General features: G+C 34.1%; 38 protein-coding genes and 1 long non-coding RNA gene across 82 annotated transcripts; 16 read left to right on the top strand and 23 right to left on the bottom strand.

Moving 5' to 3' along the window:
- Nucleotides 1–3,207: 3,207 nt before the first annotated feature.
- On the bottom strand, nucleotides 3,208–4,170 carry Rpl28 (ribosomal protein L28). Its single transcript, XM_072022687.1, has 4 exons — nucleotides 4,038–4,170; nucleotides 3,757–3,853; nucleotides 3,412–3,654; nucleotides 3,208–3,330 (listed from the first exon to the last, which is right to left on the bottom strand). The coding sequence occupies exons 2-4, from the start codon at nucleotides 3,841–3,843 to the stop codon at nucleotides 3,244–3,246; spliced, it is 417 nt and encodes a 138-aa protein (XP_071878788.1). The 5' UTR covers nucleotides 3,844–3,853; nucleotides 4,038–4,170; the 3' UTR covers nucleotides 3,208–3,243.
- A 139-nt stretch (nucleotides 4,171–4,309) lies between these two features.
- Nucleotides 4,310–5,659, bottom strand: Samtor (S-adenosylmethionine sensor upstream of TORC1). Its single transcript, XM_072022676.1, has 2 exons — nucleotides 5,428–5,659; nucleotides 4,310–5,334 (listed from the first exon to the last, which is right to left on the bottom strand). The coding sequence occupies exons 1-2, from the start codon at nucleotides 5,557–5,559 to the stop codon at nucleotides 4,414–4,416; spliced, it is 1,053 nt and encodes a 350-aa protein (XP_071878777.1). The 5' UTR covers nucleotides 5,560–5,659; the 3' UTR covers nucleotides 4,310–4,413.
- Nucleotides 4,338–6,748, top strand: Ubc7 (ubiquitin conjugating enzyme 7). 3 transcript variants are annotated; one of them, XM_072022685.1, is made up of 4 exons: nucleotides 4,338–4,430; nucleotides 5,943–6,024; nucleotides 6,193–6,311; nucleotides 6,399–6,748. In XM_072022685.1, exons 3-4 carry the CDS (start codon nucleotides 6,278–6,280, stop codon nucleotides 6,656–6,658), a joined length of 294 nt encoding a protein of 97 aa, XP_071878786.1. In that variant the 5' UTR covers nucleotides 4,338–4,430; nucleotides 5,943–6,024; nucleotides 6,193–6,277; the 3' UTR covers nucleotides 6,659–6,748. The 3 variants fall into 3 exon arrangements, with proteins under 3 accessions (XP_071878786.1, XP_071878785.1, XP_071878787.1); XM_072022684.1 differs by lacking the exon at nucleotides 4,338–4,430 and adding an exon at nucleotides 5,666–5,820; XM_072022686.1 differs by lacking the exon at nucleotides 4,338–4,430 and adding an exon at nucleotides 5,851–5,869.
- Nucleotides 6,749–7,754: 1,006 nt separating this feature from the next.
- Nucleotides 7,755–15,090, bottom strand: LOC139998243 (uncharacterized). 4 transcript variants are annotated; one of them, XM_072022653.1, is made up of 6 exons: nucleotides 14,588–15,090; nucleotides 14,052–14,148; nucleotides 13,725–13,915; nucleotides 11,813–13,618; nucleotides 11,550–11,718; nucleotides 7,755–11,461 (listed from the first exon to the last, which is right to left on the bottom strand). In XM_072022653.1, the coding sequence occupies exons 3-6, from the start codon at nucleotides 13,839–13,841 to the stop codon at nucleotides 11,067–11,069; spliced, it is 2,487 nt and encodes an 828-aa protein (XP_071878754.1). In that variant the 5' UTR covers nucleotides 13,842–13,915; nucleotides 14,052–14,148; nucleotides 14,588–15,090; the 3' UTR covers nucleotides 7,755–11,066. The 4 variants fall into 4 exon arrangements, with proteins under 4 accessions (XP_071878754.1, XP_071878753.1, XP_071878756.1 ...); XM_072022652.1 differs by having other exon boundaries at nucleotides 14,793–15,090; XM_072022655.1 differs by having other exon boundaries at nucleotides 14,935–15,089.
- Nucleotides 15,091–15,458: 368 nt separating this feature from the next.
- Nucleotides 15,459–18,020, top strand: LOC139998258 (solute carrier family 66 member 3). Its single transcript, XM_072022683.1, has 5 exons — nucleotides 15,459–15,787; nucleotides 16,142–16,312; nucleotides 16,438–16,660; nucleotides 16,744–16,864; nucleotides 16,967–18,020. Exons 2-5 carry the CDS (start codon nucleotides 16,167–16,169, stop codon nucleotides 17,098–17,100), a joined length of 624 nt encoding a protein of 207 aa, XP_071878784.1. The 5' UTR covers nucleotides 15,459–15,787; nucleotides 16,142–16,166; the 3' UTR covers nucleotides 17,101–18,020.
- Nucleotides 18,021–18,499: 479 nt separating this feature from the next.
- On the top strand, nucleotides 18,500–35,409 carry Lana (laminin subunit alpha). The gene is made up of 20 exons (XM_072022647.1): nucleotides 18,500–18,918; nucleotides 21,088–21,234; nucleotides 22,198–22,605; nucleotides 22,684–22,897; nucleotides 23,005–23,214; nucleotides 23,302–23,574; nucleotides 23,658–23,795; nucleotides 23,904–24,176; nucleotides 24,536–24,835; nucleotides 24,925–25,083; nucleotides 25,167–28,249; nucleotides 28,362–32,039; nucleotides 32,211–32,748; nucleotides 32,838–32,933; nucleotides 33,022–33,222; nucleotides 33,297–33,463; nucleotides 33,684–33,926; nucleotides 33,996–34,155; nucleotides 34,240–34,467; nucleotides 34,542–35,409. The coding sequence occupies exons 1-20, from the start codon at nucleotides 18,703–18,705 to the stop codon at nucleotides 34,808–34,810; spliced, it is 11,001 nt and encodes a 3,666-aa protein (XP_071878748.1). The 5' UTR covers nucleotides 18,500–18,702; the 3' UTR covers nucleotides 34,811–35,409.
- A 977-nt stretch (nucleotides 35,410–36,386) lies between these two features.
- Elgi (E3 ubiquitin-protein ligase NRDP1 elgi) lies at nucleotides 36,387–39,070 on the bottom strand. 3 transcript variants are annotated; one of them, XM_072022678.1, is made up of 4 exons: nucleotides 38,703–39,070; nucleotides 37,644–38,249; nucleotides 37,290–37,573; nucleotides 36,387–37,214 (listed from the first exon to the last, which is right to left on the bottom strand). In XM_072022678.1, the coding sequence occupies exons 1-3, from the start codon at nucleotides 38,790–38,792 to the stop codon at nucleotides 37,304–37,306; spliced, it is 966 nt and encodes a 321-aa protein (XP_071878779.1). In that variant the 5' UTR covers nucleotides 38,793–39,070; the 3' UTR covers nucleotides 36,387–37,214; nucleotides 37,290–37,303. The 3 variants fall into 3 exon arrangements, with proteins under 3 accessions (XP_071878779.1, XP_071878778.1, XP_071878780.1); XM_072022677.1 differs by having other exon boundaries at nucleotides 36,387–37,573; nucleotides 38,703–39,067; XM_072022679.1 differs by having other exon boundaries at nucleotides 36,387–37,573; nucleotides 37,644–38,231; nucleotides 38,703–39,066.
- An 845-nt stretch (nucleotides 39,071–39,915) lies between these two features.
- On the top strand, nucleotides 39,916–47,482 carry LOC139998247 (peptide transporter family 1). 2 transcript variants are annotated; one of them, XM_072022662.1, is made up of 9 exons: nucleotides 39,916–40,066; nucleotides 41,187–41,227; nucleotides 44,344–44,422; nucleotides 44,548–44,776; nucleotides 45,024–45,298; nucleotides 45,387–45,469; nucleotides 45,574–45,987; nucleotides 46,145–46,376; nucleotides 46,449–47,482. In XM_072022662.1, the coding sequence occupies exons 1-9, from the start codon at nucleotides 40,030–40,032 to the stop codon at nucleotides 47,048–47,050; spliced, it is 1,992 nt and encodes a 663-aa protein (XP_071878763.1). In that variant the 5' UTR covers nucleotides 39,916–40,029; the 3' UTR covers nucleotides 47,051–47,482. The 2 variants fall into 2 exon arrangements, with proteins under 2 accessions (XP_071878763.1, XP_071878764.1); XM_072022663.1 differs by lacking the exons at nucleotides 39,916–40,066; nucleotides 41,187–41,227 and adding an exon at nucleotides 42,815–43,146.
- An 868-nt stretch (nucleotides 47,483–48,350) lies between these two features.
- LOC139998251 (uncharacterized) lies at nucleotides 48,351–53,566 on the bottom strand. Of its 2 annotated transcripts, none has more exons than XM_072022674.1 (7): nucleotides 52,818–53,566; nucleotides 51,277–51,912; nucleotides 50,929–51,162; nucleotides 50,793–50,859; nucleotides 50,538–50,699; nucleotides 50,230–50,317; nucleotides 48,351–50,154 (listed from the first exon to the last, which is right to left on the bottom strand). In XM_072022674.1, exons 1-7 carry the CDS (start codon nucleotides 52,909–52,911, stop codon nucleotides 50,062–50,064), a joined length of 1,374 nt encoding a protein of 457 aa, XP_071878775.1. In that variant the 5' UTR covers nucleotides 52,912–53,566; the 3' UTR covers nucleotides 48,351–50,061. The 2 variants fall into 2 exon arrangements, with proteins under 2 accessions (XP_071878775.1, XP_071878774.1); XM_072022673.1 differs by having other exon boundaries at nucleotides 50,230–50,335; nucleotides 52,818–53,565.
- A 541-nt stretch (nucleotides 53,567–54,107) lies between these two features.
- On the bottom strand, nucleotides 54,108–58,253 carry LOC139998246 (solute carrier family 53 member 1). Its single transcript, XM_072022661.1, has 11 exons — nucleotides 58,115–58,253; nucleotides 57,850–58,003; nucleotides 57,488–57,747; nucleotides 57,157–57,418; nucleotides 56,921–57,096; nucleotides 56,760–56,861; nucleotides 56,467–56,704; nucleotides 56,188–56,382; nucleotides 55,947–56,116; nucleotides 55,740–55,873; nucleotides 54,108–54,771 (listed from the first exon to the last, which is right to left on the bottom strand). The coding sequence occupies exons 1-11, from the start codon at nucleotides 58,181–58,183 to the stop codon at nucleotides 54,531–54,533; spliced, it is 2,001 nt and encodes a 666-aa protein (XP_071878762.1). The 5' UTR covers nucleotides 58,184–58,253; the 3' UTR covers nucleotides 54,108–54,530.
- A 181-nt stretch (nucleotides 58,254–58,434) lies between these two features.
- On the top strand, nucleotides 58,435–60,716 carry LOC139998250 (ribosome assembly protein METTL17, mitochondrial). Its single transcript, XM_072022672.1, has 9 exons — nucleotides 58,435–58,591; nucleotides 58,772–58,925; nucleotides 59,022–59,406; nucleotides 59,497–59,656; nucleotides 59,725–59,868; nucleotides 59,945–60,013; nucleotides 60,080–60,218; nucleotides 60,328–60,466; nucleotides 60,544–60,716. Exons 1-9 carry the CDS (start codon nucleotides 58,481–58,483, stop codon nucleotides 60,668–60,670), a joined length of 1,428 nt encoding a protein of 475 aa, XP_071878773.1. The 5' UTR covers nucleotides 58,435–58,480; the 3' UTR covers nucleotides 60,671–60,716.
- A 1,630-nt stretch (nucleotides 60,717–62,346) lies between these two features.
- Cyp303a1 (Probable cytochrome P450 303a1) lies at nucleotides 62,347–66,396 on the top strand. Its single transcript, XM_072022664.1, has 10 exons — nucleotides 62,347–62,473; nucleotides 63,664–63,749; nucleotides 63,922–64,173; nucleotides 64,264–64,705; nucleotides 64,831–65,011; nucleotides 65,077–65,185; nucleotides 65,264–65,444; nucleotides 65,557–65,674; nucleotides 65,757–65,895; nucleotides 65,990–66,396. The coding sequence occupies exons 2-10, from the start codon at nucleotides 63,665–63,667 to the stop codon at nucleotides 66,169–66,171; spliced, it is 1,689 nt and encodes a 562-aa protein (XP_071878765.1). The 5' UTR covers nucleotides 62,347–62,473; nucleotide 63,664; the 3' UTR covers nucleotides 66,172–66,396.
- Nucleotides 66,397–66,529: 133 nt separating this feature from the next.
- Mgat4a (alpha-1,3-mannosyl-glycoprotein 4-beta-N-acetylglucosaminyltransferase a) lies at nucleotides 66,530–70,692 on the bottom strand. Of its 6 annotated transcripts, XM_072022666.1 has the most exons (11): nucleotides 70,305–70,691; nucleotides 70,016–70,192; nucleotides 69,029–69,660; nucleotides 68,895–68,941; nucleotides 68,506–68,816; nucleotides 68,299–68,429; nucleotides 68,088–68,195; nucleotides 67,806–67,999; nucleotides 67,605–67,741; nucleotides 67,413–67,537; nucleotides 66,530–67,321 (listed from the first exon to the last, which is right to left on the bottom strand). In XM_072022666.1, exons 3-11 carry the CDS (start codon nucleotides 69,560–69,562, stop codon nucleotides 67,292–67,294), a joined length of 1,617 nt encoding a protein of 538 aa, XP_071878767.1. In that variant the 5' UTR covers nucleotides 69,563–69,660; nucleotides 70,016–70,192; nucleotides 70,305–70,691; the 3' UTR covers nucleotides 66,530–67,291. The 6 variants fall into 6 exon arrangements, with proteins under 6 accessions (XP_071878767.1, XP_071878768.1, XP_071878769.1 ...); XM_072022667.1 differs by having other exon boundaries at nucleotides 70,079–70,692; XM_072022668.1 differs by lacking the exon at nucleotides 70,016–70,192 and having other exon boundaries at nucleotides 70,305–70,692.
- Nucleotides 70,693–70,861: 169 nt separating this feature from the next.
- On the top strand, nucleotides 70,862–81,810 carry Eps-15 (Epidermal growth factor receptor pathway substrate 15). Of its 3 annotated transcripts, none has more exons than XM_072022651.1 (14): nucleotides 70,862–71,162; nucleotides 71,629–71,673; nucleotides 71,782–72,015; nucleotides 72,082–72,354; nucleotides 72,448–72,660; nucleotides 72,729–72,886; nucleotides 72,984–73,143; nucleotides 76,072–76,317; nucleotides 76,922–76,984; nucleotides 77,881–78,224; nucleotides 78,302–78,473; nucleotides 78,549–78,704; nucleotides 78,784–79,089; nucleotides 80,038–80,175. In XM_072022651.1, exons 1-14 carry the CDS (start codon nucleotides 71,136–71,138, stop codon nucleotides 80,038–80,040), a joined length of 2,400 nt encoding a protein of 799 aa, XP_071878752.1. In that variant the 5' UTR covers nucleotides 70,862–71,135; the 3' UTR covers nucleotides 80,041–80,175. The 3 variants fall into 3 exon arrangements, with proteins under 3 accessions (XP_071878752.1, XP_071878750.1, XP_071878751.1); XM_072022649.1 differs by having other exon boundaries at nucleotides 70,863–71,162; nucleotides 80,075–81,810; XM_072022650.1 differs by lacking the exon at nucleotides 76,922–76,984 and having other exon boundaries at nucleotides 70,863–71,162; nucleotides 80,075–81,810.
- On the bottom strand, nucleotides 73,217–75,069 carry LOC139998253 (uncharacterized). Its single transcript, XM_072022675.1, has 7 exons — nucleotides 74,834–75,069; nucleotides 74,604–74,766; nucleotides 74,228–74,549; nucleotides 73,960–74,165; nucleotides 73,712–73,893; nucleotides 73,501–73,656; nucleotides 73,217–73,424 (listed from the first exon to the last, which is right to left on the bottom strand). The coding sequence occupies exons 1-7, from the start codon at nucleotides 74,878–74,880 to the stop codon at nucleotides 73,253–73,255; spliced, it is 1,248 nt and encodes a 415-aa protein (XP_071878776.1). The 5' UTR covers nucleotides 74,881–75,069; the 3' UTR covers nucleotides 73,217–73,252.
- Nucleotides 81,811–87,100: 5,290 nt separating the features above from the next.
- LOC139998257 (uncharacterized) lies at nucleotides 87,101–91,210 on the top strand. Of its 2 annotated transcripts, none has more exons than XM_072022681.1 (3): nucleotides 87,101–88,216; nucleotides 88,671–89,129; nucleotides 89,205–91,210. In XM_072022681.1, the coding sequence occupies exons 2-3, from the start codon at nucleotides 88,727–88,729 to the stop codon at nucleotides 89,669–89,671; spliced, it is 870 nt and encodes a 289-aa protein (XP_071878782.1). In that variant the 5' UTR covers nucleotides 87,101–88,216; nucleotides 88,671–88,726; the 3' UTR covers nucleotides 89,672–91,210. The 2 variants fall into 2 exon arrangements, with proteins under 2 accessions (XP_071878782.1, XP_071878781.1); XM_072022680.1 differs by having other exon boundaries at nucleotides 87,102–88,216; nucleotides 88,688–89,129.
- Nucleotides 91,211–98,676: 7,466 nt separating this feature from the next.
- On the bottom strand, nucleotides 98,677–102,266 carry LOC139998238 (uncharacterized). Of its 4 annotated transcripts, none has more exons than XM_072022642.1 (4): nucleotides 102,012–102,266; nucleotides 100,539–100,886; nucleotides 99,606–100,455; nucleotides 98,677–99,517 (listed from the first exon to the last, which is right to left on the bottom strand). In XM_072022642.1, exons 2-4 carry the CDS (start codon nucleotides 100,863–100,865, stop codon nucleotides 99,411–99,413), a joined length of 1,284 nt encoding a protein of 427 aa, XP_071878743.1. In that variant the 5' UTR covers nucleotides 100,866–100,886; nucleotides 102,012–102,266; the 3' UTR covers nucleotides 98,677–99,410. The 4 variants fall into 4 exon arrangements, with proteins under 4 accessions (XP_071878743.1, XP_071878745.1, XP_071878742.1 ...); XM_072022644.1 differs by lacking the exon at nucleotides 102,012–102,266 and adding an exon at nucleotides 101,293–101,946 and having other exon boundaries at nucleotides 99,606–100,407; XM_072022641.1 differs by lacking the exon at nucleotides 102,012–102,266 and adding an exon at nucleotides 101,293–101,944.
- Nucleotides 102,267–104,084: 1,818 nt separating this feature from the next.
- LOC139998237 (uncharacterized) lies at nucleotides 104,085–110,843 on the bottom strand. The gene is made up of 3 exons (XM_072022640.1): nucleotides 109,693–110,843; nucleotides 105,979–106,466; nucleotides 104,085–105,827 (listed from the first exon to the last, which is right to left on the bottom strand). The coding sequence occupies exons 2-3, from the start codon at nucleotides 106,446–106,448 to the stop codon at nucleotides 104,501–104,503; spliced, it is 1,797 nt and encodes a 598-aa protein (XP_071878741.1). The 5' UTR covers nucleotides 106,449–106,466; nucleotides 109,693–110,843; the 3' UTR covers nucleotides 104,085–104,500.
- A 248-nt stretch (nucleotides 110,844–111,091) lies between these two features.
- LOC139998239 (uncharacterized) lies at nucleotides 111,092–112,128 on the bottom strand. Its single transcript, XM_072022645.1, has 2 exons — nucleotides 111,909–112,128; nucleotides 111,092–111,807 (listed from the first exon to the last, which is right to left on the bottom strand). Exons 1-2 carry the CDS (start codon nucleotides 111,923–111,925, stop codon nucleotides 111,468–111,470), a joined length of 357 nt encoding a protein of 118 aa, XP_071878746.1. The 5' UTR covers nucleotides 111,926–112,128; the 3' UTR covers nucleotides 111,092–111,467.
- Nucleotides 112,129–134,234: 22,106 nt separating this feature from the next.
- Nucleotides 134,235–136,780, bottom strand: LOC139997990 (uncharacterized). Its single transcript, XR_011803159.1, has 2 exons — nucleotides 135,092–136,780; nucleotides 134,235–134,445 (listed from the first exon to the last, which is right to left on the bottom strand). It is a non-coding gene; the product is annotated as an uncharacterized lncRNA (long non-coding RNA).
- Nucleotides 136,781–136,801: 21 nt separating this feature from the next.
- On the top strand, nucleotides 136,802–141,646 carry LOC139997988 (actin-5C). Of its 3 annotated transcripts, none has more exons than XM_072022164.1 (2): nucleotides 136,802–136,961; nucleotides 139,497–141,646. In XM_072022164.1, exon 2 carries the CDS (start codon nucleotides 139,516–139,518, stop codon nucleotides 140,644–140,646), a length of 1,131 nt encoding a protein of 376 aa, XP_071878265.1. In that variant the 5' UTR covers nucleotides 136,802–136,961; nucleotides 139,497–139,515; the 3' UTR covers nucleotides 140,647–141,646. The 3 variants fall into 3 exon arrangements, with proteins under 3 accessions (XP_071878265.1, XP_071878266.1, XP_071878267.1); XM_072022165.1 differs by lacking the exon at nucleotides 136,802–136,961 and adding an exon at nucleotides 138,091–138,249; XM_072022166.1 differs by lacking the exon at nucleotides 136,802–136,961 and adding an exon at nucleotides 138,290–138,407.
- Nucleotides 141,647–142,078: 432 nt separating this feature from the next.
- On the top strand, nucleotides 142,079–156,855 carry LOC139997987 (hydroxyacylglutathione hydrolase, mitochondrial). 9 transcript variants are annotated; one of them, XM_072022155.1, is made up of 10 exons: nucleotides 142,079–142,502; nucleotides 142,655–142,809; nucleotides 142,978–143,099; nucleotides 143,181–143,310; nucleotides 143,470–143,844; nucleotides 143,923–144,100; nucleotides 155,499–155,614; nucleotides 155,767–156,109; nucleotides 156,178–156,281; nucleotides 156,365–156,855. In XM_072022155.1, exons 2-10 carry the CDS (start codon nucleotides 142,771–142,773, stop codon nucleotides 156,635–156,637), a joined length of 1,680 nt encoding a protein of 559 aa, XP_071878256.1. In that variant the 5' UTR covers nucleotides 142,079–142,502; nucleotides 142,655–142,770; the 3' UTR covers nucleotides 156,638–156,855. The 9 variants fall into 9 exon arrangements, with proteins under 9 accessions (XP_071878256.1, XP_071878257.1, XP_071878255.1 ...); XM_072022156.1 differs by having other exon boundaries at nucleotides 142,650–142,809; nucleotides 143,181–143,265; XM_072022154.1 differs by having other exon boundaries at nucleotides 142,650–142,809.
- On the bottom strand, nucleotides 146,254–152,066 carry Tbc1d16 (TBC1 domain family member 16). Its single transcript, XM_072022152.1, has 6 exons — nucleotides 151,427–152,066; nucleotides 150,011–151,244; nucleotides 149,593–149,932; nucleotides 149,102–149,527; nucleotides 148,684–148,977; nucleotides 146,254–148,608 (listed from the first exon to the last, which is right to left on the bottom strand). The coding sequence occupies exons 2-6, from the start codon at nucleotides 150,876–150,878 to the stop codon at nucleotides 148,224–148,226; spliced, it is 2,313 nt and encodes a 770-aa protein (XP_071878253.1). The 5' UTR covers nucleotides 150,879–151,244; nucleotides 151,427–152,066; the 3' UTR covers nucleotides 146,254–148,223.
- LOC139997986 (ATP-dependent DNA helicase Q1) lies at nucleotides 152,160–154,521 on the bottom strand. The gene is made up of 2 exons (XM_072022153.1): nucleotides 154,405–154,521; nucleotides 152,160–154,227 (listed from the first exon to the last, which is right to left on the bottom strand). Exons 1-2 carry the CDS (start codon nucleotides 154,490–154,492, stop codon nucleotides 152,486–152,488), a joined length of 1,830 nt encoding a protein of 609 aa, XP_071878254.1. The 5' UTR covers nucleotides 154,493–154,521; the 3' UTR covers nucleotides 152,160–152,485.
- On the bottom strand, nucleotides 156,711–157,858 carry LOC139997989 (uncharacterized). Of its 2 annotated transcripts, XM_072022167.1 has the most exons (4): nucleotides 157,669–157,858; nucleotides 157,513–157,583; nucleotides 157,022–157,367; nucleotides 156,711–156,946 (listed from the first exon to the last, which is right to left on the bottom strand). In XM_072022167.1, exons 1-4 carry the CDS (start codon nucleotides 157,765–157,767, stop codon nucleotides 156,836–156,838), a joined length of 627 nt encoding a protein of 208 aa, XP_071878268.1. In that variant the 5' UTR covers nucleotides 157,768–157,858; the 3' UTR covers nucleotides 156,711–156,835. The 2 variants fall into 2 exon arrangements, with proteins under 2 accessions (XP_071878268.1, XP_071878269.1); XM_072022168.1 differs by lacking the exon at nucleotides 157,513–157,583 and having other exon boundaries at nucleotides 157,688–157,858.
- Nucleotides 157,859–158,637: 779 nt separating this feature from the next.
- Nucleotides 158,638–189,919, top strand: LOC139998219 (monocarboxylate transporter 9). Of its 3 annotated transcripts, none has more exons than XM_072022607.1 (4): nucleotides 158,638–159,193; nucleotides 180,149–183,074; nucleotides 185,297–185,582; nucleotides 186,234–189,919. In XM_072022607.1, exons 2-4 carry the CDS (start codon nucleotides 180,747–180,749, stop codon nucleotides 186,410–186,412), a joined length of 2,793 nt encoding a protein of 930 aa, XP_071878708.1. In that variant the 5' UTR covers nucleotides 158,638–159,193; nucleotides 180,149–180,746; the 3' UTR covers nucleotides 186,413–189,919. The 3 variants fall into 3 exon arrangements, with proteins under 3 accessions (XP_071878708.1, XP_071878707.1, XP_071878706.1); XM_072022606.1 differs by lacking the exon at nucleotides 158,638–159,193 and adding an exon at nucleotides 167,603–168,057; XM_072022605.1 differs by lacking the exon at nucleotides 158,638–159,193 and adding an exon at nucleotides 167,603–169,184.
- A 589-nt stretch (nucleotides 189,920–190,508) lies between these two features.
- On the top strand, nucleotides 190,509–204,703 carry LOC139998235 (uncharacterized). Of its 2 annotated transcripts, XM_072022633.1 has the most exons (8): nucleotides 190,509–190,817; nucleotides 192,267–192,309; nucleotides 198,229–200,107; nucleotides 200,427–200,590; nucleotides 200,749–200,914; nucleotides 201,009–201,272; nucleotides 201,375–201,596; nucleotides 201,693–204,703. In XM_072022633.1, exons 3-8 carry the CDS (start codon nucleotides 198,416–198,418, stop codon nucleotides 202,143–202,145), a joined length of 2,961 nt encoding a protein of 986 aa, XP_071878734.1. In that variant the 5' UTR covers nucleotides 190,509–190,817; nucleotides 192,267–192,309; nucleotides 198,229–198,415; the 3' UTR covers nucleotides 202,146–204,703. The 2 variants fall into 2 exon arrangements, with proteins under 2 accessions (XP_071878734.1, XP_071878733.1); XM_072022632.1 differs by lacking the exon at nucleotides 192,267–192,309.
- LOC139998236 (uncharacterized) lies at nucleotides 191,684–214,633 on the bottom strand. Of its 5 annotated transcripts, none has more exons than XM_072022638.1 (8): nucleotides 214,184–214,613; nucleotides 212,538–212,650; nucleotides 212,239–212,457; nucleotides 210,816–211,234; nucleotides 209,531–210,236; nucleotides 208,333–208,567; nucleotides 207,635–207,844; nucleotides 191,684–193,522 (listed from the first exon to the last, which is right to left on the bottom strand). In XM_072022638.1, the coding sequence occupies exons 1-7, from the start codon at nucleotides 214,293–214,295 to the stop codon at nucleotides 207,639–207,641; spliced, it is 2,010 nt and encodes a 669-aa protein (XP_071878739.1). In that variant the 5' UTR covers nucleotides 214,296–214,613; the 3' UTR covers nucleotides 191,684–193,522; nucleotides 207,635–207,638. The 5 variants fall into 5 exon arrangements, with proteins under 5 accessions (XP_071878739.1, XP_071878736.1, XP_071878737.1 ...); XM_072022635.1 differs by having other exon boundaries at nucleotides 207,613–207,844; nucleotides 214,184–214,598; XM_072022636.1 differs by lacking the exon at nucleotides 191,684–193,522 and adding an exon at nucleotides 206,338–206,632 and having other exon boundaries at nucleotides 214,184–214,603.
- A 778-nt stretch (nucleotides 214,634–215,411) lies between these two features.
- Nucleotides 215,412–218,550, bottom strand: LOC139998231 (uncharacterized). 3 transcript variants are annotated; one of them, XM_072022625.1, is made up of 6 exons: nucleotides 218,461–218,550; nucleotides 217,566–217,796; nucleotides 217,317–217,493; nucleotides 216,803–217,247; nucleotides 216,346–216,405; nucleotides 215,412–216,171 (listed from the first exon to the last, which is right to left on the bottom strand). In XM_072022625.1, exons 2-6 carry the CDS (start codon nucleotides 217,746–217,748, stop codon nucleotides 215,783–215,785), a joined length of 1,254 nt encoding a protein of 417 aa, XP_071878726.1. In that variant the 5' UTR covers nucleotides 217,749–217,796; nucleotides 218,461–218,550; the 3' UTR covers nucleotides 215,412–215,782. The 3 variants fall into 3 exon arrangements, with proteins under 3 accessions (XP_071878726.1, XP_071878725.1, XP_071878724.1); XM_072022624.1 differs by having other exon boundaries at nucleotides 217,566–217,768; nucleotides 218,056–218,510; XM_072022623.1 differs by having other exon boundaries at nucleotides 218,056–218,471.
- LOC139998230 (uncharacterized) lies at nucleotides 218,056–220,301 on the bottom strand. Its single transcript, XM_072022622.1, has one exon. The coding sequence runs from the start codon at nucleotides 220,290–220,292 to the stop codon at nucleotides 218,781–218,783; it is 1,512 nt and encodes a 503-aa protein (XP_071878723.1). The 5' UTR covers nucleotides 220,293–220,301; the 3' UTR covers nucleotides 218,056–218,780.
- Nucleotides 220,302–220,375: 74 nt separating this feature from the next.
- Taf1 (TATA-box binding protein associated factor 1) lies at nucleotides 220,376–228,326 on the bottom strand. 2 transcript variants are annotated; one of them, XM_072022621.1, is made up of 18 exons: nucleotides 227,524–228,326; nucleotides 227,015–227,427; nucleotides 226,697–226,942; nucleotides 226,433–226,579; nucleotides 226,171–226,343; nucleotides 225,679–226,077; nucleotides 225,368–225,608; nucleotides 224,941–225,299; nucleotides 224,596–224,858; nucleotides 224,144–224,505; nucleotides 222,844–224,064; nucleotides 222,521–222,763; nucleotides 221,993–222,431; nucleotides 221,771–221,913; nucleotides 221,544–221,681; nucleotides 221,329–221,464; nucleotides 221,033–221,254; nucleotides 220,376–220,954 (listed from the first exon to the last, which is right to left on the bottom strand). In XM_072022621.1, exons 1-18 carry the CDS (start codon nucleotides 227,870–227,872, stop codon nucleotides 220,740–220,742), a joined length of 5,709 nt encoding a protein of 1,902 aa, XP_071878722.1. In that variant the 5' UTR covers nucleotides 227,873–228,326; the 3' UTR covers nucleotides 220,376–220,739. The 2 variants fall into 2 exon arrangements, with proteins under 2 accessions (XP_071878722.1, XP_071878721.1); XM_072022620.1 differs by having other exon boundaries at nucleotides 226,171–226,352; nucleotides 227,524–228,325.
- Nucleotides 228,327–229,637: 1,311 nt separating this feature from the next.
- On the bottom strand, nucleotides 229,638–231,336 carry Sumo (Small ubiquitin like modifier). Its single transcript, XM_072015504.1, has 3 exons — nucleotides 231,093–231,336; nucleotides 230,900–231,025; nucleotides 229,638–230,704 (listed from the first exon to the last, which is right to left on the bottom strand). The coding sequence occupies exons 1-3, from the start codon at nucleotides 231,108–231,110 to the stop codon at nucleotides 230,570–230,572; spliced, it is 279 nt and encodes a 92-aa protein (XP_071871605.1). The 5' UTR covers nucleotides 231,111–231,336; the 3' UTR covers nucleotides 229,638–230,569.
- A 706-nt stretch (nucleotides 231,337–232,042) lies between these two features.
- On the bottom strand, nucleotides 232,043–232,570 carry LOC139998273 (histone H2B). Its single transcript, XM_072022704.1, has one exon. It carries the CDS (start codon nucleotides 232,517–232,519, stop codon nucleotides 232,148–232,150), a length of 372 nt encoding a protein of 123 aa, XP_071878805.1. The 5' UTR covers nucleotides 232,520–232,570; the 3' UTR covers nucleotides 232,043–232,147.
- A 2,616-nt stretch (nucleotides 232,571–235,186) lies between these two features.
- LOC139998052 (histone H2A-like) lies at nucleotides 235,187–235,731 on the top strand. Its single transcript, XM_072022272.1, has one exon. The coding sequence runs from the start codon at nucleotides 235,315–235,317 to the stop codon at nucleotides 235,729–235,731; it is 417 nt and encodes a 138-aa protein (XP_071878373.1). The 5' UTR covers nucleotides 235,187–235,314.
- Nucleotides 235,732–238,654: 2,923 nt separating this feature from the next.
- On the top strand, nucleotides 238,655–239,201 carry LOC139994533 (histone H4). The gene has a single exon (XM_072017304.1). It carries the CDS (start codon nucleotides 238,830–238,832, stop codon nucleotides 239,139–239,141), a length of 312 nt encoding a protein of 103 aa, XP_071873405.1. The 5' UTR covers nucleotides 238,655–238,829; the 3' UTR covers nucleotides 239,142–239,201.
- A 472-nt stretch (nucleotides 239,202–239,673) lies between these two features.
- Nucleotides 239,674–242,161, top strand: LOC139994527 (glycerate kinase). Its single transcript, XM_072017293.1, has 2 exons — nucleotides 239,674–239,801; nucleotides 239,890–242,161. The coding sequence occupies exons 1-2, from the start codon at nucleotides 239,761–239,763 to the stop codon at nucleotides 242,027–242,029; spliced, it is 2,181 nt and encodes a 726-aa protein (XP_071873394.1). The 5' UTR covers nucleotides 239,674–239,760; the 3' UTR covers nucleotides 242,030–242,161.
- Nucleotides 242,162–242,547: 386 nt separating this feature from the next.
- Nucleotides 242,548–246,546, bottom strand: LOC139994439 (small G protein signaling modulator 3 homolog). 2 transcript variants are annotated; one of them, XM_072017084.1, is made up of 14 exons: nucleotides 246,289–246,546; nucleotides 245,903–246,084; nucleotides 245,702–245,800; nucleotides 245,460–245,623; nucleotides 245,055–245,265; nucleotides 244,847–244,977; nucleotides 244,542–244,775; nucleotides 244,389–244,483; nucleotides 244,155–244,300; nucleotides 243,927–244,024; nucleotides 243,673–243,852; nucleotides 243,144–243,430; nucleotides 242,910–243,070; nucleotides 242,548–242,817 (listed from the first exon to the last, which is right to left on the bottom strand). In XM_072017084.1, exons 1-14 carry the CDS (start codon nucleotides 246,355–246,357, stop codon nucleotides 242,625–242,627), a joined length of 2,250 nt encoding a protein of 749 aa, XP_071873185.1. In that variant the 5' UTR covers nucleotides 246,358–246,546; the 3' UTR covers nucleotides 242,548–242,624. The 2 variants fall into 2 exon arrangements, with proteins under 2 accessions (XP_071873185.1, XP_071873174.1); XM_072017073.1 differs by having other exon boundaries at nucleotides 243,144–243,565; nucleotides 246,289–246,544.
- Nucleotides 246,547–247,311: 765 nt separating this feature from the next.
- Nsl1 (non-specific lethal 1) lies at nucleotides 247,312–254,873 on the top strand. Of its 2 annotated transcripts, XM_072017050.1 has the most exons (12): nucleotides 247,313–247,723; nucleotides 248,880–249,100; nucleotides 249,662–251,329; nucleotides 251,866–252,368; nucleotides 252,495–252,689; nucleotides 252,779–253,004; nucleotides 253,087–253,194; nucleotides 253,279–253,354; nucleotides 253,439–253,598; nucleotides 253,712–253,932; nucleotides 254,016–254,150; nucleotides 254,565–254,873. In XM_072017050.1, exons 3-12 carry the CDS (start codon nucleotides 249,879–249,881, stop codon nucleotides 254,709–254,711), a joined length of 3,222 nt encoding a protein of 1,073 aa, XP_071873151.1. In that variant the 5' UTR covers nucleotides 247,313–247,723; nucleotides 248,880–249,100; nucleotides 249,662–249,878; the 3' UTR covers nucleotides 254,712–254,873. The 2 variants fall into 2 exon arrangements, with proteins under 2 accessions (XP_071873159.1, XP_071873151.1); XM_072017058.1 differs by having other exon boundaries at nucleotides 247,312–249,100; nucleotides 254,544–254,617.
- Nucleotides 254,874–256,080: 1,207 nt separating this feature from the next.
- LOC139994464 (DNA polymerase delta subunit 2) lies at nucleotides 256,081–258,137 on the bottom strand. The gene is made up of 6 exons (XM_072017130.1): nucleotides 257,743–258,137; nucleotides 257,331–257,632; nucleotides 257,043–257,253; nucleotides 256,766–256,970; nucleotides 256,390–256,682; nucleotides 256,081–256,303 (listed from the first exon to the last, which is right to left on the bottom strand). Exons 1-6 carry the CDS (start codon nucleotides 257,957–257,959, stop codon nucleotides 256,185–256,187), a joined length of 1,347 nt encoding a protein of 448 aa, XP_071873231.1. The 5' UTR covers nucleotides 257,960–258,137; the 3' UTR covers nucleotides 256,081–256,184.
- Nucleotides 258,138–261,701: the final 3,564 nt, after the last annotated feature.

Genomic DNA, 261,701 nt, shown 5'->3' with positions numbered 1-261,701 from the left:
ACGACGAGAACGTAGCAGAGATTCTTTTTAATAAAACAAGAACGCTAGTACGTAAGTACAAACTCGGGAAACTATTTTCTTTGCGAAAGGTTTCGAACAAAGAGCCACCGTTTCGCTCGTGACCAACATTAATAAAATGCTAATACCACGATGTGATATTAAGCCGATATCGAATAAGTATTAAACATGCAGCGACCGCCGGTTCACGAAATTGAAATTCTTCGCGCAAATATTCCAGCCTTTTGTGAAAATTATACGACTGTTGGCAAAGAAGGCCATCGCATCGAAACTTGCCGATTCTTTTATTTTCGATCCAACGGTAACGAAACGCTTTATATTTTGCCAATATGAGAAAAAAGAATCGATAAGTAATCTAAAACTTCTACTTATTATTTAAGCTGAATTGCTTCCGAATTAGTTACCTAAATTAGTTATCGCTGTCTATACTTGTAAGAAATATGATTGCCGACGAGTACTAGCTTCCATTAATTTTTCTTAATCGAAATCAGACAGATCTTTTGCGTAGTCGGTATCGGTATCATTTTCCAAAAACTACCTATTCCTCGGAAAACCATACTAAAATAACGACTACCGTTACGTTTCGGTCGTTCGCTGATTAAATCAGCATTTAATCCGTTTAAATTAAACGTAGTAACTTACCTCGAATCTTCCATAAATCTGCTCGCGACAGTTCAAGACAAATCGAAATTTAATATTCCCGAGTTCCATATCATACGTTATATTTAGCATATCGGGTAAAATTTAAATACACTTTTTATGTAATTTATCTACTTTGATTCTTTATGGAATTTCAAATGTGTCGAGTAATAAAAGACGCAAAAGTTTTATAATAAAAATAAGAGACAAAAATGAACTATCAAATACCTCGAGCATTATAATCTTGTTAACCTCGTCGGAAATCGAGGGTCGATTGCCGCCGAATATATCTTCCTCAATATATGCTCACGGTCGAGCGTCGACTAAAATTCGCAATCGTAAAAACCATACATACATACATACATACTGTCGTCTTTAATCGACTGTTTACGTCCTCCTGTTTCGCCTTTCTGCATACTTCGTTATAACTGTCTTTCGACTAATGTGCAATTTCCCAATTTAAATAGTTAGTGGATTTCGCTTAATTTGGTTAAATGTCACGATTGGCGTCAAACGACACTGCGCGACAGACGACCGTCCTACCGAAGAAGTTGATGGCCGTCGTATCGTATCGCGATCTCTCTAAATGTATAATTCCGAAGAAGAAACCGTCTCACTTTCAAAAAATTGTTTCGACAAAGCTGCTACCACTACGTGTTACGATTCTAAAAGAGGAAAAAGTAAAAAGAAAACTGCATTTATCGTTTATGTTTTTATTAGCATATGTAAAAAAGTAAACATACATCGAATTGCTATATCGTACTATTATATTATTTTGCTATTCTTTTTCGTATTCTCGGTTCGGTCCTAAAGTATCCGTCGTCCTCCTACGATCATTAACCTGCACAAAATATAAAAAATACATATATTTCTACTGTTCCTTTTATATAAGTAGAATAATTAAGTCAAATACGCTATGTTCAGAAGTAGCAAATTCAAAATCATGGCTCTCATAGATCTTGGTGATCGAATCATCACGACGGCATAGACATGTAAGGCGAAAATCATTTAATTTTGAATATCGATAAATAAATTCCTTACCTCTCTAAGGGCCAAGCGTTAACTTTTAAGCATCATCCTTGGATCCCAATCGTCTATACAGAAAAACAGACAAAACACGAACTATATTAACCGTACTTCTCGTTTTCTATCAATTATTTTTTCAGTACGAATTAATCAGTTAGCAAATACTGTGACTAATCATGGCATTCATAGATCTTGGTGGTTCAGCATCTCATTTATAGTTTAATAATAGAAAATCTAATTAATAAAACATTATACTTACATTTTACTATAATTGTCTTCCGCAAACGTTGTTACTGTGTGAACCTGAAATGATTTATATTTAATAATAACAATATTCTTATCTTTGTAAAGTAACATTGTCATTTATACGTTTCAGTTAGCAAATACTGTGACTAATCATGGCATTCATAGATCTTGGTGGTTCTGCATCTCATCATTTATAGTTTAATAATAGATAGTCCAATTGATAAAACATTATACTTACATTTTACTATATTTGTCTTCCGCAAACGTTGTTACTGTGTGAACCTGAAATGATTTATATTTAATAATAACAATATTCTTATCTTTGTAAAGTAACATTGTCATTTATACGTTTCAGTTAGCAAATACTGTGACTAATCATGGCATTCATAGATCTTGGTGGTTCTGCATCTCATCATTTATAGTTTAATAATAGATAGTCCAATTGATAAAACATTATACTTACATTTTACTACATTTGTCTTCCGCAAACGTTGTTACTGTGTGAACCTGAAATGATTTATATTTAATAATAACAATATTCTTATCTTTGTAAAGTAACATTGTCATTTATACGTTTCAGTTAGCAAATACTATAACTAATCACGGCACTCATAGATCTTGGTGGTTAAAAAGTTTCATCATAACGTTACCTCGCAGAGAAATCTAATTAACATAATATTTAAAAATTGTACTCACTGGGTTTGGACGCTGGGTTTGGAACAACCAAGTACATTTGCACTTAAACCTAAAAATATTGTTAATATTAATGATATTGTTCGACTCAAGCTTACGCATAAATAATATCCACTACATACGTTTCAAATAACAAATGCAAAATTTAACCATGGCAATCGTCGATCTTGCTGGTTAAAAGAATCATCGTGTACGATATATACAAGTTGTCAAAGCCGAAAAAAACGATGCAACTCACCTAAGTAAAAATGGCTTCCTAATATCCTAGCAATATACTGATTCTGTAATTAAAATAAACAATATCAATTTAAACATATTTTCCAAACCGAATATCGGATTAGATAGCTCACCTTTCGCAATGTATGTACGATCTTTTACGCTTATCTATGTGCAATCTTTTTAATAGGAATTTTTAAATAAATATATTGGATATAACTATAAAGAAGAAATACTACAATTAAAATTAAAGTATCTATGTTTCTCCCGATAAAAGGCAATTATCGTAGGCAACTGAATTAGTTACGTCTTGATGAAATAATTAACGAGTTAATAAATCTTCTTCACAGTATATGCCATGTCTGTAAATTTACATTAAAATGTATATTTATTAATGTACACAAATTAATCGGCCTTTTTGGTTGTACGGGTCTTCTTAGCGGGTAAAGGCTTCTGAGAACGTAACACAGCACTAGCACGACGCAATGCAGCCTGAAAATATTACAACGTGTATTAAAACTTCTTTTAAACGGATTACAAATATAGCCTACTTCTTATTCCAAATTAACTAACCTTTGTAAGGTCTACGCGATACTTGTTAGTTGTAAGTAATCGCCTTAACTTGTATAGAGAACGACGAGCTCCGGCTTTCATTGTACATCTAACTGTAGCTTTTGCAGGCTTGTTCACAGATTTAGATTTTTTATACACTACGGTAAATCCTTTTTTATCAGCCGTGTCAACAACACCTATGGTTTTCCTATGAACCAAACCAGAATAACGGTAGCTACTCAAATTGTTCAAATTATTTGGTTCCTGAAAGTTTATATCACACGTCAAATTATAAATTCTCATGAAAGTCATTAGCTACTAAAAGAAAATTGTTCGATCATACAACAGTGTATATGTAATACAAACCGTAGAAAATGGTTTATTAATGTTACGTTTCTTCAAAAGAAATGCATTATTATTGCGAATAATCATCCAATTTAAATGGGACGACATTGTGAATAATCTGGAAGAATGATATATATTAAAATTTTGCATTAATCTTATCTAAGTACATGCATAAATATGAAAATTGGCATCTGTATGATAACCTATACAGTGATCAAAGAAAATAAAATATTTTCTATTCAATTTATTAAAAATTTGTTAAATTCTTTGGTTTCTTTTAACAAAATACTTGATCGATCTACCTTATTAGACGTTACAGTTAATAAAATATACAATAACCAGATATTACATACGGTAAAAGTAATCTCACCACGTGTGCAGCCAACGAACAGAAGTTAGAAAAGAACGTTCAAAATGGCGTGTAAAACGAATACGATGAATTCTAGGTAATTATATCAAAGTATGTCCCTATACATAACCAGATGTAACATAAAAAGAAAAGTTACCATAAAATATTTCCGTCACTAGAATTAACATGACACAATCTGAAAAAATAAAAATGAGATTCACCAAAACTAGTTAAAAATGTCAATATTTATTTTTTGCCGTAATTCTTTATCAGAATTTTATCTATATTTACAATTTTAAAAAATAAGAATTAATCGTTAATCTTTCTCGTTACATTTGCTCAAAAGGTAATTCATTGAACATAGTCATTACTTCATTCGTATCGTACTCTTGCTTATCTCGTTCTTTAATTTTGTTAGATACATCTCGGAAATCTTGTGGTATATAAATTGAAGTATCATCTAAAAATAAAGGATCATCCTGCGGCAATACTTGCAAATTCGCCCACCTTGATGCAACATGTTTAAACACACATTTTCTGAATATTATGCAATGTATATGTTGCAATTTCTCGTATTTTATTCTCATAAATCCTAATTTACTCAGGACGTATCTCCATGATTTTATGATCTTAGCATTTGCATTAACATGTTTTGAATCGGGGCTTATGATAAAAAGTATACCACCTGGTTGCAATAAATCATAGGCTTTTTTACAACATAAATATCTTTGTTTTGGGCAGGGTAAATATTCCAAAAATAAAGAAAATACAACTACCTGAAAATAGGTTTCAGGCAATTGCAAAATTTCTTCTTTATCGTTTGAATATAATGTTTCTTGTCCGATTTGAACATTTAAAAAGTCACAACAAAAAACTTTATCTGGTATACCATTTAGATCTATTGCAGTTACTTCAAATATATCTAGAGCTTCAAATGGATTATAACAACTGCCTACATCCAATAATAATATCTTTTGAACTGTTTTCTGAAGATTGTTATCGAAGTTTTCCAATATTTGATTTTCTTTACATTTAATATTTATAGCAACTTCAGTTTTCGCCAAATTTGTGTCTATTTTCAATTTAATATCTTCTTCCCTCAAATCATATTTCTGTCTTCCTTCGTTTAAAAAATATTCTTCACATTGATATTTGATCCATTCTATTCTCGAATACGTTGAACTCTTGGTGTTTAAGTTATTTTCCATCCAGTGGATAGTTGCCAATTTTTCCATACAAGAAGCATATTTCTAAAACACATACATAAGATTATCTTACAACATCTTACGCGTGAATACTACCATTATTTTATCTTAATATTTATAAAAAAAAGTTAATCAAACCTGCAAAATGTCTTTACGACGTATGTGTCGTTTCCATGCAATCTCAGGTCCGTAATCCTGAGCTTCTTGTCGCAACGTGGCATGTGTATTTTTTATAATATCTGCTAAATATTTATGTTCTTCTGTCGCCATTTAAAATCTTACATTGTCATTGTTTCAATTTAAGAACAATATAAAATATAAGATATAAAACGATTAGTTGTTTCTTTAATTCCGTATAAACGTGTTAATCACTCTCTCTCTCTCTCTCTCTCTCTCTCTCTTTTTCTGTTACTTTAATCAGCTTTAACCTAATATTCAATTTTTGACGTTTCATTAAATTGCCGTCATTAACCCCTATGACCAAAACAATGGCGGGTTCTGCACTGAGACGATTGATGGCAGAGTACAAACGTGAGAATCAAATTTAATTTCTTGCAGTTGACACTACACTAAAGAAATCGTATAAAACTTCTCCTTTTGCTATTTTTTCTATTTGATTTTAAACGATAATATAAGTACTGCATAACTTGCAGAGTTAACCTTAAATCCACCTGAAGGTATTATCGCTGGTCCAATAAACGAAGAAAATTTTTTCGAATGGGAAGCATTAATCACGTACGTGTTTAAGCGATAAAAATTTGTTTTTCTTATTTATAAAAATCTTTTCTTCACCCGCAAAAATTCGTTTTTATCCATAACGTTTTGTTCATAATAAAATGTCTGCCCCATATTTCCACCTTCTTTTGAATTTTACAAGTTGAATGTCAAAATGCATGTTTACAGTGGACCAGAAGGAACATGCTTTGAAGGCGGTGTTTTTTCAGCAAAACTTATATTTCCTCCAGATTACCCACTAAGTCCGCCAAAGATGCAATTCACTTGTGAAATGTTCCATCCAAATAGTAAGATTTTTTTTTAATGAAATATCAAATTACTATGTTGATTCATCATGAATCCCCAAAAATTAACAAGAATTTACCTTTCTTTAGTTTATCCAGATGGTAGAGTATGTATAAGTATATTACATGCACCCGGTGACGATCCTATGGGCTATGAAAGCAGTGCAGAAAGGTGGAGTCCGGTTCAAAGTGTAGAAAAGATATTGTTAAGTGTGGTAAGTATGTTAGCAGAGCCAAATGATGAAAGTGGAGCAAATGTTGATGCAGCTAAAATGTGGAGGGAAGACCGCGCAGAATTTGAAAAAATTGCCCAAAAGCTAGTTAGAAAAACACTTGGTATTCCACCATAAATTAAGATGTTCAATACTTTATTGGAAACAAAATTGTAATTAAAATATCATACGATTCAGTGTAAAATACATATTATGTTTGAATTAAAATTTTATTGGAATGTGATACGTACTTACAAACATGTTTTATGGTCATATGTAATAGTGGTAAAAGTACCGAATTAAAAATAAGTTAACAACTCAGAATATTAGTCTTAAAAAATGTATTTTATTTCCAACATTGCCGTACAAACATGGGTAATCAAATACATGCGCATTTGTTTACACTTAGAGTACCTTTGACTGAATTAGTTAATGAAATAATGAACAAAATTTTTTCTTGTGCTCATAGATATGGGAAATCTGAGTTGCGCAAATGAATTACAAATTACGTATAATTAAATTATGTAAATAATGAATGTATTACAATTACGAACATAGTACTAAATATTCACCAGTAAACAATTGTCTGTTAAATCATTTTATTGTGATATTGAAAAATATTTACAAAAAGAAGCTGAAATAACATTTTGGATGAGTACATTATAGATATTTGTGGTGTGTAACGAAATTTGTACATTTAAAACTTATAGTAAAATTAATGTTACCATTACAAATTATAGAAACTTAATTGTAGATGAAAAAGGCTTATAAAAGTAGGATATTTTTTTGAATTTGAACTTAAAGTTCTTTTATCATAAAAGTAAACGAGGATTGTCCCTTTTTTTTTCCTTTCTTTTTCTTCCCTCTTTTTTTTTCTTTTTTTTTTTTTTTTTTTTTTTGTAGCGTAATACATCTGTCTTAATGTTTCAATAAATCATGCACACTTTTGCTGTACATGTTGGAAAGCATACCTCATATTACTTTAAATATTTACAAAATTGAAAGATTTGTGATAGGTTTCTGATTATCATGCATCCTTCACTCTAATAGCCATCGAACTTGGTGATAAATTATATTAGACTAGAATAAATAAATTGAAGAATATAAAATCATAATTTAAGAGAGAATAATTATTGAAATAACAACAAAGAACTTACATAGTTTTAGCGCCCCCTTCTATTAAAAATATGTTTGGATTATATCTTTGAAAAAGATAAAAAAATAAATACAAATATTTGGAAGTAAATTGATATTTATTAGTAAACAATACTGAACTCCAACTTAAGACGCAATGTTTATGACTAGCACTTGTCAATTATTTATAATAAACAATAATAAAAAATTGCATATATCGGAACATTATAATCAAAGTACAACATCGCGTGTCTCAGAAATATAACTCGTACAAGTAACCTTTAACTTTTCTACTTTTGTTATGGTACCTTTTGTATACATTTACTTATTTTTATACAATTCTGCGAAACCGAATATACATATACAAATATATGTATATATAGTGGACTAAAATAGCGTTCTAGAACAATACATAAATAACGTATATTTTAACACAATATCTTAATTGATAAATTAATGTTATACTTTGAATACAATTATAAACTTTGGCATATAAGAAATAAATTATTGTTCTATGCCAAGTGCATTTCCCTTCTTTTTTTTTTTTATAAAAGATTTGTTATAATAATTTTCTAATTAAATATTAAATTGAACCATACATTTTCGTAATCAGATTTAAAGATCTTCTACTTAAAAGGATACTCCTTCAAGAATATTTTAATACCATGAAAGAACACTTTGTATTGAAAATGTACGGTCAATTGCAAACTTTAACATTAACGATAATATCACATTTTGGTATCAAAAATGTAGAATTAAATTTATTACTTTCTACGTATCCTCATTGGAGAGACATTATAAAAATACAAAGCTGTTATTCAATGCCACGCTTACTTATATATAATCACATAAAAGAAATATCTTTTGAACATATATTATATCATCCAATAGCACTTGGCATAGAATTTTCGTTTTTTTTTTTTTTTTTTTTTTTTTCTTTTAATGTTGATGTTAATAATAGTGAAACATAATCAAATAAAGTATTGATATTTTTCAATAATGCTAATTTCTTCACAAGAATACATATGTGCAACTTATATTAATGTAAAATACATTTGTTATAAAATGGTACTAATTCTGCTCTATATACCTGCCACTGTGGCTGAGGTATCATGGTGCCTTTAACCATTAATTATACGCACATGCTTCACATATGTTTAGATTTATCCTTAGACATAGTCTTGTCAGACAATCTGGTAATAGTAATTATATTGCAAAATCTACCACGTGAATATTGAGTATAAAATTTGTTTATTTAGTACTGCAAAGTTCACGAAAGTGCAACAAAAACTTCTGAGCAATATGTATGTATATGTGGCCCTTGCTATTCCATGATTCATGAAGCTGCACAGGAAAAGCAATTTAAAGATAAAATAAAACAAAGATTCGTTAATAAATTTTTCTAGTAACAGTCAGTACACATTTTGTATAAAAACTTTCTCCTTTCTTGAAAAATCTATCTTTATATCAATGCTTCATAGCGAGCTCTGTATAACATTACACAATACAAAATTTATCAAAGTAATGTCTCTGTTTCTGGAGATGAGTTTATACATCTCTTCAGAGGTAAGGGACAAAAATAAAAATATGTATCATTACAATTTACTAAATCTTATCTGAAGCTCCTTTCTACTTTTCGATTTGGTTAGTCGAAATTGTAAATTGAAAACCTTTCGCTTGACTTATATAAATTCTTAGTATTAAGCTATAATCTAAAATCCATGTAATAATTGCAAATCAAATATAATTCGAGAATGTATGTATCGGGAACTTTATCCGAATTAAAAAGAAATCATTTACATAGGTAAAACTACCACTTACGAAAAATTAAATATATAATATAACTAAATTCGAACAAGTGCATTGCACGATGTAATCTTGCTAAGTTTATCTGAGCACAAGAATAAACAGTGACTTCGATTATCTTGATTCAACTGTATAATTTAAGGAATCAGAATTCTATAATTTATAATTTTATATAGCACCAGTCGCTAATCAGTTTTAACAAAGAAGCTCTTACCCTTTCAAGGTAAATATCATTAAACCTTATTTTAAAATTGGCTATAAAGAATGCAAACAAGTGTAATACATTTAAAAGATTGCACATCATATATATTAATTATCCTTTATAGACTTAAAGAATCACAAAATATATATATATATATCTAATGTGCCAGATATTAATAAATTCCTGGCGATTTAATTATTCTATAAAATCAAGTAATGTACACAAAAATATTTACATTATAAAGCAATCTAAAATAACATGTTCCATCCAAAGATTATTCTTGGAAATGATTATGATAATAACTTGCGGAAAAATACGATTGATGCTTGAATGAAAATATTTATACTATATTATGATTCCATTAATTCGTTGAATATTTTGTCTAAGTTAATCAGTCTGTGGCAGCTACTTCTAAACTTAAAACACGATATAACAACATGTTGAACTGATTAATATTGAGATTTTCTACAGTTGACAGATATAACTGATTTTTATATATGCCAGATTATACCTTAATATAATGTGTTAGTCTACAGCATCTTTCCATAATTGCTTGCATGTGCATCATATTTAAAATTATTTATTGACTCTATATTGATCATTCAATAAAGTGGAACGTCAAATGTAGGATGTAGAGATTAACTATATTCATATTCTTTCTATTTATGTTAAAAAACATATTTTAAACTTTTACAGAAAATAGTGAAATGCATAACTGAATGATCTCTGGCAAAAAGCATAATTTATTAACTAAAAACCAATGAATAAAGAACATTATGATTATAACGTCTATATGAACAGAGTAGTATGAGATATATGGCACGCAAGAAGGAGTTATTCGATCACCGTTTTGCATCATTATACATATATGAATATTATACATTCATTGCATCGTATGAACTTGTAAAAGGTATTTTAAAATAAAAAACAGGAACTTATATTAAAACTGATAACATAAAATTTGTTGAGATTATTGTATAAGTGCTCTGGAAATCATTTTATGACAAAATGAGAAAATCATAAATTCAAGATCTGACATCAATCTACTTGTGCATTTTTAATCGTGTCAATATGAATTCTGATTGAAAATTATCTTCGAAGTAATTTTACCTTTTGTTTTCCAATTCGTTTAGTACTTTAATGCGATTAACTATATTTTTCTATATACGAACTGCGTGGAACGGATTACCCTTCTTTTCAAACAGATATAAAAATTGTATATTTCAAATTTAATTTAACGTATAATATATGCAAAAATAGGTTATTCCCATATTTAATCGTAATATTCTTTAACAAAATCATATGGAACGAAATTGTGTGAAATCTTAAATCTTAAACCATACATACTAAACATTTGGCAAGTATTTCACAAAAATGAAGGACAAAAGATTATATATTTGTACCTCACGATAGGCCTTGTGGCGTGAAACAAATCTTCTCTAATTCACCAGTTGAAGAACTAACAGGAGATTCAGCTCTATCGTCCTGTTCGGCTAACTGTTCACTGTAGTAATGAGGCGTGCTCAGGTAATCAATGAGCCGTCGAGGCAGAGGTAGAGTGGGGATAAGATCCCTGCGTACCATCTTCAAAATAACAAATCTGCATGTATGCTGTAAACTTTGAACCTGTTTAAATCTTGACACTGGGTGAAGAAGTTGCACACGCATTGGACCTAACACTGGCCGTCGATGAAGAAAAAACAAATATCGTCCACTACGTGAATGTTCTACCGCATTCTCGATAAAGTCGACAATTGTATGAGACTTGAATTTTGTGCAACTTCCAAAGCTGAAATTACCTACATATACAATGTACATGACATTAAAATTGTATTTAAAAAATGAGGGTGTATAGAAAAACTGTATCAATAAAAACATAAAACTTACCCTGATCGTGCTCTATTCTTACATGTCGCACACAGCTGTTAAGTTTAAATGATAAGGAAAAAATATAATGATCATCGCTACTGTCTCGTACAATGAATGAACCGTCTGGTTCATTCGACAGTATTTTCTCTGCAGCTTCACCAGATATTGGGCCCCAATACCATCCATACTATTATAAATAAAATTTAATAATTATAATATACCTTAATGTCCAACATAATATAATAACTTTAAAAAGGGAATAAAATGTGTAAATTACATACGTCCTTTACTTTCTCAATACTAGCAGCAAAATCCATACTGGTATCTTCTGCTGGTTCGTCCTCGACTTTTGGCGCAGGTAGAGGCATTTGTGGTGGTATAGAAGTTGGACTTTCACACTTAGATACCATCGTTGTAAGCGCATCTTCCGCTTGTTCGACACATCCTACATGCCCATTGCTTTTCGGCAATGGCGGTAATGCACGCTTAAAAAAAGGTAGCTTTTGTACAGAGGAATCTACCTCTGAGGTAGTATTATTATTATTAGCATGTTGGTCAGAATCAACACCCTCTTCTTCTTCTACAATTTCACCCTGTACAATGCTATTTCTTTTCTCTACGAAATGGTCCGGAGAACCCAAACGCCTGAATCTAAAGATATTGCAAAGTGTTTGTTTCAAATTTAATGAGAAGTTTCGCTGGCTCTTCTTAATCTTCTCTCTTTCAGAATCGACCTTCTCTTTATGTGGTTCATCTTTTACCTTTTTATGTTTAATACTAACAAACGAATTTTTTTTATGCTTCTTAACATTACCATTATGATTATTGTTATTATTATTATTATTATTATTATTGTTATTGTGAATCAGTCCATTGCTATTTTTGTTTGAAATCGGAGTATCCATCGCTGAATCTGTATGCGGGTTACTATATCTATTGTTATTATTTACACTAATACCTTTTGGCATTGCAAGGTGTACAGGTGTATGACTTATTGGAGCTTTATTATCGCGTTTAATTTTATTTTCACTAGAATCACTGGAGCTTGAGTATAGTGTTTGCAAATATTGACGCACTTCATGTAAAGTCATGTGAATTGGTTCACCAATATTATGCATGTGACCATTAGATGTTCGAGACGTATGTCGACCAGATGTGCCTGGAACGCTATGACGCTTTCCGTTCCCAGTTTCATTGCAGCATACATCGGATAATAGTCTCTGTGATTTTATGACGTGTGTAATAGCTCGAGGTTTTCCACAATAATGCCTTGCTTGCTGAATATGGGCTTCTAATTCACTCTGCGAGCTAGCAGATACATTTCTTCTTCTTTTACGATGATGTCTATGACGTTTGGGCCTTTGCGGCGTTCTAAGATCATGCAAAGGTCTAACTACATCTATTGGTACAGTATAAATGTCAGAATCAAAGGGCACATTGTACATATCACTAATCTCACTGGTCGTTAAAACATCATGTGACATAGCAGAGGTGATGAAACTGCTGTCATCCACTTTATGACTCAGTCCTGAGGTATTTATTGAATTATGAGAACTGGACAAACGAGAAGAAGCTAAAGAACATCGTGAATTTGGACGATTCAAAGTGCTATATGGAGTAATTAAAGTGGTAGCTCCCTGACACGATGAAGGTGTCAACAGATCTGTTGCCCAAAGACGTTTTGGATTATATACACTACGAGTTACCACTGGTACATGATTTGTTGCAGGTGCTATTCTTCCTTCTGGCCATGATATTCTACAAGATATTATTAGTGCTTCTTCAATCATTGACTGTACTAAATTTTCGGCATAATCGTCTATTAATTGTGGAACTTTTTGTCTCATTAATCGTGCATAGCTAAGGATCGGTGCAGATGAAGATTCAGAGTTAGGAGGAGAAGGGCTATCTTGAAATTCTGGTGGAGGTTTAATAGCTACGTCAACCACTTCGACTTCTAGTTTTCCATCAGCATCAGTCCATCCTGGTCCTTTTTTCAATGTATTAAAATTTTCACCACACATACCATCTGAATAATCAAAAGAATCTTGCGATAAAGATTTACTTTCTATATCGCTTTCTTGCATCTAAAACAAAAGTAAATTATTCACTCAACTTGAAAAGTATTACATACTTTTAATATGTACTTTATGTCTTGTACGAATATGAACATCATACTGCAATAAGCTATACCTCGATTGCAAGATGTGCTCGAACTGAATCGCTAGAAATGGACCCTCCAATTCCACTGCTACCAAGATCACTGAGAGGTCCAGTAGCGCTTAGTGAACATGACGGTGGAGAGTCCATCTCAATACTTTTAATTTATTTGTTTGTTAAAGGATTTATAGTAGCCAAAATTTTTGGAAGTTCCACATTGTCCCCTATAATATTATAGCAGAATTCAATATTGCTATTAATATTTAGCACTATTAATATTTTAAATATTGCTGGTTAATTGTATAAATCAGCCTAATTGATGAATTAAATTTGGTTCCTCAGTTAAATTAGAGTCCTTACCTGAAAATAGCAATTACAAGCAATACGCGAGTGTCTCGTGATCTTCATGTTTATATAAGTACTTGTACTTTTCATATGGTCCATTATGAATAAGAAACTGAAAGGATATTTAAAACAGATTTATGTTAGAGTAAAATTTAAATTTACACCTCCACACAACAGTTACAAAAATCTTTCTTCCGTGATTCAAACAAATTATTATATTTATTTAACATACTTTTTTTAATGTTATTACATTATTTAAAGAAAAAATCGAAAAATTTGACTTTTGAAAAAAATGTATTTTACACGCACACGCATGTAGCGCGCGCGCGCACTCATACCCACTCACGTTTCATAAATCTTTAATATTTAACCTTCGATTATGTAAATCATATAAATTTTTCTTGAGTAAATTGAATAGTACGAGTGTACATGAAACAGAGAGAATCCATGGAGAAAGATATTCTTACGAAAAGCATTAGTACTGTCAAAAGATATATGACATAAAAAAACAATATGTCTTGATATCACTTCATAAAGAAATTTAGACCCACGTTGGCGTAGTACAGACTGAAATTGGGATATCCTTTGGTATGATTCATCTTTTAGCTGTCTATTGTGCAAAATATTCGAAATATCTTGATCAAGGTACATGCCGTACAATGAGCACTTTAATATCCCGGCAAGGTTGATGTTTGCATCGTAGATAGTAGTGGACTACGTTTGACGTTTCGAAAGTTAGAAGTGGATTTTACGTACTTATGCTAGGTTACTTGCAACTCGTTCGCATTCACGTAATATTTGTCAACGAAGCAAAGTATCAGAAAAACGTTCATCGTTGTCACATAACGTTCGTTCGACAGACAAATCAATATTTAAAAGACAAACGCAAGTCCTTCACGTTACAGTTTACTCCATGTCAGTTCCGTTCCCACATTCCGTCTGTCATGCCGAGGAAGACTTCTATTCGAGTACTTTCCGGGATCGACGATGCATTTCACAAAAGGAGGAACTGCAGCCACCAATGTGGTTGCACAATTCGAAATGGTTTTATGTACGTAGTTAGTCATACATTTTCAAATGACCAACATTCACAAATAAAATATAATTTGTTTAATGCAAAACCATACTTATTTATACAATTTATAAGAATAAAAATATAAAAACCTATTACTTTCTTTTACAATTAATTTAAAGCAAATTTAAAACAAATTTAATATGAATATTCTCTCAAACTAATAATTTTGAATGGTTTTGGAGACATTCCAACGCATCGATAAAAATATGTAAAGCATTTAGCATATTCTATTGCTTAAATGTCACGTGTTGATTATTCATTTTATTATTAATTTTCAAGTTATTTTACGTCACTCCTATTTTTTTGTTGATCTTTTTAAAGTTGTTGTACATGAACCGTTTTAAAAAGTTCCTAGATGAAAATCTACTAAACGCAGACAGAGAGGAAATCTCTCTGATGCGGATAAACACGGTATCGATGGTGCTGTCGTGTCGAGTAAATGTATCTTCGATCGCTCAACCAGAGAAGAAATCTCTGTTTCGACTGATAATTATGAATTCTAATTTCTAATTTACGTGTGTGTATTTCTTGCAACTATGTATAATTGCGCAAGTGTAAATGGTATGCAAGCATGGCACAGGTGTGCATGAACAATTGCCAAAGTAATTATAAGATATGTATCTGTACAATCATACACTTGTGAGGCAAAGTGTAAATAGAGATTAAATATTAAAAAGTAAGTTAAAAAATTGGTATTAATTTATAATTTGTTAAATTTATATCAACATGTTCGTAACATGTTAAGTAAAAAGTATAAAGTAATGCAATTGTATAAAACAATTTGTAAAACTGCCAAAAATTGTATTATAAATGCTTTAAAATCATATGTTTAGTGCGAATAGTAGTTTAGCATTTAGTTTGAAATAGTATTATTATTGCGTATTTTATATCTCTTTTGTGAAATTTTGTTTTAATAGTTTTATCTGTTATTTATTATTTTATGTAAGTAACAAAATGTAAATTTCATGTAACAAACAAACAAATAAATTTGAAAGTACAACTGAAGTTCTTACATAATGTTCGATCGCAGGTACAGAAATTAAACAAATGAAAATATGTTACTCCAACTATTAGCAGATTTTTTGAGCCTTATAACAATAGGCATGTGTTTTGTATTAAAGATTCCTCAAATTTTGAATTTATTGACTGCTAAATCAGCAGATCAAATCTCAGTTGTAGGCCTTCTGCTAGAATTAACTAGGTAAGTTTATCTTATATATCAAGCATCGTACAATGTTTGTATTTTAACTTAGCAAAAAAATATATTTAAGAAAACTTTGAACGCTTCTTACAAGTAAGCTTAATTTGACATTGAATTTCTTACAGCTATACCGTGATGGCTAGTTATAATTTTACAAACGGTTACTCAATACTATCTTATTTGGAGTATCCTGTTATTCTATTGCAAGAATACATACTAATCTTCCTAGTGCTGAAGTACTTAAATAAAATAAATACGTTTTCAATTTTGGTCTCAGTACTCTATATTGCCATAAGTATCTCTTTCGCAATGCAACTTATCCCGAAAGTCGTTCTTACAATTTTAGCGGTTAGTTAACTAATTAACGATAAATTAAAAAAATTTAATCGATAACTCTCCGGTCATCTGTTAATTTGTTTCGTAATTGACAGCCACTGTGTACTCCAATTTCTGTCTCAAGTAAAGTCGTTCAATTAGTGGCCATTTTCCGAGCGAAAAATGCGGATACAGTGTCGCCGATAACCTGGTTTATTTCCGCATTTACTAATTTAAGTAAGTTATAGATAAAAAAAATGTTGATCTCTCTATAGAAGGTTTGCTCTATCTATTTCTCTACCGATGGTTCCCAATAAAAACATTGATTTCTGTTTACAGCAAGAGTATTTACCATATGGATGGATTCGGCGGACATTCTGTTACTAGGAAATTTTATTATCTCTGTGATTTTAAGTTCCAGTATTATGTTTTCCGCCATTTATTATAGACGGCATCGAGTAAAACAAAATTAAGAAGTTCGACGGTGGTGCGATATTATGAAAACTAATCTAGTCAAAAGTACGTGCCATCTTTCTTGCTCAATATTTATAAATGAAAGGCAATACAATCCTATAACACTATGTACAGGGCGTAAAAAAAATGTAAATGTGCAAGCCACCATAGTGGCATGATTCTACACTCGACGAAATTTTTGCCGTTAGAAACTACTACATAAATTACAACGCGGAGCACGCTTTTTTTAGAACGCGTGTTATTTACAGATGCAAATAGTTTTTGAAGTAGCAGCATCCTTAATCAACAGAATAACAGGAGGGCTGACAGAAATCTCCATGCAATGATGGAAAGATTTAATCGTTATCAACGTACGAGCAGGAATTATTGGGAACCACATTATTTGGCCTCATTTATTTCTTTACGCCGATAATAAATGCAATATATTTGCAATTATAAGATATTGTGAATAAAATCAGTTTAACCTCTATGAGTACTATGTAATCGCTGTTAGCCGTGAAGTAACTACGGACGAGCGCCGTATCGAGAAGGTTGAAAATTATCGAAACTTTGACAATTTTTGCCAAGAGAATTGCGGTTGGATTGCGGCCCATGTGGTCTATTTAAGATTTCTGATCCTCATGACGAGGATAATATGATGTAATAAAAGATCTTTGATCTTGAATTTCAAGGTTAAGATGAATTTTGTATAAACCTTTTTTTACGAATTTCCACCAATTCGAAGGTATAGAATCAACGCTATCTATGATGATTTTTACACTAATTTTCTTTTTTTTTTTTTTACATCCTGTACTTATACCGTTTAATTCTTTCGCCCGTTGAACGAACACTAATTCCGTAAAACCGTCATTTGTACGTAACGAAATATTGTATATAGAGGAATGCTAAAAGCGAATAAAAAATGTTATAAATAGATTAATCATAATCTAAGATTCTTACGATTTCCTTCTCAACCACGTACTGTTCTTCCGATTTAGACTTGTTTGAAAAATATTATGCAACTAATTCTTGAGAGAAGAATTTTTAATCGCCTAGACGTCTTTCTAAAACTGCAAGTTCAAGGATAAATACAAGCGTGAAATCAAGAGAACCATGCGTTTTCGACCGATGGATTTAATCGTTTTGAATAACTATGTACCGTGTATCTCGAAATCGGCATCTCGAAGAACGTTATTCCTCTTGTTTGTTCGCGAATAGACGTACAGTGGCGATCAAAGCGATTCGGCGATCGAGAGAAAGAGTAGACAATAGTTCGTACTGCTGGGCAGAAACAGCATGCACATGTGTAGGGGTACGGAATGGCATATGGTTTCGAAGTGTGTGGACCATCGTTCTAGAATCGCCACCCCCACTGCCCCTCTACCACGGATCGGCAGTCCTCGATGACCTCCGGCCTGTCAGTCTACACCGAGAAGCTGCCCGGGCTTCATCAAGTTCTTCGCGTCTCTCTCGTCGCATTCTGCCGAAGAAGGAACGAGAGTGAGAGGGGGGACAGAGAAAAAGAGAAAAGGGGCCGCGATAGTTTCAAGAAAACACGCCGCGTTAAAGGACGAAACACCAGAGGTGCCGACAGTGGCGGGCTCAATCGGTGCACCGTCAGGATGGCGAGGTGGTTGCTGGTCGCTTCGTTGGCCAGCTTGCTGGTCCACCAAACGAGAAACGAAATCCTGACGCCGCCGTATTTCAATCTAGCCGAGGGCAAGGAGATTATCGCGTCAGCCACGTGTGGCGTCGACACCCCCGGCCCGGAACTCTATTGCAAGCTCGTCGGCGCGAACGCTGATCAACACGAGGACATTAATCTGATACAGGGTCAGGTTGGTATACATCTGCGTTCTCTTTCTATATCTTTGACCTTTACTTAACAAACATATTTGTTCTCTTTTTCTTTTAGTTAGTAATATTAAATCGCGAATGAGAAGATACCTTAAGGTATCGCAAAATGTATAAAAAGACATACCGAATAAGGACTTGAATTTGAATCGCCAAGTTATTGCAAATATTTCGTAAATTTCGATGTACTTTGTTCGTTTCTTACCGAAACGAAAGATATTTGATATTTATCTAAGAACGCATGTCGTTTGCTTTGAATCGTTTAGTTGGAATAGGCTATGTCACCGTCTCCGACCAATTTTTATCTATATTTGGTCCTTCGAGTGCAAGAGTTTATCACTCTTTGGGCAACCATCCGCTTACTCAACTACTCTTTTCCATCTTTATGGAACGGAAATATCTATTATGTAGGCTTTTATAAATCGCGAGCAAAAAGGATTGTAATCCTAAAAAATATCGACCGTCGTAACTAAAGAGAATTCAAATCTTTGTAAATCGTCATTTTTGATGCTATAATATAATATATATTATATAGTATATATATATATATATATATATTTATCTATATTGCTTTATATTGTGTGTGTGTGTACGTATTTTTTTATACATATTTTTTTTTAACGCATGAAGATTTATCATCGTTATATGTAATTTAATATAGATGTTAGTCTTAGCATGCACGTATCAACTTATCGTTGTTGGAATTGCGATAAGGGAAGTTCATACAAATTATTTATACGAAGAAATGTGAGTGAAATTATACACAAGTTATGCATTTTATTCATCTATTTACTGATACCAAGAATAATTAATATTGTTATCATATGTATACATATGTACACGTTACATATGTATAATACAATGTAATTTTGTTTCCTTTAAGATCAAGATTCAAAATATTTAATACTACTAAAATTACATTAGCGAATCTAGTAGAATCTATTTCGTAATTTTTTACTTACGTTACCTTTTCAATGCGTGCTATATATATATATATATATATATATATATACTATAAATCGCTGTATATCATAAGAAATTTCAATACTATTGCTCGCAATTGTCCAATTATCAAATAAATCTTATTTTATCGGTATCCAAGTACCTTTGACCATACTCTGCTCTTTAGTAGGGTTTCTTGGAATCGGTGTAACGCATGCGAGGGGACAATCGTAATACGAATCTTAACGCGAGAGTACAGTTTCCTAGCAAATTGTAAATATTTTTAAAGATTCGTTAAAAAATGTATACAGGTCTGTAGCGAATGAAGAACTTGCCACGATTATTTTATCTTTATCGCTGTTAATGGCTTTGTATTTCTTGGTAGTAGTATATCGCAAAACCGAGTTCTCCTTATCAAGCAGGAAATAATAAATCAGATGACCGATTTCGTAGTCGCGCAATATTTAAAACGATCGATTGTCTTTACGTTAACCGGAAAAAGTTATTTTTCCTTTCTCTGCGTGTTCATTTTACGCTCGTTTCGTTCTAATAGCGGACTGCTTTTTACGCTGATCGTAGAACAATCGATATTATTAGACAATTCATAAATTCGGGATTTCCGAATGGGTCAGTGGCCACTGACTCGGTTCTATGGCATTACGTGTATGTATCTATTTATGCGGGCGAAAGAAAATGCCATGTAGACTAGAAGCGAGAGGGCCGATAAGGAGTTACCGATAAGAGTGACCTCTCGATAACACTTGACCATTTTGTCTTTTCAAATTCCGGACGGTCGAACTGACACGGATGTCCCACAAAGATTCTTAGAAAAAATCTAATCTGTTCGTAGAAGCCTCCGTAAAAATTATTCGATATTAGTCGCGTTTAAAAATCGAACACGTTACACGGAGAATTAAATCGGAGAATTTTTATTTAAATTTCAAGATCGCGCGATTTCTATGTATCGTTGAGATCTTGGAAATGTTTGGTCGTTGAACTTTATATTAATAGATATACATATATTCGACATACGCGCATACGAAAGCGTAGGCGTGAATAAAAAATGACTCTAAATGAACAGCAAGTATGTTTCTCGACTATCGAGATGTCATGGTTGAGCGAGGATTTTCCTTTCGTTTCGATGTATGTTCTACGTTTGAACGTAGTTTGAAAATTTGTGGAAGCACGATAATAGCGTTGTCGATATCTAGGTATGCGATTACTGCGATGCGGACAACCCCGAGAAAAAGCATCCACCGGAATACGCGGTCGATGGAATGGAAACCTGGTGGCAGTCACCACCGCTTTCCAGAGGAATGAAGTACAACGAAGTGAATCTGACGATCAATTTTGAGCAAGTAAGTGTAAACAAAATTGCAAATTTTAACACAATATTTTATGGATAAGTGTCCGAAGTAGCGAATCTGAGATCGACGAAATACAGCTAACAGATTCCAAAGGCGATACGTTTGATCAGTTATTTTTTTTTCCATTTTTATGGAATCGAGCGACCAGATATCGAGAAATAAAAATGTGTAAGCAGAAAGTAAGAGAATCGACGCCAACAGGAAATTATGAGTCTGAAATAATGGTGGAATAAGTATTTTATCTGTAACAAATTGCTTTATCACGCGGTAGGCGTTTTCCTGCGAAACGGAAAAGAATTATCTTCGCATCATTTCCTGAGGACAATAGAAAACACGGGTTTCAGGGAGCAGGGTAAATGGTACAGCGAATAGATGTTCTTTTCGTTCGTTCAATCTGTTCGATATCCGATTATTCAACTTCTAAATCTAAATAGAAAGAAAACCAGGAGAAATTAAATCCACGATATGCTAAAAAATTGATAGCTAATAAGAGAAATTAGAATTCGATAGGCTATGGATACGTGTTCTTGTCGTAGACACGGGGTTATTGCCTTTTCGTTAAACAACTTCTTAAGACTCATTTACGCTGCGTTAACGTGCTCTCTTTCTCTCTCTTTCTTTTTTTTTTTTTTTTCTCTCTTCTCGTATACTCTCGACCACGTGTCCGGAAACGGGGGGAGGCACGAATTTAACGTTCCAAAAACTGCGGAGTTCGACACACATGTTCCTCGTTTCTTGCTACAAAAGTCCTATGCTTTCGTATTGTTTCTAGGTAGCGAGAAAACGAGGCACGTATTATATCGATATTAAACGTCATCCTTTACAGAATAGCGAAAACTCTTAACTTACTTATGCCTTTCTTTCGTTACTTTTCTACAAAATAGAAATTCGTCCTATCAATTTCTAATTGATCTAGATTTGAATAAATAAAAATTGGTAAAATGTTTTTCATAGGAATTTCACGTGGCTTACGTGTACGTCAAAATGGCAAATTCGCCGAGACCCGGACTCTGGGTACTTGAAAAATCAACAGATTATGGAAAGACCTATACCCCTTGGCAATACTTTTCCGATACCGCTAACGATTGTCTAACTTACTTCGGCGTGGATAGTTATAAACCGATCACCAGGGACGATAGTGTCATCTGTACGACGGAATATTCTCAAATCGTGCCGCTGGAGGGTGGCGAGATACCGATTTCCATTCTGAATAATCGTCCATCCGCGAAACATTACTTCAATTCCACCTTGTTGCAAGAATGGACACGAGCGACGAATGTTCGTTTTCGTTTTTTAAGAACGAAAAATTTACTGGGGCATTTGATGTCTTTAGTGCGGGAGGATCCGACCGTGACCAGAAGAGTAAGTGTTCTCGAAATTTGATAAATTTTATCGTGAAAGTCGAAACGAACGATTACAGATAAATTTCTTGTATTTCAGTACTTTTATTCCATCAAAGATATCAGTATCGGAGGTCGGTGCATGTGCAATGGCCACGCGGATACTTGCGATATACTGGATCCAAAAATGCCGAAGAAACTCGTTTGCAGATGCCAACATAACACTTGTGGAGCGCAATGTGCGACTTGTTGCAAAGGATTTGAGCAGAAGAAGTGGCGGCAGTCTACGGCGTTTAAGAAATTCACTTGCGAACGTGAGAATAATTTTTTTGTTTCTTACGTACTACCTGTCCGTTGTCCGTTCGCTTTAAACCGAAAGTCACTTTGTTCGATGAAATAAAAAGATCGTTACTTCTTGTAGCTTGCAATTGTTTCGGCCATTCGGACGAGTGTGAATACGACACGGAAGTGGACGAGAAACACTTGTCGTTGGATATTCACGGTAACTACGAGGGTGGCGGTGTGTGTAAAAACTGTCGGGACAACACCGAAGGAATTAACTGCAATCGTTGCAAACCGATGTTCTACAGGCCGCGGAACAAACCTTTGAATGCAACCGATGTTTGTCAACGTGAGTCACAACCTCGTTCGGCCAATGATTTTCTTAAAACGTTATTAGAAAATATCATTTGCATCGTTGGTTTTCGTTTTTCAATAGCGTGTCAATGCGACGGATTTAATCTGACTGGAAATTGCGCTGATGCCACCGGCAAATGCGAATGTCGAAAAGAATACACTTCGCCTAACTGCGACAGTTGCAGCTATGGATATTATGGTTATCCAAATTGTGTTCCTTGCCAGTGTTATAGCAATGGGACACACGGAGATCATTGCAAGGCTATAGATGGATCTTGTCCGTGCAAGTCGAACTATGCCGGTCATTATTGCAACCTCTGCGCGCAGGGCTACTATAAATTCCCCGAATGTTTACGTGAGTAAACCGGAGCGTTTCTATCCGCAACGAATTTCATTATATAACGTAATTTGTGTTATAATCGATTACAAAATTTCTAGCCTGCGAATGCAATTCCTTGGGTTCTCTCAACGATAACTGTGACGTAATTTCTGGCAACTGTACCTGCAAGAATAATTATGGCGGAAGGACGTGCAACATTTGCGAAGATGGCTACTATAATTACCCTTCCTGTACATGTAAGCGTATCCCAAAAAAAAAAAAAAAAAAAAAGAAAATGAGTAAAATTATAAATTTATAAGATATAAGATATTTAAAATTATAAATATCTAACGTTGTTTGTCTAGTCTGTAATTGTGACGCACGTGGAACCGAACCTGGAGTTTGCGATAAAACGGATGGTTGGTGTCTGTGTAAGAAAGGATACGGCGGTCCCAGATGTGATCAGTGTATCAATGGGTATTACGGGTTTCCAAATTGCAGGCCTTGCAACTGTAGCTTAACAGGGTCGTCGTCTATTAGCTGCGACGCCGTAGGAAAATGTTCTTGTCTGGCTAATTTCGCTGGACGAACCTGCGATCAGTGCAGCCCTGGATATTACATGTATCCGGAATGTATAGGTACGTAAGATTTCTCTTTATAACTGCCGTGTTCACTTAAGCTCATGAGCTTGCAGTGTTTCCTCTACTCCGCTTCTGACGATGCGTAGTAAGGAAACGCTGCCTAGTTGCGTTTCTTTTTTTCTAACTTAAAGAAAAGTAAAAAGCTTTGGTCAAGTTCAAAATCCGCGAACATGATCGTAGCAAATACGCTGGCTTTACATCAGGATTGTTCAATGTCTCTTAATAACGACGAATACCAGGATAGTAATTCATAATTAAGCTTATTATCATCCAGCCAAAGCAATATTGGTAATACAAGTAAAAAACTGCTAGAAGAAGCTGATACCGAAACTGATAATCCTTTATCGCAATCGTAGCCTGCAACTGTGACAGCCACGGTTCGATTGGCGCGTCTTGCGACGCGGAGGGTAAATGTCAGTGCCGGGAGAATTTTGACGGCGGCAGGTGCAGTCAGTGTAAAGAAGGCTTTTATAACTTCCCCACTTGCGAGGGTTGCAACTGTGATCCAGCGGGCGTGGTAGAAACGTTCCAGGGATGCGGCTCCTTGCCCGCCGGTGAACTTTGCCAATGCAAGGATCGGGTCGAGGGTAGGATCTGTAACCAGTGTAAGCCGCTCTATTGGAATTTACAGGCTTACAATCCTCAGGGTTGCGAAGGTAAATGGAACGACGAAATTTTCAAGATACGATCGGCAAATATAAAGCGATGAAAGTAATTGCTTCGTGTCGTTTTATCTTGTTTTAAGAATGTCAGTGTAATATACCGGGTGTCATTGGAAATATCGGTGAGTGTGACACGAAGAATGGCCAGTGTATCTGTAAACCTGGAGTAACCGACAGGAGTTGTAATCAGTGCGTGGATGGTACGTACAATCTTCAAGAGAGCAATTTCTTCGGCTGTACAGGTATGTAATTAAATCGTATATTACGCGCCAGTAACCAGAATTATTTCAACGAATCGCGTAATTACGTAAATCTTTGGTTTTAGATTGTGCTTGCGACATTGGTGGTTCTGTAAATTCGGTATGCGATAAACTAACTGGCCAATGCCAGTGTCAGCCACGCGTCACTGGTCTTACTTGCAAGGAACCCTTAAAAGCCCACTATTTCCCGACTCTTCATCAATTTCAATACGAGGCAGAGGATGGAAGGACACCTAGCAACAGCCCTGTCCGTTACGGTTTCACCGAAGATCACTTCCCAGGATACAGTTGGAAGGGATACGCGGTGTTCTCTGCCCTTCAAGACGAGATCATTCTGCATGTCTTTATTCAAAAGTCGTCCCTCTATAGAATGGTTTTGAAGTACGTGAATCCGAACAACGAGCCGATCCTTGGAACAATCACCATCACCCCAGAAAATCCATTGGAGGTAGAGCAACAGTTTAAGGTCAATTTCAAGCCAACCGTAAAACCATCGTTCGTGACCGTCGCAGGACCACAAGGTAATCTTCCTTCGGCTATGGTTATGAATCCAGGCTACTGGTACGTTAGTATCGCCACCAAGAATAGCCTTTTCCTCGATTACTTCGTGCTGCTTCCATCCGAATATTACGAAGCAACTATCTTAACTCAAAACGTGAATATTCCTTGCGAGGTTGGTTACAAGGGACTCTGTAGACACTACGGTTACCCCGATCTGACGATATTCGACTCTGTTCACGGAGCTGGCGGTTTCTTGAACGAAAACGACGTCAGAATCCCCCTGACTGAATATTTTATGGACAGAGATATCCTGCGTGAAATCGACAAAGTGGAAGTTCCGTTGATCAACGAGAGACAAGAAGAGATACACTTTGACTTAAGGATATCGAAACCCGGTCTGCACGTCCTGTTGGTTACATACGTGTCACCGAAAGATGAGAACGCCACGTCGACTCTTTTGATAGAAGCAAATACAGTTGGAAAGGGAAAGGCTACTCTGTATCCATGCAAGTACACCAGTATTTGCAGACAGGTAGTGACCGACACTTACGGCAGAGTAGCTACGATGAATTTCCCTTCGAACTATATCAGCTTGATTTTAACCGGAGATCCTGCGTCGAACGTGGCCATTGACTCCGTCGTTGCTATTCCTTACAATCGGTGGTCCTTGGATTATGTCAAACCAAAATCTATATGCGTTAGAAAGAACGGAAAGTGCGTGAAAGGTCAGTTCCCCGGAGCAGCAGACGCGAAGAAAATCGAATTCGAAAGCAGCAGCACGATTGCCGAATCTGAGAATAGACCATTTGGAATTTACGATAATAATACTAAATTGATTTATCTGGATGATAAGAATACAATGGTGGATATTCACGCAAAAGTTTTACAGCCTGGAGATTATACTTTCGTCGTGCAATACTATCAACCAAACTATCCGGAATACGAGCTCGACGTGTTGGTGCAAAATGGAAAATTCTACGAGGCAAAGATGTCCGTTCCCCACTGTCCCAGCAACAGTGGATGTCGCAGCGTGGTGAAACAGGAAGACGGTAACATCAGATTCCAACTGATCGAAAACTTTATGATCACCTTCAAAGAGAGCGACAGCAAAGGTATCTGGCTGGATTATATCCTGGTTATTCCAACGGAACAGTACAACGAAAAGATCTTAAAGAAGATCCAGTTCGATCAGACGAAGGAGTTTATCAAGAAGTGCGGATACAACCACTTCCACATCAACATCACCGAGGAAGGTTTCTGTCGCGACTCGATCTTCTCCTTAACGGCCAATTACAACAATCGTGCTCTACCATGTAACTGTAACATCAATGGATCCATAAGCCTCGAGTGTGAAAAGTTCGGTGGACAATGTCCGTGTAAGGCAAACATTATTGGAAGACGATGCGAGATCTGCAAAACCGGATTCTATGGTTTCCCCAACTGCAAACCTTGCAGCTGTCCCAGCACGGCCCTCTGTGAGCCGGAAACAGGTGCTTGTAGTTGTCCACCAAGGGTTATCGGTGAACGTTGCGATGAATGCGAAGTGGGAACCTATGGATTCCATCCGATCGTCGGCTGCGAAGAATGCAACTGTTCTCCTCTCGGTGTAATCGACGGAGATTTGCAATGCGACTTCTTGAATGGCAACTGCAAATGTAAGGAGAACGTGGTAGGAAGACAATGCGACAAGTGTCGATCTGGATATTCCCAGTTCCCGCACTGTGAGAAATGCGACTGCGACGTCAGGGGAACCACTGCGAATATCTGCGATCAATACACGGCAGAATGCTTCTGTAAGGAGAATGTCCAAGGATTGGCGTGCGACGTGTGCAAGGAGGGTACCTTTAATATTCAGGAGAACAATCAGGAAGGTTGTACCAAGTGTTTCTGTTTTGGAAAAACTACCAGATGTGCGTCGGCGAACTTGTACAGGGTACAGGTGTCCGATATGACTAATTGGGAATTATCTCTGTCCAACGAGAAGAGTGGAAATATCACGTACCTGACAACAATACCGCAAGAGTTCAATTTGACGAGTATCGCTATCGGTCTCACCGCTAACGACACTTTCGGAAAAGTCGTTTATTTCTCGGCGCCAGAGACTTATCTGTGGAAAAAGTTGACTTCCTATGGAGGTTTCCTGAATTATACCGTGTACTATAGCACCGGGCCGTTTGGCGAGGCAATTAGCGCGGCTGACGTGATTCTTCAAGGTGCCGACACAACGTTGCTTCATTACGCCGAAGAGCAGCCACCGTCGTTCACGAATTTCGAAGCGTCCCTGGAATTGATCGAAACGAACTTTATAACCGAGAATCGTTTAAGCGCTACGAGGGAACAGCTGATGGTGGTACTGGAGGATCTTCGAGGAATATACATCCGAGCTACGTACTGGAACCCCAGTATTACAGCCTCTTTGTCGAACGTGATCATGGACGTAGCTACGGAGACCTATTCACCGCAGTATAACGTTCCAGCCAGTGGCGTCGAGCAGTGCCAGTGTCCGCCGAATTACGAAGGACTTTCGTGCGAAGAATGTGCCCCAGGATATTACAGAGTAGATTCTGGACCCCATGGTGGTTATTGCGTTAGTTGCGAGTGCAACGGGCACGCGGATACTTGCGACGTGGAAACTGGCATATGTCTGGTAAGTTAATTCGATAATCGAAAGATACATTGAGTTAGCTAAAAGGGTTTGGCTAAATTTCACGAAATTTTGCAAAAATCTAGATAATGGTTATTATCTCCGTTTACCGTAGGACTGTAAAGACGGCACGACGGGTGATCATTGCGAACTCTGCAAGCAAGGCTACTACGGCAACGCTACCGGAGGAACTCCAACCGATTGTCTGATTTGTGCCTGTCCTCTGCCCTTCCCATCCAACAATTTCGCCACCGGTTGCGAGGTGAACGAGGAAGGAAATAAAATAAGCTGCGACTGTCTTGCCGGTTATTATGGCGCCCGTTGCGAGTCCTGCGTTTCCGGTTTCTACGGAAACCCCGAAGTTTACGGCGACTATTGCAAGCCGTGCAAATGTTCCGGCAACATCGATACCAACCAAGTGGGTTCCTGCGATTCCAGGACCGGAGAGTGTTTACGTTGTTTGAACAACACTTACGGAGAAGCTTGTAATCTGTGCGCGCCAGGATTTTTCGGCGATGCCGTTGAAAGAAAAGATTGCCGCACCTGTTCGTGTAAAGAATGCGGAATGAAACACTGCGACAGTTACACCGGTCAATGCTACTGTCACGAGAACGTGGTCGGAGAGCAATGCGATCATTGCGCGGACGATCACTATGGCTACGACACGTGCGAAGGTTGCAAAGCGTGCGATTGTGGAATTGCCTCTGAAAGTAGTCAGTGCGACGACGAGACCGGCCAATGTCGATGCAAACCTGGCGTCACTGGACGCAGATGCGATCAATGTATTTCGGGTTACTGGAATTACGGACCGGACGGATGTACCTCTTGCGAATGTAACATCGGCTACTCTGTCGGGGTGTCTTGTAACGCCACTACCGGCCAGTGTAGTTGTCTACCGGGTGTCATCGGGGAGAAATGTGATCATTGCCCGTATAGGAACGTGTTGATTCCGGGGCAAGGTTGCTTCGCTTGCGACTCCTGTACCGGAAACTTGCTGGACGTCACGGACGAATTATCGGATTTGTTGAATCCTGTTTTCACAGAGTTCAGCACAGTGGCTGAGAGCTACTTCACCAATCAAAGACTAAAGTTCGTCAACGACACGGTAAACGACTTGTATCCTAAAGTGAAACTTCTGGACCCCAACAGAGTAAACTTCCTGCCGTTGCAGCAAGAAGTGAAGAGATTGGAGACGGAGGTTTCGAATCAGAAACGCGAGATCGATTATACCGCGGAGGACAGCGAGAAATGGAAGCTCGCGGCTGAGAATACCTTGGAAAACATGAATCTTCTGGAGGAAGATGTAATCAAGGAGATAGACCTAGTGAGATCGACCGTTTCCGAAGTAGAATCGTTGGCCTTGAACATTGAATTGGGCGCTGGAGCCAAAGTGGACAGTGCCTTAAAAGAGGCCACAGACATTCTGAAAAAGATCAAAGGGGTATCGTTCGTCGGTTTCCGGGACCGTGCAACGGATCAAGCGGACCAGGCCAACATTCTCGTGTCGGAAATGAACGAGTACAACGTACCAGTCAGCAATTTATCCTCCATCGCGGATAATCTGAGCAACAAGGTGAGGAACGTGTCGGACAAAATGGACGATCTTCTGGAAATCACGTGGAAGGCTCAAGAGCTGGCTAGCGTCGTGGATAGATTGAATCAGGAAAACAGAATCGCGGCTGAGACCGGCAACTTCGACACGGTGAAAAACTCTACCGCAGAGGCGAAGGAAGATTTAATGGCCGGAGAGGAATTGAACGGAAATGCCAGCGAATATCTCCGCGACGCGGATCGTAACACGAAACTATTGAGGGAAAACGTGATAGACGATTCTACGGATACGTTAAATAGAACGATCGAAGAAAACGACAAACTATTGGTAGTTCTAATTAATCCCGTGCAAAACGCGCACTACCATGCCGAACGTCTTTATAATCGTTCCTTGGATCTGGATAGTATTTTGACGGATACGAGGAACACCGATGCCGTGAAAGCTGTTTCCGCCTACAGAAATATAGGAACGGCGATCGAAGCTGCTCGCGAAGCTGCGGACGACGCGATTGTTGCGGCGAATAACGCGACTACCCTGTCGGACGGTATCGAGCAGAGGTTGCTGGATTCGCGAAACGTGGCTGTGAATTTGCTAGAATCGGCCCAGAATACACTGTCGAAGACAACGGGCAAACCCGAGGTGGATTTGAGCGATGCTCGAACGCATTCCACCATGATCTCCGAGCAGAATAAACGCAACAACGAGCTGTTGGATTACATCGACAAGATTCTTGGTAATATCGAAGCCCCTTCTTCGACGGTGGCCCAAGACGCTATGAATCAGGTGACAGAGGTGGAGAAAAATATCAAGCTTTCCGTCGATAACACGAATGCCGTTGATCAAATTCCCGAAGATTTGAAGAAAACGAAACAGCTATCGAAAAACATTTCGGAATCGACTCGCGACATATCCCAGGCGAAGAAGCAAGTGCTCGACATCGTCGATAAGTACCTGCCGAACATTGCCAAATTGTTAAGCGATTTGAACGCGAATCAAAAGTCGATAGATACCAATGGAAACGATTTGAAGGGTAAGATCGAGGCGTTAAAGAACAAAATTGCGAACGCCAGGGAACTTGCGGATCGTTACAAGGTCGGATTGACCTTCTACAGGAATACCACGCTAGAATTGAAGAATCCCGAAAACCTTCCTCTGCTTGCCACGTCTTCCAAGATATCTCTGTACTTCAGAACGAACACGACAAACGGCTTTCTACTATATCTAGGAAACGAGGAGAACGCCAAATTACCACGCTCGAAAACTCATGATTTCATGGCGTTGCTGATCGAAAGCGGTTATCCGGTACTGATCGTCGATTTCGGATCCGGTCCCGAGAAGATCATCAACAATAAATTCGTATCGGACAATAAGTGGCGTCAAATAATCGTCGAGAGAACCGGAAACAACGTAAAACTAATTGTGCGAGAAGATATCGGAGAAGGTAAAGATCGACTTTATGAGAAAGGATACGTGTTACCTGGCTCGCACACGATATTCGATTTGGACCAGGAACAATCGAAATTATTCGTAGGTGGTTATCCACCGTCCTTTAACATGCAGAACGCCGTCACTGCGTCCTCGTTCGAAGGCGAAATGGAAGAACTTGTAATAGGAGAAGACACGCCGGTCTCCTTCTGGAATTTCATCGACGGTGAAAATAACGACAAGATTGCCATGGAAAGGGACAAATTGATCAACTTCCAACCCAGTACCGGTTACAGATTCGATAAACACGGATACGCTATCTTAAGCAAGAGAGATTTCCAGATTTCACCGGACAGCAGGAAATTCAGCATTAAATTAAACTTGAAGACGTTCGCGGAAAATGGGCTGATTTACCTAATGGGTAAAGGTAAACAGTTCCTGGCTTTGGAAATGAGAGACGGCCACGTGATCTATCAGTACGATCTCGGGGAAGGTGGAATCAGCTTGAAATCCTGGAACAAGTACAACGATGGAAACTGGCACAACCTAGAAGCACTCAGGTTCGAGAAGACGGGCGTTCTAAAGATGGACGGCGTGGACGTGGTGAAAAGCAAAGCGGAAGGAAATACTAAGAACTTGGTGTCTTCGGATAACATTTATTTTGGAGGATATCCACCGAATGCTAAACATCCCTACGAGCCTGTCACTAACCAAGGTTTCGAAGGTTGCATCGACGATGTGGTTATTCTAGATACCATAGTCGATCTGACTCGCAACATTCAGGCATTTGGTGTGGTACCTGCCTGTCCAGTACGGGTAATGTAACATTTGTAAAACTATTCAAATTGATGATCTTTAACAAACAAAAAATTAATTTAACAAATTACAAAATTTTTGTTTCTCGTTGTTTCGTGCTGTGTGGCCGTGTTAATTAAAAATCTAACAGTCGTTTTGCTTCGATTACATATTTTTTACTTGTTTGTTTAGTTTGTAAGCTTGGTATCTTTCGAGGAGAACGTATCCGGCTATGTAAGATGGCACAACATCTCCGTGCCGAACAGTCTTCAAGTGAACCTAAAGTTCAAAACTTTGGCAAACGACGGCTTGATCTTCTACGTGACCGATCATGAGAAAGGCGTAGTTAGCTATTTGTCGCTGATCGACGGTGTTCTCGTTTTCAATAGTCAGGGCCAGGAACTGCGAACAACATCCACTGGCATCAAGTTCAACGACAACGAGTGGCACGTAGTCACGGCTACGCATTCAACCGATTCTCTCAAGCTCGACATCGATGATACCAAGAATTACAGTTCCGATCTGGATACACCCCTACTCAACATACCTTATGGCAGTTTGTATATCGGTGGTTTACCGACTGCCTTTGGTATACCTCCGACTGGCGCGATGACGCCGTTTATCGGTTGTATCGGAGATGCAACGTTGAACGGTGTCATCGTTAATTTCGCCAACACGACAGAAAGGCCTCACGCTCTCCTTGGAAAGTGCAAGCTGGGTGATCCATCGTGTAAGCGATTGACGTTTTTAAAATGATAATTAAGCTGAAACTTTCGAAGCGTTAAATTAATACACATAAATATATCTACATACGCACAGCTGTACCATCGAAACCTGAACCAGAACCGAACGTCCCGCCTCCTCTGTTGCCCACGGAAAGTCCAGATGACAACGTCGAAGTATCTACCCAGATTAGTGAGTACGATGTTACAAGTAATAATATGAATAATAAGTACGACGAGGAGTGTAATCTGATCTATAACGCGCTACTCGATATTGTTAGACATCATCGACGTTGATATCGATAAGGACACGGACGAGGAAGAACCTACGATAGAAGGACGCGGCCATCATCACGATGATTTCGTTACAACCACAGAGGCTACTACTTCCACTCAAAGAACCACACCGTTGCACATCGACGAATGTCGTTTACCATATTACCCGGCTACGGATCCTGACATGGAAAATGCCTGGCGTTTCGGTATGATATTTCCGCGCGATTTTGAAAAATACGCGAAACGAGGAATTTTGGTGAAAGAATGGCATCGTTTTCAGGTACTGCGAGAAACAGCAGATTAGAATACAGATCTCTAAACGGTAGATACAAGAACGACTACGATTTCCAAATCGCTATCAAAACGATGGCCGACGAGGGAATCATTTTCTATACGTCGGACCTTACCAATCAGAATTTGATCGCCGTGTATATCAACGAAGGAAAGGTAAAGTGTCGATGTTCGATACAAAATCTGGCATCGATTACAATGTCAGGTAATTGGTATTGATTCGGAAACATATACTCGAGATAAAGCCTCTTCATCTATTGTAACATCAATAACAATTTTTATCAGCTTCTTTTACGTGTAAACAAATTTAGAAAATTCGGATCGATCGCAATTTGAATTACATTATGTCTAATAATCGTCATATATTTTTTTCAAGATTTATTACAAATTTGATTGTGGAAGTGGACCAGCTATATTAGTCAGCAATAGAAAAATAAACGACGATGAATGGCATATCGTGATATTTAAAAGGCAAGGAAACCATGGACAACTAATCGTAGACGAAGATGATGCTGTTACCGGATCTTCTCAAGGAACAACGGAAACCATGAATGTTAGCCCGCCGTTCTACGTAGGAGGGGTGTCACAGGACATGTCCAACAAAGTTCTTAATACGATCGTAAGTGAATATTATCTACCTGATAGATGTTTCATTGCTTTTTAATGAGAATTTGTTTATTAATTTCAGAGTATGAATCACACCTTCAATGGATGTTTAGGAAACTTCATGGTGAATGGTCAACCGGTTGGTGAGCCTATAAATAAAGTGGGTGTAATCCCATGTTCAAAACGAATCGAATCAGGATTGTTCTTCTATCCGGGTAATGGTAGTAATCTGTTCAGAGCAGGTACATATAGTACAGTTTTAAATAATCGACTATATATCGATCAAGTTTTGTATAACGAATTCTAATTCTACAATACGATTCTAGTGGACAGGTTCACAGTTGGCAGAACAGTCGACATCCAAATGGACATTAAACCGCGTTCCACTTCTGGTCACCTGCTATCTGTCCATGGAAAACGGGATTACTTGGTCCTAGAAATGATTAACGGAACGGTGAAGTTCCTTGTTAAGACGGCAAAAGGCTCGATAGAAACTTCGTTTGAACCAACGAAGCCGAATTCCTTGTGCGATGGCAATTGGCACAATATTCGAGGTAATATTTCATTTTTATCACGATAAAAAAAGGACGAAGAAAGTGAATAACTTTTTGCCGTTTCTTTTGCACAGCTGTGAAACAGAAGAATGCCGTGCTCTTATCAGTTGACTATAAGGCAGCTGAGCCAGGAATCGGCGGGAAAAATGTGGCGGGAGTTCTGTCGAAGCATCCGATCTTTATCGGCGGTCATCCGATGCTTGGAAAAAGATTACGTGGAAGTAGCTCGCAAGCACAATACGTGGGGTGTATCAGAAACATTCAAATCAATATGAGAGCTATCCAAATGAGCCCCGAACGTGCTTACGGACAAGTCCTCGCAGGAGTATGCCCAACGATATAAGAATCTCCAAGAACGTCATTTAAAAGTGCACTTAAAATCAATCAACGTAACGTTGCGAATCTTTTTTTGCAACCATTTGCCAATCAATTTTCAAATGTTGTTTTTTAACCAAAAAAAAAAAAAAAAAAGAATGACTTATATATACGACGTTATATGATGCCAGTTCATTTTTTAAATAAGAAATGTTTATTCTAGCATTTTAAGTATTTAAGATAATTGTTCGAGAATAATAGGGAATAAATTAAAAATCATCGGACATAAACAGCCATATCTCAGGGCCTAGCTACCAATGTATTCAAATTTCGAGGGTACTATCGAACAATCGTAATATATGCCTTCTGATACAAATTCTCGAGAAATATCATGCAAAAGAATAAAATTTTCAATAAGCGTACAATCTCGTTCGAATACACATAAGACTGAACGTCGTTTTTACCACTTTTTACGGTGGAAAATAGAGCTACGTATTATTCCCTACTACGCATCCATCGACGTTTATTTAAACATCCAAGTAAGCTATTTTACCATAATTCATATTAGGCGAATTACAAGTTTCCTACGAAAAAAAAAAAAAAAAGAAAAGGAAGAAAACGAAGTGATAGCGATATATACTTATACGTATTAATACGTATTAATACATAGAACGTATTGTAATACACAACCAAAGAAAACTATTTTATACCATAATGAAAATTATAAAAAGTTCTGTGCTATTGATAAAGAAGCTTTGTGACTTTTTTGTAAACATAAAGACATTTAGAAAAATGAAGACGCTAAATAAAGAAAGTAACATGATTAAAAAATATATAAGCAAAATAATTTTGTACTCTTTTAAGTGACTCGAATATAACAGAGAATGCAATGTGCTCCTTTTAATTCGTCATTTAAACTTTATAGCATTCTCCTCGACGATAATACCGACAGTGGAGCCCGAAGATTCTATAGCATTGTAATACGCGCGAACATACTATCAAATAAACGATACTATATCAAATGACTTGAAATACGTAAAACGAAATCTATTATGACAACTATCAAACTGTATATAAAATTGCTCACAATCTCTGAGTACACACGTTGAAGAAGACTGAGAAAAGAATGATTTTCAACATTTAATCCATTGAGCGTTGACCGTGTAAAACGTTAATGTAATGTAAAGATAATTCAGCATATTATATTCTTATTTTATAATATATCTTTTTTTCAATGTTCGGATTTAATGATTAACTATATAAGAAGTAAAAAAGAAAGGTTCCGTGGAAATCAAAAGTTTTATTAGAAAATTATTAAAAGATATGCTAATCACTTATATTACTCAATGTATTAAAATCGCAAGTTCTTTCGGGCTATTGGAAAATGTGTTATGTAAATAGAGGTAAAAAGAATTTATATGTAAACATAACTCATGATTGACACGTTAAATGTCTAAAGTAAAATATGCAATATTTCCTGCTGTATCGAAGATAAATGCATCGAAATGAGAAGCTGAGTTATACAAAGGTCTTACGTTCGATGGTGGATCACGTAATTTAAGAAACTATCTTATTTTGTAAATATTTGTGCAAAAACAAGAAACTAAAATTTTATTATGTATTTATTTAAAAATAGCTAAGGGATCGAATGCACTTCATACACTGGTTATTACAAAATCAATTTCAAAAGAGAACAATACTGAGGAAATTCGAAACTGTTAAGTATCGTATACCGTTAGTTTAAACTATTATCTGTGAATTATTCTGTGAAAATAGCATTCTTATCTTGTAAGTTGTAAACGATATATGTATACGACCGTGTTCGCTCAGAGTATAATAATTTATTTAAGCGATCGTTGTATAGCATGTTTATTTCATCGTACGCACTTTTAGATGTTTTATTAAAATCATATAAATAATGTTGAGAGAAGAGAAGAAATTATTCTTCATTCTGACATTTGATATTAATCTTTTAGAACACATTTAAATCTTAATAGTAGCAATTACCGTATCGATAATTTCTATACTTTTTGTTTCTTACTTGTCTAAAGCATTATCATAAAACACTTAAAGACTTCTATATATGTAAAAAATTCCCTGAAATAGTTGACAAATAGTTGGTTTATCAGATGTTAAACAAAGAATCGATTTTATAGAAATGTACATGAGATTACTTAGAATAATTAAAAATGATTTACTATTTATCATGCAATTTCAGGAACATTCTCAATGAAATAGTATATCACAGTGTAATGATCCAGACATTCAATTAGATTTTTGTATGTGGCAATTGCGTCTGTACAATTGTTTATCACAAAAGGCATGTCGTTTGTTCTTTTCAGTACATTTTGAAAGATATCCTGCGGTAATTGCAAGATGAATTATGCAAATATCCCAATATTTGCACGTAAGTACGAAGATATTCCATGCACCTTGAAAGTTAGTCACGGTGAATATAACAAACAACAGAATAGATGAACATCAAATTATCTGGGCATGCACAGTACATTGGTATGAGATTTTATTCTATGCCATGTGCAAAAATCATCACTAGTCCAGGTTCGACCATCATGTCTTCCGGCATATGAGTATTATCACAATAAAGAACTAGCACTGCTTGTTTACCAGGGACTCTTTTACAAACATAATTGTCGTATTGCCTTCTGGAATTCTGTCTGGTTTCGAGGGAGTTTAAGCCCGGAGGCCATTTCCTTTCGTGACAATTTTCCATTAATTCGTCGATTACATGAGGCGGGCAATTATATTCCGATAAAGTTCTCTTTATCATCGTCTACAAAATTATGTTCATTGATTCATTCGCTAGAATTAACCAATTAATATTAATTTATGGATTACAGTACCTGCAACAGTTCATCCGGGGTGGAAATCATTCCTCCCCATCTTGTTACTCTTGCTCTAGGAAGGGTAGCAGACCATCTTACAACTTCGTCTCTTTCCATTTGATCGGCGATAGCGCGCATTGCTGGGTTTGAAACTCTCAATGCTCTCATAAAGTCTTTTAAAAGATGTATTTCCCTCTTGTGTTCGTTTATTTGAAGTTGTTGTTCACCTAATTCACGTTTCATATCAGCAAGCTTTTGTTGTTGCGAATGTATAATATTTCTGAGTTCCCTCACACAGTTATGATCTTTTAGCTCATTTTTAGGAATAATAAGACTACATCCTTGCTCACAAAGCATCGGTCTCTTGGGATTATATTCACATTGCTCCAAGTGTGACACTAAACTATCAAGCTTAACTATTACTTGACATCCGTACATAATGTTATCACAACTAATACAAAGGCGGGCCAACAGATTCCGAAGAATTCTTGGAACTGCTCTAAGCTGAGCAGATGTAATTGGTGTACGATCCAACGGACAGGTGGGCTGTCTATTTATCCATTCATTAATGCATGTACGACAAAAGGCATGTTCACATACAGGTGCCTGCAACATATTGCTCACCTACCAGTCTTTAAGCCAAACTACACACTTTATAAGACTTAGTACTATATGTAAAAGTACATAATGAATACTAAATAGTGTCCTAAATACTTACAAAAATTTACAAAACATGATTATATATGTTAATCTTATTCATTGAAAGAAAAACGGAAGCGACCCGAAACTGATAACAGTTATAAACACTTTGACAGAACGAAAATTACAAAAAATACAGATGACTGATATTATAAAATTAATATCAAACTTTAACGAATACTTTCCATTTACCCGATCGTTGTAAATAATACGGTGTGTGAAAACAATCATCAGATGGTCGTACTAAACAATGGAAAGGAGAATAATTAGGAAAAAGATAAAAGAAAGACGACAGAAATGTTAGGTTAGTTTTCCGTAAACGCAAAAGTTTGCTTATTGGAAGCATTCTATCGTGAACGAACGAAACAGAAATAATACCTGGACAGGATCCTCCAGAACACCAGAGCATATCGGACAAACAAGTTCCTCGTCAACTTCGCCCTGAAAGCGGTTCACATCGAACCCCATAATGTGAACTAAGTACAGTAACTCGTCTTCGTATGTAGCGACGAGCCTCTCCTGTAAAACTGTGGATCCAGAATCCAGAATCAGAAATTCGATGGCGTACGACGTGAAAGCTTCAGAAGTATACCGTTACTTTCCACAAGCATCACGCAACATGACAATAGTCACTTGCAATTAATGTAAATGTATCACAGTATCAATGCATATTATAGTTTTATTTGCCTGAAATTTGATGATTTCACGATATACGATTATTCATTATTATAAATCACCATAGAGCTGGATCGAACCTTTCGTTCGATCACAGAAGCAAACTCGCTTTTTCAATGCGGCAAGTTTCGAGGATCACGGTTTCAATGAAATGTGATTAAATTAATCGTAAGAAAAAACAAGTAATGCAAGATTATGGATTTATTAAATCTTATAAAATCGTATGTAACATTAATAAATTATAAATCGTTTATATATCGAACAAACATTAACTTATTTCGCACAACGAATTTTGTTATACAACGTGACATAACAAGATGTTATAATTGTAATTAAAATAAAAAATGAAAAATTTCAAATTATAATTGATTATGTTTTCGGATATTATTTAGGCACATTGCATCGCGCTTCATGAGTTGAACGCATCACCATTATTTTTTGAAAGATTTCTATCAGAAGGTAATTTACGCTTATCTGCAAATAAAATATTCCTGATAACGTACGATTAACGTACAAAATCCCCGCGGAGAAGAGAAAAGATCAACAAGCTTAGGTACATGTTAATACATAATGATACATAATGATAATATATATAGGTATAATATATTACAGCTTTGAAGCGGTCACTTCTCAGTTGCGCGCTTTAATACTACGATATTTCTTATTATCTACGGTGAGATTCTAAATTATCTCGATGAATCAGCAATCTACTTATACGTTATTAAATATTTTGATTAAATAGGAAACAAATCATGTATACGTCGTATCATGCTCATTACTATCCATACTTTATCGCGTCTTTTTTCTAGACTCGAAGAATTTAATTAGTGAAATTTATAAAGCACATTTGTATATCAAAAAATTTCGATTCTATCGAACAAGATAAATGCTTCCAGGATTAATCATTAGCGTGTATATTTTGATTGATAAGGCCAGATAGTCGCAAGGAGATAATAGAATTGGAAAAGCGGATCAGTACTGCAGTTAAGAGCGTAGGAACAGGTTCGCTTTAAGAAATCGCGAAGCAGACATGGGCGAGAGGAAACGCTCCATCAAGGAGATACAAGGTATTAGGTTCACATTCTAAAAATCTGTTTGTTTATCTTCGATAAATTACTAAGTACAGTTAGCTTGAAGCTTTTTTCCGAAACAAAAAAAAGAAAGAGATCGTTCTTAAGGGCGCAAATTACAAAAATATAAAATGTCCTAGATTTATTTTAATCTAATTTCATTTTTGTTTCACTTTAACGTCTAAATGTTTCTACACCCATCAAGCGAGTAGCAAAAAAATATATCGAACTTATACATATCGAAGCAATTTAAACTTCGATAACTCAAGTATGCCGTCTAATTAAAAACTGACTCGAGTGCTGTTTGATTATATTGTATGAATATGTAGAGAATATGATGATAAAATTCCATGGAATTAGGTCATGAATTAAATTTCTTCAATTAAATTGAATTAAACATGTTACATATGTTGTTATATTTTCCTCAAAATTATGAAACAATTGACAAGCCGTAATGCGATATTTGACAGGGCAACCAACCTAGGTCAAATCGTTTTACTTTCGATTTGGTTGAATGTTTGATTAAAGCGTGACCCAATTCGAGAACGATAAATTACTACAACAGCCCTTAAATATTAATAACTGGTATAATAGATTATATTTCATTGCCGTTGTTCGCGATATGCTAATAATAAGCAATATTTAAATCTCGTTAAATTGCCGTAACGCAAAATGTTAACAAGTGGATGATCGATTCTCTCTGAAGGCGATTCTTCGATCCTTTCTGCTTGTTTAATTAAATTCAATGTGCATCAAAGTGTGAACATTATTTACGTATAAATTTGTTGCATCATCGTATTAAAAAAATGCGATTTTCAAGAAGTGTCGTTCGCAGCGGTAGAAACTCCGCTTCTACGCACGAAGGACGACGTGTTATAAAACGAGTAACCGTAAATGGAATTACGCTATCAGATTATTGAAATTGAAAGAGAGTAGATGAAATGGAAAAAGAAATACCAGTGAAAGGATAATTAATAAAGGGAAAAATAAACGAATACAGCTAGAAAAACACGTGAATGGTAGTACGCTTCGAATCGGGATGGATAGTAGAAGAAACGTGTAATTGTGTCGTACGATTGTTATCAACTTTATTGTTTCCATCATTTATGGTTTCCAGATTATCCGGACAATGAGAGTAACACGGAGGAAAATCAAAAGGTAAATATCGAATATTGCTGCTTATCGACATCGAGAAACGATAAAAGTATCATCTTCCTATTTGATATAGTATAATAATTAATTGACGATATAATCGAATATCTTTACGAATCGCTGGTTTATACCCATAACAAATCGTCAGTATTTAGTAGACCATAACTATCTATAATTTAAAGTTAATACGTAATTACTTTTGTACAATTCGTTTATTATACAATAGAAAATAAAATCGGGTCGCGATAAATTAGACGTTTGATTGCTCAATGGTCCCATCGACAGATTATATAATTCGTCTTAATTAACCAGCAGGTTATATTCAAATTTCGCCGACGTAGTACATTGTGTCGATCGATTATTATTATTTCGCTTTCACTCGCGTTGAATACCAGTGATCACCCTTGCGTAACATTGAAAAACGGAAACGCAATTTTAGGTGGGAATTTCCTTAAGCGATAAACCCGTTCTTCGGAAACCGTGCTTCGTGTTTTGTTTCACCGGCAATGAGAAAAATCACTCGAGTAATAAAATCGGCAAGGACCAAGAGTAATCTGCGCGTAAATTATGTACACTTGCTCAACTGCGAATACTTTCACCGAGTTAATTGAACTTTATACATGTAGAGGGGGAAAGATATCACAGAGGATTAAAATTCCTTTGTGGCAAAACATTACGTTTAACTTACCGGTTACATACCAGTACTTTATTCGAAGAAAAGAACTTAGCATAATGTCGGTCAATGACGGGCATCGTGACTTTAAAGTAAACGCATGGCGAGATAAACTTGTCCAATATCGTAAGACAACGCCTCTGCAAAATGGATCAGTTTAGCGAAATAATGTCATGGTATCTTAAACAGAAATCGAGATCAGATTTCACTTTTCTTTTGTATTGAAACGTTTGCCTTCCGTCCGTCAAAATTCGTTAATTTAAGTATTTCTCTTACTTAAATTCCCAAGAAACTCGTTGTTATCGCTTAAAGTAGAAAAAGTGTATAATTATTTTTCGACCGAGACATCACTGATTAATAATCTTGACGATTAAATTTACGTTTAAACGGTTAGATCATTTTTTATTTACTGTTTATCTCGATGAATGAAAACCAGACGTTGGAAAAAATTGTCTTACGTTGTTTTTGCGCTAATATTGTTGTCGCGCGTTCCTTAGCTCGACGTACCACGCGAAAAGCTTCTTTTATTTTACGATACGATATAGAAGATAAAGTATTTAATCTACCCAATTAATGATATCTTACCGATGCGTAGTAATGGATAAATGTTTTAATAAATCAATGTTTTATATATAATGGGTTCACAACGTAGTCGTTTAATGCTCGATGATAATAAAAAATTGCGTACGTCGTGCTTGCTATTATTCCTCTTACGATGTTTCCTGTTACTTTTCTAACGAGTTTGCGAAAATAAATGTACTATTGCAATGTTTCGTTGTAAATGTTATTTGTACACGATACCGTTAAGGTGTAGCGTAAGATGTTAATCGAGCATCAAGAGGAGACTTTCACATTGTTCCGAGTATGCGAGTATACCACGAGTATGCCACTACCTAACAATGTTCGTCAATGCCACCGTCGGACTTAATCGTAGTGCCTACATATTGTAGATACGCGGCAAAATCAACAGTACAGCTTCAACTACCAACCGCGTCGTACGTTGATCGTGCTGAGGAATATCGATCTAGGTATCACGGTTCACTGGTGATCTACACACTGTGATTCGTGTTCCTTGCGAATGGAAAGGTGTTTTCAATCGATACTGCTTTCCAGAATTCTTTGGCTGTCATGTAACGTGTCTCAATATGTTATACTCGAGTGTCTCGTTCAAATTTTAGCAGAATTCACGTCGTTAACGTAGATCGTTAACTCGACCATCGCGATGACTACTGAAAAGGAGGAGAAAGCGAAGGTAGAGATTTTACGTGAATTTTGCTTATTTTATTTCGACAAGATTATCAAAATTTTTATATAGAAGATATAGCTTTTGTAACGAGTTGACTGGAATTGATAGAAATTTGACGACCACGAAGCAACATATCGACCGCTGAATAAATTGCAGTTTTACTTGGATCACTCTCGTGATATTTTTCGCGCTGGTATTAAACCGTATGTAACCTTTTGTAACCTTGTGAAAAAGAAACTTGCTCTTTTCATTAATAGAACATAGAAAATCGTTAATATAACGGAACAACGTTATAGTTCGTTATAACATTTTTATCAGCTACATGATTTCCGATTCATCGTATATTACGAATAATAAAGATAGTAACAGATGTTATCGGTTATTCAACAATCAGTACAAATAAGCGATATTACTACATGTATATGGAACACGTATTTTCGTAATTCAGAATTCACGGTCCTTCTATCAATGCTATCGTAACGACACAGATCTTCGAGAATTTCCTTTATCTTATGTAGCGCGTAAACTGACTCGATTAATGAAAATTAAATTGGCTAAGTCATTGTTATTAATGTAACATTTATTTTCATTATCGAATATACTGTTTTTTTTTTCGCCAATCCATCAAGTTGGTTTTTCTTTTTCTTTGTAAAAGGATAACGACAAATCTAATCTAAGCGCGAGTCGTTCATCGCGTCTAATTTGAAGTGGCAATTCGTTAAAAAAGTAGTTAACTTCTTATCACTTCCAATTGTCCTGCTAAAATTGAGTGAGATCCGGTTAAGGAAGCATGCTTTTCAATAAATAAAACAAGACGTTTTTTAGCATATTTTTAATTTAATATATTTTTTAATAAGAATTTACATTTTACATCGTTGATTATACGTTGGTACGGAACTCGTATGTAACAAAACAATGTATCTGTTAATGGTGAAACTGGTCATTGAATGGCAGCGTTTAAACCAAATAGCACCGATGGCGTAAATTGCTTTATATAATTCTGCGAATCGTGCGTGGCCTTCGCATTTTACGACACAATCTATTTTATTTACAACAAGGATAATTCCTTTTAATCGGCAGTAACGATAACGAAATTAATCGAGTCGCGCGAAACGTGCTACTAGCATTCGTTTCGCATCCGGTTCTTCCAACTCGATTCGCACAGATCAGATTTTATAATATAATTTTTTTGTAATTTTGCAGAAGCTGACGTATCCCAAGTCGATATTTTTTATCGTGTCCAATGAATTCTGCGAGAGATTCTCTTTCTATGGAATGCGTAGTATGTAGAAATGCAATAGCGATACAATTTTTGGTATTTTTTGCTGTTGGCGCTTAATTTGCGTATTTATACGATCTTCGTTAGTTCGTGAATATCGTGTAATATCAAACAATTCTTTTATCTAGCTGTATTGACCCTTTATCTAAGGAACCAATTAAGATACGACGATAACACATCCACCGTCATATATCATGTGTTCACGATGTTCGTATACTTTTTCCCTATATTCGGAGCGATGCTGGCGGATTCCTTAATGGGAAAATTTCACACCATCTTATACTTGAGTATCGTTTATGCTTTAGGCCAACTTCTGCTATCTTTAAGCGCTGCGCCTCCATTAGGTATACCTGCTAGGTAAGATTAATATTTTCTTTAATGTTTCGTCTTAATTTGTATCGTTAATTGCCCCAAACGGTTCATTCGGTTCGTTCGTCAAAGTTGTCCTCAACGATTAAATCGTTGTCTCTGTCTCGTAGATTATGATCCATGTTATCTTAATATTCAACGTTTACTCTGTTTCAAATAAGTAGCAAGTTGAATAAGTACTATATCAAACATCGATCGAGGTCTAATTACGTTTGTCAAACGTGTAACTTTGCAGAGAATTTTCATTGCTTGGCCTACTCCTTATAGCCCTTGGCACAGGCGGTATAAAACCTTGCGTGGCTGCATTCGGCGGCGATCAATTCATATTACCGCTACAGGAACGATACTTGTCCACATTCTTCTCCCTGTTTTACTTTTCTATCAACTCCGGATCTTTGATCTCGAGCTTCCTCACGCCCCTGCTTCGTAGCGATGTCACGTGTTTCGGCCAAAATACCTGTTATTCTCTGGCATTTTTTGTGCCAGCCGTTCTTATGACGTTATCCGTCGGTAAGTTCCGAGAACAGTCGTATTCGAAAATCTTAAAACGATCTTAAAACGACGAAACTGTTCAATCGTCCCGAATCTTCTTTTTCAGTGATATTCCTCCTTGGCAAACCTTTGTACAGAATAATCAAGCCGACGGGCAACGTCGTTTTGAATGTTTCCAAGTGCATTTCTGTAAGTTTAACCATGTTTCTATTTAAAACCGACTAATTCAGGCATAATTCTGATTTTCCTATATTGCGATAACGAATACGTGAGATAGGTGTTTGAAATTTCAGTACGCTATCTACAAAAAGTTTACGTCGAAGAATGAGAAAAGGGAGTATTGGCTCGAGTATGCGGATGACAAGTACGAGAAATCACTGATAAACGATGTTAAAGCAGCTCTGCAGGTGATGAAATTGTTTATTCCGATACCGATATTTTGGGCACTTTTCGATCAGCAAGGCTCTCGGTGGACGTTTCAAGCAACCCGAATGGACGGTGAAATCGGAAATTTCCTGCTTCAACCAGATCAGATGCAAGTGTTCAATCCTTTTTTGGTGCTCGCCTTTATACCTTTGTTCGAGACTTGTCTCTATCCTCTTATGAGGAAGATCGGCTTACGAACTCCGCTGAGAATCTTGTCTATCGGCGGTTTCTTAGCTTCTTTGTCGTTCGTAATAGCGGCCATGGTTGAATATCAACTCGAGGTACGTGGTTAAATTAAAAATAAGCAGCACGACGTACGATGCCCCATTACGGCACACAAAATACGATAGTATCTCTAGTTACGTTCAAATAATTTTACGAGAAATATCTTAATTCACTCTCTTGAACGCTCTCTTTTTACTTTATTTTTACTTGCAGAAAACGTATCCGGTTTTGCCTTCGGAAAATTTCGCACAATTGCGCCTTTTCAATACTCTGGATTGTCCGGTAACTATAACGAGGCATGATCCTGAATTATCTTTTGTCCTCGAAAGTATGGATATGTGGGAAGACAAGTATATCGAAGCGAAAGGCAAAACAAACTGGCGGTATAGCGCAGATTTTTCAAAATGCAACAGAGCCGATATCACGAAATTCAATGAAACAACTGGTATATCAAAGTTCTTTTGTTTATTATTTCGTGATTTATTTAACGATATTTAACGATCGTGTGTATTTTTAGAAACTATCGTTTTACCCGAAGGCTTGGCAACATCTTGCGTTGTAACGCAGGCAAGTAAACTTCATAAGTACACGGATTCGGTGGATAAAGCGGTCTCTGGCGAACCTTTGATACGTGCACTCGTCTACGTAGATTCATCGCGGCACCCTGTTCCTCTGAAATTTATGAAGGGCGATGCAACAGCCTTTGAATTCGAGATAAATGGTACATCGTTCGGGGAAACCCGTCTAGCTGAAGTCAAACCTGGCACATACGATATTCGTTTGAATGGTACATTGGTAAAAAAAGACGTACATCTCAGACTTGGTGGAGTTTATACGGTGGTCGGATCTGTTATTGGAGAAAAACCGATGGCTAACGTTGTAACTGTAACCGAACCAAATTCCATGCATATATTGTGGTTGATTCCTCAATATGTTGTTATCACGATGGGTGAAGTCATGTTCTCGGTGACCGGCTTAGAATTTGCATTCACGCAAGCCCCTGCCAGTATGAAGTCTCTTTTACAGGCCTCCTGGCTGTTGACAGTAGCTTTTGGTAATCTCATTGTAGTCATTGTGGCGGAAATCTCGATTTTCCATCGTCAGGCAAGTACGAGTTAACATAATTTTATCTTTAAACGAGCCTATGCACCGGTCCTTGGTGAAAACAAACATGTACGTGTACTCGATACTAGAGTTTTTTAAACGATTCAAGGCCAGATCGGCGACAGTCGTGATTACCCAATCGCTTTTGCGTTACGGTCGCTACGAATCATGCATTATTCAACGTCCACAACATAAAACTTCTCGAAAAGTTACATTACTTTAACCTCGATACCTACTAAAGTTATTTCCAATATCCAGCATAATATTTTCTTTCTTCTTGTTGTTTAGGTTTATGAATTTCTTTTGTTCGCCGGATTAATGTTCGTCGATATAATTATTTTCGCTGTAATGGCGAAATTTTATAAGTACGTAGACGAAGACGAAATTACCGAAGAAACCATTCATATGAGCCAAGATATTGGAACATTTAACGCATCTTATCATCAAGATGAGAAGTGATCTATCGTTGTGAAACTACGTGTATGGCGTACACTTTACGACTTCTGCGTCCCAAGCACTTTTAAGTAAGTACATATATGTATACACACATGTACATGAATAACTGCGGCGTTTTAGGACAATTACGTTGCGAGTTCAGACTTAACATCGTGAACGTGTTTTCTTAGTCTGTAAAATCTAAAATATGCATCGATCGCAAGATTTCTACATAAACACTGTGAACGGCGCGTATTTTTTATGTCGATTTCCATCTTACCTCGAAGGTAAGAGAATGTTTTTCCGAAAGATATAAAGAAAATTTCAGATCACGAGTTCGCAAATATGTTTTTCGTAAAATACGAAAAGTACAATGAATAATTCTTTTATATCGTTTTCGCATAAAATAAACTACCTACTCAACTAATTCCAATAATTTCATTACATAACTGATGGGAAATTATAATTTTTCTATTCGTAGAAACGAAATGGAGTTTTATATGACGTAAAAGATAACGATGTTTTATTAAAGATAGCTATTAATTAGCCGAACGTATTAGCCTGTGTCGCTTATAGTATTTATTATACCGCAAAGTTTCAATTCTCAAGTTTCAAGATAGCATAAAAATCTTCTACGTGCGAATATTCCTATCATATTTTCTGCGTGACTTATTTTCGCGACACTTGTATCGCGTGGAACTTGTACATAAACGTATGAATAAATGTACATATTTTTGTAAACATTCGATTATCATTTGTTAACGATGTAGATCCGCTACTTTATCCTATTCTCTGAAACAATTCTTTGCTCTTCGTAATTTGATATATCGGGTAAATCGTTATTTCTATTTGTTTTGCGCATCGAAGAAAGAATTGGCAATTCCTTATAAAATAAACAATTTATTTAGTAAAATAATAATACATCATTTGTTATTTGTATTTTACACCACCTTTTTAATTAATGGAAGGACAAAAATAATAATGATAACGATATAATATACGAAACATATCGCGAACATGAATCGCAATGTTTTCATTGCATTTCTATGCTACAGCTCACAATACGTACAATCACTCTACAAATCACTATATAATAGTCTATTTGTACACAGATTGTCCTTTCATAGTGTCCTTTCTATAAAATTTAACGAATTTATATAGTCGACGATGCAGTGCTGTAAAGGCATTGAAAGGCTAACAATAAATTCATGCTGTTGTGTTTTAATTCCCGATCTACGATCGAATGTTATTAAACGGACGAATCTGTAGGAGATGTTTCGTCTTTTGTTGTATTATATGATACATATACATGTAACGGGGATGTAAATAGTAACTCTGAGTAAAATTACATAGTCGGCGCTAATTACACGTAGTGCTTAAAATTTGCCAAAATAAATAGTCGTTTCTATATCTTGTGTCGGGTACGATAATAGGCTCTTTTATCTTAAAACTGTTTTAAGATTAACAGTATTATAGGTATCATAGAAAAATAAAATACGTATTATCACTGCTTCAAGCCAATAAATTATATATGTATATATATAGAGCATTGTATAATAGCCAATATTGAAGGAACAGCTTCTTCGTAACAAATATATAATATATGTACAGAATTTTCATTTAGGTGATATAAATCACAGAAGTAATGCCAAAAGCAACAGCACATGCAAAATTCAAGTTGTTCTATCATCTTCGTCGTTACTTCATACGCGCGCGTCCGAAATGTGCTAAACGTTGGTACAACTATGTTAACACAAAAAATGTTACATACTTTTATACGTCGAGTCATGAATTACACGTAAAATAAACCTTCTGTGTACTACGATACACGAAATTCTTTCGATTATCGTGACATTAAATATATTTTTTGCCTTGAGAAAATATCAAACTTAATGTAGTCACACATTATATATATATATATATGTATATATTTTTACGAACGTTGTAACAACTGAATCCCAAATGTACCATTAACAATCACGATAATTCCACAAGCCTAAACCGAAATTCTGATTTAGAACGTATATCTACTTTTAAGTTATTACTAGACACTTTCAAATCATAGAGGAATAATAAATTTCTTCGGTGGACGAACAATAGTTATCGATACGTAGAGAAAGGAAGAGTTGGTGAAAACATGCGATAAACGTTATTAGTATATTGAAAAATTATAATCAGGTATAAAGTGATATTAGATGTTATACGTAGTTATAATCTCCAATCCGTACTCTATGTTGCAAGTCTAACGGTGAGTAGAAAAATAATGTCAATCATATGGCTAACCGTACTTGCTATGAAAGTACAAACTATAGTACATCATGGAGTTAAAAAATATGTGTTTTCAAATAAACACGATAGTTTTTAACGACGTAGAATGTTCATCGTTTCACGTGGTAAACTCTTTCACAAAACGCAAAAATGGTCTCGTGTCGGATCTTTTGGTTAATCTTCTATCTCGACTTCCCGCGTCGTACAAATATTAAAGTTGCGTACATTCGATATATAGATAAATGTTTCCAATATGGTACGTTAACAGTGAGCTAAGCACCAGAAAAAATATTAAAATCAAATATATTTGGAATTTAGTCAAACTATATATGGTCCTCTTCTTTGTTAGTTTGTGCTGGTGTCGCCGGTGTTGGATCATCATGGAATAACGGATTCTTTACTTCCATTTCACCAGTCTTAACAAAAACACATTAGCGATGTAACATCGTTGTACGATTCTAGCGATCTAACTAAGTATAAATGTAACTTACAGAAGCCAGTCCTGGGCATTCGTAAACGGTGTAGTCTCCTTCCTCGTTTTCCTCCTCGCTCTCTGCTTCAGATACAGAGCCTGGGTCTCTGGTTGCAGAAACACGACTACACAAATCATTATCCAAACAATACTCTCTAATTAGAATAAAACTTTTAAAAACCGCTTTGACACTTGCAAAACTTGGATAAAAATTCTCACCGAGCATTTCCTATATACCCATTTTCTTTTAAAGATCGCGATAAATCGAAACACATGAAACAAGGATAGTTGTTCGTGTGCTTCAAATGCGTTATTCGAACGACTTACTTTTCCATGGCGATGATTTGTTGTTTCTGATGTTGGAAGTGATACATCTGAGCAGACTGCGCGAGTCTTTGGTCTCCAGATGGTGATATCTCTTTATTTGGGCCGGTTACACCGTAAGCTGGATATTCTATGTCAGCGGCCGCTTTAGCACCCCGTTTTAACCTGTTAAAAATCGAACGGTAACGTTAAGTAAACCTTTAGAAATCAGTTGTACGATCGTTTATTAACGTGAAATATTATTTATTATTATACTACCTGCACCATGTCAAAGCGATTAATACGAGAGCAAACATCGCCGCTGCGCTGCAGCCAGCAACGATAGCTAGAAGGAAACGGGGCAAATTCGACGTTTCACATAATTCCAAGCGATAAAGAGAATCCATTGACTTACCAATAAAATATATATCGTTATTCAAATCCTGGTTTACAGGTACGAACATCGGGTTGTACTCCATACGTCGTTCCAACTCCGGTATCACGATCACCGACGTATCCTTAAATTTGGACTCCATGTTTCTCGCCTTCTCCTGTTCCACCATGTGTCCTTTTCCAATCGCTGTATTCTCTCGGTCCCACTTCGTATTGTTTTTCATCGATTGCTCAAAATCCGAGTTATCTTCGTTATCTGTTAATCACAAGGGATATGGCGATAACAAAGAGAAATAAGAAAATTTGCAAAATATTATACGCGTATGAAAAGAAATTAGTAAAATATGTATATTTATCAAGTTTGACGTACCTAGGAAAAAAGGAGCATCCTGATAATATCTGGGATCATTGGGCTTCACAGCGAACGGTTGTCTATCGCGTAAATTCGAGTCGAAAGTAAAATCCGGAGTGGTCGCTTCCAGCTTTTGTATCTGTATATCATTTTTCCCGTACTCGTTAATCGATCCACTACTGTACCTCCCGTGAAATTCCAACGGTTCCTCCTTCATTCCCCTGTCCAAGTTGGTCTCGTCGAAAGACAAATGTTTCGATAATGGATTCCGATCGTATCCGTAGTCATCGTCTTGAAGATTCGTATCTTCGCCATTCATTTCACCGGGAAGATAAGGCAACTTAAAGTTTGGATACTCCAAAGAATTTTCGAGCGGGTTCAACTCGTATAACGAAAAATAATGCTCCCTTTCTTGCGGTAATTCGTTGACCGGCTCGTTGTATCGCGTTTGCCGATAGTTCCATCCTTTTGCTTTCTCCTTTCTTTGAATATCCGCCAAGCTGCCTTTGTTGATCAACGCTTCCAGAATATCCCTCTCCTTTTGGCGATCCAATCCCAGATGATGCTTCTTGTGAGCTTGATTCGCCAACAGTGAGAGAAAATGCGTTCTTTGCCCTTCGAGGTACTTCATCAATTGCCTAAAAGCGATATCATCTGGAAAAATGATCACGTTATTGTTTCCATCCAATCATGTAGAAATTCATTTTTCTACGTGCAACTTGTTGCGTCTTAGTTAGTAGGTCTCGGTGTTCGATTTCACAGCTATTTTTATTACTTATTAAATGTAATAAACTCGAGCGAAACGACGTTTCAACAAACTAGACGACACTCACAGTTATCGGTTTACTTCCTAATGATATCGTAGGAACTTGTACAGGAAGTTTCTGCGGTTAACAGCCACGTCGTTTAACGCACGACGCGACGCGTGCATTGCTGCAAACTTTGATAAACGTATTTCCATTCGAGTATAGTCGCGTAAAAAAGACAAATCCTCTTTGTCGTACATACGTACGTACGCCCAAGTACACGTATATCGTCTAACTAAATTTCTTGTTTCTAAATAAATCATATATTCGAAGACGAACGGGTAAATTATTCGATGGAACCGTGCTCCGAAAGAAAAATTAAATCCAAATTAAAGAGGGACGAGCAACAACTGTTTAACGTTGAGGTCGTCCACGCGAAAGCATATGCAAACTTTGAACGAACCGAAACATTCCTTGTAAAACTTGAAATTTAAAACTTTCGCTCGAACATGAAAAACAGATGAAAAATTGACAAGAAATGGGACTAGTGTGGCAGAAAATTGGAAGAAAAAGCAACGCGAAAACTATCGATTGCGTCATAACGATGACATTCGTGCTATCTTGCAAGGTATCGTCTCATCGGATCATGTTCGAACGTCGTTACGAATTCAACGAACTTATAGCAAGACAATAGCGAAAACGTAATAAAAAGAAGCAGAAGATCGTGAACCTTGAATCGAGAGCAATGCTACACCGTGGTGTCATTACCCTCGAAAAGAGCAGTGTTTTCGGGCGAACGAACGATATGCTCACCTCGATAAAAATTCAGTTCACCAGTAGAGAGGGTGACGAGAACGCAGCAGGGTAGCAGTAGCCATGTGCAGGTGCAGAGGGTCGATGTCATCATCACCGTTTCGACTGGCAGGTGTCAGCCAGGTGTGGTATCCACAGGTTTTTATCGTCGTCCCGTCCGTCGTGGTTCCATATGTAAGCACGTCGTTTCATTGAGGGCAGACAGAGAGTTTGCGCGGTCAAGTTCCGCTGCAATCAATACCGCTATTACCCTTTCCACCACGATATCGTCGTCGATGAAACCGACACTTGCCCTTCTGCACACTTGTTTCCGTGTTCGATGCCCCGCGTCTGTAGCTTTACCCTCGAGCTCGGTCCTATTGCAAATGCTACCTATATCTGGAAATAACATTTACCACGGTAGCCACCATAAACCTATGTATTGAACATGACGCGGTGCTCTTCAAATTTCCAACTAATCGAATATTTGAAGAGATTGTAAGTACGATGGCATTTTCGACTTGACAATGCATCGATATACGTGATAATTGAAAGTTTTATATCGTTTCTAACGGTCAACGGTTGTAATACTTATCTCCTTTTAAAGCTTTTAAAGTATTTCTACTGCTTTTTTAAACGATCTATATGTTATGATAACGATCATCTATATCTTCTATGACAAAAGTAGGATTACTTAATACCTTTATCCGCTTATGTCTCGATACATGCGAAAGGCATTCGAAAAAATCAATAATATCGACTCGTAAAATACTTAAAAATCTGCGGCGAGAAATAAACGACGCTTAAAGTATAAGAATATGTACTTACGAAAAGTTGTACTAGAAATAAAATGCAATCCCTGAAAAGTAAATCGTTGATCCTTTCGATATTTGATCCTTTTGCCTGTTGTTTGAACGATATTTTCTTTCGTAACACGATGCGATTAATAATAATTTCAGCACTATAAAAAAAGAAATTCCATCGCAATGCCTTGTGAGCGTTTTCATCGCTGTACCATCAATGTACTGCTAATCGCAACAACTGTTCAACGGGTATTAACATTATGTCTATATATATATCCGACTCAAATCACACACGATACCAATCGCCATTTAATGCTTCGTTTTATTCAGCTCAACTCTTCGAGCTCGATAGAAGTATTTTGAATTATGCTCGGGTTAACTCGAAGGAAAATAACATTATTATTTTCTATCAAAATAAACGAAAATTAACGTTGAAACGATAAACAAACGATAATTACGAAGAAGGAGATAGAAAGACTTATTTATTAAGAGAAAGAATTCCAATAACTTACTAAAAACATCAAAATGCTTTATTTTAATTACAATTTGTAATTGATATTTTGTATGATTAAGAAAAAATCGTGTTTATTCGTGGTGTATTTACCGCCACATTTTGAATTTAAGATTCTGACATATTCTAACGAACATCTCGAAACTCTCGAAAAATTGATTCTCGCGAACGAGACTGCGTGGAATATTCATAGACGAAATTGTGGCAAGAATACAAGCATAGCTAATGGATGTTGTATAACAACTTGATGATACACTCGCGAGATTTATACATTTACCACATGTAGTCTAACTCGTAGAATCATTCTGATACATACTTGTACTTTAACGATACGAATAAAACTATTATTTTCTTTACATTTACAGAGGGAAATCGATTAATATCCAACTTTTGTAAATCGCTTGTTGTACTCGAGTACGTTTATGTATCAAGATCACAAATTAGAGATTCGCCTCTAGAAAATGTGCGTGATGACTTTTTATCCCCTACGTTTTGCTTTCTCTTCCGGTTGATCACCCCATCCGCTGCATCCATCATCCTCAAGATTTGAGTTTGATCAGAGCAATCAACCGGTGCAACAGATATATCTCTGACAGCTCTGAACTTGCCGCAATTATTCAGGTGTTCGTTTTCCAAACGGAAAAAATTCCATACAAATCTCCTATTAGGAAGGAGCAGCAATTACTTTGAAATCAAAATTGTACGTGTAATCGATCTTTATGCGTGACAACTTCGAACGTGATAAAATGATGGATAAATACGAGCTTGAAAGCATAAATTAAACCATTAGTTGACTTAACATGCGAAACATGCAAGTTAGTATACAGTATACAAATAAGGAAAAAAGAATTCATTTCATTGATAAATGGAGGCTATACATTGTATATATATACATATATATATATATACACACACACATGAAAATGATTATGTTTACAAATTAAAGTATACAAGAATAAAAGATGCAATTACAAGATGACAATTTCAATGATCACGAAACGCCGTCCTTTCATCATCGTCGTTGTTCGTACGATCCATAAGATGTATAGCAGCCTTCGGTTCATCGTGCTCATTGCGTCTGTAAGGCCCTATGGAGATATCTCGGACAGCTCGAAATTTGCCTACATTGTATAGGTGTTCGTTTTCCAGACGAAAATAATTCCATATGTACCTTCTATCAACTGATTAGTAAGGCGAATTGATACATAATATTTCTTATGATAAATAAAAACGTTTACGTAATTACTGATGATAAATCGACAATAATAAAATATTACTTAAACATTTAACGAAGACCGAAAAAAAAAAAATTAATGCGATTAATGAAATACACGATGGAATAAATAAAACAGGGATAAAAATTAAAAACAAACAAAAATTTTATTTTGTTGTTTATTATGATTTATTAGTTGTTTCACTTAGTCAACATCGCTTTATAAATCTTGCGTGACTGAAATGTAAAATGATTTTAAATTTCATGCAAACGAAAAATGTCATCAAGCTTGTCTAAAAATGAGACTACATAACGATGTGCAGTATGAAATAGATCATACATGGATGTACAGCCAAAATCGCAATTTCTAAAAATATGTCTATGTTGCTAACGCTATCAACTTACTTTTAACTTACCTGAACACTTCCAATGGCGCAATTATAGACACCATTAAATCTGCATGTACGTATCCCATTTCGGTGAGAGATAACGAAAATGCCCAACCAAAACGGAGTATGAAATCTTCGATTATTGCAAAATAATAATAGTACTACAACATAATATAAATATTACTGCATAGATATAAAATTACTATCTTAATTTATATAAACGATCAAACTTACCGGAGAGGAATAAACAATTTCTTCCCTTAGAAATTTATTTTCTCCTGCATTATTGTCGAACAATCCCCAATCTAATTTTATATCCCATGTATACGTGAAACAAGAACTCATAATACTTACGATTATCCATAAATAAAAATAGGGATTTTCGGTAGACATCACGTAATACTCTGCAAGGTAGTAATTACTCTAGACGTATTATAATTTTTTCGTTATGTTAATTATTCTTAAAGATACTTACTAGCGTTAGTTAAATATAAATAAGAAAATACTACAACGAAGAAACTAGTAGCATATTTCGCAGCATTTACAAGGTGAGGAAAGGCTTCCTTTGTATCTCTATATCGCCGTAGACACTGTGCAAATCGAAACCATGCTGGCAAACAAGCTACAAATAATCTCATTGATAATTCGCGCATTATACAAGTTTCTGCATCTACCAAAAAATACATCGATTAGGTAATTACTAACTTCTGTTGAGCTTGAGTAAAATTATAATTTACAATATCTAATTACGAACCAGTGACGTCGGTCCACGAAGAATTTTGCACATAAAAGCAAACGAAATATTGAAAATCTAAGAAAACAGTATTTAGCGAATTAAGTTGATCAGCAAGCCAGAAGTCAGCAAATCCGACATAGAAAAATGGAGCGCAAAATATTCTACCCAAGACACGGAGTGCCCAAAATCTAGCTTCATAACGTAATGTTTTTGTTGGATTGAACAAAAACAAAACTAGTAATATATACAACAACATCTGAAACATAACTTACATATATCTTTTAATAATTTTATATGTTACAAAGACTTACAGGCTGAACAAATGGTGGTATTCCTAACGTTTCACTGTATAAAAATCCCAAAATTGATAGAGACCAAACCAATCCAAATACGCTAGCCATTTCAATAATGTGCTAAAAATATATTATATATGTCAGTAACTTACATACATAACATTTACAAAGTATACAACCTGTTCCGATAAGTGATTACGGGGATCCAGTTCAAATATTAAAACGTGATTTACACCGGAAGATCTCCATCCATATACATTAATTCCCATGAGAAAAAGGAATTGAATCATAAGAAGTGGTCCACGATATAATCTACACAAAACTCGCCAATTATTGTTGTCGCTATAACGTGCACCTATCAAATGATACAAATATTAAAAACTTCTTTATACGTGCGTTGCATGTGTCTGGCTACCTGAAAGTACCACTGCTATAAGAAGAACCACAAAAGCCCCTGAAAAAAGTCCCACTTTGAATGTAATCCATGGAGAAAGCTGTTCTCCGAGTGGAGGGACTCTTAAACGTTTCATAGCACGTTGTCTGTCACCATGTTCTAAATCTCTGGTAACCAATGCTTCTGTTTCTGCGATGAGTCTGTCTATGTCTTTGTGCGTGTGAAATAACGCTGTATCTACATGCTCTGCTCTCCATTTTGCTCCAAGATCTATATTTAAAAGCTAACGTAACAATTTTCTATTAAATATTGTAAATACATACTTTTATATACATTGGTTGTTTTTACTCACTTTATCGTGTTTTTTTAATATCTTTCTAAATCCAGTAAAATTAAGATTCTGGTAATTTTGAAGTAAAATGAGAAAAAGATAAAATTCAGAAAAAGCTAATTTCAGTTCTTGAAGTTTTCGTGCTGAAACTGGCTTTTTGTGCAGAATATTGTTACGGTAACGGATTTTACGACTTCCCTGTACCTGCTCAGAAACTGACAGAATTTCACTTAATTCATTGTTGAGGGTTGCAAATCTACGTGTTGCTTCTGCTAATTTTTCTAACGAAATAGACAAATAATTAATACATTTTTTAATTAATATTGTAAGTAAATTAAATAATTACTGCAAGAATGAAAAATGAAAATTAATGAAAAATTTACCTGAATAAAACGTATTTATCTTTGCCAATTCCTTATCACAATAGTGAAAAAATTGTTCGTCAAATTTGCTAAAATAACGTTCTAATATATGGGATTCCGTTATATCTGCAGCTGGTGCTTGTTCTACTGCAGCATAGAGCAATGCTTTCATTTCCTATAAAATAGTATTTTTATTTTAATATACATTTCTTAAAACGTTTGATTATCAACTACCAATTTATAAAGTTGACATTAGATCGAAAATAAATATTTCTAATTCTTTTACCTCGTAATTTATATATTGTTTTCTCCATTCTGGTGTAATATGAGCACTTAAGTGCTCTGTGAATTTCATTTTTTAATGAATCAATTAATTCGACAATTGTAGTGTTCAAATTTCACCGACTGTAGCAGTGCACATATATCACGATTAATTGTATACGAAGGAGGATAATAATCATAAATTATTTTAGAAAAAACATGTTAAGCATACGATAGATACCTTTACGTAGAATTTCTTTGAGGTTATAGAATATACATATACTACATTATATTATAATATTATCATATTTTGTACGCCTCATCGAATTTTGAACATTCATATTGTTGTTTTAATTAATGGCATTAAAGTTAGTACGTCCTTATATTATAAATGTTAATATTTTATATATATAGTTTTTTAATTGATAGAAAAGCAATATTCAGAAATAAGATTATCATGTCAACGAGATTAACTTTTTCGGGATATAAACAAATGCGATGGGTAATTAAGAACATTTATATTAATACATTGTTCTTATAGGAATAATCATAGCTTATTATTTTCCATTACTAAGTAATATAAGTTTATGTCTTATTTTTTTTATTTTATATCAATTAACATTTTATATTACTAAGTATATATATGGAAGCACAAATTTAGATATTGCTTTCGTTTTATTAGTTCTCAACAAAACAAAAAATGGAAGTTATAGATAATGTGAATGAATTACTTTTAAATCATAGACTTAAACATAAAGAACACCCAGGTATATTAAAACCTAGACAAGTAGAGCAACCAAGTTGGCTTGTAGACGCAGTTCAAAACATTCTACAAGGTAACAAGCTTAAAAAAATATGTTGTATATCACTAATATAAGATTTTATGATTGTTATATTTAAATATTTCAAATATTAACTTTATATTTTTACAGATAGAACCATTTCATTACAAGGCATATCTGCAAGCGGTCAAAAATTAGCAGCACATCTACATAATCGACAGATTCCACCAGAAAAGAAAGATATTCGTTTGAAAATGAAAGAAGTTCAGTCAAGACTTAACCAACATGAAATGCAAGATCCAAATGACGATGATAAATTTGAAAACTCAAAAGCTAAAAAGCTTCTTAAAACTATTCTTTATAATTGGACACCAATTAAATACGATCCTTACACAAGCTTAGCATATTTAGTTAATAGAAGTATGCCTGAATATTCTGTTTTGTATAAAATTTTCAACGAAATTGTTAATAATGACAAAAATTTCACGCCAAAGACATTATTTGATTTTGGTTCGGGTACTGGAACAGTTATGTGGTAAGACATAATATACATAAAAATTATTTTTCTTTCTTCTAAAGGTATCGAAGTAAAAATATTGAGGGAATATAAATCTAATTTCACTAGGGCAGCCTCAAAATTCTGGGTTAATTCTATTAAGGAGTATTATTGCATTGATATTTCTAAAGATATGCATGAATTGTCTGAATACCTCATAAAAAGAGCTATACCACAAGTTGAATCAAGATATATTTTCTATCGACAATTTTTTCCTGCATCTCCAATTGTAAGAATATAACTTATATCGTATTAAAATATCTAAAACAGAGTTTAGAGATGTTGTTTCTATTGTAGCCAACTTACGATATTGTAGTGAGTGCGTACTCTTTATTCGAATTACCACATCAAAAGTCTCGTCTTGAAATAATTTCAAAATTATGGCATAAGACAGAACGGTATTTGATTATTATAGAACGAGGAACGAAAGCTGGATTCAAAGTAAGCTATACACACTCTTAAAAATGTAATTGATTTTAAATAATGTATTTATAGCTAATCACTTTATTTTAAATAGCTAGTTAACGAAGCACGAGAATTTATACTGCATTCTAAAAAAGCCAATGATGTTCATGTATTTTCACCTGTAAGTATTAATATAACCATCATCTTATGGTAGACATTAATTTAACATATAATATTAACATTTTAGTGCCCTCACGATACAGAGTGTCCTAGATATACGACAGATAACACTCCTTGTAATTTTGAAATTACTTACCTAACATTACCTATTGGTGGAACCTCGATATATAAACGTGAACGTTACTCGTATGTGGTACTAAAAAAAGGTACTTTAGCACGATATTAGATAATAATGTCAGTTATATGTAATAATCTAGGAACAATAAATAAAATTTCCAGTATATATTTCTTTTTTAAAAATGTATAATTTTTTAGGTAACCGTCCCGAAAATGATTGTAAGTGGCCTCGAATTGTCAGACAAGTATTGAAACGTTCTAGACACGTTATATGCCGTATGTGTACATCTTCCGGAAAATTAGAAGAACAAATTTTTACCACGTGGAAAAGTGGAAAGTGTGTATTATCTAAGTTTTAAAAAATGTATTATAAAAGAATTTCAGTGACGTTAATATAATGTTTTACTTTTTTAGAAATACATATCGTTGTGCAAGGAGTAGCGAATGGGGTGATCGTCTACCTTTTGAAATCGTAAAAGTAGAGGGAGAGGAAAATGTAGAACAAGAAGAAGAAATAGAAAAAGAGAAAGAACATACATGAAATAATTTATGCGTAATTTAGTCACAATAAAAAATATTTGATTATATTTATGTTTGACTGTGTTCGCAGAGAGACGCGTCTGCGGTGTGACTCAGCAACGAGAATCATAAATTCTCGTCTCGATTAGTATCGTCACTACGAATAAACCGATTCCCTACTTCGATTACAATTATAGGAATATTTAGATGGAATCTGACACAGGATTGTAAAGTTTAAATAGCTGTATATTTGACAAAGAACACCTTCGGAGATTGAATGTGCGAATGAATGTTCAGTGTACACGGGACGGTACCGTTTTACTGCGTGTCTTGTGCGGAAAGCTGAGTGTAAGCGATATATGTGGAAAAGATGAAAATTTGAGATGGACGAGCCTAGAACATGGGACAAGCGGATTAGTCAATTGAAAATTTCGGTGAAGAAGTAAGGGTAACGGTCATCGTTGTTAATTGGTTGGAAGAACCGATAGGAAAAAATGAGAACTGACCGCCCCAAACCGAAGCCCCCAAACGTAGATACGGAGCGTACTCTCGAGTGACGAACTCGGAAATCGCGCGTGTCCCAACATTTAATCGTTAGTTACAGTTAACAAAACCGGGGAGCGCCTCGGTAATGCATCGTAAGAATAAGGGATTCGACGGCAAACATTAAACCTTATTTCAGACAGATTTTAGGCAGAACAGGCAGAATTAGTGGTAATAAAGATTAATTTTCGACACGGCAGTAACGACTTCTCGGGGATTATTGCTGGTCCGAGTGAATGTGTTAAGGGAAACATAGACGGAGAAATAAGACGGGAGAAGAAGATACATGGCATCTTTAGAAAATTAGAAACGGCTACTCTCGAACGGTTGTTGTGGCTGAAGAAATGACCGAGTGTTTATTGACTGGATCGCGGTACGGAACAATTTATTTGATCTTTTCAGTTTCATGCTTGATGCTCCTTTTATTTACTACGATAAAATTTACTCCTAAAAAGAGAATACTCCGATAAAATTAATTAATTTATTTATTTAGAAATCACGGGTACAAGCTCTATATTTGTACAATGAAGAGAAATACTCGTAATAAAGAATGACAGATATACGACAAAGAAAACAAAAAAAAAAAAAGAAATATAAATATATAAGAGAAAAGACGAACAAAGCAAGTTATGCTATAGTAACTCGTTAAGAGTCAAATAATAGCAACGCCGGTCGCCTGAACTTATAGTAAGATCTAGAGAAGATATCGACTCGTTCAAAAATACTACAATACTTGCATGGTTCAGGAACTCTGAGATCGTTGGAAAAAAGGAATAAACTCGAAAGACCACGGTATAAAGAACAAGCATTGGAATTACTAAGTCGAAGTAATTGAAGGACCTGTCAATGTAATTATTAATGATTTTAAATAAAAAGAAAACAGCAACTTCCGCTTTTTCCAGTGTGCTTCTAAAAATTAATCTTGTTATTTACAGCTAGATATCGTTAATATGTATAACTTTCACTAATATTAATAAATTATTCCACTCATGATGCGCGTATAATGGTTGAACCGTATTTAAATTGTATAAGATTGCTTTCAAATACTACTCTTCGTATCCAACGATCTTTCATTTTGCGGCCAGAAGATAACCGTATTAAGCTGTATCATAAAACTGTTATTCAACAAGTTTTAATCGAAGATACAACTTAAAGCTATTATCTTCTGTCCGCAAAATGAAAAATCGTTGGATACGAAGAGGGGTATTTAAAAGCCGTTTGCAGGCTGGACCACGGCCAGTTTTGCGTGCACAACAGTACAGCAAATTTCTCCAGATGTAAGGTAAGATCGATTTAAGGATACGAATAAATGTATCAGACAAATTGTCGCTTTAGTAATTTTTAATAATCTAAATTCAATGTAATTGAATGTGTTTCTATATCGATTTGCACTTTATCTAACTTTAAAACAAATTCTCTAAATTAATCATTGATAAATTATTGCGCTATAAATTATTTGAACGCTATAAATTTATTATTCATAGATTTTAATTGTATTTTTTTGATTCGTTCGAAAAATATTATTTATCAAGACGATACAAGACAAAAGAAAATACGTTGAAAAGGGAGACAGTTGCATAGGAAACTTTAGAAAGTAGTTTACAATAACGAAAATTTGATTTCGTCGTATGATTCACGAAATACTTAAATAGCGAAGATAAAGGGGCTGTTTTAATAAAAGAGGAAGAGGACAAAAAGTACAATTGGTCGCGATAATATCGTTGATACTATTGTGTATCGCAGACATGGAATCAGTGATCGAAGATGGAATTGGAATATATCGAAAGAGATGACACGTTTGGAAAAAGAATAAAAACGCCTAAGTGTATACACCGATTACGCAAAGAGTTATGAAACAACGAAAGTGAGAGCATGTTTCGGCCTTTCCGTGTAACTTTCTCTCACGAGTCTGTGTGCATGCCCACTTTCTTCCTCAAAAGCGCGGTGCAAACCCACGTTTCAAAATAGTCGGAAACGGCAATCGAGGTGAGAGTCTCGTTTAATCACTTTCCCTTACCGAAACTATTGCAAGCGTATTTTTAAAAGTTTTTTTATGAAAATGTATCGATATGAAACGTTATATTCCGCTAAAGATATTATATAATTGATATAGTATATGCAGTCTAGAATTTATTTATGCAACACTGGTCTTTCGGGTTGACTTTTTTTTTTTTTTTTTTTTCTCAAGTGATCTCAGATTTTCTATCCCCGTTACTAGAATAGGCAACTTACTACGCAAATAATATCTCCGAAGCAGCTGGTTTCATAAGTTAAGGCAATCAGCGTTGTTCATATAACGTAACTTCATTTTTTCATCTTTACTTCCTTTGTTGTACATTCGTTATTCATTATCGTTCCTCGTGCCGTAGGGTTTGCGGTCGTGATTTGCTAAATAAATAAACAAATACATTTGTGTTAAAATATCGAGTACCTTGTAAAGTAAACTTATAACGGTATTTATTTTGTTCGCAGTATGTTTTCCACGGTGGTGTTATGTATAATACTACTCTTACTGCTACTATATCTAGGATCGCGGAAACCGAAAGGATATCCTCCAGGTGTTTATATTCTCTAACTTATATTTCCCTTAATTTATACATTTTTAACTTCCTGCCCCAAGCCGATTATCAATTAGTAAAAAAAGAAATCGAATAAAAATATTATTTTCAACAATTCGATAAATATTAAGAAGAACGCGGTCGGTGTATGTCTAATTTTTAAGGATTTTAGGTCCAAAATGGTGGCCAATTTTGGGTTGCGCCATCGAACTGATTCGTCTTCGCAAGAAAACTGGTTACATGTTCAAGACCTGTTTCTCTTTATGTAAGAAATATGGACCAGTGGTCGGTCTGAAAATCGGCGTGAACCGTATCGTGATACTAAATGATTATGAGAGCATTCGAACAATGTTCGCTAACGAAGATTGCGATGGAAGACCGTTTGGTCTACTTTACGATGTGCGAACTTCCGGTTGTAGGAGAGGTAACTTCATCAGCATCAACATTTTCATTAGTTATCTAATTAAATCATAATTCATTTTTTATTTATGTATTTGGATCTTTTCGATTCAAGGATTAATTCTCGTGGATGGAAATTTGTGGATCGAACAAAGAAGATTCGTGTTGAAACATCTCCGTGACCTCGGCTTCGGTCGGCAAGACATGGCTGTGATAATACAAGAAGAGTGCCGATCGCTCGTTGAACACATCAAAAAGTTAATCAGCGACGAACGTAATAATCGAATTAACGAATCTAAAATGTATTGCAATAATAACGAGTATGACAATGGACAGATACATCGATTAATTGAAAAAGATAAGGCGAACGAGTCAGAAATAATGGAGAAGCGTACAACGAGTGAAAAGCAACTAAAAGCCTCGGATTTGTACGTAAATGCTTACGAATACGTGAAAATCAAGATGGCTCAATCCCATCGTGGAACGATAATTCCAATGAACGACGTGTTTGGAATTACAGTACTCAATACTTTGTGGAGAATGATAGCTGGTAAAAGGTTGTTCACTGTCTCTGTTACCTCCAAGTATTATCTTATTTGATAGTTGAAATATCGATCCGGTCTCATTGAAAGATCAAACAGTTTTTCAATAACAAAATTTATATTCGAGATATCTGATTCAGGTTTAATATCGGTGACGAGGAGCTAACTTATTTCCAACGAATTCTGACACAGGCTTTAACGGAAATCGATATGTTAGGAGCACCGTTTGGTCATTTTCCGCTATTGAGATTTATCGCGCCAGAAATGTCCGGTTACAAATCGTTCGTGGAGATTCATCAACAACTTTGGGAGTACTTCAAGGTAAACGAAATACCATTTCAATACCGAATGTCAATTATAGGAGAAGCTAAGTAATATGATTATAGGATGAACTGGATAATCATAAGAACGGCTTTGTACCAGACTCGCCGCGAGATTTAATGGACGTATATCTAACTGTTTTGAACTCTAAAAATTATAACAACACGTTTTCAGGTATTTGAACATTAGAGATACGTTTTAAGAGTAATATTTCATTTAAATCGATTGTAATTATATTGAATTATGTTTCAGAATCTCAATTGCTTGCCATTTGTATGGACTTATTTACAGCAGGCTCAGAAACTACGTCCAAAGGTCTTTGCTTTTGTTTCTTATATTTAGTGCTATTCCCAAAAGTACAGAAAAAGGCACACGAAGAAATAGATAGAGTGATCGGACGTAACAGACTTCCAACTCTAGAAGATCGAACGAGGTGATTCAGAAAGACAAAATTTGACAAAAATTCGATTCTAAGATTGCTATTAGAAAATGTAATATTTTTTATTGATCGTCTGTATAAAATGTAATTAATTATCTCACTTTAGAATGACGTATATGAACGCCATCGTCTTGGAATCATTGAGATTCTTCGCAGGACAAGCGTTAAATGTCCCACATAGAGCACAAAGAGATACCACGATATTGGGTCATACGATACCAAAAGTAAGTATCTGATGCGACGAAAGATATCGAGTACGAAACAATAAAAATCTTTAAGCAAGTAATATAGCTAACGCTATTTTAGAATACGATGCTTTTGGTAAATTTCAATAGAGTATTAATGGATGAATCATGGGGTGATCCCGAAAACTTCCGACCAGAAAGATTTATAGACAAAAGTGGTAATATTACTACGCCGCCCACGTACTTGCCATTTGGCTTCGGTACATATTTCAACATTATGAGACGTAATCGTTTTCTTTTTTTTAATAATCATATGTTTAACACTGTTGTCTTTTTTTTTTTTTTCTACAATAGGCAGACGTCGTTGTATGGGGGAAAATTTAGCTAGAAGCAATACATTTATTATAGCTACTACTCTGTTACAAGCATTCACATTTTCCACAGTACCTGGAGAAGAACCATCGACAGAAGATTTAGTCGATGGAGTCACCATTAGTCCTAAACCATTCAGGGTAATGGTTTCTTTAAGGACGTAATTAAGTACGAAAGCGTTTAAAATAATTTCACTCAAAAGTAATGGCAATTTTTAATCGACTCAATCCTTATACGGTTTAATTGATATCAATAAATTATTATGAAAATAATATCTTCGTTAATGTAAACTTATAATGCAGTATATGTAGCAAATAGCGTACAGTAATTACAATAGTCCTAAGTAAGCGTATATTTTAATGTTTAAAAAATAAAGTGTATCGAGTAAAGTATATTTTAATGTTCAAAAAAATATATTTTATTTTATATGAAAATACATGTGTGTGTATATATTTATGTATGTATATATATTTATAATAATATATATTTATATAAGAAGCTATACGAAATAAATAATACATATACGAGAACCATACAAACTTCAAATCACCGTTCACTTTTTAATATATAACAAGTATTCGAATCTCTTGACATTAATAATATTTCTTTAATAATATATTACAGAAAGTATATAAATTGCACATAATTACACATATTACAAATGTATATTTGTTTAACGATTTTTCCTTGTTTTACGAAAAGATAAATCACTTGTTTGTTCCACTGACCTTAACATTTCTTAAAATAGTCTGGCACTTATTTTTATCGCGATGTTAAGTATATGACATTCCTATTCGCATTAATAGTATTGTGCGAGAGATTCAAGTCACAGAAACTTCCTTGCTCACTTACTAGAAATACCTACATAAAATTATAAGTGGTGTTTCGATCTTTGATAAATGAAATAATATATTGACTACGCAGGTACTGTTTCGATTAGAGAATTGGTAAAATTGGTAAAAAATTTCGTAGGTTGCTCGAAAACGTATCTCAGAAAAAGAATTTTTGCTAATAAAGAACTTATATTTATATCGTCCCGTTATACGTAATGACGATTCATCTTTTAAAAACAAAATTTTGTTAAACTCACTTTCTAAATTAAAATCAGATCTACTAAAATATTATATAAGCTATCTCTCATGGTGGACGGTGAAAAATAATCTTTAATCTATAATCTATCAAGATACGATGACACGAAAATAAAATTAAAAATAATTTAATAATTAACTTATATTATCCCTGTAAATGATGCCGAAAAAATTTTCGAAATATTTTTTCCGAAGGTCAACTAGGATGATCTTCGACTATATGAATCTGTTAATATAAAAAATGAAAAATAAATGTGAAAATCTGTGTAAATTTTACTTACATAACATTTATAAATACAACGACATTCTTTACTGACAAATGTTACCTCAGATAAGATAGCCCAATTTTCACTTTCGCTGTGTACTGTCAAACGAAGTATCAATATTTTCCCTAATTTTGGATCTACTGTTCCTTGAGCAATCCCAAGTGCATCAAACTTTCCTAATTATAAACAGCGTTATATATATTATTAATTACATATGCCTATTCATATAATATTGTACAATACCTATAATAACATAACCATCCTCGGTAATGTCATTACTGTTTCTATTCATGGATGCAGATATCTTTGTAAAGACCTCTACTGTAGTGTTATAAAATTTATCGGATGGATGCTCAGGATTTCCACTTCTAAATAAGTACCTGCGTTACAAAAGTTAACGTCGTAATTACTCGTTGCATAAAATATGATACATGTTTAAAATACCTTTTTATAAAAATAGGATGGGAAAATTTGAATTTTAAATGGTCTCCAGGTTGCGGCAAAAGACCCCAAAAGAATGATTCACCTTTATAGGCCTTTTGTAATGTATATTGTTTGTAAGGTTTAATTTGCGTTTCTACTATCGCTTCTGGATTTTCGTGCGCATAATATAATGTTATTTTTCCAAATTGTTTATCCTAAACGTAACATTTATAATAGCTATAGAATATAGAAAGAAAACCAGAAATATCATACGTGTAATTGTTTTCCTCTTAATATATGTACCTTCAATTTCTGTACTTTTCCTTTCAGCGAGGAGTGTGTTCCTATATGTTGAAAAAGCGAAGGTTTGTAGTGAACCCATAATTCTGCTTTAGCCATTTTACAATGTTTCTAAAATATACAAAACATTGATTAACATAAATACATTACATACAAACATAAATGTCTTTAAAAGATATTTCTTCCTAATTCGCTATTAAGTGTATACACTTACACTATCTTTGTCAAGACTACAAACTTTAGTTGATACCAAATGATCTAATAACCAGTCAACTGGTTTATCGTTATGAAACATTAAAAAAAATTGTATCAACCATGGCAGTTCTGCACATTTAAATAACTTTCCTGATAAAAAAAATTATGAATATAAAACAAAGCAATTAATTTTAGCAATTAACGTATCAATATCGATATAACATACCAATAAATCCTAATTGACAAAAGTCCAAAACAAACCAATTCTCTTTAGTTGCTATCTTTTGTAGTGCAAAAGATTTCATTGTTGTTATAAAATTCTTTTTAGCTAAAATATCATCTTCTAGTTGTACGTAAAATGTTCCTTTTGTCTGAGCGTATGACATAAGAAATGCAAAATCTAAATTTTGCTTTGACCTCCAAACAACTCTTTGGTGGTCATCGCCTAAAGTGTCGCGCAATTTGGATAAATCTGGGTAATAAGATGCAGATGGAGATATTACATCAATTACACCAGCTTCAAATTCGGTTGGGAACCTAAGATATAAACAAATAAATTAGATATATTAATAAACGCATAGCATCAAACATTGCTATTTTTTACATATAACTTACTGAACTTCAATTTGTTTTGCAACATACGTTACATATTCCAAATCCGTCTGTAAAAATATATATGAATGATACATAGATAAAAATAGGTATAGTGCAATATTTCAAGGCAACTTTGTTATCTTACAAATACTTACTTCTGCAATTAACACGATAATTAAGGTATCTGCTGTCTCCACAGAATTCATGCGATCTAGTAAATTTTTAAGTGTTGCCATTAAATAACTTTGTACTTCTCTTTTAACTGTTGGTACACCAAGTACCATGCTAACTCCAGTGCGACCTTTACTCTGTACAAATGCTGGACGTAGACTATTAGGATCGTTCAAAAAATGAGGAAGAAAGTTATATATAGATGGCAATTTTATGTTGGTCACATTTGATGTAGCATTGTTAAGTAGAAATTGAAGATCTGGCAAAATGTGATTGTTCTCTATTAATTGCAATAACTGATGTGACAATAAATTTATTTCTTCTTGACTTGTAATATATTTAGCATGTAAATGTTCCAATTTAGCTTGTAATTCTGCGATACTATTTTGCAAGACTGTTTCTTCATGCAACTCTGATGGTGATAAAAGGTTTAGAATGGCGCATGGTATTAATACTATTGAAAGTATGATCAAACATCGTCTTCTTATGGGTGTCAGAGCTACAAAATGAGGCGTCATCTTCTTGATACTAAATTCTACATGGTTATAATCATAATCTTGTGGAATAAAAACAAATTCTCAATGATATCACATTATAAGTTCACACCATGGGGAACCTAAAATATATTGATATATGTAAATGCATCGTAATTAAACAACATAAAAGCTGAAAAAATAGAAAATCATGAAAATCTAAATGACATTAGAAATGAAAGATTAAAGTAACATCAAATTTCAGATAACACAAAAGAGCAGATAATAAATTAAAAATTATATATTTATCATTATCTATAAAAATTATGTATGAAATATGAAAAAGGTAAACAAATTGTTTACAGATATACGATCATTTCCAATATTGTACATTGAAAAGGAAAGCATCATCTGCACCAAAAACAAGAAAGAAAAGAACATGACAGGAATATATCTACTATGCCTTTAGTGTTTTGTTTACCGAAGATTAATATTTACCATGAAACATCATATAGTCTTCAATTCTTCGGATAATGACAAAGCAAAACTTATGAGACTTACTAGATTTAACGAATATCATTATCGATTATAAAGTGTTCATTTTAGACCGGTAGTTTTCTTCGATGAAAACCAGTATTATTTTCTTTTAATCGACAGTAGCATTTTGTTAATAACCTGTAAACTTGACTTTTTCTAAATATTATACTTTATTTGACCAGAGATTTGATTATATTGTGCTATTTTCAATTAATGTCCAATATAATCTCGGTAAAGACAATTTTCTTACTCGAAATTGTTCAAGGAAAAATATTTCGGTCGATCGTTTCAATTCGTTCTGATTCATTTTACCACTAACGCGTCATTCGATTTTTTCATTCTCTTTCTAATGTATATCACGTATTTTTATGTAAAAATCGTATAAATTATATATTATGGTAAATTACTAACATTGGTTCTACATACGTATTATAGCATAACCTATTTTACTACAACAATACAAATTGGAGAGTAGCAGCACCAATAGTAGTGATACTTGTCAATTTTTTAATAAAATGATAAAAAGACCAAAAATGTAAATTAAAATGTACTCTTTTTACAGCATACTTTTCAATTGATTGGAAAAATAAACTTGTTCATAATTTTAGAAAACAATAAATGAATAATTTTCAATACACTACAGAACAGTTAATCGAAAGTTGTATTCAAATTTGAAATAACTCATTTCGATACAAATTATCTATAAAATAATATAGATATATAGATATTCAAGTTACATAGATACTCAATTTGAATCGAAAGTTTACATCGTGCGCATGAAGTCTAGTTTGCATGATTATCGGTTGATGAAAAGAAGGTGGAATATGAGAATATAAGGCACGGGTGATATAAGACGGCAATCGAGCGCTACAAGCGGCAGAAGTGTTTCATATTGTTGATAAATTTCATTTACTTTCTTTCGTTCGTTCAAATAATTTGACAGGAAAAATATAATCGCTGTTCTACGTTTCGTTAATGTATCTGACAATAACAATTGTTCTGTAAAATGTTAAGTAAAATAGTTAATATGACATACTATCGATTCATAGTCTGATTGGTTAAGCCAGTGTTCAATGCAAGTATGGCCGCCCTGCCATCACCCACGCAGGTATATTATAATTTTTATAACTTTATCAGGCTATAATATTCAATATACTAGATCTATTATTAATTAGATTTTTTGAAAGATTCATCTTACTTCCGTGTAAAGCGATACCATCTTTTGCCATACACATTCTAAATACAACCATACTTGTGTCGTCAATCACTTAAACTTCGTTGACAGTACATACAAATAATCTTTCGATAAATCTACATTAAATACATTATCTCCTCTATGTACTTCTTGATAAACTTTTTAATAAAATAGTTAAAACTTACATATCATAAAATTTAATAATTTGAAGCTTTTATTCATATATTTGTTAATGTTAATATATTATACATTTGCGGCAATTTGTATGAGTTATTTATGCATAATACTATTAACAGTTTGTCATATGATACAATTTATGATATAATAGGAGTGAATATATACATAGATATATACATTTAATAAATTTGTTTTTATACAGGTGGCTGGAAGCCATACTGCTATATATGAAGCTTATTATAACCAGGTATAGTTTTATGTACTTTCATATAGTAATATCTTATATGTTTATATATTTAGATGGTTTGAAATTAAATAGTTGATTAATATGTTATATGACGCATGACATATGAAGGTGGATCCAAATGGATATGGACGAATTGGTGCGATGGAAGCTGCAAGATTTCTTAAGAAATCCCAGCTGAGTGATGTTGTACTAAGTAAGATATGGGATATGGCAGATCCACAATCACGCGGATCATTAGACAAATCTGGTCTTTTTGTTGCTCTAAAACTTTGTGCATTAGCCCAAGCAGGAAGAGACCTTAGTATGTCAAATTTAAATATAGAATTGCCACCTCCAAAAATGGTAAACTGTTACATTATTTAATACACGAAATAAATTATTTTACTTATCGCCATTATATATTTTTAGGGTGATATTCCTGTAATATCTCAAAAAAATATAGTAAATACTGTACCAGTAATAACATCTGTCAATAACGGAGATTGGTCTATTAAACCTTCAGAAAGAGCCAAATATGATCAACTTTTTGACAGTTTGCAACCTTCAAATGGATATATACCTGGGAATAAAGTAAAGGATGTTCTTATGGATAGTAAACTTCCTTTGGATACACTTGGAAAGATTTGGGATCTTGCAGATATGGATAAAGATGGTATGCTGGATAGACATGAATTTGTTGTTGTAAGTAACTTACTATATAATATACAAGACAGTTATAATAAATTAATTTTTTATTTCTATAATATAATTTGATGTATTATTTATTTGATACAGGCTGTGCATTTAGTGTATAAAGCTTTAGAGAAATATGCTATACCAAGTGTACTTCCACCGGAGTTAATGCCACCAGCAAAAAGGAAAGATTCTACAACATCAGTACCAAAATCTCCTGCACCAATTGCTGTAATTACAACAGTCCCACCATCTATTCCACCTCTACCTAATGTACCTCCAGTGAAGAGCATGGTTGGTTTGGATACAGTAAAGGTATTTCGATTGTTAAATAAAAATAAAAATTAAATATTCTAATCCTAACATAAAAATATATGATATAGACGAATGTACAGTGGGTAGTTTCATCTGAGGATCAAATAGCAGCAGACAAACTATTTTTGCAAGCTGATCTGGATATGGATGGGTATGTCTCAGGTATTGAAATCAAAGATGTCTTCCTTCAAAGTGGACTTCCACAGACTGTCTTAGCTCATATATGGTATATATATATATATATATTTTTTTTTTAATTATACTGTTTACTGGTTAGTAAAGAATAAGGAAAAAATGAAAGAAATTTCTTATTTATTTTTCAGGAGTCTTTGTGACACATGTCAAAGTGGAAAGTTAAATAAAGAACAATTTGCTCTAGCTATGTGGCTTATTAAACAAAAACTCAGGGGTGTTGAACCACCCACAGCTTTGAGCCCTGATATGATACCACCATCCATGCGAAAACCAACTGAATCTGTTGTGGTAAATATCTTATTGTATTAAAATAATTCTTTCCTTCTTTCTTAGTTATTCATACTTTTTTTGCAACATCATGTGTTGTTTTATTTTAAAGAAATAGTGCACGATACAGTCAATGTATTGTAAAACGTTTACGAGTTTGAAATGCCCTCCAAAACACAATCATGAATACAACAATTATTAACATTCCACCAATCATAATAACACTGTAATTTGTTTGTAGTTCCATTTCTCCAGTTACATTTAATTTTATTACACCAACGATTTCATTTCTTTGCCAGCAACTGTAAACAGAGTCATTATGAATTATATTTAAAGTATTATTATTTAATTCGATTTAATAACTAAATAACTATTTACCTATATATATTTGCATCTTGAAATTTTAATGATTTGAAAATTATATGCATTTGCGAATTAAAATAAATTCTTCCTTCAGACTGGTCTTTTACAATAGACGGATTTAAGATTTTGTCATCTACTTTCCAATTAATTGGTACATCTGTATTTAAATTTCTGGAAAAGCAAAAAAAGTTTGAATGTATTTCTTTAATTTTCAATGTTATTTTACCCTGGACACACAAGAACTGCTTTTTTATCGTATTTTTGATAAATTGTTGTGCGTATAACTGGCGGTGATGGAGCGGGCATTCCTTGAACCATAGAATATATACCAGCACTATTATTTGCACTTTCAAGTACATTTCCCTTCTTATCTCGTACTTCGAATATTATATTTTCTGGACACTTTATCTTAATTGTATATTAAATATTAAGCACTACACGAAATATTCTTATTTGCATAATATTTAATAATACCTTACAATAGCGCACCATAATTTCTGTTCTTCTCTCTTTAATATTCGAAATGTCCAAAGCTTTTGGCAAATATTTACTTTTACAAGGTATTTTGTTTCTAAATAAACGTAAAACCATTTTGATTTTATCATTCATACTTTTATCTACAATTTGATCCTGAATTGTGGTTGTAGTTTCTATTGTTCCATTTTGTTCATTCTCTGCAGCTAAATGTTACACATTTTGAAATTTTAAGATAGATAATGCATAGTAGAAAAAAAAAGTATACTTTGCCGTTTATAATCTGCAAGTTGTTTTTCTTCTATTATACTTTTCTTGTTGACATCTGCACGTGAAGAAACAGTACAATATCCATACCGAACTTTTTTACCAACTACATTACAGTTAGAACATAAGGACCATTTGGTCCATGTTGTATAGATGTTTAAATTATATTCTGATACAATATTTTGTGGCATTGCATGAGGCATATTGGGTGCTGTTGTAGGATATACAGTTTTTACTCCTTCAAGATCAGTGTCAATGGATATATAGTAATATATTGATAATGTATCCCCAAATTTACACCAATATTGACCAGCTTGTTCAGACTGTAAAGACTGTTGTATTATTATGGCAAAAAATATTTATTTACTAAATTGTACCTTAATGTTATGTATTATCAATGATCTGTCTTCTGGGGAAATGAACACATCATCTGATTCTGTAAGCCTACTTGTATCATTGCTAACAGTATTATTGAAATACCATTCTACATCATCACTAACGTAGATTTCTATTGGAGAGATACATATTTGACATTTTAATCTGAAATTGGTGTATTAGTAATGTTATTATTATAAAATAAGTAATAAGAGTATTCTTTTCATCATACGTGACAAGTGTTCCTTCTAGGGCTTCAAACGCTATTGGATACATCATCTTTTCTGGTCCAATATCGTTATATGTCTTTTTTAAACATTCATAATATTCCTGCCATAACTCTTTGTGTATCTTTCTAAGTGTTTCATTTGCTCTTGGATATTCATATTCATTAATATCAAGAAGAAGTTCACTCTCTTAATGGAAAATAAAAAGCTGTACTATATTTTTGCTGAAAAATGGCAAAAGTTATTACCTTTTTGTTTATTCAATTTTTTATTTATTTTTTTACGAAGTTCATTATATTTTTTCCATAAATTTATTCCTATTATAAAATTAGAAACTATATTTAATAAGAAATAAAGATATAACAACAATTTTAACCGCATCTTATAGTTTTATGAAACTTGACATACGTTTTTCAATTTTTTATTTATTAGAAATTTATTTCTTTACATTGAAATCAACAAACATGTCAAAACGTAGTAAATGTAATTTAAATGCATTGGAAATATGTTCATTATGTAAAAAGGAAAACAATTTGGATATGGCAAGTTGTATAACAATTGTGCCTGTCTTAATACATGATAAAACGCCAATAATTACCTTGAAAAGAGAAAAGGCGAGAAATGTTATGTTTGCAAAACAGTTACAAATAGAAGCAAGAAAAGCAAAATTAATATCTTTGTATGATACGAATGATCCGGAAAAAATCAAACCTAAAACTCGTCGTGAATACATAGAAGAATTCATAATTAACACAATAAATGACAGCACCTTTATTTCTATAAATTGATTTAATACGAGGTGTATAATTCATTGAAAAATTGCAATGCTTTCTCTAATGGATAGCAGTAGCAAGAAAGAATTAATTTTTTAGACCCTGTACCTACAAAAAATTGTGTTGAATTGAATTGTATAAAAATTATTTGGTAGTTTTTTTTGTAAATGATATAGAATTTTACTTATTATAAAGAATTATATCCCAATAAAAAATATTTTAGAACTGTTTAAAGTTATTTAAAATATTTAGATAGTTGAAATATAGAATGTATTAATTTTGTTGCATGGAATATGATTATTCAAATGTAAATATATTTTCAAATTACGTATGATATTTAAGTCCTAACATTTTTATATATTATTATACGCACACAAAAAATATTTGTACTGTCATTATATAATTAAATCATCATTTCATATAACTTATTTCTCTTTTTTATTTTCAATAAAATGTATTTTCATTTTTAGGAAAACAATAATGTCTCTGGTTATTCAAACCCAGAATTGGACATGATAAGTAAAGACATAGCAGAACTTGTAAAAGAGAGGCAAAGTATGGAACAAGATATAGCACAAAAGGAAGCTGATATTAAGATAAAGAACGGTGAAATTAAAAGTTTACAGAGCGAACTGGATACACTTGCTGCTACATTAAAACAATTAGAAAATCAGAAAGGTGAAGCACAAAAGCGATTGAATGATTTAAAAGCTCAGGTAAATAACATTTTAATTTGGTATATTTGGATGATTTGCTTGTTGAATGTACAGCTTTGCTTATATATGAAATTAGAAACATGGATTTGTGAATTGTATATAATGCTTTTGTTAAGATATGTAAATAATTAAGTGTACTACAATTTTTACAATTTAGAAATTATTATTTGATACAAATTAAGTTTTAATAATATGATTTAACACTGCATATTGTATTATTACACTATCATATGTTTTACAAATTATTTTTTTGCATACAAAATAGTTATCAATTAAGGAAAGAGGTATAAACTGTAAGAGTCTTTTCCTGTATTTAATATTATTTTTTTAACATTTTCGCATATTTCATAGTATAAGTTATACGATACTTAAAATCATTTTTATGCATATAGCATGTTTTACATTATATAATTATTTCTCCTCATACATATTGACTGATTTATTTATTTATGATCTTTCTCTGATTACTTTTTTTTCAATGAACATAATTTATATTTTATATAATAGAATATTTATCAATTCATTTTTATGTTTTATTTTACAATGTGTTTAGATCCTTCATTATGATTTAGTTTTATTATGTTTTATTATGTTTGGCTTATAGAAGACAGAAGTAGATAAAGATTTGAGTGAGGTCGAGCAGAAGATACGTGAAGAACAGAAAAAGGTACATCAAAAATTTCTACTTTTAATGAAGGGCAGGTACGGTTGTGAAATACAGATTCTATTTCTCACTACTATGAGATGACAGTGGCTACAATTCTTTAGTACTTATAGCTTCATCAAGTATAATACTATAAAATGAAAAAAATCGGGATAGCTTTTTAGAAGAATAATGATAAACCTACAAAAATTTAAAAATAAAAACATTTGTAATTTCATTTTGTGTATTAATTATATTCAGAAAATAATTATATGGGACTTTAGTTCTATCTATATAAGCATATGTATAAAATATAAATATATAAACTAATGATTTAATATATATACACCACACATTATTTTAGAAAAAGCTTTATTTGTTTCCGTTACATCTGCATAGTTAATGCTAGTGCTTTGCTGCATTGCATGATAAACTGGTTGTAGCATAGATCGCCATCAAAAGAATTATATTTACTTACAACTTTGTGTTTGAGACTCCAGTCTAGTAAAAATTATGAAATCATGTTTTAACTTTATAAAAGCATTTCATATAAATCTATGTGCTAAATTTAATTTTTTTCAAGACTGATAAAAATACAAGTATTTAATCTAGATTTGAGTCTTGAATTCTTATGATTGTATATAATATTTTTCTGTATTAAAAAATATATGTTTTAAATTTGCAAATAATTAAGTGTAGATATAACACCGTACGTTATTAACAATATGTAATTAATATATTATTAAGTGACTATAAACTTCATTAAATTATATACTTAGTCTTGTATATAGTCTATAAGTTACATATATATGTATATGTGTATCTACAAATATACTTAACATATTACAGAAATATACTTTTATACTTATGTCATAATAAATGAATTATCGTATATAATACTTTATTACCATTAATAATAGGTTGATAAATTGCGTCAACAAGCAGAAGAGCAAGAATCGGTATTGCGTGCTCAAGAAGAAGAACTGAATTTTAAACGACAAGAATTGGAAGGCTTGAGACAAGAAGAACAGCAGTTAGAACAGCAACAAAATAAAAGCAGGGACCAATTAAATGAACTCACTAAAAATTTGCAGGATACACAGTTGCAAATTTGTCAAGCAAAAGCAAAAATCACTCATTTACAAGAACAACAACGGCAAATGAGTGACGCAATTGCGCTTTATGACTCTGCACTTGCAGCTGGGGATGCCACACTTGTACCTGATACTAGTCTGCAATTTAATCCCGAAATTGAAAGCTTAGAGTAAGTATTTAATATGTACATTTCTTAATTGTCTTTATAACAATATTACTTTATTATTTTTGTGTAAAAATCTATAGATATGAGAAAACAAGCGAAGAAGATAAGATTCAAAATAAGAAAAACGTTCAATTTTCTAATACAAATGGAGCAACAATGGATGGGTTTGAACAAGATCCTTTCGCGGAACCATTTAATAATGCATCAACACCGGATCCATTTGGAAGTGCATTTTCATCTCCAAATACTACTGTAAGATCTTTCAATTGAAATAATTACTTATATTATTATATAATTCCTAACGTAGCAATATATTTACAATTACAGGGAGGAGGAGGAGGAGGAGGAGGAGGGGGAGGAGGGGGATTCACATCTGACCCATTTAGCGTATTTGATGATAGCAATGCTGTTGTGAAACAAGATCCGTTTGATCCATTCGGAGATGGAAAAAGAAACGATACTAAAGCTACTACTACAACATCAGTAAGTTATTATAGGAATAATAAATTCTTTCAAAAATACAACTATTATTTGGTTTATTTATCAGTTCTTTTTCTCCTAGGCGACAAAAGATCCATTTGGAGACGATCCATTCGCAAATCTTCATGCACCACCTCGACCAGAAAGTCCTAGTCCTGCTCTCCCTCCTAAAAAAGCAAAACAACCTCCACCACGACCAGCACCTCCTCGACCGTCTCAAGGACCTACCGGTCCTCTACGAGCAGCACCGGCACCGCCTACACCTTCTCCTACACCCGATCCCTTTGCAAATGCTTTCTCTGCTCAACAAGGCATAATAGATAACAACAACAGTAATAATTTTAATACGTCTACTGGATTTGCAGATTTTGCTAATTTTGATTCTAAGGTATGTACTTTCACGTTTACAAGTGTCATATAATATCGTTGAAAATTATGCTCCTATTTTATCAGTTGGTAGAATAATTATTTTCTTTGCACTCTGAATTGTATTGACCAATCCCCTTTCTTTCTGTTTAAGTGTTCCAATATATCTTCCTGGGCATATCCCTTCCTTCCTCAATTTTATCAATGTCCAGTACGTTGTATGCTGTTACTTTACGTTTTAAATACAGTTATTTTTAACGAAAGTGTAATATATTGACAATGACTTAAACATTACTTAAAGTAAAATGCTATTTTACATAAATAATGATAATATGATTCTTAACTCACATTTCTAAACTACGAGTTACTTAATATTACTATATAATATGTCATTTTAATATATTACAATATTATTTTGTAAAATATATTTATATTAAAAAAAAAGATTAATTATATTTTTTGTTTTATATTTAGGTAGAAGCTGCACAATTTTCAGTTTATTCATTGATCCGACTCCTGGAGCATGCTGTCTACAAATTAATTAATTTGTTCTCTTTGTTCCAGTATTCTGTTTTCTTTTTATAATATTGCATGGAAATTTTTACATTATTTAAATAAAACGTTCGAGTTAATTCGACCAATTTAGTGTCATAGAATCTTTAAACGCACGTTTATTTATTCGTGAATGGTTTAAAAAGCGTTCACTTATTATCTTTATCTACCATTTGTTGTTTTTTTTTATATTTCGCTCAAAGTTGATTATCAGTTGATTACTAATTGATTAATTTAGTAACATACTACAGATTATCGCGTGTTAGTGTTTTTTACTATAACAAAATCAAAACGAACGAACTCGAATGTTTTGACTCGCTTGCAATTGAGTATACTCTAGTATTCAACAACAGCCACGTATGGTCCGGCAGCCTGACGATAACCAGCGGTTCTTGCGCTATTCTTTCTACCTTTTCAGTAAACGAAAATTGACCACTGAAAAAAACCTGCTTCAGCCGGAACCAACACTGACTCGAACGGCACCACCCAGACCAACCAGCAGAACACACACAGTATCAACGGTAACTCCAAAGCTGCCGGATTTCACGGAAGATCCCTTCAGAGACTATCGATACGAAGATCCCTTTAACATACCGGATCCATTCGCCGATGATGCAGAAGATCATAACGCGAATAAGAGTGAAACAACGGCTGGCAACGTGGATCCATTTAGTTATGGAACAACCTCGGTACTCTCTCGTAAAAATTCGTTCACCAAAAGCTTTGATATTGATTTCTCAAATACTTTTCCTCTGACTAAAAGCAAGTTTGAGAAAGACAATGCTAAATTCGATACTGATTTCGTGAAAGCATTCTCCGACGACAACAGAAATATAAAGACCATCGATTCCGATGCGTTTTCAAACTTCAAGATAAAAACGGTTGACATAGATGAAGCATTCTCCACCAAGAATGAAAAATCTGCCAGAAGGCAAGGACAAGATTTAGCACACAATAGATCTAAAACTACTTTTAATGATAAAAAATCGAAAAATGACATGGGTAAAATTTGGAACGGTAACAGTGCACCACCTCTCTCGTTGAGCGAAGAAGAGCAATTTGTTTGGGCATCTCAACAAAGCTTAAAGACCGAGGAGGAAAGGCGTAAGCGTAAACAGCAAGAAGAGGCTGAATTAGCTTTAGCCCTTGAACTAAGTAAACAAGAAAAATCCGGGAAATTGTAAATTTTTCTGTTTGATTTATTTGATTGAATTGAAACATATACATATATATATATACATATATTTTCGGGCACAACGACTTTACGAATCTTCATAATGAAATCAGAACTGAAAGATACATGATATGTTAACTTATTATTAATAACTATGAGATCTGTGCTAATGAAAGGCTATGAAGGATAATCGCGTAATGCTTATTTTTAATACTACTTAGCATATCATAATCACGGTGGCACGAAAACAGAAATTGAATCAAGCATACATGCATCCAACAATTTATAGAAACATTAATTATGCAACATCAAGAAACATCTCACCGCGTATGAAGTCAGTTTTGGATGTGATCTTACTGGTTTTCATCCGATACAGGATACATTTAAGTATTCAACTATATAGTTACAAACAAATCTCTCGATGCATTGAATACTATTTGAAGATAAAAAAAATTATATCGAACCGCGCGCTCTTTTCGATACTCTGGTTTACCACAGAGGAATCGATCGATTTTGTAAAAAAGTAAAAGGAAAGATTAATCATTGCCTTGCAATATCGAATTCTAAGATAATGACACTTATATACTCGTAGTTGGTTGTACACTATCGCTAACGTTAAATTAGCATGTATAAAAGCAAAATATAATGGCAGATTATTGGATTGACAATAAAAAAAATGTTATGTACACGTATTCAGTGAGTTCAAAGTGAGCGGATTAGTAATATAAATGGTTATCCGCATTTGAGCAGATAAAAGATTCTCAACATCGTTATACGAAGTACACTTTAATATATATAATATACATCTGTACATTTGCGAATAACAGCGGAGTGTAACATTTCTGTTTGTTTGATCTGCACTATTAACGATGTCTTATGCATGATACTCTAACTCGGTACATGTCTTCGTCAATATTTACCGGAAGGCATTGAATAAGCGACATAAAAAAATCATTCTGGCTATATAAACGTTACTAGATAGAAATACACAAAACGTACGATATATAAAAAATACTATTACATATTAGTATCCTTTTCGACATGTTATTATTGTGTATAAGAAAGATCGGTTACCGATTAACATAAAAATGTTGTGTTTCACTCTAAATAGTACTGAAACTGCAATAAAATTCAAATGAAATGTTTAGTTTTTTTTTTTTTTTAAATAGATTCTGGACTTAATGAACAGATGACGAATAGAAGGTGCGAATAGCAAACAATTGTATTTGTTATGTTGTAGTAGTGTAAGCGAACCGTTCCAATAATGTTTGCGAGAATGCCGTCTGATTCAGCCTTCGGTCTTAGTACGTCCCAAAGAAATAAGGTGTTCAGATAAAGCGTAGCTCCGTGTTTGTCCCCGAATAATCTCGCCTAGCATGAAATTCGTTCGAATCAAACACAATGAGCCGCGTATATCTTTACTTTTACTATTATAATCATATAACTTTACAACGACAATGTATTACGCATGCTGTATATATTTCTATCTGTATTATTTCATGGTAATTATTATAATAATTATGTTATTGTTATATCGCTATTATGATTATTATTATGATTACTATTATTATTATTATTATCATTATCATCATCATCATCATCATCATCGTCATCGTCGTCGTCGTCGTCGTCGTCGTCGTCGTCGTCGTCGTCGTCGTCATCGTCATCATTGATAGTGTAATAACTATATCATAAAAATACCAAGCGTTGTCAATATATCATTTACTACCAGTGAACGAAAAAGAAAGAAAGAAGAAGAAGAAGAAGAAGAAAAAGTAAATGACTGTAAAATCGTACTATATTATGCGTTACTGATATAAATATGGTATTATTGTGTATCGATATCGTTGCTGTTTTGGATGCTTCGAGAGTATACGTACATACATCACACGGTGGCAAATAAACAGTAACTCGCGGGAATTGAAGACGCGTGTGCCAGAACGAATATTTATCGGAATAAACCAAATGACCTAATGCCACGCTTAATTCCAATAATTTAGAGGGCCTCGTCCAAAGAGTCGAATTAATCTTCGGTTGTACGAACTATATTTTACTAGTAATAACGAATGATACATCGTTTGACGAAATTTCATTATATCTATTTCCATCGTTTAATATTTATCAACGATATTTCTGTAATTATTTTACAAGATGATATTCTTTTCTTTCTGTTAATTGAACGATTAGATTTTCTATGTACCGATTTGTGATTTTTATTCAAAATATGAATATTATTCTAGAATGTTTTCGATTTATTATATCGTTTAAAAGTAATTCCTATTCCTTCCGTAAATCTCATGTGTAAATTGTGTAGCCTTTAGATTTCTACAAGATATTTATTTGATAATTCTAATGCAAGAAAGTTGGAACGATAGAGAAAATAAAATTCGATGAACTTTGTATTTTTTCCGCAGATCTGTTTAACTCATTCTGTTGCATATACCAGAAGATGAATGTACTGGAACAAAAGATAATACACTTTAATACATATGTATACATGAGATAAATCGAAGTATATACATATACGCAAGCACTACTGAATAGCGTATTTAAAATGCGTTTAGAAAACCTGACTGCGACATATTTAGACTATGTATTAAATAGAAAACGCTTTATTCCATTTTGTTTTTGTTAATACTTAAAGGACGATGAACATATACAAGTGCTACTAAGTTAGAACGAACGTTGTAACAATACATTCGATTTCAGCGATTCAATATCTATAGAAATTTGTATTTAAATGCGAAAAACGTCTCCAAGTTTCTTTTTATTGGCAAACTTAAAAAAAGGTATTTAAAAATTTATTCTATGCCTCGTTTTAATTAAATTATACTTTATAATGATACTTAAATTATGCAGAAAATTGTTAGTGAAATTGGAACGATGAACGTACTTGTCCATTAAGTTTTAACAATAAAGTTACGTTACAATAATACAAGTAAGATGAAATTATTAATATCGTTATTGATAAGAAAAAAACGTTGATATCGTTGTTACCAATGTGCAGGTGCGCTAAGTGAACAGGTGTGCAAAATTGTTAAAATCTCTTTCGTTCGTGCTACATTTCTTACGATAATTTATTCGATGCGACAGAACACCACCCATGCAAAGTTGCGAGATACGAACGTCGAATATGAGTTTGTTTATCGATATCATCGTACTCCTCCTACGTTGTTTCAATATTCTCGACGAAATCCTTTATCTCTAACATAGTCGAAACCATCGACATAACATAAATTATTATATTACGTACCATTAAAAGCGCTATTCTCTCATTTATTTCGTACATTTCATTATTTCGATATTTGAACATTATTTCAACGATGAATATGTTCTCTCTGAATATGTTTTCCTTTCTTTTATCATCTTCGTATCTTTTATAAAATGAAATTTAATCTTTTCTACACTTTCGTCCGTCAAAAAGTATATTTCTATAATATTATCGAAAGACATATTTTATAAAAATAACATGAAAAAAAATTTCAAAGAAATTTCAGTATCGTCGCGTCGAGAATGAGGATAACATCGTTCAGGAGGTCACACAGGCATACCTTGACTAAAGAACATTAATATATGTACAATCCATATGGAAATTGTTATAATTCACATGCAAATAACATGAGTTTTCGAATAGTATGTGAGAAAGATGTGTATGTAAATGTACTTGAACTATGTGTAATTAACTAATTCAAGTTATTAATCCCTCAACTGGTGCGCGGTAACGAAAGTCGACTATATACGGTGTACTGTGCACAAAGAATGCTGGTTTTTTTTATATATATATATATATATAAATATATACATACATTTAGCGATTCGAGAAACATAAAAGCGACGTAAAAGAAAAAAGAAGGGAGTTGTAGCGATGCTTTGTTAATTTTATGTCCGCGACTCCCTCGCGTAGTAATAAATAAGAGAAAGATGTCGCGTATATCACTTTTGTTCTCTGTGTGTAATCAGCAAAAAAATATTCACCATGTTACATTGATTATACAAATATACATAAATGTATGTATTTTGGGTAAAGAAATTTCTCCGAGAGACCGAACATCGTGGAAGATCGTCCTTCGAAAGACAGGAATTTCGATCAGAGGTTTCTTCACGCGCGACTTTTATATTTCCGAGAACAAGGTTCTCGTTTTAGGTGTTGCCTCTGTTAGGTATCTTACCACATGGCGATTAATCTTGTCGACATTATTTTCGAATCATAAGATAACAAAATGCGGCAAGATGCAAAAAGCTTGAAAAAATGTTGCTCTATCGATCGATCGGAAGAAGTAACAAAAAAAAAAGAAAAGAAAAAAGTAAGAATTACTTTCAAGGCAAATAAGTTTGAAAGCTCATCGGAGAAATCTTCACCGTCAAGGACGTGATTGAAAAGTATTCTAGAAATTAAAAACAAATATTCGTCAACTTCAAATTTCTCCGCGAAACCGAAAAACAATTAGTGGAACCTCGAAGGTGTCTATCGTGGACAAACGAGATCCAAATGTATGCGTAATTGCGTAAGAGTTATCGAAATTTGTTTGCTGTTTGTTTAACATCGAAAGAATGCTGTTGCACATGTGTACATGTAGGTGAAACGCACGCCGACAATTTTCTCGATTTTTCATGTATCGCGAAAGTAGAAGATGTTGAGACTGTATTACTAATATACTTTATTGCTACCCACGTGCATTCCAGTGTCTCTAAAATTTGAGCAAGAGCGAGATTCTGTTTTATGAAACAATACTCTTCGAAAGAAAAATGATAGAACAGTATTGTTTGATACAACCATCGTAACGAAATCACAAGCTCTTCTTGTTGAAATTATTCGTTGGCGAATTGCAACCTGTACGAGAGGTATTATGTTCCTTCTTCGTTGCTTATGTCCTACCTGATTTTATAATTAAATAATTTCACTAACATGTCCCATGCCGTATGAGATGATGTTAATAATATAAACATTGATCGAAAACATTTGTTTAATAGAAATATTCTTCTGTTTAATATTAAACTAAAATAAAAAAAAAAAACATTTTGTTATATATTCACAATATTTATATAATTAGATATTGTAATTTAATATGTTAATACGATTCGACGATATCATTCGAAATGTTACATTTCTTACGGTGTCGAACGTGTTAAGTATCTTTGCTCAACGTCTAAGTATCTCGTAAGATATCTATTTCTATTTCGTAAAATGTATCGAGAAAGATATGATTTATTGCTTTTTGCGCTACAAGTTGAAAAATCAATTAGAAGTCTGATCGTTCGAGACACGCTGTTGTACGCTCTAAATATTCCTGAATGCTCGCTATTTAGCTGGTAACAAAGATAATCTGTTGTTCGCCAAGCGTATGCCAAAAGTGCATGCGAGTAGTAATTTATTATTATCGCTCGTTGGAACTCGCGTTAAGTAGACATCGTACAACGCTCGTCGTGATTCTCAAGTGGACGTAATTGATGATCTTTCATCGAATCATTACAAACATGAATATTTCACGAGTATCGTAGAAACTATTTCCTCGCTCAAAAATCTTAAGACAATTATTATATTAGGTTAAAAATTCGATAAGACTATATATACAATAAAGATATCGAAAATTTTTAGTTATATGATAAAGAAAGTAAATGTTATTAAGACATGCATGCAATTTAAAATTTATAATTTACATCGGATATCAAGGTTTTATTAAAAACGATAAATGCCCTAAGATTTTTGAGTAGGAGTATACATATTTCGATAATTATATCAAAGAAGTTTCCTGAAACGCAAGGAAACGGCTATTCATCGTTGTACTTTCGAAACTTCTTTCGCATTATCGATTCTTATTAATTTATAACACATCGTTTCTATATTTTTGCAAATATCGGAAAACTTCAGTATGTATTTGCAACTGGACAAAAAAAATACTCAAGCCAATTAACTTTTACGAATTCGATATACACGCTTATATCCTTCGTCTCGTTTTTCTTGATAAAAAAATACCAAGTTTATAATCAAGTTTTGTTATGTGACCACTCCGTGGTCGTGCGATTAACAAATATATTGTACCGATGTTACGAGTTCTTATAGGCAAATACCTATATAGCAAATCGTTGTTTAATATAATATAACCCCTTGTACATAATAAGTTTAAATATACAAACATCTGGTTCACTATGTGTACATTAACCTACGTATACTTACTTCTCTCCATTTTTTATTTTCAATATTCTTCGAAGTGGAAACGAACTTTAAACTTATTTTTTTGTTAATTTTTACTACTTTCAACATTCTGTTTTTAACAACGTTCTGTACAATTATATCGATAGTAACATTGGAATTTATTTTAACTGTTATTTTTTACGATTTGTTAAAACTACACCCTCGTTAAGAAAAAATATTTAATCTTATTCTTAATTTCTTGAATTTACATTTCGTAAACTGTTTAGACCTTTCTATCGGTATAAAATCCAGTATAAAAACCCAAAATTTAATAAATCGGATTAATAGGTTTATTTAAATTTGATTAAATATCGAAGCTATTTTCACTAAGATAATAATAATATAAATATATTTAATTGACACACAAAGAAGAAGTTACGGTCCTGAAACGTGGATTTATTTACCGCAAGATGTCATCATTGCGAAAATGCATTCGTACCTAGTCATACCGGTTTTAAATTTAAATAAAAATAGCGTTATTATCGTTGATATGTATTAACCAGTACCCATTGAATATTACAAGCTTTTCTAGCAAATAAAAGAAAAAGTTAAAATAAAATTTTGTCATATATATGAAATATATATGACATGTCGATACATAAAATATTAATTAATAATACACACATATGAATACATAAAGATGAATGAATATTATATTCTTAGCATTATTAGAAAATGATTATAGAGCACAAGAGTACGATATATATTTTAAGATACAGAAACAATATTAACTAAATAAATGCAATATTTTTATTATAGGGATATATAATAAATTTGAAACCATCGAAAACCATTGATTAGAATCGTTAAAAATATTACTAAAATTATAACATGCTTGTCTAATATTTATTGATTTGATCGGGATGTATATTGATACAAATCGTGATTTTTTTTTCGACGAATGCCTTAAATAGCCGCCTCTTTTAAATGCGGTATACCTTTTCTATTGTGTGATCATCGCATCGTTACGTATTTCGAAACGAAACTGCACTATACAAAAGTGATCATGATTGAGAGAGATTAATCGAGTACTTAGTCTGTTTTATAATATCTTGTTAATAAATGAATCATTCATACGTAATCAAAGTGTATAGTTTTGTAAAATAAATAGCCTGTTAGAAGAAGGACTCGGAATTTCTACAGCAGCTGATGTGTAAAGATGGCCAAGCTCAATACAAACAAATAGTGATCAGTTATGTGCTGATTTCACAACTGACTGTGCACTAAGGGGTGAGTAAATTTGATTCACGTAAATAATGTAGATAAATGGTTTTATTTTGCAGTAACTGCAATATTTCCTAAGAGTATTTCGAATTTTCGAAAATATTGAATAGTAAATGACATCTTTCCTGACCTGCTCAATAAAACTTCTCATTTACGACGAATTTACGACAGCATTGTCTTCATATGTAAATTTTTGCTAACTAATCCTTGTATTCGAACTGATGTGTCGTTTAATCAAGTTTTGTTTTTTCTTTTCTTTTTTTCTCTTTTTTTTTTTGATAAAATGTGAAAAGTAAAGTATTTTTTAGTTCCGCCTTTTTTAAATAAAAATTGAAATTCAATCTCTTAAATTATTAATATAACTTTTCTAAAAATGATCTTCAGTTGTTAGTCTCGATTGATAATTTTTGTATTTGTAATTATGTGTAATTCTTTAAGTCTTGTTAAGTTTTTATTACAGTATTTTTATATTTATAGACAAACGATAAGGATATTTATTTTATCATACGTTAAAAGATGGCTTATGATCCACGTAATATAAAATATCCATCGGATATGCACAACCATCAACATAATCAGCCTAATATCACTGGATATACATACTCTGGACATCCAGTAACTCATGTTCAACAAACAGATGAAAATAGAAATGAGAATAATTGTGGAAATAAGGAAACGTGCCCTCAGATATCTCATCAGTCTTCGGGTACACAGACTATTCAAAAAGTAGACGCAGCAACTATGACCGATCCGTTACAAATAGACTTTAGACTTACTTCGGAGTACTTAGCACGATGTTCTAGTACATTAGGTTTACCATATGTAACTAAGTATGAAGAAAATAGCAATAATTCAACGCATAATTGCCAAGACATTCGGCCAAAAATTGAATTTGAAGTTGAGCCACAACATATCAATGGTAAATACATGGAAAAAGATATAACAGAGATTGAGAATGTTCTTTTTTTGTAAATGATAAATTTTATTGTTTCAGGTATGTTAATATATCATTGTCCAGAATGTGCATACAGATTTGAAGACAGAGAGGCATTGCACGAACATCTAGAAGATCACAGGCAACGACCTCACATTTGTGATATTTGTGGTGCAAGTTTAAAACGCAAGGAACATCTAGATCGTCACAAACAAGGACACAATAAAGATAGGCCATATCAATGTAATATGTGCTGCAAAGCATTTAAACGCAACGAACATCTTGCACGTCACATGATTATACACTCAGGTAGCAAAAATCAAGTTTGTACAGAATGTGGCAAAGCTTTTTATAGAAAGGATCACTTAAAAAAACATTTGCAAAGTCATAATAGTAGCAGAAGCAAAAATCTAAACAGTTCGCAGAATAATCAGAATAGCCATAATAATGGCGAAGAAGGATTAAGTAGTTTTGCAATGATGATGAGGCAGACTGGGCCACCTCCATTTTCTATTTTGAGAACTTAATACATTTTTATCTTAATCTTAAAACAAAGTTGTTTTATAATTTAGGCAATTTAAATTTGAGAGATTGATACAGCGAGCTTTATCAGAGACACTTTCATGATGTAACGGAATAATTGTTGATGGTTCTGAATTTTGTAGGTATATATATGTATGTATATATATATAAATATATATATATATGTATGTATGTATGTATTAGTCTGGAAATGCTACTTATAACGTAGCTGAAAAACAAACAGGCTCTAAATTAATTCTGCAAATTTTATATTTCTCTTTTTAATATGCCTCTAATATGCACAATATTCTTAAAGTAAGAACGTACCTGTTAAGGGCAGTTTTTTGAAATGTAATATATATATTTAGATACTTTAAACAATTTTATTTAAAAAAGATATTTATATAAATTATTCAAGCTTTTATATAAATTACAACTGGGTATAAGCCTAGTATTGTTGAAATTTTTTTCTTTAAATTTTACATTTGATATGATGTTCGAAATGTATGGAAAGAACAGGAATAAAACTAGCTTAGCAATAAAATTTTTAGTTTCAAATTTAATAAAAGAATGTTAGTATGTTAATTAGATGTATCTTACTGTGTATTCTAAATTAAAGCAGCCTTTGTAAGACCAGCTTTTAAATACTTTCATCTTGAAGCAAAAAGAGATGCAAATACTTAATAACGCCGTGCACAAACGATTCTTGTTATGCTCAAGATACTGAAAGAAGATGCGTATTTGTTATATATTATGTGTAAAAGTGGAACGAAAATACATGATTTTGTTTTCTGCTAAGATAACGGTATCAATCATCTTGGATCATGTGCCTAAAAGAAACAGCATAATAACACCTATCTTTGCACGTAATTATGAAAAAGGAATATAAAATCAACGTTAAGAATAGTTTGTAATCAATGGAATACATTTTGTAGCCCTAACTGGAAAGGAACATTGCACAAAGTATGGTCGTTTTAATATAAAAAACAGAGCGTTGCATAATTATTTTTTATCGATATTGATTTCTCCGTTACTTTTTATTTATATGCCTTTACCTTCTTTCATGTTGTACATTGTAAATAGGATTAAAGAATGTATGTAGGATTAAGGAAACTTTGATCCAAGTTAGAATAAGAGCAATGTTCCTTAATGTTTAAAGTTGAAACAGCGATGAATGTAAGGATATGTCATGTTAAATAATTTAATACTACAGTTTACATTGTGCGAGCGTGTCAGTATGTTTGTACGTGTGCTATATAGAAATATATAGATACGCGTATAATATGTAGTAATATGTATTGTATTATATTAATATGTTATATGTTATACGCGTATTTACACGTGAAATGTTACGTCAAATTACCCCTGTAAATTATGTATTTATATTTATTAAGAAGAACCGACCATATATCGGCTTTATTATATAACGCTTCCAAAGTGTACATAATCGGACATATTACGTGAAACATGGTTAAAAAAAGATCAACGTTTTGTTATCGGTTGTAGTAGTTACAATTAAACTAATAAATCATTATTACATAAAATTATAAGTCGTTTTAAATTAAATCATATTTTATAACCCATTTGTGTATGTGTGTGTTTGTTTGTTTGTTTTAGCACCAGGATATGGAGAATGAAGGAATTATGAATAATAAAAATTAGCATATTTTCTTAGATGACTTTTCATACAATTTTTATATATATATATATAGATATATATATTATATATATAGGGTATTACATAAAGCAGCACTGGGAAATGTCCGAAAAAACGTTCACAAACTTTAAACTTCTATCCTCGCAACCTAAATTCGTCTGTCCGTATTTTTTTTTTGTTTTTTTTTTTTGTTTGTTTTATACCTACATCTCCCTTTTATAGGTTTCGTCTTCTCATCTACTACGTAAGTCTTGCTTTTTTGTTTGTCTCAAACTGCGTACCTCTTTCCTCGTCCTTACATTCCTGAAGATTACATGTTTTTTATGCACTCTATACAAAAATAAAACGCTGAGATCATCAGAGGGTTCGCATAGTTATACACAATTTCTCTTATTAGTCCTTTCTTTCTTTTTTTGTTTCACCTTATCTTTCTTTCCCTTTCTTCTTCTCTCTTTTCCCGCTTTCTGCTCTCTCTCTCTCTCTCTTTCTCTCTTTTCTTCATCCCTTTTTACTTCTAGCCTGTTCTTTCCCTTTTTGATTTACGCACCATGACGAACGAACGGTATTATTTTACTTTTTCCTTTGTACCCTGGAAGACTGTGGTACAAATGTTTCGATGAGGAACAAACGGAAATGAAGAAAAAGAAAACACGGTGGATTCAAACGAAAGACTCGTATTTCCTATATTCCGAGCTTGAAAATTTCACTATTTCCCTTTCTTTCTCCTTTATTATCTATCGGATGTCCGGAAAATCCACAACCGGAAACGCAATCATAGATTCGAAAAATGAGTAACGAGTAAATTTCTTTTTCGAAGGAAGTACATCGTTTATCGATGTTACATTTTTTGTTAAATACTTCTTTTTCGTGTTTTTTTTTCTTTTTTTGTTCTTTAATTCGAAGCTAATAATAATCGCAATTATGGCAGTATCTATGCGCTCTTTAGGCATACTGTTTATCGTGATACACTAAACGGTGGTGAACAAATTGAAAAAGTTCAACAAATAGAGTTTTTCGAGACAAGACAAATACGATTCAACTCGAGATATAGCTACCGAAACTTTAGGTTCTCTAAACGATATATCCTATTGTGTGCATTCAGCGGTGCGTCAAAATTAATTCTCAGAGAGTTCTATACGGTTTATATAAAATATTCACCATTCACAATTTGGCTAGTCTATTACAAAAGTATATACCTTGCTAACATTTGATCGGTCGCAATGTAAGTACCTTGCGCTATTTCGAGTAATCTATAAAACGTCAGCCTTTGCAGTCTCGTAAAAAGTTTGTAAGAATATCTTTCTTACGGATCTTTAGTATTGCGTTTGTGTGTCCAATAAGAAGAGTTCCTTAAAAAATCTTTTACACATCTATTTCAGACAAACTGTATGTACGATTTGTTGGCACCCTCTGCACTTACGTTTTCCAGTAAAATGTTACCGTATTAAAAAGCAAAATAAACAACAAGAAAACGAGATAAATTACGAAACTATCAAGCTTTTCATATTTTTATGTTTTTAATACATATTCTTCGTAATTTCGAAAAATGTTTTCTAAAGTTATGAATTGAATTTCTTTCTTTGAATTTCTACGAATCGAGTTTCTTTTGTCGCGCGAAAGAAGCGATTCACGAGTGCAAAGGGTTAAAAAAAAAAAAAAAAAAAAAGAAATCATTGTGATAACTTTTCTACTACATTATCGAGACAAAACTAATGGAAGAGAGAAGAACAGAAAAAAGAAAATAAATTGCCTCGTTGCGTCGCGGACTCTCCGGCTACTCGGTAGATGTCTATTTTACGCGTAATGACTTATGTGCAATGCGTACTTATTATATTCCCTAGGCTATTGGAAAAAGAGGAGTTTAAATGCTTTGTACTATGTCGAGGAATTTGTATATCTTTCCATATTTCCCTTCCGTCGTTACTCGCCTGTTGTGCTGACGTCTCTGTTTGAAAAACCGGTAATCACATTTACGCACACGCGCACAGAGGACGCACGCAAAAAACGCAAGCACACATACCACGCCGACTGGACAAGCCGAGAAACTGAACCGCGGCAGCTGGATACTCCGATAAAATATACACGTAAGAACAGCGCCCGTTGGTTCATGCAAAACTTCTCCTCTTTCGTTCGAATCCTTTACGGTCTAGCTCCTCTACTAATTCAATTTTAATCTATAAATTTTCCCAAAGGACTTATTACGATAGAAGAATCGGTTAAACGACTTTTTTTAGTTTTTTAACTAATTCCTAAAATAGATAAAACAGAAATTAATTTTTCTTTGCTGTGCGAATATATCGATACGGATATATATAAATACGTAACTTAAAAATTTCTATTCTTCTTTCGTTCGTTTGTGTGTCGAGAAACGAAACAGTTAGACCGTAAAGGATCATGTAAGTACACACGTACTAACCGCGTCTTACGTCTAAGGTTACTTAAAAAAACCAACAGCTATCCGATGAACTTTATAAAAAATTATTCACCTCTCGATCGAGAAATCATTATCTGGTTCCATTCGAAAACGATGTATTTTTACTCGGTGTTCGTCTTAAGTCTATCCCTTCTTTCTTTCTTCTTCGGTTTCGTTCTATTTACAAGGAAAAAAGTGCGCGGGAGAACGCTTCGGTGCCTCTAAATATATTAGCGCGAATCTCGAGTTTCGTTATTGTACTTTCTCCCCTCCCTTTTGTGTTCTTCCTTTCTTTCGTTTTTGCATGAACCAACTAAAATCCGTAGCTCGCGCGCGAGGCCAATTATCACGCTTCGCGCGACGAAGCCATTTTTTTTAAATCGAATTCATTTTCGGCTCTATTCTGCATTAGTACGATTAAGAGTTTTTTTTTTTTTTTTTCGACACTGCGTAGAAAAATATGATTTTCATTGTCACCCTCATATCTCTCAGTGAATTGCGTTTGATTTACAACGAACTGTTACCTTTTAAACTTTTAGTTTTTTTTCTTCTTCCCTGTTCGATCGATTACCTTTACGTCTGATCGCTCGTCGAAAACAATCTGTTTTACAATAACTACATGGTAAATTAGCGAGAAATCAATGCTCGAAACTGTGTTTCTCATCGTCGTCGTTCTTTCTGGTCATTCAATTTTTCTCCTTACTCGTTTTTACGAGGTTAAGATCGATAGACTTATCATTATCGAACACGATGTCCCATTTCGAGCAATGATTATTTTCGAACTTACTACAGAAATAGCGTTCAAACGTCTAGTCGTATCGCTGTAAATGATAGTATACAAATAACGCAAAAAAGTAATAGCGATAACAATAACGGTATTTTGCGATATTAATCCTCTATAATCTAAACAAAGCATTCGATGCTTTAAAAAAAAAAAAGTTGCCATTTTCAAAAATTTTGGAGATCTTTTTATAAATTTGTTTCTTGTTCCAAGAGAAAATGTTTAATGCTTTAAGTTAAAAGCCGTTACATAGTCACGCGCATTAGTACGAACAGTCCATAGAGGATTAAGTAAACACCAGTACGAAACGCTTTTACCATACGAAAAAAGGAATTCTACAAGTTTCCGTGAATTTGTTTTCTCAAGGTTTAAGACTTTTCTTTCTTATGTCTTCTTCCTTACAGTTTCTAGTAAAACTGTAAAACGAGATGTACGCAAATTCAATCTGTTATTATCATTTTGTTATTTTTCCCATTCTCTCGCTCTCGGTTTCACTCGCAATCTCTCCCTTTCACTCTCTTAGCTCGTGCAACTTAGGCAATAAAGGCCTATACCTTATTACTACTTATGCTCTATAAAACGCGATACTTATGCTCGTTTAATCATTAGACACTACTATCGATTACAAGAACGGAAAACCTATGTATCTATAGGCAGAAGACAAACTAAATCGTTTCCAACCACTGAGTTGGCAAAACAGAGTGCCTCGGTATCTTCTGTAACGAAGCTGTAGTTTCGCTTCATTTGATTCATGACATAAAGTAAAATATCTATACATTCGATACACAGGAAGGAATAAGTACGAAACGTATACGTAGCTCTACCAGCGAAATTCTAATCTTGAAAAATGCAAATAAACATTTTCCATTCCGTCCGAGCAACAAATTTTCCACGTCCTTTTATTTATACTTGGCTTTTGCCATTTAGCGAAACACAAAAAAGATCGCTAAAAAAGAAAATCGAAGAAATCATAATTGAAAAGTACAGAAAAAACGTGTTTCTTCGTTCTGTTCACTCCCCTTTCGTCGACAACTCTCGTCCCTGGATCCTCTTTTTTTTTCTTTTTTTCTAAAAAACACACATCTTACTTTTTCTTCTCTTTCAATCATCATTTTCACATTATTAAAAAATATTTCATCTTCTTCCTCTCTCGATCGCCCGTTGAACCGCTTTTTGTTCGTCTCTTTTTTTTTTTTTTTTGTTAGCTCGCTCACGGCGCAAAAAGAGTGTCGGATGGCGACGAAAACGACAAAAAAAGTTGCGAACGGGGGACGAAAGAGGAAAGGAGCATACACAGGGTGTCCCGAAAAAGAGCTATGCACGAGGCCATATCCATGGACTTTTACTCATAAGGTGGAAAAAGTATGCAGGTGCGGTTAAAGTCCAGCGCTATGCAAAGGCACCGGAGAATTGTTATTTTTCTTTCTTCTCTTCCGTTTTTACAGACGCGTTAACTATTCTTATTCCTCCCTTTCCTTTCTCTCTTTCTCATCTTTTTTTCTCTAGGAACACCAACTATGCCTATTATACCTCGACGAAGTGGTCGGTTTTCTGAAATATCAAAGACAAACTGTCCGCCTCGTCGAGCGTGGAAATATCAGGTTCTTTCTCCATTTTTTTTTTTATTCATTTTTCTTTTTGGCTACCCTTGAAAATAGACCGCTTCTTGAGCCTCTCATTTGTTTAATCTCTCGAAAAAAAAAAAAGAAATCATACGTCGAACTTCTGAAAAATTTCTCTCTCTCTCTCTCTCTCTCTCTCTCTTTCTCTCGCTCGCTCTTTTTCGCGCGCGCTCGCTGTTGTTTTATTTCTTCTTTTTTATAAATCGTAAAGCTATTTGTCATTATTTTCATCTCACTTTTCCACTTCATGTAGTCCACCGATTTCCTGTTCCGGAAAAATTTGATATCTCTCTCTCTCTCTCTCTCTCTCTCACATTATATATATATTTTTATATTATATTATATACTTTTATATATATATAACTACCCACGTGTCAACGTTCTTTCTTTTTTTCCTCTCTTTCCTTTTGTTTAATTCTTTCACAGGCTCTTTCTCTCTTCCCCTTATACCTTTCGGATTATTATATGCACGCATAAAACGCACGCAAACAAGCACACACGTTCCGACATATTTTTCTCTCCGATTCGGCGCGCGCGTGCATGTACACGCATACAACACATGCAGACATACGCATCTTTTATACTTCTCTCCTCGTCTTTCACTTACATATCGTAGTAATCTTATTTTTTTTTTTTTCTTCTTCATCTTGTATACAAACTTACTCGCTAAAACATATAACCTAAAGTGTACTCTCTGTTCTCTTTCTTCTCTTCTCTTTTTTTCATGATTACAAGTACATGGCGGTGGAGTATTTTAATACAGCTCGTTCTTTTATACTTTTTTTAAATGTATATATATATATATAACTTTTAGTATATATATATACATATATATTTGTATATAATATTTTTAGTACATCCTTATATTTGAGGTCTGACGAATCCTGAATTTTTCATATTACCTGCTATAGAACGCATATACGACTTTTGCTAGAAATATGATGCAAAACAGTCGGTGATGATCAATTGGAAGAAGACCAAAAATTTATGATTACTGGAACAAAACTCAAGTGAACGTTAGAAAATAACTGTGTGTAGTATATTTACGGTCAAACGTAGGAGATAATTAAAAAATATATCAACGATGAATTTGTACGTCTATTCTATTTGCATATCCTAAGTTCTTTACAAAATACTTTATAGTTCATTCTCGTAAGCAATAATGGATCGCCGAAACGCGTCGTCCTCCCAACGAATACGATGCTTTCAATATTTTCCCTTTCCTTTCTCTCTTTTCTTTTTATAATAGCGCATCACATTCCTAACTACTTTTTTCATACGTTATATTCTTGCATTTTGTTTTCCTCATACGGTTTACATCAGAACGTAAACGTATTCAGCAGCTGTTGCGTGTAATGTTTAAGGATATAGGACGTCTACTTTTAAGAATTAAAAAAAAAAAAAAAAAGAAAAGAAGAAAACGGACGAAAGGATAGCGTCGACGATCTGGTAGACTGGAATTAATGCCTGTGGCAAGAAAGTATCGGCGTAGGGAGTTCGAAGAAAATGGCACACTGAATAATACTAAAACGAGGAAGAAATGGTTGAAAAAAAACACATCAGACAAAGTGAGACAATTGGAACAAATGTCAGTTTTGTCCGAAACGATCACAGTCCGCGAGGGTATTTCACTTCCACGATGCGGATAAATAAGACGTAAAAAAAGATTATAAAACTAACATTCTTTTTAACGACGATTACTTGAATATTTACTATAATATATACGTATAAAAATTATAATAATAATAAACAAAGAAAATCAAAAGTACATGAAGTCTAACGAAAAACGTTCACTAACACGATCAGTATTCAACGAAAGTTAAAGGGATTTAACGAAAAAAATATGTATAAAAAACAATGTAAAAAAACGATATAAAAAACGATGTAAACTCCTAAAGAACTTACGTATATAAAAAAAGTGAGATATAGTACGATTCTCGGCGAAAACGCAAAATATATACGTGTACATAAATACATACATATGTATATATACGCAATTATGTATAAATGTATACATAGAAGCAAAAATTTGGAACTATATATTGTAAAATATAAAATACTGTCAACTTTGTATATATACGAAATAAATTTCTAAAAACAAAAGCGAAATAATGTTTGTTCGTTCCTTTACTGACTAAAGTATTGCCACGTGTTCTTTTAGCTACTGCTTTGTAATGTTTCATTAAAACATTAAATAACTCGACTCTAAAAATAAAATATTTTCTAACTTCGTCGGAAAGATTGTAAACATATCTAATTCTTTAGATCAAGATACGATCAAAATATCAATGATTAAAAGAAATATACTTTTCGGCTTATTAAGAAATTGAAAGACGTTACATATTAATCGGTGGGATGACTCGTTTGCATCCTTATATACATGTCTTCGTTCACACAGATTCTAAACTTTTGTTTGTGTTCAACGATTTTAGGTTGACTAATTGAAAATAAATTTATGAACTAAATCGAATCATTCGGTTCAACTCATTTGGAAAAGATTTATAATATTTCTCTCTCTCTCTCTCTCTCTCTCTCTCTCTTGATAATAAGCTTAGCTTGATAATAAGTAGCTTCTTTGTGTTTTACATCAAGCCTTCATAAAAATATGTTTTGTTTCTCATACGTACAGTAGTATGGCAAGACTTTTATATCAGGCTCTAATCTAACGCTCCTAGAGAAAATTATGGTGTCTCTTTTCCGTGTGCATGGAAACACTCTCTATGTCTCTCTCTTCATTTTTTTTTTCTTTTTTTTTTTTTCCTTTCTTGATCATGTACATACACATATGGCACACTTTTTCAAGATAAGATCTATGCGTACATATCTCAAAAACAATACCTGACATACAGGTGATAAAAACTGTGCATACCGTTGAAAAATTTATGCAATTGTCACAGCTTTTGCATTATTGTACTAGGACATAGAGAGTCAGCAGAATCACGGATAATTGTTTGTTATCGTAGAAAACTTACTAAAGTCGAAACGAAGGAAAGCGGTCGAATTAACTCTCACTGGCTAAGAGTACTCGTGCAATTTGTCAGTTTTGTTACCTCTTAATCGAGGTCTTCCCCTGCTCTCAGAAATCTTTAACGTGTCCCAAAAAACTGAGGTCGTGCGTTTGATAGTGGCTGGATGTAGCAAGTGGCGTGACACTCGATTGGTGCGCCACGTTAACGGCCGTCAAATGATGATGATGCAACGAATGATGAGAAGTATGCGAGTGAAGAATATTATTAGGATGGGGAACTTGGAAGTTCCCTGGTGGCGGGGCTCAGGACAGGAGAGGTCCCGGATGTCCACCAGAAAGAACGGACGATGCTGTAACAGCTGTTGTCTGCATATTTGAAACATTATTTTGCTGTTGATTTTGCTGTGTACCTAGAGATAAAAGAATCTCGTTACAGTAACAAGAATGCTTTATTTATGTTTATTATTACACAGACCGAAAATATCTCTATCTCCTTACCAGCATTTTGACTGAGCTCAGCTTTTACCCTTCTTGCGATGTGGCTTCTGGTATGCTTTCTTAAATGATCTTTACGATAAAATCCTTTTCCACACTCTGTACATACATGTCGTTTCTCGCCAGAATGTATAACAAAGTGCAATGTCAATTGCTCTTTCCTTTTGAAAGCTTTTAAACAAACGGTACAAACGTATGGACGTTCGGGGTTGTGACTCTGTTTGTGACGTGTAAGATGATCCTTTCTTTTGAGGCCTGCCCCACAAATATCGCACACGAATCTTCGTTCTAATGTATGTCCCAGAAGATGTTGTTCCAATAATTCACGTTCTGGGTATGCCATATGACATTCTGGACAGCAATACAACGTAGAGCCATCTAGAGCCGTCGTTAAGCGAATTTCTCCAGGTTTTGGACGTGGCTTTTTCTCCTTGGGAGCCTTCTTCTTTTTCTTCTTTTTATTATTCGGGGACATCATTATGTTAGGCGTTGTTGTAGTTGCTACAGCTACAGAAGTGGTTTGTGCCATTTCTGATTCTTTCTTAATACTTTCTGCAGAATATTTTAAGAAATGATGTAAACTTAACGGTAAAGTACTAGCTGGTAAATGACTGAGGTAATCTGCCACGGTGGATCCAGGAGTAGCCAAAGACTGCCACGTAGCAGGCATAGTTGCAGGAGTTTGAGTATGAGCGTGCTGCTGATGATGTTGATGCATCGTATAATCTTGTTGGCTACCATTTGTTGTAGTTTCTCCATTGCGCTGTTGCTCGTCTCCCTTCTTTTCTTTATTTTTATCTTTATCCTGTAGGAGATTGCAAACATCTTGTTGATTTATAGTTTCGGTCGCTTGCTGAAAAGTTTCAAGTTCTCTATTAAGTACTTCTATATTATCCTATGCTTTAAATGTTAATATAAAAAGACAAAGTAGCTGACCTGATGATAAGAACGCTTTTCTGGCATTCCAGGCGAATTAGAGGGCCGCTGTTGAACTGGTTGAGCTTGGGAATATGGTACGTTTGGGTAATGATGAACATTGCTGTTAGGATAACTTGCTTTATTGTTCATCATCACTTGTGACTGAGCAGATTGCACGCCGTTGCTTTCAGGACGGTACTTTCCCATAACCGGCACTCCAATCGGAGGCTGGTTGGGAAAATGATTGGCGTAACGTCCGCCCGCACCGCCGGAGCCGTCGGTTGCGAACTGATGAATACTAGGAATAGTACCGGGAAAATGGCTTCCGAACGGCGGGAAATTCATTGCAAACCGTCAATCAAATACCTGAAAAATTGCAAACGAATTAGAACCGATATAAAATGACACTTATCGACACTTTACATACTACGAGTTACAGGATGGTTTCGCGGAAGAAGTTCGTCGGTCAACCAACATCTATCAACATTTTCCCAAAATTTACAATCACGACGCGTTATCGTTAACATACTAATAAACATTGAACAACTCGTCGACATTAGACGGTGATATGTGCCTATGAAATACATTGCAATCGCCTTAAACAAAAATTATGCCATCGTCCGTGGGAAAAGCTCGGGTAGAGACGCGGAAAATAATAAGTTGTCGGCGACATCGGCGATAACAACGGGAGAGGCGTTTCGCGGGTACATGACACACCGAGACGAAGATATCTGGTACGTCCAGCTTAAACGACGCCCGAGTATTTACTCACAGCAACGTCCCTCTCCCCATGTTTCTTCGCCGTGGAATCGAATCCTTTCCTCGGAGGGGGGTCTCCGAGAGGTGAGAGCGAGCGTAGGGGCAGATTTTTACAACACGAGAGACACAAGCATAAGAAGCAAGAGGACACAGCACGCCACCGCCACCGTCACCGCTGCTGCTGCGTCAGCCTTCTGTCACGAGGAAATACACACGAGGGGAAACAGTCGCGTTTCCCTTCTTAAACCGCACGATTGTTGTACGAAAAAAACACGTAAATCTTCACTGATGAATATACTAGGATATTGCACGCGTTCTTTTAATAAGGATTACGAAGGATATACACACTGATTATAGAAAAGGGTAGAAGACGGAAAAAGACGTTAAAAAACGAATATTGTAAGCGGCGAAGGATCGTCGCGATGCGGGGGAAGGGTGGCCGTAGAGGGACGGCGGCGCGGAGAACGGGAATCAGAGGACGGGAAGAATGAAGGAGAACGGGGGAGGACGCAGGGGGGATGATCTGGTGGCAGAGGGATGGGTACAGTATGCGTGCAGTGGGATGAAGTGTGAGGGGAGAGACCCCGAGACTTCCCCCTCTCGGCACCTAGTCGATACGCGGGGGCCGAATTCGCACGAAATTCAGCAGAAAATGGCCGTACCGAATACGGAACATCACGAACGTTAAGCTCTAACTTAATTCGAAAAAATTTAGTAGAAAATCCACCTTACCATTTAGTACTTAGCAGCTTGCGCTCGCCTGGTACAAAAATTTTCACGAAGCCGAGAATCTCCGAAAAAAGATCCCCCGCTCTATGTGTGTGCCGTTGACACCTGTCCCTCAAGTCGGTGCCCCCACCCCATCCGTCCGCCCTCTACTGTGCCAGCCTCTTAACTATTTTTTCTCTCTCCCGACCCTCCTCGCAACCGCGCCGGCGAAAATGCCCGAATCCATCGGGGTTTTAACTTCGAATTGCTCCCGGCGACCTGCCATTATTTTCTCTCTCTTTCTCTCCGTCTACAGGAGGAGTAGGAACAAGTTCGAGATATATACTCCACGGTCGTCGACGAATACCACCAATCAGAAAGAGAAAAGTACGGAGCGAAACTTGACGAGGAATATCTCCTGTTTTATAATGTTATATTTTTGTAATTAACAGTTAATTAATAATCTCTGTTATTACAGAATGTGAAATCGAATTTAATGATATAAGAATCTGTAGTCAATGTATATGAAAATTGTTGTAACGAATAATTTATTTGCAAATGAATATTTTATTAAAATTAATAAAAATTAAAATTATGTGCGTGTGCGTGTGTGCGCGCGCGCGCGCGTATGTGTGTGTGTATATATATATATATATGTAGCAACATAAAAAAATATATAATCCTTACATCCATTAATAGAATAATATCAATACAAATATACAAATGATTCCAAAGATTAATAAATTCTCCTGTATATAGATTATCGGTTAATAGTTTGTTTATTTAAAATGCATCGATATATTTTAGATATTAACAACTTATGCTCGGTAGTTTATAAATTAAAAGTACGCGAATCAATAATACAACAATTTTTATAATTGGTTAATCAATAGAAAATTGTTTATATTAAATGTTTTATTTTAGCTATTTTCTCCAATATTTATGTAAGTAACAATGAAAATGACTTATAGACTATCCATACTGATTATGATAATAGCTATAATAATATGATAATAAAATAATAATTATATTTCTTGTACAGTTATACCCATTGCCTTTGATAATGATACTTGCAATAAAAATTATTCTTTTTGTATACATACATCTTTTTCTCAAATGATCTAGAGAGTGTATCATGATTGGTTAATAGATTGGATGATGGTTCATTTCCAACAATTATTTGCTGTATCTCTGAAATGTGCATTTTATGATAATACAAAATTTTTTTTTTTCGAATATGTATATTCAACTGAAAGAAGAGAATTAAAAAGTCTTCTCATAAAAATTATTAGTTTAGTAAATAAAACGATTTAAATACTATACAAAATAAATTACACTAGCTTAGAATCTCTAGACGTATTAGTGGCTGTAAAACTGCTTTTTGCTGAATTTAAATACACGATTTTAATTAGCCACTCGTATTTTGTGATAATCTTAAATTAATCCAAAAATAACAGATGTACTTACATTTAATTATTTTGAAATTTTTGTAATAATAAATGTATTTTTCTTTATATTTATTTATATTGATAAAATAAAAAATGTATCTATTTTCGTAAAAGCAAACATTAGCTAATCAATGTGTAGATGCAGATACAAATATAAAACTTTACAATTTATATCGCAAAACGTAGTTTTCTTTTAAATATTAATCATCATTTGACGGTGTTTGACGATACACTCTTGTTCCGCGTCTTTATAATCACATAAAGAATAAGTGGAATAAATAAATGGATTCATTTTATATCTGCACGACAATTTCTTCCCTTTTTGTGAACGGTAAATTGATAAATTGGTATTTACAGCCCTGCCTTGTGTATTATTTTAGTTTAGTTACTTACGCATTACGTATTTTTCTCATCTTATATTTATTATGGGGGGAAAAAAAAAAAAAAAAGAAAATGAAATTAACTTTAGCCGAAAACTCGATTGCATTCTGTGTGACGAATCCAGTTCGCGCTTTCAAAAATATATTTTCATATTTATATATATATATAATATATGTATATATAAACTTCTTTATTTAATTCTAACTTGCGTCATGGAACTGGATCAGCGACAAAAACATTTTGAATTAAACGAGCAAATTAACTCGTCTTTTATCATTTTTTTTTTTTCTTTTTGTTTTTCTACACGTACGCTATAACGTGTACGCAAAAATTAAAAAATTATACGTATGAACTTCGTTTGTCAGTCAGCTCAGCAGCGTAATTATAATCATAGATTAATCTGGCCTATAACTTCCTTAGAAGCTGATGGTGTACAAACTTCGAAATGCGACGGCTCATCGGTAAAAGTATCTTTATTTAAAGATACAGCGAATGTCTCAATTTTGTAACACCACTACTAGGCAACGATAACCACCATCAACGAATTTTTTTCAACACAATACCAATTTGACTATGAGATTATAGAATTCAATCGGCAAGAACACCTTCCCTTGCACGACCTCTAGATTGTTGATGATTAAATCGGAAGAACCGCCCAGGCTGACTCGGGGCGGTATGCTGCTGCTAATGCTGCTGCTGCTGCTGTTGCTGCGGCTGCTGCTGCTGCTGTTGCTGCTGCTGCTGCTGCTGCTGTTGCTGCTGCTGCTGTTGTTGTTGTTGATGATGGAGCATAGCCATTGCACCAGTTTCCGCAGCAGTTGGAAGAACAACCGTAGACTGTTCACTAACAGCTATCTGATGAATCTGCGCCTGAGATCCTTGACCTACTTGTATTTGAATCTGCTGCAACTCAGATACCGAAGATTGTTGCTGTAATTGGTCTGCTTGCTGTTGCAATTGTTCCGCCTGTTGTTGTTGATCCGTTTGTTGTTGCGAATTTTGGGAAGTATCAGCAATATTCGAAGGGTCTTCTTTGATACGTTTTGCTAAATGGGATCTGGCATGTTTTCTCAAGTGATCTTTGCGATAGAATGCTTTACCGCATTCAGTACAAACCTCTGTTTTCTGTCCAGAATGTATAACAAAATGAAGATTCAAGTGCTCTTTTCGTTTAAAACCTTTCATACAAACTGAACAAATGAAAGGTCTGTCAGGGTTATGACCCAATTTGTGCCGTTCTAAATGTTCTTTACGTTTCAAACCTGCACCACAAATGTCACAAATAAACCTTCTTTCTATCTTATGCCCGATAAGATGTTGTTCCAAGAGTTCCTTTTCAGGATATGCCATGTTACATTGAGGACAACAGAATAGCGTTGTGCCATCAAGAGCAGTAACTATGCTCACTTGACCTGGTTTTGGCTTTTTTGGCTTTGGAGGCTTTTTCTTATACTTCTTTTTTCTCTTAGGTTTTGTACCAGATTCTTGTTCCTCAACGACATCGGGAATAATGGCGGTTTCACCGCTTGCCACGGTAATCTGTACTGCTTGTTCACCGGATGCGGTACTTCCAGATGCGTCTAACCCATCAGCTCCTAGAGGACTCGACTCGATAGTGGCTTCTCTCTTTATCGTTTCTGCCGAAAATTTCAAAAAGTGCTGCAAACTAAGAGGCAAGGTACTAGCAGGCAATCTAGAGAGATAATCAGCCACAGTTGACCCCGGGGTTGCCAGACTTTGCCAACTCGCAGGCATAGATGCAATATATTCCTCTGCACTTTGATTCCCTTGATTCTTAATGTTACCTCTCTTAATGAGAGCGACCGGTGTCGTACCTTCCTTCACATCTTCCTTCGACTCTTCCATACCTTCGCGTAAAATTAAATCTTGTGGGATCTGTGCGACGACGGTTAATCCTTCGGGTGCCCCTGGTAGCTGCACTGTCTGTTGAATGGTTTGTTGGGACGTAGTGGTGACCGCTGTAGATGTACTTTGGGTTGTTTGATCAGACCTAAAATAAGGACAATATGTTAGAATATAAGCAATTAACACGAATATAAACATAGAATTTAAACGAATACTTAAAAAATAGGATACATTTACTATAAACAATCCTATGTAAAATGTGCTAAAAGTAATTTAGGTGAAACGATGGTTCTTACGTTTGCGTCGTAGCCACGGTGTTTTGTGGTTGAACTTGAATTTGTACCCCATCTGCGCCTTGTTGACTATATGCAACGGTAAGAACTGTTGCGGCACCTTGGGGGAACTGTCCCAAAGATATTGGGGCCAAATGATACTTTGGCTGATCACCACTGTTTCCACTTTGCGAAACGCTGGGATTGACCACCTGGATTTGGACGGTTTGCTGCTGTTGCGTGCCATCTTTTCCAGGTACGGTAATTGGCAGCGTGATAATTTGCTGCTGCTGATTGTTACCCCCTTGAGCCACCGCGAACCCGTTCGGATCGACCGGCCTCAGATAATGGACTCCACCTTCGCCACCGGATAAAACGCCAACCACTTGACCACCAGTAGGTAGATTTTGCGCGAATTTAGCGGTTGCAAATTGATGAACTGTGCCCGTCGGTAGCGAGCCTGTTGTAAACCCGGGAAAGGGCGTGAAATTCATCTTTCACGATAATTAAATCTGAAAATCAAACAGAACGTAGTTAGCATTAGGATATAAATATAGACCATGAAATTGATCGGTTATTGAACGTCTGAAACGAAATACAATATTTTTTCAGCTATGCAAATGTTTACACTGAATGAAGCAGTCAAAATTTAAATAATAATTAAAAACTATGAAAATTGTCAAAACTGAAGATATCGTGTTATTTGTTTGGTAATTATCAAATTCTATAAACATATAAAAAATCATATTAAATCGCTATAACGTCTTATAAAGTTGAAAATATATGTGTTTTTTTAAATTATCGTTTCTTTGCTTAAATGAAACGTATTTGCGTGTTACGAAACAAACAGAGTATCAAACACTTGATAACAGATACGTATTTACATATCATATTACACAACTACACTCACTTTGACGCATGAGTATTGCTGTCGAAGTTCATCGACCTTCGATACTTGAAACTGTTTCAAAACATATTCCGTGTTTTCATAGAATTCACAGATATTCTCTAATCCTGTAACGTTCCTTCAGCAGACATATTCCGAAGTAAAGTAAATACATCATGTCTGTACATCGATCATGTTGCTAAATACGAAAAACAAATTGCAAGTCAATAAACATGCATAAAAACCAATTAATCTGAACATCATCTGTCATATATCGCAAACATCGAATCTAAAGATATTTTATTTCTCATTTAATTTTATCCATCGTTCGGTGTCAATACTAGGTAACGCTATTGTATTCCATTTTCTATGTTCGTATCCCGTACTCGATATTAGCTACAGGTGGTTGGAGAACTTGTACACGACCCGCTGTTAAAAAGTTCCGCGCTACATGTGTTCCTACAGTAGTACAACGATTACCGGGGAAAAAAAAAAAGAAAAAAAAAAAAGCCGCCTCCCCGCGCAATGTACGTGTACGTTTCCCTATTCGTTCGTAATGTTAGTATCGTAATAAATCAAGATCAAGGTTGAGTGGAATAGCATGCCTCGGACGAAAGTAAATAGCCAATCTATTTGCTCTAAAGGTACAGTGTTTAGCAATTTGGATCGGGCTTTCACACCACCGTTACCACCGCTGCCCTTGTTCTCCCTGCGTTTGAAACGCGGTGCATTTGGTAACAGCACCCGAAGCATTTAACCGCGAAAGTGGTGAGAAGTTAAACGTCGAGAGTGTCCCGCCGCCCACCTCCTACCGTCGTAGTCTTAACTTCGAACCTCTTGACCATGTGTTGGTATGTGGGGGTGGGGTGAAAGATCCCCCACTTCACCCCCTTCCCCACCTCAAAGGGATCCGGGAGCAGGGAGGATAGTCGTCGAAGTGGCCCAGGATTGCACCCCACTCCACCATGATGGTGCCCCCACGGGGGTAGGGGTTAGGAGCACTCGACAGAGGGTAGGGGGGAACCCATAGGTGGGAAAACGGGAACCCACCGCGAAATAGAGCCCGAGACTCACTCTCTTTCTCGTACCAACACACGGAATATCGCGAGAATAGGACGGGAAGGAACGGATAGATCGGTGTGTAGGTGCGTAAGCGTGTGCCGCAAGCTCGAAAGGGTAGGGGTATGTCAAGAAAGAAGGGAGACGATCCTCGACATACCGGGAACTCCCCGGGGAGGGGAACGCGAAATATCGGGAGAGAACATACGAAGCAGACATCGCGGCAGACGAAGTGGGACACACCGATGACTCTCGCCCTTGATCCACCCGGTGGGTAGGGAAGGAGTAGTAGAAAACGGGTGAGGGATAGAGAAAGAGAGAGAAGAGGTTAGGTTACCCGTGCACCTCTCCTCCTTTCGACGTACCCGAGGAGGGTGCCGTGTCGAATGGACGATTATTTCGTGCCAGCAAGTCGTTGCGGGTGGTTGCACGGCTTAGTTAGAGAAACAAGAAGAAACGTACCGTAAACGTGAACACACACGCATAAACAGGACGCACCGCGGGATGCGTTTTTCGACTTTCACGGAATGGCGTGTGCGACTGACCGGTCAGCCTCGCCGACGTACCGTTGTTGGACGCTTTTGCAAGACGCGCATGTCGTAATGGCGCCGATTCTCTTAAGGTTCAACATATCTCTCTCACACTACATAACCGTCTCCCTCGCGTACACGTATCGAAGAGAGCATGTCTGAGCATTCGCGGTTTCTAGAGGAATTCTAGTGTCTCGTATGATATCGGGGGCAGCGTACGTTGAATGGAACAGCTCTCGAGCATTGTGCAATCAGATATGCTTGTTTACTAGCACCCAGGCTAAGGAAAATACGTAAATTTCGTACACAAGTAAAGTTAACATAGGGTAAAACTGTAATAGAGAGAGAAAGAGAGAGAGAGAGAGAGAGAGAGAGAAAAAGAGAAAGAGATACGCTGTATACGATACAAATTACAATGGATACTCTATGACTAATGTTGAACGGGTGTAGTTACGGCAACATCGCAATTGTGTAAACATCGAAGGCAAGTGCGCGCGCGCGCGTATAGACGGCGCCGCTGTTGTGTTAGGTAAACTGATGGACAAGGTTACCACGTCAGCAGATTCGGTGATACATCGGCCATGATGGAATTGAGTACACGGTGACGCGAGAAAATGGCACAGGTCCGCGAAGCCCGATGCTTTGTTCTCTCGATGGTTATTCCCTCTCTTCTCCCTTTCGCCCTGCGTCTCTCCCTCCCTTCAGTGCTCTTTCGATCGCGCATCGGGAGACGTTACGTGGAGAGGAAGTAGGAAAAAGATCGGGCGAGTTGGCAGAGGCGAGAGCAGGGCAGAGGCGAAACGGAGGACAGAGTAGAGCCAACAGAGGCACAGGCAGGGCTGTTGTTTACACCCCCACCTCGACGGGTTAGAGGCAGCGAGATGCCACGGAGGGGCCTCCGAGACCTCGGTGGGCACCCACCACCACGCAATTTCCAACCCCACCAGCCTCTCAACCACTGTCCGCACCTCCAACCACCCCACCAAAGCCAGCTCGAGCCAAGCCGTGAGCCACGACGAGGGCCCCGCGACGATTTTAGTGTCTTGGGGTGGGTGCTCTGTGGCCACCGTTTCGCGGTTTCTCGTGCACGTTTCGCATTAGGAGTAAAACGCGTAAAGATTCGTGGGGCGGCATCCGTCCGCGGATTCCTCCAACTCGTACCTTTAGTTTACCGTACGGAGACACACGTATATAGGTGCACGCGAGTTACCTGGGTACAACAAAACGATCATCATCCACGAGGAAAATGCGTGTCCTACTCACCCACAAGCAGCTGTGTCTCTCCCTTGTGCGCTCCAAACGTTGTACTGCTACTACTGTCGCCGCGTCGGAAGCTTCGCGTAGTACAGAGACCGTCCGCCTGGCTGGCTCGCCTGCGTCGTTCTCAATCTTCACCGTGGCGGCAGCAACTTTCTCATTTCTACGTATACATTCGCCGCTGTGCCACGGCTCTCTTGGCTAGCCACGGCTACTTTGCTTACGGTGCACACGTCATACGAAACAGAAAGAGAGAAAGAGACAGAAAGAGAGAAAAAGAGAGACGTACGTCGAAATTGTACGTGGGTCTTTCAAGATGATCGTGACGAGTCGTGACTCGTGACAAATTCGCGCACTACTGGCAGTCTTCTTGCGTTAACGGCACAAGCCGCGACGCGCACTCATTTCCGGGTATACGACAGTCGAGCTCGATCGAGTATGGCCCCCGGTCGGTAGGTAAGCGTGGGTCTTGGGCCGGCCAACGGGGAATGAATTCGAGCTAACGGTACATAGCCACCCGATGGTGGCCACACGTTAACTCGAAGCGCCGTGATGCCAGGCCACTCTCCTAAAAACCACGAGCTGTGAAAGTAGACACCCTCCTTCTTCCTACGGATTCCAGGCTTTATCTTGAATGACCTCGTCTCACCGCCCTCGTCGAACGCATTCTTGTTTTCCTCAGTCAAGTAAATAAAAATACGTTTAACCGCGAAAACTTACTGCTGCTATTAATATTCTATCGGAGAAATATCAACTATGGCGGCGGTTAGGCGCGGAGTATATTGTGAGAGCGAGGGGAAAGCGGCGCGTGCGCACTTCTAGATTAAACAAGTCAACTCGTAACAGTACCGTTCTATTTACAGATATTACAGATGATCTTTATAGTTTTACAAGAGTCCCGAACTTTCAAAAAAGAAATTATTAACAGCGCAAAAAACACCTGTCCGTCGCTCTGTCTTACTCTCAGTTACTTCGTTTCCTCTACCACTACAAAGCGACACTAACTCTGTGCGCACCTAGCGGAGACTGAAGTGAGGTTAGGTCGAGAATCGATATTACGAAGATACTTCGATGGCCGCCATATTTCCATATTATTGCGCGCGTTATACGAATCACTTGATATAGCCAGGGAGGAAATTCTTTTCTGATACAACCATTCGATCATCTGATCCTTTATTGTAAAATAAATAAATGAATAAATAAATAAATAAATATATATATATATATGTACTGGTAACACGATATAGGTACACAATAAAAATAAATTAAAAGCCTAATGTCTTTTTCTTTTTTCTTTTGTAGACATTTTATTATAAATATGCTATTTCATACTTTCACAATCTCAAAATACTTTACGATCTAATATTTGTTTATAAGAAAAATACAATTAATCAACGACACGTCATTCATATAGAAACACCAATTTAATTCAATTGCTATTGCTATATTATATTATAATAATAATGAAATACAGATCATTCAAATTCTAAATTCGTTAATCATAATTATGCAAATTTTAATTCTATGTCTTTCCAAGCGAACTGTTGCTTGACAAAAAATTTTAAATATTCTTTTGATATATACAATTGTATTATATGGAGATAATATCTTAATAATAAATAATAGATTGTTGTTTACAATGCTCTGAATCTTAAATTTTTCAAGATTTTCATTGATTTAAGAAAATTTAAATTCAAGTAAAAATACATTGAAAAGGAATGAAGAAAATGATATGCGAGAAATGCTTAATGATTAGGAATTATAATTTGAAAATATCGATATCAAAATGAATCAGATGCTCTCTGAACACGTTCCATATACAAGGAAAATAGCAGCTTGTTACTTTCGTAATAAAATGGATTTTCAACTGCGTCCAAATCGGGTTTATATTCTGCTATGTAACTACTTTGGCTAGAACTGCATCCGTCGTATAACGGTGATCCTTGAGAAAGCTCTGAATAATTTGGCGATGGCATAAAGCTTCTGCCACAGTAGTCTGTATCCATATTTTCAGTAACATTTTCATGCATGCCCGATAATCCATTAATATGAAGATTATTTATTCTTTTACTTAATGGCATAAATTCACTAAATTCTTCTTCTGCATCACGACCCCTTTTTCTAAATATGAGAGGTAAAGATGAATTATCAGAATGAAATCCAGTCATTTATATATGTTAAATGGCAGAGTGCATTACACACATACATCAACAAAAACTAACCTGTTTGCCCGAGTCATCCTCGAATTAATCTAAATTTTTAGCAGAAGATTTTAATATAAATATATTCTTAACCACTGCATATTATAATATCTGTAACTTTTCTTCGTCGAAACAATTAGCGTCGTATACTGTTGAGCTTACGTGTAAGTCATATACGTTTGCCAAAAAAACAAAGCTTGATTATACAAATCAGCAGTATACTCCGATATTCTTATTGCTCTGTAGTTCAACCTCCGGATGCTAGAGTGCGCAAGTGACATGTTTTTAAGCAAAATGTTTTAGACCTTAGATAAAAATAAAACGATCGAAAAAGATAAATAAAACGGGTACGAGAAAGAATATTTTATATTAAAATAACTGTACATTTTTTTATACTATAATATACAATATATTTATCTCTATGAAAAATGTTGGATATACTATCTAATAGGAAAAAAGATGAACCATCTTAATTCATATTTTAAATACTTTGAAAGCTTCGATATCGCTATCTTTTTATTTAAAATGCATTAGTCACAAGAATCTATAAGTCGAACGATAAGGAAGGGGATATAAAATAAAAAAATAAAAAATACGCAGTAGGTCTTTTTTATCGTAACGAGTAAGAATATCTCATATTCAAATATTACGCATAATTGTGATTCGTTTTTCCCATAGAGCATGTCTATGTCTAGGTTCCTGGTATCTCGAGTCTATTACCTACAATTTCTAATTGGTATTGCCAGAATTTCGTGACTTACGACCCACGATATAACCATCGATCATTTAGTTACCGACCGGAAGCGAAACATATATCAATGCACATAAGAAAATAATATAAGCTACTATTGTTAAAACTGACTCGTGGCCAATATACTCAAATTTTAACCAATTTAATGTAATTACCTTCGTGCATCTTTTTGCAATAAATTAATCAACTGAAATTATTTGATAACGAGTATTATATTTCCATAATTAAAGCGCATTAGTTACAATAATCTTTATACATATCTTCAGATTCTACGGAATTAAATATTCTTCCTAGAAGTATAGTTTCCAACATAGACAGTGAATTTCAAACTTATTTTTCTTCACGGCAGAATTAATTTCAAGATCGGTCGGTACATGTGTATGTAATGCACGTGTTATTTGTTCCGACGTTTTAACCTTTTAAACTTATAATATTTCTGTTGATACGACAACATGATCGAGTAACAGTATTTAATAATAGATACTAAATTTTTATTTATCACATAGAATCTTCTACAATCAATTTTTTAATCCTCCTGACTATGATATATTCGTATTTAAATTTATATTTAAGTTTGAATTCGTGATTCAAATGTTTCAATTACGTACTTAAGAAAATGTTCATGACAGTTTCGTTAAGGCATATCTATTTAGACACCATAAAATCTTGCTCGCAAAGCATAGAAAAAAAATTCAAACGACTTAATTACATGAGAAATTGTAGTATTTAAAAAACACTTTCGCATTCCTCATCAATACCGATTTCAAAAGATTTTGAGATACGTTTCTTATCTGATATCGAATTTTTCAAATATTTTTCTTGATAATCCACGTATTAACGAAACACAGTTATTAAAACGATATCTTATTTCAAAATTCTGATACATAATCATATATGTACAATGAGAAATTATTATATTTTGCAACATCATGATAAACAATATCGAAAACTGAAATAAAAAGGGAAATAATTGTAGATGTTAATGTTACTTGCTAAATATATGTATTATGTAAATTATCGTATGAAAGACATAAAGACAATTTGAGTTAAAATTATCGAATAAATTTTATTCTACGCTTCGTTCTTATACTACTTAATACAAGTACTTAAGTACAAGTACGAGAACAAATTAACAGCATACAAAAATATTGTTTCTCGTGTGAGATTTTTTCATAGAAAATAATTTGCGAAAGACGAGAAGAAGCGAAGTACGTGTACTTGTAATCGTATCGGGTCCGTTTATAGTAAAAGATTTAAAGAGCCGTATAAACGATCCATATTTGGCGCTTTTACACATGCTCCGCTTGATACGTGGGTGTGAACCGGGACCCTCGTTAGTTGTTACTCCGAACGAGTCGCTCCAATTACACCGTGATACGCATGTTGATGAGCTTAATTAATTTCAGAAGACCCGCCGAGAAAGACAGTCGCGGAATACTCGCCGTTATTATTAGGAAGTAGGAAACACATTTGTCGTCTGACAAACGTTTATCTCGTAAGATACCGGCATCCGTAGGATAACGAGGATTCTACCAGAGGAAAGGAAAACGCCTCCTTGCCTTGCCTTGCCTTGCCTTGCCTACCGTTCTCTTCTCTTTTTTCATCTGCTTTCCATTTCTGAAAATTTTCACGTCTAAGTTACATTTATCGTATAACCAGTGTAGCGTATTATATCGTTAGTATAGGATACGTAGTAAATCGATAAACTAACAAATTAACAAAATGTTTCTTTTCCTCGGTTAAATCAAATTTTCTAAAAAAAGTCGGTCTGTAGAAATATTTTCTCCAAGACGATCGAATCATCTCGGTTTTTCATTCTTGTCCCGATAGAATCGAAAAATTCTGCTTTCGCGCGATTAACGAGACGATCGATCGTCCCTTATCGTCATTAACGACGACGATTATCTCACAGTTACGTTAATATACTCAAAATTGGAAACGTGGCAATTCTCGGGATATTACGGAAGAGCTTGGACCGTGAAATTTTGTATTTCAAAGATTCACGAAATTCCTTGATCGATAGTGGGTCGGAATACTTTCTAAAAAGAGGACGCGACTAGTCGATACATCGTGCGATTCGCCATTAATCGTTGGAACGTATGCGATTTTAGGCGAACCGTTATTTCAATCTAATTTTCATAATTCTAACGTTCATTTTGTGCCAACACTAAATTAGACACGTTCAATGTATTCCCGTGTTTCTTTTACGCGTACATCCGATGCGTCTGCAAAAAGACGTCCAACACCTACGAGACGCACACATCGAGCTTCGTTAAATACGTATACGCGGTGGCCTTGATTCCTAAAGCCGTGAAAAGATCCCGTCGTCGGGTCAATTAAACCAAGCCACGAAGTCATTGACTTTGGGTGCACGGCCAATTTCTCTTCGACAGTCCGTAATATAGCGCGTCCCAAAAAGCTTCGCGTCAAGAATAATCCCTGAGCAACCTTGCGCTCGTAGAAAATATACTCGGTTATTTTCGGCTATCTTCTCGAATACTGATTATTCCAATGAAGCTATATGGCAACAATACGCTTGAACGAACGATACGTTGATAATATACAACGCTTTCGTTAATTTAATCGACACTCGTATTCATTTTCCCATGAATACATCCTATATTTAATTAATAAACGAGATAATCGTAAACAGTTATTTCATTTTCGTGCCGAATTACTAAAATATTGAAACTACTCGTTACCGTCTATTTTGTTAGTACGATGATCGATGATGATAAATCGCGATCGTAATCTAATCGCGTCCTATCATAGGCAGCATTATATTATAGCTTACTACGATATATAGTAGGTTGAGAAGATACGATGCGAAAAATGACTAAGTCCATTTATGGTCATTCGCGTACGAGAGAAAACGATTATTCAGCGGGTGAGTAAGATTTCGGTTTATTCGGCACGTTTATTCGTCAAAGCTACGCGTCAACGAGATACAAGAGGAAATGGAGGAGCCACTCCCTTAACGAAGGAGAAGCAGCCAGGCTCGTACGCGATTGCCAAGATTTCTACGATAACGAAATCTCTTACTATATCGTATCATTTTTATTTCCATCCTAATTTTCTTCCAACTTTGATCCCAAATACGTATTACTGAAAAATATAAAGAAATATTTCAGATATTCTGATTACAGATGTAAAAATGTTAAAGCGAACTTTCTATCGATCGCTATCGAAGTGAAATCGTTCTATACGATAGTAGAGTAACAAAGTAAGATAATAGAGTAGCGACAAAGAGCAAAATTTAACGAGCTAGCGCGATATAACGTGGTAGCCGTATCGTATCGATCACCGAACAATTTCAACGTTCGTTCGAAACGTATAGCAGACCGTAGAACGTGGTGGAGTCGATGAGTAATCGGAATACCTTCTCCGAGGTTCTTCCGATCGTTGAAAATCAAGGCTGTCCCTTTTCTAAATCGGACTAAGTTGTTGGGTTAGGTCGACGCACGTGATTCCCGCCGGTTGTTTCGTGCGTGTCCCTAAGCAAGATTCACGCGACACACGTTCGTCGAACTATGACGAGAAGCGAGGGTGAATTTGCGCGATCGTTCGTCACTTTCAATGCCACGTAGCAGCGCCACGGGGGTGTCCCCACTCGTCCCATGGTTCTCTCTGTATGGGGTGAGTCATGGTACTCCCTCCCGGTTTGGGCGTGGTGGCCGCTGCAGACGTTCCTCATCGATCTCCCCACGGCCATGGAACACCATAGAGCCGAGCTCGCTCGCCAAGGTGGTCCTTTTAATACTAGGGCCTCGTGCAACGAAATATACCCAAATATTCTCTTGGAAATATTTTTTTCCCTAGAGCAACATTAATATCGCAATAGAAATTTTATAGATTCGCGACGATACGTTTTTCGAAAGATTCGAATGATTTTTCGTAAAATATATCGATAAAATTTTATATTTCTCATCGTATTGTAAGCTTTGTCTTATTTCTTTCGCTTTAATTTTTGCTCCAAGTTTTGTATTTTAATCGGTTTATTCGCAATTTCTTTAGTCATTTTACCTTATTAGATTCTGTTTTTTTTTTTTCCTTAATATCCGCTTATCTTTGTCCTCGTTATTTCTTCTTTCATATAGACCCTATAAATTTGATAAAGTTTGAAGAAATTTTATGCATCTATCTGTTTTGCATCATAAAAATACTCTCTGTGTAGCGACCTTCTGTAAGATTATCTATCATTCTAATATATTTTTCGTAGTTTCACAAAACTATATCTATAACTATATATTTATGTTACTTTATTTACATCTTTTAATAACTTATTTCGACAACGTTTACGCGTTGATACCGTTGATAAGGTACTACTATCGATACAACTATCGGTATATCTTCCTCTTTGAAATTCTTTCATATTTATCTACTAATTTCTCCATCTTTTCCTTCGATAAATTCAGCGTTTTCATCATCGAATTTCGAGATATTCTCGTCGCTTGTGGCGTGGCCTGATACGACCGTCTCAAACAGCATTTTTGTGGAAACGTTTCTATAGAAACAACACGCACGTTTAATCGTATGTCCGAGAGACGGAATTTTACGTAGAAACAAACGAAACATCGTTTGATATCGAGGAAGCGAAAACTGCACCGTAATCGCAGTGATATCGTACAGTTATTGTTATCTGTTTGTTCGAGGTAATCTCGAACAAGGCACATACGTTTCCTTATATGGTCTTGGTTGAGTTCGATCGTATCTTGTTGCACGTAAGTTTTCCTAATCAGAATGGCACGTTTAAGTCTGATTCCTCTTATCCGCTTCCTATTTCGCCATTCTTACATAAATTTTAACATATAACATTTAACGTATAAAAGATTTTGCGATTCGCGTCATTCTTATCTCGGTTCGACAATTATTTTTACACTATAGCGTTATCTCGCTATGATAAAATTATACGTACTATGAAATAGAGCTACCGAACGTTCTTACGTAAGATCGTGCACTGCGAAAAATTCCATCGAATAACTCGTTCGTTCGGAAACTTGCAAATTTGCCGTTTACAGACTACGGCTTGCCATAAGTTTTTCTTCTAGAAATTTGTTCGTTTTCAAGAAATGGTTAAAAAAAGAAGAACAAATTCCAAAAACATTGTACTCTCCTACGAAGATTGAACCACACGCGTGGTGCAACTCCAAGAACAACTAAGCGAAACGCCTTAAAGTAAACGAACCGATATTCAAACGCAAACATCGAAGTTGAAACGCAAGTTGCAACGATCATCGCTGTGGAAGGCGCCTGCAACTATCCTCTAAACACGTACAGACATACACAGCTTAAAATTCGAACGCCCTCCAGCTGAAAGCTAGACGATGATTCATGCTGCAGCTCGTATGGAATTTCTGCTGCTTCGTGACAAATTGTATCTTCCACGATTTCATCCTGCTGGCATTCTTTCCTTCTTATTACTACGCACAGCAATAAATTCAATTCCTTTTTCCAATTTTCTGTACGCGATTCTTCGTTTACTCCAGAGATCTCGAAACGAACGTAATTTGGCGAATTTTGCAAAGCCCTGCTAAAATCGGTAAGAGCACGATATTATCTATCGATCTATCTATATCTACACATATATATATATAGATAAGACGCGTGATAACACACGACCGTTGTAGTATGCGATTACATAATTTCTTCAAGTTTCGTTTATCCAAAAAAATAAGTAACATTTAATTTAAGGTGATAGGTTGTATCTGTCGTAGCGTAGCTTGGAAAGATCGAAGAATTATTGCTTCAAAGCTACGACCTCATATGGAGAAAGTACGAATCTATTCATTTTCCGAATTGATTAATCATCGAAACTTTTTATACGTCTTAGCAGGACGAAGAACGCTTTGTTGTCGTTAAGAAGAAAGTTCGATATCTATCGGCGTACACCGATGATTTCTAGCAAATGATATAAAGCTTTTCAAAGAATCAAGGTATTCGAGCGCCGGTATATATAACGGGTCGACAGGTGTCGCGATGAAAGCAGGTTTTCTTCTACCGATTCCCCCATGGACCTCTTTCGAATCAGTGCCGTATTTATGATTCATCGATGCTTTGTAAGTTCTAGATCAAACGTTTGCCGTGAAACCAATTTTAATTGGTTAATTGCTTAAAATTAACTATCATAGTCGCTTTCGAGTGCTAAATGCGTTTGTATCTCGAGGTTTGTACAAATTCTTGAAAAGAAAGCTGATGTATCGACAAATTTATGAAACTCTGTAAAGAAATAAACGTGGTAGGGGCAACGAATAAAAATATATCGACAAACGAACAAGCGTGAAGTTAAATTAACAATCGAATTCCAATATTTTCTTGGAAATGATACTGTATATCCTAGAAATTGCGAATCTTCTTACAAAATCCTCTGCTTCGCAGTTTAAGGGCGAAACATTTTTTTTTTAAATAAAATATGTGCAAAAGTCTGCGGCCAGATAAATCGTTCGCTTCGTATTCTAAAAGCGATATCCGAAAGAAATATAATTCGATATTCGATGTAAGAGCATTACGCGTAGAAGCAAACGGTTGAAAATAGAGTTGAAACGGAGAAAACAGCAAAAATGTGTTAAAACAGAATATAGGATGAAAAATATAGGTAACCAGAAATTTGTGTACGCCACTGTAGATATATAAATCAAATAACACGAACTATTTTATATTAGAAGATAAAATAACACGTAACTAGGATTATCGATTGCACGAATCTCCGAAAGATTCCAAATATCGAAATGATTTTCTATCGTCGATTACGAATGTTCTCGTTGTAACTTTGGACATAGGAACTGTAACAAATAACATCCTAGAGTAATATCCGTAATATAGAAATTAATATAAAAAATTTCTTTGTATCGTTTGTTCTTAACCAAGAATTGTCTATTTTACTATTAAAAATTGATTTATCCTTAACATATATTCCACGTATTATAGAGGAATATGATTCATCGATACGCGTAGATGTATGAAGAGAGTATCATAAGATATTCCGTTTTGAAAGATAAAGTCCAACGTCTAAAGACGATAGACTTTAGATAGTGGAACGGTGTTCTCGTAGTTGATCGTGAATGTCGCTATTGTAACGCTGGCTAGGGGAACTATAGCGCTAGGATACGTTCCTGAACAATGTCCCTCAAGACCCGTTTCCGTGCTCCCTCGACGTAGCCCCCAGCGATACACGGGGTCCCATTCCGCGCAGAAGTGCAATGTACCCGATAATCCGAGTGCCGGAGATATACGCATATTTCACGAACGCAGAAAACGCGCACGAGAACAGCAGATAGTTCGAGCAGAGAGCGCAAAATTGCATTTTTATTTGATCGACTGCACATCCGGAATTACAATCGTTCGAGTAATACGTGACGAAACGTGACGTGGCCCCTGAATATTTGAGTATTTCCGGCAGAAAACTATCCGGAGGAAATGCTGGCTATAAAACTAAAAGATTCGACAAGATAATTAAAGAAGTTAGAGATTGGATATACGTAAATTACATCTTGCGATCGTATATTTGCTATAGTACCGTCCTTGATTAAATTATCCAATTATTTCGAATACGCGTACGAACGTTGAAATATTCGAAATTACGATCGAATATCTTGGACCGAGCGAAGAACGACGGGAACGGCGCAAAAGAGTAATAAATTTTTAGCTTTTTTAAATGTTTCCAAGTATACGTAGATGGGAGATTTGAACTCAGAATCTAAACAGAAACTAAAGAAATCAAATTAATAATCTTAATTTTACTAAACGCTCGAGTCGCGCGGAATATATTGGCATTTTTCAAACGTCGAATAGTTAGGAATTATTTCGACTTTGCAATTTACAATTAAGCCGAACGTTTCAGCGTAATATTTATCGTACGTTTTACTATCGGTTGCCACGTTGTAATCGTATACGAAGACAAAAATGTGGATAACGATAACAATCGTAAGAATACGAAAGTGATAGATCGCTGTGACATCACGTTGTATAAATATCGATGATCCTAATTATCTGAATATTATTCGAACGCTGAAATATTATGAAAGTCGTACGCTATCGGAATATATTATTACGCGCGTACAAGCAACAGATAGCATGTAGAGGAATAGTTCTACAAGATCGTTATAGCAGAACTACTTGTTCGTGTCGCTAATAATGCTGTTACTATGGCACGGTAAAGAGTATGAATTTTTTAATGATACGTCGATTCTGCCATGTGATTCTACTAGATTGCACAACGGGTACGTTACTTGTATTTATAAATATAAAATAGATACTTTTTTCTTCACGCTACATGAACATTCATTTACGATCTGTAAAAGCTGCGTGAAATTTTATACTACATACGCGTGGCGATGTGCACAAGTTTTCAGTCGGATACATCTTTTATTTCATATTCCAAAAGCGATACTTCAAAGAAATTTAACTAACAATGCTGTACGACTATGCGATAGCGTTTTCTTTTACTTGTCATACCTTTCTAACAAAGGTTAGTGTCGTTGGTTAACATTTTATTAGACATTTTATCGCTTTCGAAATAAAAAGTAACAAATTTATTTGACTGGAAACTTTTGCACACCGTTGTATGCGTGTAAAATGTTAAAGGAAAAGAGAGGTAACGCATTAAACGTGTAAAAATTGATTTTCAGAACTATAGATAGAAAATATGCGAGTTAAACGAGAGGTTCGGGCTTGTACGCGCAAAGATTATTTTTCTTCGATATATTGTTACTTCTCCCGAGACTCCGTTTAAGCTCGAGGACTGTGAGAAACGAATCTGGTTGAACGCGGTGTCGTTATATAAATTGCCAGCGATTAATTATGATACGCATATCCGCCCTTCCCACATCGTGAATCCGAAGAGGCTAAATTCCCAGGCGATTTCTTCTACCTTCTCCTCCAAGGACTCCTTTAGTATGACCTTTAAATGAACTTGAACTTGAAAAAATGTAGAGCGGTACGTATACGACTATATACAGCTACATCCGGACTTACACGCGCGAAACTTACGTACCAACGATAGGTTTGCTTCTATTCGAGATTCCATATCGACGTGCTAGTCAAAATTATCAGAAAGATCGGTTATTCGCAACGCCTAGTAACGTAGTTCTCGCATTCATACGCGAAGCAAAAAAAAGCTATTATAGCGTGATATTTATAAAAAGGCGGACAAGGAGAAACAGACTTCTTATATATATAACAAATCATAATTAATACACGATAATGTTAAATATGCGTATTTGATTAATATACCGTGAATGTAAACGAAAATTACGATAGGAAAATTCACGGCGACCTAATTACATACATCTCATCGACCATTACTTTCCACGTTGGATACGTATAAGTCCATTGCTGCATATTCGCGTTCTTTATGCTTTTTAACATATAATGCAGAGGATACTTTTACCTTGAAAGTTTTACCCTGCTACAACCTTTATATCGATCCTTCTAGATTCATTTATACCTGTCCGTAATTAATAATTCCTTTATATAAATAATTTTCATCCCAAGCAGCGGTAACTTCTATACGAAACCTACTCGATATTCACAACGTGCTCCAACGATCGAAACTTTAACGATCCTTTTGAACGATCAACGAAAATCCTTTTATTCCATCGATTTCTTTTATATTGTAAACTTTGCGTTTTGTCTTTTTGTCTTTTTTTTTTTTTTTTTTTTTTTTAATCACGGAAGTACGGAGTCGTTGAATTTCAAAATAGATTTAAATACCGAATACTCGAACAGAAAAATAAAGAAACGAAAAAATTACGTTCGAGATACGTTGTTTAGGGACAACGACTTAATACGACGTACAAATTTATTCGGGCGTGCAAGTTATTGATAATTATTCGATGCTGCGTGATAATTGTGCAGTTCTACCCTCCGCCACGGTGAATGATTCAGAGTACGTAGACTGTATACGCGGAATATACCGCAAGTATATCGACCCCTGCATCTGCTGTGCTCGGTATGTGGGACGAGCTATCGACAAAGACCGTATTATGGATCGTATATCGAACTTCGTTTCTATTCTCGCACCATACACTTAACAAATTCTCACCTATACTATCTATCGCTTAAAACGATAAATTATCACGTTTTATAAACGATTTCACACCAAATGAATGTAAGATCGATGAAACATTTATTACTATTTGTTACTATATTGCGTTTCTCTTCTTTTAAATATTCGTTTTCAATGTTAGGCTCGATGCTTCGCTGCCTAAAAATAAAACACGCTAAGTAATCTATCTCTTCGTATCGTACCTACTCTTTATCTGTATTTAAATATGTGGACATATTTTTTAAACAGAGTAAGTATATTCGCTGTATTCTTTATATTTTGCTTGAATTATTATTAATCACAAAGACATCATAAACGTGAGAAGATGTAAGATCGGAAAGTTTTAAACGTCTTATTGAAATGGATCCTTCAAGATTCGATATTCGATTATAAAACAGAATTTTTATCCTTATTAGTAGACTGCGGATATTGGTGCATTTATCAAAAATTGAAAGATCCAGCAATACATAGAGTGCACACGATACGCAGAAATACGCAGTGAAACGTTTAAAATGTAACGATAATTATAAAATTCTAAACAAAGCATGGTAATAGGGAAACTTTTTCTGGCTGTGATGCCGAAAACCAGACAAGTACTATCTAAAATAACTTGAAACGGAAAACGTCTTAAACGAATTGCGTCGTATTTCAAGGGACTCGTCGGATGAATGCGGTTTTATTTTTGTAATATCTTACATTTTCTGGGGTATCAAAGTGACCGTGAGCTTTTTAAATGCCACCGTATACTTTGATATTTTAATTTTAAATGTACGTTAAATTTGACAAATTGAAATTAAAATATCTGTCGAACCAACGGTTTTTCGGTATAAATGGATTAATATCTTTTACGTAGAGAACGTTCGGCTGTATCGTCTATGTCGTGCTAAGAGGTATGCCGTTTAAAAAGCTCAAGGTCACCTCGATATCCGAGAAAATATAGAAAAATAAAGTTGCATTCGTTCGATAAATCTCTTGAAACGGAACACGATTCGTTTAAAGCGTTTCTCGATGAAACTAGTAGGTAATGAGATATTTAGATAGTAGATACTTTTTATTGACTCACCCTGTATATATATATATATAATATATAATATATAATAATTGAAACACTTGGTGGATAAACGAAACATCTGTTTCTACTTCTTCAATCGTGTTCGTAAAAATTTGATTTGCATAAATGTGCGCTTTACGGTTGAGACTCTTTAAACGTAACAAGGAAGAGGTGAACCACCGGCTCATCGTACAAGAGACCACGTGTTGAGCTCAATTTCTATTCTCGTAACGCGTTCTATATTTGGAATAAGTATGTACTTGTTTGACTTGTATCATTGCTGCGGATGCAAACTTCTGTTGCTGCTGTTTCTCACGTTCGTCGTTTTGATAGATCGATTAATACGAAAAAAGTTAGTTACTTTGAACTGTAGAGTTATACGTATCTATGGATAATTATATTGCGTAAGAAAATAAACAGGCGTTTAAAGCAACGTAAAATATTCGATTAAATAAAATATTAGATTTCTAGCGGTATATTTACGAACACGTAAGACGAATATCTCGTTCTTAGCGTTTTATTACGTTGCGTTAATTCGTATTCTTGTAAAAGTGGACGTCTCGAAACGCGCACGTACACGCACACGCGTAATTACATATATTTGTCATGTCGCTCTGAGAAAAGCCCTTCGATGGGAAGCGTTGGATCGCCGCCAAAATTGTAATCGCTTTATTTCACCTCTTTTAATACGAAATTCCTGTTTGGCCCGGCTTGTAAGAACCGCTGATTCTCAGAAAGCACGCGTTTTCGTTCCACTTTCACGCGATCGAATATTCGTCTGACCGTGTTAAATACATTTGTAAGATTAGAAAGAACCGCAGGATATTAATGGGGACCACGATTTACGTCTTGAAATGTCTTTACGAATTGAAAATGCTTCGTAGTAATATAAACCGAATTATATTAACTTTGACAACCTCCCAAATATTTCTTTTTAATATATTATTATTATCCTTTTAACTTAAGTCAAGAGAATACGTATCAGGAAATTTTTTACACGAATTGATTTTACAGAGTAATCAACCTTTACAGGTATCGTAAAACAAAGTGTTTTTTATCTTCTCCTTTAAATCTGATTGTACGTTAGGCAGATAATTTACGTACTTAATCGCGTGCGTATCGGCTCTATAACAATTACTATAGAGTTGAAAATTAGTTTAAACTAAGAGACACGGAGACTGTTCAACGGAACGTAGCAATTTAAATACGGACTTCGCAAGCAACTAATGATATGCTAATTGTAGATGTTAAATCTAGTAAACGATAGTTGCTGTATCATTCGCTACGAAGTATAACGGTCCAAAACGGTATTATACCAGATATTATAGTGTCAAAAAAAAAAAAAAGAAAAAAAATTGGTTATAATCTTAGATAAAAATTCAAAATATTATCATGCTTGTATATCTCCGATTTTTGTAAAATGTTCGTAAAATACGAACGTATCTTTGTATAATCTTTCGCTAAAACCGAAAACGTTCAAACAACCGATTAGTGAAGCTGAAACAATTTTCGTCTGTACCTTTGACGAAACATATGTTCGTAGATAAATATACTATTCTCATATTCTTCTTCTTTATTTGTCCTGCCTCTCGCAGACGGGACGACACACCGCCAAATTTGGACAAAAGTGGAGGTCGCACAGCAGCAAGGACTATCGTGATCGTGTATTATCCGATGAAAATTTTCGTAACTTTTGTTTTTTCATATTTTTCCACCAAAACTCACTTAGCAACCGTGTTTTAACAATACGTAATTCAGAAATACTCGTCTAAGAAGGAGCTCCAAAAAGTTTTAATTGGCGATATTTGCAATATTACCTTTTGACGTACAAAATCTTCCTCTACTCTAAAAAGATAGACAATTAAAATGCGCGTAAAATAAAAATCTTATAGATATCTAAATGAATACCGATATACGTATATATACGTAGATGCGTAGATACAATGTAAAATCATATCTAAAATCATAATAAAAATGATGTAACGTCGAAAGAAATGGAACAACGAAACACGATATCCTCTAAATTACCATAAACGGTATGTAAGTAAATGTAAGTAGAAGAGGAGAATACGGGTTATTAACGGAAATCGTGCAAGTTCAAGTTTCCATAGGCGGAGGATCTTGAAATTTCCAGATACGAGCCTACTCCCTTTCTTCTTCGTCCGCAGAGTCGCTCGTCCCACTCGAGAAGGATACCTTGTGCTAGTGCACATTACCGCGCATACAGTACCCAGCCATTCATCCGGTAGTTTTTGCCTGCCGACTTGGCGAACATGCACTCCGTTCCAGTTTCATTCAACCCGATTTTTTGCCATGACGACAATCGTTCGCCGATTACGAGACTATAATGGAATGAATGGGAACGGGGTGTACGTCGGTTATTCAAGCTCGCAACGAAATCAAAAATCACTGCATGAAAATAATTTCTACTTTTTCTTATTTTATACGCTTTGCAAGCGATATCCTTTCGTTTAGAGAAATTAGAACGTAACTTAACGAAAACAATATAATTCCTTTTTATTTTATTTCGTACAACTGGCAACCGGTATTAGTTTCATTTCGTAGAATTAAAACGTATTAGCCTTCTCTAAACGAACCAGCTTATTTATGTTCCACATTAATTCTTTCGTTATTCTAGGCTTACAAAAAGTCTAAAACGCTTCTGGAATACTTAACGACGTTTCCGTTTGACAAGTAGAACGTTCGACAAATCTTTTTCAAGAAAATAAAGATTCCAAAAAGGATGGAAATTCAAGGGTGGGTGCAATGTCGATCCAGTTTACCTATAAGGATTAAACTTGTTTCTTTATCAGCTGCGTATTCGATGGCGAAGAAACGTTACATAGAACAACGTGTTACATGCTGTAAAAAAAAAAAAAAAGAAAAAAACACGATCATATTGGAATTTTGAAACGATATAATGTTATGTTATAGTGTAAAAATTATTTTTTGAAAAATACGAGGGAATTAAATTTGATCGTTCTTTCTGCTTGAAACGCATAGGAAGTAAAAAGGTCGTCGAAAAACTTGGTCGAAACTCCGAGTCTCGATCGATCCTGTCTACCTGACGAAGCGGAAATGGCTATTTATAAATACGGATGCTTCTTGAATTCTTATTTACGGTTTGTAAGAAAAGGGCACGGCGAAGAATATAATCACTTTACGATGATCGAAGTTTCCTTTCCTTCGCATATTCTTTTCATATTCCTTTCGAAACATTAAAAATATTCCAAGAAAGAGAAAATAAAATTATATCGATAACTTGGTACTTGGAACAATTGTTTCGTACAAGTACGTTGCTCCGGCAAAATTTCGGTTAAAAGGATATCCGCATTCCTAAATCGCTGAAATGTGTTAAAAAGAAAAAAAAAAAAAAAAAAAATGACTGAAAATTCGAAAGTATCTTGCACTACCAAAGAAGATGCGTTCAACTGGAAGAGGCGACCTACATCCGCATGACTACACTGATAGAGAACTCTCGCATGTACAGGGTGAGCTAATTGTAATCAACTGCAGCGCGCGTAAGCATTGCTTTAGGACGTTAAAGTTCTCTTCCGATTAATTTCGACCTCCCCTGCGTGACACAGATATCGAGGATCGTAATGGTAATGTCATTGAAAAAATTGACAACATAAACGCACTCGCGTCGAGCTGCATCATTAATATCTAAAAAAGAATATTTTAACATATCGTAATTGATAAAAAGAGAGAATCTTCCGAGTCTCTTCTTAACTCTTAAGTATGTCAAATTAGATTTACCAAATTTCGTAAAAGATCAACGACAAAATCAACTTTTTATAAGGATAATGAACACATATTTAATACCAAAAATCAAATAAATAAAAATTCGCTCGTCAACTATCAAAAATCTATATAAACTATTGTTACAAATATCACGATCGTATTTCAATTAGTCGATTAGACGTTCAGTGTTTGGCGATACACGTAAGACATATCAGTTTCAGGAAAGTCAAAGAGTAAGCGCAATATTTGTAGGTCACAGAGGTTCTTAATATTTCTGTGAATGGTAAATAAGGAACGGCGGGGACCGGTTGAGCTGCATGGATTGCCAACAACTAGCAAGTTCCAAAGTTGTACAGATAAGGCAAGACCTTGCTTCTCTGAACAAGGACACCGGTCGTCGTCTTGCCATCTAGACAACGTACCTAGCTATGTAGCTGTTCCACTTTCGTATGCATCGAGAATGGTGCACTCGGTCTAACGCGCGTACACCGTTGCTCATAAACGCTGGACACTTTGCTTGATATAAATCAAGCAAAATATAAATATGCGAATGTTATTAGAATATATTAATTAATGGCAAACTAACGCTCGAAACTAATATTTACTATCTCCTTGTAGAATCAACAAATATGTCATAAATTTTATAAATATTTCTTTATTATAAGATATTTTACTCTCTATTTAAAAGTATACTTCCCAAAATGAAATTTTATTCGTCGTAGGGTCGCCTTAGATCTTGCTGTCTGCCTTTTTCTAACTATATGACACTGTACTAAAAGAAACAAGTATCCGTATACTTTTGAGCGGTAATGTATAATATGCATGCTTCTCTCGCATAAGCACAACACACGAGCTGTACGAAGACGTGAAAACTATGATGGACTTCGACGAGTAGTTTCTTTCCATTAGAAGCTTTCTTCGCGAGATTACACTTTTCCTCGAATCGCTCGGACCGCTTACAATACGACTGTGAGAACAGAAAGCGGACGTCGATCGTTCCGGTTTTTGCTTCGACGAGTTTCATCAGAAAGTAGCCAATGACGATCGAGACGTTGCAGTTTCGAAAAATCAAATGATGCGGAAATATCCTTTTGTCGCGTGACCCAATGGATTTCGAAAGATCGATAGAAAATAGACTAGAAAATGGATCGAAACGAGTACGGGTGATAAAAAGAAGTGCGAAGAAATTAGCACGACGATGGTTCGTTTGTACGGGTAAACGGAGAAAATCGCAAGTTCGTCAAGCTGGACGTCTCTTCGACGAAGCGTATAAGTTTCTGGAAAAGCGGCAAATCGAAAGCGATAGTCGACTATCGTTTCGCCGCGAAACTCCGATACCGATGGCAAAGAGGAGAAGCTAAGACGAATTTAACTTGACGCAAAGTAATCCAACTTGCTGGAGAAAAAGTTACGCGCCGACTTTTATTCCGCGTTGCTTCGAAGCTAATTAAAACGTAGAACTAAAGGATAAACGTTAAGAGAAAGATGATACCCGTCTACGCAAAACTAACAAAACAAGATGTATGTTTCACTGAGAAATACGAGGCACTGACGTATTCGGATATTTGTAAGTAACCGATATATAGTTATCGAGGTAACAGGTAAGAAACGTTTGAAAATGACATAGTTGAGATTAAACTTTGTAAATACTGTGGCTGGCCGATTACTATCGCTTGTCTGCAAATTCGGTAAGTACGTATACCGGTTGCTTAAAAATACCTAAATTTTTTTTTTTTAACTCATATTTGTCCGAGTGAAACACATCGCGTCTCGCTTTTTTCATCTTTTTTAGCTTTGCGTAGTCGGGTATCATTTTGCTTTTAATATTCATTTTATTTCGTCGTTTTTGACGTCGTCGAAAACCAACAAGCAAATGCGCTGCGATAAAAGGAAAATAGACACGTTCCCTTCCTAAATTCAGCGATTTAGGCACCCGAACGTTTCTTCCATCTCTCTCGTTATATTGTTTTCTTAATATGCCATAACGTTCCTGAAATGGACACGAATCCATCGAGACCTGTAAAGCTAGACTCGGTCAAGCCGTTTTTAAGTTACAAGTGTACAAGCAAACAAACAACCAAACAGACAGGTAGACATACGTATATACATTAAAGCTAAACACAATACCCTCCTCCTATCGTTGTCCCGTGAAACGGTACAATTTGGAAAATTGAAGTTGCCTTGTACATTTGAAAAACATGTGAATGTTATCGTTATCGTTATCGTTATCGTTCGCATATAATTTAATACTGTCATTTAGTTCTTGTTAGTTCAAAAGATATAGATACATAATGTTAGATATTTCAAATATTTTTAAACGTACACTGTCCAATCCGTACAGATACATTTTTAACGAATACAACTGAAAAATAAAAATGAATTACCTTCCCTCTGGTCTTGATAAATTTATCTCCGAAGAAATAAAGTATAAAATCCTCGCAAAAAATTATTAAGGATATTATATCGGTACATTATCATAATGATAGTAAAGTATAACGTAATTATATTACGTTCTAAACGATAATTACCAAGAGGAAAATTTTCCTTTGTAGCGCGTTCATTACGGCATGATATAATCTTATTTGTTTAATCCTCGTACAACTATCGAGCATGGGCGTTCCTTCTCACTTACGCGTATGTCCGTTTAAAATCACTAGCGCAAGAAATATTAACTTTCGCAAATGATTGATGTATTACGCTTTCGTGTTTCATGCTCGTTATTTCGTAATAACGCGATTATTGGTCTTTCTTACTCGTTATTTCCCGGTGAACATCGGCGTCAGCTTTCCTGGAACGATTTCTGAAATCATTTAAACAAGTCAATTCCGTATCGTTTGTCCTTCTTTGAATTTCCTTCGTTTATTGCTTCAAAATTAATCTCAAGATTAAAGAAAAATTCAAAATTTTTATACGCCTAAGTAGGTACGTTGTCGAATGTGTAACGTTTTTCGAAATAATCGTAATGATCGATCATCGATAAACGAAGACTAGAAAGAAGAAGAAGACAATATTTTAAACTTGTACAACAGTTTCAAAATGCACTACACTTGCGTCGCTATTAATCTTACGATTAATCTTACGTTACTAAAACCGCCGTTTTCGTAACTTAAAAATTACTGCTTCCTACAATATTGAGCGTATTAAAATATTTAATTGTCGTCAACGGTTATACAATACCTGCTTTTTGGCCTCTACAAAATTTTGTTACTTATATTCGTCAACCTAATAAATTCTTCCCATTTTTAGCTGCGAATTTTATATTAGAATAAAATATTCCGTTTCGATCGAAGCGACATTAAAACGAAAAAATTATCAAAAATTCTTGTTGAAATTACTAAAATTATCTACTTATCACGTGCTCTTTCTATAATCTTCAAACGCGATGTTATTATATTCTAATTCTTGTAAATCGTAGCCTCGCGAGACGATTTGAATAAGCGGAAGGACGAAATCATCGTTTTTGGTAATCCTAGCGATCCACGGCCGTGTTCCAAATCCTTGACTTCCCGCGGACACACTCAGATACGTGCAAGAAAACGGAGTCAAGAACGTAAGTAGCAGCCAGCGACGTATGTGAACACATTCGTTTTACCGGTTGTCTACCTGTTCTGGGTCAGTCGCGTGTGCAAGGTCAGATCCCAAGAATCTCCAACGTCACTCGTCAAAGCCGAAGACCGCGGTTCTCGCGTGCCGTCTAGAGTAGAATGGTCGTCATTTTTACCTTCGATTCGACGACTCACCACGAGAAAAATACGCGTATACTTCCTACCGGCATTGACGAATCCGATTTTTCTTCGATTCCATGGCTATCGCATTGAACGATTTTCATTTCAATCTCCTATATTATATTAAATTGAAATTTTCCTAAATTTGTCTCTTGAAAAATTTCACTTTGAAACGTTTAAATTTGTAACCAAAACAATAGTAATATCAACCTAAACGCTAGTATAATTTATAAAGTTTACAAACTTCATGCGACTTTTAAGACACTTTCGGTATGTAATTTTATTGTTAAGTGACAACAAAAGACAAAACGTTATAGATAGTAAGATACAAGCATCACGAAAAACAATCGAGTTGTAAGAACCTAAGCAACTTTATTCTACAACGCATAATGATTATCTTATCCGCATCACTGAAGACAAAAAGATTATATTTCTACAGATATTGTCGACTCTTGTTCTTTTATTACTTTTTTTTACTCGCTTTTGCAGTATCACGTTGTATATTGTATATAATTGAAGAAAAATTATATCTCTAATCGTTCGAAAGAAAATTGTTCTAAAAGCCTAAAACATAATATCGTAAATGACTATTACTACAAAGTCCAAGTCTACAACTTGCAAAAATAAAGAATAAAAAATAAATGACGAAAGTAGATAAACTGATTGCAATAGCAACTATATATACTCATATATATATATATATGTAAATAAGAAAACTATGCGTTATTGTAAATGCTTAAAATAACGAGAGTATTATACGAACAAGCGATGAATGAATGACAACGTACTCTGACTAAGAAATGAATCGTTTTCTAGTGTAAAGCCGATATGTAGCTTGAATCATCGCCGAATTTTTAATCGGAGTTTCAGTCGCGCATACGTGAATAACAAGTCCTACGGTCTTTGCACACCAACTAACTACTATCGTTTTCTTTATCGTTAGCTACTAAGAACGAAGCGACGTCACTGTTTCTCGATCTGACGAGCCATAAGTCAACACTAAATATAGTGATCGCGTATTATTGCGCGTTTCTGGCCGGATTCTTTGCATGTTTAACTGTTGTTGATGCATGTTAAACGTAGAAATTAATCGCGAGTATAGTTACCTCTTACTCGAGAACAATTGCAAACTGTCCACATATTAGATTTATTATCCGAAGAATGAAAATTAGTTCATGCGTATATTTGAAAATTTCTAATAACAATCGAAGAATTAAATTTGATCCTCTGAGGAGAATATCGTTCTTCGCCATAATATCACGTATTTATTTATTTATTATCAACGTATTGCTTCATTTCGTTCGTTTCGTTTATTTCATCATAAAGTTGTGCAAATATGGAAATAGTTGACTCTTTTAAAGAATCACATTCCGCTCGATGAAATAAGTATCGATCGGAAAATTTTTATAGCGAATTAAGACGATTCGATTTAAGATTTGATTACAGTCGTATATTACACCTCAAAAGGAATTAGAGTATCGTGATACGAGATGAAACTGTTCACCGAGAATCTTTCACCTCCTACTTAAGGACAATTCAAGTATTACGTATAAACAGCCACTTGGTTGTACCTTGAGGAGAACAGAAGTACATAAGAGGGATCACTTTTGTTCTTACCAAGGGAAAGTGAAGACGAATCGGTGAAGTATGTATTACATACGATTCAAAGGGGATTTAAAGTACTTGCTACTTGAAAAATCTTACACTTGCATCGTTTCTTGAGAATTATCAAGATTTAAATAACTTGTACTAATTTCACAATATCAAATTATCTTATTAGGAACCTTAATCCGCCTATTGGAGTAGTCATTTACAAACCCAATAAATCAAACAACTTGTATAGCTAATTCTAACTTTCCACGTATCGTTATTACCTAGAAATCAATTGCACGATGAAAATGATGTTAAGTAAACGAGGAAATAAAATTAGTGTATAAAAATCACGGTATATGTTATAATAATAAATTTCATTAAAAATTTGCAACGAATAACTAGATTTATCCTGTTTACAGAAAGTTCCTAACTACAGTAATTTTTTGTCAAGAATATTCCTCTTCGATTTCAACTTCCAAAGCGTTTCCTCAAGTTCCTGACATTTCTTTCCGTAAATTTTCGATTCGCGAAAGGTGTGTTATATAAGGTCTTTGACCTCGTTACGGTGATTCCCGATAGTTTCACTGTCTGGACCGAATGCACGCGGCTAGTCCAATGAGAAAGAACCTTAAGTACTCTTCTGGGTGGGTGCGTTGAACTTACCGTCGCATTCCGTATTGATTTCGGTGGCACTGCGCGACTGGAGCCAGACGTTACCTACGGCACGTGTCCGTGTAGGGCAGACACGCCCAATCCGCACTTTCCATAGAACGAAATCGGTGAATCCCATGGGGATTAAAGAATGTACAAAATATGTCGATCTTCTCATGGAAACTGCACCAGACACTTTCACTGAAAACGACTGATGACTAAAGCGTGGACATAATCGGTTAATCGTTATGCCGATGGCACAGCCTTACGCAAGGCCTCGAAGACCTTGAACGGGACCTTATTTGGTAAGCAAGGTCGAGGCTTTGCGGACCATTGGGTTTTCAGGCCGCCCACAATGCACCTCCACCTTACTTGGATTTAATTCTTCCTATTGCGGACCTGCCACGATAACGAAGAAAGTAAATAGAGACACGTCGTGTGATACGGCAGGAGCAGCTGGAGCAGCGAAGGTTAATATTAACGCGTGCTGTTGAAACATAGTCGTATATAAGACGTTTTACTTACATTATCAATTGCAAATATGTATATTTCTATCTGTACTGTAATTTTCATCGAAACGTGTATAGCATGTATTTTTATACGAACCACGTAGAAATCGATCTGACCAATCACGGGAAACAAATTTTGATAGAGGTTAATCGTTTGGTTTCTATAAAACTAAACACTAATGCGACAAAAATTATGAAATTTTCAAAAAATACAATTCGTCGGTTCGTTTTCTGTATGACTCATATATTCTCTTTGAACTTTGTATAATCAATAAAAATAATTTCCATAGATACCATTGTATCGCATTTATCTTTTGATATTATACTTGAGTAAAATAACATATTGTCTAATAAAAACCTGAACGGTTAAAAGGACAATGGAGTTACACGAAATCGACGTGTATAAAGATGCTGTGTGCGTGTGACAGCTGGGTGCCGGCTTCGATGTTTCGAGGTTAGGTTAGACTCGAGTGAAGCAGTCCATCCGTTTATCTGGCACATTAATGACGTATATTTAAATTTGACGTCCATATAAAGTATGGTGGTTACATTTGAAAAATAAAAATAATGATGAAATTCTACGATCAAAAATAAAATCAAGAACAGAATTTGACACGTCCTCGTAGAAGAACGAGTGCATAACCCGATACGATTTCTTATTAGGTACAAATGATTCACTCGTTGTGTCATCGAAGCACTATTTCGACAAAGGAACGTGGCAGGTGTATTTATAAAACTGTCCTGTTTCCTCCACTATACCTTTCGCAATGTCCAAACTTAAACAATATATTAATAATCAATGATACGTATCCCACGTGTATTTCTTATAAGGCATTAAGTTCAAAGTATGCATGCGGTTCTGTTAATACGAATGAGCCAACATTGAAAAAAAATAGTTTTAAATAGATTTTAAAATTTACGATATTATATTAACTCAACCGCTATTACGACTTAAAAGACATATAATTGTATATTTAAACGAACGATATTTCATCAGCGTCATTATTAATTAATTTCTTTGTATTTTGCTTTTTAATTGATAACAACATGTTTTATTAATAGTAATGATTGCGACTGATAAACATGTTAATTACAAAATGTTTTACGACAAAACAACAAGCAGTATCACCGGTCGTACTTTGACGTTTCCATCACCACGTGGTTTCCGTGCACAAGTACGATGTACCATCGTAGACTGCACGAACACGCGTATCGATTTTGAAGCAGACACTGCACTCACACACACCATGCCGCCTTCCGTCGAACCGACACATATACAGGAAATAGGGCCGAAGTATAGGGCTTACGTGACGTGGTAGTAGTCCAGTGCACCCTTATCCGCGCCCTTGAGTCTATTTTTAGCTTCTGTTGTATGAAAAAGGCGGCCGAGATGACATATACCATACGCAATAAGTGGGTGGACGAACATCATTTAATTACTTAGTCTAAGCCTACCTTACGATTCTTCAAAAACATGTTAACTTTTAAGCAGACATTAGTTGTCCTACTCTAAAACGAAATCTAGACAATGAGTATGCATAAATAGTGGAGTCTGACCTACTGACTTTCTAAATCCTTCTTGCGAATTATTTTCCTTCTGGCGCAATTTTTTAAAGGAAGACAAGTAATACTAAACATGGTACGCAGATTATTACTACAATGAGTCACTAACATTCATTAATATTGAAAGTGACACAGTAACTGAATTTTTTGGAAATAAATCATGAACGACCTTCTACGAACGCCAGCTTATTCTATTCGACTATGTTGTAAAGACAGAATATTACTTTATCAAATTTTACGAGAAAGACAATTTGTTATCCTTTCTCGTTCGAAGATTCGCTTTCTTCAAATATAACCATACCATATCCTGGTTAAGGAATAAATCTAGTGCCAAGATATGTTATATAATTACAACTAATGCGAAAGAAATATGATTTTTGCTAATAAATTTTTAAGTAAACAAGATAGTAAATAGGTTATGTATATCAAGAAATACGAGTTTTTCTTGTGGAAAGAATTTAGCATAAAATTGGAACAAAAAATCAGGCCTACGAATAAGAGTTCTCTCACGAGAGTTTACCTCAAATTTAAGAAATCAATGGTAAATGACAATTAGGTGAAAAATGTCCCAGGATTAGTAACATGATTCCTATTTCATTAAATATCGTAATATAAATTCGACGAACTTCATAATATTATTTCACAGATAGGAATTTCCATGAAAGCTTACGAATGAGTAGAGGATCATTAAATCTCAATGACAACTGTTTCGACTTGCATCAAGTGAAAAAAAATGTTGACCATTCCAAAGTATATAACAAAACTTTTTCTGACTCATACCTACTGCCGGTACTGGTCGCTAGCACGCGCACACAAAGAACGTGATAATCTTCACATATACGTTCGTACGTATTGATACGTTTACTACTACAAACAGCTCTGACGGTTAGTCAGGAAAGCCCTTAGCTAGTGTACGCTTCCAGAAGGCATTATGCTCCCCGTATCGTACAGTTTGAAGCGGCATTTGGAGAATCTAGCCGGCAGCCGGCCAACCGACCAATCAGCGAGCCGCTTTCGTTTTATGCCCATATATGGCAAGAGCTGTGAATCCAAATGGTGGGGAAGCCGGACGAATCCATTTTGAAACAGGGGTGTACTAACTACGATGATATTGAAAAATATAACTTTAAAATAAACAGATGATCGTCGAGTTTCTTACTTTTCAGATTTTCATCGTTCAATTAATTTTATATTATGCATAAATTTAAAAAATAAGAGGAAACAAATAAGAAATATGTTAGGTAATATGGAACATTTACAGCATGTATACCGACCATACCTTTGAGCGAGTCCACATGACACGGTACCGGCCACGATCTTGCTCACTCACAGTGTTCGCAACTCGCGGCTCTCGAGTCTCGTTTCGTCGTGCCGATAGTATTCTTGCGGTGTCTCTTTGCCGATCAACGATCGTGTGCTTTGTTGGTTACCTTCAATTCTAAAAGGTAAGTACTGTACCGTTCAGCGTGTTAAGTTCAACGCTGTTATTAATTTAGCGCGTTTCACGGCGATCTGTCATAATCTTAACGGCGAAAAGATCGAGGACAAACGCCGGTTCATAAGCAGCCATGATGGCAGGGCGTTGCTCTCTCCGTTTCTGACTTTTCTCGATATAGCGCCTATTTCTTTGGGTAATTTGTTTCTACTAGCATTATCTTGAAAAGGGAAAACGTACCGGGACGATCCGACAGGTTGTCGTTGTCAAGTGGTTCCTGACGTGTACGCACTGTAAGGCAGGTGGTCGCGACGTGGTCGTTTATTAATAGCAGTACTCTGTAGTTAGGATGTTACAGCACTAACTTGCGATTATGCTTGCTCGTAGCATGAAATACCAACGTAAATTTGTTATCTGTTGGGAAATTGGGATGCTAAGTGCAAGAAATTGTTATAGCGTACCTATTTTCTGTACGATATCCTAATTCGAATATTTATAGTTATCACTCACTGAAGTTAATTGTAACTGTTTCTAAAAACACGTATAAAATAATAGTATTTAAGTATAATATTACACATTCTCATAGTTATCTAACGAAGAGAAAATAATTATCTATTTACATAAACTATACTTCATAAAGATCGATAAAAGTAGTCGAAATTGAGCCAAAGAGTCAAGCGTATATTAAGTATTCTTAAAAGTATTTTTTTATAATAACCATGAAGTTACTAATATTCGGATATATAAATTGTAATATCAAAAAGTTTCCTTTGCTCTTGTATTTAATAAGGGTCGGCGAGAAATACTCAAATTGAATTAAAAAAAGGAAATGTCGAAACTAATTATTTATTATTTTGATGTATAAAAATATCGAGTGACATTGAATATGGTCGAAACAGAACTTACGTATCGCGGGGGAGAGGAAGGGAAGCATTGGCAAGATCGGAGATGTGCGGTTCGGTCAATTTGGCAGATACATTCACGAAGGGTGGTGAGACACACTTCAAACGTTCGGAGAAGGGCGGCTAGGGGGTGGAGGGGGTAAACCCCTCCGTGGCAGAGCACTTCCATATATGGTAAAGAAAGCCAGGATTGGCCGAGGGTGTCCTGCCTTTATTGGCCGATTGCTTGGTGGTGGGGACCCCGAACAACGACTCTGTTCATATAATACACTGCAAACCGGCTGTCAGCTACACTCTGTGTTTGGTGCTAGATCGGTCGGTTGTGCGGCAGTGTCACATCCAAAGATCCTGAGCTCCCTAACTTGTACATAACTTTTTTTATACGAAACGAAAAACGTAAGTCATCATATCCTAAGTTCAGTGATAGATAACATTCTACGATACGAAGTTCAAACGAATTTAAGAATCTTCAGTGCAACCAAGTAGAGATTAGTGCGTGGGCGAATAGTTGATCGACAAATCGTACATCCGAGCGTGGATTTCCAAATCGAGAAGTGGGTGGTGTTAGGCTTAAGATACGCTTGTGTCAAATTTTGTGTGTTTTGTGTTCCATCTTTTCAATTGCACTATAGGATAGTGTAGTTACAAGTAAAAGTAGTTATAAGTATCGGTGACGCATTACATGTGAATGAAAAAAGAATCAAATTCGTTTTACGAGAAGATGTCAATCTTTAGAATGTAAAATATGCTCGAAGTAGAATCTCAAGACTGTAATTTATTGGAGTAAGGATAGTTTTCCTATGTCTGTTAGTTAACTGTTAGTTAGAATAAAGCTTGTAGTCAATTTTCTATGTTCTTAGCATTGTAAGGATTTATTCTTTGAAAACTTGTCGGATATTGACCGTTTAATGCCGGGGAAGGGCGGGGCAGGGTGCGGTTCTAGTTAACGGCGGTTTACAGGACAGTAGAAAGTTCGTCAAGATTACGTACTTTTTCAATGATACTTATCTTGATATGGAAAAATACATAGAGTATATTTGTGTCTATGCTCATCGAATGTTCTATTTGAGATAGTTCATTTTTATCGCGATAGTATAATGCTACGTGTCGCTGAACGCCATCTTGAAAATATTTAAAATATTGCTTCACAGCACATACTATTTTGTAATCTACTATTCTGATTATAGGGTAATATGTCATGAATGATTTCATAGTACATCTTTATATGTAGTTTAATTTTTATTATGTATTTAAAACGAAATTAAGCAATAATTTAGCTTCGTTTTTTAGAACTTATTTGAATACTATGGAAACTACATTTTGAAATATCTATCCATATGAATAATGAATTAATTGAACTCTGGATTTTCTTTATTATATTTAACAATAATTTATGCGTAAAATAGAAAATTCTGTTAAGAATCGTAAAAATTTGCACTTATTCGTATGGATTCGTAAAAACGAATATGTATATAAGATGTGAAATTATAAGATATGTTTAATAGCTTAACTAAAAGTTTATAGTATATTTTAACTTCGTATTCAATAATTAACATTAACAAACATTATAACAAAGTACTGCAAAACTGTAATAAAAAAAAGGAATCATAATGAAGTAATTAATATCTTTATTATTTTTGCAGATAACTCAATAAACCAAACATGTGTGACGAAGAAGTTGCTGCACTCGTAGTTGACAATGGCTCCGGTATGTGCAAGGCCGGTTTCGCCGGAGACGACGCTCCACGCGCCGTCTTCCCATCTATCGTCGGAAGACCACGCCACCAGGGTGTCATGGTTGGCATGGGACAGAAGGATTCGTATGTTGGTGACGAAGCTCAATCAAAAAGAGGTATCCTTACTTTGAAATATCCGATTGAGCACGGTATTGTCACCAACTGGGATGATATGGAAAAAATCTGGCATCACACGTTCTACAACGAACTTCGAGTGGCTCCCGAGGAACATCCAGTACTCCTTACCGAGGCACCGCTCAACCCGAAGGCTAACCGTGAAAAGATGACACAGATCATGTTTGAAACGTTCAATACCCCCGCTATGTATGTCGCTATTCAAGCTGTACTTTCGCTATATGCTTCTGGACGTACTACCGGTATTGTATTAGATTCCGGTGACGGTGTTTCCCACACTGTACCAATCTACGAAGGATACGCTTTGCCTCATGCTATTCTCCGTTTGGACTTGGCTGGCCGTGATTTGACCGACTACCTCATGAAGATTCTCACAGAAAGAGGATACTCCTTCACCACCACGGCCGAACGTGAAATTGTTCGTGACATTAAGGAGAAACTTTGTTACGTCGCCCTTGACTTCGAACAGGAAATGGCAACCGCCGCGTCATCCTCTAGCTTGGAGAAGAGCTACGAACTTCCAGATGGTCAAGTAATCACCATTGGTAACGAAAGATTCCGTTGTCCTGAAGCTCTCTTCCAGCCATCCTTCCTAGGTATGGAAGCCTGCGGTATTCATGAGACAACATACAACTCGATCATGAAGTGCGACGTCGATATCCGTAAAGACCTGTACGCCAACACTGTCCTTTCTGGAGGTACCACCATGTATCCAGGAATTGCTGACAGAATGCAAAAGGAAATCACTGCCCTAGCACCATCCACCATGAAAATCAAGATTATCGCACCACCTGAGAGGAAATACTCTGTATGGATCGGTGGATCTATTCTTGCATCTTTGTCTACCTTCCAGCAAATGTGGATTTCCAAACAAGAATACGACGAGTCTGGACCATCCATCGTCCACAGGAAGTGCTTCTAAGCACATCTTTGATATCTCTTGCATATTATCATTCCCTAAATCCCGAGAGCGGCCTCTGTCTCGTTTCTCGACCATAGGTATTGTTATACGGATATATAATTCAGAGGATTCAATAGTATAAAAGAGATATCTAGGCATTCGAAGATCAGTTTTAAGATATAGTAATGTCTAATTGAATGATGCAGAATGAAAGTAGTAAATCGCTAATTAGCGTAGAAACAGTTCTAAAAGATTTTGCTCTATTTTTTTTTTTCATCATTTAATTGGACGCTATTGCGTCTTTCTTGTTTCATGAACTCTCCGAAGTTCTGAATACTTTATTATTCTATCGAGTCCTTTGTATTATACATTCAGATGATATTCCCTATGGTAGCATCTAGCTAACCACCCCTCACGAAAAACATCTTTCTTATTGTCATCGCGATATTTCACTCTACAATCGAAATAATCATATGTTCTTTCCTTTTTTCGAACATGCTATATATTTGCCAATTTTTAATATTCGCGAGTTTGAGCTGAAGGTAAACTATTATATAAATTATTTCGGAATATCGTTCCGATGCAGTATGGAGCCGTTGTGATTATCCTTAATGCACGAAAGATCTTTTAATTTGGTGTCCTCCAATTAAATGCATTCCGTTGCTTTACTCTGCGATATTTAACGAGGTTTGTGTCAGTCTTTCTAGAATTCATCATTCCTAGCGGAGATAGGCCTTCGACTTATTAATCATAATCTTTTTTTAATGTTACCGATCGTTGAGGGAAAAGATGGCTCTTTCCTTTCTTTTTTTTTTTATTAATAATGGGGGAGACCGCTGACCCAGAAAAATATCCTACAAACGCTCGCTCAAACGAATAAAAAAGACACGGTTTCGACCCCGCAAGCGTAGCCAAAGTATTATAATTTATTCCCATTGTATTGTGCAAGACCATTCACGTACACATCTTAAAGACTACTTTAGACTTATGGGATTATAAAATAAAACTCTTAAAAACATTATTGCTTTGACTTTTGTGTTTTTAAGATTACAGTTATCCAATACCCTTTACTGGATATTGTGTCCTTGATCTCCAATCCAGTACATCGTAGTTAATCTGAGCTAGAAAGAAAAAAAAAAGAAATTAATCACTTATTTCATTTAACATGAATTCATGTAGTTTTATATATAACGTAGCTTTTGTACCGTTTGGCGTTATTCATTATTGTAACGTAAGATTTGTGGTAAAAAGTTTATATTACACTAAGAATTAGGTTTATATTTTCGGTCGAATAAAAATTATTTTTAATGAAGTGGTATCTGTTCTTTTTATAAAAATGCCATTATTCGAGTCGTCAAATTTTATTTAAAATTTCGTAATAGAGGCATTTTACCAGTATATCGTATTTATATATTTAATAATACTGCTTTATGAAATATTCGACTCAACCTTCAACTAATGAAGAAATGATTTTATTTGTAAAGTAAGTTCTTTTTAAATAACTTCTCGTAATTGTGTATCAATTTTTAATAAACTCGCTACATCATCGAATTGTGATAGTTTTCTATTCACTGAACAAAACGACAAAAATTTTAACTTAAATAACAGTGTCGTAACATAGGTACTGCAAAGTATTTCGATATAATGCATACATATATGATGATAATAATAAGCGCATACAATTTTAATGTGTAGCAGTGATAGCAGCAATATTTACATTGTCTTTGTTAGTTATCATATTTAAATTGCAATTAGATGGCAGCACAATGCACTCGACTCATAAAATCAGCTGCGGCGTATACTATCAAATGGAAGGAAGGATACATATATTTGATATGAATTTAAATTTAAATTTTAATTGTCGCATATTTTGCACGGTAAATATTTAATTCTAAAATCTTTAATAACAAATAAGTAAAATTTATAATAAGATTATATTTAAATAATAAGATAACTAGAGTATATGGTAGATTAAGGAGGAGAAAAATAAAGAGACTTTGTGCTGAGGTTTTGTACGTTCTTAGCACAGTTGCTCTCAAATCATCACTGGAAAAGTACAAAGCGATAGTTAGGTCAATGATACATGGCAGTGGTACCTGTAAGCTCGAGCAAACTGTTTCATTTTAATCTATAACATCAATCAAAATGCCCGAGCAAAATTCAAGTGATCAATATTCGACATGGGTAAGTTTATAATCGTGTTATAGATTTTATAATTTTGACATATTCTGATATCACATAACCTTTGACCGTAAACAAAACCATTCTCGGTTATCGAATGAATGACTTGTTGCTATTTTAAGACTTTTGTTTTCTATATATATGAAGTTTTATTATTAATGTGCATTTCAGGTTGGTCTTATATACGTTTTTAACTTAATTGTGGGAACAGGAGCTTTAACATTACCCGCGGTTTTTAGTCAGGCAGGATGGGCTCTTGGATTAAGTGTTATTTTAATACTAGCATTTATAAGGTATATCTATGAAATCTGTATACTTTGATTAATCAGTTTCAAGACTTAATTATGTATATGTATATTGTTTTGTTTTTACAGTTTTATCACTGTTACATTTGTGATCGAGGTAATGGCATCTGCCAATGCTATAGTAGCATGGCGACACATTCAACATCGAAAACGTGTATGTCTTTCTCAAGATTCATCTATCAACGAGTCAGAGTCTGAGGTTTTTAGACTTTTTCTATGTCGTGCTGTCTATGATGATTTTTCATTTCAGTAGCATTATATCTTTTATATAAAGTAGGCTGTATATCCTGCTCTGTTAGCCATTCGAGATCATTTTAACTTAAAATATGTTCTATTTTATGTTATGTTTTAATTGTAGGTACTTCAAACATTAGGTGAATCCGGTCCTTCGAATTCAGATTCTGAAGATACACCTCTTGTTACACCATTTTCAAGTAGTCCTGATCGTACAGACATGACATATCGATATTATGTAATACGTGATAAAATAGAAATGGGGCAAATGGCATCAATTTTTTTTAATAAATTTGGTACAACATTATTCTATTTATGTTTTGCTATATATCTTTATGGAGATTTAAGTATATACGGAGCAGCTGTTGCAAAAACCTTAGCTGACGTTGTTTGTACTTATCAACCGGCAAATTTTACATGCAATTCTACAATACCAGATACTGAACTATGTTGGAAAGAATTTGCTCTGAATCGATCAGATGCGTATGGAATGTTCCTTGTATGTATAAACAGAGTTACTCATATATACTTCAACAATTATGTTTTCTCATACAGTGATAATAAGTATCATTTTCAGACTACATTTATATTATTGCTGGGTCCTTTCGTATTCTTTAATATTCAAAAGACTAAATATCTTCAACTCTTAACTTCAGGAATGCGATGGCTTGCATTCACTATCATGATTGTATATGCTTTAAAAAATTTAATCATTCATGGTGCGCAAGGAAATCCTCCAGCTGCAAATATCATGGGTAAGTTTATCCACATAACTATAATATATATATGTATTTTTAGTATTTAACTAAATAAATTTGTTGCATATGCGTATTTCAGGTATACCTAGTTTATTTGGTGCTTGCATTTATTCATTTATGTGTCATCATTCTTTACCTGCATTGATCGCTCCAATCGCAAATAAGTCTACCTTGACTCGATCTTTGGCATTGGACTATTTATTAATAGCATCTTTTTATCTCTTACTGGCACTAACTGGAGCATTCGCTTTCGAACATTTGGACGATCTTTACACTTTAGATTTTAGCCCCCGCGGATCTGGAGATTGTTCCAAAAGTAACAATATTTTTATTATTCTTATAGAATATTTTTTGTCGCTTTTTCCAGTATTTACTTTAAGTACAAGCTTTCCTATCATAGCCATCACCCTTAGGAATAATCTACAATCATTGTTCCTCAGCGATGATACGTCTCATTTGTGTCTTCGTAAATTTGTCTTCCCAATATTAGCAATACTGCCTCCGTATATGATTGCTATGAGTATCAAAGATTTATCGATATTAGTGGGAATTACGGGATCATATGCTGGAGCAGGAATTCAATATTTGATTCCAACGTTTTTGGTATATTATGCCAGACAAAAGACAAATAGACTTATAGGTCTTGGTGTCGTCAATAAATTTGCAAGCCCATTTTCTAGTAATTGTTGGCTAATTTTTGTTATAATTTGGGCCATTGCTTGCATGATTTTAGTATCCGTCAATTTTATACAAATTCATTTCTATTCTATAAGCATACCTTTAGGATAGAAATCTTATGAAATACTAAATCGAGGATTTAAAAAAGCAGGAGGAGTTACATAATGGTGCATACTTGAATTGTTTTGTCTTTTAGATCTGCGAAATCTAGAGCATATCTAAAGTAATATCATTGGATTTGAAATTGGTTATTTACTACGTGTAAAAGGAAAATTGTGATACTAGTAATTTTAATGTTTACGTTAAAATCATTCTTAAAGTAGATGAAACTTTTAACAGTAATTCAAATAATAAGTTACCAGTGAAAAAAAAGTACCTTTAAAATATTAGTAAATATTTATTATTTAAAATGTGTTATAGAATAATTGTAGAAGGTAGAACAACTGAGCAATTGTTCTTGATAATAAGATACCTTCATTCAACTTTTCACACTTTGGCATCATTATTAGAATATTATCTTCTCCATCATATAAGAGAAAATATGGTATTAATAGTGATAATAACACTAATTATGATAATAAGAATACATTATGACACAATGTGTCATAATAAACTGACAATACACTGGCACAAGTCAGGATTAATCTCGTACAAGCCGAATGAATACATTTAATTTATGTTGTAAACTTTTATATAATATCTTTTGTATATTTTTATTCAATAGAGAATATGCCACTCTTAATACAGTTTTTACTGTACATAAATGTCTTTCAACTAAGTGATATTTGGTGGCCAACTAATAATATTTTGTCCACTATTTCAACGGTATGAAGGTATATTTTAATCTGTAGACTTGTACAATAAACAAATGTATGTCCAAAATTATTGAAGGCCTGTATGATACATCAAAAAAGAATTTATTTTAAACATTTTCTAGCATACTTTATTTTTTATGTGCATAGAAAATATTAGGCAGATTAAATGACTGTTGTGGATTGTATAAATTTGATTTGTATATCACAGAACATATTTTTATATGTATATGGTGTATAATTGCCAACAAAGTATTTGCAATATGCCTCTCATACCGTGTACTTATACAAATATAGTATGTAAATATATAAAATGTGTACACATATATTTTCTAAAAATAAACAGAAAAATAAAGAACTGATTATATAAATTTACATTGATTTACTTTTATACATATAGAGTGAAAACCTTACTTCATGACTTCATGCAAAAATTGTTTCAAACAAAGGTTCAAGCCAATCAAAGAAGGCATGATTTAATATCATTAGCGGGTGGGCGCATAGAAGATATACGAAGGCTAACTACGTTTTTTTATACGTTGGATGGGTTAGGGATGCCTCCAAATTCACATTCAAATTTGGAACGTTCAAAATTTTTCATTGGCAGCAAAGGTAAGGACGCGATGTTTACCATCGAAAAAATATCAATACCAAGAAGTATTTACAATTTTCACACAATACTTATATTTGTAACAAATTTTAAGCATTTTCTGACTAAGATTAAATCGCAATTAAAGAGATTCATTACAAAATTGTATACTTTTATAGTATACGATATATAGATAATTAATCTATTATATTACATATATTTTTAATTTAAAAGAAAATAAAAGGGCATATTTAAAATCATCCTTTAATACTAATGACTAATATTACTAAAACTATAAATAAAGTAAATTTGATATCATTGATTTCACTGAGTTATTCGATGTTACTATCTCTGCCGAAGCAATACTAATTTTCATAAGGTGAATTTCTTGTTTACACGTTTTTTAATTAATTTTGAACATTTTAATATTCAAACGGCATTAATCATGTATTATAGAAAAAGTTTTTCGCTAAAATGTTTAAAGAAGTGCCGGGCGAAGGTAACAGCAAAGTTACAGCAATCAGTTCGGCGAAAGTATATTTTGACTAACGAAGAAAGAGGTCACGAATAAATTCGATTTATTCGTTATTCACGAATAGCAAATAGACTAATTAATGTTATTCGTGAATATATTCATTACATATGTATATCTATATATATAATCTGTACATACATATAATATATTCTATTATATTTTAATATATTCTGTATATACATATTTCTATTTATTCATATATTACTTATATATTATACTTAGCAGAAGAAATTTTAACACGAATAGATTTCTCTGTAATAGTGTAACAACATAAGGTGGCACAGTAAAAGCATTATTTTATTTGCATGAAATCTTTACAACTCTGTCGATTATCATTATTAAAGTTTGTTTCCTTAAGTTGTCAGATATCATACAAATCATTGTCTCTGTATACATTTATTCAATGGAGAATATTTATTTTATACAAAAAAAGATCAAAGAATTTGAAATATAGAACGAATTATTTCTTCGATTTTATACTTTTGTGAGCAAATAGACTAGCAAAAACACTTTGGGTTACCAGAATAAGGAAAAAAAAATCGGTGAGTAAAAGACATTTATACATATCATCTATGTATAAATCATCGTTACAGGCTTACTATAAAATGTTGAATGTAAAAAACTTCAAGGTACTATATATTAAAAGATAATAGATTATTTATAATGAATATACAATAAATCGAAATTTGTTTTATAGAAAGATACTAAAAATATCGCATAAATGAATACCCCAAAGTGAACACGTGTATCATTAATTGACCACAAGAATAAATAAATTTTTACGCGATACTTACATCGAATTACGTTTGATTTTCTTTTTGTTGATATCGGATACGATTTTTATTTTTAGATCACAACTCGTGAAATTTGTATTTGAAAGCTGAACGATGGCACATTTTCAATCGTGTTAAATAAATAGCATAATGTTTGTGCAGTGAAAAAGCTTCTTTTTTGTCTGGAGGTTTCAAAGCCAAAATGCTTATACTACTCCATTCTTCTTTGGTCATCAGTCTTTAATTGTACTACAGGTTTTCGGTTAAAACTCGTCATAATCGTTGAAATCCTACCTAATTATTTAGTACAGAATATTTTTTGTTTTACAGAAGTTGTAGATACATCATCATTAAAACCTTTTGTAATTTCTTTAAATTGGAATCAGTTGAATGTTAAATTTTAAGATATGTCTTTGGTTTCTTATTGATTACCAAATTTAATTTGCCACGTATTTTTGAATTAGCATTTATAAGTTAAGAAGTTACGCAAATAAGATTCGTGATAATATAAATATATGTCCTTTCGTTCATGATATTACGTAATCGTACAAACAGTGAGTCAAATATTATACTTTCATTAACATCTGTTATTACTTACAACATTTAATCAACTGCGATTTATATAACTTATTTATGTTATATAAGAGCAGCATTTAATTTGATTAGTTAACGTAAGAATAATTTGAAAGCTTTAACAATAGGATAGTTTTCTCACTTTCATTAAGTTAGGTCGTTATTCATAATTATTCAAGTATGGACAGGGTGCATCATTATGATCTATACATTCTATAACGGGATCATGTGTGCTATCCCACATTCCGGGGCCGCATTGTCGGCAAAGCCCTGCTAATGTGCATGGTAAACGTACAAGTTGACGAAAATGATGAAGTAGGCCTCTTGCCTTTCTTAATATGAGATTTCCATCCATATACATAGCTAAAGAACTAAAATGCAATAGCATCTCATCTGTTCTCAGGTCTTGAGCTATTACATCATCTGCATAAACACACATTATAGCAAGACAAAGAAATAGATGAAAATGGTCGGTTAGATAATTTACCCAACAAGCTTCCCACATTATTAACGCTACTTCGGTAGGAAATTCACGTTTTAAACATCTGTAAAATATATATTATTAGAAATAACTCTGCATACAATTATAAATTTTTTATAATTATAAAATTTGTATTTACAAGAGTATCCATCTATGACAAAATAGAAGTTCCAGGGCATCCGTATGTTTTTGTAGATGTGCATAAAAGTCTGGTACCATTATTCTAACTAATTCCCTTAAGTAACATAAATTTCTGTCCATATCTACATCAGTAGGTGTACACACAGCCACAGATCTTTGCATTAAGCCAGCAAAGCACCAAAATGCTTCGATTTCGGAATTAAGTTCAGCTAATAAAGGAGCCAATAAATCAGACATACCTTGAGTATATCCTAATCGGGCATTATAAACTGCATAATTTAACAGAATATTTCTGCAAAAAGTAAAATATGATAGTGTTAATAATAACAATATATATTTGAAAATGATCATAAAAGTATAAAATATATATAAAATATAAATTGAAAAATTAAATGATTATTGTTATAAAAACATACTTCATTATTTCAATGTTTGGATTATCCTCTCCAGCATAATAAGGATTTCCTCTGTCAGTACGAACAACATCTTTTTCTACAATACACACCACATTTCTCCAGAAATGGTCTGCTTGTTCTGGGCCCATACTCAGTCTACGTTTTTGTATTTCCTCATACTCCTGTCTACGAATGGCATCAATATGTTCTCTATCTTCATAGGTACTTTGATATGAATAACAATGAAGAAGGAAGGGCCACACAATTTTCCTTAATGCAGGTTCTAGTCCACCAAAAAATATTCCTTTACGAAGGGCAAGATCATCCTCTACCTGACCTCTCTCATTTAATAAATCCTTCCAAGCTAGCGATGTAATCATTGGTACTTGTCCCTCTTCTGGGTGTAGTTCATCACGACTTACCTCTGGCCGACATACCATGAAATGCCTGAATTATAGAAAAATAGTGAGTATTTAGTAAAACAATAATTGTTTTCATTAATTAGATTCTACCTATATGGAAGTGTCTCCTCAGCGTCTGTATCTAAGCGCGGATAAAGCAATTGGTGCCATTGATGTAAAGTAGCTGCCAGTCTGTCTAACCCACCATGATGGAAATGTAGAATCTTATATTGGCTCTCTCTACTTGCAACTACTAATTGACCAGAAGTACAAGCCGGATCAGCAAAAAACAATCTTAGGGATCTCATTTCGCTGAGATCCACTGAAAACCTTCTACATCTATGTGCTCTACGTAATGTCACTGGTGAAGCTGTTGCACTTTCAGGAAATGTGAGGTTATGCTGTAAAGCTAGAAGTTCAGGTGATCTCATCCATGATGGGATTTCTTCAGCTACGAAGAAACAAATTTTACACGTTAACAACAATTATAGTTTAATAAAAAAAATAATTAAACTAATAAACTAAGTACCTTCTGAAGATACACCGACCGATAAGCTACATGTAGAGGTTAATGACATGCTACGGCTTTTCAGGCTAGTATCATCACAATAAGGATATCTCATTTCTTCGTCGATACTTATTCTATCATTTTCATGCGATTCAGAAACTTTTTTATCTTTGCACTGCTGATTCTCGTCATGTTTCAAATTCAGAGATTGAGAATGCAACTGATTCAAACCGATGCTGTGATCACTTTCTTCATGTATAGTAGACGATAAACTGTCAGACCGATGATAGTTTGTTTCCCGATTGATATTGACATTTGGAGTCTCTTTAACTTCTGACGTAAGCAAAGTTTGATGATTACATATGCTTTCTCCGTCATCGTTTTTCGTATCGTCACCTTCGAGACGTGCACTTCGTGGGAAACCACCAGAACAAACGCGTTCACAATCTCCGCAATTAATAGGTTCCTTTACTTCTAAACAGACGTCAACCTTTTCAGCATTTTCGTATTCACATTTTAAGTCACAACTTTCCTCTGATATTTGGGAATGGTGAGAGCTTATGTCGGTGTCTCGATGAGTAGCGCAGTCCGGCTTCTTCGCGCTTAAATTCTCTAACGTAGTCGGATGTTTACGGAGTGTGCTATTCGGGATCCAACTGAGATGTAAAGTTGGTACATTAGAATTTTTATTAAACCTACAGGTTATGGCCATATAACCGGGATGATGTACCACATCGGAATTCTGTCTCATTAAAGTTGGTGGATGAACGCATACGTTATTCTTGCAAAATAATGCTTCACCATCCTGGTACATAGTACGACGATTGTCCTGATTACAATCGCCTAAAATATAACTGCTTGCCTTTTTCAGAATATTTGGCAGAGGCATCTTCCTTTAAGGCAGATCGGTGCATATAAGTCATCTAGTAAATTTTATTAGAGCGCGGTGCGAGGATTTTTGCGTTTGTGCGATTAAATTTGCCTTTAGATAATATTAAATCGTCGCGGGGTTATAACGATACCCGAATGACGATCGTTAAAGTAATTACGAAGTATTATGTGCAATTATAACGAATCCGTACGAATACAATCTGACCCTTGACACTGGAGAACACAGTATTTAGTTAACAGTTCCAGTTTCACTATTTCTTTTTTCTGACGACTCTTAGACAATATCTATGGAATACTTGGTGTTTCTAGAGAGCATCAGAACTGCAGTGGTGAAACTTCGTCGCGCAGAAGCGCGCGAATAGACCTGCATCGAAATGCTATAATGAACTGATTTCTTTTTCTGTAATGTTTCCTGTAGTCGTAGGTTTATTTAAGCATGCATGCATGTTATCACACCAATTAGCTTTGATATATACATAGAACCGATAAAATGTGCACACATATGGAGAAGCATGCATCTCAATCACTTAAGTCTCTCGTCTTTACCTGTTCTTTATTATCCTCGTACTACGAAGATAATACGTTGTTAAAATTCTTTGTCAAAATATCAGAGATCGTCAAGATTCCATTTTTTAACATTCCTTCGTTTAAAATTCTTGAAAAAAAGTTAATCGACTTAACTTTCACTTGAATGGATTCATGAATGAAAGATGTATCATCGGCACGTCACTGTTCGTTGTAGACGTATATAATCGAACTTTGAATGAAAACCCCAAGTATCTTCTCAAATGCGGAGCGCCCGTTACGATCACTCGTAATAGATCACTGTTACGCGGCGTTCCTTATTTATTTCATTGTTGGATTTCTAACGATGAATGAATTACAAATCTAATATCAGCCCGCTGCTTAGTACTTTAGTAAAACGTGTTTGCCAACAGACAGAATACAGATGCCCCTTATCCAGGATCAATATTTCCATCTGATCGTGAACCTGGTGGTTGGCTTACTATCCGAGCTACCGACATAACGTTGTCTAGCGTTGTACATATGGTTTTTATTGATTTTTCTCCTTGTGTTAAGTTTGAATTATTTGCTCCCGATTTCGTAAAAACAACTCGTGTTTTGTACTTGTAACTTCATTTAAAAAATATTTTTATGAGCGACCTTCGTTTCCAATTTACTAACGATTATTTCAAGTATATTTAAAATGTGAGCCAAATAATTTCGTAAAAAAATATGTCTTAAATTACCTAAAACTATTTAGAAATGAAATAATATATTTATATCAAAAATCGTTTTTATTATTTTCTAAGAACTTTCTTTTCTATGAATACTGATAAAAAAACCTTTTGTTATTGAATATAAAAATGTATGAAATGTACAACATACATGTAGAGTACGATTATTATTTTACAAACTATTTTGAACTCAAGATATCATAAGTACTATATAAAATATCATTGACAATGATATACATAAAATATATTGTTGATGATTAGGAACATTTAAAAGTTACAAATGGTGTTCCGTTTACTTAATGGCATGTGTCTTTTTGATAATGAAAAACTTATTACTATATCACAGATCATAATATATTTATATAGATTAGTGCAATTCATAATTAAAAAGTATTTCGTGAGTATCATCCAGTGCTAATGCTGCTTTGGGTCCACGTTTTAAATAGGAAATTGTAGAATACGCAGAGAAATGAAAATCTTCTTGTAAATAACCGTTTCCAAGTAAATGTCCTATTATAGCTTCTCCTGATTCTCTTGTGAATTTCGGTATTGGTACAGAAGATACTCTTAATGTTGTGGCACCTTTACCATACCAGGCATCTATAAGCTTTAAGGCAGTCAATCTGGTTTCATTTTGTACCGCTCTTGTCATGAATTGATATAAATGTCTACAATAAGGAGCTATATTCACTTGTTTACTCTCTTTAGGTTTCCGACAATGATCACACATTTCTGCACAATCACTTCTAGTCCAAGATTCTTCAAAGTGTACTGCGATCAAACTACGTCTACATGATGTTTGATCTAAACAATATTCTAGCATTTTGTATAAATTTTGTAAACCAACTTTATCTTGAAATACCATTGTGCTTAATTTAAATACATCTAGTAATCTATATAATACTATGGACACAGCCTTTTTTCCATCTCTACCCGCACGTCCACTTTCTTGATAAAAGTTCTCCATTGATTTTGAAATGCAGTGATGAATAACAAATCTTACATCTGGTTTATCTATACCTAATCCAAAAGCGATAGTGGCAACTACAGCTTGGTATTTTCCTGATATCCATTTAGAATATACTTCTGATCTATAGTCTGCCTCTAACATCGCATGATAACATCCAACTTTCAAGCCCAATGCTCTTAAATCAGTTGTCAATTGTTCTGCATCTTTGATAGTAGTTGTATAAATTATGCCAGATTTATCCTTAAATCTATTTTTTAATAAATTTTCTATCATAGCTAAGCATGTGTCTTTATCTGTTGGTTTTCGTCGAACCTCGTAAAATAGATTTGGTCTATTAAAAGTAGCTCTTAAAACTAGACAACCTTGAATATCTAACATCTTCTGAATATCCACAATAATTTTAGCTGGTGCAGTGGCTGTTAGACCTAAGACTGGCACACCTGGAAACATAGACTTTAGGATTCCTAAAAATTTATAATCAGGCCTAAAATCATGACCCCACTGACTGCAACAATGCACTTCATCTATTGCAAAACAATCTAAACGTTTCATTTCAAAGGCTTTTTGCAATTTGTTCATAAAGCGATTCGATTTTGCCATGTACTCTGGTGTAACATAAATTAATTTAAGATCAGATTTCTTATCCACCAGTGCATTCATTATAACTTTTACATTTTCTTTACTACCTTTGGCACTTAACATTCTAGCTTTTACATTATGTTTTTGTAATCCATGTAACTGATCTTCCATGAGCGATATTAATGGTGATACTACTATTGTAATACCTTTACTAATAACAGCAGGTAATTGATAACACAAACTTTTACCACCACCTGTGGGCATAATTAAAATAACATCTACATTCGACATAATTGCATTCATAGTTGGTAGTTGTAATTCTCTTAATTTATCTATTTTAAAAACATCCTTTAAAGCTTTTCTCAGATCTTTGGACCAAGTAAAATCTTCTTTTGTCCAATCCTTCTTCGATACAGAGAGACTTCTTTTCAAAAGTGCGTCATCCTTTAGCTTTTCCTTACGTTGAGTTAAAATCTGTTTACGATCTTCAAGCTTTTGCATTTCATATTCGATCTGTTTCAATTCAAAGTCAATAGCTGTAATTTCATCTTCTTCATTGTCTAAAAAAAGAATAATTATGACAAATAATCTTAAAAACGTAAAATGTGAACATAACAAAGAACCATATATAAATACATTGATATGAATAATAATGATAACAATCATAAAGCGTAACACTCTGAATTTATTTATTTCTGAAAAAATATTATCTTTAATATCATAAAACAATAACAGACCTTGATCTTCACCATCTATAGTTATTATTTCTTTTTGATCTTGATTTTCATTGTCTATAGTTATTTCTTTCGAACTGCTCGCAGACATTGTAAATAAATTAAGAAGATATTTACATATGACAATAGCAAAAAAGATTGCTTTGTATTTTACTAGTAAATAACAAGTGCTGTTTAGTTAAATAATGCTATAATATAAAATGTGCACATTCATGTGTCGACGATGGTTCATACAACGCTGTATGTAACCTAACGTAACAGTTTATACCAGAATTACATCGTACCGATCAGCTGAGTCCAGTTGTTTTTTAGTAGTACTACGTAGGGATCAGGCAAGTAACGTCGCACATATTGTTAGTGTCTGATATTAAGTAATCTATTGCACAAAAAAACGTGATTTAGTCTCGATATTAAATATAATAAACCATGTTTAATGCAATGTATCGTGCTTGTCCCTCTTGGCTCGAAAACACATTAACATCTTTGTATTTTAGGGGTATTCCTTTTTCTTATTATATTTTCAAAGAAACTTGTAGATATCTTTATTTTACTATTTTTATACTTCAGATTTTAGAATTTCTACGATTTTTATCGATATTTTTACTTTAGGAAAATTCCACTTTTATAAATATTGTGTTTTAATATAAAATTAGGTTTTTATTTAATATGAAAGTTTTTTATCCAAGATATAATCATAAAGTAATTAAAGATAAATAACTTTCCATATTTGTAAGTATTTGAATACATATAATGTTCAAATATTAAAATTACTGTTCACTTTAATATACAACTGTTTTACAAATATAATTTTACAATATATATATTTATACAAATATTATTCTACATATGCTATTAAATTTTAGACATTAAGTTGTATAGCAATTTAATTCAGAGGTCTAAATATAGATTTTGCAGATTTTTGTTTGATCCAAGGTATATATCAATGATATTGCACATGTGAAAAAGATAAGAAAGAAAATGATATTTTTACTTTTATATGATAACAGACTACAGTCTCAATAGAGTGCACATATATTTTATTGTATACATTGAATTTCAATACTAAATACAAGCGCTTTCATTTTTTTTTTTTTTAGCCAAAAGTATTTCAACCAATGGTTTTTATGCAAGACATTGTAATTCTATAATAATAAATCAAGACAACATGAAGGTTCAAATATTACCTGCACTCCAAGATAATTACATGTATCTAGTGGGTATTTTTTTACTTTTTCTTCCTTTGATTATTAAATTTTTACTTGTTATTTCTATTTAAAATTACAAATTATTATAATTTCATAATAATGATGCTGATGATAATTTATTATGAAATTTATTTAACATTAAGTTTTGTAATTTTATAAGATTATCGATGAAGTATCACAGGAAGCTGCAATCGTTGATCCTGTTGATCCCGACAGTGTTGCTTGTGCAGTACAACAAAATAACGTGTGTTTAACAAAAGTTTTAACCACTCATCACCACTGGGATCATGCTGGAGGAAATGCAAATTTGTGTAAAAAATTTAATAACCTTCAGGTATATGGTGGAGATGATAGAATAGAGGCACTAACATGTAAAGTAAAACACAATGATACTTTCAACATTGGAAAATTACAAGTTCGATGCCTAGCAACACCTTGTCACACTAGTGGACATATCTGTTATTACATTACAGGAGATCAAGAATCACCAGCAGTATTTACAGGTACAAATATAAATTACGTATTTAGTTGTTTGTAAGTTAATCAAAAGATAATAAATATTAATCTGCAGGTGATACACTTTTTGCTGGTGGCTGTGGTAGATTCTTCGAAGGTACTGCAGAACAAATGTACAAAGCACTTATAGAAATTTTGGGATCGTTACCTAATGAAACTGTAAGTATATAATTACATTTAGATTTCCATTATGAAATAATCATCGACTAAAGTAAGAAGGATATATTTTGGATATTTTATAGAAAGTATATTGTGGCCATGAGTACACAGGAAATAATTTAAAATTTGGAAAACATGTGGAGCCAGAAAATGAAGCAATTCGCCAAAAGATAGAATGGGTTCGTATACAACGTGAAAAGAATAATCCTACTGTGCCAAGCACTATTCAGGAAGAGAAATTCACAAACCCATTTATGCGAGTTCACGAACAATCTGTTATGGACCACACTGAACAAAAAGATCCAATACAAACTATGGCATTCCTTAGAAGGGAGAAGGATAATTTTAAGGCATAAATTTATCATTGTTACAAAGAGATCAGTGATAGTTACATGCCTTTTTTAATCAATGTACAATGTTCTTCCTAAATAATTTTTCTTCATTTTATTTATAAAATTTTGTTTTGACTTTCTATACATAAATATTGGCATATATGCAAATATATGATTATAAATTACATACTTATAAATATGATTATCTTAAATACACAAATACTATGTTATATTTAAAGACATATGATTTGGCGTGTCTTCCGATTTTTTGTTATAAATTTGCATTTCAGCAACGTATTTTTCTTTGGATCGTTCATACATGTCGTAATATACCTAAAAAAACATGTACGATAAATATCTTAATTCAAATATTAGAAAGATGCACACAAGTTTTTTGTTAGTACAAACCTTTTTATCTTCTGAACTGAGAGATTTCCAAGTAGTTGCAAGTTGTCTGGTAAGCTCTTGTTTGCTTGGTTCTGGTTCTCCGGCTAAGCGTTCCATAACACGGGGTCTTTGTTCTTGGCAGAACTGAAAGAATGGGTTTGCTGGTCTTTTTGGAGCATTGGGATCTGTTTTTGCACCTTTTCGTTTTGTTCCTTTTTTAGTTTTCTCTTCTTTAGAATTATGAGCAGTGGCTTTTGGGCCTTTTTCTGGCTTAGGTGTTACTTGAAATACATTGTTTTCTTCAAGCACTCCCATAGGTGCTTCTCGCCAACGGTCACCATGTTGATCCAAACGATCAATTAAAAATCTAAAATAAAAAAAAAAATATTTTAACAAATCATGCTAGAGGTATATAATGAGATACAAAACAGGTATATTACTTATTATTATTTTAAAAATAAATAATAAATATATTTGTAGTATTCGATATATAACCTAGAAATTAAACTAACTTTTTTTCCTTTCTTGTACGTTTGAGAAGTTTTCTAACACGTTGGATACGATAAACTAATCTCTCATTCTCCTATAATTAAAAAATGAATAGTTTTATTTCCTGCATACAAATAAATCACTGAGTAAAATACAGAATACCAAAATCAAACATAAACCTGTTGTAAAACTTCACACCTATCTAGTAGGAATTGGTACTTTCGTTTATAAATATCAAATTCCTCTGGTTCTACATCATATTCTGATTCGTCTGACATTTTAATCGCCTGTTTTAATTAAATAAAATCAGTATTTTTTCACATTGTTTTTATATCATGTCGACAGGTTCAGCACATTTATTTACCATAATACAGCGGTAATATGATAGGTGCCGCTAGTATAAATATTTCTTATCAATAAGTTAATAACTTTATCATCTCGTACATACATATTTATAAATGAAAAATATATTAATTACATTATTCGTCTCTAAAAACTGTAAATCTCTTTATTAATTTAGTAAAATTAATGAATCTTTATTGTTTAATTAATATTTAAAGTTAATCAAATTTAAAGTTATAAAACTTAGAAATCTATACAGATACAAACTCTAACATACTATATTTATGATGACAAAAAATTGTCTAATATTCATAAGTTATTAAACTCTTAGAAAGTTAACTTTGAAGAGTTAGAAAATTTCTATTTAATTATAACAAATAATATTTGAATAATAATAAAAATGAGATCACATACTATATGTACGTACGTGCAATTTATTTCATTACATTATTTAATAATACATTTGTATTATTACGTGTTTACCATACGTATTTCAACATAAAATACGTATTTTATGTTGATAATCTCGTAAGGTAAAATCTTCTATAAGAATAAGGATAAATAGTTGATTTATATACAATCATAATGTCCATTATTTTCAAGCATATTCTGCACATTTGTGCGAGTGGAAACAATTATTTATATATATATATATATATATATATATATATATATATATATATATATATATCACATCAACCGCAATAACATCTGACAAAAATTAGAGCAGATGAGAAAATAATTCTATTGTTTTGGATATTACTGTGAAATATACAATTATCATTATACAATTTATGCTTTGCAAATAAGTCTGTAGCATAAAAAGAAGGAAATTCAAGTAAAATATTTCAAATTACTCAAAATAAAGAACCTAGGAACGAAGAATTAAAAAAGAAAAAGGAAAAAATGGTATTGTAATGGAATTTTGCATTTCTTTTGATCCTTCTCTACTTTGCGCCATAGACTGCGTCGTCCCTGTCTCTTAAAACGACCAATGAAAGTTGCGAAAGAAGGGTTGCGTCGATACACATGCGCAACTAATCACAATTCACCCTGGACTTGAGACACGGTCAAAACACATATCGTTCTCCCTATCGCGTTATACTTTCTTTGCTCGCTTCTCGAAATCTCGCATTTTATATTCCAGTGTCAAATCAGCGTGTCCTTTCTGCATCGGTAGCCGTGTCATTACACCTGCCTTCATACAGATACATTTCTCTCGAGCGTGCTTTACTTATTTTTCGTGTGTTATAATAAGTTATTTTTTTGTCAATTAAATCGTTAAGTTATTGTTTCCCGCGCGTACTATGGAGTGTGTAGCAGTTTTTTAGCATTCGCTCCAGTTCGCCAGGTCGACTTTTGGTGAGTACTAATGCCGAAAACATTTTTATTCGTCAACAGACACCGAGCACAAGACGTTAGACAAGATTTACTCGCGTGCGTAGAAATCGGTAGAAGGGGTTTTAACGCAGCACGCGCGTGCGAAAGAGCTTGCTGCGAGATCAATAGCAGCCATTGCGGTTATGGTAACACGATCAGCTGATCAGCTGATGCTTATTTTGTTTACAATTATTGTACTGTCGCTGTTTGTGGTTAATTATATCTGTCAAATATAATAGGTTAACGTTCTTGTAATTTTAGAAGCAATGTACCTATTATAGATGTTTAACGTCATCTTACCTTCAGAGCAGAGGAGATTAAGTTTGTTTTTTTGCCTGTAATAAAATGTCTTTGCATTTAGTTCTGTTTATCGAAAAGGTTCGATTATATTATATGGTGATGTAATTTTAGAAGCAACGTACCTATTACAAATTCAGTCATTTTATCTTCAGGATAGATAAAATTAAATATTTCTTTGTTTACAATAAAATATCTTTGCATTTAGTTTCTATTTACAGAAAATGTTCAATTACGTTATGTGGCGATGTTTCAAAAGTAATTTCTATCTGAAGAGAAAATGAAAAGCTAGTTTTTTGAGAATGTTACTTTATTTTGGGTAATAATTCATCGTTTTTAGTACAACGCTATTGCGTCATTGAATATTTTATCATGTAATGTGAAATTCAAATAGTTAATAGAATTTTATTGCTGGAAATAGTCATGTTACCGTGGCGGTTACTTCATGACATTTAACGGGTTCTTGTTAAGTTTAGACGCGTTATATTTGTATCGCCAGTTCGGTATGACCGTAAGATGAAGTCATCGATGAAGCGCATGAATTTCAATTATGAGTTTACAAGCAAATCTGTAAATGATTCGATAAAAAATTATCAGAACAATGCAATAAAAATTGACCGTATATGAATCATGTGAAATTTAGCGAGCAACGTTGAATACCGATAAATTGACACATTACAAGATTGTAATTTTCGGTTTACATTACATTACCGGTTTAAGGATTACTTGAGAGTTTTTTTCGTTATTTTAATACCATTGATATAATAATATTCGACATCGTAATACAGAAATAGGACTTTTTTTCGATATTTTATCTTTGATACTAAACTTATATTGTAAACGAAAAGATTATATTGTTCAAGGGATATATTAAAATTGTAATTTGTAAAAGATAAATTTTATAAAAGTAATATATATATATATATAAGCATTAAAATATAAAATATAAAATATATTTTCCCTATTTGAAGAATAAAGAAGCTAAATGTATAAAAAACAATAGGAATTTCAGAGATAAAAGTCAATCAATATAAGTTTGTAACACACAAACGAAGTATTATAACACTAAACAAAATTTAAATAGTTACAATGTTGTACAATTAAAAAACGGTATAAAAGAACTTCCAAATACTTTATCATTATTACAGGGATCTAAGATAACAACCACAATTCTATATGCATTTGTTATCTAGCATTTGATAGGAATAAATACGAATGAATTAATATATTTTCGCGAATAGACAATAAACAATTTACGTGATTTAGCCTTGCATTCTTCGTTCGTGTGTGAATACTATTAACTGATAACACGTGTTTCTGCATCGTAATTGATCACCTTATAGTATCCTTTGAGTCGTTTCCCTAAAAAATTCTCGATTAAAATAAAATCTGTCTGCTCAACTTTGTTTATTATTATTTTTCAAAATATTGTTCGCAAACTTTTTTAATTTACTTTGCCTTTTTACTTAAAAGCTTCCTTCTCACGCGACTTATTTATTCGAATTAAAAAATCGCGTTTCTTTTAACCGTAAATTTGTAAATAATACGAAAAGTTTAAAGGGAAATTAAATTAAAAAGGTCTTAATAAATAAGGCGAATAAAAAAGAAGCTTCTAGATAAAAAAGAAACCTATATTAAAATGTTTGTAAGAGAACGAATAACATGAAATAATAAATGATAATTTGTCTGTTATTTACTAGCTACTTGAATCAGATTCGCAAGGAACGTAGTTACGTAATTTAATATATTCCGATATGTTTTGACACGAATAGATAACGATCGTGTTTCCCATATCGACTATTTGTATAACTGTCGTTAGAATTTTCTTAATGCGATCATTTACATAATTAAGCAGGTAGAAGGAAGCGTGTTTTTCAATTTATGTCCTTCTCTTCTCCGGCAATAAATGTACACGATACACAATACACGCGTCTACTTTATGAATCCCGAGTAAGGGACGAACGATGCTCGTTAGCCTTTTGTTTTAGATTCACGGTTATACGTATACGACAGAGCTTCTGTTCTCGTCTTCTTTCTCGTCGAAAAAGAAATTTAAGCGATATTTAAAGCTTTTTCAGAGAGATGGAAAGGAAAGGAAAGAAGTCGAAAGAGAGTAAGAAAAAAATAATTTGAAGATATTGAAGAACGTTTATATCTTGTTGTTAAATTTCTGTGAAAAGATATACGTAGTTTCTGTTATTTAGATATTCTTGTAAAATATTTGAAATAATATAATCTTTAATAATGAATCTCATATAAAATAAATAACGAGTTATAAAGGAAATATTTTAATAAAAGATACAAAAAAATTCCTTTGATTTTGTATTCAAATGATATTGGATACTATTGTGTCGTAGGTTATCGAACTCATTTCGATATGTATAAATTGAACGAATTATTAAAATTTAATAAATTGATTAAAAGAAATTATTCAAGTAGTAATAACTAAATGGATCAAAGTTTATTATTATATGACCCTTTACATTGAATAATGTATCGTTACATTTTAGTGATATACCATTCTGCTAGGGCTAACAAATCCGTTTATAACAATTATTAGTTTCTAGATTTCCTAAAAGACCTATTACACATGTATAGAAATATTAATCGTAATTATTAGACTGTGGACATTTATGCAAATTTATATTTTTATGGACACAACTAAAAAAAAAAAAAAAAAAAAAAATGGAACATATTATATATAGATATTTTTATATGTCATACACATTCTGAGTGCTTTTGCATCTTTAAACTTCGCATAAATGTATAGAAATTGGCAGTCTAATAATTACTAAACTACGTGAAATTCAAAGATACAAAAATTTGCAGAATGTATACGTACAATGTTCAAAATTACGCGTAAACGTACGTAAATTATGTAAAAACTATCCAACGTAAACAATGCAGCATCGTGATATTTATCAATTAATTCCTTCTTTATTTTCCGTTTTCTTCGTTACATTCACGAAAATATGAATTTGTCTAAAAATCTGCAGTCTAGCAATTATTTGCCTCGTTATCGAACAACATCCTGGCATAGGAGTTTACCTTAACCCCGAGGGATTACCCTTTTGCAAATAATCGTAGAAGTTGTACAAGTTTGAACAAATTCAGCGAACGCTTACTCAAGCCGAAGATTTCCCTATTCCCTAACCAAAGAAGACTCGCGATGTAACAACGTGTCCCGTGTGATGCAAAGATCCGCAATGCAGGCTTCTCGAGGGATCTTCGTGCTCTTTCTCGACGAGCAAGAGTCGTTTTAAAGGTTTCTAACGTTCTCTTGTAACCACGACCTAATTACGCGCCAATGTTTCGCGGTATTATGATACCGCTTCGTTGATTCGCAACTTTTGGATCCTCCGAAAGGTTGGAAATCTTACATTCGCGAGACTTACGCGTGTAGCGAAACGATACTACTTCCTCGTTCGTGCGATCGCGGAATTCTCCCGATCTTTCCGCTATTTTATTAAATTACAAAAATTTTGCTAAAATAATTAGTAAAACCAGAGAAAAGGACCTATTTCGTTGATTTTTCGACGTGTTGTAAAGAGAAAGGCCCTGAGTAAACGCACTTTCTTCGAAGCTTGGGAATCACGGTTCAAAAGTTGCGAGAGAAATTCGATCGAAAACATTGCGTTAATACAATTGAATTTCTCACTTCTACGATGAGAACATACTATCATAATGGATAACAATTATCCATTTTTAGACGCTTGTATTCGACTTGATGCAACGTAAGAAGTACAAGTTCCCTTTTGTCATAACTTTCGAATCGCGATCGTTCCAAGTTTCGGATAAAGCGACTCTACTTTTATCAAATAATTACCTTGAACTTGACGATTTCATATATTTTGCGGGATTTTAAGAATTTTTTCGAGCGTAATATTTATAAATTTAGGTAATTTCCTTGTTCCGTGATAAATAGACGACGATAAGTAATATATGTGGTTGAAGCAAATCAGATTCAGAAGTAAGGGGAAATTTTGATAGGTTGCTGATAAGTTTAATATTTCGGGCAAGGGTGGGCCGACTAGCTATCGGTTTGGGAAAATTTTCGGTGGGCCGGCAGGGATTTGGGGTCTCTGTACGCAGAATTTAATTAATGAACTAAAAACAGACGACCGGTCATGTCGGTAATCTTCCGCTAAAAATTTAAGTCCCAGCCCGCCCCTGATCTCGAGACTTTTGTATAAAACGAAATTTTTTTAGGCGAAGCGATTAGAGAGTTTCCACGTTTAAAAAGAATTTTAAAAGAATTATATCAGGTTCGAAATATTAAGAATTCCTATTAGAATTTTTAGAGGATCTAAGCGACGAAAGATTCGTAGAGATAACAACGATAATGATCTTTGTTTCCGCTTGCCTTTCGGTTTTGCGGTGACCTCCGTTTTGCATCGTATATTTGTAGAAACAATATATATACCCGCTCAAATGACGCCTTTAAATCGATTTACTTGTGGCAACGTGCGTTTTCAAAAATTCTTTACGTACGATTTAGTAAGAAAATGAAAAAAAATCCACGATTTATAATCTTTTATTCACTTTTCAACAAATTAAACAAATAGTTTTCATATACATATTATCTATCGTATTTATGCACATTTCTGATAATCTGTAGAAAATTGTAAAATGTTTTTCGACTTCTAACACCCTTATTTATACGTTTCTGTATTATGTCGATAGGATTATTATTGTCTAAGTCAAGTATCGATGGAGCAGATTTTTAAATATCGTAGATATATTGTTTGCTCATCGCAGATAAACTTGTATTAGTTGGGGAAAATTGAAGAATTTTAGTAAAGTTCGGTGCCACGAGTTATCTTATCGTGCTTTTAACCTTTCAGCGAGACTGCTCTATGCTACTAGTATTGCTGTACTATATTTTTATTGAATTGAAAACGACTTAACACGCTGCGGTAATATTAAATGCGATTGCGTACGTATTTCAGATCGAACGATTTTCTTCGACTTAACGAATTTCACTATCGATTCGACATTAATTTCATTAACATTCTATATTGGGAGGTATTATCGAAATTAGCCACCGTGCGTGATAGAAAAAGATTTACTTAATGCTTAGCTTCGCTTTGACGATAGTTAAAGGTTATACGAATAATAGAAATGCGAGCTGTTAGATTTATAAATTCTAATACGTAGTACGTTTATCTCGCACATGACTAATTCGATTACTTTGCAATAGTTTGTGGAGATTCGTGATTATTTCCTGATTACGTGTGTTTCTACAAGTAGTTTACTGTATTGTGTATGAACGCTACGACGATCGTATTATATTACTATAGATTATACGTTGAACCTTTTGTATGCATTTTATTGGCAAGTTATCGATATGATTTCCTATATTATAATATTATAATATTATATAAATATTAAGCAAGAGCGCATATCGCATCGACATTTTTATAACGTTATTAGTTTCCTGTTTGTACATTTTTTTATTTATTCGTTTTTCAGTGTTTCGTGTTATTCAACGTTCTGCGTATATTTCATATTTGACAAAATGTTCATTTATATATATATAATTACATAGTAAACAAACAATTAATAATTAAACGAACAGATTAAATAATTAAATAATTAAAAACTCGTAGATGAGAAATCTCATTGGTGCAGGCCAATATCCGATGCAAATTCGTATACGTTTGTTCAACATGTTGCACACGAGTGTGACTTGTGTTTGCTGTCTCATGATAAATGGCATTACAGTTACTGTGCTACTTTTTTTTTAGGAAATTTCCACGATTAAATATCATAATCACTTGTTTCAAAAACATATTACAAAAATAAACATTTTACGACCGTCCATTTTTATAATATATCTATTTATCTTTCACGAATTCCGCGCTATTTGTTGAAATAATATAACATTCATAAATTAATGATACAATTTCGCAGTAAATTAAATTCCATCGTGCGTATTATAATGTACGATTGTTTAAACAATTCCTCGTTTAAAATACAAAATGTAATTGTTTGGTTTAATTAATAGAAAACGCGAGAAATTCGCACTGGAATATGCGAAACGATAAATCGTTTTTGAGTTTCCTCGAGCACGAGGCTCAAATATGGCGGGATAAGTTTTCACGACAAACAAGTATTTTCTCTCGAACACGTGACAACTTGGATCGACACTTTGCACGTGCAATCAGTTTCGAGGAACTCGATGATCTAAATTAAAAGCGAAGGTATCGTTTTTTCCTGCGATTCGATTCCATTCTACATTCGTGTACAATATTTTCCCTCTCATATTTTCCTAATCGTAAATCTAACAATCTAATAAGTTTAAAAACAAAGTAAATAGTTAAAATTTTGTCGGTACTAAAATGTGTTAGAATTTGATCGTTGTTTGGTGTACGATATGATAAATACGAATGATAATAGCGTTTTCAAGCATGACAAACCTGTTCAAAGGGCATTTTAGTTAATCACAAGTATAGGAATCCCGTTAGGCGATCAAGAAAAGCTTCATTGCATCTAGTAGGTACGTGTATTTTCCAAAAGATAAAAAGGTAATATTTTATACATCTAAACAGAAAGAAAGAAACATCACAAGGGGTTTTTATAATCGTTATAAACAATTCAGGCAAAAATACGATGGTCAAGAGTTGTATTTTCTTCCAGTCGCGGGGAGACGCGATCGCGAGGAAGCGCGTCAACGGGAGTCGTAAATTCCCGTTACCATTGTAATAATCGAACAGGTCGATTCCCTTATTTCTCGTGCGATAACAGGGGTGGTTGATGTGGTATGAAACTGTAAGTAACAGTTTATAATAATTATATTTTCAACAACTTGATACACTCAAACGTTACGTCGTTTAGTAAGGTATACGTGTTATAAACGATCGTTGGATGGGCGAAGACCCGGTAGCGTGACGATGACTTGGTAGTTGTCGACTTGGTTCGGGAGTCGTAGAAGCAGAGAGTTGATTGAACTGATGTCGTGGAATCCGTCGAGATGACTGCACTAAGGTCGTAGGAACGGTGACATTTGAACTAAGAACGCGGACTCGTCGTTCACACTTTTCGTTAGGAAAGCGAGGGTAACGATCCGCGATGCCCACTGGTTATAGCCAACGTTAATAAATGAAAATACGAGGAGGAAGTCTCCTGCCAACGTGGCTCATGGGTGTCCTTGTTTATGGGAAAACCTTGCTTTTTCGTTAGACAAATATCCGTTTTCTTCGTAATTTTTTAACTGTTTTAACGACTGTTTTAAGGATCATCCATTGGAGCAGCATCGCATCCAGCGCGTTCCAATAATAACAATTATTCCTTATAATTCGTGGAAATTCGCGTCACATGATCGTTAACAGGAAAGTCTAGGGAATAATATTAAGAAATTTTGTATAGAAATTATCCTTACTTTTGTGCGTAGCCTTCAGATAATTTACATTTCTGATAAGTGACCGTAACTACGTATCGTAAAAGTAAAGCGTGTCGGTACTGTTTAAGGATGCAATCGTATACGTCGATAGTTTACAGCTATATAGATATCGTTATTGTTAGTTTGCTATCACGAGATAAAATGATAACTTAACGAGAGGAAAAATATTTATTTGTTATTTTATATACTGCAACAATTGATTCAGGATATCTCATTTCTGTATAACGAGAATCAAAAATTCTACGTACTTGATTAAAAGATAATCTTTCCAATTGTTTGGTTTATATATTTAGTACCTGGTAGTCTAGTATATAAAGTATCTTAAATTAAATTTTTATAATAAAATAATACGTTTTCCCAAAAGCATCCCATAAAGTAAAATAAATACCACAATTGTAATCAGTGACGTGATTTGGAGTTAACAATGAAATACGACTACCATATTTACATTTCTAAGTAGTAAATGTGGAAAAAATAGATTTTTAAATTATCGTAAATTATGCTACTATTCTAAAAAAAAAAAAAAAAAAGAAAAAGAAAAGAAAAAAAAAAGAAAAGAAAAAAAAGAAAAGATTTCTTTCGTGCATGACGATCTCGATCGTACCTCCGCGTATTTGGTGTCTCCTGATGAACACGCAGAAAGCACGAGCGTATATAAAGGGAAGAAGAGAGGCGAAGAACTCCGTATCTTGGACTCGGAGGCAACAGTCCGTATGCATTGGCCGGAGCATTGCCAGCTATCAGTATTAGTTCGGCCGTCCTCATGTGCGCATCCGAGGCGCTCTGCGCGACATCGTTACGACCATTTCATTAGAGAAAAACGAACTTCGTGTTTATACATATAGAACACGTTCATCGCGCCTTTCTGCGTATACTCGTGCGAACCGGAATATAACGAGTAACGTTCCAAGTGATTCAGTGGAGTTAATCGAAACAAACAATCGGCAAGCAAAATAATTTCAAAATAATCGTATAACGTTAACGTTTCTTTCCAACGTAAATTACCGTAAGAAGTACATATCTATTAACAATGTGAACCGTCGAATGTTCGATTTACTCTCTCTTCTTGTTTTAACCGTCGATCGATAGAAAATTATTAATAACTCGTCGTATTGTTTCGATAAAGTTACTGGTAAACGAAGAAGAGGTATCTTTCGAATTGTTTGATACTTTAACGCGTTTATGGCGTATAATTGTCGATGAAATATTTTCGTTGTCTTACGATTGTTGTTATTACGTAAAGGGTACGAAGCGCAAAGTGTACCGCGATGCGACGTACAGATAAATAACCGAATTAAATTAGTTTTACTGGCGTAATTTTTCTGGACGCAGTCGCCGTAATCCATTCGTAGTCGCGTTAGTCGCGGGGCCGTATCGAATAACCGGTCTTTTTTCCGCTCCGAACTTTTACTTCCGACAATGAATCAGTCAACCACATGCTTCATTTTCGTAACGTCTCACCGAAGGTAAACAAAACCGTACGTAAATACACGTAGTTTCGATGAACGGTCGAGAACGAAGGGAAATTAACGGAGCAGAAGTATTGCGACGAGTGCGTTGTATATCATCGAGAGTATCGAAGGACACGAGGACCGGAGAATCTCGAGTCAGCATCTAAGACATCTTATCTAAGTTCTCGCGATAAATTTCGGATAAACTGGCTGTGTAATGGAAGATTAATGGGACCGAGCGTCCTCTGAAAGTTCGTGAAATGTGCCGTATCCTTGCATCCATGTTGGCGACGAGATTTCGCAGGACGTCGAAAAGTCGCTCGACGGGACTCGATCTTAAATAAAATCAACTTTGCAGTTTCGTTCGGTCGATATTATTCTCCGTTTCAAATAATTTATAAGAAACTTCGTAATAGAAGGAATCGAAGATTTTCATAAAAACGTTCAGGAGGTTATGGAATATTGGAACTTGTTTTTAAAAAAATCTACGACTGTTTTTCGTTGCTGTTACTTCGAGAAAGTAGGCTATTAAAGCGTACGTCAAGAAATTTGGATGAATTTGAGAACTAATAAAGACGATTCGTCGATCATACGAGTGTCCTTTTAAGCGTGCTTTCGATTCGTTAGAATTTATCGCGGGCAAGTAACTTGTATTTTATTGTACGTGTGAAACTATTTAAAGTTGATACTGTGAAACTGAACGTGATAGATGATGTATGGTAAATGTTTTGGCACGTGAGAAGAATATTTCGATATCGTTGGGAACCGCTGACGCCATTGTGACTTTCATCAGGATTAGAGGAACAGGTGTCGCCCCGTCATGGTATGTTTCCCTCTGTTTATATTCTTGGTTCAATGTCACTGTCATTATACTCCAAAACCGATACGATTTTTCTAATAATCTCTATAGAAGATGAAATACGATTCAAAAAACGAGTTCAAGAATATCAATTGTTCTATAACGAAGAGTAAATTATATTAGATATGTACATATTTAAACTTTAAAATTATTCAGTTTAAAACGATGTTGCAACTTAAGCTTAAACTTACACTTTTAATAAATAAAATAAACTAAATTTATTCAAAATGTACCGTACGATAGTATAGTATAGTATAGTATTGTTAAATTACGTTACGACGTTACGAGGATGCAACGATTCACAATCATTCGAAGCGAAGGGTCGTTAGATACAACAAATTTTAATTTCTTTTTATCGAAGATTTGATCGTTACGAGGGATTAGTTCATTTTTTCGTATCGTGATCGGTATCTAAGACTGATAACAATAATCGTCAAGTGTTTCTGCAAATGGCGTTTGTCTTGGATTCATTGATATTATTCGTTGAAGCACTCGAGACCTATGTCGCTTGTCAAAGAACGTTTCGTTACTTTTCTACAATTCGTCGATCATTTTCACTAATAATTATTTCTAAATGACAAATTGTCAAATTATTAAATAAATATATCGTGCGTAAAATAATATCATTTAAAATGCCAAATTGAACACCGGATGTCCGAAAAGTTCGAATGTAGAATTTAATGAATCTACGAGGAATTACAAATTTACAGACCCCATAATTGAAAATCAAGAGATTCCGATTCAAAAGTCCATCTTCGAAAATTAAATATTTCAACTCAAAAGTTTCCATTCGGAATTGAAAGATTTCAATTCGAAGGTTTGTTTGAAAAATTCCAATTCAAAAATGCGAAACAAAAATTCAAATTTGAAGTTTAAAAACTAGAGAATCAGTTAGAAAGTCATTTTAGTAGTATAAAAATTGGAATAAAAAATTTATTTCTATGGAAAACACTTGATCGTATATAGCGATACAGAGTGACGCATTAGTCGTCATCGACATCTCTGTGATATCTACTCGACGTAAACACAAGATCGATATTCTTTTTAGCGTAATAATATCCAGTGATTAAACGCAGCACGTGGTACCACGAGTTCGTTCTCCTTGCGTATTGATAACGAAGGTTCATAGTTTCCCGGTCAAATGTTGGTCATTCCTTTGATAAACGCTCAACTGTCATCCAAGCAGAAGCACGTGGTTTACGACTTCCCGGAACCGTGGTCATGAATCATTAAGTTTCCGAGTCTTTCAATTAAGAAAATTAACCGATTTATTTACTCGAATAAATCATAGGTCACGAAAGATTATCAAAATCGTAGCGCAAATCGATCTTTAAAAGGGCAATCGGCTTTGAATGCGTTTTTAAAAACAAACGAACAGAAAAATTTATTCTGTATCGTTAGCTGTAGTTCTAAAGATACGATACAATTGGTCTGTGGGTGTAATCGTTGATATGTCAAGGTCAACCTCATTTTTTTTAATAAAACCTCGTATGACCAAGGTTCGGAAGAAATGTGACATATATAAATGAGAAATTCTTCGACTTACAACAGGGAAAACTGTGGGTAAAATTCGACTTTAACAGATCGCTGATATTTAGATATTTGACGGTAGAACTACGATTTATTGGTTATTTGAACACTAAAAGAAGAAAAAAGAAAAAAAGAAGAAGAAACGATCGTACATACGCAAACTTCGCGAAGCGAGCTTGACGAATAACTTAATAAAGAAGGAAGCTTAATCTAATTTTTTATTAGAAGGGATATGTATTTAATGTAATTAGTCTATGGTTAATATTATACAATTCAGTTGAAATCTACGGAAAAGAATAAAAATTTATACACGTAGGAAAATTGTAATAAATATTTTATAACGTAAATTGATCTAGTAATATAATTAATACTTTTTCATAAAATCTTTTCAAATTTGTAACAGTGAATTTTTGAGGATTTAAGTAAGAATTCTTTTTCAGAGCAAGAAGTGGATGCTAGTTAGACAAAAATCGAGATAATTTTAGCATCAAGAGAATAGTCGGAGTTAAGGTAGTTTAGTGCAGCGAATGTAGGTTAGATTAGATAAATCAGCATAGAATAATAGCAGCGAGTCATTAAGTTCAATGACCCATCCCACAAAAATCATTCAGGTTCACGAATGCAAATTAACGAAAATGTATCTTGCCGGCCAGGTTGAAAGTTGAAGTTTTTCCGTTATCAGGCGTGATAAGTTGTTTTATAATTTTGCGATCTGGAATCGTTTCGTGTAATAATCGTTACAAATCTGTATGTTAAATGTTCCTATTATGATAGCGTGGAAGAAAAAATTATGCTTCGTTCGAAAGAAAAGCCAAGAAATTCAAGACCTCAAACTTGATTCGCCTAAAAAATATTAATCGAACGAGCAAGAATTGTAAGGATTTTAAATCGAACACCATAGGCGAAAAGTACGATAAATTACGTTTCTTTTATAGGAGACTAATTGTCAAATTAAATACGTTGTCGATTAACTCTGTATAAAAATTATCTTTGCATCCGATTTCCTATCTGATTTCGGATATTAATTAAATTAAATTAAATTAATATAGCAATTTGTCCGATGTTATTTGTTCCTTGTAAAAACATTCTGGATTTAGCACGTATTTTTAAAAAAGCTTGCAATATCTTCGAGTCCATCGAGTTATTTCTCTTTCAATTATTTCATGTCGAAATACTTTTTAGCACTAAGTGACATAAAAGATAGAAAGTTAATAAAAACAGGTATAAATTTTTAAATTAATAGTAACATTGATTTTTCAAATTATTAGATTATCTGTCGGTGATATTCCAGATTTATTTCGATGTAGTTTAATTGCTAGACTGTGGATGTTTATGTATTTATGAAAAATTCAAGCGTGCAAAATTGCATAGAATTCGTATAATACGTAAAACTAATAGATTATACGAATTATAGCACTCGTTATTGGATAAATATAAATTTGCGTAAACACCCGTGGCGTGATTACTAATAAACGTTATTTATATTTTAATGATTTTCATTGAATATTTTTATTTTCAATCCGATTTTGATGTTCTACGATCCGCTTGGTCTAAAACGTTCCTTTGCAACAAAAGCGCGAACGTACTCGCTCTTTTGTGCCGTACTCGCTCGGAGCGCGCGTATTAAAATATCTTTTGTAGCCTCTGAAAAGTAAACGCTTCAGACTGAGCATTTTGTCGCGACACGTTAGGCACTTTTAACAGTTGCATCGCGCTTCTTCCTCATCGTCCTACTTCTTTTCTTCCCCCCTCCCCCCCTTTTTAATTCGTTCATTACATCAGAAATCAGGTATTTCACATTTTTTCTTCCTGTATTTTGGAAATAAAGAAGCAATTTGTCGGTGGTCAGTAATAATCTACAAACTGTATGATTTGTATGCATTTGTGAGGAACTTGAGGGTGCAAAAATGTGTAAAATATCCAAATAGTGCTTGTTATATGCGCTATATTCAGCTATATTCATAGTAAAATTATTGTCTAATTAGATTCTATTTCTTTGATTCAGCCTAATTTATTTTATTTTATGTCATGGACACGTTTTATTGTGCACGTTCTATTTGAACGCTACCAAGAGAAAAGATTTGAAACTATATTTCGTAACTATATCGATAAAATTTGAAATCAGTATAAAAATGTATATAAAAAAGTTACTTATTGTAATCATATACTTGTTAAAGAATTAATTAGCATACAACACGAATAAATTGCTCTGAAACGTAGAGTCGATGCCAAAAGAGAATAATTAAACGTCGTAAAGTTTTTACACAAAAGTATAAATCTTCGCGTCTCTTTCGAAATTTACCAATTTTATCGTGATGATCATGTCGATTTATAGTGGCAGCGAAATTGTAAAATGTTTTGCGCCGCACGCGTATCTAATATATGCATAACAAATTTCTATAAATATTCAAACATTTTGGTAGCGGTCGCTTCATGCGTATAAAAATCGTTCGAATCGACGAAATTCTTCGTTCGTTAGAATTTTTTTTTTCCTATGCTTTAATTTGTTCTATCTAAATTACGCGCTATTCTAGGTTCAAGTGTTAATCTGTAACACCTACGCGAGACTTTCTAAAGTTGATTAACAGCAACCGGTACGATCGCTACGTAACGCATCGTTCTTTTCTCTCCTTCAACCGTTCTTCTTATAATCGCTAATGCAATTAAGGTAATAGCAAGCTTTTCCCGTGACGCAGGTTGAAATTTACGCGGCAATGACTTAAAAGCTTTACGAGATGAATTTAGCTTGCGAACGATTCACGGATTCGGCGCCAGAATCAGAAGGAAATTTTCGTCGACACGCTGGCCATTTTACCGCATCCTTATTTTGCAATTGGCCAGTTGACGTTATTCTATAATTGAAGGTCGTTAATTTTCTGCGTTTTCTGTCATTGCATCGTGGCTGTAGACGGCTGTTATTCGCGGTGTAAATAATAATTGGAATGTTCGCGAAATAACATAGAAATTGACGAATTTGGGTATCGTTTAAATGCCACGTTTACGTATATCCATAGACCGAGGATCAAAAATAATTTGGACGTAATTATTTTATTTTACGTAAAATAATATTGGAGGAGTGTTAATTAAAATTAAGGTAGAATCGTAGAGTCGATTTTTGAAACTGATTTATTATAGTTGGTGGAGATTTAAAGATGAAATGGTAATTTACTTTTTAATCTGATTTTCCTAGATTATTTTACTTATCTATTTGTTGTTACTTTAATTAAATAAATAATAAACGTATTTAATTACATATTTAATTACGAAGGATCTGTTCACGTGCTACTGTAAAAATTTTACTGCAAAAGTTTCTTGTAAAACCTTGCCGAAATTCAGAGAAAATATATACGATATCTTTTGCTCTTCGTATTTTTTTCAGCTTGCTGGATAAAGCATCGATAAAGAAACCTTATCATTGATTACTCTCTTATTAAGGTGTACAAACAGCAAGCGTATTATTTTCCATACGAGATGAAAGTATAAATGACAGACTTTTTAATGCACGAAATTTTCTCGAAGAATTGAATCTGTTTTTCGTTTTTAAGCGCACGAGAAATCCCAAATACGATTTAATTAAATTAGGAAATTTTAACGTGACGAGATTCGCTTTAACCAATGCTTTAAGATATATCTGTTATTATAAATCTAATATGGAATAATTCACTAATAATCGAAGAATGTCTTCGCAGAACGAAGAAAAAATTCAAAGAAATTTATTTTTCGTCGCATAGAAGACATAGCGTTTTGTGTATGTGTTGGAGCTAGTGAATTTCCTGATTCACGTGCGAGCTGCTTCTTAAGATGGCATAAGGTTCGCGCAAAAAGTAAATCGCCCTCTTCCTCGAGGCTTAGATCGAGGTCACTGCTAAACCTACAATTATTTTGACGAATTAAGAAGATGCATTCGTACGGCTTTACTTCCCCGTAACCTAATACCTTCGTCTAAAGCCTGGAAGGATCGATGCTTTAAATACGTTTGGTTGGCTGGTTTAAATAACCATTTTTAGATATTCAAATGAATTAAATAGGAACATATTCCTATGACAAAACGGACAGGTTTGTATTCGCGTGTGGAAAATAGGATGCATCGTTGTTATTTCATATTTTAAATATAAAAGTACGAAGAGATAAATAATTATTGTTTTCATAGAAATGTGGTATTCGTATATGTACGTAATTTCGTGTAATATATGGGAAAACTTAATTTCGTATGAAATCGTTGTTTATTTTATTAGAATGTAATAGCATGTTGATATGTCATCTATATTTTTTAGTAAATGGAATAATCGCGGTATATTCGCTTTTCAAACTTTTGAACTTTGAAATTTGAAAGTTATCCAACTTTTGATTTTTGCAATTTGAAAACTGTCAAACGTTCCAACTTCGAGCTTTCAAATTTCCATAAAATTACGTATTTCCAAATTTTCCTCTAAAAACTAATCTCTCGAATTTCTTTCTCCTTACTAACACGACGTCTACGTTCTTGCTCTCGAAAACACATCTGTTCGTCCGAACTACATGTACGTGTATGATATCTGCTATGATATCTGCAAACAGATCAGAAGTCTTCTCCGAAACGTCCTTTAATTCTCAAGATCTGATAACAATGATCGTAAAAGCGAGCGAGCGAGAGCGAGAAAGCGAGAAAGAAAGAGAGAGAGAGAGGCCGAGAGCGAGACCGTGCTCCGCTTCTGTGTGTACGAGGTTTCGGTATTCACACTTGGTCGAACAATCGCACATTCTAAAATTTCCTCCAGTTCCAAAGTCTCACAATAACGTGGCATGCAGTTCTAAACGCGTCAGAGTGTAGCAATGCAGATAAGGTTTTGCAAACCCTGGTATCGAAGGCCTGTCGACGAATGCCAATGATGAGAAACCGATTTACATAGAATACTTGGAAGAACCATCTTGCGAAGAAGCAGAAGAAGAAGCAGAAGAAGAGGAAGACGATGGTGACGAGATAGAGAAGAAGAAGAAGAAGAAGAAGAAGAAGAAGAAGAAGAAGAAGAAGAACTAACGGAAGGAAAGACAGGAGATCGCGAGATACGCACGTGATCATCGTGTCCACTGTTAAATTGATAGCAACTCATACACAATGAACTTCATTTATAATCGCCGACTCTAACTCGAGCTACTTCGGCTAGTTACGAAGTGCCAGAAGCAAATCTCAACGTCGACGCCGTCTCTCTTCCAAACGTCGATTTCAAAATGACGACGTGAGAATTCTGTCTCTGACGTTGCTTCTACCCGACTATTCCTTTAGTCGAACCGCGCAAACTTCTTCGTCGTTGTTTCGCTACGAAATTTTGTTACAAAGCATCTCCCTCTCTCTCTCTCTCTCTCTCTCTCTGTCAATTGCCGATTAATAAATAAGACGGTTTGTCAAGACGAAAGGAGACGGGTACATACGTGAATATTTTTGAATCGCTGAAGATTTATTTAACAATCGATAAATGTATCTTGTTTGAACTGTAAAAGGATTACACGTTACTCCGTTATTTGATATGAGCTTTACAGTAGTTATTGGATAGAATTTATACAATTCTGGAAGATAGAATCGCTTAAACTCGCTAAATAACGTTTCATGAATTTTAAAAGCAATGTACTAGAAACAGTTAATAGTTAGATAGATAATGGAAAAGTAAATAAATGCGTAAGTAAGTGACAATACATTTTACGGCAAGTATGCCTATTTTTGTTAGAAATTATTTATTTAACGAAATAAACGTAACACGTACAGATTTACGAAGAAGCTGTATTATTTAGATATATAACAATATCGAGAAGCGAGAAATTTTTAAAAATTATTTTCTAATATCGCAAATGATTATTAGCTGTAAATAATTATTTACCGATGACGTATACGAAGGACTAATTAAAATGTAGAGTTATTAATATCAAATTGGGTCACGTCGTACAATCGAAAGATCCAGCTACTGGAAGGTCTCCTCCCTGTTGATATTTAACTGAAATAATACCTATACTAAAAAACTGGTTACGAAAAGAAATCGAAAGATAACTTACGAAGATGGTTCTACTTTCCAAATTAAGAAGAATATTTAATATTATTCGATCCACTTAGATAGAGAGATAGAGATATCTCTTTGGAATTAATTAAACACGGATATATAATATTAGTAGTAGAAACCATTTAGTAGTAGATTAAAAGATTAGTAGAAAAGGATTAAAAGATTACAAATATATTAAGAATAATAAAAAAGTATTTTGTAATGTAACTGACGCTGGTTGACCCTATTTCTCGGTTGCAACTATGGTTGCAGTTCGATTACTTTCGTCACGAATTAATCAACGTGGCTGATCTCGTTTGGGTATTAGCAATCAATGTTCGTTCCTTCGCGTATCAAGCGTAATACATAGTAACGTCTGCGAAGGCGGCCCGAACAATTGATACAGCATAAAAATGGGCGCAACTTGAAAACAAGGTCAGATGAAACGAACGTTTATACGAAGAGTCCTTGTGTCGTGTTTGTACGACGAGCTTTAGTTCGGTAAAAGTACTTTAAACGTTGCATCCTTATTTTCCATGCCTAGTACCAACTCGAGAAACGGAGAATATCGATCGATACTCGTTCGGGAATAAACGAATCTGTGATTAACGTAAGCAGCGCTTGACAAATATAATCGAGCGTGAAATTGGTCTATTGAAACGACGATGGAGTTCTGCAACGAGTAGTATCTACGTATACGTATACCTGAAAAACGTAGCGAATCTTGAAACGTATGAATTTCTCAATTTCTCAATTTCTCAGTTGCCGAGAAACTTGTACCTCTTTTAAAGTTGCAGTAGTTGCTTCAAATTATACAGTTGTAATACCGTTGTTAGAGATAATTAGACGAGCGGATACGAGTTTGTTATCGGAAGAAATATTTAGCGATACTTTTGGAAATGTTGGTATACTATAAAACTAAAATTTAGATATTCGGCAAGAAATTGAATTTTTAAAATCGAACTAACGTCGTTAGTCGCTGATGATGTTAAAGTTACGTTCTATTCTCGAAGAGTTTGTAAATAATTCATTTAGAATCTGATTTTGGAGTACGTGGTATATAAATAATTGGTTAAATGAACATATCCGTTTGATTATCCATCGAAGCGAGCAATGTATTTACAGTTTAGAGACTTTTATAAATCTTGGTGTGTGCTTGCGCGCGTGTGTCATAGTAAAATTTAGAATACGACGTAAATACGACGTAATCTCGAGAGAGAGATATAGAATATTTCTATTAATAATGAAAGCGACGTTGGGCATTATAAGGATATCCATTCGTACCAAGATACTTTGGAACTTTCTGTAAACACGGTGGACGAAGGACATGGACGGAAAAATAAGTTTTATCGAATAATAAAGTGTAATTAATGGATGCACCATTCCCTTCTCCAAGTTCTCCGCTTATTGATTTATGGATTAAAATAAAACATTTCTCGCGTCATAACGACCATTATAGACATATACGGATTAATAACGATATGTTCTATTCGACTCGTGGTTTCCGAGTCTTCCGTTTTATTTACGGACCATCGTGTCCACTGTAACGGAAATTGGCAAAATATCATAAAAATTAACAGGCTGCTTCGAACGATTCTGTATTTTCGTCCAGTCGCGGGGAGACGCGATAGCGTTGAAGCGCGTCAACGGGAGTTGTAAATTCCCGTTACGATTAAACGAATCGACGCCACGAGCAGAGCGATCCCCTTATTTCTTATAGGATAATAGGGGTGTTTGGTTTGGAATATAACTGAAATCTACAGTTATATAATTTATATCTATTTGTTTAACCAGCCTACGATACTTGTTGCGTCGACAGATATTGTTTGACTTCGTCGTGTCGGAAAGTACAATAATCGATTGATCCGAAGGTTGATCGATTTGATGGGTAGAGCACCGAGAACTTGACTTTTAATATTTTTCGATATTCGTTAAATTCGCGATTTTATTCGTCAGGGCTTACGATGTATGCGGTATGATTTCTGAAAAAAGACCAACTTCCCTAGGATAAATTCCTTGTCCTCTCGGAGAGACGACCCCCACCGCGTTCGGATCACGCCACCGCTCGCGCCGATGATCATGTATGCCGACTTCTTTGTGAAAATAAAGAACGGACCGAAATCGACGTTTCTGGAACTCGCGGCCGGGCGGCAACCACGCGCTTGTTACGTAAAATAATAAAAAAGAAAAAAGAAAAAAAGGAAGGAAAAATCGAAGACGTAAAATAAAAGATAAAAAACGAAAATCAAGAAATACAAAGACAGAATTTATTTCTTCACACTTGGTTTACACTTGACTTCCGAACTCTAGGAGCGACTTTTTAAGACCGACTCTCTTACAATTCCACCTTTAAAAACTGATTTGTTTCTTTCTTTGTCATCCCTCAATATCCCCACTATCCAATACGGCGTTTGTTAGCCGTTCTCGAATATTCGGCGAAAGGACCGTTGGGATATCGAGGGTTCATTGAGCACTTCGCCTCGCCGACATACACTGTCGCCGAGTGCGGCCGCATCTTTATTTCTATCATCAGCCCATCGGTTCCGAAGCGCGGCCCGGTCTCTGATGTAGATCGAGGCGTAGTTGATGTTACACGCTCGTCGATACATTGTATGTTTCGTCGGGAAGATGAGACGATTCGTATATGACGCTGGAGGACCGCGAGAGACGGTTAGAAACACGAACCATAGCAAGCCTCGCGACGTTTCGATTAAATTGGATTAGTAGACCTAAATCTCTTTTTTAGAGCTATCGATAGGATTAAACATATAACAGAGACTGTTGTAAAATCGTGCCAAGTTAGATCCAGATTTTAACACCTTTACGATCGATATCGTTCGTCTAAGATGAAGGAGCACGCTATTGTTTCTATACTTTGCAGATTTTAACATCTTTACCATTCGTCTGAAGTGAAGCAGAATATTACGATTTCTGTACTTTCCAATTAACTATCGATTCATCAACTATCAGCAAATACGGAAAACGCATAAAATTAATTCAGACGAAACATAGATAGTTGTTATCTTTTCACGGATCGATCTCATTCGCGATTTATGGAAATTCATTTGAACGAAAACATTGGGTAGGACGCGAATTAAACCCGTGAGATTAACAACGAGCAAACGATGCTCTTCGTCGGAATTCTCAGCAAATAAATATTACGAAGTAATATCAGATTTATAAATATCGAATTGATAGTAAAATATCGCGCACCGTAATACATCGGACGTAAGAAAAATATTACGCACGAATCGAAATTTCTCGCGTATCTCTGAAGCGAATCCCTTAGACCTTTTCAACCATTGGCCTCGCGAATGTTGGATAATAAACGTCACGATGCACCGCCGATAACACGTGGCATAAAGTAACGTATGTATATTTCGATCGCAGAATACACCGCAAGAGCCGAAGCAGTACCGTTCGCCGTATGGGTGCCTGGGTTGACGATCGTTTCGCGGAGGAGGAGGCGGTCCCGATTAACCAGGGCCCGAGAAGAAGGAAAGCATCCTGCATCCTGGGCCACGTTTGCGATGGTGGCGGCCCAGATGCGATTCACCAGCGTACAACGAAGAACTTTAAGAATTCGTGCAGATCGTCAGCGTCGTTGTTGCCGTTACGCCGCCAGTTTACTAGGCAGCTCTACGAGTGGCCCGGTTTACCATTGTTTAAATCAAGGACGAAACTAGATCAGTTTTGAATCGATCGCGCGAATCGCGATCAAATTTAACCGCGATATGACTTTTTTTCTAGCGGCGCGCGTGTTTTTAAGTGCTACGAAAAGGGAGAGGATATAAAGGGATAAGAAGAGGAAAGAAAAACGGGGTATATGTTTGATCTAATTTACACGGAGATCGACGAAACGAGAAACAAAAGAGAGAGGTAGTTAAATCGTTAAACGAGAAGGAAGAATAGGTTCGATGTCGTTGCGTCGGCCGTTCGAGGACTGCGTTTAAACGGCAGAGTCCTCCTTGTTCTTGGTACCATCATCATGGCCGAGTGGGCCAAGTTCAATGGCGAGGAGAAGCTGACTCAATCGAGCAACACGATCGAGACAGAGAGCAACAACAAAGAGGAGGAGAACGGTACCGGTGGATCGCGTGGTGACTCGAGAAACGCCGAGGTGATAGCACGAAAAAGCGACGAGGAGTTGTTGATCGAGAAAAGACGTTCCTCCGTAAACAGGACTCCTCAGGAAACGCCGCGTAAAACGGAGTCGCGAAAAGCTAGCGACGTGACCTCGTCGGAATTAAACTCTTTGGTGAAGAACGCGTCGCGGTTGAGAAAAAATTCCGATCAGATCGGAATTCTCACCGAGGAACGATCGAAGATCTTGAACGATCAGAGCTACGTGAACGATGCGGCGATCGACAAGGACGAGGAGATACGAAATTGTTTGGAGAAGACGTTCGATGCTTACAACGAGCCTGGCTCGAAGATCCGGCAGGAGGCTAGGCGCGAATTGAGAGAATCGAAAGAATCGCAGAACTCGGTGAAAAAGCCCGACAGTTTGTACAAGGACAACGTTGCCAGCCCGCCGAAGCGTAAGAGCGTTTTCGTAGAGCATAGTTCGATTTTCGGCTCTCCGACGAAGATCCTGTCGAAGAATCGTTCGCCGTCCGAGAAGAGTACCGAGAAGTTAGTTAACGGGAAATCGCCGCGGGAGGACAAGCAACAACATCATGTGCAATTTAACAAAGACTCGAAGAAGCAGCAGTGCCGGGAGCAGAGGCCGCGATCGAGCCCTTCGCTACCACCGTCGACCACCAGCAGTTCCGAGGATAATTCCAGCTTGGGGCAATTGTGCGAGGCTACACCGCCTGACGGCGGTTGGGGATGGGTGGTCGTCGCAGCTTCCTTCATGGTTAACCTCATAGCCGACGGTATTACGTTCTCGTTCGGCGTGATCTACGTGGAATTCCTCAACTATTTCGGCGAAGGGAAATCGAAGACGGCCTGGATCGGCAGCTTGTTCATGGCGATGCCGTTGTTGTCCGGCCCCGTGGCCAGTTTCCTCACGGACAGATACGGTTGTCGAAGAGTTTCTATAGCGGGTAGTATCCTAGCGACGACCGGTTTCGTAATAAGTTCTTTCGCCAATTCCATGGAGGTTCTGATATTCACTTTCGGAGTTCTCGCTGGCTTCGGTTTGTCCTTGTGTTTCGTGGCAGCCGTGGTGATCGTCGCTTACTACTTCGATAAGAAGAGATCTTTCGCGACAGGTTTGTCCGTGTGCGGTAGCGGTATAGGAACGTTCATCTTTGCCCCGGTTACGCAATATCTGCTGGCCGAATACGGCTGGCGGGGAACCACGCTGATATTGGCCGGTCTGTTTCTCAATCTGGCTGTCTGCGGCTGTCTTATGAGGGATCTCGAATGGACCACCACCAGAGCGAAGGCGAAGACCGAGGAGAGACGGAAAAATCGCGAGAAAAAGAGGACCAGGATACAGAGCTCGAGCGTGGACTCGTTCTCCGCGAATAGTTCGCTCAACACCCTCACCATCATGGAGAATCTTCGGACTCAAGAGGAAGAGGAGGAGGACGGTGAAAAGCTATTTTCCAGTCTGGTAAGCTTACCCACGTTCGTGAAGAACGGCGAAAAGGTACCGTTGGAGGTATTGGAACTACTTAGTACTCGTAAAAATGTGTACAACGTGTTACTGCAAAATTATCCGAGTCTGCTCATCTCCTCGAGAAGCTTCAGCGATTCCGGGCCGCTTCACGATCAGCTGAGCACACCTTCGGCCAGATTCGTGCCCACGCCGAGCTCTTTGTCCGAGTTGAAGAGCGAGGAAAACAAGGACAAGGTCTTGCCCAACGACGAGCAAACTCTTCGACAGCAAACGGACGCCGCTTGGCGATTGTGGTGGTTGAAGAAGATCAATCTGGATAGCTCGTTGAGAAGATCCAGCACTCTCGAGCATACCAGGAGGCTACCCACTGCCTATTTGAAGGATATCAGAGTGCATAGGCAGAGCCTTACGTATAGAGGTGCTATGTTGAATATAAATCGATATCGACTCAGGGCATCCAGTTGTCCGGATATTTATAGGAACTCGATGACCACCATAGCTAAAACCAAACTCGTCTGGTACGCCGGTCTCTGGGAATTCTGGGACCTCATCGTCGATATGCTTGATTTTTCTCATTTCGCTGATTCGCGTTTCTTGCTGTTCGCCATTAGCAATTTCCTCCTACATACCTGGTACGACGTGCCCTACGTCTATTTGACGGACAACGCGATCGAGATGGGCTTTAGCGAAACCGACGCATCCATTTTAATATCGGTCATAGGAATAACCAACATGGGTGGAGAGGTAAGAACAATCTTCGATTCTGAATTTAACGGCTATTTCGAATTTTCCATCGAACCGCGAGCAACGCTTTTCTTTCGTTGCAAAGTAGAAGGTACATTCATCGGCTATTAATATATTCATTGTTAATCAATTTCTCAGAATATCCTTATATACCGAGTCTTGTATACGGAGCGATCCGATAATTTACCGTTCTTTCTTCTTCCTATCAATTTTTATCGACAATCAGAAATTACAGAAATTAACACACGACCTTTCTTATTCCAATTTTTTTTTTTTTTTTTTTCTATAAGTGAACTGACTAGTTTATGCGCAAACTTAAATTTTGTAACGCCTTGGGCTTTGTTCGTCGAGCGAAAGGTTCGAAATCTTTCTCGATGAAAATAAAAATTTCGTTTTCCAAGTTTCGGCAAGTCGATGACCCAGTTTGCCTCCGAACAATTAGTACCGAGTAATTAGTTATCGTTACGATTCGATATCTGCACGTTATTCGGAATCGATCGTTGTCTAAACGTCGGACAAGTGTGGCACAAGCATCGCACGATTTTAACGCACAATATCAATTTATCTATTCGAAGGCTATTTCAAGTACGTATAACGATATTTATCGATGTATGTCAAACAATTTGAAATTCCAATAGTTGCAAACGATGCTTATTCTTTTCACTTCCTCTTACGTTTAATCGCAATTTTACGGTAACGGTTGTTATTGTGAAAACGTGGACAAAACAATCGTGGATGCTTTAAACGTGAAAATCTAACAACGAAGACGCGTTACTTAATATTATCGCGTCGCACGAACCAACATGTCGATAATTTCAAATATCGATGTTCGTTGTTCGGCGGGTTGTCCTTTGCACCGTTACTTTCTTCCTTTATGCGTTCCGATATTAGTTTGCCTCGCCGTTATTTATCCTTCGATAAAGAATGGTTATTTTCGTCTACCGATTCATCGGGACATTCATTCCTGGAACAGCTGTTCCCTGTGTCTATGAGCGAAATTTTGGAAAATTTTAGGTCTCGCGATCGCTTCGTACCTTCGTACGGCTTCGAAATGATATTTGAAATTAAATTCCCACTGGAATCTTACGCAACGATCGATCGGCGTCTATCCGTTAAGCTTGTAAAAACGTTGCATATTATTTTGTCTTACGCGTTATAATTCGTACTATGTAATTATCTATGTCTATCACTGCATTTTCTGCGACGTTCGTGTTTTACATATTTCTGCAAATCGAAATTTCTCATATACACGTAAACGGATAAACGCGTCTTAATTTTTTCCATAAAAATTTGATTTTTTATTTAGATTTACCTGGCCTAATTATCGCGTTATCTTTTTTTGCGGTTACCGTTAACGATCGAAAAACTTGAAAGAATTTTTCTGGAAACTTAGCTCTCTGGTGTAAACGAGCAACGTCCACGCAGGGTCGAACGTTTTTGTTCAACCTAAAAAGCTTCTCGAAGGTCTGGTATCGCGTCAATACCGCCTTAGGTCAATCAGTGACGTATCTAGTTCCTTTCACCCTCTCTGATCTCGTTTGGTCGCAAACTCTCTTTAAGCCCGAGTTTGCGTCACGCGAAAGGGTTAGACTAGACTTGCGTCGATACGATTAACGTAGAAACAATTCTGAGAAAAATTATATACTTCCTTGTCGATTCAGCGAAGTCAAATACGTGGAACATGCGTTAGAAACGATTTCTAAGACATTGTATATCGGAGGCATCGTAAATCACTCGTGTCCCATGGACAATTCTTTCCTCAAACTCGTAAGATTTGTTGCATATGTAAAATAAATGTAATGGTTCGAGCCATCGATTTTATATGCAGCTTTGGAAGCTAGAAAATTATAGTTTTGTAAATATTTACTTCGTGTTAGAGAATGTTAACGCATCGTTGACCAGTCACGGGTGAACTCGTGATTTCATGCATAAAGTAAAAGTTGCTCGATTTTGCATAAAACAGGCGGTGGCGCGCGTTAATCTTTACATAAAATAACCGGTCAACAACGTGTTTATACTTGCTATCTATTTTTCTTTTTTTTTTTTTTTTTTTTTTTTTGTTTCCTTTAAGTATAATCGTTCTACGATTCTCCCGACTCTACAACTTGAAATAATAATTTTGTAGGAAAAGTCGAATGTATCTCTCTCTTTCTTTCTCTCTCTCTATTAAAACTTCATTCGTGGGAATTTTATAAATGTTAAAAATGAACAATATTTTTCAGATTCTGCTTGGTTGGGCAGGTGACAGAGCATGGGTAAACGCATCTATCGTATATGCAGTATGCATGGCATTTTGTGGCGCGGTGACGGCTTTAATACCCATGGTAATTGGTAGTTACTACGCCTTATGCGCGATCTCTGGTGCTTTTGGATTATTCATCGGGGCGAACTACAGTCTTACCAGCATCATCCTCGTCGAACTGATTACGCTGGAAAGATTCACAAACGCGTATGGCCTTCTACTCTTGGTCCAGGGTGTTGCAAATCTTATGGGTCCTCCGTTGGCTGGTAAGGAGAAACTCTTGTTACGAGTTGCTCGTTTTTCCACGAAACGGAACGACTAATACTTTCTCTGTAATAATTTACAATTCTGGGTAGCGTAAAACCGATCCTGCGTAATTAAATAAGTAGAATGTTTTACAATAAACGTTACTTAAAAGATTTACTAATCAGAGTAAAATCATTGTTTGAAAATTAACGATGAATTTTAAGATACTCATTTCAAAAATGTCTTATTATTTATTATTCGTTATATTAAAAAACCCAAAGTTAGATCGAAGCTTTCCTCAGATTCGTAAACAAAATTCTAATTTCTACTGTCGTACAACTATATGTTGTAATTTAATACATATTTTTACGTATTTATGATAGATACGATGAACGATTATATTCCTACGACTACTTAAAACAATTGATTTGCGCTAAAATGTCAGAGGGTAGCAGGATAAATTACCGGTAACTTTGTTCGTGTTACCTCGGGTGCTCTATGCGAATTATACGATCGTAATAGCTTTAAAGTTCCATGGCCCAGATTGAGCGTCGTGTAATTACGGCCAAACTTCCATTGTCCGACAACCGAGAAAATTCGGGCGAATGCACCGCCCATCTTACGGAACATATCGATGCCTGAGTACGCAAAACGTATTTTCATTGTTTCAGGATGGCTTTACGATATCACGGGGACGTACGATTTGTCGTTCTACTTAGCCGGTTTCTTCATTGCGTTGAGCGGAGTTCTTTTACTGGCGATGCCTTTAATCAGCCTATACCGGAAATGTTTGCACGGATCGAGGAAAGAGGAAACTGACGAAGATTTTGCAAACGTGAACAGAGTCTGAAGGACGACGGCGACTGATCACGTTAATCGTTTCTAAGGAAACTATAATACGATCATCGATAATGCGATACCGATGTACATCGATGTGTAATCCATATTATCGATTCAATGGAATTTATGGAAACGCAATGTTTCCAACCAAAAGGAATTGCAATTAGCAGCTGTGCAATTAGTTTTACAGCGGTATCTTTTTCCCGCGTTGCGCTGTAAACCTATCGCGTATTTTACATTCAATTGAACTTTCGTGGTTCCTTCGTAGAATAGCGTATATACAAGTTAATTAAACAATTTAGCGCGTTAAGTGATTTATCTAAATAAAAAAAAAAAAAGAAGTAACGTTTTTTGAGGCATCTTCTTTCATTAAGGATTTATATGTCCTCTGAGTTTCGCGCGTGTTCGAACGACGAACGATCGATCGATCCAATGTACAAATAAGAAAGATGGACAACTATCGTTAGTGTCCGAAAATAATATTACGAACGATCTGAAAAGAAATACTTCGATACGTAAACTGATCAAACGGTGAATTAACGAACACTGTACGATCACTGTTTGTCATTCAACATCCGATGATATTTACACTAATATCGTATTCAATTTGTACTCAGCAGTCTCGATAATCGTACTAGCAACGATGCTAGACAAAAGCGAGGGCGAAAATGTTGCTAATTTTACAAAGTTTGAAATACTATTAATCGCTGAAATAGTTAAAAAACGATATGTAACGAGGAACAGAAGTTTACGATTAGTCATAGACGATGTCACGATAAAAATAATGTATAAATTGAAGTAAGCTTGCTTTAGCAATAAAGTGCACACACTTTTCGAATCGGTTTCAACGTCAAGTGTGATTGATAATTAAGAAAAGTTTGAATCTCAGGATAATAGATAAACAATAAAAGCGATAATTTCATAAACGTGATTCAACCATTCTTATTCCTCCTAGGATTAAAAACGAAATTCGTCTTGTACTTTTTCACCATGCGTTCTCGAGGAAAAGATAATGGAAGAACAAAAAAAAAAAAAAAAAAAAAAAAAAGAGAAAACGTTCCTTTCGGCGTAAATTTTTTCACTCGATTGCATTTAAAAATCTGACAAGTTATTTCCACATAGCGCCGAAGATATCACTGTAAATATAAGTCATACGAAATATATACGCAACGTATGTTAGAGTCTATCAGTTTTCGCTGTTTCGTTGATTTTATTACTAATCATATCGAAACAACCAAAAGTCGCCTTCGCATTCTTTTTAGCGTAATGTTATGCCTACTTTTGTAGTTTTGTCGATCGAACAAAGACGAAAAGTGAGATTAAACGAGTAACGCGAGCCAAATATGCTCGATTAGTCGGTTCAATTTAGTTACCATATTTTCCCTTTCGATTTATGTACATTTGTGCATGGAAAGGTCTTAAAGACATGTATGTAAATAGCCATATATGTATATATATATATATATATAGCTTTTCTGTGATGATGAACCTGAATTTTATGAAATTTTCGAGCTATAAATAGGTTACCTCCGTTCTCATAGCGTGTGCATGCGTGCGTGCGTGCATGTATGCGTGCGTGCGTGTACATTAATTCCAACCAGGCATTTACAATTTATTTGCACTACCGTCACATTATATTATAGCCTAACGGCATCATATAGTCGTACACGGATATTGTAACTACCATTCTTCGCAAGTTATTTATTAAGATGTTAAGTAATCTTAAAAATTGATGGGTTATAACTTTTCGACTCTTTATTTTAGATGTTCGATCGAGTCGTAAGAATAAATCGGAGATTAACGTTAAGATTCGTAAAAAAGAAGAGAAGGAACACGAATCAAAGTGCATGTTATTCCTTGATATAATCAATTTTTTTTAGAAAATCGTTCGTACACTCGACAAACAAGTTAGTTTCCCAAGTTTTACGGGGCCTTCGTACGACACAAAAATTTCAAAGTATTTTCTTCGGACAAGTATACAAAAAAAATTCCATTCTCCGATATTTTAAAAAAAGGGAAAAAATCGGATATCTATGTATGAATTACCATTTGTCTTGCGTCTTGATATATATATAAATCTATCGGCATATTTTGCCATTCGAGTAATAATTTATTCTTTCATCGTGGTACAATAACTAGTTCTACAGTGCATGTGCTCGCGTTATGGTAGCGTGATTATGCAGACGCGGCCTTACGGGCGTTTACAAAATGTATAAAGTAATATTTTATTATGAAGACAAACTGCATTTCAAATATACGAACCCGGGTCGTACGGTCGCTTCGGCCGATCGACTTTCCATCGCATAGTGTTTAAGTAGTTATTAAGGCGAGGTATGGGATAATAGTTTTTGTAAAGGAACTAGTGAGAACTTCTATAATAGCCGCGAACGGAAACAAAAACTTATATCTAACGTATATTACGAACGTTTTAAAGAAGCAAATGTTTTTGTTCGAGCGAATGATAAGGATACGTTTCCATATAGCGAACGATTTTGAGAATTTGATTGATCCGCTGATAAGCGTGTCGTCCACCAAGTGCGTCGTAAACGTTGAATTCCTTCTCGAAGATTTCTTCTTCTTGACTGTTATTCGATAACCAAGAACGTTCTCACTACCTCTTTATTAATAAGATATCCTATTACCCATGGTTGATAACCTCGAAACAATCGCTTGAACGTTTGAAAGTGGCTTAAAGTCTATGCAGAGACAAGAAACAATGAAAATGATGAAAAAGCTCGATTCAAGGCATGACGTAAACACGTTAAGAGTTTCTTTTCAACTGTAAAACAGGGAAAATTCAGAGCAGAACCGTTCTTTTAGTTTTATACATAGTACACATATATTTAGAACATAGCATACTACAAATGTTGCTTGCTACGTGGTCCAAAAGTGATCCTTGTGATCGCTTGTAGTCTGGATTTTCGTGAGCAAATTGTTTTCTTTTCATTGCACCTTATAAGTTAGAATAAAGTATAGCGTAAATAATTTTCGAAATATTTGTATCGTAATTTTCTCTTATAGTTATGAAAATAATATGATTTATTGCATAATCGCAAACTTGTTATTCTTATTTTCTTTTAAGCTAAAGTACTATCAGTAACCAATTTTCGTTGTGTGATTATCTTTACATTTTAATCGTAGCAAAAACATTATTCCTTGTAATTGAAAATAATTTAAAATTACATTAAACGTAGTTCTTTTTTTTTTTTTTATAGTGAATCTTTCGATAACTTAATGCGCACGATTATCCTGCTAAAAGTACGGTTTTGCTACAGTTACGAGCAACATTGTTCCATTGTAAATGGAATACGGAAACTTATGTTAAGACTCCTTTTTAGACTTTATTAGAACAACCCATTTTTGAATTGTATAAATGTGTATATGTGCACACAGCTACACGTACTCAGGCACACATACATACACACATTCACGTATAAACGTATACTACTCACACGTACAAAAATATAAAAATCTTATTTAAACTAAAATAAAATAAAAAGTAAATCACAACTTCAAATTGCTCTTTTTTCATATTCTAATACTACCCTCTCGTGCATGTATGATATTTTTTAATCGATATTTTTACTAATAGTTTGTCTATCATGGACGATAACAAAATCATTCGTTGCTCAAAAGAAATACAACAGATAACATCTCTGATGTTATAATAGATAATCACAATTTAATATCACCAGTATTTTTACTCAGGGTAAATTGTTATTATAAAAATTCATTAATATATCTCATGAAGCTACAATCCACGTATCATTCTTAAATTAAATCGTTTAATAACAAACGATTGTAATCAATAACTTACCATCCAAATGTTGCTCATTTAAAACTAATTCAAAAATATTAAAAATATATCGAGTTGCAAACATTTTGTAAAGTTTGTATAGATCAAGTTATATTGATATTAATTGAATACATTCTGATTTCATAGACTTTATGTACAAATCTGCATTTTACTATATTGGATTCCCTATAATTGTATGGATTCATAGATGGTTCTAACGTACTTTACCACAGATGACGTTATCGTTGTTATTTTAAATTTAATAGATGGATTGAGATATTACGTGCAAGTGGTTAAAGAACCGACTTGCGCCCTCTTTTAGTCACAGGTGTACTCGGAATCGTTTCAATGACGGACGAACACGCAGCAGCGTTCATCTCTGTTTCAGTACTCAGGGCGCGTTCACTCGAAGTGGTTATGCACATGCAATAAAGAAAAGATTCGCATTTTGTGACATCAAAGCACGATAGACGGTATCGAGTATCAAGCGAGAAAAATTATACGGTTGGATCTTTAACCAGTAAATCTTCTAGTGATTTCGGCGATTTTCTGACAGCTCGTTTTCAGAAGAGGCGAAAACACCGCGAAAACACCGAAAAACTAGGAAGACTCCTCGTGGGTGAGTTGACAATTGGAAAATTGTTATACATACATGCACGAATTTCTGTTGTTAGATACCTTTATATATTATTAATATCAAAGTAGCAAATGTATGGACGAAAAACAAAGTAACAAAACTACAAAACGAAAAACAAAATAACATTTCGCTATGTCCAAGTTACTAGTTACCAATATTCTTTTCATTCTATAAAAGCACACAGACGTCATAATGTTTGTTTAATTTTTATTTGTTCATTTAATCGTTGTTTATTGATTTACATGAAATATGCATGAGGACACGTCTTTAAGAATATGTAACTTGAAGAAGGCAAAAATTGAAATTCGAATGCTCTATATCAAAAAATATCGATATTATAAATGCCGATATTATCGAATCCATAATTTTTTCTACTATCACGTTTACAAAATTTGTAATATTCTTTTGTTAATATATAATCGAATTAAGATTTGTAATAAGAACGAAACAAGTTGCAAAGACGATAAAATTGTATGATATTTTGATTTTGATAAAATCGATGTGTTAAATGTCTGGCGAATTTTCATAATTCGCGAAAATTTCTGAATTATCATTGACTTAAGATAAAAGAATCTATCACATTTAATTAAAAAATTTTATTTCTCGTATAATATAGGTGTATTTTACTGCTTAAAATTATTATTAGCATGTAAAACTTTTGTTAAAAATTATTTGAAATGCTTTTTGAAAGCAATACCATAATTATGATAAAAATAAAAAATAATATTTATTACAAATACGCATTTTTTAACAAAAGCATTCCTTTGATATGTCAAACTTAATTGACAGGCATTTGTAAATTGAATGATCGGATATCATTTAATTTCTTTATGTTATCAGCAGGGGCATTGTTCTTTATTTTTGTTTTCGATAAGAGGCGAATTTTTCTGTCAGAAAATATTTAGATAAGAAGAAAATAAGCTTTGCTTAGCATTACGTATCATTTTTCTTATTCTTAGCTTAAGCCACTGGTTAGAATTTCATTTCTTTGACCTACATTTTCCTTATATCGGGTAAAATGTCACGTTACTTTAACTATTATACGATGATATCGATTTCATAACGCTAAATATTCACTTGTTCCATGAAGACAAAATTATATTTCTCAATAAGTGTTGAAAATGTGATCTATATTATGTTTACATCGCAGGTACATATATACTAGCCTGAAAGTCGTGTTATAAGCTTAATGCGAACAGGTTATGTTATATATATATATATATGTGTACCGAAAATCTATAACTTCCAGAGACGTGTATACTTTAAGTTATTTACGACCATCGATCAACATTCCAAATATTGTTTTCGTCGACAGCAGGTTAATTAATTTAGTATGTAGGTATTTTATTATGTACAAATTGGAAAGATTTAGAAAAAGAATTAGTGAAGTGAAAACCATATGTAAGTCTAAGGTCAATGTCCTTTTGGCAGGTTTACAAGTGAAAATCTGGACCCTGGCGTGTCATATAGTTATGTAAGCGTTTATGTTTCTAACAATCTGCATGTTAAGCTAAAATTACGTCATAAAAGTAACCTACCAACAATAACAGACATTGACATTCGCGTGCTGCGCGCGATAGCTTAATGTTGCTTTCACCAATGCATTCAAGATAATTAAACCGGAATGGTACTGATCTGCATATCTGAATAATACATATGACGTAGAACTCTAGAACTCTTATAAATAATTATTCACTTCGATAAATCTTCCTCGTTTCAATACCTTAACTTTTTTTCCCTCGTGAAATCTAATGACCAATCGTTTCACAAATATATGATAAAATTCTAATTTATTTCTATGTTGTTTAATATATATTTATGCAAATGATATTAAACTCCTTTTACATTGATAATTGCTTCTTATTTGTGAAAAAATGCGTGCCAATGTATTAAGCAATTATTGATTACGAATCTAATTCTAACATTTATTAGAGGTGTTCTATAAATTTTGTTCTCTACGAGTTTCATTTTAATATTATTTATAATAATAAAATTTTAGTATCATTACAATCACTATAAACAATAGCTATCTATTTCTTATTTAATATCAATAATAAAACAATATTAAAATAATAACATACGAAAAAGTTAATTGCAACTTTAACTTTCCCTCTCTCCTTACTGTATCATTTTCGTAATAAAAAAAGATATATTATAACGAAATTTCATCCTACCATTAACGTGATTTTAATATCCGAAGCATCGAATATCAAAATCTGTGATGGGTAATCTTCAAATCGATATCAAACACTTTACGTAAAACGTCAACTTTTTCAGTTAACTACGTTTATTCACCAATAATAAAAAACAATACTTAGGAAGTGTTGCAACACGAGTATAATAATAACAGATTAATAACGTAAATATTAACATTATGATATTTATGGAACGATAATGTTGTATCTTAGAGTTTGTTCGTTCAGCGATTAACGATCTAATACAACGTGGATGACTAAAAATCGAGCAAATCGATCAGGCTTCGCGTGCACGAGAAGTCATGAATTATCATCGATATTCAACGCTATTGATTTTAATTGGCAAATGAATCGCAACAGTGCATGATCCCGCTTGTTTATTTTCTTCTGACGGATGGTAGACGTTGGAATCGACCATGGCGGTTGTCATGGTGACTCCCCCCGATCACCCACCTTTGGCTCTTCTGAATCATCCTGTGCGTACTCATATTCCTGCAAAAATACATATATATACATATACGTATATACTCGTGACCCAATCTTCTTAATGCCAGAAGAAAGTTAGGTTATTCCTTGAGCTAAACAATGTAATATCCAATACGTATAGCATTCGTAAACATTTTTATTTTTAGCGATACTATTTTATTTTTAGTATTTTGCGATCTATTTGAACATCTTGCGTGATAAATATGTATGAAAAGAAATAACGATATTATTCCTAGGAAACAGGAAATCAAATATTTCTTTCTTCGAGGGAAAAAGATCAAAAAGTTTGTTATCTTCTAAAAATGTATAAATATCATTTATACATTTCTATAGATATTTAAGGGTTTCTGATATTTAGAATATCTAACGATTTATTTTTCTTGTCATTCATTCGCATTTTTCAGAACAAAGCAACGAGGAAATGCAAGAAGCAATACTTTATATTTTCCCTAATTTTGTGTTGCAAGTATATGAAAACAGTCCAGTAGCAATTATGAACAAGTACAGGGGCGATTAAGGATCCATCGCGTGCTGTTTAATAATATCGGTCTTGGATTTCCTTTCTGATAAGATAACCTTAAAGCTGCGGCCACACCTTGCAGGTGAAGGCTCGCGCGGAGTCAAAAGAACAATCGATCGTCTGAAACTTTGTATGAAATTCTATAATATTTAAACAAAAACGTTAATAAATTAGAAGAGCCTAACAACGATACCGAGAAAAATTTTTTATACGTTTTTTACGTTTCTATGTTAAAATATTAACAGAAACTTCTTGTGATTACAAAAAAGATATTTTTCGATATCGATAGCTCTCATTCTTTGTAGTTTCGAAAGATCTTATTATCTCTTTAAATATTTGCCATCGCTCGTCGCTTTGTTGAATGAAATATAGAGTTCAAGTAGAATTACTTGAGAGATTACATGTACAGGACTGATCTGTGTCATCAGATACTACTTTATTTTTGTTGTTATACGGTTGTGGCTGTTTCTGGATGTTTCTGCCTTTTGGAAATAAGATAAACCATATATCGTGCGGATAGTAAATCACCGGAGGACAAAGAAGTTCTCGATGTCAGGCAGACAAGAATTTCCAAAATTTCATTTCCGATAATGATATTAAAATTGTGACGTCGCATTAATTATTTCCTAATTATCAAAGTTAACCCTCGACTGATATCGTTAGTTTATAGGAGTAATTATAACAATTTAGAATGGATTTTTGCTAGTTTGTTTAACTCTATCAGATCCCTTGGATCGTATTCGATCTAATTATGTTTTTCTACAAATAAACATAATCTTTAAAGTTTGCTAAAAATATGAAAAAAAAATTTTTGTTAGTACGCACGATTTCTCGTATCAACCATAACATACTTTAATACCGAAATGAAGTTTAAATTAAGTCATGGTAATATAAAATATATCTGTTATATAGTTATAGTTGAAATAAAAGTGTTACTGCAATAGAACTTCAAGGTTCGTACGTTAATGGAAAGTACTATAGTGGGAAGAACGAAAAGGGTAAATGTATCTAAAATAACCTGGAATCGTATCGATTCTTTCGTAAACCTATAAATCATGTGCTTGAGTTCACGTTCGATGGTCGCTTCTCGATTATAAGAATTTGCTAGTACCACTAGCTTTACCTACTAACCCAGTGACATAATTCTCTTGGAATAATTCTCTCAGAATTTGTCAAAAGGGAATGTAAAACTCAACTAGAAAAATCCTTTGCATAAATAATTGGATATAAATACTGTAAATAAATAACCGCAAATGTTAATGCAAATTTATATTTTTATAAATACAAAGCAATGGAATGCTGGGCGAAATATGTTTTCCCAACTAAATATCACAACCAGTACTATACTAGTATCTCTGAATTTCCCATAAATGCGTAATAATGCATAGTAATAATAGTCTAGTAAAAAATAATTATTATTATTATTTTTATAATTAATAATATAAATTGTAATATAATTTATCGTTACAATTATTGTTATTACTGTTATGTAAAACAATAATTATTATTATAAAAGAAATATTTAAACTTGAGGAAACAAAGAATATAATTTCTGACAGTTATCATTCGAATCGATAGTTACGAAACTGCGTGTTACTATTGGATCGTGTCCATCCAGCGGATATATTACTTTAGCTTTTTGGCAGAGGGCGTCTCGGTTTTCTCCGCACTTTTGTCATCTTCGTACGAGTTACAAGATTTAACAAGATACTTCATGGAAGAGAATTCTCCGAAAAGAAAAAATGCGAATTAGATGGAAAAATGAATTACGTATAGTCGAAGCCTGTCAAAGTTAAGGTTAAACCTGCTTAAACAGGTGATTCATTACTGAGACTTTATCAGACTCCGGACATGTACTTAGCACTAAAGTCAACCTTCTCGTATTTATATAGGTGATAATTGATAGAGCGTTTTAGGATAATGCTCCTACGTGTTAGTCAAATTAAGCTTATGAATCGTATTGTAGGATCATGATTTAGCGAGATCGTAAAATTGGTCAGTGATCAAAGTAATTGCGTTTGAAGAGTCAGTATAAAGCAGGATAGAAATATGGATATATGAGGACTTAAATACAGCCATGGCTGTACGAACAAAATGTACATGGTGTGTTATATAATGTACATTCAATGTAATAAATAATATAACGTACTAGTATTTAATATATTTAGTTAATGCGCTATGTATAGCGTTATATTGTATGTACAATGATATATGTATGATGCAGTGTAAGTATACAGGATGATTCCAAAATTATGGTACAGTCGAAAAGGACACGTGATTTCTCCTATAAAAATCGTGTTTTACGACATATGAAACTATATTTTTATTCTATATTTTTAACTTATTTTTATATAGGCGATCGTGTCTTTTTTAATTGTACTAGACTTTAGAATCACCCTGTATGTTGAAACTATCCTTCTTCCTCCTTTTCTTTCTTTAATGCAGTTGCAATAATAATTAATATTCGCGGTGAAATATCTGTTACTTATCTTGTAAGTTATCGTCTTTTTTTTTTTTTTTTTTTTTTTGTTGTATGGAACCTTAAAAGCAACCGAGAAAACAGTGTGTATGGGCTTAAGTGGGTTTATAGTTCTATCAATAAGACACCGATGAATGTCGCTATTCAATGATTTGATATATGACCACACGGCACTTGAAAAGAAGATTTTATTTCCAAGAAAGAAAAGCGATTAAATAATAGAGGACGCCTCGCATAAATGCCCTCTAATCGTACATACGTCGTTTCCCCATTGTTTCTTTAGAGGAATGAGATAAGAGCGTAAGAGAACAAACTTGCGATTACGGGGCACAAATATTCTTCTTAATCGGAGAATACATTTAAATCGTGGGATATGGGAAATGGAATAGAATAGAATAGGAAAGTGTACATAGAAGTGATGAGTCGTTGATATAGACTGAGACTGTTCCATCTATACTTGCGTGTTAAAAGCGAAGAAGTAATTTAATTAAACAGAATGTATAATGGAAAAATTTAATTTACGTGTATTAACAATTTTTGCCATTGATAGTTAATGATGTTTAAGTATTGTTCTTACATAAAATGTGTGTTTTTTTAGATATATTTCTTATTTTTATTAACATTGCAGTTTAAGGTAACATTAATATATATCTGGAATCATGCATGCAGTAAATGTAATACTTTACCGAAAGATATTTAATAATTATTTTTCTAATTCCTTTTATCTTGTTTCAGAAATTTATTTTTTCTGCTTTCACACTGACTACTAATTGTTTTCTTTTCCCAGCTTCTTTGAATTCTTTAATTGAATACGCACGCTTTGCTTGTTTTAGCATATATAATTAGTTAACTTAATCACTTAATCACTTAATGGTTGATCGCAAATATGGTCCATCTCTTTTTCTATCGATTTCTTTATACTTGCTCACACCGTTCAGTGTCGTATGCACATTCCTGTACCGAGACACGCATGCACGCCTATATATCATCTTACATTACCTCAATGGTGAGTAAACAGCTCTTTCTTTTTTATCATCGTTGCTAATTACTTCACTTTTATTTTTTCCCCGCTTTTATTAGAACTTCCTTGTTTTACGCCACTTTTTTTTTTTTTTGCTCCTATGCCTTCTTAGTACACGTTAACGAGGAATGTTTGATTTATTTTATAATGTTACACTTTGATGTTTCCTTCTAACTTTCGTCTTATATCTTAGCATATTTTATTCGTTACAGTGTGTTTATAATTCTGACATAATCGTTACTCATATTTTACGATACAAAGAATATAATACTTTTTAAAAGAATAAACAAAGTTTTGTATTTTTGCAGCTTTTAAAAAACTTACAAATTGCTACGTAGATGTAATTCTAAGATCAGAACGCACGTAAAATAAAATACGCCTATAATTTATATGTAAACGGCTTGTATCTTTTTGGAAATAACAAAATGTAGTCTTTTATGCTTTATAATAATTGAACATTAAAATATGATCATTTATTTATTAATTAATTTAGAACGAATATCCCAAGATTTTATTTGAAAAAGAAATTTTCAAGTATTTTATCATAGAACGATAAAGAAATGATCAGAGAAACGATATACAGATAAATTAAATGTTTAATAATTATTCGATAGCATAACCAAGAATATCATAATTTATAATTATAAAGCAGTATCCTTTTCCTATATTATTGAATGCGGATGTTTCCACAGGAGAGGCAAGAAGACGGAGCGTGCATGCTGAGGCGACCGACGTTTAGTGACTTTTCCAAGGTCGACCGGAAAGTCCTTATGGTAGGTGAGGGGCGTGAACGATCTTTCCCGAGCGAGATCCAGAGGCTGAAGGGCTGGCCCCGACGTTGGATCCACTCGGCCAGCACCTACATTTAGAATAACAACGATGACCGATCGTAACGAGAACCTGCTATTAAAACCAACAAATCAACTCAACGTGCAACAGGTACCCCACAAATCTGCCTGCAATTGGAACAACAATAACGATATTCGCAACAACGGCTCGACGAACTTGATCAAAAGAGACGGATTAACCGCGAGAGATCCAAATTATTATCCACGATCGAACAGCTATCAGAGAGATCAAACAAATTCGAATTATCGTTTGGCGAGAAAGGCGCCCATCGTTGGCTGGCAAAATGGCAGTCCAACGGTATTTCCAAGCACACCAGATCCAGAAACGCACGATACGATCGATTTGTCTCGTTCCCAAAGCGTCGCCTCGTCTACGAAATATTCAGAGATCGATCCAGATTCTGGGAACACCGAAGACCTCAGTAGTTTGGCGGACGAAAGACTTCTTCAGTCTACACCAGCTCATACCATCGATCGAAGCGTGGAATCATTGTCACCCGATAAGGACACTTTCTTAACGACATCTCCGGAAATTGGCAAAAGCAAGGATCTAAGTTTGACCGACGATATAGAGGACAAGATCGATCTACTGAGTCCTGGAACAGATTGCACGGAGGACAGAGCACCACCTACTCCTGTTGGCAATAGTTTCCTGGCCTCGCCGAATCTTACGATAGGACCTAGCCCTGTCAATAAAATCGAGTTAATATTAACAACCCCGTTACCCAACGAGTTGCGCCTATTCCAAGAAAACGAGGGATCCAACAATTGCAGATATTCGGAGACAAAGCCAATAATCATCCCTAATCCTGGCTACAGAGACGACACGAGGGATTCTATCGATTCCGATAGCACTTCAGAGGACGAATTAGCCAACAAGGGAAAAAGGAAACCCAAAGTGCCAGATGGTGGATGGGGTTGGGTAGTCGTATTGGCTTCTTTGGTCATCTCCATGATAGCCGATGGAGTGTCCTTCAGTTTCGGCCTTTTGTACATCGAATTCCTTAAAGAATTCGGTGCGTCTAAGTCGAAAACAGCCTGGATAGGTTCTCTTTTCATGGCTGTACCGCTTTTATCCGGTCCTATAATGTCGGCCTTAGTAGATCGTTACGGATGTAGGAGTATGACCATCTTAGGTGGCCTGATCTCAGGAATAGGCTTCGTGTTGAGCTCTTTTAGCAATTCCATCGAGGTAATGTATTTGACTTTTGGAGTCATCGCTGGTCTGGGTTTGGGTTTGTGTTACGTCACTGCGGTCGTGAGCATCGCGTATTGGTTCGATAAGAAGCGAACCCTAGCTGTAGGATTGGGCGCCTGTGGCACAGGGATCGGTACCTTTTTGTACGCACCCATGACCACGTATTTCATCGAGGAATATGGCTGGAGAGGCACTTGCTTGCTGCTAGCAGGCACCTTCTTCAACATGATCGTTTGTGGTACGGTAATGCGCGACCCTGAATGGTGGATCTTGGAACAGGAAAAGCAGAACGGTGCAACCCCGAAAAAGTCGACGACCAAGTCCGAATGCGATAGATCCAGTATCAGCCCTGCAGACGAGTTTCCCGGGGTCGAGGAATTGAGAAGGATGCTGAAGAGCGGACATACGCCGGAGTATTTGTTACAGATTCTCAGCACCACCACGGAGGGTCCACAGACGGCGAACGGGGATATTAGATTTAGAAGCGTGGTTAATCTACCTACTTTCGTGAAGCACAATGAAAAGGTGAGAAGCTGACCTGGATAAATACGGAATGAAAAGAATCCTGCAATTGCTCTCCGAGGGATTCCGCGATGAATAATAATGAAATTCTTTGTTCTTTAATATTCTTTTTCTAATATTCTAATGAAATACCACTGACATTGAAGCAGTAGAAATGAATTTTTATTTTTTATATTGGTAATTTGATAAATAAATTAATACATAGTACATTAGGAATTTTTACATTAATATGGTTAGAAGACAGAGTTGTGCTTCGTATAGATAAAAGCACAAAGATTAAAAAATTAATTAGAAAGAAAATTTGTACTTTCGAATATTGCAGGTGCCCGTGGAAGTATTAGAATCGCTATCCAGTAACCCGAGACTGTACAAGGTCATTTTGGAGAACTATCCCAATCTTCTATCATGTAGAAGTTATTCGGATAAAATGCTACAAGATTCCACTGGAGAAGTCGGCAATAAGAGTGTCGTCACAATGTCTATGAGGTTTTAAATTTGATCGATATGTACTAATATTTTTATTTCATTTTTTTTTTTTTTTTGTCTCTCTGTCGTATTTAATGTCTTCCGATATCGTCACGAGTAAAAGATATAACAAAAGATTAATAATGAATTATAGTAATATTATTCGTTTTAATTGAAAGGATCAAACAAGCACCCGACGAATCAAAACATGACAATTCGCATGCAACGAATAATATTCACTCGGTATCTGCATGCAACACCATAAGGAATCACATAACGAAAAAAATATCTAAAAAAGAATCAGAAGAAGCCAATCCTCTCTTGATCAAAGAATTTGAGTGTACAGTAAGTAAAATCATTTAATTCTGTCCGATATAGTGAAAACAAAAAGCAACGACAAATTTTATTTCTTTTTACATTATTATATATAATCTTTTAGATGAGCGAAGGACGAAAATCAAAATCGATTTCTAAACAACGCATAGCGGATCTTAGTTGTGGAGTCGTCAGAACGGATTCTCTGCCGTGGTTAAGAAGACAATTTAATACCAATACTCACCATTTTAAAGATATTAGAGTTCACAGGAACTCGGTCATGTATCGTGGTGCTGCTCTTAATTTGCACAAATACAGATTAAGGGCCAGTAGTTGTCCTGATATTTATAGGAATAGTATGACTACATTAGCCAAAGAAAACGAAGAGGTAAGATAAAGATCGAAATAAATAATAATAATAATAATAATAAATAGTCTTACTATTGTTATAGCCTGTGATATAACACCTATTCTAATCTTTTATATCCAGAAATGGTACAGCGAATTAGTAGACTTACTGAAAGGTATGATGGACTTTTCAATGTTCCTGGAACTGCACTTTTTATTCCTCTCACTGTCAACGATCTTGCTGTTCACTTGGTTTATTGTGCCTTACTTTTATCTTGCCGAGCATCTTACCAGAAACAGTTACATCGAGTCTGATGCTGCGAATCTCCTTAGTATTATCGGCATTACTAATACCATTGGAATGGTACGATTCATTTTATCTGCAAATTATTTTACAGAGATATCGATGTAACTATTTTATTAACTATTTTACAATTTAGTTACTTTATATTGTTTTCAGATTGGTCTTGGATGGGCAGGAGATCAACCTTGGATGAATGTTAGTAAAACCTACACTTGGTGTCTGGTTGCTTGCGGTGTGGCAACGATTTTAATGTCAACGTTAACTCCTTATTATAATCTGCTGATGGTCACCTCGGCAGCGTTCGGTCTCTTTTTCGCGAGTAGCTTTAGCTTTACTCCTGTTATATTGGTAGAGTTGATACCTCTAGAGAGATTCACCACTGCCTACGGCCTTAGTTTACTTTGTCAAGGTATAGGAAATCTTCTTGGTCCACCACTGGCTGGTTGGATATTTGACGTAACGGATTCGTGGGACTTGTCTTTTTGTTTAGCTGGTGGATGGATTGTTATTTCTGGGTTTTTGGTAGGCCTCATTCCGTACACAAAAAATCGGAAGATTTGGGGTAAAGGACCCATCGAAATGGAGCGTGAGAGAGATAGTATAGCTTGAATTTATTCTTAATCGATTCAACTCTTACTTTCAACAAAGACGAGCGATGGAATTGTTGATTGATAATTTACTGTTATTCTAATTGTCGAAAGAAGGAAAATATTAATTGTCGCATTAATTTTTTTCTAATCTATAATGATTTTATCATCAGATTTCTTTTTATCAAATGGACATACTTTATATACAGTGATAATAATAATACTTATTGATCCGTAATATTTATAGAATAAACCGTAAAATGTACATATGTTAATAACTTAAAGTTATTTAAATTGCAGTGAAATATAGTTAATTGTATTTGAAATTCACTGAAGAAATCATAATATATGAAGAATTAGCAAAGGTACAAAGAAACAATGAATGTATCATAAGATTTTTTATCATGCGCCAAACATAATTGAACATCGTATTTCACTATTTAATTATTTTGTGGATTTATTACAGTTTGATTTATTCAATAGAAATACAAATGCATCCTTATTTTTTAAATTGCAATTTATCTTTCGATTAATACGTGCGATGCGTGTCGCTTGCGTAAATGTAGATATGAGATAAATGATGTAAACTAATATCGATATACAATTGATATATATTATTCGCTGTTGTTCCAACAGTACAAAGCTATAAGATACATATTATTAACTTTTCTTTTACAAAAATTAATTCACCAATAATTTTATTAAAGACGAAATTCTTTCTTAAAAACAAATAAAACAATAAAAAAAAAGGATGTTTCTAAAAAAGGTGCACGTAATTAAAAGAAGCTTGCTTTGATAAATATTTACAAAATTTCTATATACGTGTATTACTAGAAAAACATGTACTAACATACAAATATATATTATTTGGTAATTCAATTTGAATATTTCTGAACAAGGAAGTGGCAAACTTAACTGAATTTATATACTTATAAAGGTGTTAATGACAAAAAAATCTTGCGTGTTCCGTCCGAAGGAACAAAAACGTGAGATCTTTCGTGGGTAATTTTTTAATGACGCCTGCTTTTGGACGCAAGAGGCTATTTTTGAGTAGAGAACGATTTTTTTCAACAATTCTAACAATCTTTTCTATTTTCCGTGTTACCTCCGAGGCGTCATTAGTACGTTAGCGACATATGATGATCTGATCGATTGCCTGGAAGATCACCTAGAGTATTGTTCGTGGCCTAATCATCTCGAGGCCTCGCGTTCGTCTAGAAAGCGTTCACTCTCTTCCCTTCAAGGACATGGTTCGGACGCATGATAGGGTATAACGGTACGAGTGATATCTAAAGAACATGCTGATTGGATTTTCTTCAAATTTGCTGTGAATACCACCAGATCGATATACTTCTAAACTTCTGCCTTATAACGTCCAATATAGATAACAAATTGAGAAATCAAGTCTGCCATGATAATTAAAACGATGCACAATACTTTTTCGCATCGTTGTAACGAAACGTCCCAACTGTGATCGCAACCATTGTCAGGTAAAGGTTAGAAAAATTGTGAAATTAGCAAATGTATTCTCTAGTTAATAAGTATTCGGCATTTAACTGTATTAACGAAGATTTTTGAAGTGCAATGTTACCATATTATACACCGTAATGACATATTTCAATTAAAAAATAAAAAAAATTAATCCAATAAACTTATTCGATTTTTAGAAATTTCTGTATAGCTTTTAGAGATATTTAATCGATCGATATCATGGTAGAGACGTAAGGATACGTAACTATAATGACTCGAATTTTACTTAAATCTGCTGTATCAATATGTACATACTTATATTTTTGCTTAAATAGGCACCGTGTTATCAGAAATTTAACAAAAATATCAACAATTAATTGTTTCCATTATATTATAATGAATGTTATTAAAAAGTCTCGTTCTTAAAAAAGATTGTGCTTATAAATAATTATGTAATACGCGTACAGCGTATAAAAATGGATACAGTTCTTTCTCTACAATTTCTTAATGGTGTGTTAACTTCATTTTCCGATTTCTATGTCATTTATTCCGTGTCTCTTGAGAAAAAAAAATTTAAAAAAAAGAATGCGCTTTAAGTATATCGTTCTTACAAAATAAATTGTCAAAACTTTCCCTCAGATTGAACCGAGAGTCGTAAAGTGTTAGTTTTTGCTCTCGTTCTCTACTGTGCATTGGAACGCTAGTAGCGCCTTCTTTCGTGTACCCACGCTTCACTAAAACACGACACGCAGGGGTACAAGATAACGTTAAATATTTCACTTCTAAAGATATAAGTCAATTGGTTGTCCATATTATCCCGCTATCGCATTTTATACTCAATAATCGATGAGAGTTTTGATGCTGTTTGCAACAATGTTATATTTAATACTACATAACGTAACAGTGTCAAGTGTGATAATAAATGTAAACTTTACCAGGAGTTTCTTGAAAGTAGATTTGAATTTGCGTAAAATTATACATTATCTTATACAATAAATTATACATATATCTTTTCGAAGTCGACACGGAGTCTAACAGAGTTTTCAGTTCTCACTATTGTTCATTTGTCGTAGCACGTGTTTGGATCAAGTAGGGGTAGAGGTCGAAATATAGTTTATTTTCTTATTGTCCTCATAGAAACGGATCTTCCTTCGATCATAAGCGCCCAGTTAGGTTGAATTTCGCGCGGTTGAGTATCCTTCTCTCGAGTTGCTCACATGTAACCGTGTTATTGTTAGAAAATACTACCTCCACGGAATTCAATAACTAATCGTGAAACATTTTTCATCACAAAGACAAACAATAGCATCTCTTTTAAGACATCCACGAAGGGCTAATATGATTTTAAAAGAACAGAATGGTTTTGACTGCAACAGTGAAAAATGTAACCTTTTAAAATTATTACATTTAGCATCGATTAATTTTACTTTATACAACTTTTTTATATCGTGTATTATATAGTTTATAACGATAGAATGTTATTGTTATTAAATTATTTTATTTTTATTAGTGATAGTACTTGTAATTTGTTAATTAGCGATTCGGTAGTAATAGTAAACAGTGATGATGATAGTTGATGTTGTCATAATTATCATTGTTTGCACTGAAACCTATAGATAGACGCGCAAGTTATATGGAGAAAGTGGGCGACAACGTCCATTGGGTATGAAAAAGAGAGGAAATAAAGAATATTAGTAAGTAACTACAATGATATTACATCATTCTATAGTACTATATCATAACGTAAGAAAGAGTTATTCAATTTTAATTTTTTGCCTACGAATTACGCGCAACTTTAATGTTGTATACAATGTGTTATAAGGTATATGTATGTACATACACAATGTATAACGTATCATCGCTAATATTTGTATATGTACACTGACAATGAGGTACTATAGTATGCGCCCTGTTGCATACATGTGACTTACAATTTGACTCATGCAGAAGCTTTAATAATTTATTTTCGAAAACTAATGGAATTATGGTTCTTTTTGTCTCTTATCAAGAAAAATGTGTACATACAAGTTCAAAAATCACAACTGATCTCAATTTCGCATGTATATCGTGAGTTTGTGAAAAAATGGCGCAATTAGGAAAAGTAAATTTTTCGAAACACATTGGTATGAAATAGAAATTTTTAAATAGGAAGTAACCTAATTAACGATGGAAAATTTTATTTCCTTTTGAAATTTAGATAATAATTTTTTAGCCGTGATATATATCATTTTTTAGCCAAATATCGTTTAGTTATGTTGCTTGCTATTAATTGGAGTAATCTAAATGTAGTGTTAAAACAGTTTTGAAATTGTGACACTCTTCTCGTTAAATATATCAATTAATTTGAAATACCGCTCAAAGATGGCAATCAAATTGTCAAATTAACTTACCTAACGTTGAGCTGTACATACAAAGTCAAGCTAAAACAAAAGTTGCGATTCATGGAAAGAAATGTGTTGTTAAAAAAATGAAATATTTGCTGTCAACAGTTGTAACGTATAATACTTAAAAACTATCAACCATTGTAACAAGTAATAAGAAGGAGATTTAATTTCTTAATCTTCATAATGTATTATGCATTGCCGCAAAATATAAATTGCTGAAAGTGTATGTATAAATTAGATAGGAACGTGTATATTTGTATAAATATATATACTTACAATATGTTGAAAGAAACACATTATTTTTATTTATTCGAATGTGGCTGAGAAAAAAGATAATATCAAAAAGGACGGAGACAGAAATAACGTTGCATCACAAATTTATAAAAAAGTAACAAATATCACCGGCACAATCTTTTTCGTTATTTCTTGCTTATCTCTTTCCAAAAAAAATTGGAAATTTTTTTCTTTTAAATATATGACAATCGTAAATATTAATTATAAATATTATTCGACAGGGTTAATAAATTCTACGTACAAGCCTTCCTCCAAAGGTCCGGTATCCAGTTCAATTTCACTTTCAATTTCAAACTCGGAGTTCCGCACGATTTCCGAGAAGAAAGCGCGGTTTTATCTTCTCAGGAGACAAACATGTGACCTAAAAAATCGTTCATATTTACCACTGATAATGTCAGGCACGCGTGATAAGCGAATTTAATTATTTTATAATATACAAAATTGTAAAGTAAAAGAGAGTAAAAAAATATGTAATGAAAGAGATAAAAAGTAGAAATGGAATTATCGGTAACATAATGTTACCCAACCAGAATTAAAGTTATTTGGAATATTATGTTTAGTTAAATAGAAAAAAAAAGTATAAAATATAAATATAAGAAATGTTTTAAAACACGTAAAAATACTTGTATGTTACATAATAATACTAAATTTATTATACGGAAATATTTTCCTACATGTCTTTGCGTTTGTCGCATCTTTCTTCCGAACTGCAAAATTTTTTATCCGAATGTGTCTTTTCGGTGGTATTTTAAGTCGCTAAACACCAAAAATGTGGGTCACGGTTCTGAAAATTCGATCTTATGAACATTTGTCCCACAAAGGTCTTAACTGTACAAATCGGTGTAAGAACGTGATCATACAGAGTGGTAAACTATAAGCGAGAAAATTGGCATTAGTTGTGCCGTTGCTCCTTTTGCCGCTTTCTGTACGATCGCGGCTTAACCGATCGCATCTCGGCGCGGCGACTAGAAAATAAAATGTACCCAAAATCTAATCCGATACTCGCGATTCAAACGCGTACGGAGTAAACCATACGGAAGGTTAAGAGTAGCGAACTTTAAAAAAAGTATCGTCAAAATCCACGAGGACGTCACCTATCAACAAGTTATTATTATTTATAATTACACCGTATTTCTATGAAAAATGATTAGAGCCTTTCTTTCGATAGCTCTTAAAAAAGAGAATAAATAAAATATTCGGTATTACCGAAATACTGCTAATTTCGTACAAAAAAAGTAGAAAGCTTCTACGAACTTTTCAAACGCATGTTGTTAAAAAATGTGCTAAAACCTTGCTAAAAGAGAAAAATGTACCTGATTCAGATATCAATGAGAATCTCACCTATTCTACATAGCCTCCATACATCTTTAATGTCCCGGTGAAGTGCTCGGATTAACTGGACTCGGAGTTGAGTTTCTGCTGGGAATTCTAGGAACTCCAACTACGTTCGCGAGATTCTCCATGCTTTTCGGGAAAGTCCTCGTGATAACGGCGTGTTCAGGACCAATTAACGCGTCGCCCATCACACCTAGCCGCACACCGCTTCCGTACCTGTGTAGCGTTATCGACATATCTAAAAAAAAACAACATACAATTCTTATTACCGAGCACTGAAAACAAACGATCCGCTAAAAGTAGACGCGTATTGAGAATATTTGGTGAACCATAAAAAGAAGAGGGAATAGATATAAATGACGGTGCATCTACGTAGATCATCGATAGCTAGACTACGGATATTCGTGGAAATTCATATTTTTATGAATATAATCGAAAAAGTGAAACCGAGACAGTATTGCTACGTTTTGAACATTTTATACATTTTTCTATATTATTTACATTCTGAACAGCTTGAAATTTTCTCTACGATGATTCACGATAGATAGTTATCAGAAGAAGTTAAAAATAAAATCTTCGATACCCTGCTCACGTAAAATGAATATAGAAGAAAATGAAATTGTCAAGAATATATATTTCGAAGCTCTTTCTATACGCTGTAGAGAGGAGAAATAAATGCTTAATTTTTCCACAAAACACGCTACATGTTAAAAGAGAGCAACATACTGCAGTTGCCTTGAGGGGGTCGCCAATACATCATCGCGTCGACGCCTTCTACGGGCACATCTCCGTTGACGTGTGTCAAGGAGAGGGAATACCTTCTCGTTAACTGATTTAACATCACTTTGAGCAGTAACGACGGCAAACAGGAGGAAATCAATCCGCAAGACTCTTCAGCTGCTGTTATGGCGTACATCGCACTTTGCTTTGCTCTTGCCTCGCGCACATTTTTCTGAATAACCTGAAATAAGCACGTACTTCGTCGTTTACATTACTATAAAATTAATTATTAATTATTAATGGTTATAGTTATATAGCGGACGTAGATATTAGGACACCTACTGGTTATATTTATCGAAAAAGCTCTGCTTTATTTACGTCTACTTTGTTACGTTTATTTAACTTGCATTATCAGAAACTAAAAGCAACGAATAGAACTCGATTTATACCAAATATCGGTAGCTGTCCCGATACTTACGATCAGTTATAGCGAATAACGTAAACGGATGATAAGTTAAAACAAATATGTGATAGAAATTGCCAAATCTCTTCTTAAAACATGATGGACCATTATAGCGCGGAATAATAATTTAAAGGGAATACTAACGTTGGTATTGTTGTCCAAGATAACGAGCATAACAGATTGCTAAATCGGGAAAATTGGGTCAAACGCGAGGGCGTATCTTTGTTACATAGTTTGTTTTCGTCTCGTGAGTTTCACGTTGATTTTATCCTATTCTGCTATTTAAAAAATTTGGTATAATAGCGATGATTCGTTCATCAACAGTTATGCCACTGAGATGTTAAGAACTTCACCGATTTTAATCGAGATTATTCCAGGTTACGTAGTTTTCAGTTAAAATTTAAGTATACTCGAAACCAAGATGTATTAACAAATTATCGTTCACTACGGTAAAATTTCAAAATAATTATTCAAATAATATCGTTCGCTATTGCCCCCCAAAAATCTATGCTTCGAAAATTCATCAATAATAGAAATTACCTTCAACTCGAATCACCCACTGAATACTTCAATTGTAATCGTATTCAAAGGACTTGAAATATTTCATTTAACAAAACTGTTCGAGACACGAATGATCTAAACGTAATCGTAATACCGTGCGTAAAGATCTTCTTCGATCAACTTCGATAATTAGCTTAATAAACTTATGCAAGACAGTTGAACGTATGCAACCATGCAAACCTGTAAGATTTCCACCAGATCGTCTTCGAATAGCGGAGTCTTTGTGGGAAGCGCAAGACACAAAATGCCTCTAGCTTGGTGATTCTGCAGAAATATGGCCCTCTGTTCGACGAATTTGCCAGTGGCGAGCACATCGTCCGGTATTCTAACGCCAGAATGGCGAAAGTATTCCTTAAGAGAATCTACCGTAGCGGCTAACAAAACTTCCGCCTCTGTCGCTCCAGTCATAGACGAGATTTTTCGAAGAACATCGAGTTTGATCTCCTCCGACCAAGCAACTACTTTTCGTCCGCAAGGAGACGTAATTTGAAGTCGATTGGCTTGCGGATGCTTCAGAAATAATTCTTCGAAGATTGTCTTCGGCGCCTTTATAGCGATCCACGCGATGGAAACCACTTCCATGGTGGCTTGATATATCAAAGGAACGTAGCACCATAACATAGAAGTCAGAGTATCCGAATGATAATGTTTGTGACGTGATTTCAGGGCTTGTAACTCTCGGATAAGTAATATCGGCGTTTTCAGAGTTAGAACGACTGCTAGATACCAACACCATAGAATGGCATCGCAGAAGAATTGCAGAGGGTTCAAAGATTTTAGCAGAGCTTGTAAAAAGACGGTATGACCGACGTTTCGTTTACCGGCTTCTCGCTGTAAGATAGAGAGAACGTCGAAAAATCTGGGTCCCTCTCCTTTCCTGTACTGTCTGGAACGAAACAAAGGAGATTGATGTCGAATTTCAGAAATTTGATATTTTTTAAATCTTTTAGAAGTCTTTTTTTTTTAGATATTTAATTTAGCTTTATAAATTGTAGAGTCTTACGGGTAAACTTTGCATGCTTATGAAAGATAAAGGGCTGATTTTTCTTAACAAACGACGTTATACATCGACCTTGATGCTAAAATAACTTTAAATAGCTATTTAAAAAGAGGCAAAGGTTTCAAAATACCATCTATACAACAAAAATTCGGTTTAAAGAGCATAAAAACATTAGTTAGTAATACGAAAATTAATTCCAAGCAGAAATGAAAAGATATATTAGAAATGTACCATTTGTAGATTCACTTCCAGTGTCACTTTCTCATAACTAAATACCTAAGAAGCGTACGTCGTTAAGAGAATTAAATAACGTCAAACGACCGAATCATCGTCTCCGATACGATGCATAATTTCATTATCAGTTCTTTCCACGAGCGTATATCGTACTCTTTAACCGACTCAAATTATCGAAAACCAAAAGACCCTATAAAAATCAACAAATAATGCAAAAACATTGTACCGTACCTTGTCATCTCTTTCACCGAAGAAACTAAAACGATGACAGCGATTTTCAAGCATTGAAAAATACCAATCTGCTTCTTTAGGATTTCTGGTCTCTCGTTTGGATCGTTATTGTATAAAAATTCGTTCCAATAATTACTGAAGCTCTCCGTGAGTTTCTGATAAAGTTTCGGAAGTGCCGATGGCTCTGAGTAAAGATTCGTGAAAGGAGAGTCCGCTTCCTGACACGCCCAACTGTCGGTGGAATATCTCAACGGAAGGAAGTCGGCCAACGCTAGGTGTTCTTGTTGAAGGAGCAGATGATGAACCCTCACCAGACAGATTTGGTACTCCTCTCCACGAAGAAGACAGTTTATTACGTGCACCTGCCACGGTGGTTGTCCGAATGGAAAGAATTTCGACGTGAGATCGCTCACATAGTCCTAAAATGCATGAATCTACTGCAAATAGTTATATTACAGACTTGTTTGCCTTCGAATGTGCGGTTTACAGCGTAAATAACGGGGGCTGATAGCGAAAAGCGCAGACGAGTAATAATTGAACGGCAACGTCGAATACAACTCTATATCGCGTTTCGGTTAAAGTCGAATTACAGTAAAGTACGACGCTATAGTCTCTGTCGATCGTTTTAGTGCACACCAGGTTGCAGATATTTTGTCAGAAGGTGATGTAATATTCGATGCAGGAAGTTCGTGTTTGAAACTTAAAGATAGACTGCGGATGTTTATGCAAATTTATCTTGTAAATATTATAACAAATAATTTCGCTTCGAATATTTTGTATCGTGTATAGTTTTAGACGTTAAAATTTGTTGTAAATGCATAAACATCCACAATCTACATATGGAAATTGACTTAAAAACCGCTTTTTCGCAAAATTCACTAAATGTGTTTTAGACTCTTATTCGAGGTTTCCATTGGTTTCGATTGAAGAGCACACGGGAAAAACGTGGCAAGTCCATTTCCGTCCTTCCTTTTATATTTTGATATCGCTTGATGATTAAATTCGAAGGATATATAATCTCTAGAAACAAATAATAAATCTATGGAATTTTGAAAACGATCAAACGATATATTTAGTACTATGATAATCGACATTTTTGAAATGCTAGATAAGGTACGAATATACTTGATCCTGAATTTTTGAACCGTTGAATTTTTGCGTTGCTTATCGTGTTCTTTCCGTGTCATCTTCGATCGTGTCAAAGAATTGAAAAAGAAGTTTAAAATTAACAGAGACGTAAAGAAAAATATAAGAACCGATTTTACCAAAGAGTATGGAATATGGAAAAGTACGAGGAGAGTATAAAACAAAACTGCTTTTAAAGAGCGTAAAGAGTATAGGAACGTGAAAGACAAAGGTACTTTAAAAATGATCAAAACACGATCTAAAACAGAGCGCGGAAGATCGGATTTATGAAACCGACCTGAATGTTGAACTCTGTGATGGGTCGACCTCTGAAGGAACAGGGTGAATTCAACAAGTGATTATCCACGGAGAAATAATCAAGATCCTTCCATACGTAAAGACCCCATCTCGTAGATAATCCTGCGCGAAGAAATCTTCTGGATGTAGCCAGGTGTAGCAAGTGGCCGCGAATACCTTCTGCGATCGAGCGACTTTGAATCAGCAAAGTGCAAATCCCCTAAATTTAAGAAGCGAAGCGATGTAAATCGATAAGGTTGAAATTAAAGAAATTAAATCGTCTTAATTTTGTGTACCTACGTGATTTCGAAATTGATCCAGGATTGTTCGAATGTTGTTCTCTTCCACCACGACCAAGTTTGGATATTTCCATTTTACGAAACGTATCCAACCCTTTCTTAACCATTTTAACACTTGAAAAAAAAGGAAAAATAGCTTTCTTATGAAAATGAGATTGCGATAATCGCCTCTTACAACATCTCGATGTATTTAAAAAATAAGCAATCGGTTTTTAAAAATGCGATCTCGTGCAAAAGAACGTTATGATTCGAGATACGTGTGCAATCTGAATAGCTTGTTCGATTTATTCTAACTGCTTTCGATTTTTATCCGTGAGACTAATAATTCTTGGATAATTTGATTTAAAAAATGTGAAAATAATTCGTGTGGATATAAAACGAAATTTAAAAGTTTCTATGCTCGATATAAAAATTTCAATGACACGAAATTTATATAATCTTACATAATTCTATAATCGACACATTATCAAGAACTTTTTTATTTTTCGTTAAATATTCTAGAAATAATATTTTTGATGAAACGTGCCATTCCGTTAAAAGAATTGAGTTTTTCAGAAGAAATATTCCATTGAGATAGAATTTTTCTTCGTTTTTTTAACCAATCTTAAGTTTGATTATCCGCATGACAGCAGTTACTTAACTTGAAACAAATTGTCTGCGTAATTACTTCTCTACTTATGTTTACAATTCTGTAATATTTCGTTGAACCGATATCTGTGACCGAAAACAAACACGCAAAAACACGAGTCGTTTCCTATCGATCATTGCGAATTTTCCACGCATCCAAAGTGCATTATATAATGGTAATTAACTGGATATTCGGGAAGGAAAATCGTGGTTAGTAGATAGAAATGTAATAGAAATAATTTTAACGAAATATAGATTCGAGGAAACACGTATCAACGAAACGTGTGATTCATCTCATTAAATGTAAATAGCACGCAGTATGGAGCTTTACGGGCTCGTTACGAATCATCTTCGTGACTAAAACATCGCTAACAGATACGTTTATAGGAACGCGTTGATTTTCCTATAAATTTCATCTATCGTATCATTTACACGAGTGACACTTTCTTTCAAAATCTAGATAGATCCAAAGAAGGTTATATTACAAAAAGAATATAAGATTTGACTTAATAGGAAGGAAATAACAAGAAGAAGAACGGAAAGAATATTGAGAGTATACAAACATATTATCTATATCGAACATATATATTACGTAAATAATTATGAACATTATTTATTGCAACAACAACGAGATTTGTCTATAAATATTCTCTAACAGAAGAAATGTTCAACGTTCTGCCATCTAGCACCTGTGCTTGTATCATTTTCGTGATTATCGTAAAAAAGGCAACTACAAATATCTTAACCTTTCGCCAGTGTAACCAAACGACAAAAAATTCAGAATGAACAATTTAGGAAATAATTATGTCAGATAGAAAAAATACATATTTTCGACACTTTCTAGAATATAAAATATTAATAATTGTAACATAGTAATACTATAATACTGCGTTACTGTGTCACTGTATTTATAAATTTATACGATTATGGTACTGCTCGAGTCTCTCTCGGACTATAAATAGACCGTGAAAAAATAAATTGTCGATCACGATCGGATGAATCTTCTTCGAGGATAGTTACCCGGATAAACGAGTAGCATAAAAGGCACCAAAATAACCAGTAGCAATATACTAAAGCTCAAGTGCAACAGCAATGAAATTCCAAGGATGTCCAAAAGATAGAACGTCGCCATGATCCTCTGCGATAATCTCTGCACTCTTCCAACTTCCTTTCAATAAGGAACCAAAACCGGAAGCGTATCGACACCACTTTAAGATCAATTTAACTCTCGATTATAATAAATTTCGCTGGTAATTGTAAAAATGGTCGCGTGCTCGAGAATCCACGGTCCTATGTTGACTCCGCTCTCTATGGACGATTATGTCTCGAAGACATGACCCTCGACCTCGTTTGCAAAAGGCCAGCCAGACGGTAGCCCGATGATATCGCGAAGCCACTGTTCTCGGGCTCGTCGCGTTCCCCTCGTCCCCGGGAATCCTCGGGGATCCGTGTCATTTGCCGGGGAATCGTAATTTATCGTCGCCCATACCGCCAAATCCAATCACGGGTATGTTTAATTATAGGCGGTCAGTCGTAATAATCGCTGGATCTTTCGGCCTTTGATCGACGTTCAGGAATCGCGAGAAGAGTACGCTAGAATATTGGTGTCTGTCGTTCGTTGAGAGATAACGAATTTCTGACGATAGGATGAGGTCTCTTTTATTGGTAGGAATTAGGGAATTCCTTGTAATGTCCCGTAACGAGCTGACGATAATTTTATTTTGAACTCGAATCGATGGCGTGGTGGCTGCTTTATTAGTATGTATTGTTGTGACGGGAGATTGCTAGTCGACGATTTTAATTATTCGTATACAATGTGGGGCGTTTAGGCCTCCAACGATTTTACAATCGTGTATTTGTTATCCTTGTCCCATGTCCCAAATAATTTTGCTTCGACTTCGACTTTTTTTTTAACAAATTTTCAAATATTTCACTTTGAAAGCTATTGGATATCGTAGTAGAGACGTTAATAAGTAACCATGAAATCGTTTAGATTTTTTGAAAGCTCCAAACAGGCTAGAAAACACGACCTAGCCCTAAACGTCCCACGTTACACAGAGTTAGTAAAAGAAAATTTCCACGCGAAGGATGAACACTTTGAACAATTTATAGAAATATACGTATACGTTAAGTAGAGAAAAAGATCATTGAAACAATAAAATAAACATTTATCAATCAGAATTTTGTGATTTTGTATGGTATCGATGAGTGTGTTATGATGCTTTGATAGGTAAAAAGGATACGCAAATGCAAATCTTTTATTTTATTACAAATGTATATATATTTACAAAATGATATATTAATATACATATATGTATGTTTACAATCGTTCTTCTTTTTTAAAGTAACCTGTTTTATATAAAATATGTTATCTTATCTAGATTCTAAATCTGTCTAATTAAGAGAATATTGTATTTCTGCAAATTTTTCAATTTTTTGTTACCTTAATAGTATCAAAGAAATATAAATAGAAAATATTAAATAATTAGATTCTTATCCATTTTCTCGTTAATTGCCAACAACCTTTCTTATAAATAAAATTGCGGCAATTACATTTAATTTACGTACAATGTAATAATTTTATGCAAATGTCAATGTCAATTGTTTCTTCTTCTAATTTCATGCGCCACCATCCACTATTGGCTTATTAGGTTTGTCGCGCTTAGCATTATGATACAGATACGAATGTACACGTAAACTATTACTGTTTTTATATTTATTACCACAAAGTCTACATGTTAGACTTTCAAGCGGACCGTGAATATATCGAACATGTAGTTTCAGATTTTCCTTACGCGTGAAATGACGAAGACACCATGGACATGAATACATTCGAATAACCTTACCTCTTTCCATACGTAATGTTGGGCCCAGTTCGGATACAACGCGTAAAGTTGTTTCCAATGGCAAACTGTTGTTGGAAATACCTTTAACGGTTCGTCGACCTTTACTATGACAACCAGTGTCGTACGTAAATTCACTTTCAAAACCAGTCATGTTACTTAAACCTATTAAATAGATGTTAATAAAGTTCTGACGGTAATTGTAGTTATTTAATGCTAGATAACAACGAATAAGTGTTTTAAGAAACTAAAGTATAAATAAAATTATAAAAAAAAGCAAAGTTCAGAAGAATAAAAAAGTATATCGTTAAAATAAAAAGATAGAGATTGAAGACTTACCAAATGGATGAGTTTGCGTATTCTGATTGTAGGGAACTAATTGCATATCTGGTACATAGTCTGTAAGATAAAATATTTTTCATTTAAACATTTACTATCCTGAGGTATTGAATTGTATAAAATTGAGATTTGAAACACCCAGTAAATAAGCATGCAAATATATAATTGATTTCATTGTAAAATTAATTTGTGCTACATATACTAAAGAAATTTGTACAACTGTATATCCATCGACGAAAACAGTTGAGTGTGTCAAATCTTTTGCATCAACAGCCAGTAACTGTAGTCTCTTCGCTAATTTTAATCATCTTGTTTTCTCTAGTACTCGTTTTCTAAGTACTCATTCATTCAGCAAATGTAATATTTTTCAGCTCCGAATGATGTCTTTATAGTCATCAGCCTACTAATTACATAACTTTTGAAATGATTACACTAATAAAACATGTAAAAATAATACCTTTTGTCTGTAAATTTTCTTCAGGTTTATAAAGTGTCTCGTTAGGCAAACATGTATTATATCCTGCTTCTGTATCTATGTCAAGTGTATAATCCAGTGGTCCCTGCTTTGCTGATTCTATATGACTTATATCAGCTGTGCAGTCTAATGGTTCCTCTTCTATACTTGTCGAACTGTTATTTTGTATATCTTGTATATTATGAGTTGAATTAGATTCTTGTTGACAACACATGTCACTGACACTTGTATTCTCTATAAATTCGTTACTATGTAATTCATCTTTTGATAATTGGTTTTTGCATTGCTGGTTTTTCTGTATAAATTGTCCTTGTTCCTCGGAAGTAGGAGTATTTGTATCTGAATTAATACAATTAATACTGCTGTTCTCTGTGTTAAATATTTGATCCAAGTTCCCTGCATTCTTTGTTAAAGTTTCTCCAAATTTCTATAAGATAAAATTCATTCTTTTATTTATCTTATTATCCTTTAAATTTGTATGTCTGATCGAACGTACCTCTTCTGTTTCTGTAGTTAAACCTTTTATTTGTAAAGTTTCCGCAACTTTCAAAAAGCTAGCAATATCTTCTTGCTTAATGTTAACTTCTCCTTGATACATAAAGTGAAGCATTGCTGACAGATCACGATAATTGACATCTTTTAAAATCACAATCGGATGTTTACAAGAGTTTCCCTGTATTGTTACAAGTACTTTAATACTATAGAATATATAAACGTAAACTATATGAAATAAGATTAAATATACCTTGAACAATTCCCTGAAGTATGTACTACAAACTGACAATATTAACTTATGTGCACGTAGTATTTGACCCTCCGCAGCTAATGTTACGTCTACTAACTGCTCATCGGTTAATAATGTATATAATCCAGAGGACAAATTTCTTGGGAAACTATTCCAAACTAAGGAAAACTGTTCTCCGGACATTATTTCTTTATTCTTTCTTTCTAAAACGTTTTGAAAATGTTTGAATAACTGAAAAATAAACATTTATAATAAAAATTATTATTCATAAATACTAGTAACTTATACAGTTTTTATTGTACTTTATTCTAAGCAATATTATTTGAACAAACTTTATTTAGTATTTATACAATTGAAATTAATAATAAAAATTTACATATTAAGTTATATACATGTTAAAAATTTGTTTTCTTTAAAACAATATATTGTCACAAAGGATGCACTGATAATAAAGGAACAATAAACATTATAATTTATTTAAAAAGTTAACCTTTATTGAAACGCAATTTGACGATCTGACGAAAATAATCCACCGAAGCTGATGTTCGTTATGTAAACAATACGATTTTAATAATTGCACTATGACATACGCTTAAAAAATTCATTTAACTTCATTGTCACCACTTTTTCAAAGTTTCTCGAGGATTAGAAAACAATGTTTCGTCAATTTTCAAACAATTCATGTCTAATTTTAAATTACAATTTATAGTTTATAAAATAAATGTTTTGACGAATCAAAAAGTGTTCAGAATGATGTAAGATGGAGGAACAAATATCAATAACTTGAGATAAATTATCATGCTTTTTAATTACAAACAAACTTGGATTATACTAATATTATTTCACATTTAGAAAGTACAGATTATGACATGATATTTAATATAATACCACACACTGTCAATTTTTATTGCCTTTGTTTAATGCGTAATACTATGAATTACGCTATTTAATGTCGAAACACAGCCATTTTGATGACAATTATTTGTATGAGTAATTTGATGATTACATTTCATGATTATTATAAGAAAAATTGTCAAATTTCACGCGTAAACTGTGAACTAAGAGTGATATTTATTAAGAAAAATAGAAAAATATCGCTAATTGAAATCATTTATTAATGTTTGTAATATCACATAGAATCTTGATATTCAATAGTCACATAATATTTAATTTAGTATCATAATATATACATGTATCGTAATTTTCGATGAATATTCACACTTCCGGTGTCTCTTCAGTTTCGCGTAAACGAAAACATTTCCACAAACCATAACGAGCTTCCCAATCTATAAAAAACAATTCTGGCTTGTTCCAAAGTATATGATGTGCTGCGAAATTATATTGAGATTGAATAGGAGGATTTAGATGTGGAGCCCATTGTGCCCTTTTCATCATTACTTTATTCACATATTCGTAAAATACTTTAGCTTTATGAATCCAACATAAAAGAGACATAATTGCTATCACTGTCGCATGTAAATGATAAGATACTTCATCGTGTCTATTTCGCTTCAAAGTTACATCTTGCAAATTCATTAAAAGGCAAACCAGAGCTGCTGCTGTAAATCCACATGGTACCTCTACAGCAATCAGACATATCGTACAATAAGTTGATTCTAAATTCATACGAGATGCACAATGAATTATGATACTTTTTAGAAGGCTATCATGCAAAATTTCTCTGTGAAGTTTACAGAATAGCTTATCTTCTTTAAAACATGGACCTATGCTGAGATCAAATTGAGTATCTTCGAAAAATATCTTAGGTGTATTAAAATTCATTTTATTTCCTTTTCTATCAAGCAAATATTGAATAACTCTGTTACCTAATAAATTAGTTATTTTATTTGTCGATGCTATCATTTCCATTAATAATGGAAATATTTTTGGAGTTAAAGTTTTTTCATATAGAGTTACTTCATGTATGTAGGCTGTGTATTCAAGTGTACTACCAAATTCTAGAATAATTTCATCAGTCATTCCTTCCTCAACAACCCATGAACACATATGTTGAACTATGATCAGAAGATGATCGTTATATACATGTTTTACCATATTAATAATGCAGACTTCCAAACCTTTTTTAAGTGTTGCATATGGTAAAAAATCAACAGTCGCATGTGCACTAGTTATAGAAATATAAAAAAGATTTAAAATTCTTTCAATAACTACTATTGTTTCATATGTATCTGGCCAATTATAAACATCTAATAATTCATATAATATTCTTATGATTTTTCTTGTATCTTCTATATTTATATTTGGAGCTTCGATTCTGTCCCATATAATATGAATCATTGATGATGCATTAATACCATATTCCAATAAATTACACATAACTTCAAAACAGAAGGTTTCAAACTCCCAAAGCTTGTTTTCATAAATCGTGTTAATTACAGTTTCTAGAATTTCCTTAGACTTTTGTGGAATGTATATTTGCAATAAAGTAATGTAACATTCTCTCGTAAGTCGACATTTTCTTCGTCGTTTCCATTCGCACATGTTATACGTTTGAAAATAAGTTTCACTATAATACAAGAGAAGTTTAAGAATACATATAATAATAGCGTTTGGTTCATAAGTCAACAGTTGCTCTTGTAATGCATTTTTTGTTATTCTAATTATATTGTCAAACATTTTGTCTTGTTCGCGTTGTGAATCTAGAGATGTAGAACACATTTCAAGTATATAATCCATTCTAGTTCTCAATTCTTCGTCACTAATCATTATTAAATGATATTATATTAATATTTATAAAGGAACATTATAAACAGAATTTTGATTAGAACTAAGTTCTAAGTAAATATAACTGAATTTGCAGCTTTTTCTATTCAATTATTTTTCTTTATAAATCTTATACAGATGTACTCGTTCTATATGAAGGATTAAATATACACATGATATTTAAAAAACAATTTCTCACTATGTATTTACATATATGTATATATAATATTCACAGATATGCATTAGATGTTCATTTTACTTTTTACAAAATCATATCTAAACAACAAAACATACATGTTTCATTCAATTTCAAATATTGAAATGTAATTATTCCTATAAGAAATAAATATCTTGCCTTTCCTCTCTCACTGCATTTTGTAATCTAAGTCTTCTGATTTAAGAAATAAACTACAAAATAGCATTACTGCTAAAAGAAATAATAACATTTTTTTAGAACCAAAGGTCACCACCAACATCCTCCTCTGGTTGCGGTAATTGTTGTGGTGTTTTTTGTTTTTGTTTTGCGTTATTTTCTGTATCATCATCGCTTTCAGAGACAGCAAGGTCATCTTGTATCTTGTTTTCACTTTTCTCATCTCTTGCTGGCAAACCAGCTAACAAGAAGTCTGAAGGATCGTAATTAGGATCAACATCCATACTTTCATCTATAATTTAAGAAACATACGATTTAATTAATGAAATGATAAATAAATGTATAAAGTAATTTCATTGCAATTACCAACCTTGCTGAAGCAATTGTTGGTCCGCCATATAAAAGCCGACATTACCCAGTTGAACCATAGCTTCCGCTGCTTGTTGACTATCATCATCTGCTAATACTACTCCACTTTCTGTACCTTCTCTAACTTCATTTAGCTCAAGTGTCTCCATTTCCGCATTTTCTGACTGTTCATCCGTAGCAAATGGAACCTCATCAAATTCATCTTCACTAGAGAATTGTAAATCTGTAACGAAGTATATAATGACATTTTCATTTAAAGATATACATTTAAAGATAATTTTATAAAATCTTTTCTACCTTCTTCAAGGACATCTTTCTTTTTCGAATTTACGCTTCTACTACCATCACCTTCCATGTCGCCTTCCACGTCCACAAAATCAAAATCATCCATATTCGATTTACCGAATGGATTTTCTGGCGAACTTGTTTGACTCTGAAAAAAAACACCATAATTTATAACATTTCTTATAGGAGAAAACTAAACATCTGTTTTTTATGGATAAATATTGTACCCCTCTAAATTCAGGCTCTACAATGGTATAATTTTCCTCATCTGGTCCAAGCCATGAAGGATCAATGTCTGCTTGCTCCATTGCTCGCTTTTGTACCAATAATATGTTATTTTCTAATTGTGTTAAATGTTCATCATACTGCAAGACAATTTGATTATGTGAATATAAGATTAAAATATAATAATTAACATATAATAAATACTCCTAAAAAAAAAGTCCTTAAGTACCTCATCTAATGTTTCTTTACAAACTTTTACTAGCAATTCTGCTTTCTGTGTAAATGGAGATTCCTTTCCGTTATACACTGTACAATTTTCCAAAATTTGTTCAATATCCCTAAGAAACTCATGGCGATTATGATACTTATGCGCTGGAAGAAATAGGTGTAATCAAACATTTGTCAAAAAATTGATAACATGCAACACTATTTTAAACATAGTTTAACTTACCAGATACCTTCTTGGATATAGTTTCTAGATCCATAGGTCTTTTAATAACATTATAATAATCTTTCACTAATTTCTTATTAACTGGTTTCAGGAATGGCCAAGCTTCTGTCATAGATTTCAATTTATTATTTACAACATTGTCCAAGATAAAAGTGAGAGCAACTTGGTCATTGTCATCTAGTAGAGGATTAATTGCTTTTTCTAATCTCATCAGACGATCTTCCTTTTCTCCAAGTCTTTCTACACAAGTTTCCAGCATACGCTTAGCTGCTACTGTTAATGAACTCTTTGATCCATTATACAGAGTTGAGTTTTCTACAATCTGATTAACGTCAGCCAAAAATTCTTCTCGGCTTTGATATTTCTTTAATCTTAAATTTTCACGTATGGTTTGTAAATCCATAGGTCTTTGTATAATTTTATAATAATCAGGAACAGCCTATTTATGAAATATATAGATAAATTCTTCAGTTGCAGACAATTACAGAATAAATTTATATAAAAATGTTTAATAAAAATAGAACACACTTTGGCATTAACAGGAAATAAAAAAGGTTGAACGTCAGGTAAGTCTCGCATTTCGTTAAGTATACTTTCTAGCATTGTAGACATAACTACAACAGGATCTGTTCTACGTCTATTAGCAGGTCTCTGTTGTCGTTTAAGATAATCACAATGATCATCTCCGGTAGCTCTTCTTCGTTTCTTAGAGTTTACTGCCTCCTTAGGCACCTTCAAGAGTAACGTACGTCTTTTCATTTCTTCAGCATGCTACAAAAGCAAAATTATAAATTAATATATAATAATCATTTAAAAGAATACTAAGTGTTTTAAAAAACTAAATAAATTACCTTAATTAATTTGGATGATAACTTCACTTTAGTTCCATCTACATTAACAAGATCTTGATCATCTGTATTAAGCTGTTTCTCAATTTCTTCCTCTTGTTCTTCTGTCATCGCAACATTAACGGGCGCTGTAGTTATGCTATTCTGATATAAAGGACAAGCTTTATTCGTACGCATGTGACCTACATTACCGCAAGCACCACATTTCAGTTTGAGATCTGGTTTAAGTTTAGATTTTTTACGTTTAGCAGGAGATACTTCCGGTTTAGGATGTTTAGAAGCAGAAGAAGTAGATTGGAATGAATTACAGAATGGAAGGATACTGTTTGAGGACGTAGTGGTTGGGGTATTGGTATTACTACGGTCGAATATATTACTCAATGACGCATTGTTTCCTGCCATTGGGCCACCAAGCATACGTTCACGTTCTTGATTTCGTTTAATCCTACGTAGTTGTTCCTGAATTCTTCTTTTCTCTCTCTTCATTTCTTCTTTTTGTGCCTCGTCCAATGTTGCAAATTGTTTAATAAACGTTTCATCTTTAGAATTTCTAATTTTTATATAAGTATCTATTACCGCAGACTTCCTTACTAATTCTACCCTTGTATATTCTTTGCCCTCTGGATTTCTAAATGTCCGATAAATTTTAAGAACTCTACCCTGTTGCGAATTAAAGTTATTTACAGGGCTATCCTCTTCGTCATCCTTCTTTTTCTCTTTAGACTTCTTATCTTGTTCTTGAACTTCACCCATTAACATCTTTCGTAATTCATGTCGTTGTTGTTCCTCTCGTTCAAGTGATAATTGGGTACTAGTTTTTTTGTTGGAAAGCATGTTTTCTATGTTTTTACCCATCTCTTCTATATCAGAACTATCTTCTTCAGAACTCTCGCCTTCATCTGTACTCAAAACTTCATTAGAAGATAAAACACGATTTTGTAAATCAAAAATTCTCTGACATTCTTCTTTGTATCTTTCTTGATGCTCAGCTATAGAGAAACGATTTCCTCGTGAAAATTTAGTCATGCCCTCTTCTCCGGCTTTAGCTTTTTCTGTTGACAATGTTCTAACAACATCGATTACCTCCCATCGAGATAATTTTTTAATTTCTTCCTCAGGTACACCAAATTTTCGAAGTAACGCTTTTGCGTTATTTAATGACAACCTTCTTAAGTCGGCATCAGTTCCAGTCACAGTTCTTTTTGGTTGAGCTTCTTGTTCTTCCTAATTAAAGTTCGAAAACGAATGATTTAAAATATAAAATATGCAAAAAAAGAATTATAACTGAATATTAAATATTTACCTTACTAATCGTGGGTTTATTTGGTACTCGAACATAGGAAAATCCTTCACCACAACCTGTTGGATCAGCTGGTCCTGCTAGCTGTAGCAAGCATTTACCTTTCATAGCTTGAATGTATGCTCGTGTCGTATTCCAAGGCGCAACTTTAACTTCATCGTCCATTTTTAATTGCATTTCTTCGTCATCATCATCTTGAGGAGTAAATAGGAATTTTTCACCATAACCAGCATCCTTTAGTCTTTGCTCAGCTGCAATCATACTAAAATAAGCGCAACATTGTTCCGGGGACACCATCGCTCGAATCTCTTCTTCGGTTGGTAATCTAAAGTCGGGTTTTATAACCCACCAATTTGAATCCATGCCTAATATGAAAGAGTTTAATGTTTGTCAGATTAACTTATAATACAAAAGTAATTCAAACAGTTTATAGTATAACTTATAATAATAAATACCTGTTCTTTTAAAATCAGCGCATAGTTTCAAACGTTTCCTAATACTACTCTCACTATGCGAAGGAAATGCTTTTTTAATATCATCCATTTTAATACGTCGGGGCGTATCTTTAGATTTCCAAAATAACCTGTATATAAATACTTGTAAAAAATCTCTCACAAAATTATTAGCTCTCTTTGAATTAGGACCTGGAACTTCATATAATGGACATTCTTGACCAGCAACAAATAAAGCATCCATTTCTCTGATATAATATTGTTGTCTAGGTATACAAAAAAACTTATTAGTTGTAGTACATTCTTCATGTTATAAATAATTTCAATAAAGAAATCTTATTGAAATACCTTGTTCTTATAACTAAGAAATCTGTTTCTGGAATTTTGTGCTCATAAATTGGCGCTCTATACATATTATTTTCCACTGCTTGTATACTTTGACCAGGTGTAAGAATTCCAAGAAATGGGCTAGTATGGGCATAAGCGGTTTCACCATATTTGTATTTCTGTGGTCCTTGATCTTTGCCTGCCTTCCTCTTATAGTAATTTTTCACCTTGGAACACATTCCTACTTGATTCATCAACGGAGGATGTTCTTCAGAAAATTCAATAAGTACCAATTCACCATCTTTGCCAGTTAAATCTTCAGGAGTTCTCATGAAAAAGACATCGCCTCCACCAGATGCAATTCTTTCTTGTTCTCTTTGCTAATAGACAAACGTCATTTAATTCTTGTTCCCACTTAACAAACAATGTAATAAAGCATAATACATACTTTGGCTTTCTTTTTGATATGCTTTATTAATGGCAGGACAGAATGTGGACCAGGATGAGCGAGCGGTCCATGGCTAAATCTTCTTAAAGGTGGTCTATGGAAATTTCGAAGCCGAATTTGGCCCATATGAGTTTGAACAAATGGAACACGTAATTCTACTACTGGCGTACTATGTTGTATCAAATTTCCACCTCCAACTTTTAATCGTAATGTTGTTTCTGACGATCGCGGCATATAGTATCTAAATAATACAGAAAATAATAAAATTGTCTCTTTTTGTGCGAATTAAAATTATTAAATTATTAACTTACGTATCATTTGAAATATTAAATGGATCTCTATCAGGTGATTTTGGTGGTGGAGGTGGAGTGTCTTCTTCCAATACGTTAATTACTCCAGCTTTTCCTAGTAATAATTTACTTTTCTTCACATGAGGATGAGGTATTTTTACTTTTGGTTGAGGTCCATTATCTTTATGAACCAGTGCTGGATCTATGTCATCAGGAATACCAAGAACAATATTCTCATCATTTGGATCCAAAGTAAGAATTTTAGGCTTTGGTATCTTCTTCATATTCTCAGGATCCCAAATTACTTCTTCTTCCCAAAGTCCATACACCAATTCTTCATTTTCTACAGGAAAAATAGAGTACCAAGTATCATCGTAATTTTCTTCCCGATTTTGTTGTTGATTCCCTTTATTCATGTTCCTATTGATAAAAATAGAAATAAAAATGAAAAAACAATTATATATGCAATAATTTTCTAGTATAGCATAACAAATAGATTACTACTTTGCTTACAATTTAGTTTTCTGAGATTGCATGTGTAATGGAGTTGTAATTTGCGAAGTGGCTAATCGAACGTTTGATGCGACTGGTACAGGTGCTCCTTTGCCTGGTTGACTGAATGCTTGAGCAGTTCTGTTCCCACTGGATGGTACCCATCCAGCTGCATTATTTTTACTATTTAATTTCTGTAATACCTTTTAAAGTATTTATATTCTTACTTGTTAACTTATATAAATATTTAATTAAGAATATCTTACACTAAGATATTATGTACCTTATGCTTTATATCATCACCATTCCATATGACATCATCTTCCCAGTGTAATTGTGATACCATTAAAAATGCATCATCAGAAAATTCCTCATTAGTGTCTTTGGTACCTTTATTATCTTTATTATCTTTATTGCTTTGTTCATCTAACTATTAGAAATATAACAATAGCATTATCCATGATAAATTGACTTGTAAAAATATTAAATTACAACTTCAAAATTATATTTGATATCTCATATTTTGATATATATACAAATTAAATACCTTGTCAATGGTTTTAAATCCATAGTTAAAACCATCCCCAGTTTCTGGAACTTGAAGCATATCATACCAAAGCTGTGCAGGACCAAACCGCCAATCTGCAACTTTTGGCCCCATATCTCCATTTTCTCCAGTTTCGCCTGATTTATCAACTTGTTCTTTATCTTCTACTGGCATTAATAACTTTGTTTCATCATCGGAACGACATATATCTGGTGTTGGATCTGGACCATATTGCATCACCCAGCCCTAATATACACATAAATATTTAATTAACATACAATTGATACACTGTAAAATTGAACCACTATTTGTACATACTTTAAACTTCGTTTTTTTTTCCTCCTGATCAGAGCCAGAATCAGAATCTCTAATATCATGATGTCGTTTCTTTTTACGTCTCTTCTTAACACCCTTCCATATTTGTGGAAGGCTACTAGGTTTTCCTGGACCAAATAATCTTGAAAACCTTAAAACTTTATTAGCTCGAAAATCAGGAAATAATTCAGTAACATCAACATTGGCATATTTTGATGGTAGCATAGAAGCAAGAGGAGTTTCTAATTTACGCTGACGTGCAGCTTCTGCTTCTTCTGCAGTAAGTGTTTCTTTTTCTTCAGGAATTGGAGGAGGTGGCATTAATTGTGTATCAGATTTATTAACAACTTCTTCATCATCAGCATCATAATCAGCATTTTCCTTTTCAGCTTTTACTTCAAACATGTCCTGCTTACCTATTCATTAAAGTAATATTTATATTTATATATGTCTATAAAATTTTATTTTTAACTAAAAAAATCTTTTGATGGTTATATTTTTGTTATACTTACCACTTTCTTCTCTTTCATCCTCTGCTAATTCATTTATATCAAAAAAGTCAAGAGCACTAGGTGATTTCTTAATGTAACTGGTATCTTTCTCGTCGATCATATCATTTTTTTCTTCAGACTTATCATTAGATTCATTATCTTTTTCTTCTTTGATATCATCATTTTGCATCATTTCACGAATAAACGAACTTAATCCAAGCCTATTCAGTGAAGCTATATGTTGCTTTGCCTCTGGATCAAGAATATCATCTTCCAGTTGACCGTTCTCATCAATGTTGCCAAACAAAAAACCAGTCATATTGATCCCAGATGTTATGTCTTTATCATTTTCTTCTTCAGAATCGGCCATTTTGTTATAATTAAAATTCAAGAAATTAGTATGATGTTAAATTTTCATAAAAAGATATCGGTTTTCCGAATATACAGTAGACGTACAGCACTAGCATATATTAATTGCACAGTTGTTATTTGTATATCATACATTTATTTATTTACAGTTCATTATGTGTATATGCTTATATATATTTATTATGATTTTACTATTTACAAACTTTTATTAATTATAAAATTAGTGAAACAACGTTTTGTTTACGTAGACCTTTGCATCAACTAACCGCCATGTTCTTTAACATATTAGATAGACTGATTCTCTGACAAACGATTAAACGACTGAAATTATATTTGGTATTTCTTACAACATTTAAAACATAAAGTCCCTAAGAATAGAATAAAGTTCATAGGATATTCCTATGTCTACAATTTTCCTATGTAACAAAGAGGAATTTCCTTTCCGTAGGTTTCCTCTGATAAGCACGGTCGTATACACAAGACTGGAAACACCAATGGAGAGAGTAAGGCTCTTAATGTCGGAAGTGATGCTGTACAAATCGGTCATTATAGAACACTGCGATCGAGAATCTAGGATTTTCTATTTAGCGTCATCCTTCGGTGAAAGCACTGAAGATAAAGGATATAAACTAAACTACTTAAACTGAGCTTAATCAATGATTGAACTAAACTATTTTTCATAATTTTTCTCCATTTATTTAAAGTAAATACATATACAATATTTCATCTAGTATAGAAAAATGTTGTTTAAATGAATATTAATTATAAACTGTTATTAAATATGTATAATTATTTCCAACAAAATGTTTTAACAAAATTACAAAATCCATATCAAATATGTACACATAGATTTAGTATTTTTATATTTTGCGCATGTAATAAAATATGTTTATTGTAGGCACATTTTTAGTTTTATATAATATATAATAATAATATAATATATAATATAATTAGTTTTATATAAATAATATGATGTCCAAAATATTATGCATGATTGAAACATTTCAATGTTATTAAAATTTTTATTGAAAAGGCAAAGTTACAGTATAATTTTAGAGTTTACATAGGTTTTTAGTAATGAAAAACATATTTATATTATATAACATTTATTAGACATTAGTTGAAAACAAAATAATAATAATAATATAATCATAATAATCATTTATGCAGTACAAAAGTTGGTCTCTATTATCATTATCGTAGTGTCGCGTTTTCTTCCTATTTCCCCTGCTAGTCGGCCCGCCGTGAATCCAGTACGTGACCAGATTCAGAAAAGAGAGAGGAAGAGATAGAGACAGAGACAACCAAGAACCAGGTACGGGCTATCTCTACACGATAGCGTTACACAACGAATCCTAACTTCTCCATTTGAGCGCCTTACTGCGGATAAATTGACCAACTTCGTCCGATCACTAAGAGCCTTACCCCCAACCACGGGAGTTTCTAGACCTATATATACAAACTGTGGTGATAATTATCCTAGGTACTTTCAGTGTTAGTATTGGACAAACTACAAAACGATATTGGTAAAAAACTGATAGGTACATTTTTTAACTGTTGATCACTACTTCACTGCATGCTATAAACATTATGATAATAATTACTTTAAATTTATTGAATGATGATATAAAGACATTTTATTTAATATAAAGATATTTAGAACCTATTTTTATGGAAATAAATTATACCGGTTTATATAAGTTGACAAATTTAAGAATTCTATAACTTGCCTCGAAAGAAAATGAATATGACTGAAAAATAAACTGTTATAGAAAAGATAAGACACAATTTATTATTTGTTCATATACAAAGTAATATTATTTTCATGGAAAGTAAAAATGTAATGTTAACACTAGGGTTGAATTGTGAAACACGAACGAAATTTTTACGAACTTGTTAAAAATAGTTACATTATTAAATATTAACACAATACTTTTCCAATAATGTTCTTCGCCATTGCCCTATCTGTACATCGTTATAATAAACAGATGTACCTATAAAGATGAGATTTATTAAGAGAATTTGAGATTTTACATTAGTAAATTTTTTTTTATGAAAATCATTTACAAAGAATCTTATGTATTGTAAATAACATGTGTTTGTATGATGTAGATGTTTTTCTACATAGTGCAAAATGCTGAAGAGGCAACTAATGTGCCTTCATTTAGAATGTATATCACTAACAGTAACATAGTGATAAGCCTGGTTTGCAATATTTTCAGCCAAATTAATATATATCGAACTGATACATTATGAGAAAAATAGAGTTCTTCTAATTTTTATAAATAGAAAGGAAGCAGAATAATTAAAAATCTCAAGTAATAATACAATGCAAAAAATTATTGTAATCTTAAGTTATTATTTTACGAAATATAAAATGTGTGTAAAAAAGTGACTTTTCGGACAAAACCAACATGTAGATCAAACTATACTTATTGGGTTGTGACATAAGTAAGTTCGGTTAAACTCAATATTTTTCTTTATTTGACCGAATTTATTTATGCTACAACCTAATAGACGTTAAGTTTAAAATATACAAAATGTGTAAACAGTTTTCCTCACATTACATTATGAAATGAAGCATTTTGTTGTATCAGAAAAAATGAAATATAATTCATGCCTCTTTTTTGAAGTAAGCATGGAAACAGAAATTTTTTATCAAGTCCATTTTTAAACTATCGAAGGACAATCTTAAATCTCAACACAATCCTCCTGTTTGTTGCTGATAAACTTCTATTGTGTCTCCTTCTTCCATCTCAAGGGTTGTTGGTGTATCTAATTCGTTTATGGGTTCTCCATCAAATCTAAACCTTACTGCTGCTATCGCCAAGCCCTATATAAAAATATAATACTCTTACTACTACAAATATAATGATCTCTAATTGTTTAGATTATTTAGATACAGATATAGATATAAATACAATATAGATATTTATCTATACAAAGGTGCATAAATTATATACACACCATTTTATAATTCAAGGGTGTAACTTCAAATTATAATAATAAATTAAATACAGACTCTTACCACACGATCACAGTAAGCATTCATTAATTTCCTGAGTGGTGTGTGCTTCTTAATTTTAAACTGAACCACTGCACTATCTTGTCCCAATACTTTTAAATTTATGTGCTCCGATTCTGCTTTAGTTTCCTGTAACAAAGGATATTCTTGAATCATCACTTACCGTTGCATCAATTTTAAGGTTAGAAAATATTACCTTCTTCTCGTCAGACATGTTTACAGTTTTTCACAAATACGTTAGCTTGTCACTGGTTAATAAAGAAACTTCCACGATATTTTTTTAACTATCGTATCAAATATCAGACCACTTAAAATTCTTATAAATAAACGTAAGTACAAATGAATCACTCGCAATAATCCCGCTCCTACCTTTATAGTTGTAATCACAACGTTTCCATACTACGCAAGTAGTATACGTACTATCATAGAAAGTTATTGGCATACACACGTTTTGAAAACCTAGCATGCGTGATTAATAAACTTTTTAGGGAATTTCGTTAGTCAGTCACGATCTGGTGAAAAACAAAATGAGTATCACATGTAACTTCACACTTATCAAAAAGTGCGCAAAATTTTCAATTTTTAAAGAAATAAATCTAAATAAGTTTGTCTTTAATGTTTACGTTTTAAGGTTAAATTTTAGCCGAATATACTTAAATTTAATACATTCATATTATAATATCAACTACTTAATAATCACTATCATGATTCATGATGAATCTATCAAGATGAATCATATCTATGTATCCTTTATTAAAATATAAAAGGTACGAAAACGTAATTTCGTTTTATCAATGAAAATCATAGAATTAAACTGAAGTATATTCAAGCATCAAATGATTTCTCTTTTATAAATAATTATGCAGTTAAGAAATAGAAAGTTATACTATATAAAATTGTATTATTAATCATTGTATTAACAAAAGATCAATTTTATAATAAACAAGACTATATATATAAAAGGAACGTTACTAAAATGCGCTTTCACAGTATCAAAATTTACATAATTCGAAGCTTGCATACGCGTGCATAGTATTAAGTTTAAAATAATCAAAACATACAAAATATATTTATTACTATTTTACCTCATAGTAAAATATTCTAAAGCAATGTGTATGTCTATATGTATGTGAAAAAATATAAAGCTTCATACTGCAAATTATGTTCAGAACGTAAGTAAAAATGTTCCATTTTGTTTGAAAATTTTTTGGTCCTGAAAAGGACCGTTTGTTTTGAACAGTTTGTGACTGTCTATTTCGAGCTGGTGTACTTGGTGACTGCTTTGGTGCCTTCACTGACTGCGTGTTTTGCTAATTCTCCGGGAAGTAGAAGTCTTACAGCGGTTTGAATTTCACGAGATGTAATCGTAGAACGTTTGTTGTAATGCGCCAATCTTGATGCTTCTGCTGCAATGCGTTCGAAGACATCATTGACGAAACTGTTCATGATGCTCATCGCTTTGCTGGATATACCGGTGTCAGGGTGTACTTGTTTCAACACCTTGTAAATGTAAATAGCGTAGCTTTCCTTCCTCCTCCTTTTCTTCTTCTTGTCAGCTTTACTAATATTCTTCTGAGCCTTACCGGCTTTTTTCACAGCTTTTCCACTAACTTTCGGCGGCATGATGATGCTTCAAATTATCTTCGAATTATCGTAGATGAACACAACCGTACGACGTCTTCTCAGAGAATACGAAGCGCAGTGAGACGCATTCCTTTTATACGCTGGAACAGGGGCTACGTTGAACCAATCACAATCCAGCTTGGGACTGCTAATGCCTTTCTACAATCTGATTGGCGCGCTGCTGTTACCGTTACATTCTCCACGATACAATTGATTTTATACGCGTAACATATCTAACATATTTCTAAGGCTTTTTTTACAAATTAAAAGCGTAAAAGTTATATAGTTTCCTTTTTTTATATTAAAGAACATAATGGATGTGTGTAACAAAATTGAACTAACAAATATCATGTATTTTATAGTGGAAGTTACGCAAAAGAAAATAATATGTAGCTTTAAAAATTTAACGCAATAAAATTAATATATGTATGTATATATATTGATAAACTGAAACAATAGAATATATTAATAAAATTTTTTCACATAGTTTGTAACTTCAGTGATTATAAATAAAAATTATTTCCGAAACTCATGCTTATGAGATAGAAAGGAAGAATAATGCGCTAGGTAAAAGAGTAGGTTGATAGCAAATTAATAATAATTTAGTACATCTATTCTTGGTTTTAGCCAATCTTTTGAATTATTTCTTTTTTTTTTCTATACCATTAGTATTGCATAATTAATTAATATATTACAATAGTATATAATTTATTTAAAGTGCTTATTATAATGTAAAATTTATACAGTAACTAAAGTAATACTGCTATTAACAATTTTTACCACTTCTTTTTTGGTGTACGAATTGAACCTTTTAATAAAGAAAGAAAAATATATATAGACCTTTTTAGGTAATTTATGATCAAATTAGGAGATAGCAGATGGTTATCCTTAAGAATTAAATTGTTCTCTATTTCAAATATATGTATAATTCTTTGCAAAATAATTAATTTACATTAAAGAATATCGAGTAACGATTGTTTCACATAATCAATTTTTGTATTTCATGTTCTAAATTTTAAACTGCCGTTTCGAAGCAAATGCGAACACGTACGTCTTTTATTCAATACATATATAAATATATACATATTCAAAATGAAAAAAAAAGTGAAGAAATAACACAATAAGTATTCTAAAAGTAATTGTAGTTATAATTTAAACAAGAGAGATATTTTAACAAAATATATTTCATTAAATACACGTTAAAATTTTTCTTTGATCAATCAATATTTAAACATTATATATTAATATACAAAAAATGCTTTTTGTTAGATTATTACATTATATAAAATATAATTATTATTATTAAATATAATTGTGTTATGTTAATATATATATTAACATAATATAATTAATATATATATATATATTAACATAACACAATTTAAGAATGAAATTTTAAATTTCAAATATATTATCAAGTTGAAAGATCATTCATTTATAAAAATAATATAAAATAATATAAAATAACAGCTTATAAAATTATTGTATTTCCGAACCAATGAGAACGCTGCTCGTCAGCGATTGGTCAGCTTCTGTTGCTACGGACCTTATATAAATGATGCCCTTGTATCCCTCTGCGTATTCGTTTACATTCTTCGAGTAACGAAGTAAGGGAAAGGGAACAATTCTCGATGTTAGCAGAAAGTGTGTCGAATTTATTTTGCGTGATGAAAAATGGAAGACCAAAAGATGCGGTTTCGTCACATTATGTTTCAATGCTTTAAAAAAGACAGTACACCTAAAAACACTGCAAAGCAGATTTGTGACGTTTACGGTGATCGGTCTATAACTGTTCAAACAGGTTTAGAGCCGGAAATTTTAAACTGAAAGACGAAGATCGCAGCGGTCGTCCATCCACCACTGATATTGACCTTATCAAGGCCTATCTCGATGAAAACCCAAAGTCTAGTCTTCGTGAGACAGCAAATGCTTTAAACATTCCGCAAGCAACGATTCATGTGCATTTAATAAAGCTTGGGTACGTTAATCGCTACGACATGTGGGTCCCCCATCAACTGACGGAGAGCAATCTCCTGAATCGAATTTCGACATGCAGTTTGCTAATTCAACGCAACAAAAAAAGAGCCATTTTTACAAAAGTTAATTACTGGAGATGAAAGTTGGATTCTCTGTGACAATACTGCGCGCAAGCGATCTCGGTCGAGTCGAGGCCGAGCAAGACCGACCGGTCATCGTCCGAAGAAGGTGCTGCTTTCAATTTGGTGGGACTGAAAGGGTATTCTCTACTACGAATTACTTCCGGAAGGGCAAACGATCAACAGTGAAAAATATTGTACCCAACTCGAAAAACTTAAAGAAGCCATTATCACAAAACGTCCTGATGCGATGGACAGACATGGCGTCGTGTTCCACCACGATAACACGAGGCCACACGTTTCTTTAGCGGTGCGAACGAAACTTTTAGAGTTTGATTGGGATGTTTTACCACATCCTCCAAACTCTCCAGACCTTGCACCATCGCGCTATTATTTGTTCCTCCCCCTAAAGGATTTTCTTCGCGATAGAAAATCCAAATCAGTAAACGAAGTAGAAAACGGTCTCGAAGAATATTTTAAAAGTAAGCCAAGAGAATTTTGGAAAAATGGCATTATGAGGCTACCGGAGAGATGGCAAAAGGTGGTAGAAGAGAAAGGATTGTATATTATTTAAGAAAGATACACAGTAGGAAATATATTTTATACTTACCTCCTATTTAAAAAACAAAAGAACTTTCCGGACAACCTAATAACTGTTCTATTTCTAATCGTTCGTCTTCATTTTAGTATAAATCTAAAATGTCTAGTTGTGGAAAAGGAGAGGAAACAAAGGCGAAGGGAAATTCATCTCGTTTGTTCAAAGCGGAACTCGAATTTCTTGTTAGTCGTATCTATAGACTTCTTAGGAAAAATAATTACGCCAAACGCGTGGAGTTTGGTGTTCGCGTCTACCTGACTGCACTTATATTTATACTTGGTTATTTGACTGCTGAAGTTCTGGAATTGACTGAAAACGCAGCACGAGACAATAAAAAATTCAGAATCATACCCAGACACGTTCAACTCGCCAGTCGTAATTACGAGGAATTGAACAAATTACTATTTAGAGTCACCATCCGTCAAGGGGATGTTTTGCCAAACATTCAAACGGCACTTTTGCCAAATAAAAATGGAGAAGGCATAAGCAACGATATATCCACGAAACGGTCCTTTTAAGGGCCACAAATTATCTTCAAAACGAAGGATCTTCTCACAAACGAAGGATTTACACAATTGTCACCATAAATTACTAAATTTTGTAAAACGATTGAAATAAGAAATTTCAAATTTTCAAAATTTTCAAATTTATCAGTCATAAAATATTTAGAAATTCTTGCTTGGCTATTATTTTAGGATCATATATTAATATAAAGGACAACGGGACTGCCCGTTGGAATCACTCGGAAAAACCCGAATGCTGTAGCAATTACGAAACAATCCAAACGCAGTTATTCGAAACTCGAGACAATGAGCTTGGGCCTGAAGCGACGACCGGTCGCCGAACGTAGGTAGCCACGGTCACGGGATGAACGTTGCACCTAACGGAGACGTTGAATCGCATAGCCCGCCTTTAACGAATCGGTCGTATCGATATTTGACGATAAACGACCCAACGACCCCGTAGTTAGGCACATACGGATGGTCGCCAGAGGGTGACGCATTTGGCAAGCAGCTTTTGTTCTATCAGCCCGTATATCTGTCGCCCGTTATGAGATTTTCCCTGACAAATCCGATGACCTGGTGCCGTAAGGACACCTCATCGTAGTTTTGCTCGGCAGCGACGAAAGGTTATCCTCTTGCTTGCAGTCTTACTAGCCAGAAACCTAGTGCGTGAGTAGCGAAGAGTGAATCGAGCGAGCAGTGTATCACGAGGAATGAGTCGAGTCCGACGTAGACTTTGAAGCAAAGTATATCCGTTATCTCGTGGTCCGTGGATTCGTTATATCGAATCTAAGATCATTGTCATTAGTATCTAAATTACTGTGGCCAGTTGTCGATCTTGTATTCGTGGTAATAAACGTTATCTAACGATAGTACAACGACGATGAACAACCCAGGCACAGATATATACACCCTTACACGCCTCAAATCCAAGTCCTAACGCAAACCCGACGTATAAATACTATAGATTGAATCTCTGGAAAGTTGTCTGGTAAGGACTCGTTGCCTGATATAACAATGGATGTCTTTCATGTCCATCGTAAAATGGAACGGAGAGCTGTGTTTCATCTGGTACACGAAAAGTCCCAAAGGGTGCTAAAAATGATAACAAAGGACATGAGTACTATTATGAGGACCGTGCTACAGGCCTTCATAATCGTATGGGAAAATTGTTCGTATTATTAACTACTTCGTCATTGTTCTACATATCATTATTACGTTATATCGTTATATAAAAAAAAATTATGTACTATTTATTACCCGAATTTAAAATCTTAAAGTATCTTGTCTTAAAGTAAAAGTAGAATCATTTATGATCAATGTGATAAGAAACTTGTAAAAAATGCAGATGAAGTTGACGGTGATTTGGAATTGGAACTTTCTGAGTTAAACTTATTATACAAGTTCGAAATGAATCCATGAAATGCAAGAATTCAAACTTTATTTTGTAAAGAAAAGTCAATATTTATATAGTATGCAAAAACATATTGTTTAAATTGTTAATTAATAATAGTAAAACGCGGTAAATTAAAATATTACGATGCACATATTCCATGAAATATGTTCCTAATTATATTGTAACTTTGAAAACAAAATGGAATATATCGAATATGAAGAGTAAGAAAATATATTTCGTCTCTTCTTCGGATGACATTTCTCCGGTATAATATTGGTTAAGGAAGTTAACAAGTAAACGTATAGAAGTCTGATGTTGAATAAACCCGAAGTACCAGAACAATACATACTATAAAATACGTAATACATAATACGTAATACAAGTACAATAAAAACGTTGCAACTTGTGCAATAGTGTGTACTGGTCTCTTAAAGCCGAATGCTCACGAGCGACGTCAGAACGACTCGAACGGTTGAAATTTGTTAGATTAGAATCATCCGTACATCAAACTGTTAGAACACTCGCGCAATATAGTTTATACAGAATAGTTACGCGTAATATTAGGCACGATTACTGGACAACTCCCAGTATTCTGTAAATAGTTCTATTAAATAGTCAATCACATACAGTGCAAACGCCGACAAAGCTAGAACGATTTAGATCGCAAGCAGCGATATAACAATAATGATAAATAAAAAAATAAATAAATACTTTCTATTTTATATTACAAATGCACTACACTATACACTGTACATAATATGTACATTTGCATGCTGTACGCCCGCGCTTGAACCGTATTTACATATTATATCTACATTCTATACTTTAACGTTAACGATGATATCATTGAAAAACTATTATTTGAAAAAGAGAATAACAAAATAGAACAATAATTTTTCGTATTAAATACATTTCATCTTATTTTAGAACTAACAAACATTAATAACAAATATATTTCGTAGAATATTAGTATCGTAATACTTTACTTTAATTCGCCGCATTTTATTGTTATTAATTAATAATTTGAATAATATATTTTTACATACTATATAAATATCGAATTTTCTTAATAACATAGAGTTTGAATTCTTGTATTTGATGCATTTAGTTCGAAGTTATAATTATTTTAAGTTAGGAAGTTCCATTTCCATGTTTCCCTTCGGGGCATTGTCAATTTCATTTATATTTTTTACAACTTTTCCATCACATTTTCAATAATCATAAATGATTGTACTTTTATGATAATTTAGGATTAATAGAATGATGTCTTACTAGAATTTTAAGTGTCTAAAGGAATAGAAATTTCGCATTTTATGACCATCCTTCTTTTTAGGAACTGTCTTTTGATAACTAGGTAAATAAAATCACCGATATAATGAGCAGTTAGCGAAGGGCTAATATATACGTATTTACATCATTTAATTTACATCAAAAGTGTTCTTTACAAGTATATACAGCGGTAGAGGATGTGTTCTTTGTCTGCTGACTGACACATTTTCAGCAGATGTTCGTTACAACTGCACAATACATTATAGCGAGCAGCTGTACCCCAGCGAGATCCACTTGAAGCCGACTTTTCTGTGATTGGCTGATAAGGTAGTGGTGGGGAGAACCTAAACGACGCTTGGTATATAACTGTGGACCTCTGTTGCTAAACGGTAGTTCTGGGATATCTCTCGGAGATAACTGTTTTTTGTATCCAAGAAAAGTTCTCATTATGACTGGTCGTGGGAAGGGAGGAAAGGGATTGGGAAAAGGAGGAGCGAAGAGACACAGGAAGGTTCTCCGTGATAATATCCAAGGTATCACGAAGCCTGCCATTCGTCGTCTAGCAAGACGTGGTGGCGTAAAACGAATCTCAGGTTTGATCTATGAAGAAACCCGAGGTGTACTGAAGGTATTCCTTGAGAACGTAATTCGTGACGCTGTCACATATACCGAACACGCGAAAAGAAAAACTGTAACCGCAATGGACGTGGTTTACGCCCTGAAGCGTCAAGGAAGAACGCTCTACGGATTTGGTGGTTAAATTTCTATGGATTCCGCCTACTCAGCTTCGTATAAAACGGCTCTTATAAGAGCCACAAAATATATGCGGATGAATAACTCTCGGAAACTATCATTGCTACTATTTAATGATGAGTAGGATGAAATTTTTAATTTTTACTTTCGTTTGCATCTAGCATTTGTTGAACTTATTTTTGTTGAGATTATTTTATATTGTTTAAGATCGTAAAATGTACTTCAATTTGGCTTTATAGTTCTGTATTTGTATAATTGTAGTGTTAGTAGTAGTTGTATTGTGTTAGTAATATTTCTAACGTTAAATATGTGTAATACATCATGTATATGTATAGTTCAATGCAGAATCAGAATAAAGCAAAATCATACAATGTTTTCAATTTATAATATTTCTAAGTGCCAATATAATATAATTATGCATGTTTTGTATTTTCTCTGTGCATTTCAATACTTTTTATGTAATATCAATTAAAGATACTGTTCAGAATAAATATTTAGAAAAGGGTATATTTAATATGCGCAGATTGTATTTGAAAAAATTTGCGAATACAGATGAGAATTTTTATAGAGCTTATCTGATAAACCTTATTCCGTACAAATGTATTTGTGATATTAGTTGATTAGAGATGCGCTATGAGAGAATATTACATAAATTAGCGCGGTATAGGTAAGTATTTTAATTATAGTTTAATGCAAGTGTTTTGTTATTCGCAAGAACAAAGTGTATTTACAATAATCTTTTGACACTGTTTCAGTAATCACGCTTTTTCTCGATCTAACCTACTAAGCATTGTAAAATTTACACGTAGAAAGATGTCAACAGATCCAAAAGCTTTGGAAAAATCTAAATTTGTATTAAAAGATATGTATTTTGCTGGTGTTAAAGCAGTTTCACCTAAAACTCTTATGCTAAATAAAGTCAAATTTAAAGATGGAATATTATACGTTGGAGACCAAAGTTTTGAACTTAAAGAAAATGTTTATTTAGTTGGTTTTGGCAAAGCTGTCATGGGTATGGCAGTAGTTCTTGAACATATGCTTGGCAGTTATTTGAAGAGAGGTGTAGTTAGCGTTCCCTCTGCATCGACAGACTCGATGTGGAAATCTGAAGACAAATCATATTTTCCTTTAATAGGAAGTGGCGTAGTAAAATATTACGAAGGTTCTGAACATAATCAGCCAGATGATAGATCTTTAGAAACAACACATGAAATTATAGACTTAGTCGAATCTCTTACAGAAAATGATACTTTAATTGTATTGATATCCGGTGGTGGTTCTGCGTTGCTTTATATGCCAAGGCCAGTAATTGAACGTGAAGATAAATTATATGTTTGTAAAATGCTTCAAGCAGCTGGAGCTGATATAAAAGAGCTTAATATAGTGAGAAGTAAATTATCTATGGTGAAAGGTGGTGGTTTAGCTCGAATGGCCTATCCAGCTACAATTATCAGTTTAATATTATCTGATATTGTAGATGATCCTATAGAGTTAGTTGCTAGTGGTCCAACGGTATACAATAGTAAAGGTCCAAAAGAGGTAATAGCTATATTGAGAAAATATAATTTATTTGAACGTATAGACGGTGATGTGAAAAAACTTTTAACATCTAAAGAAAAATTTAACGATAAGAATTTGCTAATTCGAAAGAAAAAACAATTCAAGCATGTAACTAATATTATTTTGGGAAATAATACAGTGGCGATTGAAGCAGCTTCTTTGCAAGCGTATCATCACAAGTTAACTCCAATAATATTAAGGCCTGATGTTGTAGGTAATGTACATGATGTCAGTTTAGCATATGTTCATATAACAAGTTTGATATGTCTTGCATTGGATAAAGTTTTAGAAAAAGAAGAATTTTTTGAAAAAGTAAAAGATATTCCTGTACTTTCTTTATCTGCTGCTAAAGTGGATGAAATTTATAACTTAATTGATAATGCGAGTGAAGAAGGAATAGTATTGATTGGAGGTGGTGAACCAACAGTAGTAGTTAAAGGAAAAGGGAAAGGTGGTAGAAATCAAGAATTAGCACTACATTTTTCATTAGACTGGTTAGCAAAAATTAAAGGTTACCCTCGATTTTCGGAATATGAAGTAATAATGTTGAGCGCAGGAACAGATGGACAAGATGGTCCGACTGATGCAGCAGGTGCATTTGGCTATCCTGCTATTGGCCCACTGATACATGATGTATATGCAAGAGTAAAGTCTATAGCATCAAAAGTAATAATTAAAGAGGAGGAAAAGAAAGAAGCTCTTAGAAAAAAACTGGAAGAGCAAGAACAACTTAACATACAACAGCAGCGTAAAGATCTATGCAAAACGCAACAATTAAGTGGGTTTATAACAAATAAAAAGAAAGAAATAATAAAAACAATGGAAAAGGAAGTTAGTCCTAACAAAGAAATAGATGAAAATGATGAGGATAATGTAGTTCCATTTATACTTCGAACAATGGAAGTAGAACGTATGTTACCTGAAAATGCTTTAAATGAGAATGATTCATACAATTTATATTCTCGATTTAAGAGAGGTACAGATTTATTTAAAACTGGTTTTACTGGTACGAATGTTATGGACTTACACTTCATCTATATAAAAAAACGTAAATGCGACTGTAAAATAGATTTTGGAAAAGAATTTTTCCAAAATGCTTTAGATGTACATGACTTACATATTGATATCTCAACTATAAAAAGATATAAAAATTTGTATAAACGAGAACCTTTTGATTGGGATAAATTTTTGTCTAGACCATCGGCTGTGGTCGAGAAAAAGATCGACCAACTTAATATAAAAATTATTGATGCTAATTTGACCGATCCATGTTGTCGCAAAGACAGAAAATTTCCGCTTAAAAATCTTTTGGAAGATAAAGATTTGCCACTGTAACATATTTTGTAAAACAGGGAAATTTTCTACACTATATTAAAAATCTTATAAATTTAAATGAAAAGTTTTATTTTTTAAAGATATTTGTATACATTAGAACTTAGACATGAATAAATAATATATGCATGCAAATTATCATTAAAATTTTTTAAAGTACAAATACTAATACTTATCACGCTGATTTTAATACGATATACACAATAGATATATCCGTTTAACTCCTTTCGTTAAATAGAATTAACCACCACGTGTAACATACGTATATTTTCACTTTTAATCGTCATTAACCCAATTAAAAACTTGATTAGTGAGATTCATTAACATTTGTTTATATTAAACAATGAGATTAAAATAACTTATATTTAGATAAAATATTTAATTTATATTTAAATAAATTATTTAATTTATTTCTAAATTTTTATCTAACACACACACACACGCGCGCGTTCGCACATAGTACACATGCACGCACACGCTCGCACATACAATGCTCATTCTACATACATAATAGCAAGTGATTTGTACTACACAATTACCTTGTATTATTGTTGCATATAACATACACGATATTTAGTACAAAAATTTGTATTGTGGGCTAAAGATCCCAACTAAACAAATGATGTTTAACTAGCATATCACGCACGCCATCTTTCAGAGGTTGTGATTGTTCTTTTTTTGGTGGTAATTCCCAATCAGGATTTAAATTAAATGCAAATTGACTTAATATTCTTAATTCACATTTAATTTGTACCCAGCCAGGACTATTGATAAAACTCCACGGTTGGTACCTGTAAAATTAATAATACGTAAATTATTACAATAAAAAATATAATAGAATTATAATAAACTATTATTATTTTGTTCAATATATATCTAGTACCATTTTTGTACAACTTCTACACACGAACATAAAACTTCAAGCCATAAATGTAACACTTGTTCATTTAATCCGAGACAAATAAGAGATCGTAATTTTACATCCATTTGAGCATGTGCATTATCGTGGGTTAAATTTACTGACTGAACGCATCGGTATAATAACTGGAAAAAAATTGCTTAGGGTTAGGTTATAAATGTGGATCAAATAATCTGTTGTAAAGATAAATAGTACTACCTCTTCAGGCGTGAGAACTTTACCATCTTCATCCAGTCTATATGTCTTACATAACACTAATCTACTGTAAACTGAATTAAAGTCCTTTTCCACTTCTCTATTTGAAGCTTCTTCGATAAAAAGCCATGGATGACATGGACCACCTAAGAATGATGGTCTACGCATTCCATGTTCTAATACTGCCTTAATAGCGGGACACAAAGTTCCCCTGACTAAATCAGTAACAGCTTCGCTAACTGCATCATCTCCAGCACACGTATATTGTTTACTTCTTTCGTCTAATAATTCTACAAATTTTGCAGGAAACCATCCTCTTAATCCATTAAGTTCTCCCACCCAACAATGTTCATCTTTTTGACTTATAATTGTAATTATATCATTTTTTCGAAAACCTAATTCATCATCATCATGTCTTTCAAAATCTGTATAACGTGATCATAGAAATTGAAAGAGAAATGATCTTATTGTATATTAATATTACGTATAATTAGGAATATTTTCACAACTTAAATATATGTTAATGACATACCTAATAACGCCTTAGCTCTCCTTTTTCTAGTGCGTGAAACATTAACATAATTATCATGATCTTTTGCATGACTCTCCATACTATAATCTGCTATAAGCACAATACTATTTAATTTCGGGTCGACATTTATAAAATGTCTAGCAACTTGCAAAACAGCTTCCCTTAAATCAACCAATATTTCTAAAATATTTAGAACGTGTGATTTTCAATTTCTTTAAAACGTCACGTTTGTTTTATTCATGGTATCAATATACCTGTTTGTCGAATATTTTTTGACTTTGCATCATCTTCAGTATCATAACTTCCAAACAAGAACGTTTGAAACATTGATTTATTTTTTTTCATTTGACGCCTTAAAAAAATACAGACCATTATAACAGTTAGAAATAGAATGTTTATATCAGAAATTTAATTATAAATAAATATTTAATTAAAAACTTAATGAAAACATTTCAAACGATATAATTTTAAATTTATTATACCTATTGAGATGTTGTTTTGGTAAATTTGGTACAGCATCAGGATTACCCACTAAACCACCTTGATCTGCCATTAAATAGGCCAGGTGTCTACGTCTGTGAGTTTCAACCAAAACGTCTGTTAATGATCCACTTACTTCTAAAGACGTCTAAGAAAAGATGATAACTTTCGGTTATAGAAATTAGCTCATTACCTGTATAACAAATTTTAATAAGAATTGGAAAATGAGAACTTACTTTAAATAATAGATCGACATCGTCAATATCTCCGGGTATATCCGAAAGAGCGTTAAATATTTGTGCAGAGTTTTCTAATTCCTTTAATTCATGTTCTAAAAAGATATTTAATATTTTACACTTGTGAATATATTTACTAGCAATATTATATACCTTTAATTTTTAACATTCCAAGTGTAACTTGAAACAACACTATAGATCCATCAAAAAGAAACATATCCCATATACGGAGCAATATTTTTTTATGTACAACAGATGCAAATAAAGTCAGGAACCAATGTAAAGATATTAAACTTAATTCTATATCATGTTGAACTAAAACATGGTCGATATCAGGGAGATAATTAGCTACTAATGTACGAAGTACTCTTTGATCAGCTTGAATACCTGTGAAATATTTTTAAAATTGAAATCCATTATTTTTTTACATAATTTACTATATGTTAGTAGTATATTACCTAATAATGTTGAAGAATAGTAAGATGCTGGCAATAAATCTTCTACTATTGTAGCCATCATCCAAAAAGCATCTTCTTCTTCTAATAATAATAAAAGAGAAGCTGCTATTGTTCCTGTACCTTGGCAATATCTTTGCAAAACAAATAGATTATACAATAAATAAATAAGGATATTACATACAATATTATTTAATAAAAGTATCATTACCCAATATCAGGATATAACCAAGCAAGAGCACGCATAACACGTCTTAAACGTGGTATTCCTGTGCTGTGAAGGTGGCTAAAACATGCATTAGCAGGCATAATACGTAAAAGATCCTTTTCAATCTGTTTATTAGTTACCAATGCGTCATTACTTGATGCTTTTACTATATCTTTATACATTATCTCAGAAGAACATTTTTTCTGAAGTGCACCTGCAACATTAAATAAAGTAATTTATCTTGTATCTGTATATTGTAAAATGTTAGGGATGGGGGAAGTTGTTGCGATGAAAATTTTGGACAGGAATGGGTGAAATCTCGTTACCGTTGTATTGTTTGGGACCTCAAAACATAATTTGGAACCAGACCAGATAATTGACCAGATTCAAAAACCTGATGTTCCTTACCTGACATTCTCATCCAAATTTGAGGTCTCAGAGAGTGAGGTATACCACGATGAACCATATCTCGCAATTTATCTGTACGTGGCAATCTTCTATCCATATTTTGCCAAGAAAATTCAGCTACTTCTTTATTATGGCTGAATTCTAACAGAGCAACCCATTGTAGTCTAAATATAGAAGTATTTAAAGTTAGCTTTATTAATTTTATTAATTTGATAACTATTGTTCATTTGATTTCTTCATACCTGTGTTGGGGATCTTCAACAAATGGGATACCTAACAACTTTTTTGAACTTTGCTCTGGGCCATCTTCTTCTTCTACACGAAATCCGAATTCATCAAACCTATCATACATTATATTTGTATACATAAGAAAATTAATTATAATGTATTAAATTATCATGTGTTATAATAGTATTTTATACTAAAAAATTTGTTATAAACACCTATATTCAGGTTGCGAATTGGGATCATCAGGTTGATTTAATTTAGCTAAAATATCTTGGGGCCACATGGATGGCGTTAAGGCAGAAAATGGACCTCCTGGTGCGGGAGATAAAACTTCACCACACAATCCTGAAACTTCTACTTCAAATTCATCTTCAGAAGCAGCAGTTTCCAATTTTTTCTAAAGAATAAAGATATTGTGTAATTTCAAATGAACAATATGCTAACAATGTGTAATCTGGTTTTTGGTAATTTATGGTAAACTAAATATTACTTTACAAAAACTCTTTATTTTCACAAATACCAAGCTTTTAATTCTCCTTTATTCATAAATAAAATAATCGAATGAGAAATTCATTAAAATCAAATAGATAAAAATACTAACGTTATGGTCTTCTTTTCCAACATAACCTTCATGATCACGAACATTAAATAACGATTTAGCGATATCCATTTTGTAGAGTTTTTAGATATTTATTTATTGTTTTTTATATATTTGTTTACTTATTATTTTACATTATTTTATTTTAATGATATCATATATTCCTCGTATTTAAAAAATATTAATCTATACACGACGTTCACGGTATTGACACTATTATTCTGCTATTATATTTATGTCGCCATCTAACGAACCTACTGATAATTAAACCGATAACACACCAATATAAATATTTAAATCTGCGCAATGACTTACAGATAGTAAATTTATCGTCTGTTACGTTTAAAACAATTTTTGTGGAAAACTTATATAATAATTGCTGAATGGTTGATTTACAATTATGTTATCCTATTATACATTTTCAGTAATACTTTACAAAAATTATACGTTATATATAAATAATGTATTATTATCCGATGGATATTAAAAAGTATGTTTCAAATTGATAAAGGAAAGGTAACACGTATTAAAAAATATTTATTCGTATTGTATAACAATTTAACATTACGAAGCAAAAAATTGATTACGTATCAAGTGTTTACTACAATATATATAGCTATGAATCAGAATGAAAATAAATGTAGCTCATTTCAACACATCACGTATTGTTTATTGTAATATTCTACATAGTACATTTATCAAGTTACGATCTAATTTTCTTATTATATAAGAACGATTCCTACGAAGAAGACAAATTAATTACACGTAACTAATTGAAGTTGCACATAAATATGTGTAAGAATTAACATTATGTTGTTTTAAACGCGATGCCATAATTCCGGTATACAGGAGTTTGCAATTAACGTGTATCAGCAGGTGTGCTATAGTATATGGAAGAAGCGGGAAAAGTATCTCGACCAGAATCTAGGGTTTTTCGTTAGCATTCACGGTATCGAGCTGCGAATTGGACTTTACCGCCGACATTATACATAGAAAATGAATCCGATTGGGCAGCGTGGCACGAAGGCCACATCCGGCAGCAGCACTGCAGTATTGGTCGATCCCGCTTCAGTAACACCGAAGTTGGTCGAATTTCCTATATATTATTGATAAATAGCTCGCGTTACTCGTGTGACTTTTACCATAAAATCAACGTCGGTGTCCGTAATTAAGGAAGGAAACTCTCGATTCACCGGAAACGTCGTATATACCAATAACCAAGAAGAGACGCAGAAACGGTTAGGGAGTAAGCGCGTTAATTCTAACAAGAGAATCATCGTAAGGGATTATCGTACATTGGGTGTGACGGACATTTATATATCCGAACGCGAGTTGCATGAAAGTCGTGCCGTGTTGCGTGAAGTGTTGAAGGAACGCTCGATTATTCGTGGATCTCGATGGGTGTATGTGCGATTATGTCGAGCGCCACCGAACCGAGGTGAGCGTTATAGAAGGGGAAACTGGCCAAAAGAAGCTGCCTTCGAATCTGTTTTTTGCTCCGCCATTGTACGCTACGAGAGTACCGCGAAGGAAGCCGCTTGCCTCATTTTCCCCGTGTTTTTATCTTCAATTACATTTTTACGTACCGAACGTTAGCTCGACCGTGTAAACGCGCCTACGTCCGCGTTTAACGCACCGTCTCGTGGTTACGCTATTCACGAGGCGAAGCACGTTAGTGTCTTCTATCTTTCTCTGTTTCGTGTTTTCTATCTCGCTCTAACTTTTTCCCTTGCTCTCTCTCTCTCTCCCTCTTTGACACGCACGCACAGACACACACGTACGCGCGCGCGCACACACACATACACACACGCGTGCGCTCGCGCAAGCACGCACGCACATACACGTACATTTCTCATTTTCTTTCTCACTCTCTTTCCCTTTCCCTCTGGTGTATATAATACCTCTCGATGCCTTCGACATCTCTGCGGAAGTCGTATGTGTAAAGGTTTTTCGCGTACGTGGACATCGGTGAATACGCGAAGTGATTCGTATAATAGTAGTGACTTTTGCCGGGGATACAAATCTTGCGCGTCATTATGCAATAGACGACGTGCAACTGACGAGAAAGAACTGCCTCCTCTGTTGAGGACGAGGACGAGGACGGCGGTGGTGTTGTGCGGCATGTTTTTATCTTTGTTTTCCAATTCCGTGCCACGACGAGGAAACGCTGCCGCTACTGCCGCCACCGCCGCCGCCACCGCTGCTGCTGCTGCTGCTGCTGCTACTGCTGCTGCTACTGCTGCTACCACTGCTGCTACTACTACTGCTGTTGTTTTCTATATTTCGCGACGAGTAATCACGTGGGAATGCGTCAAACGATGCAAGCATATCTGTTATTAATCTCCACGACATGTATACTTGGTAGTGATATCTAGTGTAATTATGTGCAACACTCCGTAGTGCTGACCGGAAATTTCTACCTTCGATTAAGCTTCCTTCCTACCTCCTTAATCACTTTTATTCAACGTTCTATCCTTCGTTATTTCGTCAAACAACACAGTGTTCGGGACTTTCTTTCACAAACGCGTAGCAGCGTTTTGTTTCATCGCATTCCAATTTCTTAATAACGCGTTGATATCGTTATTCGCCGGCAGCCGCTTACCGTCTCAGCTTACTCTACGTTCGAAGTTCACCGCTCGAATACTGTGATCCGACATATATTGGAACATACATCTTCGTGGGAAGAACGATCTTGCTTCTCTGACGTTCCTCTTCGCTTACTCCGCGTGTTTGGATGTTGCCACACCGAGGAGTATCGGTTTGAAGAATCTGCGATTTTCAACGGGCTTCCTATTCTGCGAGCGAAGAGTACAAGGTAAGCGGAATTTTTATGTTTTACTTGCTTCTTTATTAAATTAAGTATCGGTGGCCTTTCCCTCTCGCTTTCGATATTTCGAAATAAAAATTGTTTCACGTGATGCTGATCACTAGTACATATACTAATTAATTATGCATTAAAATTGCTTCTATTTTTAGATATTCGTGATACTAACTACTAATGACTTGTTTATTTATGCATTTTTTATTTGATGTTTTTTATTAAACGTTTGGCAAATGACAGCCAGCTTGTACCTTATAAACATATGAATGCTGAAAAGGAAATTAAATAGTGTAATTTGCGATTTATATAATAACGTAGTATTTTGTTAGATACAAATACATTTGTTCTGTATACTATTAATTTATTCAATATATGCTATTTACATTTAGGTAAATTTAGTCTTAATTCTTGTAAATATACTTCCGTAGATGTATTATAATGAGTATCTTAATAGTATTAACGGAAAGCCAAAGTAATTGTTACACATATATATATATATCTAAATAATAATATATATAATCTTATAAATATTTATTTTTGTATATTTATTTGCAGATTAAGGTTATGAATTGGTCCACAACACGCAAATGAAACAAGGAAATGAAGAAATTAAACAGGATGGAGAATACTGTTGAAACAACATAATATTAAATGTGGAATGAATGAAGAAAGAGTACGTGGTTCAAAAGGGAAATAAAACAGAAGAAAGAAATTATTCCAAAGCATAACAATAGTTAATACAAGTGCAGGACAATAAATCAGTAATGGATGAATGGGAGTGAGAACAGCACATGTGAAGTGTAGGTGTGGGTGCGTACGCACGTGGGAGCCTCTGGATGTCGAGGCCGCAGCACTGGCAGTGTCAGTGGCAGTGATGGCCCCTGCTCTGACGGAAGGTGGTCCTCAAAAGCCTGAAAATTTGCTCCCTTCCCTTCCAGCTGGTGGATTTCTTTCCCCAGAGCAGGCTACAGAGTTGTGCCAGAATCGTGAAATTCTGGCGAAATTTGTTGTTTCTGCAAACGTCCAACCATCAAAGATTGATGAACAGTGCTTACATGGTATATCCAAAGACCTCATTCGTGATGTCATCAACTCGAAATATGCCAATGATCTTGATAGTTTGTCTACATTTACGCACGGATCTGACTTGATTACAAAGAAGGCATTGATAAAACAGGACTGTGAACAACTGGACATTACGGGCAGTCCTGGGAAAAAGGTGACTGATACTATAATGAACGACCCATCTATGGGTGATCAAGCGGACAATATGGGTTTTTTGAAATCAAGCGCAGATTTGCCTTTGGTGGGCTCAGAGACAATAGGAGATAATAAAAGTCTGGATGTGGATCAAATAATGGCCTTTGGTACAGATATAACTGTGGATAATGAACAATGTAATATGAGCAATGTTGGTGATATTGGACAGAATGTTGAGGAGATTTTACAAGTTATTAAATCTATTGAAGGTGTGGAGAATGCAGAAAATATATCTACAGGTAGTAATGAACCAGCGCAAAGCACTGTGGATGGAGTCGAAATGTTTTCTATGCCTGAAGAAGGATTTCCTTCTTTTGAAAGAGATTTACTTGATGTTGATGTTATGAGTATTTGCAATATTGCTGATGCAGTGGACCAACAGAAAGTCAACACCTTAAAGTTACAGCAAGATATTGTTGCTCAAAAACAACACGAAAGTGAAAGGAAATGTGCATTTTTATTAAGAAGACTGAGGAAGCTTCAAGCAAGAATAATAGGCAGGCATGTTGCTGAAGAAAACACTGGAGTTCTTGAGCTTGCTCATCATGGAGTGAAAAAATATCTTTTTCAAGAATTGGTTAATATCAGTTCTAAGTCTAATGTTAAAAACTTTCCTGAGATTAGTAGTAGTTTGAGTTCATTTTTGCAAAAAATTGAGAAAATGTGTGTTGCCCAGAGCAATAGTGTGAATCGTCAGCGATTGTGTTGCCGTTATTTTGGTGATGGATCGCGTGACAATTTGAGTAGTACTTCTGGTAATAATAGCAACCGTCAGTCAGTGTTTGGTACACCTCAAGTTAAAGTTAGAGGCGAAGAAGTAGAAAGTGTGGCAGGACCTTTAGCCTCGCAATTACATATTGTGGAATCTAATCTTGACTCTGATTGTACTGCATCAAGTAGTGGTGGAGAAAGTTGTGATGAAATGCAGTCATTTAACAATCCACATCAACAAAGAATATCTATGTAAGTTTTAATTTCTTTTATAAAAAAAAATTCATGTTTGGATTTGGGACCATTCTATTTTCTCTATAGTTTCAATAGAATGGAATTGTGAATTTAAAATAATTTTGTACATTTTATTTCCTAGAGTAATTTTGTAATGCAAAATTTAGTACTGTTATCTTAGTATTCCTTTAAACTTCTTTGTTTTTAACACGTATTTGAGTTTATAAAAAACTGGAAACCGAACAATATTTTGGGCCGGTTTAGATAAATTTTATTTGACTATTATGTTACTTAGTATAGTGAGTTTAGGTACATTACTATTAAAAATAATTGTTAAATGTAGTAGAAATAAATAGATAATAAACTAAAACAAAACAATAGGTATATGTTATTTCAATATTTATAGTAATATTTCAAATATTTTCGATACATAGAACTGTACTTACTGTAAATTAATTGATAAAATATTTTTTAACAAAATATCGATTGTTATTTAGTCGGTTAGCATTTATTTACTAATTTATTTCTTATATTTTTATCAATAATACTTGCAGATCAAAACGAGCAGCATGGAGGTATGCTCAAGATCGTGCAGGTGTAGCAGCAAGATGGACGTGGCTGCAAGCACAAATATCGGATTTGGAATACAGGATTAGACAGCATAATGAATTGCAACGGCATATTAGAGCTAACAAGGGTTTAGTGATACTTGATAATGCAGAAACAGTGAATGGGTATAGTGGTGTTTTACCGGGTTCTACAGGACGTTATAATTCACCAGAAGGTGAATTATCTGCTAGTAGAACTCGGCCGTTTGTCTGGAGTTTTTACAGGAAGAGGAAATTATTACAACTAGATAAGTTACATGAAGTCTCAAAACGTGCTGCAAAAGCATCAACTGTAAGATGCAATTGCGATCGTGTATTACCACCATGTGCTTTATGCACTGGAAGGTTAGATCCAATGCAACCGCAAGAACCAATTGAACAAATGTCTGTACAAGAAAGGGTTGCACTTGTGGATCCTAGTTTTCATCCTGTTTTGTCATTTCCTGATGGTAAAACATTATTTCTGTATATGTTTATTTATGTACATACCTTGATAAGATGATATAATTTGTTATGATGTGTAGCATAAGGTTTTTGAGAATCTACATTAATCTGTGTAACCTTTTGCTGTGCAGAAATCACACAGGGAACTCATCTTGATGCTATCATGAAAACAGTGGAATGGCAACAAAAAATGTTAAGGGGAAATTTACGGATCACACGTTTAAAAGATAAAGATACCAATGAAAGGAGAAATAAGAAACTTCCAGGGCACAGGGCAAAATATGCAGCTCGGTTAAAAAAATCATCCTCAAGTATTCTTACCGCAAGTATGTAACATGTTGCATCATGCAATTGTGTAGTAAAGAATTCTTTTTTAGTCCTTTCTAATCTTTGTTTGTTGATATTCTTTATGTAGGAATTAAGAAGAAAATGCTAAAAGGAAAGAGAAACAGGCTTGGTCATGATAGAAGCGTTCATGGTTTAAGTAGGAAGAGGGTACAGAAACTGACAACTGAAGATGATGATGATATTAGTGCACTTTCCAGCTCTAGTAAGCATTCATCTCCAGTGCCTTCTCCTTTACATCACACTATTGCTTCTACTACAGAGAAGAACATAGTTAAAGAAAAGAATTCTCATGGGTCAGTGTTATTAATTACATTTATTAACAAAAATATACATTAAACATATAATTAAAATTGTTAAAATTTTTTTTCGCTTCAGACGATTGAGGCAAAACTCGTACGATATTGATAATATAGTTATACCATATAGTGTAGCTGCTTCAACTAGGCTTGAAAAGTTACAATACAAAGAAATATTAACACCAAAGTAAGTAACATTTTATTGAATACATTTTTGTATATCAAGTAGGGTAGTTATTAATGTTATGCTATGTTTTTTTTTTTCTCCAAGGTGGAGGTTATGCGAAGAGCCTTCAAAGTTGGATATTAAAAATGGTGTTATGCATAGGCCTAGTCAAGACAGTGATGTAAGTACATCTAATTACAGGAGTATGAAATTTTAAATAATTTTACACTAGTGAGATTAAACGTATCTTGTACATTATTTTTAGTTCGAAGATATGTCAGACGAAACTATAGCTTTAAGACATGAACGAAGCGAACGAGAAGAAAACAAACGTTTTATGACGTATATGAATATGCCACATCAGTCTCGTATTCGACATAATCGTAGGACAGATAGTCGGGCAGATAGTGGTGCGAATACACCAGGTAATTGTACATTATAATTTACTTAATTTAAATATCGAAATTAAAATATTGAAATTATCTGTAATTAATCTTCTTGTGTTCAGACAATTTATAAATTATTTCTCAATTGTTAGATCCTATGTCTCCGCACGCAAGTGATTTTGGTGGAGACATGATGTCACCAATTACGTCACCTCCTGCAACTCCACACGTTCAAGAATCAGAACATCAACATAACTCTGATAACTTGCATCGATCATCTGCTTTGCAAAATGCTATACGGCGTCGTACTGCGCCTATGTTAAGAGTAGGGAAAGACGACACTGGTGCTTCGGTAAATGAAGATGAAAATGAGGTATTATTTTTTGATCTGATTAAAGCACATTTTTAAATACAAAACAGAATATTTAAAAAAGATTGTATATTGTTTTTCGTTAGATTTTGCCGTATGAACCAAGGATATTTCCATTATCCGAAGAAGTATATGACAAAATGCTGGAAGTAATGCCAGATGGGCATTGGCAAGCTTCTTCAGCATCTCTTTGTTCCCGTGATGAAGAAAAAGCGGACGATGTACGTACACTGTGTTTGTATTAAATATTTGAGTGTTAATTATCAGAACTTTTTATTATGAAAGAAATATCTGAATGCTCGTACTGATTATTAATATAAACTTTGAGCCAACTTTCATGGCTCCTCGAGGCTATCCCTGGTAAGCAGTGTTATTTGATGCTTCCTATTTTAAATACAATTGATTTTATTTTTATCGCATATTTCAGATTTTAGTAATATTTAAGAGAGACTGCATTGCGTTTACATGAGTTTTATAAGCATTAGAATATTTTGACGAATTAGCCTGCTGATTGTTTTTTTCAGCTCTTACAAGCTTGTACATTTAAATATAGTTTTTGTAATATATGCAGAATAACCGTTGGAAAAAATAGTTTTTCATAACAATTTAGGTAGATGTTAATATTTCGTTTCTAGGATGGGGAAATGGATTCTCCAGAATCAGATTCGACAGAATCAGCTTGTTGTGACGTAGAGGGTGAGGATCCCAATGATCCTGAATGGACAGTAGCTGACGATAGGGATACTGAAAAGGAACGAATACGTCCAACGGCTAAAAGATAGGATAAAGTCTTTAATACATACAGCATGTCTACGTCGTCGTTACTATATGCAGAAGCTACCTGTCAATTGTTATATATACCTGTCGGTCATGTAACATGCACCTTAAGTTAATGGTATTATGAATCTGTAAAGTGTATTATAAATATAAATTTTATAACTTCATTCTGCTTAAATTAATGGGAAACCTTAATAATTGCTTTTTAAGTATTGCTATTTCGGCCAAAGCATTAGAATTGTACAGGACTACCATCCTTTTATTTAGAATAAGGATATTGTTATATTTTTCTTTCATTGTTATAACCGATAAAATAGGACATAGTCCTTCAACAGTTAGAATCTCATATGACCAGAAATAGACGATTTTATATTTAAAAAAAAAAAAAAAAAAAAAAAAAAAAAAGAAAAAGAAAAAAGAAAAAAGAAAAAAAAGAAAAAAAAGAAATAAAAAGAAATAAAAAAGTGTATTTATATTATAATCAAATTCTTACGTTAAATAAAAGTGCCAACTAAAATGTTCTGTAGCATTATCCTTCGATGTTGCATATTTTTTCTAGTTAAGACGAAGCGATGTTCATTGTACAATAATTGCAACCATTCGACAAAAATTCAACTACTACGAACACACATAATAATGTATTGTATATATGTCTATATTGTGTACATCGTTATATTTCTATATTTGACTTCTCTTATGTTGTTTATCATTTCTTCAAGTGATTTCATAATTTTTGCATCTCATATAACAGTCAAAAGCAGTTTACTTATTAAATTTTAAAAGGACATGTATATGATCATTTACATTTAATTTATGTATTTTACGTGATTTTGTGTTATCCACAGGTAAGAAGATGGAACTACAAAAGGTTGATATATTTATTAAATTTTAGTTTTTATAAAGAAATGAAGTACTAAAAGTAAACGACGTATAATATTTTGTTATCAAGAAATAACTGTACCCTGTATTTTGACTGTTATGTTCTTATTTATAATTTATAGAGCATGAATTCATGTTTAAGTTACATGTTCAAAATCTTACGTCACTGTGATTTCATAATTTTTTAATAATCTGTGATATTATATGTAATTTCTTTCTTATTACATATTTTATATTTAGTCAAACGTACGTACTACCTATATTTAAAAGTCATGCGCTTAGATTTTGTACATCACATTTTGAATGAAAATAAACAGGCAATAATAGAACATGTTTTTCTTTTACTATTTATGTGCTGGTTAATATCACAAATTATATCAAAATGTTAAATGAAATTTAATTTATCACATCATGAATATAAAATAAACAGGATTAAAATAAATGTGTGTTTCTGCACGATCTTGTCATTTTCTAATAATATTTGAATTTTATTTGAAAAATCTTACATGTATGTTCATATAAAATTTATACTGAATCAGAATTAAAATATACACAGTTAATATTCTTAATATCCTTACAGTTGAGAGACTAAGATTCATTTAAATATTACTAAAGGAAATATATTGGGTATCTAAATTCTCCAAATTTACTATTACAGCAGTCTGACTCGTATCAAAACGTGGAACAGATATTAATCTAACAATTTGATTTTCATCACCTAAAAATTAAATTATTAATCACTTTTTATTTTAGTACAAATCGTAGCTTTTATTCCGCTAAAATATTTTACAATGAGGCACAAACCTTTCCACAATTTCGTTTCAAATTTGTCTGTATTTCCCACGAAATATATATCTGGACATGTTTCCATAATAAACAAATCTTTCTTATAGTATGGGCAAGCTAATAGCGTGTCTGGAGCAGTTGGACACATATGTCTCCATAATAAGGTCTTTTCTAGCCATTCAAGAGCTGAAATACCAGTTTCACCTGCTACTTTAATGATATCTTGAATTGATTGACCACTAGTACCAGTTATTATTCGTCCTTCAATTTTACTAATCCATGGATTTGTGGTACTTTTAAAGCTTTCAAGTCTATGTTATTGAAATAGAATAAATTTGTGTATACATAATAAAATGTGGTAATTGCTTGTTTATACAATTCAATATATACAAACCTAGATGATTTAGGTAGTAAACAAGGATGAAATGGTCTTTGAGGCAACATAACATTAGTGGGATCATGTTCTCCTGGCATTAAAGTAATAGAACAACATGTTGCTAAATTACTTAAGAATGTATCTACAGATTTTATTGCTTTTCCAAGTTCTTTAGCTATGTCTGTTGCAGCCTGTGATGTATCATTACTTTTTATGGTATTACCTAATAAAGATAATAAAGTATTATACAATTATAGTGTTATATATAATTTTTATAATAGCGAATGTGATTTACCTGCTATAATGAGTCGAACAATAGAAGTATTATCCTTTTGTACCGTTATATTACCAGCCATTCCACACAACCATTCCATAAAAAGGGACATTCCTAAACTGTCACAATTATTAGATAAATTTAATCCAGACACTATCACCAGCTTCTTTTGCGATACGCATTCTTTTAAAGATTCTTTTGGTGCACATCCAGGAAAACACCAATCCTTTACCTAAATAGAATTATCACTATTATGTTAAACATAAGAAAAATATAACAACAATTATACTTTTCTAGAATTAAAATTACCGTAAATGCGCCATCACTATTTTCATTGCCTAATACAGCACAAACAACTCCGGTAACAATTTGCTTTAAATCAACTTGCTCGCCTACTAATTTAATTCGCAACATTTCATCTTCCAGAAATGGTTGATCTTTCTCTGAGCAATAATTTGGTTTAGAACAGGAAACATTAAACTGATGTTCTTCACTAAGTTCTCTTAAAATTGATGGTTTCCATTGTTGGTGTTTATACAATGTGCCAATTATTATGCACTGTTGGTTTTCTAAATTTTCTAAATCGGCCAATTTGACAATCGGAACATTTCCTGTGCGAGAAAGGAAAATATACGCATTATATTATCCATAAGAAGATTTATATATATATTTTTATTATATGATCATAACCTTGTAATATAAGAAAAATTAATAAACGTACCCCATTTAGCTTTAACACGCGGAATTAGAACATCCCTTAATTCGGCAAGTCTAGCAGAGTATATGTGCGCATATTGTCTAGAATAATCATTTTTCATGTTTACAAACATTTTCGAAAGATCTTTATAATCAGCTTGTTCCCTTTCAAATACTTCTGGCTTCTCTTTCCCCGGCTTCACAAATAAATCATTACATTCTTTTTTAGTTTTATGAACCATTTTTGACTTAGATATATGCGAAATTTAATGAAATAATTTACGTTCAGCTATTACTCGGTTATACCGGTTTTACCGCCAAATTTGTCTGAAACGCTAACCTCACTAGCGCCACCATGAGGCCAGTTGTATGGAAAGTTTGAAATACAATAGATATCTTTTAGCTTCACTACAACTTTGTCTTATTGTACAAAATTTACCAAAAATATTTTACATTCCTATCAATTACAAGAGTCGTTTTATTGATTTTTAAATTATTTGCGAATGATATTGAATATTCGAGATAAAGAAAAGGAAAAAGTAATATAAAAAAGTAAAACATATAATAAATGATGTAGGGACTAGTAAAAAAAAACCACTTGAAGCTATGTATTTTACTTGTTTTATTATTTCCAAATCTTGCTTAGAACCTGAAGAAATTCTTTCACAATCTAATAATTAATTAATGATAATTAAGTTTAACATTAACGCCTGACAACGACGAAGTAAAGATTATATACCTATATATATGTATATATATTAATATACATATATATATTTATATTTTAATTATATATATATATATGTGTGTGTATATATATATATATCATGTATAAGCTAATCCTTGCCCAGACACACGTGTTGATATGCAGTTGTTCATTCAATTTTTCTTCTACGGGCATATAAATAAAATCTTATTGCTTAATATTTTTTAAATATATATATATATGTATATGTACATATATGTATATATATGTGCATATATATGTATACATATGTATATATATGTATACGGTATCATTACCATTACATATGATGATATGTTTTTGTAGTCCCAATGATTAATATGCACACATTTGTGCAAATGCCTCAAGCGTGAGACATATTATGGACGGATTGATCCAGATGCAAAATGGACTTTCCGAATAATCGAAGCGGATCGTAAGAATTTCTTTCGCACTAATACGTGCAACAGCTCGATCAAAACCTTTTCGTTTTTCTGTCTCCCTCGCCTATTTCTTTTACTTTGCCTTATTTTTTTTTTGTAATTGTTTGCATTCAAATTCGATTGCAGAAAAAATATCTTAATCTAATCAGCTGGCGTTAGTTTGCGATCGATTTTCGGAATGTCCTTATGTATCCGGCAGTATTTTGACGAGGCCTAAGATTGTCGTTTTAACCTCGCCCGTGAAGAAGGTGACGAAAAAAAAAAAGAGAGAGAGAGACGCGGCCGCTTACGGGTCGCTGTATTTTCTTTTTTTTTTTGTTTTATTCATTCTCTATACGTAACCATATTGAATCGATCGCGGAGAGGCATCACTCAAAAGCCCCGTCGACATACTGGTTATTTATTTATTTTTTATTTGCTCACTAAATATCAGATTCTTAATTCTGAATTAATTTTATATCGCTACGGTAAAGTTATTATTTTTTTTCTTTTTAAATATCACAATAACCTTACACAGAAAGCTGCAACTAATTTATAATTATATTAATATTAATAATATTATTATTATATCATTATTACTTTATCATAATTAAATATTATTATTTATTATTATTGTTGTTTTTATTATCTACCTCGTAAATACGTTGGGATTTTTATCTTTTTTTTTTATCCTTTTATCTTTCAACGAAAACACCCTAGTAAGTAACTCTTACGCGCGATTCTTTTTAGGGTAATTGCTTCTTTTAAACACATGACTCGTGCGTATTGGCGACTTTAAATTTCGCATTTATATCCGTTGGCGGAGGATGAAGTGTTCATTGTTTTACGCATGTGTTCAATTAAAATTGAGTAAAAGTAAATCAGCCGGTTTCTCTTGTTTCTTTTTTTCACTCTTTCTGTCTGATTCTTTTTTTAAATAGTTTTCCGGCACGTCCCCGTTTTTTATCATCGAACCATACGTTTGAAGTTGTCCTCTATCGCTTCCTCGATTTCGATCGAGAGGCTCTGTCGGTCGCGATGTTTCGCAACATCAAGTATTTAAATATGCGTTACGACATTAATCAAGAATAGATCGTTAATCAAGAACAGTTAGATTCTCCTTTTTCTTTCTTATGTATATATTTTTTGTAAAATAAAAATTTAAATTAATTTAATAGAATGTAGAAAGTAACGAGGAAATGTTTTTCTTAATGTTTATCCTCAATTAATTCTGTTCTCAATTAACGATATTTTCTACACAATTTCACCTAATATGTGTAATGTGTATACGTACATCGAATTGAAAATTCACACACTTACTTACTCTAGTTATATGTGTGAATTTGTCGGAATAATTTCCATTGTTTAACAAGATCCACGATGTTTGTTCACGGAAGAAAATGTTTCAGTATTGTGATCAAGAGAAAGATCGATGATACGTTTGCGATAAAATATTCGATAAGAAGTGTCGAAATTCATGATAAAAGTAAATTAAAAATTTACATTTCAAAACTACGCAATAACATTATCACGTTATTTTTTTTTTTCTTTATAAAACGTACCCAATCTATTAAATTGTGTGGAAAATCTTTTGTCGAATTAAAATTGAACATTCTTAATGAAAAATTCAAATTAATCGTTGCGTTTGGTACGCTTTGAATATACCCGTCTGAATATAACTCGATCGCTCGAAGTAACAATCGTATCGATATCTTGATAAAATATGGCGCGTGTCAGTAATCGTTTGCGCGGCTAACGAGTGTACGTGCAATAACCAGGTGTGAAGAACAAGAAATGATCGTTGCAGATCGTTGCAGTGTAAACGACATTGCTGAGCGCGAAGCAATTGCTGAACGACGGCCCACCATTTGAATGAATTTTTTCCGTGAACAGGTATCGGCTTATAAACATTATAAACATATCACAATTCGGGCGTCTTCTATTAGAGAGTGTTTTGTAATATGTATATACGTCGCTATCTCTTTTTTCTAAATCACGTTACACACGATAGATTCGATTAACATAATAATTAGACTGCTGATTTTTTATGGAAATTCATTTTTTTTTGATAATATGGTTAAAAAAGCACAGACTTGGTAAAATATTGTTTCATCTACCAAGTATTATAGAAAGCGCTATACTCTGGATGCTTTATACATTCTTTCACATTACGCGCATTCTCTGAAATTTTGCACTTTCAAATTTCTTATAAATGCATAAAAACCCGTAGTCTAATAATAAATGTCACCGAACATCGTTTCCTGTTCGTTAATTTCTACTTTGCGTGAATAATGACGTGAATTTAGTTTCCTTCGCAATAAAAATTTTCCTATCGTTACACATGTCGAGCTTGCAGTTTTTATGGTTTTATGGAAAATAAATCTTTTAAAGTATAATTTTTCAACGCATACTCGCATACAATTGTTTTTGAGACTACTTCGTGTAAACTGAGATTAACGATTAATCGAAGTTTGTACATTAAAATAACGCTTAAGTATAATAATCGACACTCTTGATTAAATCAACGATCGATTTTTGTAACATACTTTCATCCTACGTGTTTTAATAAAATTCTAGTTAACAAATTGTTAACCTAAGAAGGTTTAAATTTAAACTTTCATAGTATCTTCCCGCTCGACTTTCTAGTTATTCTTTCGATGTTTAGTTTTCCTATACGGGCTCGCTATATTCGATAGTATTATGTACTTTCATCGAAAATTTAACGTGATTTCTTAAATAATCAGTGATTATGTACCAACAGAGTGTTATTACACCACGTTGAAAGTCGAGTGCCCGAGAGCACTCGAAACACATTCGATTACTCGAAGTTGGATTTCG

Source organism: Bombus fervidus, chromosome 2, assembly GCF_041682495.2.
Source record: "Bombus fervidus isolate BK054 chromosome 2, iyBomFerv1, whole genome shotgun sequence".
Taxonomy (NCBI): domain Eukaryota; kingdom Metazoa; phylum Arthropoda; class Insecta; order Hymenoptera; family Apidae; genus Bombus; species Bombus fervidus.
Note: the sequence above shows the minus strand (reverse complement) of the source record. Positions and strands in the feature narration are given on the sequence as shown.

Excerpts from the sequence above, each read along its gene's own strand:
- Sumo (XM_072015504.1), bottom strand. Across the intron at positions 230,705-230,899 it reads ATGCTTACTGTGATCGTGTG|GGCTTGGCGATAGCAGCAGT; the intron begins GTAAGAGTCTGT and ends ATTTTTATATAG.
- LOC139998052 (XM_072022272.1), top strand. The coding sequence starts at position 235,315 with ATGTCTAGTTGTGGAAAAGGAGAGGAAACAAAGGCGAAGGGAAATTCA.
- LOC139998238 (XM_072022642.1), bottom strand. The coding sequence starts at position 100,865 with ATGAATTTCCCGCCGTTCGGAAGCCATTTTCCCGGTACTATTCCTAGT. Across the intron at positions 100,456-100,538 it reads AAAAGCGTTCTTATCATCAG|CAAGCGACCGAAACTATAAA; the intron begins GTCAGCTACTTT and ends GAAACTTTTCAG. Across the intron at positions 99,518-99,605 it reads TGAGCTCAGTCAAAATGCTG|GTACACAGCAAAATCAACAG; the intron begins GTAAGGAGATAG and ends TTTTATCTCTAG.
- LOC139994439 (XM_072017073.1), bottom strand. The coding sequence starts at position 246,357 with ATGGATATCGCTAAATCGTTATTTAATGTTCGTGATCATGAAGGTTAT. Across the intron at positions 245,266-245,459 it reads AATTTGGATGAGAATGTCAG|GTGCACTTCAGAAAAAATGT; the intron begins GTAAGGAACATC and ends TTAATGTTGCAG. Across the intron at positions 243,853-243,926 it reads AAAAAATATTCGACAAACAG|AAATATTGGTTGATTTAAGG; the intron begins GTATATTGATAC and ends TAAATATTTTAG.
- Samtor (XM_072022676.1), bottom strand. The coding sequence starts at position 5,559 with ATGGCGACAGAAGAACATAAATATTTAGCAGATATTATAAAAAATACA. Across the intron at positions 5,335-5,427 it reads GTCGTAAAGACATTTTGCAG|AAATATGCTTCTTGTATGGA; the intron begins GTTTGATTAACT and ends TATGTGTTTTAG.
- Ubc7 (XM_072022684.1), top strand. The coding sequence starts at position 5,766 with ATGACCAAAACAATGGCGGGTTCTGCACTGAGACGATTGATGGCAGAG. Across the intron at positions 5,821-5,942 it reads ATTGATGGCAGAGTACAAAC|AGTTAACCTTAAATCCACCT; the intron begins GTGAGAATCAAA and ends CATAACTTGCAG. Across the intron at positions 6,025-6,192 it reads GAATGGGAAGCATTAATCAC|TGGACCAGAAGGAACATGCT; the intron begins GTACGTGTTTAA and ends GCATGTTTACAG.
- LOC139998236 (XM_072022638.1), bottom strand. The coding sequence starts at position 214,295 with ATGGCGACGTTCTATCTTTTGGACATCCTTGGAATTTCATTGCTGTTG. Across the intron at positions 212,458-212,537 it reads TGGATCAATTTCGAAATCAC|GGGATTTGCACTTTGCTGAT; the intron begins GTAGGTACACAA and ends TCTTAAATTTAG. Across the intron at positions 210,237-210,815 it reads TCGGTGAAAGAGATGACAAG|ACAGTACAGGAAAGGAGAGG; the intron begins GTACGGTACAAT and ends GTTTCGTTCCAG.
- LOC139998246 (XM_072022661.1), bottom strand. The coding sequence starts at position 58,183 with ATGAAATTCACAGAGCACTTAAGTGCTCATATTACACCAGAATGGAGA. Across the intron at positions 57,748-57,849 it reads GATAAATACGTTTTATTCAG|AAAAATTAGCAGAAGCAACA; the intron begins GTAAATTTTTCA and ends CTATTTCGTTAG. Across the intron at positions 56,117-56,187 it reads TTTATATTTAACTAACGCTA|AGTATTACGTGATGTCTACC; the intron begins GTAAGTATCTTT and ends ACTACCTTGCAG.
- LOC139998237 (XM_072022640.1), bottom strand. The coding sequence starts at position 106,448 with ATGAATTTCACGCCCTTTCCCGGGTTTACAACAGGCTCGCTACCGACG. Across the intron at positions 105,828-105,978 it reads ACCGTGGCTACGACGCAAAC|GTCTGATCAAACAACCCAAA; the intron begins GTAAGAACCATC and ends TCCTTATTTTAG.
- LOC139998257 (XM_072022681.1), top strand. The coding sequence starts at position 88,727 with ATGGCTTATGATCCACGTAATATAAAATATCCATCGGATATGCACAAC. Across the intron at positions 89,130-89,204 it reads TGAGCCACAACATATCAATG|GTATGTTAATATATCATTGT; the intron begins GTAAATACATGG and ends TTATTGTTTCAG.
- Nsl1 (XM_072017050.1), top strand. The coding sequence starts at position 249,879 with ATGGGAGTGAGAACAGCACATGTGAAGTGTAGGTGTGGGTGCGTACGC. Across the intron at positions 253,005-253,086 it reads AAAGAAAAGAATTCTCATGG|ACGATTGAGGCAAAACTCGT; the intron begins GTCAGTGTTATT and ends TTTTCGCTTCAG. Across the intron at positions 253,355-253,438 it reads GGCCTAGTCAAGACAGTGAT|TTCGAAGATATGTCAGACGA; the intron begins GTAAGTACATCT and ends CATTATTTTTAG.
- LOC139998243 (XM_072022653.1), bottom strand. The coding sequence starts at position 13,841 with ATGGACTCTCCACCGTCATGTTCACTAAGCGCTACTGGACCTCTCAGT. Across the intron at positions 13,619-13,724 it reads GAGCACATCTTGCAATCGAG|ATGCAAGAAAGCGATATAGA; the intron begins GTATAGCTTATT and ends CTTTTGTTTTAG. Across the intron at positions 11,719-11,812 it reads GTATTGAGAAAGTAAAGGAC|TATGGATGGTATTGGGGCCC; the intron begins GTATGTAATTTA and ends TATTTATAATAG.
- LOC139994464 (XM_072017130.1), bottom strand. The coding sequence starts at position 257,959 with ATGGTTCATAAAACTAAAAAAGAATGTAATGATTTATTTGTGAAGCCG. Across the intron at positions 257,633-257,742 it reads GCGTGTTAAAGCTAAATGGG|GAAATGTTCCGATTGTCAAA; the intron begins GTACGTTTATTA and ends TTTCTCGCACAG. Across the intron at positions 256,971-257,042 it reads TGTTCGACTCATTATAGCAG|GTAATACCATAAAAAGTAAT; the intron begins GTAAATCACATT and ends TATCTTTATTAG.
- LOC139997986 (XM_072022153.1), bottom strand. The coding sequence starts at position 154,492 with ATGTCTGCGAGCAGTTCGAAAGAAATAACTATAGACAATGAAAATCAA. Across the intron at positions 154,228-154,404 it reads TATAGATGGTGAAGATCAAG|ACAATGAAGAAGATGAAATT; the intron begins GTCTGTTATTGT and ends TTCTTTTTTTAG.
- LOC139994527 (XM_072017293.1), top strand. The coding sequence starts at position 239,761 with ATGCGCTATGAGAGAATATTACATAAATTAGCGCGGTATAG. Across the intron at positions 239,802-239,889 it reads CATAAATTAGCGCGGTATAG|TAATCACGCTTTTTCTCGAT; the intron begins GTAAGTATTTTA and ends ACACTGTTTCAG.
- LOC139998235 (XM_072022632.1), top strand. The coding sequence starts at position 198,416 with ATGACCGATCGTAACGAGAACCTGCTATTAAAACCAACAAATCAACTC. Across the intron at positions 200,591-200,748 it reads GTCGTCACAATGTCTATGAG|GATCAAACAAGCACCCGACG; the intron begins GTTTTAAATTTG and ends TTTAATTGAAAG. Across the intron at positions 201,597-201,692 it reads TTACTAATACCATTGGAATG|ATTGGTCTTGGATGGGCAGG; the intron begins GTACGATTCATT and ends TATTGTTTTCAG.
- LOC139998231 (XM_072022625.1), bottom strand. The coding sequence starts at position 217,748 with ATGTCCGGAGAACAGTTTTCCTTAGTTTGGAATAGTTTCCCAAGAAAT. Across the intron at positions 217,494-217,565 it reads ACTTCAGGGAATTGTTCAAG|GGAAACTCTTGTAAACATCC; the intron begins GTATATTTAATC and ends GTAACAATACAG. Across the intron at positions 217,248-217,316 it reads TAACTACAGAAACAGAAGAG|AAATTTGGAGAAACTTTAAC; the intron begins GTACGTTCGATC and ends TTTATCTTATAG.
- LOC139994533 (XM_072017304.1), top strand. The coding sequence starts at position 238,830 with ATGACTGGTCGTGGGAAGGGAGGAAAGGGATTGGGAAAAGGAGGAGCG.
- LOC139998273 (XM_072022704.1), bottom strand. The coding sequence starts at position 232,519 with ATGCCGCCGAAAGTTAGTGGAAAAGCTGTGAAAAAAGCCGGTAAGGCT.
- LOC139998247 (XM_072022662.1), top strand. The coding sequence starts at position 40,030 with ATGGGCGAGAGGAAACGCTCCATCAAGGAGATACAAG. Across the intron at positions 45,299-45,386 it reads TCTTATGACGTTATCCGTCG|TGATATTCCTCCTTGGCAAA; the intron begins GTAAGTTCCGAG and ends CTTCTTTTTCAG. Across the intron at positions 46,377-46,448 it reads GAAATTCAATGAAACAACTG|AAACTATCGTTTTACCCGAA; the intron begins GTATATCAAAGT and ends GTGTATTTTTAG.
- LOC139998230 (XM_072022622.1), bottom strand. The coding sequence starts at position 220,292 with ATGATTAGTGACGAAGAATTGAGAACTAGAATGGATTATATACTTGAA.
- Taf1 (XM_072022620.1), bottom strand. The coding sequence starts at position 227,872 with ATGGCCGATTCTGAAGAAGAAAATGATAAAGACATAACATCTGGGATC. Across the intron at positions 224,065-224,143 it reads ATAAACCCACGATTAGTAAG|GAAGAACAAGAAGCTCAACC; the intron begins GTAAATATTTAA and ends AACTTTAATTAG. Across the intron at positions 221,255-221,328 it reads GAAAGATGTCCTTGAAGAAG|ATTTACAATTCTCTAGTGAA; the intron begins GTAGAAAAGATT and ends ACTTCGTTACAG.
- LOC139997989 (XM_072022167.1), bottom strand. The coding sequence starts at position 157,767 with ATGTCAGACGAATCAGAATATGATGTAGAACCAGAGGAATTTGATATT. Across the intron at positions 157,584-157,668 it reads GGTGTGAAGTTTTACAACAG|GAGAATGAGAGATTAGTTTA; the intron begins GTTTATGTTTGA and ends TTTTAATTATAG. Across the intron at positions 157,368-157,512 it reads CGTACAAGAAAGGAAAAAAA|ATTTTTAATTGATCGTTTGG; the intron begins GTTAGTTTAATT and ends TTTTTATTTTAG.
- Mgat4a (XM_072022667.1), bottom strand. The coding sequence starts at position 69,562 with ATGACGCCTCATTTTGTAGCTCTGACACCCATAAGAAGACGATGTTTG. Across the intron at positions 68,196-68,298 it reads GTAGTCTTGACAAAGATAGT|AAACATTGTAAAATGGCTAA; the intron begins GTAAGTGTATAC and ends TGTATATTTTAG. Across the intron at positions 67,322-67,412 it reads TCTTATCTGAGGTAACATTT|ATTCATATAGTCGAAGATCA; the intron begins GTCAGTAAAGAA and ends TTATATTAACAG.
- LOC139998253 (XM_072022675.1), bottom strand. The coding sequence starts at position 74,880 with ATGATGTATCCAATAGCGTTTGAAGCCCTAGAAGGAACACTTGTCAC. Across the intron at positions 73,894-73,959 it reads TTATGGTGCGCTATTGTAAG|ATAAAGTGTCCAGAAAATAT; the intron begins GTATTATTAAAT and ends TATACAATTAAG. Across the intron at positions 73,657-73,711 it reads GCAGTTCTTGTGTGTCCAGG|AAATTTAAATACAGATGTAC; the intron begins GTAAAATAACAT and ends TTGCTTTTCCAG.
- LOC139997988 (XM_072022164.1), top strand. The coding sequence starts at position 139,516 with ATGTGTGACGAAGAAGTTGCTGCACTCGTAGTTGACAATGGCTCCGGT.
- Elgi (XM_072022678.1), bottom strand. The coding sequence starts at position 38,792 with ATGGGGTTCGATGTGAACCGCTTTCAGGGCGAAGTTGACGAGGAACTT. Across the intron at positions 38,250-38,702 it reads TTCTGGAGGATCCTGTCCAG|GTGAGCAATATGTTGCAGGC; the intron begins GTATTATTTCTG and ends AAAGACTGGTAG. Across the intron at positions 37,574-37,643 it reads CCCCGGATGAACTGTTGCAG|ACGATGATAAAGAGAACTTT; the intron begins GTACTGTAATCC and ends ATAATTTTGTAG.
- Rpl28 (XM_072022687.1), bottom strand. The coding sequence starts at position 3,843 with ATGTCGTCCCATTTAAATTGGATGATTATTCGCAATAATAATGCATTT. Across the intron at positions 3,655-3,756 it reads TTAATAAACCATTTTCTACG|GAACCAAATAATTTGAACAA; the intron begins GTTTGTATTACA and ends ATAAACTTTCAG. Across the intron at positions 3,331-3,411 it reads ATCGCGTAGACCTTACAAAG|GCTGCATTGCGTCGTGCTAG; the intron begins GTTAGTTAATTT and ends TAATATTTTCAG.
- LOC139998251 (XM_072022673.1), bottom strand. The coding sequence starts at position 52,911 with ATGATGACATCGACCCTCTGCACCTGCACATGGCTACTGCTACCCTGC. Across the intron at positions 51,913-52,817 it reads TGAACTGAATTTTTATCGAG|ATGATATCGCTTTTAGGCAA; the intron begins GTGAGCATATCG and ends TCATTTTTCCAG. Across the intron at positions 50,336-50,537 it reads CAAATCATCGCCATGGAAAA|TCGTGTTTCTGCAACCAGAG; the intron begins GTAAGTCGTTCG and ends TGATTTGTGTAG.
- Tbc1d16 (XM_072022152.1), bottom strand. The coding sequence starts at position 150,878 with ATGCCTCTGCCAAATATTCTGAAAAAGGCAAGCAGTTATATTTTAGGC. Across the intron at positions 149,933-150,010 it reads GGTCGGTGTATCTTCAGAAG|CTGAAGAAATCCCATCATGG; the intron begins GTACTTAGTTTA and ends GTTTCTTCGTAG. Across the intron at positions 148,978-149,101 it reads CCAAACATTGAAATAATGAA|AAATATTCTGTTAAATTATG; the intron begins GTATGTTTTTAT and ends TACTTTTTGCAG.
- Lana (XM_072022647.1), top strand. The coding sequence starts at position 18,703 with ATGGCGAGGTGGTTGCTGGTCGCTTCGTTGGCCAGCTTGCTGGTCCAC. Across the intron at positions 22,606-22,683 it reads ATCCGACCGTGACCAGAAGA|TACTTTTATTCCATCAAAGA; the intron begins GTAAGTGTTCTC and ends CTTGTATTTCAG. Across the intron at positions 23,215-23,301 it reads TGCAACCGATGTTTGTCAAC|CGTGTCAATGCGACGGATTT; the intron begins GTGAGTCACAAC and ends GTTTTTCAATAG.
- LOC139998219 (XM_072022607.1), top strand. The coding sequence starts at position 180,747 with ATGGCCGAGTGGGCCAAGTTCAATGGCGAGGAGAAGCTGACTCAATCG. Across the intron at positions 183,075-185,296 it reads TAACCAACATGGGTGGAGAG|ATTCTGCTTGGTTGGGCAGG; the intron begins GTAAGAACAATC and ends AATATTTTTCAG. Across the intron at positions 185,583-186,233 it reads TATGGGTCCTCCGTTGGCTG|GATGGCTTTACGATATCACG; the intron begins GTAAGGAGAAAC and ends TCATTGTTTCAG.
- LOC139998250 (XM_072022672.1), top strand. The coding sequence starts at position 58,481 with ATGTTAATATTTTATATATATAGTTTTTTAATTGATAGAAAAGCAATA. Across the intron at positions 58,592-58,771 it reads GATATAAACAAATGCGATGG|TTCTCAACAAAACAAAAAAT; the intron begins GTAATTAAGAAC and ends TCGTTTTATTAG. Across the intron at positions 60,219-60,327 it reads GTATGTGGTACTAAAAAAAG|GTAACCGTCCCGAAAATGAT; the intron begins GTACTTTAGCAC and ends ATAATTTTTTAG.
- LOC139998258 (XM_072022683.1), top strand. The coding sequence starts at position 16,167 with ATGTTACTCCAACTATTAGCAGATTTTTTGAGCCTTATAACAATAGGC. Across the intron at positions 16,313-16,437 it reads CTTCTGCTAGAATTAACTAG|CTATACCGTGATGGCTAGTT; the intron begins GTAAGTTTATCT and ends AATTTCTTACAG. Across the intron at positions 16,865-16,966 it reads TTCCGCATTTACTAATTTAA|CAAGAGTATTTACCATATGG; the intron begins GTAAGTTATAGA and ends TTCTGTTTACAG.
- Cyp303a1 (XM_072022664.1), top strand. The coding sequence starts at position 63,665 with ATGTTTTCCACGGTGGTGTTATGTATAATACTACTCTTACTGCTACTA. Across the intron at positions 63,750-63,921 it reads ACCGAAAGGATATCCTCCAG|GTCCAAAATGGTGGCCAATT; the intron begins GTGTTTATATTC and ends TAAGGATTTTAG. Across the intron at positions 64,706-64,830 it reads AGAATGATAGCTGGTAAAAG|GTTTAATATCGGTGACGAGG; the intron begins GTTGTTCACTGT and ends TATCTGATTCAG.
- LOC139997987 (XM_072022155.1), top strand. The coding sequence starts at position 142,771 with ATGCCCGAGCAAAATTCAAGTGATCAATATTCGACATGG. Across the intron at positions 143,311-143,469 it reads TCAACGAGTCAGAGTCTGAG|GTACTTCAAACATTAGGTGA; the intron begins GTTTTTAGACTT and ends TTTTAATTGTAG. Across the intron at positions 156,282-156,364 it reads GATCGTTACCTAATGAAACT|AAAGTATATTGTGGCCATGA; the intron begins GTAAGTATATAA and ends GATATTTTATAG.
- Eps-15 (XM_072022649.1), top strand. The coding sequence starts at position 71,136 with ATGGCCGCCCTGCCATCACCCACGCAG. Across the intron at positions 73,144-76,071 it reads AACCAACTGAATCTGTTGTG|GAAAACAATAATGTCTCTGG; the intron begins GTAAATATCTTA and ends TTTCATTTTTAG. Across the intron at positions 78,705-78,783 it reads AAGCTACTACTACAACATCA|GCGACAAAAGATCCATTTGG; the intron begins GTAAGTTATTAT and ends TTTTTCTCCTAG.